The sequence below is a fragment of the Cryptomeria japonica genome, chromosome 3 (assembly GCF_030272615.1).
Source record: "Cryptomeria japonica chromosome 3, Sugi_1.0, whole genome shotgun sequence".
NCBI lineage: Eukaryota > Viridiplantae > Streptophyta > Pinopsida > Cupressales > Cupressaceae > Cryptomeria > Cryptomeria japonica.
In genome coordinates this window covers 481,530,175-481,818,532 of record NC_081407.1, presented here as the reverse complement: position 1 = coordinate 481,818,532, position 288,358 = coordinate 481,530,175, and the positions used below count along the sequence as shown (strand labels likewise).

Here is a 288,358-nt window from a genome sequence, read left to right as displayed (position 1 = left end):
TGATGCTTTTGTAGAGTACGTTTGATACAAGCTCCTGCACGATCATGTTCACCCTTTCCATGAACACTCTCAAAAAAACTCCAAACATGTGGTATTTTGTCATTTTGATGATATCTACATAGTGCATAAAATGGCCTCGAAGATTTAAATTGTGTCGCACATCCATCAGACCAAACAAAATGTTTAACTATTGTTTTATGCCTGTCTCTTTCAAATATTCAAAAAACTTCTTCAAGCAATGTTGTACAAAAAGTGTGTCATGCTCCTTATCATCACTGATATAGAAGTGGTACTCTTTCTTAATGAAATAATTTTTAAACGTACTATCAACACCATCCAAATCCATTTGTGCATGTCGATAACACACATGCACCATAATAGTGATTTGTTTTGAAAAGTAATACTCTGATTGAATCTCTTTTTGATATGCAAAAGAGTAATTTTCTGCGAAGTCCACTACAGATAGAATAGTTCCAAGTGGGAAAGTGTCTCTTAATGTATTAAATTGTTCTGCTTGCTACTTGACAAAAAAACCATGGCATATGTATGGTTTTATCAACTTACGAAATTTTTTCATAAATGTTCCAATAGGTATCTCCTCTTCTACATAATCTAACCATGTAGATTCCTTTCCAAATTTCGTTTCAAATTTTTTGTACTTGTAACTCTTGCAATTTACCATCTTCCTCATGTCAGAATATTCATCTCTCAAATGCAATTTAGCCAACTCCCCGCATGTTCCACAAATTCCTTTTATGCAATTTATTTGTCCGGTTGCATTATCATCCGATTTATCACATAAGATGGATGCTATGAATTGACTTGTTCATTTAGGAGGAGCTTTTTCATAACCATCACTATCTTCTCTAATCTTTCGAAACACCTGATAGTACATATCAAATTTGATGTGATAACGACAACAAGTTAAAAAGACTTTGTTTTCCTTCACATAATATGGCCTTAACCATTCAAACATGGTTTGTCCAATCTTTATATGAGGGTTTGTTTTAGTAAACAACACATACAATTCATGCTTTGTTGTGTCTAACCAATGTTTTACATGGAGATTATAACGATTAGGGCCAATCCTTTGCTTGATAATATCTCTATTGTTTGATGAAGGATGAGTATTATCATTCCAAAAACTTGTCAACAAGTTCCTAACAACATCTTCAATTCTATCAGAACGAGGAGCTCTACACATAATTCCCCAATTCCCTTTTGAGGTAGTATCATCCAAACTCTTTCTCCTTTTCACATATTTTGATATTGTCCTTCTACTAAAACAAAACTCAAATGAAAGTGAAGAGATTTGTCTTTTTTGAAGCAATCTTTCATTTACTAAAGATGTCAACATCACTCTTCTTGAAATGGTCTTATCTACTGTTCGAGATTTTTTACCAATGTTCACCAAACCTTTCTTAACATTATCAACAATATATTTTTGTAGCTGAGAAGTTTTCCTCTTTTGACTTGTTGTATCTATACCCAACAATTTTAGTGGATCTATCAAGTCTTTACGAGTAAGTACAATTGATAACAACTGAGCTTTCTCTAGTGTAGTATCAAGATTGTTGAAATGAGACATTATTTCTATAATACCCTAAAAATGGTCATCTAAACCATGGCCCCCTAATCTCGACAATATCACCAAGGTCCTAACCAAAGGCAATTAAATCAACCTTGAGCACCTAATTAATTAATTCTCAATCATTAATGTCACATGGCAAATAAATCACTCAATATTAATTAAATATTTATTTAATTAATTAAATCATTTCAAGTAAATCATTTTGATCAATTATTCTATTTATTTAATTAAATATCCTAACATATTTAATTAATAAATAAATTTGCCATTTAATAAACAAAAATAAATTAATAAACAAAAAAGGAATTAATTTACAGAAAAAGATTAATCACAAAAAGAGGAATTAATTTGCAAAAGAAAGAGTTAAATTGAAAACAAAAGAAAAGAATTAAATTGAGAGAAGAAATCAAACTTAAGATATTTCTTTTTCTAAAATTGAGATAACTTGGAAAATCAGAAAAAACAATTAAATTGAATTAATCATTTTCTCTAAAAATAAAACTCAAAGCTTTTGAAGAAAGAAGTTCAGTTGCATTGAAAAGCCTTTTTCTAAATAAAAATCTTGAACAAATTAAAGAAAAGTACATGGAATCGACTATTTTTATCTCAAGTGCATGGAATCAACCAAATTTATCTCCAATGCAAACTTAAACTTGTAATCTGAATGCATTCAATCAAGCTATAATTGGAACCTATCTCAAGATTAACTAAATTTGATCTCTCAATTATTTCAATTAATCATAAATTGTGCTTTTTATTGAGGAATCTCAACAACTCATTGTTAATCGATTTTGACTGTTGGTCTCTCTTTTGAGTCTCTATAAATTCAACCTTCATCTCTCATTCAAAACACCCTGGAGATTTATTGTTATTAAGCAGTTTTTGCTCTGGAGTCATTGAAGATATTGGGCTTTGAGATTATTGCATCTTAGTTTAGCTTTTTGCATATTTAGTTTAATTATGATTGCTTGAATTCATATAGCTTATTGTGCATCTATCTAGTTTAATAATCATTCATCTAGCTTAATCTTGCATATCTTGCTTTTCTTGCATCCATTTAGCTTAATCTTGTGCTCATATAGATTAAATCCTTCATCTTGGTGTAGTCTAGTAATTGATATTGCTTAGACAAATTTGAGAGCAAGTCTATACTCGCATCTTTTAGAAGGCAATAGGTCGATTTGTTATATTTTTTATATTCATGATTATATCTGTCTAACCATGCATGCAATGACTTAATTGAAGTATTGTGTCTTATAGTACTTATTCCACTTTTCACACACACATTTTTGGTGCCCATCATGGGGCAAAAGACTACATCTTTCAGCCTCGTAGATTAGCTTACTTTTATTTTTTAGATTTTTTCCATACACTTTTTGCAAAAACTTGTACGAGTTTTCACAGAGGCCCGAACGACAAACTGCAAGTATCGTACGGTCTGTCACGAATTATTGTATGACTCGGTGAGAATACTCATACGATATTATGGATTTTTGGTATTAAAAACAAACTGCAATTTTGGGGTTTTTCTTATTGAATTTTGATGATACTAATGCTAACCCTAGCTTGTTTTTTTTTTGTCTGATAGATTTTGACAGCCTAATTAGTTTTTGTAGAACGCTTGTTGAAGAACATGCCTATCACACAAAAACAATATGACTATCGATTCATTGTTTTTGCAGGTTGCCTGAGGAGATTCAAGTGAACATAATGTATTCTTTAAATTCATTTTTAGGCACTTAAATTTCTATCTGGTTAATGAACAAATCTGTCTTTTGTGTTTTCAGAAAAATCTAAGAGGTAGGAGAGTATGCTCTTGTCTGCACAGATAATCAGAAATCTAGACCCTTGAAGCTTTTTCTAAATTTGAGATTTGTGTACCTTTAATGGGCCTCTCACAGTGGGAAAAAGTAATCACCCTGTGAGAACGACCCAAGTGAGTACAACTGGACCTGAGCATTCCAACTCACTATAATAAATAGGCCTTTGGTGATTAAAGTCTCAGAGGATGGGATTATTTGAGTTTTCTCTTTGAGATCTCTCATATCGAACATTTTGTAGGGCCTCGCGGTCTCAATCACGTTTACGTGACTATAGCTTGTTTCAGTACCTTGTCGGGCTATAGGCCTCAATCATGCTTGTGTGACTTCAAGGGGTAATTTTGAATGGAATTCCTGACTAAAACTATAAGATAGAGGCTACCTGATTCACCTCCGAAAGGGGGATAATCTTTGTGCAAGAGAGATAGTAACTCTCCCAAGATACTTGCCATTTCGTGCCCCCATAGCATTTGGAGTCGGCTAATACGGTGTTGAGAATCCATTACGTGAGACTCAGCAACTGTATTCTGATTAGCTATTGGGTGTGTACCTGAGTCTGCAAGCAAAGGTTTTCTTCTCGAAGCTAACTTCCGTAGGGTTAGTGTGTTGTGCTTGAAGTCATTATACATCTTGCATGTTTACTGTGTTTTCATCCCTAAAACTGAAACTAAAATACTGAAATTGGAGAAAACAATCAACATCTCAGTGATCAAAAAATCTGTCCTAGTCAAAAACTAGTTTCTGTCAGTCATCAAAAACTCGGTCCTAGTCAAAATTTGGTCTTTGTCAGTCATCAAAACTCTGTCCGTGTCTGAATATCATCTCTATCTAGTCCATTGTCGTACGAGTTTACTAGATTATCATCTGGCTATATACTTATTGTCATACGAGTCTTAATTGGTCCTGTCAGTTTATCATCTGGCCCTATCAGAATTGTCGTTCGAGTATACAAAATTGTCGTGATGTTATTAGAAAATTATCGTTTGGCCTTTAGCATACTGTCATACAAATAATCATCATATTCATTAGATTGTTGTCTGAAGATCATTAAACTGTCGTGCGAGTTTAGGTAGCAACTCGTACGAGAAACTGTCTCTATCGTCTGGGAATTGTTAAATTATCATCTGGGTCATAAAACTTTGTCGCACGAATTCCTGATTTTGTCAGTCTAGAAAATTGTTTGTCTACACACTTTTCCAGAATAATCATACTTGCCTAATTAGTCTACAACGAGCATAAAACTGGGCATCATAATTTTGTGCATAAACAATCTTGATAGTGTACCCCCACCTTTGTGTTGCACGATTTTGTCGATCATCTTTCAACTAGTTCAATCAACTACTTATCAAACTAAATCAAACTAAGTTACTTAGATCACATCTTATACAGGATAGATCGTTCCTAAAACCAAACTAAGTCTAAGTCACTTCTCCCAAATCATTATGTTAAATGAACAACTAGCTTCAATTTGATCTTGAGTTCTGCATCACATCTAACTTTCGGTCATATCAGTCATAAATGCCTGCTCAAACCAGAAGTTCTCGTAAGAAAGATGCCAAAGGTAAAGGATCATCCTTTTCATTACAAGATAATCCATTCTTCGTAGAGGACCCCGTCTCTAATAAACCTTCATCGTCAAATATACCAATTTTTGATCAATCCTTATCTCCCACCATGTCTGAGAAAGGCAAGAAAGACAAGCTGCTAAACATGATAGTTATGACAATATTAGCACCCATGCTAATGACAGTGATTCCTCATCTAGCGAGTTTGAAGCCTCTGAACCTACAAAGGCTGTTATAAATAGTTGTCAAAAGGATAAAGATTTTTGAAAAATGATGAAGATTATCATGGCTAGAGAAAAAGAAGATTATTTTCTAGAGCTAGCAAAACAAGCCACTAAACTTTGTACTAATTCTAACGTTGAAACCCTTATCACGAAAGAGGAAGAGACACCCTTAGCGCTAGTAAACAAACAATTGCAAGCATTATAGACTGAAATCACATAAATGAAAAACAATGATAAATCATCAAAGCAATATTCTTTGGACATGATATGCCCGTTCCCATTTGACAAAAACCTTTACATGCCTCCATTTCCTTCAAGAGTGGAGATTCCTAAGTTTGACAAATATGACGGTAATGCAGATCCTCAAGACCATGTAGGAGAATTTTGTGCTTTATGTATGGAATGGTTTTTAAGCTTACCTATGGGAATTAAAACTTTTGAGGAATTAGTCGAATTGTTTCTCCAACAATACTCCTATAACATTCGTCATCCAGTCACTATGATCGAGCTTTGCAATACCAAACATAAAACAGGAGAACCTTTTCTCACTTTTCTTCAATGTTGGAGAAAGATGTTCTCTAGATATTCACGACCTATTCCAAATTCTGAGAAGATGGATATCTTTGTCAATAACCTGATACCTAAATTGAAATACAATATCCAAATGTAAGTGTACCCTTCATTCAACAAAATGGTAGATAGTGCCCTCAGAATGGAATATGTGCTTATAAAGAAAGGAGATATATCACTTTGGAAAGAAACACAAGGCTCTAGTTCCAAAAAAAAGAACAAATACTGGAAATACGACAAAGATAACAACATAAACATTGTTAATGATGGAGTGGTGGACATTGTTAAAACAAAATCAAAATCCACAATATTTAATCTGGCTAGTGGGACACAAGCACTCAAAGCAGCTGAAACTGCGACAGAAAATCCTTCGAAGAAATCAAAAGAGTGGTTTAAAGAGAAACCTTGGCTTTCAAAGCCTAAACACGATTTCAATCCTTTGGAAGAATCATATGAATCAGCTATTAAGACTTTATTGGAAAATGATCTGATAACATTGCTAGACAACTCTAGACCATATGACCCAGAAGTTAAACCCAAATGGTGGAGGGAAAATGAGTACTATGAATATCATCGAAACAATGTTCATACAACAAACAATTGCATGAAACTCAAAAATGAGATTCAAGACCTCATTGATGCTGGCAAAATTGTTGTTGGAAATCACACGACTAATGCTGATCACAAAGCTTTTAAAGATCCCTTACCTGCTTATGAACAAGGTGATTCCTCAAAATCCAAGGGAGGTGCCAAAGTCAATTACACCTACGCCAACAATGATAATGTGATCAAAATGATTGAATCTTCCCAATCTAAGTAATTCAACGTGATCATAGTCAAAGATAAACAACATAAAATGCAAACTACAAATGTTGTAACCCACATTCAAAAGAAGGTTACTCTAAAGGGAGCTAGTTCCTCAACTCTTGATCAAACAACATCAAACCTAGTGACTTCTTCAAATAGACAACCAGATACGATCACGGCTAAATCTAAGTAGCTGGCTTCATCATCCTCTCCTGGTTCATAGAGAGATCCTGAACAAAGCTTTGCTCGCTACTAATGTCCCCAAATATTTAGATGTAGATCGGTTTCAATCTATGGTGGGTCACCTGACTTTGCCTCATTACCTCACCTTCTCTAAAGAAGATGAAAACTCACTGAATTAATCACATAACCAACCATTACACATCGAAGCTATGATCCATAAACACCGAGTCAAATGTGTTTTGATAGATGGAGGAGCTGGGTTGAATATCTGTACCTACAGTTTACTAACACAGTTGGCATTTTTTGAACATGTCCCAACAAAGAAAATAACAATAAAAGCTTATGATGAAGAAGAAAGAACTTCTAAGGGTCTGGTACTATTACCGATTAGGGTAGTACCTATGGAGAGAGATGTTATTTTCCAGGTGCTTGACCTTCCTCTTTCATACAACATCTTGCTAGGCAGGCCATGGATTCATGAAATGCAAGCAGTACCATCTACCTATCATCAATGCTTGAAATTTCCTTATAATGGAGTTGAAGTCAGTATTCTTGCTAATATAAGTTACACCTGTAGTACATTAAAACAATGTACTGATACCTTTGTTCCTCATAATAGATAAGCCTCTGCAACTAAAAGTTCAAAAACTTTGATGAAAGATACAAAATAAATTGAAAATCATAGGTACTGGCATGGATGGATACAAGATAGAACCTGTACTTTCATCAATGTCTCTTCCTCCATCGCCGAGATAGTCTGGAAAACCATCAGAGTCTATGAAGCCACAAAATTCAACTCCAAATGTCATTTATGATGGTATTTTCATACAGTCCTCTACTTCCCTTGCAAATGAAACAAAAGAGGAGGCTGTTTTGAAATGGCTTTTTAAAGAAGATATTGAAAACAAAGAAGTGAAATATTGTGAGATTTCTCCTGAACAATATGGTCCAGGCTATACGATGATTCAACCTATGGGATATTCAAGTACCGGTCCTTTGGGCAAGCATCAAGAAGGTATTGTTGAACCTATTCAGCTACAAACTAAGTCTACAAATGATAAAGTTGGACTTGGATACAATCTACGGGAGTCATCAAATCAAAAACATACTTCTCATCATCAATCTAAGTGGAGGAAAAATATACTACCTTCAACATCACAGGAAGTAAATAATTAGCAAACTCAGGAAGAGTATGAAAAAGAACAAGAAGAATTGGCAATCAAGAGAGAAGAAGCAGCTGGTAATCAAGTTCCAATTGTATCAGTAGTGACACTGCAAGGAGTAGAAATCCTAGAAGATATGAGAGAATAAATTGAAGGAATTAAAGAGTTGTTTGAACCACTGAACATTCTGGTCACGTACATAGGTAGAATGCAATTAGATAATTCAGAAACTGACTCGAATGATTATGAATGGGGTCCAGATCCTCTCTTAGATACATCTACTGAAGAAACGCTTGAAGAACCTAGTGATATCATAGATGAAACACAAGAGATAATACACTTGAAGCTGCAAAAGGAAACAAAAGAAATCAGACTAAAAAGACAAGAAGACTATGAATGACAGCTAAAAGAAGAAAGAACCTCGAAAGGTCTGGTACTATTACCGATCAGGGTAGGACCTGTGGAGAGAGATGTTATTTTCTAGGTGCTTGACCTTCCTCTTTCATACAAATCAGAGGAAAATTCTTCACCTACTATATCTCCCTCTAATGACATAGAGAAAATCAGATATGGGACTACAAATGAAGAATTGGAGGCTACAGAAGCAGGACCGATAATTAGTCTAGAGGAAGCTGAATGGAAAAGACGACGACAACTAACAGATTCATCAAGGATATGTCAGCTACAAGTGATCATTGAACCAAATCATGAAGGAACTTGCAACATCAAAGATGTAGATATTGATACTATACATACTTTCACTAAGCGACTTGAAGAAGAGTCAGAGACTTCATCTTATGACTCTGATCACTTTGAAATAAGATCTATTTATGACATTACCTATTCAACACCAAACTATGACTACTTCATCATGAATGTTGAAACTCTGTCTGCTGAACCTGTTATCATCAAACAACAATATGTAGTCTAGTCTGAAGTAGAGGACGGTGCTAGTGGTAGGTCTGTTCGGTTAGATCCCCTACATACTAATGTAAACTTCGATAATCATGTTCTAACTCTTCCTGGTCTCGAGACACTTACACAAGGTAGTCTTCTAGAACTCGACTTCTCAGTCCGAAGTTGTGATGATAATACTGTGAATTCCCTTGAACCTGCTAAAACTTTATCCTTCGCACATCCTGAACTTATTGACTGTACTCTCCAAGATCGACCTTTGAATATACCTACCTTTGCCAATGACTATACATTAGCCTGTGATCTTAATGTAGTTGAACCAATGGACTCTTCCACCAGTGAACAAAGTGAGAACATGACAACAACAAATGTCAAGTATCTCAGTCGAAAAAATCAAAAAAAGAAAAATAAGAGTTCTGATGGCGAAAACCACATTGTGGTGGTGTCAGAATAAAAAATAGTAAAACTAAAGGATGTACCTAACGGTGGAAACCTCTCTGAGGTGCCTGAAGGTTAGATACTTGACATTTTGCTTGATCACTTTCAAGAGAAATCATCAGTGCCAATTGAACCTACATAGCTAGTAAAAATTGGAATAGAAGAAGCTCAACACACCATACATGTAGCTCAATCCTTGTCAGCTGAAGAACTAAAAGAATTTGTCGATTTCTTCATGGAAAAGAAGATCAATTTTGCATGGACATATGCTGATATGCTAGGACTGGATCCTGACCTCATAATGCATCATCTTTCTATCACTCCCAGAGTTAAACCTATTAAGCAAAAACTCCGAAAAATGCATCCTCATGTTGCATTACTTGTTAAGACTGAGCTAGAATAATTACTAAAAGCTGGATTCATCAAAGCAATTAATTATGCTGAATGGATATCTAATATTGTACCTATTTCCAAACCCGACAAATAAATATGTGTTTGCACAGATTTCAGAGATTTAAACAAAGCTTGTCCAAAAGATGATTTTCCACTGCCCAACATAGACATGATCGTGGACATGACTGCTGGCTATGAAATGTACTCTTCGATGGATGGTTTTTCTGGATACAATTAGATTAAAATTGCACCTGAGGATCAAGAGAAAACAACATTCACCTATGCATGGGGAACCTTCTGCTGGAAGGTAATGCCCATCTGTTTAAAGAATGCACGCGCTACTTATCAAAGAGCTGTAACGATAATTTCTCATGATATGATGCACAAAAACATGGAAGATTATGTTGATTTCACTCTAGTTAAATCTATGAAAAGATCAACATATCTATTAGAACTAGGTCCAATATTAGACAGGATGGAAAAATTCAAACTTAGATTAAATCCTAAGAAATGTGCATTTGGGGTTACATTTGGTAAGCTCCTAGGATACATTGTTTCAGTGAAAGGAATTGAAGTGGATCCAGAAAAAAGTTAAGGCTATCATGGAAATGTCACCTCCAAAGAATGTTAGTGAAATGAGAATTTTACAAGGGCGCCTCCAATCAATAAGATGCTTTATTTCTCAGCTAGCGGATAAGACTCAATCATTCACAAAGGCATTACATAAAGGAGTTACATACAACTAGGATAAAGATTGTGAAAACATCTAAAGCAAATTAAGGAATATCTTTCTAATCCACCTATATTGATGCCACCAATTCAAGGCAAGCCGTTGATTCTCTACATATCAGCTACTGATACATCACTGGGGGCACTTTTGGCACAACATGATGAGAATAAAAAGGAAAGAGATATATATTATATTAGTAGGACCTTGGTGTCCTATGAGATGAACTATACTATCATAGAAAAAGCTTGTTTGGCATTGGTCCTTGCATCATAGAAATTAAGACACTACATGCTAGCACATTCTATCAAATTGGTGGCTAAGATTGATTTGCTCAAATACCTTCTCAGCAAAGCAACGCGTACAGGAAGATTGGCTAAATGGGTCATGGTTCTTACAAAATTTGATATAAAAGACAGGTCATTGCAGATCAACTTGTTGATGCTCCGCTTGAAGACAATCAACCTTTGCACATAGAATTTCTGGATGAATTAATCATGCACCTTACTTAGCGATCATGGAAAATGTTCTTTGATGGGTCCTTCACTCAACAAGGTTCTCATGTTGGAATACTTTTTATCACTCCTCAAAGATATTTAATCCCAAAGGCTTACAAAATTCTCTTTCCATGCACAAACAATATTGTAGAATATGAAGCTTTGGTAAATAGAATCAAGCTAGCTATTGAATGGAAGGTTGTTGAGTTATACATCTATGTAGACTCTCCGCTGATTATCAGCCAAATCAATGATATATATCAGACTTGAGATGAGAAACTGATGCCCTATAAAATAATGGTTGATGACCTCAAAAAATACTTTACCTTTGTATCATTTCAGCAGATTCCCAGATCGACAAACAGAGCAACAAATGCTATGGCTACCTTGGTGTCTATACCATAGCTAGAAGACTCTGAGTTCCGCTTTGAATTCCTGGTGGAAGAGTTACATTATCCTTCTTATGATTCCCCTGAGTCCCAGATGGTCTGTTCTATCATTGGACATGATTCATCTCGTTATAGCCACATTTACTCTTACTTGTGTGACCAAATTAGCCCTACTAATCTTACCCGTAATGAGAAAAGAAACCTTATTCGAAATGGTTCATGGTATGTCATCATCGCTAATGATTTGTACAGGCAAGGTTTTGATAGTACTTTGCTTAGGTGTCTAGAAACTGAAGAGTCCCAACGTGTATTATCTGAAGTGCATGAAGGTATTTGTGGATCTCATTCAAATGGTCTAACTTTAGCTCGAAAACTACTAAGGGTTGGCTACTATTGGCTAGATATGGAGAAGGATGCTATAAAATTTGCTAAAACTTGTGAGAAGTGTCAGCTAGATGGGAATCTCATACATGCTCCAGCAAGGGATCTAATACCTTTCATCGCACATTGGCCTTTTCAACAATGGGATTTTGACCTCATTGGCCAAATATATCCTGCATCATCTAACAGACACAAGTTTATCATAACTACCATTGAGTACTTCACTAAGTGGGTAGAAGCAGTTCTGCTAATCAAAGCAACTGGTAAACAAGTAGCTCCGTTCATTCTTAACTATATCATTTGCAGGTATGGGATACCTTCTTCCACTGTGACTGACAATGGAGGGCAGTTCAAAAACAAAGATCTAGATGAGCTCTGTGAAAAGTTCAAAATCAAACAACACTGGTTATCCATCTACTACCCTCAAGGTAATGGACAAGCTGAAGCATCTAACAAAACTCTGCTGACTATCTTACACAAAACAATAAATAAATCTAGAAAGGATTGGCATCTACAACTCAATCCTGCACTATGAGCTTATAGAACAAGTATCATAACACCTACTGGGGCTACACCTTTTTCTTTGGTGTATGGGTCTGAAGAAGTCTTGCTTGTTGAGGTGGAAATACCTTCTTTGAGATTTTCTTTGCAAGGTCTTGTTACTGATGAAGACTATAGAATATCTAGATTGCAAGAACTCAAGTTGCTGGATGAATGTCGGCAAGTGGCATTTGATCATCTGAGAGCATACCAAAAGAGAATGTCTAGAGGTTATAACAAGAAAGTTCGACAAAGATAATTTCAGGTTGGTGACCTTGTTTTGATAGAAAATCCTAAAAATCAACAGTTTCGAGACAACAAAGGGAAGTTTGAACCCAACTGGTCGGGTCCCTACATCGTTACTGCAATCTTTGTCTCTGGTGCCTATCAAATCTCAACATCGGAAGGAGAACATCTCCATGAACCGATCAACACCATTCACTTGAAGAAATTCTTCACTTAGTATTCCCTACTCCAACAACCTGTACAGCTAAAAAGTCCTTGAAAAAAAAAGAAGAAAAGATCTGTGCCAAGCAGGTGAAAACCTGGTAAACAGGCGCCTCTTGTACTCAAGCGCTCCATCTATCAACACAAAGTTGACATTTCCTATTTTTATTCCCACTTTCATGCATCTTTGCTTTTGCTTGTACATATCTTTTAGTCGCTTTTGTGACATTTGGTTCTTTTGAAACTCTCATGGCTTGTAACAGATCAATGTCCTAGTCTTAGGGTAATCGACTGATCAATTTACATGTCCTAAGCAGTATCAACCAAGTCATCTTTCTGTCGGTAGTACTAGGTCATCCACTCTAAGTCAATCACCTATCTCCTAACTACTGAAGAGTTTTATCACCAAGTAAACAAGCAAAACAAGACTACTGAAAACAATCATTAGACTGTTTGAGATATGATTGAAAATTTTCTTTGTGTGCTGTCTTTTAAATTGGTTTTCGATTATTATTGCCTCTAAGTAACTCGAGGAAGTCTATCTTGACTAAGAGGAGAAAGGATTGTGGGTATAATACTTTTCTTTGTTTTCTTCTTGTAAGAATGACCGATGATCTGGAAACATCTAATCAGCTGGGTGTCTGTGATAAGTGCCTTCACATCAAGGTGAAATCGCCACACATACCTCGACTCTGCTTATTTGTATGCTACAGGGAGGTTGGAGTCATTTCTTTGTCTGTTTGAGGGAATTTATTTAATGTTCAATCTGAATGCATGCAAAATCTGTCCAAGGATATGAACGAAAAAGGGTCATTGCGGACAAGATAATTGATATTGCATATGAAAAGAAAGGAACTCTATTTTGTCTGCTCTGTTTGTAAAACACCCAGTGATGAAAATTAAGCATACCAAATCTAGTGACTAAGTTTAAGTTACATTCATTCTAAATTTTATGCATTTCGAGTGATTTCGACATTATAACAATGATCTCTTTATTTTTTGAATGAGAGTTTGAAGTAATCGTCATTTCTCAGCTAAGTGGTATCTTTTTCATCATCATTTCTCCAATCTAGTACTTGTGTATTGAGATGTTAGTTGCATACATGAGCATCTTATATAGATCCATACATTTCATTATATACTTATTTGCATTCACATTATTGCATAAAAAATAAACATTTGCTTTACTAGTTCCTCATTTTCATCATTTATTTGCATATTAAAAAGAAAATAAAGCAAAAAAATCCATATTCATCTCCATTGCATACATCCATACTGAAAATATATGCATACATATAGTATAAAGCATATAGAATGACATGTCATAATCAATCAACACAAGTATGCTGAAATCAAATCAAGAGCTCGTATATCTCATCATAATCTCAGTGTTTAAGAGTACAAATGATATCAACTGTCAAATACAATGTGTCATCGGAGCAAGAATCGTGTAGGCTACAAAAATGGGGTATATAAAAAAATCTAGGAGATATAACAAATCTAACTCTTTGCCTCTCCCTCATCGGCAGGTGGAGGAGGTGGTGCCTGCTGATCGACGTCCTGTCTACGTGCCCTAGCTCCCTCAAATCGAGCCATATACTGAGAATACACAATAAGTTGCGATGTAATAAGCTACACTATAAGCTGCGACGTAATAAGTTGCATGACTCGTCTGTTGCAAAACCTCTCGCTGAAGAGCATCTCGCTCTGCTCTCACCTCTGCAAGTTGTCGACTGCACTCAGCTTTGATCTCAATAAGCTATTGCTCTCGCTCTGCAAGCTGCGTCTGCACCACTGTCAACTGTGACTGCAAACCTGTCAACCTAGTCCTCAAAGACCATACTACATCTAGTACTCCCCGCTCTCTCCCAACATCTCCCTCTCCACCTCCCTGCTCATCTCTCTGCTGCCTAACCTGCCTAGGAACTGCTATCTCCTCCTCACCTCCAACCTCTGCTACCCTAGCACTACCAGTCTCAACCCCAACAACTCCTAAGGATCCACCCTCCCCTCTCTGTCGCTGTCTACCTCCTGCTGGTACCCTGCTTCTACTAGCACCAAGAACACCTCCTGTCTGCCTAGGTATATCCGCTCTCTATCCCTGTACCTGACCTGGTACCTGTGCCTGTATTGGTGCATCATCCTCAACCTCCTCTATAAGAGGTGCATGCTCTCCGGGATCTGTAAACCGAGGGAATGAATGTCTCTAAAACCAATATCTATACTGGGGCAATGCTCCCGCGTCTGTAACATCCTCTAAGTAGTCCCATCTCTGCGGCTGTAAACCCGCTAACTCCTGCATGCTCAACACATATGACAGTCTCGATGCCCATCCTCGTCTCTCCTCCTCCCCATATCGAGCATAGGTTGTGAACTCGTGGGATATACTCTGCGGTCTCCCCGACTGCCTCATCACCCTAGATACTACAAATCACTCAATGATAGACACTAATCTGCCAATGAGAGGTCGAGTCGTGAACATATTCTTCCTCTGCGCTCTCCAAACATCCCACAACTCTAGACCCCTATGCGGTCTCCATACTACTGTAATCAGATCATCCAACTGCCTCCTCCAATAGTCAGTCTTGCCTAGGTGGGGCTATGTAACATAACCTGAATAACGACATACAATAGGCTGGTGCATCTCACGTGAATCATCTACAATAGGTCTACATACCAGGATGTGTTCCCATGACCATATTTGTAAAACTAAAACACCTGATGCCATGCTCTTCCCCTCCCGATACACAATCTCATGCATCTCATGATACATATGAGCAAGTAAGAATGATCCCCACCTTAATCTCACAAGATGAGTCAACAACCTCTAAAGCATTCTTCCCCAACCACATAAAAATCCCTGCTGTCCTCTATCAGGCATCACAAAACAACCAATCATACCTGCCAAAACGCAAGCCAAAGGGTATTGTGCACCATATCTGCTCATCAAATCATCCCACATAATAGCAAGTTCAAGAATAATTTCATCATGGAATATCCGTCTCAATGCCAAAACACTTGGTCGTTGAGTAGAATCATAATCAACCTTGTCTCTAGCAAACAGAATCCTCAATATCCTGTATATATCCTCTGACGTGATGGTCATCTCTCCAACCGGTAAATGCAAGGTGTTATGGTTCGAATGAAAACACTCGACTAAAGAAGTCAACATACCGCAATTCACACGGATATTAGGCATCTATAATAGGTATCTCAGTCCACACAAACCGATATGCCCTCTCTCTGCGTCTGATAACTCATGAACTAGCCTCGTCATCAGTGGAAATGTACACCGAAACTGAATATTCGACAACCAAATATGCAAAATCAAACATACAAATCGTCAACACGTGATCAAATTTCTGCTACAAATATGTTAAACATGCTCACGAATCCAAATATACAACATTCAAAATAAAAAAAATGCTCTTTTAACCTTAAAAACTACTTGGTGTTTTTGATACGAGTTTCCACAGACAAGCAGAAACTCGTACGAACAAACATTACACCTGCACGAGTAAAAATTCTCACACGACAAACAATATCCTCTTGCACGACTAAATGGTCTTATAAGAACACTATCGTATGAAGCAAGGGTATACACCAGACGACAAACCCTACTTGCTTAAACGACAAAACAAAAAAGGACAGATATTCGTACGAGAAATGGTCATGAACCGCACAATAAAATGATGACAACGACTTTACACAAAATTAAAAAAAGAAAAAATTCAACAAAAAATCAAAAATTAAGGATTGCAAAGGCTAAAGATCAATCACTTACTATTGGGTCGTAGTTTCATGGTCGATTATGACGTCTCCGGCGCTTGAATAGATGCTCCTGAATCGGAATTTCCATTTTTCTTCGCAGGAGGTTTTTCAAATTTTAAACTTTGAGAGGTGAAAATGAATTGACAATGACACATTGAACCCCTTATATAGCCCAAACCCTAATTTTTAAACTTGCTCTGATGGACATAAAACTTGTACCCTAAGCTAAATTGACTGTCTTGAGTCCATTTTCGGGATCAAAATCAAAATCTAACGTCAATTCTCTAGTCAAAATTTCACGACGTTGACCACTTAGCACTTTCATCCTCAAGTCAATTTTTGAATCATTTGGCTCTCAATTCAACTCTAAATCTCAATTTTAATTCTCAAATCAACTTTGATTTTAATTTTCAACATCAAACTTCGTGCTCAAATAATTATCATCATTGCCTAAAATCGTTGTACCCTCGCTATCTTTCGATTTCGCTCCCGAGGGCATACTCATTAAACCTTTTCAGTGATTATCATCATCAAAAGTCGAGAAATTTTTCAAATCTTCATAAACTCGAGCAAAAATCTTTTCAAACAAAGAAAATCAACCAAAATTTGTTACTAGGGGCATCTTAACTAAATCACGTCGTATCAAGTTGAGATTCTTCGATGTCAAATAAAGCAATGTCTAGGGGCATAACAATCTTTGTCCTTATCAATCTTCAAATCGATGTTCAGTTTCATCACATCAAATCAAGTTGGACATTCTCTCTTGCTCAATCGGTTTTATCTCTCGCTCAGTTGTTTCTTGTTTAATCAAGTTCGGAATCGGTTTTGTTTCTCTCGCTCAATCTAGTTCAATCAAGTTCTAGATCGATGCTTGTTTCTTGATCAATCAAGTTCTAGATCGATGCTTGTTTCTTGATCAATCAAGTTCAAGAATGATATCTCACTCTTTGTCGATTCTTGTTCAATCAGGTTCAAGATCGGTATCTCTTTAATCAAATTTGTTCAGTTTCATCGCTTCAAATCAAGTTGAACGTCTCGCTCTTCATCGGTTGTGATCCATCAAGTTCAAAACTGATATCTATTTGACATAAACTATTCTTTGAAACAACACGCTGCTCGCACATTAATTTAAAGAGGGGCAAATGTAATACCCTAAAAATGGTCATCTAAACCATGGGCCCCTAATCTCGACAACATCACCAAGGTCCTAACCAAAGACAATTAAATCAACCTTGAGCACCCAATTAATTAATTCTCAATCATTAATGTTACATGGCAAGTTAATCACTCAATATTAATTAAATATTTATCATTTCAAGTAAATCATTTTGATCAATTATTCTATTTATTTAATTAAATATTCTAGCATATTTAATTAATAAATAAATTTGCCATTCAATAAACAAAAAAGAAATTAATAAACAAAAAAAGAATTAATTTACAAAAAGAGATTAATCACAAAAAGAGGAATTAATTTGCAAAAGAAAGAGTTAAATTGAAAACAAAAGAAAAGAATTAAATTGAGAGAAGAAATCAAACTTAAGATATTTCTTTTTCTTAAATTGAGATAACTTGGAAAATCAGAAAAAACAATTAAATTGAATTAATCATTTTCTCTAAAAATAAAACTCAAAGCTTTTGAAGAAAGAAGTTCAGTTGCATTGGAAAGCCTTTTTCTAAATAAAAATCTTGAACAAATTAAAGAAAAGTGCATGGAATCGACTATTTTTAACTCAAGTGCATGGAATCAACTAAATTTATCTCCAATCCAAACTTAAACTTATAATTTGAATGCATTCAATCAAGCTATAATTGGAATCTATTTCAAGATTAACTGAATCTGATCTCTCAATTATTTCAATTAATCCTAAATTGTGCTTTTTATTGAGGAATCTTGACCGCTCATTGCTAATCGATCTTGACCGTTGGTCTCTCTTTTGAGTCTCTATAAATTCAGCCTTCATCTTTCATTCAAAACACCTGGAGATTTATTGTTATTATGCAGTTTTTGCTCTGGAGTCATCAACTATATTGTTTTCTTCAACATGTTTGTTTGCCTCAACTCCCGCTTGAGAACTACCTTCTTCTCGAGCCCGTTCTGCACATAATTTAAGATGAGAGAGAATATTTTTAATGCAATGAAATTCCAAGTTTAATTTGAAACCAAATTTTCAAGTCATTTAATAAGACCTAAATATTATGTTTGAATAATAGGTGGACTATTATGTCATATTTAAGACCTATTATTGTATAATAGGTCCTAATATCACATGTAATGGGTCCTAATATTTGCATGATATAGGTCTTAAGGGGACTCTTGAGTATAATGTGAAATGTTTTTGCATACGTGGTCATATTAAGTCATATAAATAGAACCTATTATGACATAATAGGTTGTAAATTTATGTCATATTTAAGACCTATAATCACATAATAAGTCCTAATATCACATAATAGGTCTTATTACTACTTAATATGACCACGTATGCAAAAACATTTCACATTAATATACTTGACTCCCCTTAAGACAAATATATTATGTGATATTAGGACAGGTATTATGTGACATAAAAGGACCTATCACATGCGATTAAATAGGTCTTAAATATGAGATAAGTTAGAACCTATTATGACATAATAGGTCTTATTAATTATGACTTAATACATGACCACATATGCAAAAACATTTCACATTATACTTGACTCCCCTTAAGACCTATATTATATGCAAATATTAGGACCTATTATGTATGTGATATTAGGACCTAAATTATGTGATAATAGGTCATTAATTTATCACATACATAATAGGCCCTAATATCTCATAAATATAGGTCTTAAGGCCCAGACTCAATTATATTCAATGTGAAATGTTTTTGCATACGTGGTCATGTTATTAAGTCATAATAAGACCTATTATGTCATAATAGCTTTTATTATGTCATATTTAAGATATAGGTATTATCACATATAATAGGTCTTAATATCACATAATAGGTCTTAGTATCACATAATATAAGTTTTAAGGGGACTTGAAAGTATAATGTGAAATATTTTTGCATACACTTGAAAACAAAGAAGACACAATGTTTGTTTGTTTGAAAGTGTTTGATTGTTTTGATCATGCACAAATCCTAGGGTTGGATGGGACAATAGTTGTTGAATCTCACTTGGGGGGTTACCCCGAGCTACACAATTTAGAGCAGATACTTAGATGCTTGACCCCACTGGCTCCCCTCCACGACAATCACTTCTCCAGAGCAACCAAGCACCAGTCCCCACGAAAACTCCTCGTGGCGAACTTTGTATGTCTACTAAAAATCGTAAGAATGTGAGCCGCTTCAGAGGTCCGACCTCTTGCGCCAACAATTAGAAGGTTTTTGGCTTCTAACACAAAAGGTGTCTGGTAAGGGCATGCATTCAGGTGGACATAGATCTGGCGAGTTAACAACCCTATGCCATTCCAACACACGTTGATTGCAACTTTCGTTACATTCACTTTTATTTATAATGGTTCGGAAGAGCTTGGCTTTAGATTGTTACCACTTTGGGTTGTTCCCTCTCACTAAGCCTTAAGGGCTACTTGGGAGGCAAGCCCCTTTCTAAGGATAAAATGAAAAGGGCCTATTGCTTAAGACACAAAAGACAAGTTTGTTAATTTTAGAGCACCAATTGAAGTGTTTGCTAAACTATAAAGATAGATGGTTTCAAAATCTAAATTAAATTATAAATGGGAAAGAGAGGGGTCCTAGAGATCTAAATTTTAAATTAAAACCATGATCTATTATAAATGGACTTAAGGGGGTAGACAAAATGTCAGTTACACAACAAGCAAGTTAATGAAATTTGAAATGCAAATACATATATTATTTCAAATTAAAACATAATCATTTTTAATTAAAACGAGATTATTTTTAATCCTACTATTTCCAATTGATTTAATAAAAATAACATCATTTAGAATTAATTAAGATAGAATTATTATATAAATTAAATTAATTTAATTTAATTAATATCATTTAAAATCTTTTTCATAAAAAATACTAGATAAAAAATATTTAACTAGTACTAACAAATAAACTCAATTTTCGGTACGTAATACATATAAAATTAAAAGAAAAATACATACTTGCATCATGATATCTTTGCCTTCTTTATTCTCAATATCTTTGTTCTGTTTCGGGTGAATAATTCCTTGAAGCCTTATTTTGCCTTCTCTTCTTGTTCCCCATACTTTTAAAATAACCTTCAAATATCTTCAAATTATTTCCCTCAAAATAACTTTCAAATGTCTTCTTTCATCCAAAAATGCAAATTGTTTTGATCATTTGTGTGTAAACAAATGAAAAAAATATGTATATTTATATGACATACTAAAATGTTGAAAAAAAAAGAAATTTGGGTCGGCCAAGGTTTGAATGAACGTTGACGGTTACAAAAGGTAGGGTTCGTTTGAACTCGACCATTACATGAAAATATGCGCCATTATTTTGCCTATGGGGTTTGAGCGAAGGGGGGTTCGATCCCCCCTTCACTCGAACCCCTGTTCGCTCGAACTGCCTTTTTTGAGATCTCTCTTCAAATTCTTCAGAATTCTCAGAAATTTTTGCCTTCAAACCTCTAGTTCAAGGCTCAAATGAAAGAATTTTGATAACCCCAAAATATAAGATGGTAGTGCTCGGAGCAAGCTTTCCAACGAGTATAATTTTATTAAATTGTGAATTTATTATGTTCTTGTTTTTTTAATTTTATGGAATATTGGTTTTTTACCGAACATGAACTTCTTTGTTCAACGCATTGGGAAAAATAGGAAACTAATTCAAATTTTTTTTGAAAAATATCTATGCCCCAGGTATTGATGTCTTCTTTCTAACAAAAAAATAAAAATTGAATTTTGATATATATAGAACATGTTATGTGTTCAAACCTAAACCTATGTCTGAATTATAACTAGTTGGACTTCAAAACTTAATAAAATGAAAAATATTCAACATATCACTATCAAACCAACAACAAGCTCTGGATATTGATGTTAAAAACCAAAATTAGAAAGAATTGAGTTTTTATCATTTATAGAAAAAAAGTTATGCGTTTCGGGAGGCACATCACTCTTAATAAATGTAGTTTGCTGTAAAAAAAACTACTTTTCAAAAAAAATCTTCAAAAAAAAATTGAAAAATATAAATTTAGAATCTACAAACAAAATGCTACAAATCACTAATTTACATCATCTTCAAATTCTTAATAGTTTAAAAGTTATAGTTGTTGGAAGTTGAAGATTATTTAAAAAATGTTCATCTTAGTGTCAAAAGTGGCAAATAAGTGGGAACCATTATTGTGAGTTCACCCCAAGTTAACTTGTTGAGTTCCCCAAATTTGTAAGGATCTTACAAATTAGCCTATAAAGTCTTCTAAACCATTTAATGCCTCTTACAAGACATCACCCTATTCCATGATGGTTGTCCCTTTGACCATCTTCCAACCTTGAACAAGAGTTTAACTCTTGGACAATAGCCTTCATCCTTGGATAATAGCTTTATCCAATGGCTCATCCTCTTAAGGTTAACCCTCAAAGCTTAATAAGCATCTAATGCTTACTTAACATCCTCTCAGGCCTCCTCATGGTGACACTTGTCAACATGAGATTGGGTTAAAAATCTCACATGGATTGATAACTTTCAATCTTGACCCTTCTTAAGCCAACTCAATCTTGACCATCCATTTGATCATTTCTTCTATAAATAGAGCCCATTCCCTCCACTTTAAGAGATCCAAGTTTTTATGCATCTACATTATAGTCACATAGCATTTAGCATTTTAGCCTCTATTTGAGATCATTGTAGTAAGCATCATAGCATAGATTTCATATCATGTTTTGCATATCATATCTTATTATTCCATGCTAGCTTAATATCATCTTCATATCATGTTCATGCTAATTTAATCTTACACTAAATCTTATCATTTTGCACCATATCATAGTTTCCATCCATATCATATCACTAAGATCTTAGTTGCATTCACTTAGATCTTAGATCATACACTATCTCTCATTCTTTGAGTAGTCATCCCAAGATCAAGTGCTCTTCCAAGCTGAGAGCCACCTTGAATCTAAGGGATCCTTGAAGATAGAGGACAATGGAACGTGCTTAGTGTTTGGTTTCATTTGCTTGTTTTTTGATTTCTAACCTCTAACATAATGTTTCATTGGTGTGCTTGAATTGCCTCTCACTTGCAAGATTCCACACTTCAAGGCATACATTTTTGGTGTCCACAGTGGGGCTTAACCCCATTTTTAGACATGTCTAACATTTTTTCCGCGGGATGATCTACAAGAATTTTTGAACACACATTTCCTCGGTTTGGCTTATACATCATATTCTGTAGCGCATTCATACCCTGTTCTAGCACATATGTACCCTATTCTGGCACATCTTCTAGAGCATTTGTGTTGTCTTGTAGCGCATAAGTACTATTCTGTAGCGCATTTGCTCTATGTTCTGGCGCATATGCAACATAACAGGAAATTTGTAATAGGGTTTTAGAGTTTTAGGCTTGTCTAGCCCATCGAGATTTTACAAGTTGCTAACTAATTTTTCCTTGTAGGTTTTAACAGTGGTTTTGCAGGATTTGAAGGAGATTAGTTAATTCTTTTTACTTACTTTCTTTAAAAGTTGGTTAAAAAGAATTCACCTTTCATTTTTGCAAGTTAAAAATAACCTCATTGCTATTCAGTGCACATAAAAAGAACCTCATCTTTCTTTTGGGAATTAAAAGCAACCAAAATCTTTTCTTTCTTTCAAGGATAAAACGAACAACAAAATCAAATTTCATTTTGCAAGCTAGGACCTCACACTTCATTTGGGCTCTAAAAAGAACAACACAACTTTCCAATTTTCGCAAAGGGGTTAAAATTGAACATCACTTTCCTTTGGTGCTCATTAAAATGAACCTCATATTTCAATTGAAAGCTTAAAAAGAATCCTCATTTTACTTTTTTTGAAGCTTTCAAGTTAAAATTGTTGTTGTTCATTTGGCGACTTTACTTTCGTTGACCAAGACTTCATATTCCTAGCTTAGAAAATCATTGCTTTGTGGGATTAAAAAGAACACCATGTTTGATTGGAGCAACATCTTCAATTAGGAGTTAAAAAATGATTGCCATGAAGGTTTAAAATCAATCATTGTTTGCTTTGTCTTGAGTGATAGGTATATGCTCTCCCCTTAATTAGGTGACCAAAAAGCCAGACTCACTCCATGCTTTATTTCATTTCAAGCAATTAAAACCTTTAGAGGGCCTTCCTTCCTGAGTTGCCTTGAGGGGGGCGGTGAGAAGGGAATGACCTAAGTGGGGAACAACTTTTAGCCAAGTATTCCAACCCACTATAATAAAATGTGGAGGCTGATGAATATCCCCTCCAACGGTTTTTCTCAACGATTAGTCTTCCCCCAGTATTCTTGAGATATGTAAAGTCTTTGTTCTAAAGGTTGGGAAGCCTCCCAAGGGAGTTTATCACTGAAGATCGAATGAAAGCCTGATTATGAACTTTAGAACTAGAAGCCTCGCCTAGTTAGTATCCAGACATTAATAATATCATAGTGCAAGGGCGGGGAAGAATCCGCCCCTAAGACACTCACCGTATATCTCCCAAGATAACGATTAAATTGAGGAGCAATCCTCTTTGAGTTAATTTCTAGACAAAGGCAAAAAAATGGGCGCCCTTTAGGGGGTGACATGGTTGTTTGAGCTGAAGGAGTATCCAGATGTGGGCTATGCTATTATTGATGATCCTTGATTAAAGAGTCTACTTGGTGTGTTTTTCTTGTGTCTAAACCAGTGAAAACATCGGGGATTTGAACACACACTCAAACAAACATACACTCAATGTTTAGAATTAGAATGACCATTGTCTTCACGCTTGTTGTGTATTTGTGTCAGAATTCCTAAAAACATCTTGCAAAATAATCAAACATCCAAAAATCAGTTCCAAATTTGAGTCAAGTCAGGCAAAACACATTTACAACATCCCGTGGCACGTTTACAACATCTTGTAGCACATTCAACCTAAAAAGTGGCACCTAGGAAACATTTTGTAGCACATTTAAACAATCATGTGGCACATTTAAAACATCATGTAGCACATTCAACTGAAATAGTGGCACATAGGAAACATCATGTAGCGCATTTAAACAATCCTGTAGCGCATTTGAAAAATCCTGTAGAGCATTTGATTAGCGCATTTAAAACAAAGGCTTATCCAATAGAGATTCTCAGAATCCAAAAACAGATCTAAATACCCTTTTGAGAGATCTATTCTTTTCAATTTTCACAGACATTATTTTCGTCTTCAAAATCAAAGAGGTATCAACTAGTGAGCACAAGTTTCAAATCAACCTATATCAAACATCAAAATACCAAGTTAGTCAAATCCATCTAGTTTCCAATATCATGAAGCTTTATCATATCATTTGATGTGCTTAGTCATATCAATATGGGCATATCAAACCTTCTATTCGACTAATTAGACTTAGAGATCAAAACAAAGTATTCATCCAATTAATCTCACAACTGAAACTTTGATCACTTGCATGACCACTCTTCAACACATCAAGAAGAAGCATCCTTGTCTGAAAAGTGATCTAAAAAGGAGACAACCTATTCAAAAGAAGGTCTTGAAGAGAAACAAGTTCCTCTATAACAATCACAAACTCCTAAAACATAGGACATTTTTACATCAATTTCACGATTATCTCCACGGTAAAAATACTGATTTTGACGAGGAATCCTTGAAAGAACGTGTCTTCATGCAAAGGTCACCACTATCATAAGATATCAACTTCAGTGGAAGGATCAATTTGGCTTACTTACCTAAAGATCCAATCACATATTAAATCAACTTAAGTCATGCCCGCACGCACACGATCTTATAAAAATGTCGAGTGGGAAGAAGAGTCGTAATCAAGCATGGGACAAAAAGGAGTTAACACTTGGAAAAACTACATGAATCTAGACGAAGAAGAAATAACAGATGAAGTTATTGAGGAGGCACAACAAGACCCTGGCCTACACAAAATTCTTGAAAAACTCATCGAAACTGACAAACAAAAACACTTCCTCCTGCTATCTAGATTTTGACACAAAACCACCAGAACAAACTGAGAGCATAAAAAAGAAAAAATCAAGATCACACACCTCTAGCACTGATCATGACAATACCAATGATCATATCGACACTAATAATCAAGGTGACACCAATCATTGAGATACCAATACTGGAAACATCCTCTCACTACACTCACACAGTAACTACAAGCACTTTAACAACAAATGGAAGACATGCAACAAGGAACTACCATGCGATATTCCTTAGAGGATATTTGTCCTTATCCATTTGATCGAAGTCTGAACATGACACCATTCCCACCTAGCTTTGAAATACCAAAGTATGACAAATACAATGGTAAAAATGATCCCCGTGATCACGTAAGGGAATTTTGCACGATGAGCTTGGAGTTTTCCCACAATGACACTTACATGATGAGGTTATTTCCAAGAAGCCTAGGAGGACAAACAATGGAATGGATTTAAAAAATCACACCTCCCATCAAATCATTTGAGGAGTTGGTAAACAAATTTGTTTCCAAATATTTCTATAACATTCAACACGAGGTTACCATGCCTGATCTTTGCAACACGAAACAAAATAACAATGAAACACTCATGATGTTCTTGAAAAGATGGAGAAGATTGATATCTAGATATCCCCAAACTGTACCTGAAAAAGAGAAAATGTAAATCTTCATAGACAATCTTAATGATGAGATGAGCTATCAACTTAAACTACAATGTCTACCTAGTTTTAAAAAGTTAATCTAAAATGGTATCTAGATAGAAGAAGCCTCAATCAAAAGAGGAACTTTGAAGTTCTCTAAAGAAGGTGCTAGTTCATCAAGCAACAACTATAACAGCAACTACAACAACTCAAACAAGTCCAAATTTTGGACAAGAAACAAGAATGTTGTTAATGATGGTGTAGTAGACAATGTTAGAGGAAAACAACTGGTGTTAAACTTATCTGGTGTTACTCCTCCAACCAACAATCAAGGAAACACTAATCAAAGAACCAACAATCCAGGAAAGAACAATCAAGGAAACATCAATCAAGGGAACACAATTCAGGGAAACAACACTAACACAAAACCAACACCATATCGACGAAAGTTTGCACCTTTAGGACAAACCCTTGAATCAGCATTTCGAGAACTATTGGCAAATAAACTCATTATATTGCCAAACACAAGGGATTTTGAACCTCAGGGTCAAACCATCATGGTGGAATGACGCACACTACTGTGAATATCATAGAAACAAAGGGCATCACACAAATGATTGCCTAAGGTTGAAGAATTTGGTTCAAGATTTGCTAGATAACTGTGACATAACGGTAGACGGTCACAAAACCAAGGATGATCATGAGGCCTTTAAGAATCCACTCCCAAATTACGACAAAGGCACATCATCATCCTCAAACAACAAAGGGGCCCGCATCAATCATGTATACAACAATGTTATCAATCACATATGAACATACGACAATAAGGTAAATGTCATCAAAATCAAAGACAAACAAGAACATAATCCGGTCAATGTGACTACACGAGATCAATCTAGATATGTATTGAAAGGGAGTGCCTCCAAAACAACATCTCCAAACACTCAATACAATCTAGTAGATCAATTGAAGAAAACAGAAGCCCACATATCCATATTAGAGATTCTTAAGATCTCACTCGCTCACAAGGATATCTTAGAAAGAGCTCTTCTTGACACTACAGTTCCAAATAACCTGGATATTGATCGATTCCAAGCCATGGTGGGACATTTAACCGTGCCTCACAATATATCATTTTAAGAGCATGATGATGTGTCTCTAAATCATCTACATAATACTCCACTCCATATCAAAGTCTTGGTCTATAAACATCGAGTGAAACGAGTACTAATAGATGGAGGAGTCGGTCTAAATATTTGCACTCTAAAACTTATCTGTCCATTGGGTTTCTCAGAAACAACCATTGATCCTAAGAAAAAGTTAACAATCAAAGCATATGATGATGAAGAAAGATCATCAAAAGGGCTTGTAGTATTACCTATTCAAGTAGGACCAGTCCAAAGAGATACTTTATGTCAAGTCTTGGACATAGACTTGTCTTATAATATACTTTTGGGTCGCCCTTGGATCCATGAAATGAAAGCAGTACCCTCCACCTATCATCAGTGCTTGAAATTCTCGTATGATGGACAAGAAATATCCATCATAATAGACACTAATCCTTTCCAATATTGCAATAATCTCAAAATAGTTCAAAATGTTCTTGTACCACATAACAGGGAAACTCTCGCTTCCACATCATCAAACAGTCAGGATCAACTCAAAAATCTATCCATAGATTTTGAGAAAAGTATGAAGTTGAAGGACAAATGCATAGGAGAATAATCTTTTGAATCCCTATGTCTATCAAAATTGCCAATTTTGCCAAAGTCTCATAGACAACCATCAACTTCAAGACAAAAATCTTCACAACCTATCCAAAAGTTTGATGGTATGTTCATTCAAGAAGGAACACTAGCAGATGAGACAAATGACAAAGATGTTTTGAACTGGTTATACAAGGATGATGAAGACACACAAGCAACAATGTTAAGTGTCACTCTCCCTACAAAGCAATATGGCAACGGGTTCAGAATCATGCAAAGGATGGGATATTCAGTGGTCCTATCGACAAACAAAAAGAAGGTATTGTAGAACCAATTCAACCACACTCACAACTTGCCAAGGACAAATCACGCCTAGGCTATGGACTACACAATCAACCCTAGGATCAACAACAACATTATCAACCAAACAAAAATTCAACACGACAACAACAACTATTACAATAATTGATACAAAAACAAGCAGCAGAAGAAATACTCCGCAAACAAAAGGAAGAGGAGTATGAACGCCAAAAGGAAGACTTTGCTATCAAGAAGGAAGAAGCTCCTCAAAATATCTATGAGAAAATCCATAAGTTACAAGCCAGTTCTGAAACTAACTCACAAGAGTGGGAATGGGATTCCTCTAATGAAATATCTTGTGATGAAAAGGAGATCATTATCATCCAAAGTTACATGCCAATACCCTATGATGGACAAGATTCAGGGGCTAGACTAGTTGAAGTTGGATCACAACGTATTGATGACTCTAGTGAGGATGATCAAGTTTTGAGCGAAATAGATTCTGAAGAGGGTATCATCATAAACTTTGACCTCACTAGCGCCAAATTTGACAACACATCCATCATGACCCTCACTTCTATAGACCTTAACCCGCTAGACAATCCCTTACCACTAATACATCCTGAACTCATAGACTAGGAACAATCTAAACCACTCAACATACCTATCTTCCTAGATGATGACACTATTGTCCAATACCTTTGTTCCGTAAACCCGAAAACATGTTCCACCAACGAATCTCGTAACAAAGTTCTCAATAAGGAGAGTGCCAAGTCTCTTAGTCACAAAATGAATAAAATAAAAAATCGATCTAATGGTGAAAACCATTTAATGACAGTATTAGATCATAAAAAAAGTAAAAACAAAGGACATATTTGATGGTGAAAACCTCTTTGAGGTGCCATAGGATGAGAGACTTGACACTCTTCTTGAACATTATCAGGAGAGATCACCAATTTTGATTGAACCAACTCAATCAATCAACATCGACATTGAAGCAGTAGCAAGAACCATAGACTTGGAAGAATCACTAATAGAACAAGAGAGACCTGACTTCATCAAGTTATTCAAAGAAAAGAAAATCAATTTTGCATGGTCCCATGTAGATATGCCAAGGGTAGATCCAGATTTAATCATGTGCCACTTATCTATAGCTCTTGGAGCTAAGCCTGTCAAGCAGAAACTGAGGAAAATGAGCCCACATGTCGCCATATTGGTTTAAGCAGAAATGAAGAAGTTACTTGATGTAGGATTCATCTGACCTTTAGATTATGCAGAATGTATCTCTAACATTGTACCTATATCTAAACCAGATAAAAGCATCTGAATTTGTACAAACTTCAGGGATCTCAACAAGGCTTGTTTGAAGGATGACTTTCCTTTACCCAACACCAACACAATTGTAGATCTAACAGCATGACATGCTATGTTATCACTCATGGATGGTTTCTCGAGCTACAATCAAATCAAGATAGCACCAGAAGATCAAGATAAAACAAGATTTACATGTCCCTGGGGTACTTATTGCTGGAATGTCATGCCTTTTGGATTGAAGAATGCAAGAGCGACCTATCAACGAGCAATGATCACAATATTTCTTGACATGATGCATAGATTCATGGAGCATTATGTAGATGACCTATTGGCCAAATCATTTACAAGAGAAGGACACCTGGAGATTTTGGATAAAATCTTTTAGAGGCTAGAACAATTCAATGTACGACTAAATCCTAAAAAGTGTACCTTCGGTGTAACATCCGACAAACTCTTGGGATACATAGTCTCAGAAAAAGGAATCGAGGTGTACCCTGCAAAGGTACAAGCAATTATGGAGATGCCACCTCCTAAAAATATCAGTCTATTAAGATCTCTACAAGGACAACTACAATCCATAAGAAGATTCATTTCTCAACTAACCGACAAGTGTCTTCCTTTCGCTCATCTACTCCACAAGAATGTCCCTTTCAGACGGGAAGATTGATGTGCAGAATCATTTCATCAACTCAAGAAATATCTAATGAATCCACCTATCTTGGTACAACCAATAGAAGACAAACCTCTCATTCTTTACATATCAGCTACAGAGGTATCACTAGGAGCATTGTTAGCACAAGAGGACTCAACGGGCAAGGAAAGAGCAATATACTACATCAGCAGGACATTGAATGGCTACAAGCTCAACTACACATTCATTGAAAAGGCTTGTTTGAAAGTGGTGTTCGCTTCTCAAAAGTTTCGCCACTACATGCTAGCTCACACAATCAAGTTGGTGGCAAAGATCGATCCATTAAAGTATCTACTCAACAAGGCCTCTCTCACGGGAAGGTAAGCTAAATGGGTGATGATTCTAAGTGAGTTTGACATTCACTACACAGTCATGAAGGCTATCAAAGGTCAAGCTAACACAGATTAGCTAGTGAAAGCACCATTACAAGACAATTGTCCAATCCATGTGGAATTTCTAGATATAGATATTCTCACAATATCGACAAAACCATGGGTCTTGTACTTTGACAGATCATACACACAACATGGATCAGGAGCCAATAATCTATTCATCACACCAAAAGGACACACTATTCCTAAATCTTATAGATTAATGTTTCCTCACACAAATAACATTGCCGAGTATGAAGCGCTAGTCACATGAATCAAAATGGTTGTTGAGTGGAAGATCACAAAGTTGAAAGTCTTTGGAGACTCACAATTGGTCATTAATTAGGTTAATGATGACTATAAGACAAAGGATGACAAGCTGATGCCATACAAGAGCATGGTGGACGACTTCAAGAAATACTTTGTGGACATCAAATTTGAAAAAATTCCAAGGTTGGACAACAAATTTGTCGATGCTATGGCAACCATTGCATCACTCCTGCAAATACCAGACAAACAAAATTGTTATGAGTTCCTGGTGGAACAACTGTTTTCCCCTGCCTATGAATCCCAAGTCATATGCCACTTAGTCGATTCCGACTCACCCCTCTACGGAAAGATCTACACTTACCTAAAAAACAATATCCTTCCACTAGATCTATCCCGAAACCAAAAACGCAGTTTTATTCGCTAAGAAACCCGTTATACCCTAATCACTAACAGACTTTACCGTCGAGGTTTTGATGGTACTCTTCTTTGGTGTCTGGATCGTAATGAATCTGAAACCGCCTTGCATGAACTTCACGAAGATATTTGTGGCACACATTCGAGTGGTCCTACTCTCGCTAAAAAACTTCTAAGGATGGGCTATTATTGGCTGACCATGGAAATGGAATCATATTAGTTTGCCCGAAAATGTCCAAAATGCCAAATTCATTGCAATCTTATACATGCACCAGCAAAGGAGCTGCAATCGCTCACCACATCTGCCATTTTGTCAATGGGGACTCGACCTAGTGGGAAAGATTCATCCTTCCTCGTCAAATGGATATAAGTTTATCATCACAACCACTGAGTATTTTACAAAATGGATAGAGGTCATCCCATTAACTATTGTTAGCGACAAGCAAATATCCTCTTTTATCCTAAATTATCTCATTTGTCGGTATGGCATTCCTAGTTCCATTATCACATATAATGGAAGACCTTTCAAAAACCAAGATGTGCAAGAACTTTGCGAACGATTTCATATCAACATGTTTCTCCACACCATATTATACACAAGGGAATGGCCAAGCAGAGGCCTCAAACAAAACCATTTAGAAAATCCTCAAGAAAACAGTGAACGAGGCTGGTCGTGATTGGAATGTTCAACTCAACCCCGCATTATGGGCCTATAGAACTATCATCCGCACATCTACAGGAGCTACACCATACTCACTGGTGTATGGATCAAAGACAATTATACCTATTGAGGCTGATATTCCTGCACTCAGAGTATCACTGAAAGGACTCATTCCAAATGAGGAGTATTGGGTGAACAGACTGCAAAAGTTAGAGCTGCTAGATGAACGTCGATAATGTGCTTTTGATCACCTCAAAGCATATCAACAACGCATGTTCCAGAGCTGCAATCACAAGGTAAATCCAAGAGCATTTCAAATCGGTGACTTGGTACTGAAAGAAAATCCCCGCAATCAGCAAGATCGGGAAAATAAGGGCAAGTTTGAACCAAATTGGCTAGGTCCTTTTGTCATCATATCTGCTAACAGATCGAGGGCATATTAACTATCTACATCAAAAGGGGACTTGTTTGACGAACCTATCAACAGTGTGCATCTCAAAAAGTTATATACGTAAGTTATCCAATGCATGGATAAGAAAAAAATTAAAAAAAAAACCCAAAAATCAAAAAGTGCAATAAAAACTAGTGAAAACCTGGTAACATATGCTATTTGTGATAGATCGGCTCTTCCATCTATATGTACCCCTATCATATATTTTTGCATCCATTTGAACTAAGCCTATGGCCATCACAAAGCTTTGAAAAATGCAACACAATCTTTGACACACTTAGTGTAGTCAGTGTCCTTGATTATCCGAACAATTATCCGCATCATATCTCACCATGGATTGGTGATCAATGTATATATCCACATCAAAACAAGTGTACATAGCTAGGGGAAAAATCCCGAGTACAATTAGGGGCATCTCGACTTTTAGAGTTTTTAACAAAACATATAACCATTAAAACAAAGACATTTTAAACAAAAACAACTTTCAGAACTATAAATACCGAGAACAGAGCATACTAAACAAAGATCTACTTGCAAGATGTTTTATCTGACAATACAAAAGGTAGCATGCATGTTTATCTATGGTTGTTTTTTATTTTTGATATCATATCTCCTGAGCAACTCAAGGATGTCTTGAAACTAGAGACGCAAGGAAGGGGGCGTGATATTTTCTTTGTCTGTTGTTTGTGAGCGAAACCTTTTACTATGTAAGTTTGTTTCACAACGTGATCAAGTAACATATCATTGAGGACATTTCAGATTTGTATAGGACAAAGGTTAACTCTTGTCTATTTTACGCAAGCAACACTCAGGTCGTCTTGGTTCAATTATACCTCGACGCTTGTGTCACCTTGCAATATCAAACTCCATGTAAGTTATACTCAGGTCATTATGGTTCAATTATAAAGTGTTGAAGAGATGAAGTCTTTAGAACTTTCTTCCAAATTTGGAGAAGTGACTTCCCCAAATTTCGGGATGTGACATGATAGAAAGATCAAGCTAGTTAAGTGGGATTTGAGGACTTCTAGAAGAATGCTTAGGAGGCTAATGGAAAATGTAGGAGAATGCAAGTGGGAGAAAAGGGGAATTTTTAATTAAAATAAAAAAATATATTTCAACCAAAATGAATGCAACTTGCATTTGTAGGAAAATGCAAGTGGGGAGTTTTATAAATAAATATTGATTTATTTATTTGTAGAAAGGATTTTAATTAAATGTAAATTCAATTAAAATGGTGAAAAGGGGATTTATTTAAATAAATAAAATTTATTCAATTAATGGATAGAGAGGGGAATTAATCAAATGTTGTATTTGATTAATGGTTGGTCTAGAAGAAAAGGGATATATTAAATAAACCTTAGTTTAATTAATAGGTGGATAAATGATAATTAAACAAATAAAATTTATTTAATTAAGTGTGCAAGTTTTAGGCATCTACAATATGCACAAGTTCGTATGTATCAGTTCCAAAGATCTTGTAGAAGAGTACTCCTTGTTCTTGAAACTTGTCCTTGATTGTTTTCTCATCTGAAACTTCTTATAGAAGATGTTAGCAGGCTTAATAATCTTTGGCATGTATCTTACCGTTCGTGTAGAATCGATATTCAAAATATTGTCAAAATTGATGTGCCACATCCAACAATGACCAGTTTGAGTCATTGGACAACTTCTCCAATTGGCCCCCTTTAGATGACAAACATTTTCTTCAGTCCTAGATCTGTCTACAACTAATCTTTCAAAGTTTTCTTTCTTGATTTCACATCCCTTGTCATGAAATGTAAGATTATATCCTTTGATGCATATTTGATTGACACTGAGTAGATTGTACTTTATCCCTTTGACATAAAGAACATCCTCTGTGTTATTCTTTACATAAATAGTTATTGCACCCTTTCAACGAATTTGTGCAGAGCCTTCATCTCCAAGCTTGATTGGTCATCCATTCCACATCTTGAGGCTAATGAACATTCTCTTATCACCAATAATGTTCTTTGAACAACCACTATCAATTAATTCACTTCTTCTTTTGCATGAAAACCAATCCACACAACTATTGATTTTTCACTACCCTTATAAGTCTACAAGGTCCTATATTTCTTACATTTTTCAATAACAAGATTATTGTTACCAACTTTCAAGGCCATCAAGAGAGTTTCATCATTTGAATCATCATGGTCCTCATATTCTAAAGGGTAGCTTCTCTCCTTGGAATAAAGACTTCTTTTGAACTTATCTCTTTTTATCCTATCTTCTCATTCTCTGAAAAGACATTTAGAATCAAAATGACTAATTCTCCCATAATTAAAACATTTGAAGGGTAACTTACCTTTGTACTTGTTGGTGCCCTTCTTCAGTCTTCTCTCAATTTTTTTTTCCTCCCCATCAATCTAATCATATGCTTCATCCTCCACCTTCTTACTAACCTTGAAAGTTGCTTCTTTCTTTGGAGCATCTTTGTCAAACTCTCATTTCAAAAGTAGTGAGAGAACCATATAATTGATCTGTTAGAGTTATCTTGTATTAGCTAATAATTATTTGTTTAATTATTATTCTATTATACTCTACACTTAAGATAAACTGAGGAATTTAATAGTATTGTAATTTTTCTTATTCATTCCCTCTTTGAATGATAATTTTTTTCTTTAGAGCCTTTTTTGTGTTCTGTCTCCAATCTTCTCTTGTGACAGGTATTTTGCTTGCAGATTCTCTTGGGATCTTAGAAGTTGTACTTTCCCAACTTATTCATGGTATCAAAGCCTACATCTGCTGCTGCTTGTTCCTGATTTCTTTTCAGAAGATTTTCTCTGGAGGCAAGGGTTTCAGTTTTTTTTCAGAGTTTTTTAAGTTTGGATCTGGTGTATCTTTTTTGTTTCTAGGCATTTTGAGCTCAAACGGGTCTCACCATTGACTTCAGAACACCCAAAAACCCCCATTTTCATATAAAATTTGTCCAGTTTGGACAACTTTAGCTCTGGATTTTTTTTTTGATTTTGGTCGTTACAGGCACGTTTTTCGAGACAAAAAAACCTCAAAAAATCATTTTTTCGGTCCTTCTAATGGCGTTCCCAAGCCACTACAACTATCACCAGCCGCTGGCGGTTTATTAAACCGCCGTGGCTAGCTCTGCGGTTAGCAGTTACCGCAGGCGGTTCTTCAACCGCCCCGCTGCCTAGGCCGCCTTCGCTCGGCGACCACTCCGTTGTCCAACCTGCCTCCGCCCGATGGCCACTCCGCCGCCTAACACTCTTTGCGCCTCCTGCTTAGCGCTCCGCCGCTCTGCCTAGGCACCAAATCCCTGCCACCAGCAGAGAGCGATTTTGTTCCTTGGAGGCCTTTTTTGAGAGGTCGTTGGTTTTTTGGTCATAACTTGAAAAAACGGAGTCGGATTTTTGAAAACGAATTGGCGCTGGAAATATTTTTTCGAGCTCTACTTAGATCTGGAGGTGAGATTTGCGGATTTTTTCATCTAGTACTTGTTTTTTGCCGTCCAATTCAACACTCTTTTCTGCACTCCGAGAGCCTTAACTTGGGCAAACAGACTCTGTTTTCGGAAAACGAATAGGCATCAGAAAGGTCTTGGAGAGCCCTTCTCAGATTTGGAGTTATTTTTTCCAGAAAAATCATCAGGTACACAAGATAGTGTCTGATGCATTTTCTTTGCTCCTGTCTTCTTTTCTGGCTCTCAGATTGTACTGGTTTTTTGTTTTACATATTGTGGGGGGTGTTATTTTTTTTACTATTTTCTGTAATTTACTTCAGAAAATCAGAAAACCTAAACTCAAAAAATAAAAAAACCCCTTCTGCATCTTTTGTCTAGTCAGAAAGATCACTTAATTAAAAAAATCAAGAGCAGGTTCACGTTCAAGTACAGGTACACATGGCAGATTCTTCAGTTGAGGTTCTTACATCCCATAACTATCACCTCTGGAAAGCTCGTATGACGAGGTTTCTCAGATCAAGAGGGTTGTGGTCCTATTTGGATGCGGATTAGCTACTGTTGCAACGTCCTTTTGAGATTCTTCAGCACCAAAATAAGATGGATCAGGCTATGGGTGTTATCTCCTTACATATTTCAGACAACTTGTTTTTTCACCTTGATGGTTTGCTCACTCCTCGGGCTATGTGGTCCAAATGTGAAACTCTCTTTGGTACTATCAATGAGTTCAGAGCATTACAGATTGAGGCAGAGCTCTCTTCCTTGTTACCTGAGTCTTTTCCTCACATTGAGGACTTTCTGAACAAGTTTAAAACCACCAGATCTATCCTACACAGTTGTGGTAAAAATAAGACAGACCCAGAGTGTATCTACCTGATTCTCTCTAAGCTTCGAGGTCCCTATCAGATATTTGCTTTCACATTTTATTCTAATATGTATGCATTGGGTACATGCTTCACCATGCCTACTTTTGATGTATTCTGTGATCTCTTTACTCGTGAGCAGGCTCACCTATCTCAGTTGGACACTCTCACAGGATCAAAGCCGAAACCATTGGTTGCTCAGACATCTAAAGAGAACAAGAAGCATAAACCAAAGCCTAAGAAGGATTCAGATGGTAGTGAGCGTCCCTCCAAGCCACCACCTAAGTCTGATTACAAACCGAAGTCCTATCCCAAACCAGAGCACTCTTCTAAGTCTGACGAGTCTTCCTCCAAGACTAAGAATAAATTAGAAGAACTTTATAGTTTATGTGGAAAAGAAGGTCATCCAGTTTCTCGTTGTTGGAAACGATTAGAGGCTTTGGAGGCAACCATGCAGCAACATCATATCTCTACTCCTCAGCCTCCATCTTCCTCTTCTACAGGGAAAGGACATGCTCTTTCTGCATGAGCTATTCCTTCTGCATCCACTTGGATTATTGATTCTGGGGCTTCTCACCACATGACACACTCACCGCAACTTGTTACCTCACTTGCTCACAGTACTACTTTACAAATTGCAGTTGGTGACTTAGCACAACTTTCAGTTTCAGTTTCAGGTTATGTTCCATTGATAGGTGGTTGTTTTTAGGATGTTCTTTTGGTTCCTAACATTTCGACGAACCTCCTCTCTATTTATCAGATTTGCCATTTTGGCTCTAGTAAAACAATTGAGTTCTCACCACATGATGTGGTTATTGGAGAGCTCCATGATCTTTATTTGGTTGTGGCTACTGGCAGTGTTGATCCTAATTCTCGGTTATACCAGTTTGATGTCTTTGAGAGTCCTAATGGCTCAGGTGTTTGTCTTGTAGCACATGCAGACTCAGTGAGCAGACTTTCGCATGAGCGTTTTCGCCATGTCAACTACAGATACTTACAATAGATGAGCACACAACCACTTGTTATTGGGATCCCTCAGATATCCTATACTGATGGTGTATGTCGAGGTTGTGCACTTGGAAAGCATCACCGTGATTCTTTTTCTACAGGCAAAGCCACCCGTGCTAAGGCACCCTTGGATTTGATCCACAATGATCTTATGTCATTTTCGACTCCATCTTTTTCAGGGTCCAAGTATGTGCTCACTTTCATTGATGACTTCTCCAGACGTACGTGGGTGTACTTTCTTAAGTACAAGTCTGATGTCTTTGATTCATTTCGAGTCTTTAAGACATTTGTAGAGAAGTAGTCTGGTCTTTCTATAGAGAGGATACACATAGATAATGGGAGAGAATATGTGAATCAAGCTTTTATAGATTTATGCACAGAGCATGGTTTGCAACATCAGTTATCAGTTCCTCACAACCTCAGCAGAATGGTGTTGCTGAGAGAAAGAACAAAACACTAAGGGAGATGGCCAATTATATGCTTCAGTCACGTTCTATGCAGCCTGCCTTTCAGGCTAAGGCAGTTAATTGTGCCACTTATATTTAGAATCGGATGCCTCATAAGGCATTGCGCCAGTTGACTCCTGAGGAGGCACGGTCCCATGTCAAGCCTGATGTTTCTTCATTTCGAGTTTCTGGTAGTGAGGATTGGACATTTATTTTAGATGCTCAGAGGAAAGCCATGGAGAGGAAGAGTCACCACTCATTTTTGTTGGCTACTATGAGGATGTTAAGGCGTACAGGTTGTTTGATCCTGATTCCCGAGAGGTCCTATTTAGGTGGGATGTCTAGTTTGATGAGCGCCTTCCTCAGATGGATTCTCCATCACCAACTTCTCCCTCACTGCCTCCTCCTCCCTCTTCATCTTTTGAGGATTCCTTCTTCTTTGAGGATGATGCAGATGATGGTCCACTATCACCACCACCACCACCTCCCACTGCTCAGCCTTTGCCCAAGTGGGCCCGGTTTACAGTTGATGCTACTGGTTCTATGGCAGGTGATCCTTCTGACACTTGTCATACTCGTGCACAGACATCGGGTTCTAGTCTTCTGAGTCATGCCATTTCGGATGATCCTTAAAAAATTTCAGAGGCAACAGGACACCCAGAGTAGGATAGGGCCATGGATGAGGAGTATTCTTCCTTGATGAAGAATCATACTTGGGATCTTTGTATTCTTCCAAAAGGAAGAAAGTTGGTTTGGTGCAAGTGGGTGTACCATACCAAGTATGTTGCAGATGGTTCTATTAATAAGTATATGGCTCATCTTGTTGCGAAGGGGTTTTCTCAGGTGGAGGGTATTAACTACTTTGAGACCTTTGCTCCTGTTGCCAAGATTAATTCTATTTCGCTTTGTACTTTCTCTGGCAGCTTCACGGGGATGGAGAGTTTTTCAGATGGATGTGAAGAGTGCTTTCTTGCATGGAGACATTCATGAGGAGATCTATATGGAGCAGCCTCATGGATTTGTGCAGTATTCCTCTTTGGTTTGCAGACTTCGATGCTCATTATATGGTCTCAAACAGGCTCCTCAGGCTTGGTATGAGAAGATGGACTCTTTCTTGCTCTCCACAGTCTTTACACGTTGTCATTCTGATCCTATAGTATACATTCAACATCAAGGGGATGATATAGTTATTCTTGTGCTCTATGTTGATGATCTTATCATTACCGGTAGCTCGTCCTCCTTGATTCAAGATATTCAGCGAGCCTTGATGGAGCAGTTTGAGATGGCAGATCTTGGCCTTATGCACTATTTTTTGGGCCTACATGTTATTCAGTCTTCCGATGGGATTTCCATACTTCAGTAGAAGTATGCTCTTGATATGCTTCGTAGATTTGACATGCTTACTTGCAAACCTCCACCCACACCATTTCAGTCAGGTGTTGTTTTGTCTACCACTTGTTCTACACCTTATGTGGATTCTACCTTATATAGACAGTTGGTTGGCAGCTTGTTGTACCTGACACATACGTGCCCGGATCTTTCTCTTGCAGTTGGTCCTGTCTCTCGGTTCTCCCATGATCCTCATGAGAGCCATTGGCAAGCAACCAAACGTATTTTGAGGTACATTCGGGGCACTACACAGTTTGGCATTCACTATACTTCTGGATCCCCTCACATTGTTGGCTTCACTGACTCAGATTGGGTTGGTGATGCTCAAGATCGGAAGTCTACTTCTGTCTTTGTTTTTTGCCTTGGTTCTGGTCCTATCACATGGTCTTGCAAGAAGAAGTTTGCTATTGCATTATCATCTACAGAGGCTGAGTACCGAGTAGTGGTGTTAGCTAGTAAGGAGGTTTTATGGCTTTGACAGTTGATGAATGAGTTTGGGTTCCCTCTTGATAGTCCCACTATTCTTTGGTGTGACAATCAGAGTGCCATTCACCTTTCCCGCAACCCAGTGGAGCACCAGAGGTCTAAACACATTGAGCTTCACATGCACTTCATTAGACAGTTGATTCAGGATGGCTTTCTCATCTTGGAGTACATTCCTACAGAGGAGCAGGTTGCTGACATCTTCACTAAACCTTTTGCGTCTCTGCGCTATCTTCAATTGCACTCTATTCTTGGGGTGAAGGAAGTTGTCCTTGGGGGGTCTCATTGAGGCCTTCCTTCCTTCATGTTTTTTTTGCATGCTTTTTCCCATCTCTTTTTGGAGTAGAGTTTTTCCCATGTGGTTTTCTCTATTTCTCCGTTTCATAGAGATTTGGTTGTGATTGGGTACCTCATTAGGCTTTGTTGTCGGGACCCAAATTTTTTTGCCTTCTTCATGAAGTTGCATTTTCTTTCCTGCATTTAGTTTTTAAGCTACTCCCTAAGTTCATCTTAAGGGGGGGTGTTAGAGTTATCTTGTATTAGCTAATAATTATTTTTTTAATTATTAGTCTATTATACTCTACACTTAAGCTAAACTTAGGCTTTTAATAGTATTGTAATTTTTCTTATTCATTCCCTCTCTGAATGATAATCTTTTTCTTCAGAGCCTTTTTTGTGTTCTGTCTCCAATCTTATCTTGTGACAGGTATTTTTCTTGCAGATGCTCTTGGGATCTCAGAAGTTGTACTTTCCCAACTTCTTCATGCTTTGTTGAATACTTATCCAAATCTTTAGATTCCTCAATAGTAGATACCTTCTGATTACAAGATTTGAGGAGAGATATGAGTACCTTTTTCACAATATCATCTTCTTTCAAATCTCCACCAAGAACTTTGATGCCATTAACCACTTCATCCACCAAGAGCATATAACTAGCAATATCTTTATCCTCTGACATCCTAAGTATCTCAAATTCGCTCTTGAAGTTTTTCATATTGATTTGCTTTTCTTTATTATCTAATTCATAAGTGTTGCTAAGATTTTCCCAAACATCCTTAGCGGTATTGTAGTGCATCACTTTCAAAAGTTCAAAATCAACTAGCCCACTCAAAATAACATTTTTTACCTTGGCATTGTTTTCATACAACCTTATCTCATCCAAATCAATTGGAAGAGTACCAAGAAAAGTATAACCATCCTTGATTGAGTGTCAAACACCAAACCCTAGAGAGGTCAAATAAGATTCCATTCTTACTCTCCAAAAAGCATAATTTGTTCCATCAAACCTAGGTGCCTTGTGAGATCCATCTTGAGCCATCTTGGATCTTCCTCAAATAGTTAATCTTCTTCAAAGGAACTTGGCTCTGATATGAATTATTGAAGACACCAGATACTAAGAGGAGGGGGTGAATCGATATCCCTTAAAACTTAAAGTTTTCTATATCAAATTACAATTCAAATCTTTGAACTAATCAACACCAATGAAAGGTAAAGCAATCAACAAAAGTGCACAAGAGAATTTCGGCTATACGTGAAAAACCCCACATGGGAAAAACCATGGTGAGAAAAGTTGCTAATATCTATTGTCCAAATCTAGCCTCACAAATAGAAACAAGATTACAGTAGGTTTTATGGGATGATCCCAAAGAAAGAACACACTCCCTAAAGTCCACCAGACACAAAAAAGGACTTGTTGAAGAGGTTCACTATCTCAGAGCAAGATTCAATGAATAAAATAAATAAATTACATCTGTCTTTGGCTTACTGCCTTCAGCTACCTTTGGCTCATTGCCTCAAGAATACTAAAATCACTTCTACAAATATTGCAGCCTTTGGCTCACTACCTCCAGCATGCCATTGATAATCCACCTTGAATGCTCACCCTCACACAACTCTCCAACAAATGATCTTCAATATATATGCTCTGCAACCTTCAATAATCATTCTTTAAGTCATCCAGTGATGAAAACCATGAAACATGCATTAGTTCAGCCCAAGACACTTCTATGGAGCAAATAAACCCATTGCAATCTTATCCAAAAGATAAACAAGATAAAAAAATATAGACACGAAACATGTAGCTCTTTACAAGTTGACCCAAAAATGCATATGTCAAGAGAAATTACTCATTATGGTTCAGATCAAGGCTTAGCTCGACTCAAAATAATCTTACCACATCCTCCAAAGCTAGCACAAACACTCAAACACATGGGACACATGAGAGGTCAATCCTTGTCGACCAAAATAATCACAAATCTCCCAAAATATCAACATTAGACAATATGCAGCCCCATAGAGATCAGGTTCTCATATGTGGACCTAATAGAGACATTCCATGAATGTTCAACAACACTCCCATACACTCTTGTATTGTCATGCCAAATTAAGCTAGTGCAAGCAAGTAGATATTGAACACTTCATTCTCGGTAAGCCAAAAAACGTAGTTTTGAAATAAAAAATTAACTATCATATTTGCAATACATTTCAACACTTAAAACTTGAAATAAGACATTACACATAAAATATAAGCATGTCCACCAAATCGAAGGAACAAACACATAAATGCAGAGAAATATGGATCATTTCCCAAACTGGTCCTGACTTACAACCAAATTGTTAACATACTGTGATTACCAAAACCATCTATAGCACCTTTAGTGTCTTGAAAGAAGAAAGACACATTGTTCAAAGCACATACAAGCTAATTTCAAAATTGCAAGTCCATATCTTCAAATGCAGAGAAATGTAGATCATTCTCCTAGACAATCACCAGTACAACTTCTTGTATTCTTATTTTTTCATAAATATGTAGAGACCAATACTTCTTTGTAACACAAATTCCTTAATCAAGAGCAACAAGAGAGATATAACAATAGTTTACACCATGCTCATGACCATCGGTGTCATATCCAAATCATTATTATACTTATAATCCTCATCTTAATATGTCACCATGATACCCAATCTGCTAACCTTTGTTGACATCAATCCTATCACAATACTACCTTTTTTTACATCGATGACCATCATACAATCATGTGTTAACATCAATGACAACCATATGCAACAAAGGGAAGCCATTATTTTTGTTAATTAGTTGCCCATGTTTAATTAATTTTCACTTGATTAATAGAATTCCACCTGTGATCACCTCACACGACCACTTTAGGTTGGAGTCACATTGGAAGATACTCCCATAACCCTCTCTAGTACCTAAATCCTAATCTCATCACATTCCCCAATGAATGTGGATTTAAAGCACAAGCAAGGCATATTTTACTTTTCACAAATTTATGCATAACAATGTTTTTTTTTCTCATTTCTTGACAGCTTCATGTAACATGATCCAAACAAATCCAATTTCACTTTTCACAAGGTATAACAATATCTCCATATAATAATTCATCTTAATTGATCACATTACCAAATTTTTCACTTTTTCACAATTTTCACACAAACCAATAATTTTTGCAACTCCATGAAAGTAGCTCAAAATTCATCAAAATTAAAAAATCATGAAATCAAAATTTGAAAGATACCCTTTTGGTTTAAATTTTACCACCACCCGTCTTTTAACATAAAACATGCATTATAATCACATTGCAGGAGATTGGATAGCCTATAGGAAATTGGACAGCCTAAGGGTGATTTTGAAAAATTTCATGAGAATTTCTTCAAACAATTAAATAAACTACCCATTGAATAACGGAAATGCCTTTCCTAGCCTATTAAACATTCTTCAAACATTTAGAAATAAGAATGGAACAAAGTGAAAGAGAATGAAAATTTTACCTCAAATTTTTCTCCAATTTCAAATTGCAAACTCTTTACACACACAAAATAAAAGCTTGATTCCTTGTAGTATTATGAACCCCTTCCAAATCGTATCCTGATGCTATTGATCTCACTTCATTTCATCCACTCCATCTCCCACTATCATTAAAAAAAATCAGTTGTAGGGTTTCTCCTTACAATTTTCTTCCCACCAAAGCCATAATGTAATAATCAACAACCTTTTTCCTATTTACAAGCAAAAACCCACTTTCACTAAGTTTTGAAAATAATATTAATTTCCTAAATGCGCATGTTTCACCCTTAACTTCCAAAATTCACTATTGGCAACACTCATAAATTATATTTTAATTCAAATCGCACTATAAGGTCATAATTTTTAAAAAAAAAAATTTTATGTCAAATTATAAATTAACATAAACATTCAAAAACTTATTACTAATTCTGCACATGGGGATTAGATTTTCTGATGCAAAACTGATTAGGGTACCCAGGGAACAATACAGGATAAAATATTAGGAAACCCTAGCATCTTGATTTTATCTTAACAATGGAACTCTCTTCTAAGGCTCGATATTGGATTTGTTTATTTTCTTTTCCACTAATCTTTTGAAATTTTAAATTTTTTTTGGGTGATTGGTCGGGATCCTATTTTTGTATCTCATAAATTACTAGGGGGATAAATTCTAGTTAAATGATTGAATTCATGTTGAAATAGTCTTAAAAAATCCCTTGCTAAAATTTCTTTATATTCAAAGGATAGATTATATTTTTGCAGTTAAATTCAAAATTATGAAGCCATTCATTTCATATGTAGGGAATGCCATTGTTATGGACATTTATTTCGACACTATCCTTAGCTTAAATCGTATGATTCTTTTGAAAAATTACCACAAGATGAAAAAACGGGTAAACAAAAAAGTTAGGAAGATAATCAAGAGTTTGTTTCTAGTCCTAATGGTAATGGATTTATCATGGCTTGTATCTCTAAGTCCTAGAGAAGTCAAAACTAATAGTCAAAAAATAATAATTTTTCTATCATATGATAAACACCCACAATATTTTAGGATGGTCAAGATGAAAACTAAGAAATGATAGTAACACATTAAGGGAATGATGAAATAGTGCAAGATCAAGAAAACAATGGTAAACTACAAGCTACTAACTTTATTTAATGAGAAGACCAACCGTATAGCACAAGATCTTTCACTTTTTTGGGAGTTTTCATGTGTTTGTTTCCATTACTAATGTCTAGCACGCTCCTTTGATACTAAGTATATTGTTTCTACCCAAAACCCTTATTTTGTAGCTAAATCTACTAACATGTGTGTGTACGTGTGCAATTTAATCTTCCTTGTGGGCCGCGGCTATTCTGGCTCCAAAACAGACCTTTCGTACAGCGTGTTAGTGACAGGTTAGTCAATCGTGACCGTTAAATGCAAAATCGATAGTGTAAACGCACGAGTAACACGCGTGTTAGTCCCTCTGTACTGCCTTTTTGGAATCAGAATAGACGCGTCCTTCCTTGTGGCTCACCTATTGTCATTGTCCTTCTCCTTTGTTATCGCATAGTATGTTGATGTAAACTACCTGTTACGAGCAATGATTTAATCGTTCTGCCTGAGTTGAAACATAACACGTGTTGATGTTGGAAACGATGCTTAATGTGGTAGTGTGACGACTTGGATCATTTCCCTCATGCTCTATGTATCGCCTGGTTTTTTCTATTAATTCTCATGTGTATGCAACCTGCACAGTCTGCCAAACCGCACGGTAGTGAGACATATGGGTCTTTCTAGTCACCTTTGGCTCGTGTTTGATCTGAAATCTTACCATATGTTGGATTTCCCTCCCCTGCCATATCATTCGCATGTGTTTGATTTGGTATTTATCAATGCTCGGCCTGAATTGGTGATGTTCATTGTATACCATTGTTTTCAGAGTATTGCTCCAGGGTAAATATATGGATGTTCATCCAGGCGGTAACATTCCTTTGTTCTCATTGTCCTCAGCTTTCTCTCTTCCTTGTGGGCAATTATCAATGTTCTTGGCGCAGAATGGTTGTAGGGAAATCAATTCTTGTTGCCTTCAGAGGCAGCTTCAAGATTTTCAACAGTGGTTATGGACCTCTCCTGGTATGTAGATTTATCAAAGCTCTTCATTGGTGCATTTGTCCACCCGTCATTGTTCACATGGGATGGTGTATCGGCTGCTTTGGAGGATTATAAAGTCTTCACAGACTCTCCTTTGATTGGAGGTTTTCTTCACAGAAATAAATAAATAGAAGAATCAGTCTCAAGGTCAGTTCTCATTTCAATTATCAATAGTTTGAAGGCAAAATCAGCGGGTCCTTTTCATTCTTGGATAAACACATGCAGGGATATCATTGGTGAGCCTTTGTTATCCACATCGCTGGTGAAGTTTGATGGTATCCAAGAACTTCTTGATGTTAATATCTCATCATGGGTTTAGTTTTATTTAAATTAATTTTTCATTAATTTATTTATTAGGTCCGAGAACTTCTTGATGTTAATATCTCATCATGGGTTTAGTTTTATTTAAATTAATTTTTCATTAGTTTATTTATTAGGTTTTTCTGTTCCGACAGTTTTGTATAACAGTTTACAACTGTTTTTGCCTCCTCTTTATATCTGCTTGTTTATTTTATTTTGAATGTATAGTTTTTTTTATGTGAATACAAATTATATTTAGATTGTTATTCTTTCCATTTTTTTTTCTATCTGTCACTAACAGAGATACCAGATTGTTATTTTCTGCCTGGGCTAACAGTGGTATCTAAGCTTTGCAGTATATTTTTATGTGAAGCATTTGAAGATTGCAGCTTTATACAGAATCAAAATACGGAAACAAAAATTGATTCAGGTGAAATCAATTTATTTATTTGTACAAGAATTTTATATCTTGTTTTATTTGGTAAAGTTTGGCAAGAGATTTTGAGCAATCTTATAAATTTGCAAACTGTGCAAATTCTATGTACATTTATTTTCAATTTACAATGCAGTCTATTGTTTCATTGATTGGGGAAATATTAACTGGAAAAGATACTTGGTTGGAATGGCATAGAAAAGTGGAAAATACATTAATTTTTAATGATTTATGGTATAAAATATGTGATGGAGATACCCAACCTACAGATGTTAAAGAAAAAGAAATTTGGAATTATAAAAATTCAAAAGCCTTGGCTTTGATAAGAGCTTCAGTTAATGGAGATGTATATCGTCATATACAAGGATGCGAATTTGCTTGGGAAGCCTTTGACAATTTAAAAAATTTATTTGATTCTCATTCAGAATTAGAATTTATTCAGTACAATTAAAATTGTTCAATCTTGAATTAAAAAATGGTGATGTTATGAGTTTGGCTTCTGAAATTAGAGCCATAAAACAAGATGTTAATACTGTTGGTGGGAAAGTTGATATTTATCTCACTGCTTTTATTAAGGCACTCCTTCCAACACATTCTACTTATCTAGAGTCCCTTCAAGCAAGTAACCAATTGAAAACCATTACTTTTGATTTATTGGTTGAAAAGTTGGCTGAACGTGAAAAAGATTTTGGAAGAAAAATAGATAATACTAATGAAAATGTTTGTTTTGCTCACCAAGAAAAACCTCTAAATAAGAGCTCTTCAAGAGGAGGTTATAATGATAGAGGCAAAGGTAGAGGTCAATGGAGGAAAAATGATAATCAAAATGATAGGCAACATTTATATTGTAAAAGATGTGGTAGAAAAGGAAGTCATGAAGCACATGAATGCAAGTTGTCATGGGATAAGATAGAAAGTTTTAAAGAAAATACTTTTAAGCAAAAAAATAAAACAAAAGTTTATAATGATGATAAACGTTCAGATGATAAAATTCCAGGAGTAGCCCAATTTGCTTGTGATAGTGATGGTGATCAATATGTGCTTTCTATTTCTGACTTTGCATCTAATTCTTCATGGTATGATTCTTGGATCTTAGATACTGAAGCCACACAACATATGACATTCCGACGTGATTACTTTGAGAAATTTCATGAAAGTGCATGTGGTCCAATTTATTTAGCTGATAAATCAAGTCTCAAACCTATTGGAAAAAGAACTGTTCGATTTAAGTTGCCTAATCTTCTAGACTTTGTGCTTCATGATGTATTGTTTATTCCTCAATTGCAACGTAATTTGTTATCACTAGTATTGATTCGACAACAAGGCAACTCTATTTTGTTAAAAGATGGGCAAGTTATTGTTAGAAAACAGTCAAATAATCAATTTGTATTCACTGGATGTGAGGATGGGAGATTATTAAAACTAAATGGCACTTCTTTTTCTAAAAATTTTGCATATCTTACTGAAGAAGGTAGTCTATCTCCTGTTCTTTTATGGCATGCAAGACTTGGGCATATTGGTTATGATAACATTCATATCTTGCAAAAGAATGGTGTTGATGGCTTACCCATTTTGCCTAAAACAATTGAAAAATGTGAAGCATGCATTCTTGCCAAGCAACATAGAAATTCTTTTCCTCGCTCCACTTGGAGAGCACAAAAAAAATTGCAGCTTATTCATTCTGATTTATGTGGGCCTTTACCAGTAAATTATGTGGGAGGATCTAAGTATTTCATGTTGTTTATTGATGATTATAGTCGCATGACTTGGATTTATTTCTTGCAGCAAAAATCAGAAGCTTTTGAAATTTTAAAAAAGTTTCATGTTATGATTGAAAAACAAGCTCAATCTCAAATTGGTACTCTTCGAACAGATAATGGTGGAGAATTTACTTCTCTAGTTTTTGAGGACTATCTACGTCAAAATGGGATCCAACATTATCTTACTGTTCCAGGTACTCCTCAACAAAATGGTGTTGTTGAACGAATGAATAGAACTATCATTAATATGGTTCGTGCAATGTTATATTTTAAAGGAATCAAATTACATTTTTGGGCTGAAGCAGCAAGAGCTGCAGTTTATCTTCATAATAGATCTCCATCATCTGCATTACACCAATCTATTCCATATGAAGTGTGGTTTGGATATCCTCCTTCTGTTCGACATCTTCGCATTTTTGGTTCCACTTGCTATGCTTTAATTCCCAAGGACAAAAGAAGTAAGTTACAACATCACAGTATTAAGTGTATTTTTCTTGGTTATTCAGAATCTTCCAAAGCATATCAGTTGTATGATGAAGTCAACAAAACTTTCTTTATTACATGTGATGTTGTATTTGTTGAAACCTCCAACATTGTTGAAAATGATGAATGTAAATTCAAACAACTTGATACAATTACAAATTTTTCTCCTTTGATAGAAAACTCTTGTGAGATTCCACATATAGAATCTATATCTCCAAGTGATCTAATTCATGTTGCTCCATCAATAAATGACCAAGAAGAAACCCATCATGATGAGCTTGAACTCTCTGAACTATTAACCACTAATACAACATCTAGTAATGAAATGGTCACATCTTTTGTGCAACCAAAGTCTTCTCATAAGTGGGCAAAACAAGTCCAACAAACATTGAAAGATTTAAGACCTAATGAAATAGGTAAAACAGGTACAAGAATCTCTTACAAAGCAAGGCTCCAAGCTTCAAACCAATAGTGCAGATAACTTGGAGACCATTGGTGAACTCAATCTCATAATTGACTCTAAACCATCATCCTATAATGAAGCCAAAAATATTACAGTATGGAGGAAAGCTATGCAAGATGAGTATGATGCTCTTTTGAAAAATGGCACATGGTAGTTGGTTGATCCTCCACTTGGTTGTAAACCTATTGGCTACAAGTGGATTTTCAGGAATAAATATAAAGCATATGGTACACTTGACAAACACAAAGCCCGACTTGTTGCCAAAGGTTATGCTCAAAAGGAGGGCATAGATTATGATGAAACCTTTGCTCCTACAACAAAATGGACCACCATTCGTGCTTTGTTGCCCCTTGCGGCTCAATATGGGTGGAAAATTCACCAAATGGATGTTAAAACAACATTTTTAAATGGTGATCTCAAAGAATCAATTTATATGACTCAACCAGATGGGTATGCAGTCAATGGAAAAGAACATCAGGTATGCAAGCTTGTCAAATCATTATATGGTTTGAAACAAGCTCCTCAAGCCTGGTATGAAAAACTTACCGAGTATCTCTTAAAGTTGAATTTCCAACATTTTGAATTTGATGATGCCACACTTCTTGTTTTAAAAATTGATAAGATTATTGTCTATCTTTTTCTTTATGTGGATGATTTATTTATCACTGGTCCTGATGAGAATAATATTCAAAATGTGAAAGAACATCTGAAGCAAGGTTTTGATATGACTGATTTGGGCCATCTTCATTACTATTTAGGTATTGAGGTAACTCAAACACCTCATTTTATTTTTATCACCCAACAAAAATATATTGGTGAACTTTTGCATAAGTTTGGCATGGCTGATTGTAAACCCCTTAGTACTCCTATGGAGCAAAATCTTAAGCTCTCTTCAGATGACCCTTCAGTGTTGGTTGATGCAACTATCTATAGGAAACTTGTTGGCAGTTTGATTTATGCTACAACTACCCATCCAGATATTTCTTTTGTTGTTGGAGTTCTTTCAAGGTTTATGCAACAACCTAGAGAAACTCATTGGTTAGCTGTCAAACGCATTCTTCGCTATTTGCAAGGTACTCAACACTATGGGCTCAAATACTCCAAGACAAACCAATTTTCTTTGGTTGGCTATTCTGATTCCGATTATGCAGGTGATTCCACAGATGGAAAATCTACATCTGGGTATTTAATGTATCTTGGATCTGCTGTCATCTCTTGGAGATCTAAAAAGCAATCTATTCCAGCCACCTCTTCTTCCGAAGCTGAATATATGGCCGCCTTTGAAGCAACTCGGGAAATCTTATGGTTTCGAAGAATTCTTGAAGACTTGCAGACACCACAGATTTCATCAACTCCACTCTTCATTGACAATCAATCTGCTATCAAAATGGCTCAAAATCCAGTATTTCATGATCGCACCAAGCACATCAATACAAAGTTTCATTTGATTCAACATTATGTGAAAGATGACACCATATACCTTAAATATTGCCCCACAGTAGATCAACCAGCAGATATTCTTACCAAGGCTTTGGGTAGAGAAAAGTTTGAGAAGTTCAGAGAAATGCTTGGCTTAACCCCTTCAGATTAAGGGGGGGGATGTTAATATCTCATCATGGGTTTCGTTTTATTTAGATTAATTTTTCATTAGTTTATTTATTAGGTTTTTCTGTTCCGGCAGTTTTGTATAACAGTTTACAACTGTTTTTGCCTCCTCTTTATATCTGCTTGTTTATTTTATTTTGAATGTACAGTTTTTTTATGTGAATACAAATTATATTCAGATTGCCATTCTTTCCATTCTTTTTTCTATCTGCTGCTAACAAAGATCCTAGATTGTTATTTTCTGCCTGGGCTAACACTTGACCATGTTGAAATTAATCCACATGGGTATCCATCTTCTTTCCCTCTTACTTTAGATTTAGCATCTTCTGAAGAATCTTCAAATGACAAATAATGTTAACAATATTACAGAGCTTTTGTGAAAATCTTATTGTCATAGTATATAGTTGTCCTTTACCTATATCTATATGTTGAGGGTTGATAGATTTCCCTTCTTTTTGGCCTCCTTATATCAGTGCATAAAAGGGTAGGGTAGTGTTGCAATGGTTGATGTAGATTTCTTCTCATTGTATATCGAAGGTTGATAGTTTTTCCTTCATTTTGGCTTTTTATATCTTCTATGTAATCAATGTTTTATTTTAATATATGTAGTATTCAAGTTGCAACCCTTTGTAAAAAAAACACTCTCAAAACTCTTGAATTCAAGAGTCTTTTTTTTGCCTTTTATAAATTTGAACATCTTCCTAAAATCCCTATCATGGACTTTGATAAATAAGAAAATCTTTCTATTTTTCATCCACAAGATAACTTGAAATCAAAATCTTTCAAAAAAAATAATAAATAAAATCTTTTTAAATTCCAATGATACCATGCTCCTTTGATACGAATTCTTCATTTCTACATGATGGCACAAAATAATTTCAATATGCTTAAGCAAACTCGATGGGAGGATGCATCTAGGATCGAATCCATTCAAGATATCCAATTAGAGGTTGTTTCTCACTTTCATGACTTGTTCAAAGCCTTCACTAATTTTTTTGATGGTAACAACAAACATATCACTTTGAAATGTATTCCTAGGCTTGAGACACCTTATGATAAATCCTTCATCAGTGGCCCTGTTCCGTGGATGGACTAGAGCAAGATGTTTTTATGGTGAAAAAAGAAAAAAATCTGAGTCCAAATGGTTTTCCCATTGAGTAATTTCAAGTCATCTAGATATTGTCAAAGATCACATTTTGGAGGCTTCTAAGAAACACCTCAAAATAAATGTTTAAAGCACTTTATAATTTTTTTGGCTCTAATTCCTAAGAAAGATAGTGTTTTGAATTGTTTTGATGTCTAATTTGTAGCTCTATGTAATAGCATCTATAATATTCTTCCAAAATTGTTGTTGAGAAGCTAAAATAGTCTCTCGTTTCTATCATTTTTCAAAAACATAAGACTTTGTTCAAGGTCCACAAATTGTTGATGGTATTGTTTAGGAACCTCTTCACTATATGCAAGTTAGCAGGAAAAGTTATATATGTTGGTATTATGGATATGTTGCATTGGTTTTGTCATTGATGTCAACACTTATCAACACTTATCCTTCTGAAGATCTTTGGTTATGTTCACCAACAAGTTCAGTGACTTAAGCATAGTCACCGGTATTTGGTTCACCGACAGGATATATTGTTCACCGGCATTGAGGATGACTTGTTATCATCTAGAGATCACTTGGTCATGTCGAAGACATGGTTTGGACACTTGGTTTTGATGATTTGGGTATTGGTCTAATCAGGTTGACATATTTGTTGTTACCGACAAATTGGTCTAGGTTATGGACCGACATGCATTATCTATTCCAGATCAGCACGACACGTTGTGGAGATGATTTAATCAATTAGTATTATTGTTGAGCCAACATGATGCATCACATTTGACTTGTTGTAATTGATGCTATTGTAATATTCTTAGTGAGCCGACCTACACATTTGGTCTTAGGTTTTGGTATATATGTAAGATCTCATTTGTGAGATTATGTAATGGTATGTATATGTATGGTATGGCAAGGTTGTGATATTCGGTACATGCGAATATAAGCAGAGCTACTAACGCATGCATCATTTAAAGATTCAAGGAAGGTTTGAAGGAGACAATCAGAGCTTAACCGATACTCAATCCAGCATTGGAGATGCTACTTTGAGCAGTACATTATCATTGGATTTAATCATCCAATTGTAGTCAGCGAGACTCCCATTTTTGTGGTTGAGCAGTGAGCTCTAAGCAATTGGCCTTTTTGCACGTGTAGACCCCATTTGTATACACATACTATCTACAGTATTATCATTTGATTGTGGGTAAGGTTTCCCACCGTGGTTTTTCCCCTTACAAGGTTTCCACATACAAATCTTTATGTTATGTGTTGTGGATGTTGTTTCTCTTTCTATTTCATGCATTAAGTTTCATCGGTATTGATATTAACTATTAATCTGTTTACCGACATTAAGTTTGGTTTACCAGTATTAAGTATCAAATTTGGTTAAGTTATGTTTGGGTTGAAATTAATAGACCACCGATTCACCCCCGCCCCCCCCCCCCCAGTTGCCTCCGAGTCCTAACAATATATTCATGAAGTTTGATCTTTCTAAGGCTTATGACACGTTATACCTCTCATTTTTATGTAATTATGTATAATTCTTCTACTAATTTTCACTCTAAAAGAGGTCAATGTCAAGGTGATCCTATCTTTGTATCTCTTTCTTATTCTAGTGGAAGAGCTTGGTAACTTTTAAAACACCTCTAGTGTTCTAGCTTTCACATTGTGCAAAGTATTTATTAAATTCCAACCATAATAACTAATTTTCTAATGCTTAGATAAACTTTAAGTTAATCACACAAATCATTAAATTTAAACTACAAAAATGAACACAAGTACACAATAATTTACACCTTCAAATTTAGTTTGTTTTTCTTCAAAATCTTGCAAGGAAACCTCCACAACTATACAAGATTATTACATTGTATTGAGTTATTAAACTTGTATCTTGCATCTATCTTTATACCTATTTAATTAAAAAATCTAATCTTCTAAAATAAATATTATCTCACATAAAAGATGATTGTAAGATAAGTCTAAATCATTAGTAGTTACATACACTTAAATATAATTAATTAACTAAATAAAAGTCTTTCACGATAATCACTAAAAAGAACTATAAAATAGAAACAACTTGAACTACTTGCACATTCACACTAAACATATGTCGGAGTTTTAAATTGAGCTAAAACTTCGATAATATGAATCCATTTTGGTGTATTCAATTTGTGATTGGCACTTGTTTGATGGGAAATACTACCCTAGATAAAGCTATTGCTCTTTAGCAAGCCCTTCATATTTATACCTCTATGTCTATTAAACTCTCGAATAAACAAAAGTCTCAAGTTTTCTTTTTCCATACAGACCCTCATCTTTAAGAAAAAATTGCTAATATTCTTCATTTCTAGGTTGCTTCTCCTTTTTTCAATTGTTTGGGTATCCCTCTACCTCCTACTTTGCCTCAGGAAAGAAAGGACTTGAATATTATGTTGGATTCTCTCCAATTTCATATATGATGAAAAAGTTTCATTGGGAAGAAAAAAAAGAGTATATGATAAAGAGGTGTTTTGGAAGAGATATGGTCATTGGGAAAAGGTGTATTTGAGAGTATTTAAATGAGTCTTTTGGCACTCTATTAATCACCAATTCGTTGCAATATCATTATGATTTTTATAGAAAACTAGAAAGAATGGTTTATTGCAGTTATTCATCATATACTTGAGCATATTCTTGAACACATGTTAGTGAAAATATTCAAGGCGATACTATGTAAATTGTGTGAAAATTGTTTTGCACATCTGAGTGAGGGTTTGATAGCAAAATTTCAACGCAACTTTGTGTCAAGGAGTGGATAGATTTTTATTTAAGTCCTTCAAGGGATCAAATGCAAATCCAAGTACACTATAATCACTTTGTTTTCGAAGGTTGGTACCTTCTACTTTGCAGGTTTAGGAGGTTGGAATCTCTTACTCAAAGAGATTGGAGTCTCTTGCTAAGTTGGTGCTTAGTAGAGAGGATTGATGTCTCTTGTGGGTTGGTCCTCACAAAGTTGTAAGAAGTTTTCTATAAAAGCAATATTTTCTCATGGTTCTGTCCCGCAAGGGATTCCACGTAAAATTGTGTGTGCATCTTCTGCTCTAATTTGCTATATCTTACTTGTGTGGATGTTTTGATTATTGTTTATGATCACTAAAGTTATAAATTGAAAAAGTTGTTCTTATATTGATTTCCCCACCTCTCAGTATAAGTTTACTTGTGTTTCTTCAATTCTATAAAACCTTGGATCTCAACCCTTGGCAAGGTTTCTTAGACCTTCTTTAAGCTAAAATTTATTCATCGTGATTTATTGAAATTTTCATAAAATAATTATCAATATACCCAATGTTAATTTTAACACTTTCAGATTGACATAACTTAGAATTTAAACTTAGTTTCTAATTAGTTTGTTTAACTGAAAGAAAATGACAATATAGAAATGAACAAATTGAGAGCAAGACACAGTTACCCTGGGAAAACCTCCTAGGAGGAAAAACCCAGCCAGAAAAGATCCTTAGATCTGATTATGGATTATAGTTATGTAATCATTACAACACTTATCTCATGTATTTGAAGGTTCAGATGTTATTGTCCAAGAGGTATGAGGTGACTGCCTTCAACATTCACTTGTTGTCATATGAAGAATAGATACTGCTGCTCCCTTCTCCAGATTGTAGGCTTTTAAGGAATTTGTTGTGTATGACCTTAAGATGACAGTCCTTCAATCAGTTCGGTTTGTATACATAAATGATTGTCCTTCAAGTACTTCGTTGGATATGTATGAATGGTAGACCTCCAATCAGTTTGATGTGCATACACTGAATGTTGCCAATACCCTAAGATGGATTTCGCACCTCCTAATGGCGGATGAGGTTGTTGTGCTTGAAGGTGACTGAAGTTCGCACTTTAAGCAGGCATAAAGATATTTGCATAGGATAAAAGGGAGCTTGCTTGACTTGATTGAAATAACAATGAATCTTAATCTTTATTTATATGGAGTGAAACCCCTTAGCTAGGTCGGCTTCCCAAATAATTAACTTTTAATTATTTCCTCTTAATTGCCTTTATTTAATAGGGTCGGCCCTATTGGACAACACGTTGAGTGTTTGGGTTGATGTGTGGGTTGTAGCATGAGGGATAGGGCCACATTTGAGGAAAAAGGGGTTAGCCCCCTTTTGGGCGGATTCCAATGTTGCCCAAGGCAATATGAATCTGCCCTTCCCTAATTAATATCAACACTCCCTCTTAATTAGGGAGGAGAACATAACTATAATCTTCCATCTTGCACACAAGCAAGGAATGGAATTACATAATATAATCTTCCAGCTTGCACACAAGCATAGACTAGATCCACCTTACATTACCCGAAGAGGGTGGAGAGGATCTTTTCGACCATCTTACATTGCTCGCAGAGGATGGTCAACAATTACACTAATACCATCTTACATTGCCCGCAGAGGATGGTTTAACAATTACACTTCTCCCTGAGAAGTTTTACAATACCATCTTACATTACCCACAGAGGATGGATTAACATTTACAATACCATCTTACATTGCCCATAGAGGATGGTTACTAATTACACTTCTCCCTGAGAAGTTTACAATACCACCTTACATTGCCCATAAAGGGTGGTTAACATTTACAATACCATCTTACATTGCCCACAGAGGATGGTTAATAATTACACTTCTTCCTGAGAAGTTTACAATACCACCTTACATTGCCTGCAGAGGGTGGTTTGATACAACACAACGTATCACTGAGATTGAGACTCCCTCTCAATTAGGGTTTCATTTTCCATAATAGCAAGTCTGTCCCTGAAGTACACAAACTTCACTTTAGATAGAGGCTTGGTAAGAATATCTGCAACCTGCTCATCAGTGCTGACATACTTCAGCTGAATAGCTCCTCCTTGCACCATATCCCGAATGAAATGATAGTGGGTTTCCACATGTTTTGACTTGTCATGAAACACTGGATTGATGGACATTTTAATACAACTCTGGTTATCACAATGAATAACTGTAGGATCCCAAGCCTGACCAAACAACCCTGCAAGAAGCTTGCAAAGCCACACTGCTTCTCTAGAAGCTACACTTGCTGCAATATACTCAGCTTCAGCAATACTCAATGCCACTGAGGATTGTTTTCTGCAAGCCCAAGAGATCACTGCGGATCCCAAGCTACAAATACCGGAGGTGCTTTTCCTATCTTTGACGCTTCCAGCCCAGTCTGCATCTAAATACTCCAAGGTTATTGAAGTGTTAAGTGGATACTTCAGCCCAAAACCAATTGTGCCTTGCAAGTATCTTAGGATGTGCTTGGCCGCAACAAGATGAACATGTTTGGGTATGCTCATAAACTGGCTGAGAGCATTCATAGAAAAAAATATGTCTGGTCTAGTGTTAACAAGATACATCATCAATCCAATCAACTGTCGGTACTCTGATGGATCTGCAAAATCAGAGTTAGCTGCAGAAACACTTAACTTCTTTAAGTTAGATTCCATAGGAGTAGACATGGGTTTACAATCCATCATTCTAAATCTTTTCAAAATGTCAATAGTATACTTTCCTTGACTTAGAAAAATTTCGTTAGATCTTTGCCATACTTCTAGACCTAGAAAATAATGTATTAGACCTAAGTCTTTCATTTCAAATTCTGAAGCTAGTTCTTTCTTGCATCTAATAATAAGTTTATCTTTACCAATAAGAAATAGGTCATCCACATATAGAACTAGAATTAGCATTTCATCATTGGCTACCTTAAAGTATATGTTAGAGTCATCATCATTTTTACAAAAACCTAGACTTAGCAAGTATTTATCAATTCTTTCATACCAAGCACGAGGAGCTTGTTTAAGGCCATACAGAGCTTTCTTCAATCTACACACATGAGTTAATTTATCCTGAATCTCATAACCCTCAGGTTGCTCAATATAGACTTCTTCCTCAATGACACCATTAAGGAAGGCAGTCTTAACATCCATCTGATGTAGTTTCCAACCCCTAGCAGCAGCAATAGCTATTATCATTCTAATAGAAGTATATCTAGCAACAGGAGCAAATGTTTCTTCATAGTCTATGCCTTCCTTTTGAGAAAAACCACGAACTACAAATCTAGCCTTATATTTTTCAATACTACCATCAGCATTATGTTTAATTTTAAATAACCATTTAGAGGAAACAACAGATTTACCTTTGGGTCTGGGCACAATATCCCACACATCATTCTTGATGATTGACTGATACTCTTCATCCATAGCAAGCTTCCAAGCATGATGAATCAAGGCTTCTTCAACATTGCAAGGTTTAGTTTCGATGAGATTGCACATCAATGCAACGTAGTTGGAGAATACTTGAGGTCTCTTAGTTTCACGTAAGGTGCCACTGGGGGCTGCAAATCTTTCGGCTTCTTGAATGGTGTTTCTTACCCAAAGAGGCCACTTTTTGGTAACGACAATGTCACTAAGAATATCAGTGGGATTCATGGGCTCTGGTGGATCATGATGATCATCTTGAGGAGGAGGATCAACAGGCTCCCTCTGAATCTCAGGGTTAGTATCAACATTCATATATTGATTGTCATTAGCTTCATCGATAACACAAGAACCTTTTGATTTCTTAAAAGCAATATCTTCTTCAAATGTAACATCCCTACTTACCTCAACATACCTTTGACCTGGGATGTATATCTTGAATGCCTTGGAGGATTCACTGTAACCGACTAGCATGCCTTTCTTTCCGGAGGGTTCCAACTTGGTTCTCTTTTCATTGGGCACATGAACATAAACAGAACTTCCAAAAATTCTGAGGTGACTGATGTCTGGTTTGGATCCCGTGAAGGCTTCTTCAAGGGTCATGTTCTTTAGAACATGGTGAGGGCATCTATTCTGGATATATGTTGTTGTTCTGGAGGCCTCTGCCCATAGGGAGGCCTGCAAGTCTTGATTGTGAATCATAGCCTTTGCAACCTCAATAATAGTCCTATTCTTTCTTTCAGCAACTCCATTTTGTTGAGGGTTGTATGGAACACAAAACTCCCTTTTAATTCCTGACTCAACACAAAAATCATAAAAGCTACCGGAGATGTACTCACCTCCATTGTCAAATCTTAGACATTTAATTATTTTACCCGAGGACTTTTCAATTAGTGCCTTAAACTCTTTAAATTTACTTAAGACTTCATCAGATTCTTTAGATTTCAAGAAGTAGATCTAGGTTTTCCTAGAGAAATCATCTATGAAGATCACGTGGTAAAGAAATCCACTAGGAGATGCTATAGACATAGGACCACATAAATCAGAGTGAACAAGTTCTAGTTTGTCTTTAGCTCTATTTTCACTTTTATGAAAAAGACTTTTAATATTTTTACCTATAGCACAACCCTTGCAAAAGTTATCATGAATTTGACTGATTTTAGGCATACCTTTGACTAATTTTCCAAGAGTGGGAAGAGCTTGATAGTGCAGGTGTCCAAGTCTTCTATGCCATAGCTCACAGGATTCAGGAGCCTCATTAATGAGGGCTTGAATAGGATTAGTAGAAAGCTTATAAAGACTATCATATCTATTACTGATTATACGAGCAGATTTAAAACTGGATTTCAAAGGCCAAGCAAGAACTTTACCCTCAGAAAATGCAATTTGATAACCTTTATCTTCTAGGGCAGAAATGGAAATAAGGTTTCTTTTAATTCCAGGAACAAGCAAGATGTCACTAAGGTGCAGAGAGATGCCAGAGTCTAAATTTAAAGAAGTAGAACCAGAACCTTTTACCGAATAACGAGCGTCATCACCAATTACCACGTGAAGGCTGGTATCCTTTTCTACTAAGTCTGAAAGATGATCACAGTAGCCTGTAATGTCTCTGGAGGCACCACTATCAATCAACCATATATTACTATCTGTAGGAATACTACTAGACAGAGCAAAGATGAATAAGAAGTCATCATTTTGTTCTGAGACTTCATTTAGGTTAGCTTCTCTTTGGTTAGGGTTAAACTGACATTCTTTAGCATAGTGACCAAGCTTGTCACATCTAAAACATCGAACACGAGAGGTATCTCTTGGTTTCTTCCAAGAGTGCTGGGAGCTAGAAGGTCTGAATTCCCTATTTCTTTTTGGATAGGGCTTCCTCCAATTTCCACCTTTCTTGCATTGGGCTGCAAGTATGTGTTGATCATCAATATGAGGACTTTTGGTTTGCCCTCTTGTGATGAGGCGAGACTCTTTTTGGATGCAATCATTTTTAAGGCGATCAAGGGTGGGTAACTCAGTTCTACCACTTATGGTTTGGATAAATGACTCCCATGAGTGTGGTAAGCCATTTAGGGCAATCATGACAAGGTCTTTATCTTCCATGTTATGACCAATTAAGCCTAGCTGATTCTTTAGTTCAGAAATTCTTATAAAGTAGGAAATAACAGAATCTTCTTTTCCTATTTTGATATTAAGTAGTTGTTGTCTTAAAGTAATTGCCCTACTGAGATTGTTAATTTCATATGTACCTTTTAGGTGGCTGAACATTTCCCTTGCAATAGTAAATGATGCAATGGATGTGACTAGGTGATATTTGACTGAATCGATGATGATCTTCCTTGCTTTGACAACATCCCTTTTGAATTATTTTAGCTCAGCTGCATCTGTAGGTTCAGTTAGCTCTTTTGCTTCAATGAATTGAATAAGATCTTCTTCCTCTAGAGCCAACTTGATTCGAACCTTCCATGCAGTGAAATTAAGATTTCCATCAAGCCTATCTTCAACTTTCAACCCCATTGTAAGTGAGACACCAATCTGGAAATAAAGGAGTACTGAATTCTAAAATCTGAAAGTTGATCTAGCCTATAACTCTGATACCATGTTAATTTTAACACTTTCAGATTGACATAACTTAGAATTTAAACTTAGTTTCTAATTAGTTTGTTTAACTGAAAGAAAATGACAATATAGAAATGAACAAATTGAGAGCAAGACACAGTTACCCTGGGAAAACCTCCTAGGAGGAAAAACCCAGCCAGAAAAGATCCTTAGATCTGATTATGGATTATAGTTATGTAATCATTACAACACTTATCTCATGTATTTGTAGGTTCAGATGTTATTGTCCAAGAGGTATGAGGTGACTGCCTTCAACATTCACTTGCTGTCATATGAAGAATAGATATTGCTGCTCCCTTCTCCAGATTGTAGGCTTTTAAGGAATTTGCTATGTATGACCTTAAGATGACAGTCCTTCAATCAGTTCGGTTTGTATACATAAATGACTGTCCTTCAAGTACTTCGTTGGATATGTATGAATGGTAGACCTCCAATCAGTTTGATGTGCATACACTGAATGTTGCCAATACCCTAAGATGGATTTCGCACCTCCTAATGGCAGATGAGGTTGTTGTGCTTGAAGGTGACTGAAGTTCGCACTTTAAGCAGGCATAAAGATTTTCGCATAGGATAGAAGGGAGCTTGCTTGACTTGATTGAAATAACAATGAATCTTAATCTTTATTTATATGGAGCGAAACCCCTTAGCTAGGTCGGCTTCCCAAATAATTAACTATTAATTATTTCCTCTTAATTGCCTTTATTTAATAGGGTCGTCCCTATTGGACAACACGTTGAGTGTTTGGGTTGATGTGTGGGTTGTAGCGTGAGGGATAGGGCCACGTTTGAGGGAAAAGGGGCCAACCCCCTTTTGGGCGGATTCCAATGTTGCCCAAGGCAATATGAATCCGCCCTTCCCTAATTAATATCAACACCCAAGACTCATGAATTACCCACGATCTCTGAAGCTAAAATCCCTTTATTTTTTATGTTATGATTGATTCAAAATTTCATGAAATAATTATCAATCTATTCAAGATTCTTGTGAATTAGCAACAATCTTGTTTGAAGCTAAAATCCTTTGATTTGTTGTATAATATCAGTCTTGGTTTAACTTGCTAGAATACTTGGTCAAAACAACATTAAAGGATTTTCAATGACACAAGGTATATAACTCCCATCACTTTGGATCCTTAGAAGATGATATTTTGTGGACGATTATCCATAGAGGGAAACAAGATCATCCTAAACATGTTTTGCCTCCCACAAAACTTGGGTGCTCAAAACATTAAGAAGGGTCCGAGGTTGGCATAGTTGGATATCCTTATTTGTTTTATAGTGGTTTGGATTCAAATGTATGTGTTATTGGTTGCATTTGGTGTGTGATAACTTGATTGTTGTTTCATATTAACCTATCTTTTTTGGCTCCTTTTTTGTTGTTCTTTGACAATGTTTAGATGTCTCTTTTATAAAGGGTTTCAAGGTCCTTCAAAACTTATTTTCCCACTAATAAAAAGCAAGACATGTTATTTAAGTTTGGGACATAATAATGGCCAACCTAGAATAAACTTGTCAAGTTTGGATTCAAGATTATCAAGTGATTCTTAGTGAAAATTTAATGTTTTGACAAGAGTTGGAATTCATGTAGCTTCTCCCTATTTTGACTTCCAATAAGAACCCTCAAGAATATCAACTTATTAAATGGGACAATCCTCCTCTAAGCTTAGTTGAAATCAATGTTCATGAAGCTTTAAAAGACAATTCTAAAAGTACTAGCATGTGAAGTGTTTGTTGTTATTATAATTGTAGGGTCAAGTTCCAATTTGTTGATAGTCTTGGTATTGGTTCTAATAATTTTGTTGAGAATGTATATTCACCAAGCTCTTTAAGAAGCTAAGGTATTTTACCAATATTATGCTTAAACTTAATTTCAAAATTTTAGTTGACCATTTCAAAAAAAAAGTCATCTCACTTCTAACAGTGATAGCTAAATTAATGTAAGAAAGACTCAACATTCACATTTACGATTTCAATGTCATTTTCATGCCCTTGTGTTTCCTGTTGGTGTGTTAATTCTTCTAATGTTTTCCATATTTATTCCCTTTATGACTACCATTATTATTACTATTTTTTAATAATTTTCCTATAAATCCATTTGATTAGTTACAAGATCCAACATTATCTTATGTATGATACTCAAAATATGTACAATCTTAATAAAAAGAAGTGCATGTGCTCTCCCTCAAGACTATTTTTTTTAGACTAACAAAACTAATTTATAATCATATATGATTTTAATATATTTCGTACCTTATATTCATCAAATCCCATTCCCATTCTTCACTTATACGGTAGTATGTGCCTAACCCCTTCTAAGAACTCAAAATTAGAAGAGAGCATTTCATCAATAAAGAGCATGTAACTCAACATAAATTGGTTTAAATTCATCATCTTTCCTTTGAAGAAAAAGGAGCGTTTGCTGAGACAGCCTTCGACTCGTCAGTATTTGCCAGAACCTAGAACATCTCCAAAGTCCAGTTAGATGATATGTTCAGCAACAGCCGCTACATTTAATAGCTTCCGCTCTCCATAACATCCAAGGCATCAAAAAGCGTGGGAAATAAAAAATTGTCCCAAGGAATATAATTCTTATTCTTTTATATTCTGTTTCGAAAATTTTCTAGCTTCAGCTTCCACCCGCCCAATTCTTTCGATGCAGGATTACAAAGTGCAATTTAACAATTAATTTTATTCTAGCATATTAAAAGAATTGAGGTCACAGAAAAACCAATAAAGTTTACTATAGAAGTTTGTGCTTTAAACTTGAAGTTCAATACAAAATGGTCAAGGAATTGGCACAAATGTATACGGTAAATTCATTACGTAACACCTATTTTTGCAGTCACAGATGATGTAACACGTATTTCTACAGGTATGGTGTAGATGTTTGTGGGTTTTATCTTCTCTGGAGATTTACATTTTAGAAGATGTTTTTAAGATTCTGCTACTGTAGTCGCTTTTCGACTTGGGACATAAATCCAATATGAAATACACATTTAACCAGAGTAAAGTTTTAAAAGAACTTGGATCCAATATTATAATTTAAAAAAATACGTGTTGTCATCCACATCTTGTGCGCTAGAAAGAAATTCCATATTTAAAAAATACGTGTTGTCATCCACATCTTGTGAGCTAGGTATTAAGGTCTGTTAGGTCATAGCTTTTACAAGCACACCCACAATCCAATTGCCTCTGACCAAAGGATATATTGTTGATGTTATAGCAGCAGGAGATATCTTTCTCCTGTCTGCTATCTTAATTATTAATTAATACTGTATTATCGCTGTCTTAAATCAGGGATCTCCTTACTTATTTCTCTAACTATTCACTAAATTGCTTCTACGTAATAACTCTTTAGTTATATCCTTGACCAATGTGTTTAGTAGTAATTATCATTTCGGGGCTGTTGGATTAACGCACCCCTTGGATTGGTCATATCCTAATTATCAAGTCGTGTCACTTCATTTCCTTTGATCGGGTATTTAGGTTCCTCTATCGGGAGCACTAAGAGAGTTGTCGAATGAATTGGAGATTACCAGCAATTAAAAAAACAACATATAGCACTATAGTTTAAAAAAGCACCCCATGGATATTAGATTTTATTCAAATAAATTGAGATGAAATGTACATACAGGTATAACCCAAAAGAATTGATTAAGGATGCACATTGTTGATTAATGCAATCGGCAAAGCTCTTTCCCGACCACCTCTATTTGATCAAATCGATTAGGAATCGGTATATGCATTGTAGAATGATCAACAATCAGAAACTCAACTTGCGGACGAACATTGATTGCAATAATCAAGACAAATGCCATTCTTAAAGGTCTGCCAAATATATACAAAACAAACCAGTACTTCCTCGGCTGACAACATTTTTCATAACTTTTCAGTGCAGTGAACAAATGTCAGCGTAGAAAATCAACATGCCTATGTGAATTCAATCTGATGGCCTTCTAAAAGAAGAAGCTGCACCCATTATGACTGCCATAACAATCCCCAAACCTGCACCTAAAGAGGCACCCACTAAAGCTGATACAGAGGAGTTTAGTTTACCCTGTGGACGTCTGAGTGCATCTGCTGCCTGCATTTGCTCCTTGGCTGTTGCTATTAACAGTCTATCTCTTGCAAGTTCCTTTGCATCCATAAACAACAAAACATGAAAAACATCTAAGAAAAAACAAAGCCACATTTATAAAAGGAAAGGAGAAATACTTGCAAATCCTGGGTGCTTATCTATATAATACAGATTATCAATCGATACTTATGGACTAGTTTTCCTTGAACATGTTATTCATGATTACTGCTCAATTATATATACCTGAAAGGAAGACTCTTCGTCACTCAATAGCACTTTGTTCACAAGTTTGCGTAGCTTATCTACTCCTTCAATTGGTAAAAAAACCTCTTTCTTTCGGAAAGGCAACTGAACAAGATTCATGGGAGCTGAAATTAACTTTTGTGCTGCTCCTTTTATTCTTTTAGTTCCAGTAGTCTTTGCCAAAGTTGTTTCAGATGAGTTCCAGGCACAAGACTTACTTCCTGTACCATGCAGTCCATGAGGGCATGAGTTGATCAAGACCCCCATGTTCGGAGACACATGATAAGCTTCCATGACTGCATTAGCTACTGATATTTGCTTATCTGCACTGACAGCAAACTTATTGGTCATAGCAAGGATTGAAGGAATTCCAGCAGCTTGGGTTTCATCCATAAATACTGAAAGTGCGGGGCGAATATGGGAATTGATATGGGCATGATGCATTCCAGGTATCTCTTGAGCAAGATTGTGAACAACAATAACAAGATCAAGCTTTCTGTTGAGCTCACCCAAACCCACAGAAAACTCTTGCTTAAGTTGAGCAACTTCACCAGTTAAATCCTGCATTCAGTCACAAAAGCCACGATTGACACTTTCTTTTTATAAATATCAATGAACAATCCAAGAAAATTACAAGTATTAAATTCCAATGATAAATTTGAGCATATTATTGAGCATGAAGCCAAACATTATACATCTACGTGTGAGAGGGGCATTAAAATGGATAATGTATTTGATAAGGATATGGTATCAAATACGGCCAACTTTCAAGATCCTATGAATATGGTTGAGTAAGATGGCTCTAAATATATATATGTACATTAATATGTATGTATCAAAGGGCATAGAACACAAGTTTAAATTTGATAGATATGTATATTTAAGGCCATCTTATCCCACTATATCTTTACTACAGGATCTTGAAAGTTGGTCGTATTTAATACCATATCCATATCAAACACTTCATTCATTTCCATGACACACACACATTTGTGGCTTTTATATTTGTTTATATTTATTAGGGCATATTTGTATTTTATATTTTTGACAAACAAAAATGAGGTTGGCAATGGGGCCTTCACCCATTGAATACAAATGGAATCTTGGGTTCAATGGGTCATCCTATTAGACTAAAGTATCTTACTTAAAGAGGCTGCACATACCCATCTAGTTTTCTATTGCAAAATTAATAGCCATTGGTTACCCTTACAAAAGATATCCCACACTTCAAAATTGGGATGGGTTCCAGCTCCTCTTGGTGGAGCAGTGCAAATTTAAAAAGAAATAAAACATAACTTACGATTTTTGAGCAAAATGTCACAAGTCATATAAAATGCTTCAGCACAATAACCAACATTAAAAGTTGCTAGGGCTTCCAAATTATGTTTTTGGATATAAAGGCACATTATATAATAAAATGACTTAAAATATTGTCATAAATGTATTAAAGTACATCTTAAATTTGATGCTCGCCTGGCCTTCAGCACATCCTTTGAAAAAGAGGGCTTATATGACTCAACATCTTCAATCTGAATTGATTATTTTCCCAGACCTCTGACCCTCTGATGATACTTCTTTAATTTGTTGATCGCCTTGCTGACAGATTCTTGATCTGGCCCATTTGAATATTTCCAGTATCAACTACGATTTAAAGTATTATGCGATATTTTACCAGCTCTTTCTCGAAATTGCGGAACGGACTTTGCAATTTGAGAAACTTGGCAGTTGAAGACACATCAAAGTCTGATGCTTTAGATAACTCTCCTTTGATCAGCTCAGCCAATTGTCACTTTAAATTGCTGGCTGAATTGATTGTTCTCTAATCAGTGTAATAGTCACAAATGATCTCTTTGATAAACTCTTAAATATCTTTCATTGTATCAAAACTCAATTCTTTGGCCTTCATAAGTCTCTACTTGCCTCCATTTTAGTATTTTCAGTCTCCATTTGGCAGCACCGTGCCATTCAACCTAACACCTGATTCATTCTTATTGAAAATGCCTTTTCTGACCAAAACTGAGAAATCGGCTCTTGCCATGAACTCAAAATGTGCCATGTTCCACTCCAAAGATAACAACTCTTCATCATACTTGGCCTCCAATTGGCTGGTAAAGTCAAGTTCTTAAATATTGTGGTGCAACACAATTGCCTCATCTATCAAATTTGAACCATGTGTTAGCAGATTTCTGACCAAAGTTTTGTGGCCTTCATGATGCTGCCCACATCTCCCACAAGTAGCGACGAGTCCTTGTTTGCATTTGTGATGGAAGGAGGAAATGGCACTAGGGAAGATTGAGCAGGTCCCACCAAATCTCGCACATACAGTAACAATTAATCAATCTTGTCCTTCAGTTGTGCTTCTGTTTCCTTGTCTGTGTCCATCCTGTTGAAAATAGATGTCATGTCTGTCTTCATGCTCTCTTTATCTCCTTCCTTGTAGATTTCCTAGATCCACCCTAGTGATTTGGTAATCAGAGGCCTCAAGATCTTTCTTGTCTTTGTCTCCAATTGGGTAGCTGTTTCAACATGCATGATTCCTTGAGCATATATGGAGATGGGGGAGCTCACTCTTTCTTTCTTGGTTTGTTGAACTAGAACGAGGGATGCCATGTCTTGCACGTCAGCCATGATTGACTTGATCACATGCTTTCTTTTCTTCATATTTCATTGGCTTGGTCACATGTCTTCATGCCCTCTTTATCTCTTTCCTCGTAGATTTCCCAGATCCACCCTAGTGATTTGGTAATCAGAGGTCTCAAGATCTTTCTTTACTTTATCTCCAATTGGGTTAGCTATTTCAACATACTAGATTCCTTGAGCACATATGAAGATGGGGGAGATCACTTTTGCTTTCTAAAGATTGAACGGTAGCACTGTCTTCAGAAAAAACCTCCAGAGAGGAAATCTTACGTGAAGGTACATGAGATGGTGAAACACCTGTGCCCTCACCTTTGGGAGATCTTTCCATTGATGTGTGGTTCGCAAGAGATTGTTTTTTGGTGTCATTGTACTCTTTCTTCTCTTCTCAAGTTCTTCTCTTCTCAAGCCATGACCAACTTCAATCAATAACCATTTTATTACCTCTTTCTTCTAAGGAAGTAACTTAGGGTACTGAACAATTTATCTTTGAAATGAGCTGCGAGCAAATTCTTTAATCATTATATTTTGGGTCAATTACATCAGTACAGTCATCACTTACTTCCTTTAGCACCTTCTTCAGGCAAAAATCATGGATTTGGAAAGAAGTCATCCCAAAGTGTTCTTTGCGATGAACATGTTCATCATCACAATCAACCCAGTAATTATCCATAGTTGGGATATGCTTGTAGGCAATCCCCATAGTTTTCTCCGTAAACTCCCTAGGATCAAAGGCAATACTCCTCTCAAAAGAAGGTATGATCATCCTTGTCATTTTTACTTCTGCATGCTTAGCATGGGCCAAGGATGAGCAAGTAAATTCACTAATTGAGATAGGGAAATGAATTCTCAACTTGTGCTTACTTGATAGAAACTTGTAATCTTACAGTCAAATGATTGCAAAGTTTTATAAGAATCCATTTGTTACTGACATACTTTGAAGCTTGTAAGAAGCTCTTGTGAACCCACACATTCAAATGTAAGTGAAAGTTGAAAATTGGATAAACAAATTGACCCATTGTATGATTGTTGTTGTAACTTCACTAAAAGGTGCTTATTAATATCAATTTCTACATCCCGATGATGTAGAAAAGGAAGGCATCATTGATTCCCCTAAAATGTTTCATGCTTGCCTTCAGTTCAGGCTGAAGGTAGACCTCATAAACCTTCTGTTGAGTGGGGCCAATGACACCAATTCTCTCCAAACCGGAAAAGACAGCTCTTTTGGTAAGGGAGTATACAAGGTAGGTGGTCATGTAGAAGCACTTAGATTGTCTCACCTCCAACAGCTAGTTGTCGAGGTGATTGTTCATAGGCATTCTCCAATCAATGTGTTTCTTTTTCTCAATGACGACCACAATAAACCTATACATCCATGGAATTCCCAAGCAATTGAATTACCCAATATTTTGTTCAACAAGGTGATTGTGTCACCAACTTCTTCTACAAAATCACTTCTCAATATGGTTTTGGCTATTCCCTTTACAGCAATCCCCAGACCATTAAGCCATTGTTTATTAAGTACCCTCAAGCATTTGTTTGGATCATCCTCTCAATACTACCTAAGCTTCACTGTCAACTCTGCATATTTCTTATGATCGGGAATCTCTAGCATGTCCTCAAGATCATTAAATTCTAATTAAGGCCGACTTGAAAGTTATCTGCCATATAAATAAAGATCATTTGCCAAGATCAAATAAATCATTCATTTCATGCAATCAGCGAAATTCTTCTGCTACTTGGTGTGCGAAATTAAGAAGTGAACTGGGCGAACTTATTCAAGGAAGACAAAGCTATTTTGGTGCTTCTAATTTTTGTTAGAGAGTGCATTAAAGAGCAGACTTGGTGAAATTAGAAGTGCAGATCTGATATGACAAAGGAGCAGATCTGATAAGAGGTTGAAGGTTCCAGCTAAGTATTGTATTGTTACAATTCAAGAGTGAATACATAATCTGACCTGTGGGTCTTTAGTGCTGGGTTTTTCCTCCTTGGAGGTTTTCCCAGGGTAATTGTGTTGGTCTCTTGTGCACTTGCTTTCTCTCTTTCATTTACTTGTTTATAGTTTACTTAATACCTCAATCTTCTTAGAAGGCTATTCAGATTCAAATTGGGCAGGAAGTGTCAAGGACAAGAAAAGTACTTCGGGTATCTGCTTCAACTTGGGTTCTGCAGTAATCTCTTGGGCATGTAGAAAGCAATCTTCAGTAGCATTGAGTACTGCAGAAGCTAAGTACATTGCAGCATTTGTTGCATCTACAGAAGCAGTGTGGCTTCGCAAACTTCTTGTTGGATTATTTGGTCAACCTAGTGGTCCTACCACTATTCATTGTGATAATCAAAGCTGTATAAAGATGTCGGTAAATCCCGTGTTCCATGACAGGTCCAAACATGTGGAAACTCATTATCACTTCATTCAGGATATGGTGCAAAGAGGCACCATTCAGCTTAAGTATATTAGCACAAATGAACAGGTTGCAGATATTCTTACCAAACCCTTATCCAGAGTGAAGTTTGAATACTTCAGAGACAGACTTTGTATTGTGGAAAATGAAACCCTAGTTGAGAGGGAGTTTCAATCTCAGTGATTCTCTACTGCAGAGTTTTGTTCATTCTTCGCTTGTATGCAAGAATGGAAGGATCCATTCTATGCTTGTGTGCTAGATGGAAAATTGTAATTATGTAAAGACCCACTTGTGTATTACACTTTCTATGCTTGTGTGCTAGAACCATCCTATGTTCGTGTGCTAGGGGGAAGATGTAATTCTATGCTTGTGTGCTAGATGGAACTCTAAAGGTTCAGATTATGTATTCTCTTCTTCCCTAGTTAACAGGGAGTATTGTTTGTAACTAGGAAAGGGGGTTCGGATTGCCTAAAGGCAACATCCGAACCCCTAAAGGGCTAGGCCTCCCCTTTCAAGGTTAACGTGTAGGGCTGGACCTAAAGAGGGTAGCGTGCCCCTAAATAGGGCCTGCCCTATAATGACACACCACTCCAAAACCTTCCTAGATTTAGCTAAGAGAACATGATTATCTTTGTGAGAGTTCTTGAGTTTTCCTCTTACCTCAATTCGAGATTCCTCTTCAATGCAATCAGATTGGAGACGCTCAAAGTTGGGACGATCGGCTCTTCCACCAATGCTACGAATGAATGGTTCCCATTCATCAGGTAAACCATTTAATGCAATCATAACAAGATCTTTATCCGAAATTTGGCAATCAAGAGTACTTAGCTTGTCCTTTAGTTCATTGATCTTCATGAAGTAGGCTATGATTGAGTCTTCTTCTTTCATTTTCATGTGAAGAAGCTGCTACCTTAGAGCAAGAGCCCTGCTGAGGTTGTTGACTTCATATATCCCTTCCAAGTGTTTGATCATTTCCCTGGCAAACGCAAATTTTGATATGACAGTGACAAGATGATTCTTGACAGATTCAATTATAATCTTCCTAGCCTTGAGGGAGTCTTTCTTGAACTGTTTCAGCTCTTCAGCATCTTTGGGAGGGGACAGCCTTTCTTCTTCTACAAACTTTAGCAGATCATTCTCTTCAAGGATCAATAGAATACGGACTTTCCAAGCAGCAAAATCAAGGGCTCCATCAAGTCTATCTTCAACCGTCAAACTTGACATTTTAATCTGAAAACAAACAACAACAATATGCAATAAATGATTTACTAAAGTCAGAAATTAGTGACACCTTAGCTCTGATACCATGTTAAATTTGTGCCCTAGATCAGTAATCAGATTTGTTACATTTAATTATGCCCTATTTTATTAATCAGATTTGTAACATTTGATTATGCCCTAGTTTATTAATCAGATTTGTAATTTAGTAAACTATAATCAAGTAAACTCAAGAATGAAACAAGGAACCAAGAGACAAACACAAATACCCTGGGAAAACCTCAAAGGAGGAAAAACCGAGCATTAAAGACCCACAAGTCAAATTATGTATTCACTCTTATTGCACAAATACAATACTTAGCTTGCTTTTTTGAATCTGATCTTTATATATCAGATCTGCCCTTTTGCATGTTTCAAGACTGCACCAAAATGCCCTATATCCTCTTGAATAAGTTCGCCCAATCCTTGGACAAGTTCGCACAATCCTTGGATAAGTTCGCACAACCTTCTTTAGTGATTTCACACCTCTTGTTTGCAGAGCTAATTCGTTGATTTCATGGATGACTGAATTGTGTTTGTATTTGCAATTTAACCTTTATTTATATGGGTCTTTAACCCATATATCCTAGGTCGGCTTTAGTCCCTTTTTGGCGCCAATTTGTGGCGTGTTGCATTTAGTGTGGCATGGAGGATGGGGTCGGACTTGTCTTGGGGGCATGCTACCCCTTTAAGATAGGACCCAGTCGTAAATGGGTTCGGATGTTGCCTTAAGGCAATCCGAACCCATCTTCCCTAGTTATAAACAACACTCCCTCTTAACTAGGGAAGAAGAGAATACATAATCTGAACCTTTAGAGTTCCATCTAGCACACAAGCATAGAATTACATCTCCCACCTAGCACACAAGCATATAATGGTTCTAGCACACAAGCATAGAAAGTGTAATACAAGTGGGTCTTTACATAATTACAATTTTCCATCTAGCACACAAGCATAGATTGAATACTTTTCATTCTTGCACACAAGCAAAGAATGATCACAGCGCAGCAAATAGAGTCACAGAGATTGGAGCTCCCTCTCAACCAGGGTATCATTTTCCACAATACCAAGCTTGTCTTTGAAGTATTCGAACTTCACTCTAGATAAGGGTTTGGTAAGGATATCCGCAACCTGTTCATCTGTGCTAATATACTTTAGCTGAATGGCGCCTCTTTGCACCATATCTCGAATGAAGTGATAGTGCGTTTCCACATGTTTGGACCAGTCATGGAACACAGGATTTACTGACATCTTTATACAGCTTTGATTATCACAATGAATGGTGGTAGGACCACTAGCTTGACCAAATAATCCAACAAGGAGTTTGTGAAGCCACACTGCTTCTCTGGATGCAACGGATGTTGCAATGTACTTAGCTTCTGCAGTGCTTAATGCTACGGAAGATTGCTTTCTACATGCCCAAGAGATCACTGCAGAGCCCAAATTGGAGCAGATACCCGAAGTACTTTTCCTGTCCTTGACACTTCCTGCCCAATCTGAATCTGAATAGCCTTCCAAGAAGATTGAGGTATTAAGTGAATACTTCAGCCCATAACCAATAGTGCCACGCAGATATCTTAGAATGTGCTTGGCAGCCACCAGGTGAACAAGTTTAGGCAAGCTCATAAACTGACTGAGGGCATTCACAGCATAACAAATATCTGGCCTTGTATTGACTAGATACATCAAGGATCCAAGCAACTGCCTGTACTCAGATGGATTTGCAAAATCAGAGTTAGCTGCAGAAACACTTAATTTCTTTAAGTTAGATTCCATAGGAGTATGCATGGGTTTACAATCCATCATTCTAAATCTTTTCAGAATATCAATAGTATATTTTTCTTGACTTAGAAAAATTTCATTGGATTTTTGCCATACTTCTAACCCTAGGAAGTAATGCATTAGTCCTAAATCCTTCATTTCAAATTCTGAGGCTAATTCTTTCTTACATCTTATGATTAGTTTATTTTCACCAATGAGAAATAAATCATCCACATACAAAACCAAAATAAGCATATCATCATTATAAACCTTTAAGTAAATGTTAGCATCAGCATCATTCTTACGAAATCCTAAGCTTAGTAAGTACTTACCAATTTTTTCATACCAAGCGCGAGGAGCCTGTTTGAGCCCATATAAGGCTTTCTTCAACCTGCAAACATGAGAATCTCTTTTATGGATTGCATAACCTTTTGGTTGCTCAATATAGACTTCCTCCTCAATGACACCATTGAGGAAGGTTGTCTTAACGTCCATTTGATGCAGTTCCCAACCTTTGGCTGCAGCAATAGCTATTATAGATCTAATAGAAGTATATCTAGCAACAGGAGCAAAAGTTTCTTCATAATCTATTCCTTCCTTTTGAGAGAAACAACGAGCTACAAATCTAGCTTTGTATTTTTCAATACTACCATCAACATTATGCTTAATTTTAAACAACCATTTAGAAGAAACAACAGACTTACCTTTGGGTCTGGGTACAATGTCCCAGACATCATTCTTGATGATAGACCCATACTCTTCATCCATGGCTGATTTCCAAGCATGATGGGACATAGCTTCTTCGACATTGTGAGGTTCAGACTCAATGATATTACACATCACAGAAATGTAGTTGGCGTGGTTTTGGAATCTCCTGCTATCTCTAAAGGTTCCTCTGGGAGCAGCAAATCCTTCAGCATCTTGAATTGTGTTTCTAACCCAAAGTGGTCTCTTCTTGCAGACCACAATATCTTGAGGTATATCGGTAGAGACCATGGGTTCTGTTGGGTCATTCTGAACTTCTTGATTCGGAAGGTCAGTGGACTCCTCATGTATCTCAGGGTTAGCATCAACTATTGAATCTTGATTTTCAATCACCATATCGTTATTGTCAAATAATGAACCTTTAGATCTTTTGAAAGCAATATCTTCTTCAAAAGTTACATCTCTACTTACCTCAACATACCTTTGACTTGAAATGTAGATCTTGCAGGCTTTGGAAGATTCACTGTATCCCACTAGGATGTCTTTCTTTCCAGAGGGATCCAACTTGGTTCGTTTTTCTTTAGGCACATGAACATACACTGGGCTCCCGAATATCCTTAGGTGGCTGATGTCAGGTTTGATTCCTGTAAAGGCTTCTTCAGTAGTTACATTCTTTAGAGCACGATGAGGACATCTATTCTGAATGTAAACTATTGTTTTGGATGCTTCCACCCATAGAAAAGGTTGCAGGTCTTGATCATGAATCATGGCTCTTGCAGCTTCAACAATGGTCTTGTTCTTTCTTTCAGCAACTCCATTTTGCTAAGGATTGTAGAGAACACATAACTCCCTCTTAATTCCTGCCTTAACACAAAAGTCATAGAAACTACCTGAGGTGTACTCACCTCCATTGTCAGACCTTAAACATTTAATTCGATTTCCTGTAGTGTTTTCAACTAAGGTTTTAAATTCTTTAAATCTATTTAGGACTTCTTCAGACTCTTTAGATTTAAGAAAGTAAATCCATGTTTTCCTAGAGAAATCATCTATGAAGATAACATAATACAGGAAACCGCTAGGAGATGCTACAGACATAGAACCACATAAATCTGAATGAATAAGTTCTAACTTTTCTTTAGCCCTATTATCACTTTTATGAAAAGGATTCTTTACATTCTTACCCATTGCACAACCTTTGCAAGCATCATCATGAGATAAACTAAGTTTAGGCATACCTTTAACCATTTTACCAAGAGAGGGAAGAGCTTGAAAGTGTAGATGTCCAAGTCTTCTATGCTATAGCTCACATGATTCAGGGGCCTCATGGATGAGAGCTTGAATTGGATTAGCTGCAAGCTTATATAAACTATCACATCTATTTCCAATAACACGAGCAGTTTTGAAATTAGATTTCTTAGATCAAGCAAGTACTTTCCCTTCAGAAAATGCTATTTGCAAACCCTTATCTTCTAAGGCAGAAATGGAAATAAGATTTCTTTTAATACTAGGTACAAAAAGAATATCACAGAGTTGTAAGGAAATACCAGAATCTAGTTTTAAAGAGGTAGTACCAGAACCTTTAACCGAGTATCGAGAATCATCACCGATTACCACATGAAGGTTGGTGTCTTTTTCAATCAGATCTGAAAGATGCTCACGAAAACCTGAAATGTGTCCGGAGGCACCACTGTCAAGTATCCAAGTATTACTGTCCGTAGGAACATTGCTGGATAGAGCAGAGATAAGAAGATAATCCTCACTTTGTTCGACAACTTCATTTAAATTGACTTCCCTTTCCTTGGGATCATTCTAACAATCTTTGGCATAGTGACCATACTTATCGCATCTGAAGCAACGAATGTGAGAGGAATCTCTTGACTTCTTCCTTGGATCATAGGAGGAGGATCTAAAATCTTTGCTTCTCTTTTCTTTCTTCCAATGTCCACCATTCCTAGATTTAGCTAAGAGAACATGATTATCTTTGTGAGAGTTCTTGAGTTTTCCTCTTACCTCAATTCGAAATTCCTCTTCAATGCAATCAGATTGGAAACGCTCAAAGTTGGGATGATCGGCTCTTCCACCAATGCTACGAATGAATGGTTCCCATTCATCAGGTAAACCATTTAATGCAATCATAACAAGATCTTTATCCGAAATTTGGCAATCAAGAGTACTTAGCTTGTCCTTTAGTTCATTGATCTTCATGAAGTAGGCTATGATTGAGTCTTCTTCTTTCATTTTCATGTGAAGAAGCTGCTACCTTAGAGCAAGAGCCCTGCTGAGGTTGTTGACTTCATATATCCCTTCCAAGTGTTTGATCATTTCCCTGGCAAACGCAAATTTTGATATGACAGTGACAAGATGATTCTTGACAGATTCAATTATAATCTTCCTAGCCTTGAGGGAGTCTTTCTTGAACTGTTTCAGCTCTTCAGCATCTTTGGGAGGGGACAGCCTTTCTTCTTCTACAAACTTTAGCAGATCATTCTCTTCAAGGATCAATAGAATACGGACTTTCCAAGCAGCAAAATCAAGGGCTCCATCAAGTCTATCTTCAACCGTCAAACTTGACATTTTAATCTGAAAACAAACAACAACAATATGCAATAAATGATTTACTAAAGTCAGAAATTAGTGACACCTTAGCTCTGATACCATGTTAAATTTGTGCCCTAGATCAGTAATCAGATTTGTAAAATTTAATTATGCCCTAGTTTATTAATCAGATTTGTAACATTTGATTATGCCCTAGTTTATTAATCAGATTTGTAATTTAGTAAACTCAAGAATGAAACAAGGAACCAAGAGACAAACACAAATACCCTGGGAAAACCTCCAAGGAGGAAAAACCCAGCATTAAAGACCCACAGGTCAGATTATGTATTCACTCTTATTGCACAAATACAATACTTAGCTTGCTTTTCTGAATCTGATCTTTATATATCAAATCTACCCTTTTGCATGTTTCAAGACTGCACCAAAATGCCCTATATCCTCTTGAATAAGTTCGCCCAATCCTTGGACAAGTTCGCACAATCCTTGGATAAGTTCGCATAGCCTTTTTTAGTGATTTTGCACCTCTTGTTTGCAGAGCTAATTCGCTGATTTCATGGATGACTGAATTGTGTTTGTATTTGCAATTTAACTTTTATTTATATGGGTCTTTAACCCATATATCCTAGGTCGGCTTTAGTCCCTTTTTGGCGCCAATTTGTGGTGTGTTGCATTTAGTGTGGCATGGAGGATGGGGTCGGACTTGTCTTGGGGGTACGCTATACCTTTAAGATAGGACCCAGTCCTAAATGGGTTTGGATGTTGCATTAAGGCAATCCGAACCCATCTTCCCTAGTTATAAAAAACAATAGCTACCATGCATTACTGCAACAACTAACATCTATGCGGAAAAGATAAGCAAGAATTGAAACTATTGAAAGGCTACAGGAAAACTTCTGCATTAACATAAATTCATTCAAGCAATACTGGCTAAGTTCAATGCTGCTAAACAAAAATTACTCTATTTTGGTTTGGTTGCAGGAACAGTCAATGGATTTGTTTCCAATGGCTACACGAACAGTCAATGCAAGAACTTCTACTGCAGCTATAGAAGAAAACTAATCTTAACAAAGGCACAGGAACACTCACCAAGTGAGCCCCCCTTGGATGAGTGATTCCAAGCTTCCCAAAAACAACTCTAAGTGCTCAGAATAACATATTTTTTATTCATTGTTCTTCGGAAGTCATTACATGATTCAACATTAAAAGAAAAACAAAACACTTGTAACTTTATTTCTAAAATCCTCTACTCTCTTTTCTCTCTTTTCTATCTAACCTACGAAAAGAGATAAATACCTTTATTTAAAAGAAAACAATTATTTCCTATTACACAGATCACACCAATTAAAAGAGGCAGATAACTAATCAAGAAAGGAAACAGCCGGAGTTAAGTCACCGATAATGTGGATCTAAACAAAACCACAGTCATAACACATCGTGGCGGTATTTTGAACACTAATGTCTACTTGAGTAAGACATTAGTAAACATTGCGCAATTACTTTTCCTCTGCAGTTCCTTATGCTCATCAGCATTTCTGCTGATTCGATCTTTCAATCTCCTCCTTAAATATCTCCTACAACAATTAGCGTGACAGGAGATCCTTCCCAACAACATCAATTTATTCCTGCAATTTCAAAAAGAAAGAACATACACATCTATTTTAATTAATCAAAACATCTATTAATTTCACACATGATATTGCCTAAACAATCCGCATGGCAACAGGAATGAATAACATGGCTGCAGGAATAAACTGGCAAAGACAAAATATGTTTTAATAGGTTCAGGCTAACATCTGAAATACATATAGTAAACTTCCGATACCTCATTACTACTATGTAAAACAAAATATGAGAAAAACTTAAGAGTTCTGAGGATAAAAATATGCTAATGTCTCAACTCATCATGCCCCCCAACTTTAAGGTCTTGCTGATCCTCCAGCAAGAGGAAAATTCCTGATTCTGGCACTAACTCTTAAGTCACCAACGGTTCCTTGACCTGTTCCTCTTGAAGGCAAATTCAAATAAAACCCCTTCATCTTTTCTAATCTAGACCATCTGGCCTCTCCTGTAGCTGCTTCATAGGGGTGATCTGTAACCTTACATCCCAACAATGGCCACATAAGTATAGGGGGCTGAATGATCAAAGCTAACCAGTTATTAGTTTTCATCTTGCCTAACTGGATATATTTAGGGGCTCTTTGCATAGCTGCATGAAAATTTGGCAGTGAATGAGGTTCTCCTTGTTTCAATTCTTCTGGCAAATTATTCCAACGCTGAGTTAGGCCTTCAATTGCATCTGCTCTTTCATTTTGAACTAAATGCTCATATGCTTGGAATATTTCTTCATTCCTCACATCTTGCCTTACCAATAGCTTTTGCCATTCATAATAGAGAACTCTTGGCTCTTTTGCTTCCTTCCTTAGTGGTAATGGACAATCAAATTCAACATCCCTATGTGTTTTGGCATGTGCTCCCATGCTAATCTCATTCTGAACCCATGAAATTAAGGCTTATATGTGGATATCACCAATGTATAACAAGGGATTCCACTCACTATCAGAAGTTACAACATAATTATGCAAGTAAAGCTCACACAATAAATTTTTCACAGCTATTGGGGAAGTCTGATAGGCATCATAAAATTCCTCAAGGGTTTCTAAAGAAGGGCTAAGGTCCCTGATAATGCGGTTTAAATTTAAAATTTAAATACGGCTCTTTCAAATGCAGAGCATAAACTCTTGGCGGTGCCCTACATTGCATTAACTTCGGGACCATACTAGTGATTGTATCAACTTTGGCTTCTAATTCTTCAATTTTATTATCCCTTTTTTCAATTTCCTTCTATTGTTTGTCAATAATCCCCCGTAATCTAGCCCTTTCTATCTCCCACTGCCTATAAAATGTTAATGCAATAGATAAACTGCTGAGAGATGATGGAGGTCTAATAGCTGTTACCTTTGGACGTGGAATTTCTTCAACAGGTTCCTCAAGCTGTCTTGCCACAATGCCAAACTTGAAAGTCTGTCAACATCATCCTCCTTTTGAATTTCAACCTCTAATGGGCTCTCTTCTTCTTATGCTTCTATTGAAATAACCTCTGTTGCATCACTTACTGGACGGACTTTTTGGGTAGTACTCCTAGTTCTTCTTACATAAACCTTTGCAGTGGCTGCAAGAACGGTTTCTACCTGCGGCTTTGCTACAGGAGTATTTCTCTTCGGTCTACGCCTCTTGGCTGCAGGGGAAATTTGAGTTTCCTGCGGCTGAACCATAGGTTCATATTCTGCATTAATTCCTTCTAATTCCTTCCTTTTTCATTTAGAAGATGTCGATTCTCTTTGAAAAGAAGTGGAGGGCTGATCCATGTTGTCTCAACCATCTCTTCCTTCGTAATAGTCACAGCTCCTTCAGCGATGAGCAATTCATTCTCTGCAAAAATTATGGGAGAAGAGAGTTCTCCCATTTCCTCCTTTTCAACTGCTATCTCATCTGCAACAGAAGCATCTTCAACCCTAAACTGCAATATGTCTTCAAATACCCCCCATTCCATCTGTGAAACATCCCTAAGAGAACGTTCTACCAGCAATTTTATCAAACCATGATGGTTGATAAAACGATTTCCATTCTTCCGTGTTTCTTTGGCACTTGTTGAAATGAGGTGATATAAAAAATTTGGAACATTCACTCTCCGACTATGCCGTAAATGACTAAGCAATTTGAAATGGGGTGAATGTAAATTTGAATACCTCCTACGCAAGTAATGTACTTCATCACTCTGCTGGAAGGGAAACCCTCTTGGTTCCTTGCTTGTCCACTATTAGAGGTCCATCTGTGGGGCGTGTAAATTCTGCTCTGGCGCTTCTAGCGTCTTTTGATTTTGGAAACAATTCTCCTTCCTGCAGCAACCCTGTAACCTCAGCTATCCGCTGCTCTGTAGCAATGACCCTTAATCCTTTAACAGTAGCCTCCCCTTCGTTGAATGAATGCATAAACTCAGAGGCAATTTCTTCATTATAATCCATTATTTTCAAAAAGTAGACAATCCAACCATGCTGCCGGAAATAATGCTCACAAAGAGCATCCTGTAGCAATGCATCATGGATTATTGGTTCATGGCAGATTGGATCTCCACCCATTTCTTAATCTGTTAATGTAGCAATCCCTGCAGCTGAGAAACGAAGAACCAAAATACTCTACAGACTGAGAATTGAAACTTCCTTACCTATTTCCAAATTTGGCGGCAGAATTCATTACTTTCTTATGCCAAAAAACATCTCATTAAAGGAATGATGGCAAGCAATCAAATCAAGGTACCGAAAAGGACGAGTAATTACTAATTTTGGAAACCGGACCATAAAACACCCCCCCAACTTACTTTGGCACATGTCCACACAGGCTGAAAGGATTTAGGGAAGTGTACGCGGATTTAGTAAAGGCAATACTTATAATGAAATCATAAATGTCTAATTAAATTAAAAAAAAATATGTACATACCTGCAAGCGTGCGAAAAGAATGGCGAAATGAAATGAAATGACAGATAAGGAAATGAGATGGGATGACGTGGATGAAATTTTTTTTTTTATGGAGAATAATATTTCCATAAGACATGGAAATATTGTTGTGAAATGACGTGTGGAGAATTATGAAGTGGCAAGTATGTTCACTGCAGAGGCTGCAGGAACCTTACCTCCAATACTTTGTTCAATTGCAGAAGGAACTTGACCAGTTGCTGCAGGAACTTGTGTTTGAACCTTTTTAGCAAATTGTTGCAGGAACTCCTCTTTGTTGGCAGGCTTATGATAAAGACTCAATCTGTGACCATTTACCAAAAGCTTGAACTGAACCGGGTCAATTGTGGTCAAACGAACAGCTCCATTGTTGAAAACTTCCTCTATCTCATATGGACCTAACCATCTGGTTTGCAGCTTTCCCATAGTATCTTTATATCTTGAGTCATACAATAGTGCCCAGTCACCTCCTTTGAGCTTTTTCTCTTTTATGTATTTATCATGCCACTTGGCTCTCTGATTTTGTATCAGTTCTGTCTGTTGGACGACCATTTTTCTCCATTCATCCAAAGCATTCAATTGCTAAATACGATCTTTTTGTGCTTCAGAAAGTGTTATATTTAATTGCAAAGTTGTCCTCAGAGTTTTATGCTCAAACTCAATAGGCATCATTGCTGCTTTTCCATACACCATCTCAAAAGGTGTAAAACCAATCGGTGTCTTCCAAGTTGTTATGTATGCCTAAATTGCTTCTGAAAGTCTATGAGACCAGTCTTTTTTATGAACAACTACTGTCTTGGTAAGAATAGCCTCAAGCTCCCTATTTGTAACCTCTACTTGTCTATTAGCTTGTGGATGATATGGGGTAGATTTTTTGTGCCTTATATTGTATTCATTGACCAAGGCTGCAATCAATGTTGAAGTAAATTGTGGTCCTTGGTCTGATACAATTTCCCTTGGTACTCCATATCTTGTAAATATCTCCTCATAAAGGAACTCAGCCACCTTATTATCCCCTGCATGTGTCATGGCGAGAGCTTCCACCCATTTGGTTACATAATCAGTACATACTAAAATGTAAGATTTTCCATTAGAAGGGGGATCTATTGGGCCAACAAAATCTAATCCCCATTTATCAAACGATGCAACCAATATTTGTGGATACAATGGCATCTCATTAGATTTAGTAGGTCTCCCCATGCGCTAGCATCTGTCACATTTTCTTGTATACTGTGCTCCATCCTTATATAATGTTGGCCAATAATATCTTGTATTCAGTATTTTGAGTGTTGTTCTTTTAGCAGCAAAATGTCTTCCACACGGCTCATCATGACATGCATGTAGGATATCATATGATTCATCTTCTCTTACACATCTTCTCATGACTTGGTCAGGTCCAGTATAAAACAAACAATCAGCAATCCATGAGAAGTTAAAGCTTTTCTCAACTAGCAACCTTCTTTCTTTAGGGAAGAAATGAAGTGGCATTTTAGCAACAGCTAAATAATTGGCAATATCAACATACCAGGGAGTGTGGGCTTGTATAAGGAATAGATGTTCATCCGGAAAAGCATCATCTATGGCTGTAGGATCTTCCTGTAACTGAAGCCTTGAAAGATAATCTGCAACCACATTGGACTTCCCTGGTTTATCAATAACTGTGATATCAAATTCCTACATCAATAATAACTAGCGAGCTAATCTACAGGTAATTGAAGGTTTATTAATGAGATATCTAATTGCAGTATGATTAGTATGCACAAATATGGGATACCCTGTTATATAGTGCCTGAATTTGTTGAGTGCATATATAACTGCTAACATTTATTTTTTAGTGATTGTGTAATTTAACTCAGGCCCCTGCAAGTTCTTGCTAATATAATATATTGCACTCTCCAAGTTATCAACCTTCTGTCCTAAGACTGCTCCTATTGCATAATCAGATGCATCTGTATGAATTTGAAAGGGTAAAGACCAATTCGGACCTTTAAGAACTGGTGCTTGGGTCAAAGCATGCTTGAGCTTTAAAAAAGCTTCATTGCATGAAGAAGTCCATTTAAATTTCATATCCTTGGTAAGTAGAGAATATAAGGGACTTGCAATTTTGCTGAAATCTTTGATAAACCTTCTATAATATCCAGCATGACCAAGAAAACTTCTGACATCTTTTTGCTTTACCGGTGCATTGATATTTTGAATAACTTCAATTTTTGTTGGGTCAACTTGTATTCCTTTTATAGAGATATGATGACCAAGGACTATACCTTCCTGCATCATAATGAAGCACTTCTCACTGTTTAATGACAAACTATAGTCTTCACACCGTTGCAAAACTTTCTTCAGGTTCTCTAATGCTTCTTCAAATTCAGAACCATAAGTTGTAAAGTCATCCATATAAATTTCCATGATGTCTTGGGAAATATCTGAAAATATGCTTATCAATGCTCTTTGAAAGGTGGTTGGAGCATTACATAATCCAAAAGGAAGAACAAAATATGCATATGTTCTCCAAGGACAAGTAAATGTAGTCTTCTCTTGGTCCTCTGGGGCTATCTGAATATGGTTGTAGCCACTGAATCCATCAAGAAATGAAAAGTATCTCTTCCCAGCCAAAGAGTCTAATACCTGATCCACAAATGGCAATGGAAAATGATCTTTTCTTGTTGCTAAGTTCAAAGCTCTATAATCAACACATACTCTCCATTTTCCTCCTTTCTTACGAACTATTACCAAAGGTGATACCCATTGACTATCAGAGATAGGATAGATAAACCCAGCCTTTAACAACTTCTGCAATTCCTCTTTAACTATTTCTTTTAAAGCAGGACTAATTCTTCTTTGTGGCTATCTAAGTCGGCTACAATCTTCTTTTATGTAGATACGGTGGGTACAAACTGTGGGATCGATTCCATGCATGTTCTTGTAATCCCATGTAAAGGAATGTTTATGACATTTAAGCAAGTCCATGAGTACTACTTTTTGAGTATCTGCAAGATCACTGTTGATATTCAAATATTTATTCAAATCAACTTCTATTTTGATAGTAAGATCAATTTGGGATATATCAGAAAAATGAGAAGTACAGACTTCTTGCGGCAACAGAGTATGCAATATATCAGTGGCTGCAGGAAAGTCTAAATCTGCAAAATTTGGTACCAACTCCTATAATTGATGTTCTTGTTTTAACTCATTTGTCAGAATTTTATAAAGAATTGAGTCTTCATCATGGAATTGCATGAATGGTCCTCTATCAATCATCATAAGGTGATTAATAGAGTCAACTCCCTCAGATTCTTCTCCCAAAATAGGCCAAACGGCTTGTTGTTGATCAAACTGGGGCGGAGCAAGAGAATACAAAGCTAATGTTTTTGTAGAGTTCCCATCTGAAATAGTCATATCGCCTGATCTACATCCAATATATGCATCAACCGTAGCAAGCCAAGGTCTTCCCAAAATCACCGGATATCCTCCTAATGTCGCCTTTGGAGACAGAATCATAAAGTCTACAGGGTATTCCCAGAAATCCAAAGTAACAACCACATCTTCAATCATACCATCAGGTTGAACTGTAGAGCTGTCAGCAAACTGTAGAATTGTAGGTGTAGGTTTGAGGCTATTGATTTCAAGCCGCTGCATTACTTCTCTTGTCATCACATTAATGGCTGCCCCTAAATCAACCAAAACATTCCTTATCTAAGTGCCATTAATGACTACATTCACAACAGGACTACCAGGATCAGAATATTTAGGAATTGAAACCTTTCGTAGCATAATATCTGCCAATTGACCCATCACATGCACTGTTTGCAAATCCTTCTTCTTCCTGCTAGGTTTTTTAGACATGCCTCCCTAAGTGCCTTACTATATATAGGAACATCTTTTATTGCTTGTAACAATGGGATTTTAATACATACATGTTTCAGTTGATCTATGATATCAAAACCTTGCTCCTATTCTGTAAGAACTTTTTCTTGCAATCTCTCGGCAAATGGGGGTAGTCTCTGTTTCTGAGGTATTGTGGTTGTTGGATTAGAGATTTCTTGTTCTTCTTGCATTTCAGTTATAACTGGAGGAGATGGATTATGCAAAGTTGTCCCAGATCTGAGGTAAATATCACTTATAGATAGAGAATAGGTTGGGTATTGATTAGGATCAGCTGAATAAACTTGTTGTTGCTGAGATTTAATATTAGGATTTGGCATTGGTTGAGTGGGCAACTGCGTTGGTGGTTTAGGTGGAACAACAGTGGCTGCAGGGGGAGGCATTATTGCAGGCGGTTGTGGCTATTGAATAGGCTATTGATATCTAGAAGATTGGGTAGTCCATGGTTGACTCCCCCTCCATTGAGGAGTAGGTTGCCAATTCCCTTGAAACTGGTTCCCTTGTGCCTGAGGTGGATACCAATTTCCCTGTGGCTGCTGCCACTGTGGCATTTGACTAGCAAAATGCTGCCCTTGACCTTGAGGACCATACAAGTTTGGATAATTACCAAAATTTTGAGCATATGGTGATTGCCATTGATTATTTGGTACATAAGAATTTTCACTATAACCAGAAAAAGAAAGTGGATCCGGAGGCATACCTTGTCTTTGGAAATTTGGCCTTCTTTGAGCAACAAAGAAAACTTGTTCATCCTCACCTTGTATTGGCTTTAAGTCAGGAACCTTAAGATTTGCAACCATTTTACATCTGCAATCCTTTTTTCTTTGTCTACAATGAGGGCAAAATTCTGCAAGAAATGCATCAGCTTCTTCATGCTTCTTCTTAGCTGAGAGTGTATCCAATTGAGTAGCCATATTGTTTATGATGTCCTCCTTAAAGTCCTTCAACAAATGGCTAAGTTCCATTCTAGAAACTCCAGTACTCGATGTTCATGAAGGAACTCCTGGCTTGAAACGCCTGTTTTTTTTAGAAGCTGATCTAGAATACTTCTTACAAATTTGTCCTATTTCATTCCATGTAGATTGTGTAATGTCACCTCCTCCCATAAGATCCAAACCATCAGTGTATTCATCACTGATTCCTCTTACAAATATTAGCTTGAGGGAATCTTCATTTAGAGTGCTATGCTTGGACTTTTTGACACTAAACAGAAACCTTTCCAGGTAATCCTCAAGACTCTCATCTTCTTTCCGTGTCATTCTAGAAATATCATCCCCATGGCGATCAGTGCCTCTACAATAGTCTTATACTTTGCAAGAAACAATCGTTTCATCTCGTCCCATGTATTGATTGTGCTACTACTCAAACTCATAAACCATCTTAAAGATGATTCTTTCAAAGTGGCAGGAAATATTTTGAGTCTATGGGCATCTGTAGTATAATCAAAACTCCTACAAAGAACATCAAACTCAAACAGAAATGTGTCTGGATCCTCTGTCACTAATCCATAGAATTTAGGGAGGGAGGAAGCTGGAATGTTCTTGAGATAAGTATTATCATGTTGATCAGATATGGGGAACTCAAATGTTGGGTCCAAAGGTGGGGGTGGATTATTCCCACCAAGAGGTGGATTTTCTTGCATTGGACTTGTGGGGGGGATTACCAAATGAAATTCTTCTTCTGGTGGTCCAAAAAGGAAATGAAGGTTGCCTTCAGGAAATTCAGATTTAGGGTGGTTCAAGTTCTCTGGGGTTTGATAAAGTTCAGCAAAAGGATTTATATCTGGGGAATTAATTTCTACATGGTTAGGATGACTGGGTAGAAATCTACCTAGAACATCTCTTCTTCGCCTATGCATGCAGGTTCATAAATTTTTTTGAACAATCAGGTATGCCAGAAAAACAATTAACTGAAAACTAAAAAGACAATAACCATAACAGGTTCTTAGTTTGACACCATCCCCGGCAACGACGCCAAAAATGTTCAACCCAACAATAAGAATAATAACTCTAGTTGAAGTCTCAACCCGAAGTTTGGACATTCACTTGGTAAAGTCACTATTTCCATAGCTAATGTTCATTTGATTGTCAACCCAGGGACGTAATACTTGAAATGGGTCTACACTATATATGCACTAAGTTCCTGCAATAGTACCTTGCATTACTACATCAACTAACATCTATGTAGAAAAGAAAAAGATAAGCAAGAATTGAAACTATTGAAAGGCTACAGGAAAACTTCTGCATTAACATAAATTCATTCAAGCAATACTGGTTAAGTTCAATGCTGCTAAACAGAAATTACTCTGTTTTGGTTTGGCTGCAGAAACAGTCAATGGATATGTTTCCAATGGCTGCAAGAACAGTCAATGCAAGAACGTCTATTGTAGCTAAAGAAGAAAACTAATCTTAACAAAGGCACAGGAACACTCACCAAGTGGGCCCCCTTGGATGAGTGATTCCACGCTTCCCAAAAACAACTCTAAGTGCTCAGAATAACATATTTTTATTCATTGTTCTTCGGAAGTCATTACATGATTCAACATCAAAAGAAAAACAAAATACTTGTAACTTTATTTCTAAAATCCTCTGCTCTCTTTTCTCTCTTTTCTATCTAACCTACGAAAAGAGATAAAGACCTTTATTTAAAAGAAAACAATTACTTCCTATTACACAGATCACGCCAATTAGAAGAGGCGGATAACTAAATAAGAAAGGAAACAACCAGAGTTAAGTCATCGATAATGTGAATCTAAACCGAACCACAGTCATAACACATCGTGGCGGTATTTTCAACACAAATGTCTACTTGAGTAAGACATCAGTAAACATTGCGCAATTACTTTTTCTCTGCCGTTCCTTACGCTCATCAGCATTTCTGCTGATTCAATCTTTCAGTCTCCTCCTTAAATATCTCCTACAGCAACTGGCGCGACAGGAGATCCTTCCCAACAACATCAATTTATTCCTGCAATCTCAAAAAGAAAGAACATACAAGAACATACACATCTATTTTAATTAATCAAAACATCTATTAATTTCACACATGATATTGCCTAAACAATCCGCATGGCAACAGGAATGAATAACATGGTTGTAGGAATAAACTGGCAAAGACAAAACATGTTTTAATAGGTTCAGGCTAACATCTAAAATACATATAGTAAACTTCCGATACCTCATTACTACTATGTAAATCAAATTATGAGAAAAACTTAAGAGTTCTGAGGATAAAAATATGCTAATGTCTCAACTCATCACAAGCTATCAATGCCCGCTATAAACGCCAAACTTACCCAGATCCATGGGAGGCGGTTAAGCCATGTCGCAAACCCTAAAAGAGGTGCTGACCACCAAGTCAACATGGACAACTTTTAAGTGTCTACAATTTCTATTATGGGAATTTAATTGTAGCCTTTGGGGATCTTATAAGTAGCGATTTAGCTAGGTATTGGAAGGAAAGTATGTTAGAAAACAACAAACTTTACTCTTTAGGAGAAATAACACCTAGAGGAAATTGTCTTAAACCAAAATGTGACCTAAAGGAAAACCAAAAACAATCCCACCAATGAGGGGGTGAGATTCCATTCGAGAGGAAATTTTGCCTTAAACTAGAATGTGACCTAAAGGAAAAGCAAAAACAAACCCACCAATGAGGGGGTGAGATTTCATTCAAATTCACCAATCATGCAAGGAATATTGTATCCCTTAGGCAATTGGGAAATTTGCGAAACTATACAATCAAAGGGAGGATAAGATTCATATGAGTCCCACCAATTATGTAAGGATATCTTATCCCTTACATAATTGAGGCATTCCTAAAAGTAAAAACAATTATCAAGGGGCTAAAATTAATTTTAGGTTCACCAATTATGTGTACAATCTCTAAAACACCAACCTCTATATGGGGAAAAGGAGAAAATTCTTTGTTAGTGGACAAACTATGGACATTATATAGAAGCTAATGAATTGGGCCATATGCAAGACCACAACTAACACGGTTAAGCCAAGGGCTATTGGTAGTGTTTGATTGATTCCCAAATTTGCAACTATAATTGCAAGTACATTCCTTGATACAAACTAGCATGAACGGGTAAAAAGCTGCTAAGAAAATAAGTTTAACAAACAGAACATTATACTGAGATCAAGAAACCACAACATGATTGCATTTATGCTAATTTCAAGACAGTCTTATCTATGAGGGCCTTATCATGACTGCAGAAAGATGACTTATTCTTAAGAGATTGCATACCTGAAGGTTTACTCCTGCTGAATCTATGAAACAAACACCTCCACTTATACCTTCATGCACTTCAATATCAGGGAGGATCCCCTCATGCCTAACTGCTGTTGTTCCTTTTCCCTGTCCGAGCAATGCATAGAATAAAGAAGTTTTGCCAGCACCCTGGAGAGAAAAGAGAGTTCAGTTAGCCACATCAACCTAAAATCTAGTTTGAGAAGTATATTCACAGCCACGTTATATACACACAAGTTGTGAGAAGAGAATTTTTCATTTTTTCACGGTATAATTTGTTCTTTAAATTGGAGAATTGCACACTTTGACAATCAGTGGCTATGTAGAAGGCAACATTTAGCTTCTTAACTGTACCTAAACTCTCAGCTTTAGTGTTCATTTGATCAGTAAGATACAGGGTAGCATTTAAGGGTACCCTAAAATGCGTAAGGTAAGATACAGCTTTAGCAATCCTGGAATGTTATTATATCTATTGATATGGCATTCAAATCCTAGATTCTCTCCTTGCTGAGTAAGGTATGGAAACAATATTCTTTATAGTTATACCACTTAATATTGAATACAAACCTTGATTAGTAATATAAGTCTAGCTATTTTAAAAGGAAATTATAGGACATCAAATTTGAAGTACCTGAACTCCTAATAGTTGAACACGCCGAAGTCTCATATAAACCTTTTTAGACACCGTCTCAAAATCACTGGTACAGTGAACAATCACCTCAATTAATCCTTCAACTTGGCAATTCTCACTTCCATTGGAACAGTCATTTTGAAGATTCAAAATTGGATTTGAATCAGGCACCATAAAACGTTTTCCCCAGACAGAATCAGATGTTGTAGAATCTGAAATATTCTGTTGTTTGGGAGGCTGTTTGAGTGGTCCCCCAATTTGGATTCGCATTTTCTGCAGCTTTGGTTCAGCTTGATAACTAGATGTGGGCAGTGGTGGTGGAGCTACTGATTCCACTATGGTTGAGCACCTGAAAGATAAAAGTAAATATAATCACCAAAAAGACAGAAACAAAGTGGCAAGTTCATTTAAAAATTCCTAAACAACTTCAACCAGAAACGTATCATCAAAACCACCAAAACTGCTAGAGTACAAAAAAGAATACAGAAGTTACAATTCAACTACACCAAGCTACAATTTCTCAATGCAGCCTGCTAAAACATCTCGGAACACTTCCATCTATGGAAACATATCATAAATGAATGTTACCTTCAAGAAATTGCTATGAAAACATTTAGAAAACTGAAAGATTAGTCTGATATTTCAAAGGTTAGATGTTGACCTACTTCTTAAATTTGTGAAATTGAATTTTAGAGTTTGTTGAATGAAATAAATACTTAAGCCTATTGTAAATTCTATCTATTGAAAATTGAATTGCATCTACTGATGTTGGGCTTATTCTGAGATGCCTGATCTCCACCAAAAGGAAAACAGTAAAAATAACATCCAATGCCTGGTGTTTAGTACTGTTTGTTTCCTTTGAAATACAATGCAGTTTTCTGCAGAGAAGGAACATGATACAATCTTGTAAGAAAAAAACATACATACAGTTTAGCTGACTTGTGTTTACTTCTAATAAATTTGTTGCATGTGAATACAATACCTAATTTTACCCCAACAGAATCAACAAAAATAATCACAGTTAGCTACACTATCCATAATCAATCATGTGGTAGGTGAAAATCAAATCACATTCAACAGAGCACAAAAGTGTTCTCATGGTTGATATTTCATAAAAACATAATGCAAGAAAATATGGTGATTTACTCTTGCAACAGAAAACTTAAAACACACACAGGCACATGCATACAAATAGGACATTGATAATCCTTCTTATGTACATGGCCCCTATTATGTTAAAATCTACCTCACATATGATACTTCACAGACTTGAGAATGGATAACTCCCAATATATGAATTATGAACTCAATTGTATATGCAAGAATGGAGATGGTAGGTGCAATCGTTGATCCCAACAGTTTCCAACCCAACATGAATCCTTAAAGTTACAGGTTCAGGTATGGGTGCAGGGTTTAGGTACGTTGGTTCACCAACTTATTTTGACCCCATGTATGATGTGGTTTGTATAAAACCATACAAAATAACATAAAACTTGTAAACACCCAAAACAAAAACAAAATACATTATTGGTGATTTGATAATTCAAAATATTAAATGAATTATGATACAAGTTATCGTCACATTGGTTTTTCTTTCAAAAAAGGAAAAATATTCAATGGTCAAAGAAAAATTAAATAACCACGTGAACAGATCATTCTATTGTTCTTCATTGAGATTAAGTTATTAACCCACTCAGAAATTGGTTCATTAGAACAGGACTAGCAGGGCTAGCAGCAAAATAATTGTATGTTTATGTTTATATTGTCTTTTCAAATTTTAGCTTCTTTCTCTTTTTTTCTTTTTTAAATTTAATTATAATTGTCATACCCAGACCAGTAATGTTTTTAAATTATATTTTTACTATGACAGTTGGCTACCCTTAATATTAAAACCTAGGAGGTAACCAGACCCATACCACTACCAAAATACTATGGGTACGCAAGTCTCTGTAGCAGTTCTCAATAACATAGCTTATCCAAATTATAAATTTAGAACAATTATTTTGTTTCATTTCAAAATACATCTTATAATACAACACTGAACCAAAAAGCTCACATCAAACAAACAAAAAAGATGCATGGATGCAAGGATACAAAACCCCTGTCAACATACCCCAATCAGAAAAATGTCCACATCTTTAAGGGAAGAAATGCAAATTGATTTTGAAAATTACAACTCTTCTGAAGAGCCACAAAGAATCCTCGCAAAAGATACCTTTGCATTGCATTTTCCACAAGAAGCTCAAAGGAACAGGATACCAAATACTTTTGGTCTTCAATCTAATAATACAAAAAAACTTCTAAAATACACCTCACCAAAGCAAAGAAGCCATTAAACTGAAAGAGATTCGGCCTGAAGCCAAGCCCATGGAGCACCTCCAAAACTTGTGATCAATCATCTCTCCCACATAAGATGCAAGATGACAATGCTTGATTCATAATTTTCTACAATATTATGCTTGTGAATATCAACAGTCAAAAAATAATTTTCACCCATGCTGTGCTACTAGAATTTTTATCCAAATGTGAGTAGAATCATCTTGAGTTAAGAGTTAAAAGTGTGTGTTCAAAGCATAGAAGGATGAATTAAACTTCATAAATAATAAGAATGAACAGAGACAAATCGCACCACAAAGAGACACATATTTATCTTGGAAACCTCAAGGCCAAGGAAACCAATTTGAAGTGGCAAATGCACAGCCTTCAAGCTTTCCTTGGAATTTCAGAAACAATCATTAGTGTGAAGAACTCACTCCATGTGTTTCCCATCTTCCTAGTGCTCCCTCGCATCAAGTACTTCAACTAATCCCTCCTTCGTGTTACTCTCTCACCCTCTCATGAATTGTGCTTTACATCTGAAAGATCAGATTCCTATCCCTCTAATTCATCCTCTCCATGTCCTTATATAGGTGTTGAAAGTCCTAAACCAAAACTTAAAGGTCTTCTTGCCTAGAAATGAAGAAACAAATTTGAATTGGTCATTTCATTATGAATTTTTCCATCCTAGTTGTACATTTTGAGATCATGGATATTGAAGAAGGGAAAGGGAAAGAACAAGATGACTATGAAGATTCTACCTTGAGCATATCCTCTAAAATTTACAAAATATAAAGAGAGTAGCATCACGTTAAACAAGAAACTTGTTCATCGATTTGGTTCATCCTAGGATTTTTCACCATCCTCACCCAAATGGTTCATCCTAGGATTTGCAGAACTACAACCTAGTTCAACCCCAATTCTTGCCTTTTTGGCCTTACTCTCAGCATTCCCTTCAAGAGATTGATTTGCCTGATAGAAGACATTTGTAGGACATTTTTTGCATATCTCAGTGTTATTTCCTCGTTCTTTTGACAAATGTCATTTGAAACGATAAATTCCACCACTGATATCTTCTAGACACCAATTGCACTTCACCTTTGTGCTACCTTGAATTGTTGTGCAATGTGTCCACGCAAAATCTTTTTGACGTGGCATTGTGATCAAGAATCAGATCTGCAAAGACATTACACTCGGTCTTTAACTTTTGAGTGAGAAAATCAAATTGTCGAGTAGAGGATTTTGATGCAACAAGTTATGATGGTTTTGGCTTGTTTGAACATGTTAGAAAAAATGCCACTAAAGCATAAACCATCACATGTCTTTCTGAGTTTCTTACTAATTTTGATCTAGGATTCAAATTCTTAAACAATATGGGAAATAATTCAATAAGTTTTCTATAAAACAACTCTTCAAGTTCAAACCATCCTTGAATTTTCTATTATTTCAAAACAGGGGATTAGATTTAAGGCCAAGGTTTTGGATTTAGAAGGTGATCTATTTGTTGATTGGCTACAAGAACTCAAAAAATATTTTGACATGGTAAACATGGGTGTAGAGGACCCTAAGAGAATAGAGTTTGTAGTTAGAACTTAGAATACTTAGAACAGATTATCAACAAAAAGTTTTTGGATAGTTTCAAAATATGAGAAAAAAAGAGATGTTTGCGTTAGAATACTTAAAAGTTAAAGGTTTTAAAAACAATTTATGAACCTGTAAATATGGGCAGATTTGCAAGAAGATGGTGAGCAGGCTGTTGCCAGATACCTCAATGAGCTGTGATTACAATTTACACTTAGCCTAATGTGAAGCATATCAATATGTTATAAGAGTTGAGCAGAACTACAATTGAAGCAGAATTGGGCTAATATGAAGCATATCAATATGTTGTAAGAGTTAGGCAGAACTCAATTGGGCTAAGTGTAAATTGTTGATCAAGAAGGGAGATCACACTTGCTTTAGAGTAAACAGTAAAATAGCCCCTACTATAAAATATAATGTATATCAAATACTTTACACTGTTACATATTAACAGTAATGACTGTAATTACAGTATATAAAATATTTGATATCCTGTAATTACTGTTAAAATATACTGTAAATAAATTATACAGTAATTTATATACATTACAGTATAAAATATAGAAATTACAGTATATTTTATACTGTAATTATAGTATATTTTAACAGTAATTACTGTATAAAATTACAGTATATCAATATTTTATACATTAGTTATTGTTAACATATACTGTTAAAATCTGGTATACTATTAAATTTGATATACTGTATATTTTTTTATACTGAATATTACAGTATAAAATATTACTGTTAAAATATACAGTTAAAGTATATACTATATATATTTTAACAGTAATATTTTTGTTAGCCCTGAAATTTTGACCCCATTGACGAACTTTAGGACCCTATAAAATTTTGAAATTGGATTGGAGGGAAGGTTCTTTTTGAATTATTGACTTAACATCTTGATCAACATTAATTTTATTATAACCACCATTCGAAGAGGGAAGAAATGTCATTTTAAGGGCGGCCCTTGATCCTTGTCCACGTTGCTCTGAGAAGAAACTTATACAGAGAAAAAATAGCCTATTCCTAAAGAGGTGGGTCTAGTGCATTGTGGGGCCATTCAACATACGTGTTTATTCCAAAAGGTGTTCCTCGGAAAAGAGCTCGACACTCAGCAGAAGACGTTTTTTAGTTTGGCCGAGTCATGTTACAAAGAGTTGGACACGTGGCCGTTTGAAAGGCCCTACTCTCCGGTTAGGTAGGTTCTAAGTTTTGAGGTTGCAAAAAATTAAAGACCACTCAAGACTCAATGGGAATGTCTTTTCCACTTCAGCAAGTCCCGAGCAGGCGAGAGGAGGGTAATGTGTGTTGAATGAAGTTTGAGCTGGCAGCTCGACACTCGGTGAGATACCCAGATTGGTCTCACCAAGCCCCGAGTAAAAGAGAAGTGGACCGTGTGGTGATTGTATGGGATGTGAGCTATCAACTCGGCACTCGGTCAGGTGCCTAAGTTGATTTCAGCGAGTCCGGAGTTCAAGAAGATGGTATGCTGAGATACGAAGAGAATATTAAACAAATGACACACGTCGTTCTCAAGCGCCAAGTCAGGAAGTACAAAAGGTTGCAAGCAGTAATCAAGTCAATAGCAAAAACTAGAGTTGGCACGAGAGAAATAAAAGTACACTGCATTTCAAGGTGTGAAATGTGTGATCAGAAAGCATGAAGATCACGGCAAAATCGTTCGTCCATGATAAGTTTCAGTTGTCTGCAAATGATGAGACAAAGAGATCAAAGCGACGACAATGTGAAACTGCATGGATATAGTTGGCGGTGTTTTTGAAAAGAAAAGACAACTAAACTAGCGGTGGAGAAGAATTAGGGATGGTTTTAAAAGCATAAAACAAGAAAAGTAGCGTGCATGTGTAATTACATGAGCGTAAGTTATTTTGGGTAATCCCAAAATCTTTATATAAGAGTAGTAAACTACAAGTAGTTGTCACAATGATTTTGCATGTTAGCATGAAGATGGTTGCAGAAGAGGGATTTTCATTTGCAGAACAGTACTGCGCATTCATGAGTTTCAAGTTCTATGATACTGGATGGAGATCATTAGGATTGACTGTTTTACAACCCAAGAGGCCTTGAAATTGTGTTGGACAATCCAAGGGGACTTGAAAGGCCCTTTCAGTCGCAAGGAGCCTTTCAAGGGTTGTCCACAATTTCACCTACACCACCAAGTGGCTCAAAGGCAATGAAAGGGGTGTGGAATAGGAGTATTGAGGGAGGGGGATAGTTCAAATGCAACTTTGGAACAAAGCTGCAAGATTATGGAAGTTGCGATCCCTCCCCTGTTTACAATATTCATCTACAAGCTCCTAATTCCACTGTTATTGCCGCCACGCTAGGATTGAGAGCTCTTCCTCTAGTTTTAGGGATGCTCCAATATTTTTGTTGTGTAGCTCCTCTGCTAATTAAGCGGTCTCTTTTCCTAGTCAGGTGGGTGCCTAACTTGCCTCTGTGTAAGCAGTCACCATGCGATGCTGGCAGGGCTCAAAACAGTTAAGCGACAATAGAAGATTATTCTCCATCAAGCGATTAGGACGCGCATGCTATTTCTTGTCTCTTCTGGAACCAGTGAAAGGTCTATTTTTCACAAAGGGATAACGTGTCAATTTTAGAATATCCTAGATGTAAACAGCTTGTAGCTTGTGCATTCTTTATGTTATAAAAGGAATACCAAGGCTGTATTAGGGGTTCTGAGTTTTTTTTTCATTTTCTGGGCGAGTAGAATAGGACTTTGTATAGCTCTTCGCTGGAGGAAAATTCTTGAGGGAATGAATGTACAAATCTTGCAATAATTTCAATTAGTAAATGAGCAGACTGTTATATTGTTGCAAAATTGTCTCCATTTGTATTTTCTATTTTGATATGAATCAAAATGTTAAGGATGTTTTGATTTGTCTTGATATTTTCCATGTTAAGGTGTGATTGTGTTTATGGGTTTCCTTCAAGGAAGGAACTAAAGCCTATATGCAAATCACTGTGAACTTAGGAAATAGTTTATGGATTAACAAGAATGGTTTATGTAACAGCATAAGGAGTTGCATTAATGTAAGGCATTAATGTCTGAAAAGCTCATTAGTTCGAAGTCAGTTACTGTTTAAGTTGCATTTGTGACTAAAGAATTGACTCTATGCCTTGGGATAGACACTGGCCTATTGCAATCCAGGATTTGTTTCAGAAACATTTCCATAACCAATTTCCTTCCTACTCGTTTTCCCCCTTTTAGTTTTTCAGTCTGTGTTCTCAGATATTCTCGAAGGCAAAGCAAATGGGATTTAGCTCGAATATAAAGCAATGTATGTAATGTCCTTATGTCTTTGAGAACATTCCATCTTTCGTAGGCCGATAGATTGAGATGTTGCAAGGTTATTATCTGCGCAAACCCAAAATAGGAACACCCTCCTGAGTACGATGGAGCTTGAAGTGAAGAAGGTTGTGAGAGCCTTGTGCAGTTGGAATTCCCTGTCCTTAGTCTGTTGATAGTTTAGAGACCACATTGAAGGTTTTATCCCCACCTTGGAATGTGATGAAATCCTTAGGACTGAGAGTTGCAAGAAAAACACCAACGACTTTAACAGTATATTATTTGATATTGTATATTACTGTTAAAATATATACAGTATATACTTTAACTGTATATTTTAACAGTAATATTTTATACTGTAATATTCAGTATAAAAAAATATACAGTATATTACTGTATATCAAATTTTAACAGTATATTTTGATAAAAACATTGTAATAGCATATATACGGTATATCTAGTTATCTACAACTTATCTGTGAAAAAGAAATTAATATACGTTGTTAATATCTAGTTATCTACAACTTATTTTGAGGAAAAAAATTGTAAAAATTTTTGGAAAGAAATAGGGTAAATACTTGTGGGCAAAATGCGTAAGAAGCCTGGCTTTTGTCGGGAAAATATGTAAGCAACAACTTTGGGAAGATATGCCTCTCGCACCTCGCAAGTAGCGGCCTCTCGCACCCAGCAGCGCGCGCGATCAACCAACAGTGTGTCAAACTTAGTCTGCAAAACCTGGATATGGAAAACCCTACCGCATTGCAAACTATAAAGGAAAAAACACACATTTTCGCGCCGATATTAGGGTTTTTTTCGCTCCACGACGGAAATCGCGACTAATCGTGCGATTTATTCCCAATTTAAACGGGAAAACATTGTTGAAAATTGTTTAGGACAGTCAACGAAAACCGGTGATTTTGTGGTATTGATCGGCAAAATATCTAATTCCCGATTAATTGGGAATAAGCGCGATTTAATCCCGATTGTTGCTTCTTTGCATTACACAGCTACATGCTTTCTTGAGAAGTCCTTCCCTCACAAGACTATTTCACGTTGCTCTTGTGATTTAACTATTTCACCCCATAATTAGATTTCATATTTATTTAAGTTGAATCCTTAGTTACTGTTTTGTAATCTAGCGCCCTTTAGCATTGTACTTTTCTATTAAACTAAGTCTACTTTTTTAACCCCATAAACATGATATTGTCTGTTCGATTATGAGCACAAAAAAGGCAGAAATGTACATGCAAAAAAGCAAGTTTTCAAATTAAAATTAAGAATTATTATAGCCCTGGCAAAGATATATTCCATTTAAAAAGTAGTAATGAAAACCATTATTTACTCTGTACATTGTTTACTGACAGAAATTATCTTATCCACTTTGGTTATATATAGTGTCATCAAATGCTTCCATTATATCTTTATGTAGGCGGTTTGCGAGTAGGGTGATTGTGCGGTAAGTTGCTGAAAGAGTAGCTATTATTAAATAAAAAGAGAGGAAAATAAAGGAAATGCTTACCTTCAAGAAAGAAAGGCAATGGTTCATCTTGATCCAAACATTTCCCTTTTGAATCAAAAGTAAATATGAAACTGAGTCTAAGAAGATAGGCCCTACAAAGTGTAACAAAAACGGTTTTTGTTACCCTCTCTTACTCTTTCTTTCTAATGATGTGTCTTGTTGGTCTATTTCTAGTGAGGCTCCAAGCTGAAACCTGCCAATATAATGAGAGTAAAAACCTAACATATGATTTCTTGAAACTTGAAATCTCCAATTTTTCAATCAAAATTGAGCTATGTGCTCTTGCAATCAAAAAAGACCAGCTAAATAGACATTTAAATCTGGAATTGATATGTAGATGCAAATTAGGAGAGCAGAAAATGTTGTAGTCAAGCTCTAACTTTGTTGTAACCTAGCAAATTTGTAACTAGCAATTAATAAAATTTGATTTTGTTTCTCTGTAAAGTAGACCTTTCTAAAAGATCAAAGACTTAAAAACATCAAATGGCACAACTCTAGGAAGTCAAACAAATCAATACAAAACTTTAATTGACATCACTATAGCATTTGCAGACAGGCTCCAAGCTGAAACCTGCCAATATAATGAGAGTAAAAACCTAACATATGATCTCTTGAAACTTGAAATCTCCAATTTTTCAAAATTGAGCTATGTGCTCTTGCAATCAGAAAAGACCAGCTAAATAGACATTTAAATCTGGAATTGATATGTACATGCAAATTAGGAGAGCAGAAAATGTTGTAGTCAAGCTCTAACTTTGTTGTAACCTGGCAAATTTGTAACTAGCAATTAATAAAATTTGAGTTTGTTTCTCTGTAAAGTAGACCTTTCTAAAAGATCAAAGACTTAAAAACATCAAATGGCACAACTCTAGGAAGTCAAACAAATCAATACAAAACTTTAATTGACATCACTATAGCATTTGCAGACAGTGTATTGAGTCACAATTAAATCTTAGTTGTTATCTTTTTTTAACATACTTGGTTGCTAGGCCTTCGATAACTTCTACTGTTGTATCTGCAATCCATCACAATTTTGCTGAAGAAGCCATCCAACCAAATCCATCACAATTTCGCTGCTGGAAGACATTGCATGACCACCTTTTATCATTTTTTGGGCACATTTCAAGGTTTCGTGGGTTGTGGGAAAGGGACACAATTTTTTGCCAGATTAATCATGATTTTTGATGAGATTTTTTGCAGAATCATTTTATATTATTATAAATCATTGACCAAAAACCAACGATTTTTACTATAAATTGGGGAAAAAATTGTGGAGATGTCTGATTTTTTGGAAATTGCAATAAATCGGGATTTTTTCCAGATTTTTGCTTCTATGATTTAGGGCATGTCATGTTCATGAAATGCGATAATTTTATTAAAAGAATTGAGATGTACATATAGCATTCATGAAGACAATGTTTCTATTACGAAACAATCATAAATTGAAGAAAAATAGAAACTACCTAATATGTACAATAAATTACATAATTGACCATTAATAATAAATATAAAAGATATTATTCTAATACCCTCCCTTAATGGTCAATCTATCAACTACACCAAGTTGCCCCCTAAATTTTATAAACCTGTCCAGGCTCAGAGACTTAGCGAGGATATCTGTTGTTTGATCCGTCGTTGGAACATACAGCAACTGAACCGATCTATCTTCAACCAGCTTCCAAATGAAGTGACAATGAAGCATGCTTGGTTCTCCCGTGGAAGACCAGATTCTTGGCCAGTTTGAGCACCCCTTGATTGTCACAATAAAGGGGAGTAGGATCTACTTGAGACATCTGCATGTCTGAAAGCATCCTCTGAAGCCAAACTGCCTCACAAGCTTCCTTAACTGTTCCTCGATACTCAACTTTTGTCGAGGAAAAAGCCACTGCCTAATGCTTCTTGCTAGTCCATGTGACTGCACCAGATCCCAAACTGAAAACATACCCAAATGTTGATTTTCTGTCATCAATGAAACCTACCCAATCTGAGTCTGTAAAAACGAGTCTAGGATCATGACTTTTGTTGTACAGAAGACCAAAATCAAAAGTGCCCTTCACATAACGCAACACACGTTTCACTACTCCCCAATGATCAACCTTGGGGACTGCCATGAAGCATGAAATGTTGCTCACTGCAAAACTAAGATCAAGCCTAGTAGCAGTAAGGTAGATGAGACTGCCCACTAGTTGCCTAAATGTTGATTCATTCACTACAAGTGAATCTGATTTGGCTGTCAACTTCAGCCCTTTCTCCATAGGTGTGGATGTAGGTTTGCAGTCTTGCATCCAAAACTTGTCCAACAGACTGTGGGCATACTTTGACTGAGACATGAAGATACTACCTTCAGTCTGCCAAACTTCAACACCTAAGCAATAGTGCAAAAGTCTAAAGTCTGTCATGTCAAAGGATTGGCACAAACTCTGCTTGATCTGTTCGATTAAAAGTGCCAAACTACCAGTGATAATGAGGTCATCAGCATAGACAACAAGAATAAGAATATCATCACCAATATTTTTGACATATAGATTAGAATCAAATGGACTCCTCTGAAAGCCATGATTTGTGAGGTGCTCGTCAATTTTAATGTACCAAGCTCGAGGAGCTTGTTTCAAGCCATAGAGTGCTTTTACCAGTTTACACACTTTATGTTCTTTTCCAGCAAACTTAAACCTTGGAGGTTGCGTCATGTACACTTCTTCATGCAACTCACCGTTGAGGAATGCACTCTTAACATCCATTTGATGGACTTTCCAACCAAACTGAGCTGCTAAGGCAAGGACAAGAGGAATGGTACTCATCTTGGTTGTAGGAGGGAAAGTCTCCTCATAATCAATGCCTTCCTTTTGTGAGAACCCTCGAGCAACGAGACGAGCTTTGTACTTGTCTAGGGTTTCGTCAACTTTGTACTTAACTTTATACACCCATTTGTAGCTGATGGGCTTCTTCCCTGGAGGGAGATCAGAAAGGACCCAAGTGTTATTCTTCAAAAGACTCTGGTGTTCAGCTTCCATAACTTTTTCCCACTCAGGAATTTCTTTACCCTCAGAATATGTTTGAGGCTCAAAAACATAATGGATGTTGGCCATGAGAGCCAAGTTGACTGTATTTTGCTGCTTGCTCTTATTTTTGGAAGATCTACCCTCAATGAGCTCATCGGGACGAAGATCACTTATGGACTTAGCCCACCATTTAGGTCGGAGAGTAGAAGAACCAACATCGGATGCAAGAGGAATGACTGGAACTGGAGTTGGAATAGGATCTGGAACAAGTGGAAGATTAGCATCATTGGAGGAAATTTAGGTAGTGCATCATCAAATTTAGATTTTGCATCATCCCTCCCATCAAGTGAACCAAATGGAAGACAGACACCCAAATCAGTAGCCTTCAAAGGCCGATCCTCAGAATTCTGCTCAGACGAGGAAAGCTGAAAAGGTCCTCATTCTTCATCAAAGGCAACATTACGACTGAACATGAGATGATCAATGTCTACGTCAATCAGCCAGTAAGCCTTATGGTTGTCACTGTACCCTATAAACATAAGTTTCTGACTCTTGGAATCCAACTTGGAGTGCTTGGCATCTAGAATCCAAACATATGCTAAAGAGCCAAAGACTTTCAGATGACTAATCCTAGGATTGCGACCAGTCCAGGCTTCCTCGAGAGTCTTCCCCTTAACAGCCTGTGTGGGAGATTGATTAAGGACATAGACTGCGGTGTCTACTGCTTCTACCCAATATTTCTTGGGAACATTCCCGTGTTCCAACATTGACCTAGCCGTTTCAGCGATAGTGCGGTTGCAAGTTCTACAACGCCATTCAACTGAGGAGTGTAAGGTGTGGTTCACTAGCGTTTGATGTCGTGAGTATCACAGAAGTTGGAGAAAGTGGTAGAACAAAACTCCCCCCCATTATCTGACCTAAGAGTGACTATAGAACAGCCAGACTCTTTCTCTACTAAGGCCTTAAACTTTTGAAATACAGTAAACACATTTGATTTTTGTCTAAGAAAGTACACCCACATTTTACGATTGAAATCATCAACAAAAAGCAAGAAATACTTGGAGCAAATACCAGAAGCTGTATTCATTGGACCACATACATCAACGTGTTGTCCCTAATTTTTGCATTCACAAAATTGGACAACCCCTTTGAAATTTTTGTTCAAAAATGAAAATTTTACTCTAAGGTATGCTTCCCGAGGCCAAATTTTTGCTTCTTGTTGAACTGGACTGATCTTCAGTTCGTCCTTGATGCATGCTTCAAATTTCATCGCGTTCCGAGTTCGTTTGCTATCTATTTCCTTCAAATTCGGGTCTTTTCCTCCCGACTTCAAGTGGGAAATTTTCCTTCTTTTGCAAGTTAGGAGTTTTCTTTTGTTTTTGTGTTGTTGGGTTTTTTCTAGCAATTACAAGTGAACTTTATAAAAGACTTGTAACTTGTAACTTGTAACTCGCTTCTTATTTCCCATTTCCCCTTTTTGTCTTTTAAGTTGTTTGTAGGAACTTTTTGGACAAATTACAAGTGAATTTAAAAATACAAGTTTAATGAGAAATTGTAAGTTCTCTCATAAAAGTTCCTACTTTGTGCTTTTAAGTTGTAATAGGGATTTTATTTCCCTATAACAAGTTTTTATGTTTTATTGTTTTAGTTGTAATAGGGATTTTATTTCCCTATTACAAGTCGTTTTGTTCTTTCTCTTTGTGCTTATTTCTCCTAGAAACCCGAATTTGCACAAATGAAGGAAAAGTAATGTTATTTTTAACTTGCAAAAGGGATTTAGAAACCCGATTGCATCTTTTGAAGGGCATTTTTACTTGGATTTGAAGGTGAAGAACCCGAACTGTATTCTTGCTTCCAAGAATCTGTTATTTGTGGCTTTTTCCTTTGAATCCATTTTGCTAGGAGTTGGGCGTTGAATGTAGGAGACGTGGGAGGTTTTTTCTCCCCATTTCCTGATTTTCTTGGCACGAATTTGCTCTTCTTTGGCTGCGTTTTGATCCTCCTTGCTAGGCGTATATCCTCCATTATCTCTAACTTGGAGGTTACATATGTTTAGTGCGTTTTTTCTCCTTCCTCTCCATGTCATTTTTGGTGCTTGGAGGTTGTATGCGAATTTGTTTTGGATGCAAAGGGGGTTTTCAGCGTGTTGCCTTCCTCTTTTATTTATAGAGCTTTTGGTTTGGTTCTTCTCAAAGATTATTCTTTGCTAAGGGTGTTTTGATCAAACAAGGTGTTGGGACTAATTAAAATTGAAGTCAAGTTTATAGGCCCATTTCAAAATTTTGCTCTGCATGTCAGAAAGGCACCTAAATGAGTCAGTTTGAAAGGCCTAGTTAAAGAGAGGGCAAAATGGAGCCGGTTGATTTTCAAAGGGTAAGGCTCGGGATTCATGTCCCACACCTTTCATTTGGCCTACTCAATGATGTGCAACTTTCAGAATTCAATTTGGATAAGTTTATGAGGTACCCAGTTTGAGGGGTGAGCTGAAAGTACATTCTAGGCACAAATGCAGATTTTATTGAGTAGCCTACTTTGAACGATTACATCTTTTGCCCTGTTGATCGTCATGGAGAAATTCAAAATTGATTCAATTGTATGCATTAATGTGAGTCAGTCTGCAAAATTTCAAGTCCTAACAAATCCATTTGCTCAGTTTTCAAAGCCAAATCCGTTTGCAGTTTGTGTGGTTTGGCAAGTCCCTGTTTCGACCGCTAGTCGGAGCCCTATTTCACACGTGTAAAAAAAGCCTCAGTAAGCGTCATGTCAGAATGTTTGTTCCGGGCTAATGTTGGTATAAATGATGAGCTACGTTTCAAATTTCAAACCTCTATTAATCCGTTTGATCGGTTTTCAAAAGAGCTCATTTTGCCATCAAATGCAGTTATCCGTACTTTCAGTGCTATATTAGTTAATGTAGCCATTTTTGTGAGCGCGCCGTTTGCATCCTGTCAGTCTGGTGATCGAACTGAGAATTCAAAGATTTAATATGTACTTTAAGGTACCTGTGTTTCAAATTTGAGGGCTTACGGAGGTCGTTTGGTATTTTTGAGAAGGGCATCATGTGTTGCCAGAACATTGACTTCATTAGGTCCGCAGTGTCGACAAAGCCAGTTGGCATATTCGAAAATTAATATCTCTTCACTCGGGACTCGTCTTGAGAAACCGTTTGGTAGAAATCATCCTTGTATATCAGAGTACACGCCTGTCAGATGGCGAGCTCCAGAAAGGTGTTTTGACAGGTTTGAAAATTACATCTTCGCGATTAAATGCGAAAATGTGGCGTAATTCCCTGAAAGTTGCAAAATGCAATTTTATGATCCGCAAACGATGCCGATCGTTTCCAGAAGTATGTTTGAGGTCCGTGAAGCATTTCAAAAGTCAGTTGTTTGAAAACGAAAATTTTTTTAGTCGGACCCACTTTGGGGCCCGACCTGGCTCATGCCCACGCATTAATTGTGTGATAGAATGTTTTCATTTCATGGAATTTCAACCCCTAGACATAATCGAGGAAGTGATTAATGATATTGGCTTATTCAATGTTGAATGTTCTACAGTAGCATATCAAAGGTTCCAAGTTTTTTTTGTTTTTTTTAAAAACTTATGCAATGACTGGCAAGAGCCAAATTCCACAACTTTGCCAATTTCCCCCTTTGTCGTGCATGGATTTTCAAGTGGTGTAGAGCATGTTGAAAAGGAAATAAAATCATACAAATGCAATAGCTAGCATCCCCCCATGCTCATGTGGTGATGGAGAGGGGGCAGCAGAAGGTGTTGGGCATGAAGTTAAAGAAAAGGGCAGCAAACAAAATCCCCATTCTCCTTGTTGTACGTGGTCTCCCCATTCCCTCTTTGCTGTTGCTTGGCCCATTAGAGTTTGCAGACTGCAGTAAGAGCATGTAAAAACCCCAGCTAAAGTTCTGGAGTGGCAACGTGGCATTTAAAGCTATGTAAAACTTTCAAACAATCATTACACTCCCTCCTCCCCACGTGAGATCTCTGGTAGCAAATAACAGCAGTAGAAGCACCCAAACAAATGCATTTGAGACTGCCAGCATGTTGAAATGCAGCCCCCCTCTGCGTGACATGGGAAATGGTGGAAGAGGCATTTCAAAAGGTTTCAACCAAATGCTTTTGGCAGCAGTCCTCCGTCTCCTACGTGGCTTTGACAGGTGGAGAAATGCCCCCTACGTGGTGTTTGGGAGGAGAGACATCGAAGGCTTTGCAATCTCCTCTGCTGTGTGGTTTTTGAGCAGCATTCAAAAATTTTATTCAAATGTAAAGTGCAGCAAACAAGTTTTCAAAACTCCAGATTGACATGGAATTGGCAGCAGCATGAGATTTCCAAACGAATTCTAGTAACTCCTCCTTCTGTGGCATTGAAAAGGACCATCAAAATCTTCAGCAACATCCAAAATCGCCATTGAAAGTTGCAGAGAGAGTTTTAACATGCAGCTCCAGGCATAAGCCTTAATCCCACATTCGCTGTGAAGGGTAATGTTTTGATATTTATAACCAAAAACAAACCCATCTATAATGTCTAAGCCTTAAAGGCTTTTGACGAACGGTGCCTATGGGCACCCAAGGTGGGCCCACGTGCGAGCATGGATCTCAAGGCGACGGAGGAGGTGACAGGGCGATGACCAGGTGGACCCCACGTAGGCACGCTTCCCGAGGCAGACGGACAAATTTTGCAGAGAAAGGCCGACTTAACTAGTGAGCAGGTTCAAGATGGATCAACAGTGCGCGCGGCTTCGCGAAGGCAAGATGCTTGAACGTTAAACCCTGCGAAGTTGCGAAAAGGGTAAAGGTCGAGCATGTTAGATGGAGATTGACGGCCCGCGCAGTTTCTCAGGTTGAAGATGCACGAACATTAGACCCTGCGAAGTTGCGAAAGCCAGGTGGCGCACAGGTGGCGGGTACAGTCAGATGTACAGCAAGCAGGTCCCGGCGAGGTGGCGCCCAGTGGCGATGACGTGGCGTACAAGCAAGCAGCCCAGTGGCGGTGACGTGGCCAACAAGTGGCAAAAGATGAGGTGTCATCCCGGGTGGCGTCCGGTCAACCCCATCGACCAATCGGAGGCCGCCACGTGGCAACGCGTCAGAGCATAATCAGAACCAAAAATCAAAATTAAAATCATGTTTATTATATAGTTTAAACTATATTAATAAATGAAAAATTTAAATGATGGTGCACATTGGGGAATTAATTCGCCCAGGGCTCAATTTTTGGCCAAAGTATGAAGTGTTATATATTTTCGGAAAGCTCTCGGAAGGAGGAATCTGATTATGAAGTTAATTTTGGCGAAGATCAGATATTTTGGAAGCAGTTTGGTCGAGATTGAAATTCAGTTAGAGAGGAGACACTTGGCAATTCAGTTGCAGATTTGATTTGGTTCCCTCTCCCTTTTATTCCCAATTCTTCTCAGTTGTAAGGGTTCCAGAATTCTGTGAGAATGGCTCTAGTTTTCATGGCTTCCAATTTTGAGTATTCTTGAAGATTGTATAGGGCAGGGTTTTTCCTTCAGTAATGGAGTTCAATTCTTGCTATAGGTGTTCTTAGTTGCAGGTTCTTGTGTATGCAAGGCATACATAAATTCACACAGGATTGTCTCTAGATTTGTATTTCCATTTTATCAAATCAAATCCTCGAGGATGAAATTTGTTATCTCAAGGAGATAGTTATGATTGTTTGCAGGGATTCTTCAAGGAAGGATTTAAATTCTGTAATAAATCATAAAAAAATGGAATATAGTTTCAAGATTTGATGATTTTGTGAATGATCTTAGTAATGCATTTATGCAAGGCATTAATGCATGAATATTTAATAATGAAGATGGATTTGCAATCGAAGCTTTCATTTATAGTTTGATGTATGACTCTGTTGGCCTTGGATAAGGCACTGATCTTGCAATTAAAGGGGTTCTCAAACCAATTTAAAATCCAATCAGAATACCTTTAGTTTATGTTATGTTTTGAAATGTTTCATCTATCTCATGCTCAAGCATAGTTGAGTTTTATGTGTAGATCTAGCCCATCTGCAATAAACTACTTGTTTTGGAGCCCTAGTGAGATCTATCTGTTTATGTTGATGCTGTCATAGGTGTGTAATAGGTTTAATTCTAAGCATCAAAGGTATACCCGCCTAGGTTTTGCAGAGCCTGAAGAGTAGAAGGATTCATATCCTTGTCATGTTGTCCAAGCCCTGAAGTTCTTCATAGATTGAATTGACTACTTCATAGATCAATTGCAGGTGTTCTTGGGTTATCACTTTTGGTGAACAACACAAGGTACTATTTTCAGTTTTGTGTTTGTTTTCTTTTGGTTGTTTTAAATTCCCTAATTCATCATGCTTTGTAAATATTTGTTCTTGTTTGAATTCGGATTTGTATGAGATCTTCCCAAATTCCCAATTTCTTGAATGCAATTTGTAGATTGCATTGTTTTTCCCACCTTTCAATTTTTCCTCTTTACTTGTATTCGGGTTTTTAAAATCTGATTACAAGTATAAGTAATATGTCGGTCTTCCCCTTTGGTTGAAAAGAGTTAACATTCTTTTCCCAAAATTGCAATATTAAAAGTTGTTTTGAAGCTTACATACTCAAAATCGAGTTTTATAAACCTGATTACAAGTAAAAACTTTTCCCATTTTACATGTGGTCAAGATGAAAATATTCTTCAAAATTCCATTCATGGTCATCCACGGTTACTATCCTTGGTCATAAGCTTCATTTCCGTCATTTCCCCTCATGTCAATTTGTTACACAACACATTCACTCATTTTTTCCCATCACAAGTCTACTTGCAATTGGGATTTAAAAAACCGATTGCAATTATGTCTTTCCAAAGGTTTTTCCCTTTTCCATACCTGCAATATACCTTCCAAGATCTGAAATTGGTCATGAGTCAAGTTTCAAAAGTTTCCTATTTATTCATCATTCCTTTCCCAAGAGCTTTGGTGCTAGGGTTAGAGTTTTTCCCATTTGAAGAAGATATGACTCTTTCAGCTAATCGTGATGTTGCTTTGACACTTCTGGATTTTCATCGCAGCGTAACAAATTCTTGTTCAATGACCGACTTGCCATCACCATCTTCCCAAAAGAAGATGAAGTACAAGTATGACAAATACCAGAATGAGATCTCTCCTTCTCAGATTTCTTCTTCGTTGGATGAGATCAAAGATACAGAAATCGGACATGTGGATATGTCAGATTTCCTTAAGAGGGTTGAAAATCCTAAGGATCACAATATGCAGCATTTGTTGGACAGCCATATTCATCATGTTTCTTCCTTCCCAATGGCTTCCCTAGAGCCAGAGTTTGTTCTTGCTTGTGCCGCTCATTTTGACAGGAAAACTAGAACCATTAGAGATGATGATGGACAGGTTGTTATTCGTCTTGATGCTGAAACCATTGAGAAAATATTTAAGATACCTACAGCATCTGTGTATGTGAAGATCTCCAAAAAGAGTGCAGCAGAATACTATGCCCAAAGGGAGAAGGAATGCAAGTGCCATATCAATAAATGGATCCATGAACCACGGACTTGTCTTACTCGGTGGGCCAAGTTGTTTCGCTGTGATTTCAAAGGAGAGATTGGTGACACAATTACTCTTCTTAGCAGGATCATGGGTTTAGAACACTCTAATGTCTTTGAACCTTGGATGTATCAATTCATTGTACTCATTAGACAATCTCGACACATCTTTTGGGGTGAGATTATTAGTGATGCTTTGGGTGATCAGCTTGCAAAGGTTCCTACCACTTTGACCTTCTACATGAATTCATACTTCGTGTATATAGTAGCATCGCTCAGACATTTTCCTGGTCTTTCTACCAAGGGTGATCACTCGCTTGTGCCTGTGTGGGATTACTATGATCAGCTACCTTTGAGGCCTAGTAGACTGCATTACAGGAGAGTTCAGGATGCTTTCTATGGTCATTACATGTGCTTATTTGATAAGACATTGAAGAATAGAAGGGTATCAGATGCTACATGGGAAAGAGTGAATGAATATGGTTGCTTATTTCTTCAATTCCCAACTTTCACTTATATGAGAGTTGGATGTTACAGCGGGCAGCCTTATATGTTTCCAAGATATCGAACCGATAAGATCATTCTTATGGAGTTGGGAAGACAAATCATGGCAGTTCATGCACACCAATCCGTTCGACATAAAGCTGGAATGGGGATATCAACAAGTAACCCATTGAAGATTGGTTGATATTCCCTCATGACATCCACAAAGGCTAAGGCTATAGACATTGAGTGCAAGAAATCAAACTCAAAAGGTTCAAGGCAAGGGCAAATATTGACAATCAAGGCATGAAAGAAAGAATCAAAAGGTCATTTCACACATGTGCATCGCATAGAAGACATTTGGGTTAATCTTCGCACAAAAGAGGAGATTCGTAGGATGGACTATTGCAGGCTCACACTTGAGCAAAATGTTGATTTGAATCTAGTGAACAGTCCTGAAGGAGTGATAGATGATGGGAACGTACTTGATTCTGAGTATGTGGAAAAGAGAGTTGATGAAGCACCATTTCCATCAATTCATTGGTCACATAAGGAATGTACTTCTATTCTTGATAGATTTCAACCTATCTTGGCTAACACTAATACTTGGCTCAAAAGTAATGGTGTTAGACTCATCAAAATTAAGATTGGTATAGAAGATGATTCTATAGGGCCTATCGAACGCAAGTCTGAAGTCAAAATTGATAACAAAGAGGGTGCATCTTCTTCTAGTACACGAATCAAGTTGAGAGTCAGCAGAGCAATGGTACTTCCTCCTGAAGAAGTAACCGTTCGAGGGAAAGAGAAACCTCAGCTTCGTATTCATGTTATTGATTCTGAAGACCCAAAAGAAGAACGGCAAGAAGATGATGCTCCTAGGTCCACAACTTTGGAGTCACCTCATGAAATTCCTCCTCAAATCCCTTTGGATTTACCTATGTCTCCTTTTGACACAGATGTGGATTCTTTTTCCACCATCCACATTGATCCTATTCCATTAAGTGTGTCTGCACAGAGTGTCATTCCAATTTCAGCATCAAAGCCATCTCTTGATCACCCACAGGAGGATTTGTTGAATATCTTTGCGGATAATCCTACACATGTCTCCTTGTCTGGCTTGTCATTGTCAGAGATTGATACTTCTACTTCCAGTTTTGACAAATTCATGGTGCGGGCATCACATCCTTTGGTTACTGAACGGGCAATGGTTGTTGTTTAAACAGAAACTTCTCCAAGGTGACCACAGTAGTTCAAACAGAACCTGCTTCTTCCTCACCTCCAACTGTTTCCTAGGCAAATTCAATGGCTTTACCTCCATAGCTAATCTCTTTCACTCCTAAAAGAAAGAAGCGGGAAATTTCTCATGATATCTTTGATTTTCAACAGCTTAAACAATCTAAACCCAAGGCTGTTAAAAGAGCTAAGACAATTTCGAGAGTGACAGTTGACAGCAACAGGATGAAAGTTGCAGAAATTGTTGAGTCAATTGTAGATAAGCCGCATGAAGAGATGCAAGCTTCTAACTACAGAATCACAAGGGTGGAGCTGGGTAAACAAACACATGCAGTTGTCATGCATGATGCTCAGCATTCAGTGACTTCATTGGTGCAACGGTATGATGAACTCCTAACGAAGAAAGACAAGCTGGAAGAGGAAAATTTGCAGCTTATCTTAGTCATTCAGAGAATCACCAAGTCTTTTGAAGAAGGGACCAATCCTTCAACTTCTTTCAATGCCAAAGAATCAGTCCGAGAAATTGAAAAAGCTGCTCAAAAAGTGCAAGCACTAGATTCTTGGGTAGATCAGATTTATGATCTGTGTTCAGGTCTTGAAGGAAGTTTTCCAGGTAATGGTCAAGCTGGAAATGATCAAAGAGAAATTGAACCAGACTTTTGAAGCTTTCAAACAGAATCTGGAAAAGGTTGAAAGTAACTTGAGAGTTTGGCACAGGATGCCATAGGAAAAGCTGAATGTTCTATAAGAAAGTGGCATTATTCCTACTAAAACCATGTATCTAGAATTTGGGTAACTTCTAGAGAATAAATCCCTTGTTCTGAAGGCACTTATTGAAGAAATTGACGATGCTTTGGGATTACACATGGAAGTGTTGCAAGACATTGTTTCTCGTTGTGAGAAAGTTCCTTGTAAGATTGTAAATCAGAATGGGGAGTTGTTGTCAGAAGAAGATGTTCTCTCAGATTTGAGAAGGAAGATTTAGCAGGAATGGGAGGATGAACAATTTTCAGTTACATCAATTCAAGCCTTGGTGAAGAACCAAATCTTTCTGCAGGAAATCCAGGCTACTCTCGAGAAGCATAATCCTACGATTCTTAGTTGCAAATTGCAATGATACCATTGTCAAAACAGTGATTGTTGCTGAGAATACTCATGAGCCAAATCCTAATGAGCTGAAAGGAATTATCCAAAAGTTTGAAGGATACATGGCCAAGCATGCTACCGTATAAGTGTTTTAGTTTACATTTCTGAATTGTAGTTTTCCTTTCGACAAGTTTACTTGTAAAAACAATTTTGTAATTGCAACTTTATCACTTAAACTTTTGTAACTACAAGAGTGTTGATTACAAGTCAATTTAGAATAGGACTTGTAATTTTGAATAAGTCTTAGGACTGTAGTTGGAATACGTCATGGTGCTTGAGAGAATTTCTCAAGTTAGTTAGGATCCTCCCACCTTTTTCTCAAGGCCCCTCCCTATAAATACTTGAGGGGGTCTATTGTAATTGATATCTTTTGGAAATGCAACAAAACTCTGCCAGCTTGTATATGCACTCTAAGACTTTGAGCTTAGTTGTAAATCAGATTGCAATCAATTAGAAGAGACAAATTGCACTTTGTGTTGATTCAAGGTGTTATGTGACGACATTTTCTATAGATTGATTGTGATTTTTGAGGTGTTATACAAGAAGAATTCAAGCTCAATCTTGTAAACTTTGAGTTGTTTATTGCATTTGCAGTTTTAGATTGGTATTCAGATTTGATACTACAAACTTTGAGCTGCTTGTCACATTTGAAACTATTGTAGGACGATCAAGCAAAAGGGGGTAGCTTGCAGACTTTGTGCTGCTTTTATTTTCTATGTTTGTGCATAAGAGGTGCATCATACTTACAGACTTTGTGTTGTTATAGGTTGGAGATTGTCCTTATTACATCATTCTAAAAAGGGTAGATAGTAATTTAGGAACTCAAGACTTCGCACTTGATTGTTGTTTTCCCGTCCCTGAGGAAGTGACGGAAGTCTTTGTGCTTTCAAGAAACTTCATTTCCTCTCTTGGTTTCATTTTTAATTTGTTGTTATTATTTCTTTAAAACTGTCATTACTTTTCTATGAAAAGAAAAGAATATAGTCTTCCCTGAAAGAAGAGGAAAGATTGTTGTCCTACCCATATTATATTAAATTAGTTAGTAGATAGGGCGAGCCTTCCCTAAATTAGGAGAGTATTAAACTCACACACTGTGGCTGAAACCATAATTTTGCACATCCCTCAGGTGTACAAAATTTTCAACCAACTGTTTTTGGTGACTATTGGGGACACGAACACATTCGAGAGCCTTACGCTTTCATTTGAAGTCTAGTGTCTTGCTATTTTTTTCAGAATAACCTTGCTTTGGTTTTTCTTATTTCTCTAAGCTGGAAGGATTTTGTTTCTACATTCGTCACAAGAAGGGTGAAAGTTCTCAAGAAATATCTCCCGGTGAACAAGCTAGATTTCATTTGCTCACTAGCACATCCTCCCTTTCACGAACCACAAGCTATCCACCATCCAAGAAAAAGAAGCCTATCCCAAGTGAAAATTCTCCTTTCTTTTTCAAACCATTAATATCCTTCTCTTCTAGTATGGCTAGTAATGTTCCTCCTCCTCCTGCTGGTCCTTGGGAGGCAGCTTTTGGTCCTTTGGCTTTGACACCTCCTCCTCATCCACTCCCACAAGGATCCTAGGAAAATCTTCCTAAGTTTTATGGAGATGGTAAACAGCATCCTGATGAGCATGTCAAGTCTTTTTACATGGCATGTGGTGTCCGTGGAGTAGAACATCAAGATGTTGTTGTCCATTTGTTTGTGGAAACTCTTCAAGGTATTGCAGCTGATTGGTTTTAAAACCTTTCAATTGGTTCGATTGTATCTTGGGCCACGTTGAAAGACAAGTTTGAGGAACGTTTTAAGCCCGCAGAAGATGAGCATGCCTTACTGGCTCAGCTGACACAAATGACAAAGGATACACATGAAGTCATGTGGGAATTCAATGCTAAGTTTAACAAACTAGCAAATAGAATTCCTGTTGACTCTTAGCTTACTGCTAAGAACCTCAAATGCTTTTTTATTGATACTCAGCTTACAGAAGTCAGTTTCCTTTTAAGACAGGCCTCTCCAACAGATTTAGCCGTTGCTCAAACAATGGCTACTGAAATTGAGGATGACTTGATCTTGGCTGGGAAAATCAGAAAAGATTCCAATCGGTCAAGAGGAAACTCTCATATGGAAATGTCTTCTTTCGATACTACCAATCCTATGGTGCAGAAATTGGCGAATGAACTCCTTGCTTTGAAAAAGCAAATATCTCATAATTCTTTTGCTGCGCCATACAAGGATAATCCAAGGCGGGCATATCCTAATTCCACTGCCAGTTATGCTGCTAAAAATCAGTCCAAGCTTCCTCCTCCTGAGAGGCTCGCGCTTGAGCCACCACCGCAAAAGGCAGTTGGTTACTATGAGACTGATCAAAGCGAGTCTTCTTTCTTTGATTATCAATCTGATGATGTTTCTACTCCTCAACAAGAGGAAGAAGACGCAGCTGGCGACTCTACCATAAGGTATATGCACTATGATGATTCAACTGTTGCTGAAAGAACTCATAGTCAAGCATTTGTTGTGATGACAAGATCTTAGGCATGGTTGGCTTAGCAAGAGGAAGCAGCAAAAGTTGCAGGTGATTTTTAGTTACCTGTCATGATTGCTAAAAGAGGGACACCGCTGCCTTCTCTTTCCAAGGAAGCAGCAAAAAGTCAAGTAAGTGGCAATAACCCTCCTTTGGATTCTTCCAATAATCCTAAGACCAATATGCCTAACCTTAAACCCCAATCTGATAATGCTCATCCCACCCTAGCTGGTTCATTCCAATCTTTTGATATCATTGACCATGCTAGGAAGACGAAGATTCAAATGTCTGAGGTTGAGTATTTACAAGCTAATCCGGATCAATTCGATAGGTTAGCTAGCTTTGTTAAAAATAAGGACACTCGTCCTATACTTGAAAATACTGCTCCTCAAGAACCCAAGAATTTGCCCAATCATCTGGTAACCATTCCATCCACTGTCTTAGGGAAGATAGATCCCTTTTATATTTCCTTGTTGATCAATGGTTTTCAGTTGAGCAATTGTGTCATGGATTTTGGTGCTTCTGATAATGTCATGCCTGCTAAGGTAGCTCAAGCCTTAGGGCTGACCTTGACCAAAACTTTTGGTCATTGTTACTCCATGGAGAATAAGCAAGTGCCTCTTATTGGGCAAATCAAAGATGCTCAGTTTGCATTTGCAGCTTTTCCAGAAAAGAGGATAAAGATGACTGTTTTGGTAGCTGATGTTCCTGCCTCTTATGGAATGTTACTTGGCCGTAATTTCTAAAAGGACGTAGGCGGACAACTCAATATGGACATGACCGAAGCATGGATACCTGTCAAAGGTGTTGTGCAAAAGTTAGTCCCTGAAAGAGAGACCAAATACACCGTTAAAACAAATGATCCCCATGCCCAAATTCTTTTTGAATTTGTTGGTTTTGGGAATTATTATCTCCATATAGATGAAGTCTCTGAATTTGCTAAAGATTGGCCTTCCAGTGGTTTTGATTCTTCATTACTTTCAGCCAGTGAAAGGTTTGTTGATGCTGAAGAAGATCAAGCATCAGAAGTTGGTTCTTCCAATTCATACATTATGGTGGAAGATGCTTCATCATTTGTTGCTGATGGAAATACTTTTCAACGAGCTATGGATTTGGCTTTCTGTGGTATTGTTGGAAGGTATGTTGTGGTATACCTTGATGATCTTACTGTCTTTTCCAAAGATCGTGAGAATCATCTCTTCCACTTACAAGATGTGCTGGAAAGATGTCGCAAGCATGGTATCTCTCTTAATCAGAAGAAGTCGGTTTTGGGGTGACCGAGGGAAAACTTCTTGGATGTGTTGTCTTCAAAGAAGGGATAAAAATTGATCCAAATAGAGTAAAGTCTATTCAGACTCTTCCTTTGCCAGCCAGTAAGACCGTTCTTCACTCTTTCTTTGGTAAAGTTAATTTTCTGCGAAGATTCATACCTGATTTTGCAAAAAAGACTCGTCATATCGATGATATGATGAAAGGAAAAGCAACAACTCTGGAAATTTCAAGTCAACATTCGTTGAAGTAATGTTCAATGTTTCTATGGCGTGCGCATAGGATTTAGGTAGACTTTTCAGGGTTGTAACGACCATATCCTCTTCCTCCATTTTTCGACCAATTGCTTCAAGTTGATCCTGAATGTCCTTAATCTTTGCCAGATGCTCCTATAAGGACATACGCTCATCCATCATGATAGAAAATAGCTGGTCCTTCAAGAAGAACGCACGGCTCTTATCTGATGTCTCATGGAGATCCTTCAAGATGGTCAAAATCTCTACAGCTATCTTGTCGGATGGCACTTGTGGCAGTTGATCATCAATAACTGAAAGTTTGATAGCATGACTCCTCCTCGGTTGCGCTCGTCAAACTCATCTTGATCTTGTTCGGCTATGGTAGGACGAGTCTCTTTACCCAAAACGAGATCATTAAGGCGACGATATTCGAAGATGGTCATCATCCGCTGCTTCCATGTATTATAATTTTTTCCATTGAATTGCTGACTGCCTTCCAACATTATGTTGGTCAATGACGCCATCATGCATACTTTCGCAAGCATAAAAAATGAGAAATTCTAAAGAGGCAAAAAACTGATTACGGAATCCAAGGCATGGATCCCAATGCAGAAACAAAGGCAGATTTAGGTACAGACTTCGAGAAGTACATGTGGCACAAATCCCAAAGTAAATTTTTTGATAGACTCAAAAAATTTTGACGAAGACCCTGAAAGCTTCATAAAAAACCCACTAAGAATCTGTAGGTTAAAATTTATTTCGACAAAAAAAATATGAGGATTTTATAAAAACCCTAGGTCGGATTTGTCAGGAATTTTTAGCACAAAAAATAGGGATTAAAACACTAGCCACAAGCAGAGAAATATCGGCAAAGGTAGATAAAAATCACGACAGGCATACAAAAGACTTTGGCCGAAAATAATCCCGCGAAAAATAAAACCCACCACAAGACACTAGCAGACTAAGGGTTGTCACACGAAGCCGCAAAAAGAAGAATTCCTTCACAGAAAAATGCAAAGGAAACTTCACGCATACAAAGACCTTGGATATCGCGTCATGCGCAGAGGAGAAAAAACTTTAAGGGCACAAAAGAAAATTGCGAGAAAGAATTTGTGTCGTGCAAAATGAATCGTGAGCAAAAACACAAAATTGCGTTGCCAAAAAACGCGTCACAGGTTGTGACGAAAGGATTTCCATCAATTCTGAGGTTGTCTTTCACTACATCAAGCATCTAGACAAAGATCTGACGCGGGAGAAAATAAGCCGCCTTGAAATCGCAAGCATAAACAAGAGAAGAATGAGTGTGATTTTCAAATAGAAGAAACCCTCAAAAATTTTTAGACACAATCCCTCGATTTTTATTTGAAAAAAATCACAAATAAAAAACCAGAAGAATCAATCAAAAGAAATTCGTCTTACAGAAAAACTTTTCAAAAAAGTTCTGAAGAATTTTTTTTTTTAAATTTGATGAATTTATGTCTTCTGCTCTGATACCATGTTCATGAAATGTGATAATTTTATTAAAAGAATTGAGATGTACATATAGCATTCATGAAGACTATGTTTCCATTACGAAACAATCATAAACTAAAGAAAAATAGAAACTACCTAATATGTACAATAAATTACATAATTGACCATTAAAAATAAATATTAAAGATATTATTCTAATATGTCATGCAACATGAAATAGGCAAATAATCAGCTTCCTATATTTTAGTTGTTAAAATTAAACCCACAACACACTTCTTCCATTTAACTACACTCATTTTACTATAGCTTGTTGCAAAATTGTTCCACTCATATTCTATAGAATCTGTTAACATTCAGTTCAGCATATTGAAGCTCTCAAGAATCCAACGAGTGATACTTTATTACCTTCCTTTCATAAAATACTACAGAGAACATGTCAAGAATATAGATACGTGAACATTCAGTGTCCATAACATAACCAGATTAATCAAAACCAGAACAAAAGACAAAAGATTTTACCAGTGTCCATTGACTTGAGCTTGAATCATAGTACAAAAATGCAAGCCATATCCATATACATCAACTTTCAAGGGCTCTGAACCATTTTTATCACTGGGTACTCCATTCCAACCAAGTGGAACAAGAGAAGTAGCCGTTCGAACAACAACTGGTTCTGCTATTTGTCCTAGTTCCACAGCACCAGCCACAGCCAGGCCTAGCCACTGCTGCAAATGTGGCAAATTTTGAAGATGCTCCATTCCCAAAAGCGAAGCAGAATCATTGCCCATGCAAAGATCATAGATTCTTGTAACAAATACAAATTTATATCATTATCAGATTGTTCAAGGCTTATCATAGGAATACTACTAAAAGTTATCAGGCATCAGAAGCATAGCATGAGCATAACGATAGCAGTGACCTACAATGAGAAGAGCAGAATGAAACTACATTTTTCACAAAGATGTTCATGAATAACATCTTTCAGTAACAAAAATGTCTGAGAATGAAACTACAGATGGTAATAAAGACTGTAAAAATGAACTTGTTATCCAATAATTTTACCAATAAATAATCTATGACCAGCAAGTCCAATTTCAAAAAATTGAGTTACCATTTAAAAAAAATTGTTGGTCATCGTGTTAGAGATGGTTGTAGATGGTTCAGTTCAGATCAAGTATGCATTTCAGGTACAAATTTGATGCTAAACTTTCTCTTTCCAATTTTGTTTAGTTGTTTTACAACAGAGATGGATGAACTAGTGGATAATCATGAAGCTGGAGTTCATATCCTCATAGCAATAGCAATTGGATAACATGGCACAAGAAAAAAGTTAAAGTCCAAAGAAATGTTTCCTGAATAAAGAATTTAAACACCAGACATCTTAACCGGTGACTCAATGTAACATCCCTAAAAACAATGATATTATTACTGAATTATACACCCATGGTAATTGACTTCATGATCAGATAATTAAATAAATTAGAATTTCAATTAATTCATTAATAAGTGGTTATGAATGTAATGTTGAGAAAATATTTCTTGTCTTAAGTAATTATTTAATGTTGTATTTTTGTATATTTTGCTAAGATTTAATCGATGGATCGATCTAACAATGTTTTTCCCTGTGTTAGGAACACACAGAGGATGGCAATAAAAGTCATGGGGAGAGCTAATTTACAACATTTCAACAGAAAGAGCAAATAAAAAGAACTAATTTGAAAATGACCCACCGATAATTTAGATTAGAAGCATTAACATGTCTGACGTGCTCCTTTTGTTATGTGATATGTCCTTGATTGCTTCATTTAGTCAGCTTAGATCATTACTTAGATTGGAATTGCCTTGTTGATCCTTGGTTTCATATGGATTTTGCCTATTGCATGGTTATACGGCTATGAGTAGGTTAGGCTGGGGAGTATATGGAGATCATATGTCGACTAGCATCCTTTTAGTAACTACGATTAATGGCCCATGTGTAAGAAAGACCTTTGTTGATGTCATGGGATGTCTTATCTTTATGACAACATTTTAAATATGATAATTTGTTTACCCCTTTCTGTATTATAAGGAATAGCATTTAAATCTTAGCCACCTTCATAAACTAATACAGGCTCCATTTTAGATAGACATCTATTGTCAATGTAAATGATATTGACATTCAATTGCATTATTACCCTTTTGGAAGGAAAAGGAGAGTTAGTCAACCTTGAGATTATTATTCAGACTTCTGATACTTGACAATCTATTTACTGTTGCACCCACAGTCACATTGTGAAAACGGGAAGCTCTAGGAATTTCAAGCTCAAAGCAACCTCTAGCTCAGGTTGGCTCCTCTATTCTTACAATATCTATAAATGCTTGGGATGAGAAGGGAGACGAAAATAAAATAAATGGAAAAGTATATGGGTGATGTGCAAGAAAAGAATATGTGGTCTTTTATCTCCACATAGGGTAACCCTTCAATTGCAACAATCAAAGGCAAATTATAATCATGGGGTCTACTTTTTCAAAAACTAGAAGCCTAGTGACATTCAAAAACTGGATTTGTGGCAAAATGGTTCTGACATGGTTTTACAGTGGTTTAACTTCATGAAATATAGCATTCAATTTCACTGCCCAACAGATAAAGCAATGTATTGGAATTTGTCTACATCAAAGGGTCATAACACATCATCAAGTCATTTAGGGGTCAAATGATCACTTCGAGTTAGTCAAAATTGCTTAGAAAACTCTAATCATACACTTCAAGACATAAAAGGGTTTCCTCTCGCTATTATTAGCATTTGCACATAATTGAATTTATATAATCATTTTTAGAATTAATAAATTCTAAAATTTGCAAAAATATTTTATTTGTGGATCATACAACATTGTAATTAGTTTAAGGCACAAAATTGCATGCAAAAGCCTCCCAAAACTAGGAAAAGCAGAAGTAAACAAATTAAAATTAAGAAAGCAGATATAAATTTAGGACTTGTGTCCAACTCTCCAAGTTGTGTTTTGAAAACCTCATTAATAAGCTATATTTCATAGCATGGTGGGGATGTGTGTATATATATATATATATATATAGAGAGAGAGAGAGAGAGAGACTCAAACTTCTATAAGCGTAACAGCAACCTTACGTTTATAACTTTATACCAGTAGTATAATGGCAATTAAACAATATAACCATAGAGATAGAGAGGAGATACTTAAATTTAATCATGACAATAGTATAACAGCAACATAATATGTAACAACAATATTGATTGTTTAAATTTTAAAGTTTAGAAATTGAAATCAAAACTTAAAGTTTAAATTCAAGTCTTAAATAGTTAAACTTCAAAATACAACTTTGCTTCATCTGGGCTATCAATATCAAGATGAAAAGACTCAAAGTCTATGTAACTGTTTGGCTAAAAGCTGTGGTTCATCCAATGGAATCCCAACAAATCCTGGTTGCACCTCCTCCTCATCAATCTACCAAACATCTTCAGGATCAACATCCAACGTGCTATTGGAGTCTACTGATAGTTAGTCGCCTGACAATCCTGAAGTCTCAAGGCACTACGAACTGCAGCTAACTTTTGCCCATATACAAGTAAGACCATTTCTCTTGATTGAGGGAATTGTAAAGATCCTCACCAGTTTTCACCAATCTTTTTGCACTTCTCCCAAATGGATATTTTGTAAAACAGGTGCATGCTCGTGTAAATACGATACATCTGTTGGTGGGTTTCGGATTTGCAAGGTTGTTTGTAGCTCATATAACATTAATAATGATTCTTGATATTTATTCAGGAAACAAGCATTGATTTGATCATCTGAAACAATAATATTTTTTTCAAACAATGAACTGTTGTCATAGGACAGAATACACAGGAAAAGTATATAAAGGCTGACCTCAAGGAACAGCAATATTGGGCCTTGGAAAAGGCTGGAAACAATCTATCATCATCAATTTAACAAGGTACTAACAGCAACTTGTACATAGGATGTGTGCCTCAGATATGTCAACTTCAAAGCCCCTATGCCTAAGTATTAATGGCTGCCCCACTCTAAATAGAACACCCTGCTGCTCACGCAACTCACTAACATAATCACCCAATCAATGGTATTACCTTTAACTTCCTAACCCCACATCCATCAGCTATAGAAGAATCAACCTGCATACACACACAAACGCCTTCCTTTGAATGGTAATGGGTGACTGAAATCACACACCAACCCTATACCAATCACAAGCTTATCACCCAGCAATTATGGCTATCAAATGCCTAGCTGAAAGTAAAAGCACTAGATTTTATCTCAATTGCCTAAGGATGAGGCTCACACCAATCCTCAATTGTTCATGGCCAGCTTACAATGAATGGCAGCTGAAAAGAAGCAGTTAAGTTGCCCAAACTATCATAAATTCAATGCCAAACTCCAAAATGCAAACCTCATACCATGGCGACCACCAAAAGACCCTTAATCATCCCCTTTTCCATCAAATTTGTGAACTCTAATATTTTTTCTTGCTTGCAAAGCTTTGCAAATTGTCCAATCGTTTAAAGTTTTTGAACCAAGTGTGAAACCTATATGATTCCACCTGCAAAATCCTTTTCTATGCAAACTGAAACCCTGAATGGATTTCCCCATATTGCCTAGGGAGGATCTTTCACCACCAAACCCGACTTTTTGTCCTAGGCTTAGCTTGAACAAACTTGTTCAATCTCCACAACTATGTTTCAAAAAAAGTCAAATATCCAAAATGAATAAAATGAGACCCTTCAGCCCTTTTTATAATCCTTGCAGGAATTTTCCAGAAATTATAATTTAAAACCACTTTATAATTAAATAAACCTTTTTGCTCCAAATTGTGATTTTATTTTATTATTTTCTCTTTTTCAGCACTATAGTCACTTTTTATAAATTTATTTTATAAACAATTCATTTAGTTGTCCTTTATTTTAAGCTTTTTTGACAACTTACAATTGAATACATATTTATTAGTTATTTCCCACACAACCAACTGAAAGTATATAAAATGCAAAATAGTCTAGAAGTGAAATCTGAGATGCCAATAAACTGAGGAATTCACCAAAGATCAAACACACTAAAAATAGACTCTTTCTAAAAATAGCATTTTCCACCAAGATAATTGGAATGCACTCGACATGTTGAAACTACTCCTGGAAAGCATCAACGAAGTCAACAAAATCCCCAAAGCTCAACAACAATAACTAAATTCGATTCTGACAAGGTTGGCACTCACAAAGAAAGTCGGAGCGAACTATGATGCTAGAGTGACCCCAAAAAGGGGACATTACATGGATGAAACCATAGGTGAACCAATTCCTCTATGCAACAAAGGAACTAAAAATCTATGAGATTAGATGAATAGCAAGTTGTTTCAACTCCAATATGTCCCTCTCATGAAATTTCCACTTTCCAATGAGGTTATTTTAGCAATAGTCGCTCTATCCATCCTAGCCTCTGGTTTGTTGAATATAGGACCGTAAACATTGAAAAATTCAAGCCACTAATCTCAAAGAAAGTATGGTTACCTCCTCATTGTGTTCCAACCCTTTGTGACATTAGGCCTAATATGCTCCTCATAGAATTGTAATCCAAGAACCTTATCACAGATTGTTTGCTTCATTTGACCAAACATGCTATCAAAAATCTCATAAATCTCTCCAAAGCTAAGGGAGTTTGTATCTGCATATCTGATTACCCTCATAACAAGTGATATGATAGAGCAAATATATCTACAAGCAATATTTAAAAATTATGACATTAACAATATTAATAATGTAAATTAAAATTCTAAAATACAATGTAAAACGAAGTAGAAACTCAAACATACTAATTATTAAATAAAAGTTTCTTACCTAATATTGGACCAGCGCATGTCATTAAGCACTCTTTCTCTCACCATCTTTCCTTCTTTTGTCTTTGATATAGCCCACTTTTTCCACTCTCCACAACCAACCATGGATTGCAGAGCATCCTACACCTCCAACATCTTCTCCAACAAAATAAAATGGCTTGCATATCTAGTCTTAAGCAGTTTGAGAAATTCTTTGTTTGAATAGAATCGGAATAGTGCAAGTGAAGTGTGATGGTTACATATAAACATTTGTATGTCTTTAGCTTTGGCCACTGCTATCTTCACCCAATCTATTTTGCCAATGTCTTACAAACATGAGTTGAATCTACAACTACTTGCACAACATTAGAAGACCCAACCTCCTCTATGGCCTCCTCCTGAATGGAAAACTAGTAATTAGCATAATTATGTTTCCCAAAGAAATCAATAGCTCTAAGAAAGTATGAACCAACAAAATACGTAACGATAATATTAATGGGTGGTCGATGTCAAAAATCATCCCAACCATCCATGACAGCCATATCCCCAGATGTAGGATGTGTTCAAAGACATTTTCTGGTTTTTTCAGTTTGGGGGGTGGCCAAGGGACATCGCATCATCCCCGAAATGCCATAGAGGATGGGGATAGTTGTCTAAGGGGTTAGGATGTGTCCCTATGTAACACAGTTAATGAGTGTTTTGCACGTTGTGGAGGAGTGGGGAGGGAATCTTTCTAGAGACCCATTGTGACGTTTTCACACATCACCCCATTGCAAATGGGGCCCCCCTACTTTTTAGGCCCTCTCGGTCTTTTGGCTTTGTTTGTTGGGTCTCTTCACAACAGTAACGTTAGTCTCCTCAGTTGGCAGGTGTTTGGGAGTCAATTTGATCAAGTCTACAAGTCGTGTGAGTGAATTTGGCCAAGTCTGGACCCTGTTTTGTTCGTTTTAGGGTTTTGCCCTTTAGACTTGGATTTGAGGCATTTCCTTTAGGGTTTTGGAAAAACTGAATGTTGCATGGGAATCAGGGTCCTTTAAGGAACCTGCCTGTGAAATTTGAGTGAATTCTGAGTAACTTCATATTTTTAGAAAGTTCCTATTTTTTAGGTATTTCACTACCTCCCGGATTGGTCTAATTTTCCAAAAATCAAACTTACTATTTTTTGTAATTTCTATTTTTAGTAAGTTTCTATTTTTAGTAAGTGTCTTTGCGTCTTGTTTTGCCCTAACTCTGACATTTTGAAACACTTTCTATTTTTGGAAAGTCTATTTGTGGCAGGTTCCTCGCAAGGAGATACTAAAGACTAAGCATTCCCGAACACTCATAAAACGCGAAGGTCAAAAAGCAAGCTAAATGGATCAAAAAATGGCCAAGTATGGACATCCATTCCAGAAGGGGAAAGCATGGAAAATCTTCTTAGTCTGGCCCATGGAATCACTTCAATTCCCAAAATGACTAAGTCATCGAAAGTTCCAAAAATGCCAAATTCCTTGACCAAGTGAAAATAGAACCCAAGTCAGGAATAGAGAGCCAAAATGACTAAGTCATGGAAAGTTTCAAAAATGCCAAATGCCTTGACCAAGTGAAAATAGCGCCCAAGTCAAGAATAGAGCGCCAAAATCAAGAAGGCATGGAAAATAAGAAAAATGGAGAATTCCTTGACCATGTGAAAATAGCACCCAAGTGTGGAATAGAGCACCAAAATCAAGATGTCAAGGAAAAGATTGAAAAGTTGAAATTTCCTCAATGACGAAGATTCCACGCCCAAGACAAAAGATGAAAATTTTCCAAGGCAAAGAAGAAATTGGAGGTCAAGGATAGATTGAAAAATAAAATTCCCCTCGAGGAAAAATCCTCTTTTAGGCATCAAAATTCGTCTGAATTTCAAAAATTCTTCAGACCGGCTAATCTCTCCTGGACCCTGGAACTCAAATTTGGAACTAATTCCTAAAAAATAAGAGATGTGAAAAATTGGTCAAAAAGCTCCCTGCAGACATGATGAATTCAAAGAGCCAAGAATTCCTTCCTCAAGGAACAAATTTCCAAAATTTCTTCTCCAGTTCCAAAATGTGCCCAAGGTTGGAAGCAAGACGAAAAAATCCAGGTTCAAGAAGAAAGGCTCAAAATTAAAAAAAAATCCTTCCTTCACGACAGTGAAAAAGGCCCAAGAAGAAGAAATTCCAAGAAAGTGAAAAAATTGACTAAGTGTTGGAAAGTCCTTCCTTCACGACAGAATTCTTGGAAAAGCTGAAAATTTGGCCAAGTGTTGGAAATTCCTTCCTCAGGACAGAATTCCATTAAAGGTGAAAAATTGACTAAGTGTTGGAAATTCCTTCCTTCAAGGCAGAATTCTAGGAAAGGTGAAAAATTGACTAAGTGTTGGAAATTTCTTCCTTCAAGACAGAATTCCAAGAAAGGTGAAAAATTGACGAGTGTTGGAAATTCCTTCCTTCAAGATGGAATTCCAAGCAAGGAAGAAATCACACCCAAGGATGAATTAAAGATAAAATTTCTAAGGCAAGGAAGAAATCAAGGATGAACTGAACAAGAAAATTCCCCCTATGAAAAATTTTGAAAAATCCGTTTTCGAGCATAAAAAATCATCTTTATTTCAAAATGATGATAGATTTAGATTCCTGAGAGAATTTTCTCCCTCTTGGACCCTGGAATCCTAATTTTGAAAAATCCCTAAAAAATAGGAGATATGCAAAATTGATGGAAAAGCTTTCCCAAAACAAGGAAAATTCAAAACTTCAAGAAAATTCTTCTCAAGTAAAGTTTTCTCTCTCCAAGGGTTTCTCGCCAAGTGGTAGCCGGGTCAACACATGATGAATTAATGGAGCATCTTTTGCATGCAGTTGTCGCAAGTGGAGGTGATGGCGTCCCCCTGTTTCGGGGACGTCCCCTCAAAATACAGGGCAATTTGGGGATGGGGGGAAACGTCCCCTGGCCATCCCCAAGTCCCCAAAACGTCCCCGGGACGGGGACGGGGGTTTTCAGGTCGGGGACGCATCCCCGGGTAACTCTGCTTATTATCAATTATTGCAAGCTTTGTATTGTGACTGTTACTCATTTGGATGTTTGTATCTTTGAATATTTGGATGTTTGGCCATTTTACGGTGCGTGTGTCTACTGAGACGAGACTGTTTTGGTCTCGCGTGTCTGCCATTTCACCATCAAGGCAGACAATAAAAAAAAAAAGAAATAATTATTTCCCTATTTTGAATACTATATTAAACTAGATAAACACTTTGATTTGTGGATTCTTGTCTTGTGGGTGTAATCATTTGTTTCGTTTGCGAGCATAGGTACCTGTTACCTGCAATTCACCTAGTAACCTGTGCATGTTTGCTTGTGTTTCCAGAAAATCTTTTGTTAAGGTGTTAACAATTTGTTTCAGTATAAATCATATGCAAAGGCCCAAAAATATTGCATTGGATATGTGTTGTCCTGAATTAGTCCCAACCTCCAGATCAAATCTTGTGAATATTGTAAGCAACGTGCATAATTTTATTTCTTTCTACATAAGGGAGTTTGCTATTTCAACAAGAAGGGAAATTACCTTATTTCTAATAATAGCCCCACATACTACTAGTGGAAATATACTGTTTATTGGGTGAATCGCATATAATTTCATAGATAAAAACACGTGACATTTTCAAACACTCGCTGAAATGCTCACTCCCAATAAAACAAGATATGTACAAAATAACTGTAAATCTGATTATTCAAGAACAAAATAGACACAATAAATTAATTATGCTATAGGCGATAAATTCAGCAGTACAGCAATGAGGTTAAACCATCCACCTAAAACGCAATATTTAAGGCAAAATCAAAACAGCCACGTAATCTTTTAAATATTAAATAATTCTGAATATATACAGTAGCGAAACTTTTCAAACATCTGAAGACCTAGAGAATTCAAGACAAACAACTACCTAGGCAAGAACATCCACAATGAAAGCAACCCATGAGTCAGAGATGCTTTGCTCATTTATCTACATTACACACAAATCTGGGCCATTTAAAATAAAACCCTAGAAAGGCCCTTCAAAATCATCTAAATTATCCTCTCAATTAGGACTCCAAGTTCCTCCTTACCCAAAGCCCATTAAATATATTTGCTGTCATAAAAGGCAAACGAGACCTAAAATGGTAAAAGAAAAAGTTTTATAATGAAATCTTTTAATTAAAATCCTAATTTTTCATCCATTCACATGGACTATTATTACTTTGTTCCTTAACAAGCAGTATTTCATTTTACCTTTCACTATTCTTTCACATGAAATATATCATCTTTTAACTTCAATAGTACTACCCTTTTGACTTTACTAGGCCCATGCCTTCCATTCGTATTTCTGGCCTAGCTAGCTTACAATTTATACTTCCCACTCTAGTTAGAAATATTGCCTCTCGATTCTTACACCCCCAAACTTTCAGCATAAAGGAAGGATATGTAACTTTTAATTTGTCTTTATACAAAAACAATATTTTCCTGCACAAATAAAGCCAGTTTAAAAAAATATAGAACTTAAAAAATAAACAATCAACTTCAAGGTAGTGAAAACCCACTGCAATCATACTTCATGTTTCCACCCTGATGATTGCAACACACCCAAATTCTCTGAAATTGGAGTCACTGTAAGATCTTATTTTGCTTTTGTATCATTGTTATATTTAGGGGTTGTAGATTTTCATCTCTATTTTACTTTATCTATCAGGACATCAGTTGCCTTGTTTGTGACACCTGACTTTTCCTTTCTTTTTTTCCCTTGTGGTCTTTTAAGTTTGCGAGTGCCAAAACATGTTTGAATCTGTTTTTTCAAACACACAAGGTACGATGATGACCTTGGTCTATTTTTTCAGATGTGTATTTTGCCTCTATTTCCTCAATTTTAAATAGTTAGTGGGTAAAATACTTTGTTGCATGCTTTACTTCTTCCATTGACAGACTTCTGATTATTGGCCCCTTTTCTTGGTTTGATCTATGTGAACTAAAGCCTTGATATTATTAAGCTCCCCAAAACATGACAAATGTTTATCATTCCATTTTCTTGAACTATCAGACCTTTTGTTTTCTCAAGGTGTTCTTCTAGCTTTTGAGTCATGTGTCTGCATTTCCTCAACACTATAGTATTCATATCTAGGTGGTTCTTTTAATACCATGGTTTCTTGTGATTTTTCATTAGTTCCATGTTGTGTTTCCTTAAATTCCTCAAGACTTCAATATCTTGAGCTCCCAAGATGGCATTCCATATGTCATACCTAAATGTTTGCCCTACCTCTATCTTGTAGCCCAGGGAGGGGGTGAATGTTCTTATTGCTTTCAAGCTGTGTTTCTGCATCACCTCAAAGCTAAATATTGATATCCAGGTGATTTCTTTTAATACCATGGTTTCTCATGATTTTCCATTAGTTCCATGATGTGTTTCTTTAAATTCTTCAAGACACCAATATCTTGAGTGCCCTAGCAACCAGTGCAACAATCTTTCTTTCTCACAATATCAATGATTGCAGAGCATATTCCAAAATTATGATGGCTTGATTAAAAGGCTTAACAGCAGTAATTATCAAAGGGAGTTAAAAAGGAAACATGAATGCCTAAATTTCATGTGTGTATGAATATCTAAATTGGCTTCTCTGGATGTGAAAGAAAAACAATTGAGAAATAATGTTGATACTTGAGATCTGATTTGCCAGAATCACACCACGTGGCACAAGCTTGTGAAATGGAAAGAATTTTTTAAATGGAAGGATTTTGTAAATACAAGGATTTTAGACATGACTTGTTACAAACCAAAGGAAGAAGATTATGAGAAGAGAATTTTAAACTATGTCAAATGATTGACACAGCCTACAATTAATTTTAAAACTGAGTTACAATTAAGAGCAAGCTTTAATGATACAGTGTCAATCATCAAAATCTTGTAAGTTCCAAAGTTTGCAAAAGGAAAAACTCACTTGCAGTATGAAAGATTTTTTGAGTTACAGAAAATTGAATGTAAGGACCTTATCTCAAGAAACAAGATGGAGCCTAAAGTAAAGCAATTGCCCACCTAGTAAACAATATGATGCAAGAATTCAGAGATGTCACTTTTTCTCCTCAGTTGTCATCAGCAGAAACATATAGTTATTTCACAGATTTAAGAATTCAGAACCAATGCTGATAAATGCTCCACGACACATTTGGACACAGCAAATTATGCAATGAATGTCCAAGTCTCTTTCTTACATCAAGCAGTAGCATAGTATTTCTTTTCTGCTATTGGGGAGGGCATAGTTGAGGTATCTGATCTAGAATGCTCAAACTCTCAAATCCACATTTCAAATATGACTAGAATAAAATAGATCAATGGACCACTGAGTTGCTGCCCTAGGGGGATATCTGTAAAGTCCTTCAAGATTGGTTTAGATGCTATGATTTTACTGAATAGCTTACATGGTGCTTCAAACACAAAGCATGTGAATGTAGCCTGGGTATCCTTGTTGGACATGATTACAACAGATCGGACTATCCCAAATTAACAAAAAACTGTTTTATATGATATGGAAAAGTAATATGATGAGGTAGATTATGGAGGTACTTTTCACATGTTCCTACTTGATGTATTATTTAGTGATTTACCCTTTGATATAAGATATTTGCCTGGATGGTCTCCAAAATGGATCCTATGTAAGTGCTATGTGGCCAATGTTTGTATGGCACAAATATCAAGAACATTACCCTTTGGTTTCTAACAGTTTTCTTCCCATATTATACAGGGACATTCATTCTGTCAAGGTGCCTAGTATTCCTGAGTCCCTTAAGGTAGATATCAAAAAGCTTGGCAGCTACTTTCTATGGGATCCAATTTCTGTGAGTAGAGACAATGCCAATGGAGTCTTGTAAAGGCCTTGTAGGCTTTCTTATTATGTCAGAGTTATGATAAGATTTCAGGCTAATTGTTTGAACTGGCCAAGTGTGTGCAGGAGCTCATTGTCCTCCAAGAAGGGAGGGGAAATGTCATCAGGTCGGGAGATAAGGAAAGAGAACTCATGCCATTTGGAACCTGTAATGTCCCCACTTTGAAATAGAATTTAATAATAAATAATAATAATAAAATTAAAATATTAAAAAAAAAAAAATTGAAATATAAAAGAATATAATTAAATATAGTTAAAATTTAATTAAGTTAATGAATGGTCAAAAGACATAAAATGAAAAGTTGTCTCCCTCAAACATGAGATATAAAAGGGAGATGAGAACTCATTTGAAGGGGGGAATAATTTGGAAATCAGAAATGCAGATCTGGTTGTGAAAGGTTGTGTCCCTTTCAAAGGGCAGAAATAATGAAGGGTTGCACTCTTTCAAAGGGTGCTAATGGTGAAAGGGTGTGTCTCTTGCCAAAGGGCATACATGATGAAGAAGTGTGACCCTTTCCTCACATTGAGAGATATAAAGGAAAGGCATGAATACGATTCCAGTCCGATAATAGATAAAATAACAGCAGAAACTCTCATATTCACAGCAGTTATTGTTTACTATAAGCAGATTGAACTGACCGTAAGTAAGGGACTCTCTGTCATATCCATGTTTAAGACATTAAGACATTCTGGTACGTATTTCTGTTTAAAACTTGCATATACTGCAACCACCATATTAATCTTTGTATATTATCGGTTCAATACTTCTGCAAATAATAAGTTCGTTCTTCCAGTAATGATAATAATAATAACCTTTATATGCTCATATATATTAGAATGATCACTGATATACAGTAACCAATGACACTTGAAAATAAAACTGGGAATTATCTGAAAATTACTATTTCTCTGTAACTGTAAAGTGCTGATGGATAAACTGGAGTTTAATAACCATTCTAATACTGATAATAGATTAGATAACTGATAATAATTTTGAGCACTGGTAATAATCGGAGTATTGATAATAACTTCTGATAATAATTCAAACAACTGGTAATACATCTGAATGTTGATTACGATTCAAATATTTATAATCTGAATAAACCAGACTAATCATATGAGTAGGGGAACTGTTATGAAAGACACCCTACATGATCATATGAGTAGGGGAATTTTTATGAAAGACACCCTACATGATCATATGAGTAGGGGAACTGGTATGAAAGACACCCTACATAATCATATTGAATAGGGGAACTATTATACGACACCCTACATGATCATAATGAGTAGGGGAATTATTATAAGACACCCTACATGATCTTATCGAGTAGAGGAACTGTTATAAGACACCCTACATGATCATATCGAGTAGGGGAACTGTTATAAGACAACCTACATGATCATAATCAGTGGGGGAACTGTTATAAGACAACCTACATGATCATAATCAGTGGGGGAACTGTTATATAAGACACCCTACATGATCATAATAAGTAGGGGAAATGTTGTATAAGACACCCTACATGATTATGCTTGAACAATTGATCAAGACACCCTATCAACCCCACATAATAGCACACGATGTTGAAGTTGTCTCAAACATGAGATTATGACTTTGTCACATGAATCTCTTTTATGCTTTACTTAGGTCACTTCTTTATGTAATTTCTAGTATCTTTCTGACCTTGTTTTGCAGGTTGATCACAACGGAGGCTAAGGCACTTTCCTAAACCCTTATCCTAAGAACTGAAAAACCCTAATTATAGTATCTTTAGGCACTTTATAAATAGGGGGCATTATAGAACCCTAACCATAAGTTGAGTCAGGTTGTCTCATGTTGACCGTGTTTTTCGTCAATCGGTTATGTCAAGTAACCCTAATTTGGTCTGTATAGGAGTTTTTAGGGTTTCACGACTAAGTCGTAGATTGATTTTCCTAGTTAGATTATTATTATTATCAATATTATTGTTCCTTTTATTTAAACAACTAAAATATATATATATAACTTGTGCTCTTGAAAGAGAGGTCACAAGTTCAAATCCCACAAGGGGGTAAGGTATGTATGCCTCGTTTGTAGTGTCGTTAGGTACCTCCCGCAAGGAGTACGAGGTAGTCCCATATTGCTCAAAACCCATCTGTAGACCCATATACAAATTGCTAGCATCGTGGACTATAAGAGCTCCTTTCCTTTCCTATACATATATATGCATACATTGGTATATATTTATATATTTATATATCGTATATAAGTACATGTAAACATAAGTATGTGTACGCATGTATCCAGGATCTAGATACGACGTGCGCATACATACTTGTATTGACATGTGCACTTATAGGGTATAAATATATATATATATAATTTGCTTATGTTGTTTTCACACAAGGTCCACTTTTGCAATGCATTAGCCGATTCTATTATGGCTATTTAGTATAAAGTTAAGTTTATGAAGGGGGGGCTTTTATATTGATCTAGAGTGATCTAAATAATTCTTGAGCTCCGCTAAAATTTAAATTGGCATTTAGCCATGTATCTAGCGCTAAGTTTAAATATAAGCCCAATGCTTATACAGATGCCATTTTAATATCTCTATCGGGCATAAAATAAGGAAAGTTTTGTGTTTTGGAAATGCATTGAAATTAATATATGTAATATAGCTGAAATATAAAAGAAAAACCAATTCTTCTAGAATAAAACAAAGGCATTTGGCGTGATTATTTTTTTTATCTTCCCTGCCAAGCAAAGGGGCATGGAATTGGCGTGGGGAGGAGGAAGGAAATTCACGTGACTGCAAGGATTAGGTCAAAATGAAATGAAATGCAGATATCGTGAAATTTTATAGGGAATGGAGGGAGAAGCGAGGACTTACTTTTGACAGACTTGCTTTTGTTTTAAAAAAAGAGGCTTTGCAAGATATACGATATACATTCTGAGTTCTTCTGGAGTACGTAACAGCAACAAGGGTTTGAAAGGGCGTGGAAATTAGTTGGTGTCTGCCGTGGAAGCTTGAAGAGGTTTCAGTAGTGTAAACGGCTCAAAAAGTCTCTTTGAATTTCTTTCCTCATCACCAGGTCATGTTCTTTCTTCCTGGTTTAGTAAGGCTTAATGCAGCCATTTCTTCCTTTATGAGTTTACTAGGAAAGAGTATGTTAAATAGAAATAATGCAGCCATTTCTTTATTACTGAGTTTAGTAATAAAGAATATGTTAAATGGAAATAATGCAGCCATTTCTTTCTTACTGAGTTTAGTAATAAAGAATATGTAAAATGGAAATAATGCAGCCATTTCCTTCTTTCTGAGTTAGTGAGAAAGAATATGTTAAATAGAAATAATGGGGTATACATTCCTTCTTTCTGAGTTATATTAAGGAAGAATTTGTTAATTAAAGGAAAATTTCATTATGCAGATCATGCTACATATATATTGTGACATTTTTTTTTATATATCCCGTCTTCCAAATGAGAAAGGAAGAGATTCCATGTTAAGGGTATGCAGTATTGGTTTGCCTTATCGCTGCTGGATAGAATGTTCTTCTTTTCAAACTGTTAAATGCTCTGTATGAACTACAGAAGGGTTCAGTTATATTTTGTTAGTAACAAAGAGTGGAAACAAATATGGCATGTGTAGCCTAGCTGAAGGGTAAAAACCAGTCTAGAACTATTTGCTTCTATATAAACGTATAAGCATAATATATATATAGTAAAAACCAGTCTAGAACTATTTGCTTCTATATAAACGTATAAGCATAATATATATATACATGAGTGGTAAAGGATATGCAGAGTTATACCACTCAGAACTAAGGGTATGCATACCAGATAAACTTGTATTATGAAGAATTCACCTTCTTATTTTAAGCTGTCTCAGAATTAACCAAAACTGAAAAATATTACAGCAGTGAGGCTGATTATTCAACTGAGATTAACCTTCACTCTCATGTGTTGAAACTAAACCCTAGCTTAGGAAGGAAAAAATGGGTAAGAGCCGAACAGCAGTATCCGTAATGCAGTTAGCATTTCAATTATGAAAAAAATACACTCAGATATTGCAATGACAGCAGAGACATGTCATGCATGATGTTCATTCAAAACTTAAAGATTACATGGGAAGCCGGCGGCTCTTAAGCCATTTTACCTTTCCTAATCTAAGGGATTAGTTGTATTCTCTAATACCTTACGTAATGATTTATGAGAAAGATAAAACGAAAAACTCAAATGAGAATTAGTGTTGTTAACAAAAAATCATGTAACACGATTGTGTGGCAATGAGTCTCTATGTGGGTATAGATACGGTCAACTATAAGTTAAAACTTACTTGTTTCAAGACCTATGCCCTAGAACCTTAAGTTGCAGCTGAGAAGGGTGGAACTTGACTTCACACTTAAGTGTGATTGCAACTACTTGAAATCTTTGGCCAAGGTGGTACTCATATCAAGAGCGTCAATCAATTATATAGTCCAGATATACACCCCAGTCAAAGGTCATACTAGTTAGGGGTATCCTATAGTGTATGACCGACTAGGGAGCTGTGTAGGATTATACATCAAGTCTCAGATGGCATGAGTTCAACTTCTCGTTACCTCCCTATGAAGGGTCGGGTCAATCCAGTTGGATATGGCATGGGGGACTAGTGAGTCCGTGGTTGGGCGAAAAAGCACCCCGATGATACTTTCCCTCCTCATTGGTCTATTGGTAAAGTTATGAAAGTTCAGAATGTTGGCATCTGGAAAAATGTATCTTCTTAACCTCTCTATTTCATTTAAATTGAAATGTTAAAGTTACATTCATATCTACTATTTTTGCTCATAGCATAGATCTTTGTTTAATTCAAGATTTCAGTTAAGATCAAGTTTCCTTTCAGTCATTTGATGTGCAGAAAAAAAATAGTGTTTCTTTCCTTTCTGTTAAAAGTTGCAATGTTGTAGTTTATTTTGTTTTAGTTCTATTCTGTATGTAACACACAGGCAGATGATGAGGTGGAATACCTTGGTGAAGGTAAAGGTCAGGATGTCTCTAAAGCTCTGGTGGATAAAAGAGAAGTAGAACATATGGTTGTTACTACTAGTGCACAAATTGATGCAGCTCCTAAGACAACATATGTGGAGTTATCTAAACCTAGTGTAATCTAGCACTATCTTCCAAGGAGTAGGAGTTTGTAAAGCAGTTCTGTACTAGTGTTACAGCTCCAAAGCAAAGGACCCCATAGATTATTGCTATTTCCCATTTAACTCCATCTAGAGTTGAACGACCTACGCCTTCTACACAACAAACATGGATTCAGGCTTTGAGTGCCAAAAGGCAGAGCCTGAAAAATTGAAAATGTTATTGGTTGGCAATCCAAAAGTAGAAATGAAGTATGTAGGGAAAAACCTGAACGGATTACAACATAGAAAGGTTATAAAGGAAGTCAACCTATCACTGCTACCACTGAGGAGGATTTGTTCAGTGAATCTCAAAAAAGCCAAAGGCAGAAAATGGATCCTGGGTTTAGCCTAAAGTCCATGAGCAAATATACTCAAGAATCCTCCATTGATCAGCCTAAAAAAATCACAGACTTAAGAAAGAAATTAAAAGAAGAACAAATTTAGTTGTAAGAGGCACAGAGACAGGTTTTAATGTTCTTGGAGTCTCACATTCTAAATGTGGAAAAGGCCTTATAACAAATGTATTCTACACTAGTGATTTAGCATGGTGTCATTGTAATAGCTTTCCACAGTGAAACCCCAACTCCAATTATCTTTTCAAAGTTGCTTTACAGTTGCAGAAAAAGTTAAAATTTCATTGCTCAAGTTAAAGCTTTACCAAAATACAAGCCCTGGTACCTCAAATGTGGAAACCTAAGTAGTCAATTTGACTAGTAAAGAAATAAAAGACAGAAGAAGATCAAATACAAACAGTGTGATGGATAAGAATCTCAAGACTCTAGAAAAGTATAAAATGATAAAGTAAATGCCTCAATCATAAACATAGGTTTCACCCAGATTACAAACATACAAAAAAAGCTATAGTCACAAGCCAAGTTTGACAACCTCTTAACTGATTTTCATAAATTTGTGTATTTCAGAAATTTTGAGTTTATGTTTAGCTTTTAAGTAATGTATTAATTAAATACATTATAACTTCCTATAATTTGAATTATCCCTATTTGTTAAGTTGTTGTCCTGAAATATAACATTTTCTGTCCCGTCATGACCAAAGCCTGACCCTGCATGTCCTGTCATTCCTGTACCAAAAGTGTCACGTAACATAGGTAGACAGTGAAAAATATAGAACTAAGATGCAAGCATTTTGACTTCACTATTTGTAGCCTTGAAATCTAATGTTTTGGTGTGTATTTACCATTCATTTTAGCACTCTAGCTTCTAGAAGTGTGATGCATCTTAACAATAATCTATAAAATTTTGGGATTGGCATAAAACATCGAAGTTTGATTGCATTGAAAATTCAAATGCTTTAAGTCTATTGGGTTGTATACCAATATTTTCAATACAATTGTTGTCATTCATATTTAATTCATGTTAAACGTTATCTTTGAATTCCGTGTACTATTCTGACATGAAGCAGCAAAATCAACATCGTTTTTTTAACTACTCATACAAATATCATATTGCTTTTAACTATCATATAATGTTGGGATTATTGGCATTAGAAACAGCTCAAAGGGATGCCCGAGCAAGATCAACCCCAAAACTAATCTTGGAGATGGTAATGGTCAGTCAGTACCAGTGGGATACAAAATGACAGCTCCAAGTCAACCACAGAGAACAACACTGGACACTAGCATAGGATTTAACATACACCAGAACATGCTCTTTGATCAACAATAGCAGCTTTAGCATGCTATCCAACTTACATCAAAGATATGGAAGCAAGTCCTCAATCAACAAAAACAGCATCGGTTTGGGCCCCAACACACATCAAGGATATGAAAGAATGCCATTGGGCAACAATAGCAATGGAAACAGCAACAAACCTATCTATGTGTCAAATCCACTCATGAGATTCACATTAACTTTATCACTGAGTGGAGATATACCAACCACAACAATGGACTTGCAAAATGAATGCCCAGCACATACAAGCCAAAAACAATTAAATGTGATTAACTAACTTTAATCGATGCCCAACAATCAGAACATACAGCGTCAAACCGGCACAGCTTTGACCTGGTCAAACCTGGGAATTTTTTGAGAAAAATACAGGTTCATTCAGTACCCAAAAATTTTCATGTTATTTAAATATTTTTCAAAAAACATTGGTTTTTGGTGTTTATGGTTTAGGTTAAAGTTTGCCCTTTTTTCTCATTCTTTTCCCCTTTTAAACCCATGTAATTGAATTCTACTTACACTTTCGGTGTACTGTGTCAATGTCAGGTACATGTAATGCAACAATGGCCCTATGTTTATGAAAAAAAACCACCAAATCAAATATATTGAGGTCAACACTATGCGTGAAGACCTTATTTTCTAAGATGGACACTTATAAGTTTGATCAACATGTTATTACGACTTGGCTCAGCCTAATCGAGTGATACTTTGGACATAACAACACACTTCCAGACTTGAGAGCAGACATTGCTTCTTTGTACATGGAAGCTAGGCTCTCTATATGGCATGAATGGGTTTGCAACTTTGTAGTGAACGATCAAGAAAGCTCCTTACAAGAGAAGGATATATGAAGGATAATACCTTCACTATGAGAACACATGGAATGAGGAATACTTAATGCAGCTTTCTAACTTGAGACATACAGGGGGATATCTGAATACAGTTCCCAACATCTTGAACTCTCTGCCAAAACCCACATTTTGGTTCCATATAAACATTTGGAAGTTTATATCAGGGGATTAAATAAGGTAATTCACAATGATATTCAAGTTTATAAATTAACAGCAATCAATGCGCCCATTTGCATGGCACTAAATCTTTGATAAAAGGAACTGATACACAAAGGTTTAAAGGGAAATTTTCTGGAAGAATAGCCAAACCCACCTTGCAAGACTTTCAATTCCAACTAATAATCTGACTCACAACTCGTCTACAGGCAGCAAAGAGAGCAATAGCCTGTGCTACAATTTTCCATTAGGCATAAATTCCCTCAAAAGTGTTTAATGATTACAAAAAATGAAATTGTGTGGCTCAAGGCGGAATAGGAGGCAACGGTTGTTATCAGAAGAAACCAAAAGACACATGAGCAACCCTCATTTTTATACACATGCTACACTAGGATCAGCAAAGCGTTGTAGTATTGATATATTGGCATACATACTGTACTTTTGGCACACAGATTGTGATTTAAGGAACAATGGAGAAGGATAACAAAGTTATTTGGATAAGATTTTGAGAAGACATATAGTAAAGGCAACACAAATGTGGCAGCAAATGCACATTCAAGGAATGAAATGACAAGGTTCTCTAATGTGCAATTTATATCTTCATCTGCACTGGGACAAAGAAACAAGTTAAGAGTGCCAACAAAATCCTTTGATTCTTAAAATCATTCAAAACTTGCATTATAATTTGACCTTGTTGCAAATATTTGCATGGAGGGGTTATTGTTTATTGTATAAGTGATAATTCTTTATATTAAAGAGCTCTCAACTGAAGATTCAGAGAATGGCAAAAATGACCAAATCACCTATAAAAGGGTATTTGGGTATCAAAACAGATCATTGTGCTAAGAAGAATTTTCACTTGGAAGGGCTGAAGGGTGATGTTACGACGCACAGAAATTTATCATCCAACATGTTCAATATGTCATGGAAACAAAAGGGAAATGTTAAGGTCTCATGTCTTTTACATCCACTACCCTTGGTGGAAGTGTTCATAGGCAAAGACGTAAGGCGTTATGGTACTCCCAAAGTCATGCGAGCAACAAGGATCTTATCATAACAACCAACATTTCACCAATCTGTTTGTTATTTTGGGTACCAACATGGCCTATAGCTCTTAATATTACCCTTAATCAAATGGTCAAACATCAACTATATAAATTTGTTTGGAAGAATACTCAATTGTTTCACTTTAACAAACACTCTCAAAGGTACAAAGTGGCTTCCATTGGCAGAACAGTCATATAAAACTTTTTTAAACTTCAACTAAGATGTCCCCATTTCAAGCTTTCTGTGGGCACCGTCTACCATTCACTACTTATTTGCAGGGTTTTTCTAATGTGCAATTTCACAAGCAATCTCAAAGGTACCAGTGGTTTCCATTGGCAGAATGGTCATATAACACTTTTCACACTTCAACTAAGATGTCTCCATTCAAGCTTTCTGTGGGCACCCTCCACCATTCACTAACTTATTTGCAGGGTTCTTCTAAGGTGTAGGAGTTAGATGATTATGTTCTTCAGATCCTCAACAAAAACCTGATTGTCACACAACAATAGGATGAAACATTATAGGAAAATTCACAATTTCTTGTTGCTCACCCATGTGGGCAAATTTTGACTCAAAATTGCCAGTCACAATCTAATCCAATTTTTCCCCAGGTTCTTGTAATTTTCTAACCAAATTTATTGCTGTAAATCATATCTGCCACTTAAGCATCAATTTTATTCCACTTTTCTCTGGTTTTTTCTTCAATTTTTTGTGGCAAAAATTTTCTTTTTTAAAAAACCCTAACCTAATTTCTTCCTGATTAAATTACATTTGTTGAAAAAAAACCTTTATCATTTGGTTTGCCAATTTATTCCCAAGAACAATTTTTCCTGCTATGGCTGATGAGAAAGCAAGCAGAGAGGCATCAGAGAGACATTTTGAGAATGGTGATTGGGTAATTTTTTCAACATTGCAAACACTTGTCCATCTGAAAATGAAAATGCAACAAGTTGGCCCCCAAATCCTCCAGTTCTTATAGAATGCCCTACATGATTAGCAGTGTTGCTAGCAAATCAGAGCTATCCCTGTCTGAAAGGATTCACCATGCATATTTAGAGGTCAATGAGGATAGATTTTTCATTTCAAAAGAGATTCCTGAACTCAATGAAGGATCGTCATGGAATTAAAAGTATTTATCAATCTATGAGTGAAGAAATTGTGCAATTGAGCCAGCTCCAAAAGCCTCATAAAGTGGAAGAACCTACCACCAGAAGACAAAACTTCAGAAGATGATACCTTTCTTGAAAAGCATCAGCAAATCTTAAACATCGAGGTCAACACTTTTCTGCAAGGAGTGCATGTCATACTCTAATCATTCACTTGTCATTATATGTCATGCTGGGTTGTGAGTGACTGATCTCTGGCATGCAAAAACTTAGTTTCTTGTTTTATTCCTATGCAGTCAACGTAATTAGAGATTTGAGGATACAACATAATATTGTCTATATATAGAAACTAGGTAGTCAATTGAAAGGCATCAATTCTGTTGTAACTGTTGTTCTGTATTTATCTGTCTTCTTCTTGAAGGTTGTGCCTCCCAAAATGGCTCCACTTTCCTTCTTTTTTTTAGCATTATCAGTCCTGAGCTGCATACTGGATCATTATCCATGTATATGTTCACATTGGAGTGGATAATGCTGCCATTTTTTTTCAAAACACATTTGAATTGTATTATTCCTGATATTTGTGCTATCTGTTGATTCACCTTTATGGTAAAATCATAAAACTGATCTTGATATCCAGTATATTTCCATTAACAAAATAAAGATCACATGGCATGATACTGTCTGGATAGCAATGTTTGTGCCATAAGCAGTGACAACATAATATGATGAGCAATCATTATATTAATTATGTTTGAAGGAGTTCACATGACTAAAAGCAAAAACACGAGTATACCTCAAAAGTAAATTAAATATAGTTATCTTATAGTCTTCACTCTTACTAATAACAATCTTCCATCAGAAGAATGCATTTTTTAGATACTGACAAGGCCAAGAGTTACTTTCAAGTTTCAATAAATTTGCAATTTGTGTATCTCTACTCTACACTTTCCCATGACAGATAATAATTCCATCAGACATGCTAAAATTTCTTTTCTGGGTTATTATGGTCAAATAGATGTTTTGTTATTAACAAAAAAAGGTTTATCAATATTCATGCAAGCAACAAAATGGCTAGCATAAAGCCATCAAAAATCTGTCGTTGACCATTTCCTTCAGTCTCCCAGAATAAATTTACTAAGATCAGGGGTATTTACTATTAAGAAAAATATTCAATATAGATATTTTTCCAAATAAAGGCACAGCTAAGATTGTGATAACAATTAACAAATAATCAGTATGATGGAAAGACATTCATCTCTCAGAACCCTGTCACAATGATATCATAATAACTACAAAGGTTAACAAAAGTCGGTACTAGCCAAAAAACAGCACATGAATTAAGGAGATAAAGAAAATTACTTTTGAAAGCGAGACCTGTATGATTTCATTGAATGTGACTGAAACCGCTCCCTCAACTCTGCAAGGACAGACTGTACCTGCAAATACCTTTGCCAAAAACACAAGCGACCAAGATAAGAGCATTCATATCCCAGCCACAATGCACACAAACAGGCCAAAAGCATCACATACAAACAGAAATGCATATCCCAAATTAAATGCCTAACAATATTAGAAATAAGCAAACAGAAAGACATTAAGTTCCAAAATAGAACAGATTGGGCAGCATTTTCAGTGGAATAACTGTAAAATAAAGAGGAAAATTCAACTACCGAAGTTAGTTTAGTGTACTCTGATGCAGATAGTGGTTCAACCGATGACTTCCCCAATAGATAAAGCTGAAAATATTCAGTATGGATAACAAAATGAAAGTCAGTATGGGGATTGAAGTCAGAAACAAATAGTAATAAATGTAAATTTTGTACAATTCAAAGCAAATGACACCTTTATTTTTCCAAATGAGAAAAAATTTGAACCGGAGATAATTGTTTGTCTTACAAACTACGGTGATTCATTTTTTTGTCTTCATCTCATTACTGCAAATCAACACAAAACCAAAGGACTGATTTGGCACAAGCAGACCATATCTATTCATGTTATTGATGAGTTTGCTAGAAAATATCACCTGTAGGAAAACATGCACAGCTGGTGATATTCATTTACCTGATTTTTCTGAGATTTTATATGGTGAGCAGACGTGCAGCTAGAATAAGAGTCTCTTGCACCTAGGGTAATCCCAGGTCATATTTAAGGTTGAAGAGGTGTGGACCAACATGCATTCAGTCTGGTGGCTTCTCTTTTAGGTGTTGATTTTGTGTTTATTATATTTTCCATCCCATACATATCCTAATCCATAGGTATTGGACCGTAAAATCTGTTTTCCACACATTTATTGTAAATTATCTACTTGTGAAATTGTTTTTTGTTTTTTTTTTAATTAAGCTATGTATGAGTTTTACTAACCAGTTTAATCCAGATAAGTGATTCCCACTCTGCTTAATCTAGAAAACAAATTCCACAAACAATATGTACTCCAAAATCTTAAATGCTTATATATCAGCGAATTTTTTTCTTCATACACAATCAAAATTTTGATATGTAGTACATATATAGCATGAATTTGTTTATATTTAAACATCTTATAAGTCAAGTCCTTGTGAAATGAAAATAACATCTTTTTGTAAATTTCGAACACTAATTTTCCAATTTTCTGTCTGATCTGAGCTGAGTTAACCTTGATTTATCTGTCTTTACCAGTCCATAAATAACTCTTTTGGTAATAATGCTGGAGCCCATCATGGCCAAGCATGGCATAGATATATAATTCTAAGCAACATATTAAACACGAACCTGGAAAAGTTCTATGTTGAGACATTTCAAAGCTGCTCTACTAACTCGTAGAATGCTGGAAACTGTTTTTCTGGAGGCAACATGGTAGTATGTTTTGTGATGACCACAAATCTATAGGTACAACATATGGAAAAGAAAGAAGAGGAACCCCAAGATTATTAGAATATTTAATTGTATTTTAATTAGCTTTATTTAGTTATTTATTAATGGTCATTTAGCTTTTTAGCTTTTTTAGTTCTTTAAGTGAAACTATTGCTTCTTTATTAAAGACGCATAGTTAGCTTTTTATTATTTAGTTTTTTAAGCTTTTTAGCTTTCTAGTTTTCACTTAAAGTTTAAACGACTAGTTCTTAATTTAGAACGTCGTCTTGTAAACTCTTTATATACGGTTGTATATCATTGAATAGATCATCCGATTATTTTGAGCAATCAACTTTTCAAAGATCAGGTAATCTAACAATATTTCTCAAGTTTAAGATTACTATGCCAAGTGTGGACCTATCTTAAGCATGGCCAATGAAATCTTAAAATATGAAGATTTAAACAAGAATCGCATGAACCTTGAATGCACCAACTATGAGAAACCTTGATTATCCCATAAGGTTGAGTTGATTTCTTCATGCAGACAGCACCAAATATCGCAGACAGGACTCGCAAGTATGCTGAAACTTAACAAGTCTTAGTAAGCTCACAAGTTCCAACTGTCAGAGTTGGCCAAATCTGCAAGTCTTGGCTATGGACTCACAGAGACTGACTTGGACTTGTATCTGTGAGCTCTTACCCATACTCAGAGAGTCTCAATAGACTAAGTATGACCACCAAAAGTGGAGACCTAAGATAGATTAGAATTTATAAAAGTTTCAGAACTAAGATTACAAGACTTGCAAATTCAACCCATCCACCTAGTATATTCCTCTCTAAGCAGATTCAAGCTAAACATTCATAGGAAATATAAAAGTTGTATAAACCTCTTTACACCTTTCCATTCAATTCGACAGTGATGATGGCTCATATATGAATGCTATACAAACTTCTTATGCCTCACCATTTAATTAGATAGTTATGGTGGCTCATCATACAGAAAATTGCCTATTACTTTGAAACAAGGAATATATAAAATGCTTAGATAGAAACAATGTTTGTCCAAATTATACAATAAGAAATGAACATGCTCATTTTTTAATAAGAAATGACCATTTTTTTCTTCTTGACAGCATTTACATAAACATTGCTGACAAAAAATAACAAAACAATAAAAAGTTCTCTAGTCTGATATATTACCCACATTTTAAGGCATGTTTGGCTTTCTTTTCATGACAGAAATTTATAGACCACTTCTATACATAAGATATCATTTTATTCATCCATGTCTTTTAAGATTCCCATAACTACTAAGAACAAGTACAGTACTCAAATTTTTCATTTAATTGTTCAGGATGCAAAGATAATTTCTATATACGCTCATATCTAGTGATTTCAAAAGCTTGTGGACCTAAGCTAACTAAAACATCTATAATTCACCAAACTGGATTAAATTCAAGAAACGTACATAATAAAAAACTATTAGCTCAGTACATGCGCTTTCTCAAAATTAAAAAATGCAAAGTGCTTCTTGATCTCTTCTTCAGTTGCTCTATAAATAAAACAATAATAGACAAAACTAAAAAGTAAATGAACACATTAAATGCATATGCAAAATACCCTCACATCCATATCATTCTCAGTGCCAAAGAAAATTAGAAATTATATATAGCCATATAAAATGATAAAATTGACAGCAACCAACTAGTACAAACATAAGTTCCCCTAAGCAAATAGTACCACACCAAATTGTGAGAAGTTGGCCTTTTACCTCACCAAATGGGACATACGAAGGAAAGGAAGGCACCCGATGCCAGTGTACACGTTCACCACTTTTTGCTTCTCTGCCTTGAGATGTCTGAGTGTCTGTGCTAATGTCCATAAAGCTTTTTCCCACATCAGAAACGGGGGTAAGGGATATTCCATTCATACCCTCCTGAATCTCAAGAGACTGCAGTGATGTTTCTCGTTCATCCATAGCAGAGGTCACAACAGGATCTGCCTCTGTCAAAGTTGCATCCATTTTTTCTTTTCTTCCAAACCAATTGAATTGCTTGTGGGTACTCATCGAAGGCACAAATTTAGACAGCCTTCGAAAAGACTTCTGAATGGGACCTAACCCTAACACTAAATGGTCCGCTTCATTTGGCTTTGATTTGATTTGTGATGACATCTCACCAATTAATCCATAATCATCATACCTTGATGAAGATTTGTATGCACCCGAATCAGAAGATCCTTCTGATGCTTGTGCACGGTAATGCTGAAAATAAGCTGGTGATAAAATGCGTGGGACCACATCTTCTGGGATACAGTATGTCCTGAAATGATGTTGCCATCCTTTCTTATGAACATAACTGAAACAGAAAATAAAACTCCATTCAATTAACTTCACTTCATCACTACTCGATTTCTAAGCATTAGACTACAGAAATTTTATAAGAAAGAAAAATCATATAGCTTAAATGAGCAGTCAAAAGGTGGCTAATATCCATGTAAATGATACCAATAGTAACCATCAAAGTAGTATATTTTCCTAAGCAGGCAAAAAGTTAAAAATCACAGAGAATGAAGCAAAGAATATTATCCACTTCTCCTGACAATAAATTGAAATAAAAGGGAGCAAGATGGCTTGGAGTCCACGTGCAGTTTTCTACAAGACTCCAACAAGAAAAATTTATTAAATAAAAGGTTGATGATAAAATTTATCAGGATAACTTATCATATACTGTGGCAAAGGCATCATGTATTTGAATTGAGGGCCACCAATGCCATATAATTGGTGATTCGTTTTCTCTTCGTAAATAGTAGACATGAAGACAAGGACGCTTTATATAGTGTAGTTCTTGACGAAAGGACAACTAATTAAAGCTAAGAAACATTTTGGGCACTTCAAGTTGCAAACATGATTTTGAGATTCCTTCTAGCAAAAATCTTCCTGAATTTTGCAATTATAATTCATCTACTTCATAGCAACAGCCTTGAAATGAAGGAAGCCACACATAAGTAAAGAAACAGAAAATTTAAACTATCACAAAATTAACCAAGGGCATTGAAAACAATTACATGCACATTAAAAAAATAGTGGAGTTATTGCATGTTAGTCCATCAGACATATGTCATTCTGACTTTCATTCAATCTAAGTCATACATCAGTTCTAAGGATACAGTATACCCACATGATTTCTTAGAGGTTATTTCCTAGGAGGCTTTGTGGATGATCGGAATACTTCCAAGGCTTTATGGAATGCATTATGGTTACAAGTTAATTAATCACTTCTTTCTTAGCTTAGATAAGTTAAAATCATTTTATGAAAGATTTCACTTTGCTTGTTCAGGATAAGTCTACATGGTTCCACAGAGACGTTGACTCTTTGCTAGTTAAGTCTCAGACTCAAATATTCTTGTTCCTTACTTTCATAGGGAGACATCTTCCTTGCGATTCTTGTGTTTAGCTGCTGTAATATTCTTTTTTCCGTTGATGTAAACATAGGATGCATCTTTCCAAGAAAAATACAAAACAATTGTACCCTAGCATTTTTCTAGGACGAGGGGAGCCAAAAGCATTTCAAAGATGGCAAGGGAACAATATGTGTATACATATGTATATGTGTGCGTCTATGCATGAATGTAGCACTTATAGTCACATACAAAATCCTAAATATAAATACCTGATTGCTGTACTATCAACAATCTTGGCAAGAACTGCTTCAAAATACCCCACCCAGCTCCCCCACCCCTTTTATTTTATATATATACACTGAAAGATGAAACAAAACAATGGGTGTGATTGATTGTGTGTAATGACCTAAGCTAAAGAAGGCAATTTTGAACAAGATTAACATAATTCTTAAAAATTAGAACAAATATATATATATATATATATATATATATAAAGACACGTCTCCCAAACATCCCAAATGGACCCAGGAAGCAGGGGAAATGTCTCCATAGAACACTGGTCTTGATGGAATGTAATAGAGCCAGTGGAGACTACTTGTAAGGATGCTCAATGAATTGTTTAGTTGACTTGTGTCTGCTTTCAATAGGAACTGCATTAAATATGAAATAATTTATTTCCTGATAAGTATGAGGAATTTTGACATCAAGAATACAAGTCTGAAATTTTTGTACATACTAATATCCCCTGTGCCTATAACTTCTTAATATAATTTTCCATGTCAATTGGAATGCCAGAGTTGATAAAAGTGTGGAAAATAAGACAAAAAGGAACACATGGTTTTATAATTTTGTTTACATATTACCTTGGTATCTCAAACTGATTACTTATTCACACACCGATAATACTGTCATATTATGAACTGAACTTTTATATACAACTTATTAGCTAGTTTTGTTGAACTGTTACTAATTTGTCAATTATATATGATTCTTCAATAAATCATTTGCATATAGTTTGTAAATGGCTTGTTTTATTAATTTGGAAGATTGCAAACTGTGCTGATGTTTCTATTAAATAGTTCGACCTTGAGGCTTTCCAGTCATGCTCTCAAAGACATGCCTCTTGTCTACTATATTGTCACTGTGTTTAAAATTGACACAGGTCTCTCTAACATTCTATTATGTTTGAACAAAAAAATGCCAACCATTTATATATAGACTGTGTTTTTGTGATTTATCTTCAGCAGGTATCTATCTGCAAGCATGTGTTTGTTTATGTATATTCCAAGAAAATTACTGAAATTATAAATTTTCCAAGAAATCTGTCCATGCTTAAATATTACAACCTTTAGACTCTGAATAAAATGTTGACATCTGAATATGCCACAAATCCAAGTGCACTGATTATAAACAGAAACATTTACACTGTAAATGTATAGTGGAATATAATAATTGATCACGTACTCTCTAAGAGCGGCATTTCCAACTGGAGGCTGTGAGAAGGTGATACATTTGACCTTGATCTCATCCCCATCTTTTGATAGCTGTGATGAAGCAAAGACTCTCAAAATTGCAAGAGTTGCCAACACTGCTACCTGGAAACACACAACAAAATACAATGAACACACCGTGTAGAATTAGAAATCTGTCTAGTACATGAGTAGCCACAAAAAGATTATGTCCTTACTGCACCGCCTAGCGAGTGCCCACATAACACAAGCCGCTGGCCCTTTTTCTGTGCAATTCTATATATTTCTAATGCAGGAATACCTTTCGCACGAGCCAAGAAACCCTGTGAAAAGAAAAATCATTACATGTTTACAAACAAAGGACATTTCACTTTGACTGTGTTCTAATGAAGAAATATTAATGTTAATCATCTTTAAGAATATTTTTTCATGCAGAATCAGATATGTGTGCATGTGCACAGGCTGAACATAATCACGCATTTTCGTATCTCCTACTCATGATAAATTCTAGAGAGATCACCTTGTGTGCAGCAGGTTTGGGTCTGCCTTTCAGTTCCTCAGATTTTACAGGGAGTGGCTTCTCAATTTTGATTGTTGCCTCACTGCCATCATGTGAAACACCTCCACAGATATAATTACCATCTTCATCAAATAATCTGCCCTGATTAGGATCTTCATGAAATACAGCTCCCTGCAGTATATTTGCATCTGCTATGACATCCCTGCATAAATAAAATCCTCAGCTAATAAATACGAATCTTACCCTGACTAAATTCTCTGGATGACCAATCATGATAGTAATCAATTTCTTCAGTAAACAATCTAATTTGAAAATGCTATCCTGAGCAAAGTTGCACTCACTTATACTGCTTGGTTCCAATGAAAGAGGCAAAAAGTGTATCCCCTGCATCAGCTAATAAATAACTGCAAAACATGATGTTTATAATGGTTATAAATAGTTCGATTGAAGATCTGAAAGTAACATTCTACCATCTGGAAAAGCAAAGAGTTTCAACACGGCTCTAACTTATTTCATGTATGCTTTTTGACTCTATCAAATTTAAATATCAATGCTGATAAAGTGGTATATTGTTGTCTCAGTGCATAAAAGATGTAAAATCCCATGTCATTGCTGTTAGGCAGAAGCTTGCATTTGTCAAAATCAACACAATACAAAATAGGTTGATTAATCCAACACTTTAATCCATGATTGTATATAATTACATGCACCAACTTAAGTTGATTTCACTGTATTTGCCCAAAGCTCTTATGCTGTCGCTTTTAGTTGCTCCTTGGTGTAGCCTTTACATGAAACGCCACAGTTTATCTGTGTCGAAATGTTCTGTCAATGTCAGGCCAGTGAAACCAGAAGTGTTGATATTGAATGGTATATAGTATATAGTATAACTATATACTATACAGTTTTTTAGGTGTCAGTCAAATTTTGGTCTCCTACTCCTGGTAAGAGTTGTATTTTAAAATGGTTGTCCTGTTGTGTCTTTGGTCTAGTGTCATGGTCTAATCTAGGTCAAAGGTCATAAATCAAATAAACAAGAACAAAAATTCAATCATGATCTAAAATCTCCCCACCCACCCCCCACCAAAAAAATAAACAAGAACAAAAATTCAATCATGATCTAAAATCTCCCCCCCACCCCCCACCAAAAAAATAAACAATTTTATGGAGACAGGTCCAAGCTTGCAGCTCCCCGCCGCCCATTATTGTTCCGCCCATAGAATTTTAGGGGCAGATACAGGCTTCGGCAACAGCTAATACCTCACAGTCATTCAGTCACAGTTAATACCTCTAACTTCGTTTGCGAGGAATAAAATGGTGACCTTTGAAGATCATGGTTCCTATAGTGATAAAGTTCAGCTTGGCAAACCATGAAAAAAGTGGCGGGTGTTGACGGGAATAATCATTATGTTATGTTGTTATATTATGTTTATGTTGTCGTCGGTAATAATGGGTTACGGCGGTCAGTTAGTTAGCCGACGGGTAGGTAGTTGGAGTCGCGACGGTTGTGTCATACCCCTTCGGGTATTATATATTTTGTACCTTTTCTTCGAAGTATGATCATGATAGTCGTGTCAGATGTAATGTTATAAGCACTTATTGTACATGGACTGTGGAATTAATATAGAGACTGGTTATTTAATGTATTTCCATTATGTTATGTGCATTTACTTTCTGCATTTAACCGTTTACCCGAGAGGGCAAACATTTGGCGCCGCTGCCTAGACGAACTCGGGAACGGACGACACGGATGGCGCACAGACACAATGGGCCTACCCGTTGGTGAAGTAAACCCGGAGGCCGACGACGCGCGGACAGAACTTTATACAAGAGAAGACACGGCAACGCGAGAATTTTCAATTTTGCTCCAGGTAGCCATTCAGACATACGTTCGACGAGAAGCGGCGGAGGTAGAAATCCCACCAAGTGCCGTGTGGACAGCGCTGGAGGTTAGCCCGGCAGTAAACCGGTTGATGAACCACCTCCCCCGGTTGCTTGCACAGGCATCGCTGGCACAACAGGCCCGCCTGGAGGAGATTGCCCAGGAAGAGCGACGACAACAAATCATGCAACGCTACGAAGAGAACAGCCGACGGGAAACAAAACGAGATGGCGCCAGGCCAGGAGGAAATTGAACCTTGTAATAATCCCAACACACTGCTGATATAAATTGTGGCTGAAAGGCAAAATAAAAATAAAAAATAATAAAAGTTTTTTGTGTACATGGCGTGTGTTTGCTGTGTATGGAAGTGACTTATGCCCAATAGACTAAATAAGGACAAAAATAAAAAGATACAGAGTGATGAATGGGAAGTGGCACAAACCGCGTTGAATCTCAGACAGCAGATAGAACGAAGGCGTAGGCTAAGGCAGCTTGCCGAGGGACGATCGGCCGAGGGGTTGCCCGAAGGGAACCCAGGAGGAGTCACGGAGGTTGCGGAGGCAGAGATAGACGGAGAGAACTACACTGTCTACACTGTTGTAGGGCTGCCAGAAGGAGTCACGGAAGGTGCCGAAGGAGAACTCTACAGTTCGCCAGAATACCACCGTAGGGTAAGAAGCCGCGAAGAGTTGGTGGAACAAACAAGGTGAAGTCTAAACCTGATCGATGCTACCAGAGACTTGCTAAAGAATTTGTCCATTTCAGAGGACAACCGGAGGGAGACAACGGAAGGTGACGGTACGACCGAAGGTGCTGAGGGAGCACAAGGGTACCGTACGGGAGGCAATTTGTTTGGTTCGGTGTCAGCAACTTTTTTTGGAGGACCCACGAGTGGAGGTTCAGTTGCAGGAGGCGGAGGATCGCCAGGTACAAGTACACAAGGAATTAGAGGAGCGAGACCCAGCAGTGGGATGGCGAGTAAACAAAAATTGCCAAAGTTCACAGGGGAGGGCAAGGAAGACCCCTTACGGCACTGCCGTACATGTGAAACCATTTGGTCTGCCAATGGAGTAACAGACCAGGATGACTGGGTACAGCAGTTCCCAGCCACGTTACGTGGAGTCGCCATAGATTGGTACTCCGATGTAGATAAGCAAAAAGTGGCCACATGGGCTACCCTACAGAAGGAATTCACGGAGGAGTTTCGGTTGCTCCGTGATGACAACGAAATTGTAACAGAGATATACAGTACCAAGCAAGGTACTAAGGAGACAGTACGGGCATACAGTCGGAGGCTGAAAGAACTCTTGGGTAAAATGGAGAGCCAACCGGCTGACGGCTTAAAAAAACGATGGTTTGTGGAAGGATTGAAATCCTCCCTACGAAAAAAAATGAAGATTGTACCCCCGACGTCATATGATGACGCCTATAACAGGGCGATGGATCTAGAAAGCGAATACAAAACACCAAGGAAGAAGAAAAGTAATAGCTATTCATCTGACGATGATGAAGATTCTGACGGGGAGAGCAGTAGCGGTGGCGAATCGGGTAAAAAGGTACACGCGCTCCAGAAGGACATGGAACGAATGTTGAAAGAATTCAAAGCCATGAAAGGGAGTACAAGTAAGACGGAAGAAAATGAAGTGTGGTGTACAGACTGTAGGAGTGACGGACACACAAGGGGTACTTGCCCGAAGAAGGCATTCTGTGAGATTTGCCAAGTGATGGGACACTCCACCAAGGAGTGCCCATACAATATGAAAACCCGAAGCACGAACCAGGTGTTGTTCACGGAGCAGGCCACAACATCCGCACCAGCGGGTACCGGCCAACATACTAACACAACGGCATCATCTGGCAGCTACCGGGACAACAGACGCGACGGCGGAAGGAATAGCAACAATAACAATAACGGAAGCCGTATCCAGTATGACGCCAAGGGCCGGCCAATTATCCAATGTAGGGCCTGTAATCAGTGGGGGCACTTCGCCCGTGATTGCATGAAGGAAGCCACCCCTCAGCACCTCTGCCGTTGGTGTGGGCCAGGCGACCATGAGGATGCAAATTGCCCGCAGGCAGGGGTTAATCTCCTCAACATTGAGAAGGCTGAGAAAATTGGTGAGAAAGAAGTATTGGCGATCACCCGCGCCCAGACGAAAAAAGTCACTTATCCCGACCCCCGTACGGAGAAGGAGAGATTACGAGAGGCAAAGGCCAATATTGAACGTGAGATGATGACCGAACGACGGGACAACGAGGTGGCGAGTACACATTCCGTACGCAAGCGGAAAATAACATCATTGGGCAAATATTGCAGATGGAGGTGCCGATAAAGGTGAAAGACCTTCTAGACTCTATGCCACAATTGAGGACTGCCATCCCCACCAATGTGCAAAGCACCGCAGCGTCGAGTGCACCACAGGTACGAGTTCCCGCCACCGCATCGTCGAGTGCACCACAGGTAGGGGTTCCCGCCACCGCATCGTCGAGTACACCACAGGTGGAGGTTTCCGTTAGCCCTTCGACTGACCCGATGTTACTAGCCTTGAGCAGTGGTAGACACCCAGCTGTGGTAGAAATGGGTATCCGTGGGACCATTCTGAAGGACACCATTGTGGACGGTGGATCTGGGGTGAATGTACTACCAGAAGAAACATGGAAGCGGCTGGGGAAGCCCACCCTGTGGCCACCCACATTCAACCTGGTGGGAGCAGACCAACACGGCATTAAGCCACTCGGCCTGTTGATGGCCCAGCAAGTGACAATTGGTACGCAACCATTCTTGTTAGATTTCGTGGTTATTCCCTCGAAGAAGAAAGGCTATGACGCCATCCTGGGGAGAGCGTGGTTGATCAACGCGAGGGTAAACCACAACTGGAAGAAAAATACAATTTCCATGGAGAAGGGAGGGCGGAAATATACCATTGACCTACACACCCAAGATGTCGGCGAAGAGCTCGCCTCTTCAGACTCGGACTCAGAGGACTCTAATAAAAGGGAAGGGGGTCCCGATGAAAGCAAGGGCAAGAACGCGATGGAGTCGAACAGTGAAGGGGTGCTCGAATTGGAGGGATGTTCTGAAGATGAGGTATGCTCACTTAACGGGCTCTTCCACTGGCAAGTGGAGGATTACGAAATGTTCCAAAGCTACAGGCTCGAAGTAGAGGAACCAGAGCAACCAACAGAGGTGTACCTGCCGAAATACAAAGAATATTGGAAGGGAGACGCCCCAAACCCTGGCGACGCAGATAATCCGAAGAGTGTCGGCAACGATTGGAACCCTGTGTGGAAGGCCGTAGCCTTCAAAATCTTTATTATTCTTCTTCTTCTTATGTACGGGAAGGAGATCGTGGTCCCTGTAGAATTTGTGGTTCCAGGTCTTCCGATGGCCATTGAAAATAGATTGGCCACCAACGGGTACAAATTGAAACCCTACCACGCGAAGCGCACAGGGGACCCGAGAGGCCGGACAGACACTCGAGAGCCCAGAGGGGGGACCCGAGAGGATGGAGGGGGACTCGAGAGGCCAGGCAGGCGACTCAAGAGGCACAGGACCACAACAGGCGACTCTCGGGCGAGGACAATCGAGAAGGATGAAGAGCGATCCCAGAGACAGGGGACCCGAGCCGAAGACTCTCTAGACAACTTAGAAAAAAAAAAGGAGAGAAAATCGCACGGTCGTACGACAACGACCGTACGGTCAAAAAAAGAAAAAGAAAAAAAGAGAGAGAAAAAAATCGCACGGTCGTACGACAGCGACCGTACGGTCAAAAAAAAGGGGGGGAAAAGCGGCCACCGTACGGTGGGACCACCGAAGACGGCATCACCGTACGATGGAACCACCGTGTGGTGGAACCATCGTGCGGTGGGACCACCGTGCGGTGGAACCACCGACGGTGGAACCATCGTGCGGTGGGACCACCGATGGTGGAGCCACCGTGCGGTGGAACCATCGTGCGGTGGAACCACCGACGGTGGCACCACCGTGCGGTGGAATCACCGACGGTGACACCATCGTGCGGTGGTCACACCGTGCAGTGGGAGCCACCGAAGGCCGCGCAAAAAGGATAAAACGCCGCACGAAGACACCGCCGCGCAAGGATAAAACGTCGTGCAAGGGAAAAAAAGGAACACCGCACACCGAGGATAGGAGGAAGCCACCACGCCGCACGAGGAAGTCACCACGCCGCACGAAGAAGCCACCACGCCGCACACCGCACAGCACCGGACACCGCGGGGCGCGAAGGAAAAGGCACCGGACACCGCGAGGCGCGAAGGGTAAAGGAAAAGACCCCGCACACCGTCGAAGGCACATCACCAGCCAGGGAAAGGGACGCACCGCACAATCAACACGCACAGCAAGGGTTACGCACACCAACGCGCAGCAGCCGCAAAAGGAAAAAGAAAAAAAGAGACCAAGCCCGCACAATCCACACAGCCACGTAAGGGCAAAACGACTGCCACAGGTAGACCAAGCAGCCGCACGATTGGAGGTGCCAGTGCTGTTGTTGACCGGAGGTGTGTCCGTACGATAAGAAGGGTGTCAACCGCACGATTGGAGGTGCTAGTGCTGTTGTTGACCGTACAGGGAGGTTGTATGGCCGGGGTGCCATCGGGGACATTACAGTGCCTAACAAAAAAAAAAAAAAAACGACGACGGATTGAAAAATGATTCAATGACATCTGGAGCCTGGACACTGAAAATATTGGAGTGTAGAAGAAGGGTTTTGACATCATAAAATATCACAGAAATGATGCGCGCCATGGACTTTCGTGGGGTTCTGAAGGTTGTAAATATCACAGAAGGGAGCGCACCTGGGGTGCTGCCCCAGGACCCCGCGAGGGGCGCTGCCCCAAACCCCGCAAGGGGCACTGCCCCTCGACCCCGCTGGGGGCGTTGCCCCCAGACCCCCAATTTAATTTGAGCCACAGAAGACCACGGGAAGTGTTGTGGTTGTCCATATTGTGAGAAAGAAGCCTGCAGCTAAGCATTGGCGGGGAAGCCATAAGTCGTAGAGGGAGACGGATTTGGAGGTTGGGAACAAACAGAGTTCGAGGGAAGGCATTGCAAGTCTGCGCAGTTGTATGACACCAGGGAGTTATTCAATTCAGTTTTTAGCCTTTGGGGAGTGTGATGGAGGATTTGAGGTGTCTCCTAACATTTGTGCCAGCGGATTGTGGCCACCTCCAGGCATGACTGGTGCGCTTTGAGGAACTCGGAGTATGTCTCGACTGGACGTTTAGGTTGCCTTGGTGGATGCATAGAGGGCTCAGGAGGAGCTAACCACCAGGTTGGAGGCAATAGTCGCGTGAGACTTAGTTCAGCGTACCCAGGAGTTGGATGCCGGGAGAGCAGCACGGATGGCTATTGAGGACAAATTGGCTAGGGAGACAGTATCATTTGAGTAGCAGTTGGTGGAAGCTGAGACTGGAAAACGTGTTTTGCAGACAAGTTTGGGTTAGGCACAGGAGGACTGTGATGGCAAAGGAAGCAATATTGGTGAAATCCGCACTTGAGCATCGGATGGTAGCAGAAAAGGGTTTTCAAGCGAGGACGCAACAAGTGTATAAGATCCGGGCCCGACTGGCGTCAGTAGTTCCTGCCGTTCATCTCTATTTTGTATTAAGTCGTCGGAGTCGACTTCTTTTCTTGGGGGGGATGATGTTGACGGGAATAATCATTATGTTATGTTGTTATATTATGTTTATGTTGTCGTCGGTAATAATGGGTTACGGCGGTCAGTTAGTTAGCCGACGGGTAGGTAGTTGGAGTCGCGACGGTTGTGTCATACCCCTTCGGGTATTATATATTTTGTACCTTTTCTTCGAAGTATGATCATGATAGTCATGTCAGATGTAATGTTATAAGCACTTATCGTACATGGACCGTGGAATTAATATAGAGACTGGTTATTTAATGTATTTCCATTATGTTATGTGCATTTACTTTCTGCATTTAACCGTTTACCCGAGAGGGCAAACAGCGGGATATGGATCTGAGGAGTTTTCATTTTCCACATCCATGGATCCCATAGAACCAATCCTATTTAAGTTTGGCAAGTGCACTGCTGGTACCATCTGGCATTTGCAGTGACTGCATGGAGAGGAGGACACTAAAATTCTATTTTCAATTTGATTTTATTAACATCTTCAAAATAATTGAAATGAAACATTGAATCATTAATTAGTATTTGTAATGTCCCCTACCTAATTAACATAATTAATCCATTTCAACATACTTATGAAAACTAAATTGATTAGGAGACAAATCTACTATTAGTTTATTATTAATAAGTGAATTGTTCATCTACAATAACTCTTAATGCAAGTACCAACCTTTGCTACTACTTCAGCTTTAAGGAAGGAGGATATGCATGTTACCAAAGCGCTTAGAGACCAGCTACAATAGGTTCCCTCAAAGTTTACAGATCCAAGCCCTTACCTCTCTTGGGTCTATACACTCAAGGCTTACGGGTTGCTGATCCCCACCCTATCTTGGGACTTAACCTATTTCTTGGATTTAGACTGCCCCTCTTTGGAACAACTCAATCCCATCTTCTTAAATACTGACAGTAACAACATGATTCAGACTATAAGTATACTAACTTCTCATACATATTGCAATCTATATTAATAGTACTACTAAATTCTGCATAACAACATTATCAGGCTTCATATATTAAGCACACATATTCAGCACATCCCCATGCATACCACCAAGAACAAGAATGTTACTACTTGTAACTTAACAACAGTTCTGATCTGATCTGATCGATGGTGATGTCACTGGATGCTTTTGATTCCTTTCCTTTATATCTCTCAATGTGCAGGAGAGGTCACGCCTCTTCATCATGTATGCCCTTTCACAAGAGACACACCCTTTCCACCATTAGCACCTTTTGAAAGAGTGCAACTCTTCATTATTTCTGCCCTTTAAAAGGGACATAACCTTTCATAATCAGATCTCCACTTCTTATTTAAATCAGATCTCACTTCTTATTTTCCAAATTCCCCCCCCTCTCAAATGGGATTCTCTTCTCCCTTTTATATCTCATTGTTGAGGGAGTCACAACTTTTCCTTCCATATCTTTTGACCATTCATTAACTTGATTAAATTTTAATTAATTATACTTAAGTATATTCTTCTTATTATATTTTAATTTTTGATATTTTAAATTTATTATTATTATTATTTATTATTAAATTCTATTTCAAAGTGGGGGTATTACAGTATTTGAAGGCCCGTAGATCAAAATTAGCTCTGCAACCCCTTAAAATAATATAACACAGAGCTCAAATGCGTGTGTACAAATGCAAGTGTTTAAATGCAGATGAGGGCATACCATGTAATTAGAAAGTCAACTATAGTCCACATGCATGTGAGCTGATAAGGAAAAGCCATTGTATAGGTTCCTTGATATAAAGTAGTTGACAACTGAGACAGCTGTAAGGAAAGATAAATAAATAAAAAGTTTGGTGGACAAGCGGGACAGCTGTAAAAGGTAAATAAAAAATTTATTAAAAAGTCAACGGAGAGCTAGAAGAGCTCATACAGGTAGATGAACAAATGTAACATTTGTAAACGGTAGATAGAAGTAAACAAAGAGTAGGTGGACAGATAGGAACAATATACGACATTGTAAAACTTTTTGCCTCTATATACAAGCTACTCTTATGTAATGAAAACATGGAGAAATGCATCAGCAATATGATCATATCAACTGGCATCAGAGGCTAACAATCAGGCCTTCACCTGTCTGAAATTTTCTATATACTTAAAAATATCGATATCGATCATGAAAACAACACAACCGAAAACAACAGGAAAATAGCTTTCAACTTCAACGTATGCAGTAGATGATGAGCATGTTCCAGCAATTCAATTGAGAACAACGTATCACCAGTTCAATTGCCCAAAATGCTTTAAAGTAGGACACCAAGATCTCCATCCCTCTTTTAATGGCACAATCAAGGGGAGCAAGTTAGATGCTTGGATTCCCAATGTGGAAGCATATTTCAAGAAGCAATCACATCTTGCAGAGCTGCAACAGATCATGATTGCAGAGGTTCATACGAATGATATCACACTCACTTTGTAGTAATCTCACATCCAACTTCTAGATGCAATAGAGAAACCAGAAAATGATACTTGATTAGATTTTAAAGCAAGTATTTGCACACAATTTTATCCACTTGGTTACAAAGAAGAGCTATTGGCATGAGGCTCCACTTGCACCAGAAATTGGCCAACCAGTCCAACAATACATAGAGCAGTTCAATCACCTCACTATCAAGTTGAAGGTAAAGGACATTGATGAGGAACATTGCATCAAGTTTGTAGCAGTGTCACATACAACTTCTAGAGTCAATAGCACAACTAGAAATTGATTCTTGAGAATATTTCAAAGCAAGTTCGGACACAAAATTTCCATTTAGTTGCAAAATTGAGCTACTCACACAATGACTCCATTGCGTCAGTTCAATTGCCTCTCTATCAAGTTGGAGATACAAAGCCTTAAGTCCTTCACATCAAGATTGTGCCAGTCACACATCCAACTCCCAGAGGCAATAGATAAAGAATAAATTGATACTTCAATAGATATCAAAGCAAGCATCCGGATGCAATGTTACCCACTTGGTTACAAAGAAAAGGTATTAGCACAATGGCTCCATACATTGGCCAGTGATCCATAAAGGATTCAATTTGTACTCCATGGCAAAAAGATGACTTGTGTTGCAGGTCCAAAAATGTAATGACTCCAGCTAGACCCAGGTCGGCCAGATCAGCTATTTGTTTGTTTTGATTAAATAAATAAATAAAATTTAATAAATGAAATTATTGAATATTTTAATAAATCATTTTGGGCCGACCCAGAAGGCAGTTTGCTTAATTAATAATTATATAAATTTTTTAATAAGTTGGCTCAGGCCGACCTATGGCGGTTATCTTTTAACCGAGCTGGGCTTTGTAGATATATGTGTGGTTGTGGAGCTATGAGGAATCATCAAAGAGTTTATTTCTATATGCATGAAACGAATGCGTGGAGCTCATGGATGCTAATCCAGGAGTTCAGATTGGCCAGGACATCAATCTTCTCTGAACTTTCATCTGAGTCTTCCATTCCTGAGTGTTAAAACAAGTGCTCTTCTTGGAAGAAAATCCAAGAGCTCTCAGGCAGCAGCTTTATCATAAAGGAACAAGCTCATCTTCCAAACCACAGATGTCAGACATTCATTCCGATAGCTGGGCAGATATAGGAATGTGGATAGTTCTAAGTGGCAGAGAGGTTCCTCAGGGGCTGCAAGTTCTGGACTGTAGTGCTTGCACTTTGGAATGCAAGCTTCCTCTATAATATCGATCTGCATCTGATAGATTCTTGTAGTAGTGCATAGACAAGCAGTATGTTAATTTACCACATTCTCATTGTATTTATGAGTCTAGATTTCTAAATATTATGTTGAATGGAAAGTAAATCTGTTTCTGGCCCTATCGTATCGGATGGATGATTGGAATCAAAATATTGTCTTTTTCCTTCTGTGGATTAATGGTAATTACTAATTACTACAACAAGTGTTATTTGAGGAGTCATGACAGTCTACAATATAGAATTAAGTCTTTCAGTTTCTTCATGGATTAATATTGCAATATTCTCTTTGTGGGAACATTTCAAAAAACAGGTTTTTCAATGGCATCAAACACTGAATATTCTTGCATATTCAGATTCCTCCAATGTTCCACAGGTGTTGGGGACGGGGACGCGAGGACAGGCTTCGGGGATGGGGGGATGTGCACCTGGGGGGAGGGGGGGGATGCGCCCCCGTGGAACACTGGATCATTCCTCTCAAAACATTATGCAATTTCAAGAAATGGCATCTCTTTTCAAGTCCATATGCAAAAGTCATGGCTTCCAAAAGATGGAGGACTGTCAATAGAAGTTTTTGAAAATACTATTCTGTTGATAGAGGCAGTTTGCTATGTGTGTGTTGTGTGTATTGCACACCCCACCCCGTCGTTGACAAGGGACCCCCATTTTGTGTCTGGTCTGCCCGCGCGAGAGAGACGAGGTCCAGACTGTGCAGAATAATTGTTGCTAAGCATACTTTGTAAGCCGTCAAAATACCCAAAGAAACCTTGAGCCAGGTCAAAGGTAAAAGGACGTAAAATTCAGACCTTTCTTAAAAACGTTTTTCTTCCTATCAGATGCCTTTGAAAAGCTGAGGATGGCCCTAGATTTCGCGAGAAGATGTTGGGACGGAAATGTAAAATGGAGTTCGCATATCCTCAGTCAACCCCATGTTTTTGCTCACCAAGCCAAGTTTTCCAAGCGATGGAGGAGATGAAATCGCGCGAAATGCTCATATGGCCCGAAATTCCAAAAGGGGAGTTTAATCATTCAACAAAAAATCGCACAAATGGATTGGAATACCCGAAATCTAATGAAGGGCATTTTAAATAACATGTCTAAATTTGTCCTTTCACTCTAAGCACCCGATATTTCAAAGGAAGACACTTCGACTGAAAACGAAATCGCACAATGAAAGCGATCTAGCCAAAATTGGTATGGGAGGCAACGTCTTTAAGCCTCGCGACTAAATCATAAAGCTCGAAGTCCGAGGGGGAAGTCTTTACTTAACCTCGCAGTTCAATAAAATCGCCCGAAGTTTTTTTTAGAAGCCTTAAACTCAGCGAATCAAAATCGCACAAGAATCCCTAAAAAAAAACAAAGAAAAAAATCGTGCAGGACCTTTGATATGGGCCGAAAATGTGAGAATCAACAAGGCAAAGTTCGCACATTTTCATCATAATGGCCGAATTTTGGCAAAGCCCGAAGTTAGCAAATAAAGTAAAGGTCACGCGATTTGCAGAGAAAATCATTCATTCCATCCAAGGAGGCTGAGTTTAAACCCTCGAAAATGCCTTCAATTTGCCGAAATATGCCAAGGGTAGTATTAAAATAAAATTAAAAGCAAAGTTCGGAATTTTACCCGCTAGCTTGCTTTTAAATAAGGTATCGCAAGCCAAGAAGAGGGAGGCGGCTTTACAAGAGAATTCAAAGATTTAGTAAATGATTTCTCTGTGTGAGAAATCCATGTTTCACCTTTTGGCCTTTCGCCAGTAATCAATCCTGGCCTATTGGTCCAAGACCGGTATAATAGCAATCTTAAATACAAAGTTCCTGCCTATTACCTGTGCCAATGGTGTTTTGGTTCGAACTATTGATTGCAGAAGAGTTCGTGTAGAGTTGAATGTTATCGTGTTGTGTTTAAAACAACACCATTTCCCGTCGCAGTCAAATTCAAGTTGGCGTACGCATTATGATTCACGGCAACACAGAACGCAGGCATAGTTGCGTTCATATTTCATGGCAAACACAGTCCGTTTTCATAACTTCCAGCGCACAGTGGAGTGAGAGTATTTTGCGAACATAGAACAATCGGGAATCATCTGTACCTGTTGTGTATGATAAGAATCGAATGAATTTATGTGTTGTTTGCATCCTGTAGAACCGTCACTGGAAAACACCATCGGTTGTGTGTTGCAGGGCTCCATGTTGGTGTTGATGTGTATTAGTGTAGTGTGCTTGGCAACTATATATTACTAGCGTGTGAACATTATCCAGCATGTGAATATTATTCAACGTGTGAACATTATTGTGACGTAGCCCTGTTAATACTATGTGTTGTGCAACTTTTGTGCCTTCCTTCGAAGCGTTCGCTGAAGAATATTGATTGATTCAAGTTGTCGTGCTCTGCAATTATTCTATATCAGTATTCGTGACAACTCTGGCCTCAACTTCAACGGTGAATTTATCAGGTGTACATAATAAAATTTTCAATATCAGTACGATATTATTATGGTCATAAGTTTCCGAAGATATCTGGATTAAACTAGGTTTGTTGGATAACTGCATAAGTTACATAAATATGATTAAAATTACAGTTCCACTGTGGAAACAGAACAGTGAATATTAAAGTTTAAAACAGAAAACTGTGTAAAAGATATTTCCTGCTAGTCATTTTGATTGTGTCCATTAAGAAAAAATTTGTAATATTTTTTTGGGGCATTCAAACAAGATTAGCCAGGGAATTTTACAGTGGTATCAGAGCTTTTGAATTTTGCCAGCCTGTAGGGTGTTTTTGAGTTGAAAATTCATGAAAATTCTATGCACAGTTGAGTATGTACCAAGGAAATTATAATTTTCGGAATACTAGGGCCCGACAAAACAAATATCAAAACTCTCCTTTAGCACAAAGTAGTTCTTCTATTCAGTTTGAAATTGAGGACAGCCATACTGAAATTGACAAAGAGATTATTTTTGAAACAAACAATATGGGGGAACCTGAAAACAATAGGGATCTCATAGCAGCTTTAGTCAAAAGTCAACAAGATATGCAGGACAATGTCAACAGAATGACTAATTTAATGACCCAATTTATGGCACAAAATATTAATCAGCATCAAAATAATGGTGTAAATAATCAACATCAAAATGTTGGGGTAAATAATGGGGGTAGAGATGAGCATTTTGTTAATATTAATCAGCCGGAAAGAACAAGAATAGCCAAACCCTTTATGCCAACCTTCACTACTAGGAATGTGCAACCAGAAAATGAACCGACAATTAGAGAATTACAGGATGAGATACACCATGATTGGTTATTATCAGGGGATGATTTTAGATCAACAATGACATTTAGAGAATACTTGGATGTCAGAATGAAACATAGGCCAAGAGGACAGTGAGGGAACAACAGTGAATTGCAAAGAAAAATTGGTAAAATGTCTATTCCTTACTTTGATGGGTCAAGGAAAACCACAGCCAGGGCTTGGGTGCAAAAACTTGACACCTATTTTCAATTAAACCCTATGTTGGAAGATGAAGCAATCAAATATGCAGCATTACATATTGATGGTGTAGCACATGAATGGTGGCACCATGGGCAAGTAACTTTGAGTCATAATCAAATTGTTACATATGTTGAATTCACTGAGAAACTTATTGACAGATGTGATTCTAAAAATCCTGAACTTCATCTAAAAGATTTAACTCAACTTAAGCAAACTGGAACTATTGACCAATACATTTCTGAATTTGAAAATTTGGCAGTTTTAGTAACGGAAATTTCAGAGAAAGACAAATTGTTATATTCATAGATGGATTGTCTGATTCACTCAAAGGATGGGTTAAATCCTTAAATCCTCCTACATTACAGACAGCTATTAAAAGAGCAAGGGAATTGGAACCTTCTTCAAAAGGGAAAAATTTTAATAAAGGACCACCACCTAAGCTAGATAAAGACAAACAACCCTTTAACAAGGAAAATTTCCCTAATAACAGGTTAAATAAAGAAGAAAGGGAAGAACTCAGAAGGAAAAAACTATGTTTCAGTTGTAGAGAATCATGGCAATCACGACATAGATGTCTAGGAAAGGGGAAAATTCATTACATTGAGGTTATGTCAAATAGTGATGATGAAGAGAATGTTGAACCTAACATAGAGCCTGCAACAAAGAACACAGAATCAGAGACAGTAAAGCATGGTGAAGGGGTAATAGCATTTATGACAGGAACTCCACACTACAATATTTTCAGGGTTAGGGGAGTTTTGCACGGACAGCGTGTAATTGTCATGCTTGATAGTGGTTCTACTCATAATTTTATAGATGCAGCCCTTGTGGAAAAACGTGGGTTGCAAACTGAAAAACATGAAGGTTTTGATGTTAAAGTAGCAGGTGGAACTAATCTGTCCAGTACTCATAAGGTTCCTAAATTGAGTATTACTCTTGGCAATTATACTGTTACTGATGATTTTTATGTGATTGATTTGGCTGATACTAATGTTGTTTTGGGTATTCAATGGATGGAAACATTAGATGAGTACACTCAGAGTTTTAAAAGATTGGAATTTTCTTTTAAGATTGATGATAAGAAAGTAGTGCTTCGTGGTATGTCTAATGGTGGTTCCAGGATCGTTAGTGCTAAAAGAATGGAGGCTATTTTCAGACATGGAGATGTGGCATGGTCAGCACAATGTTTAATCTCTAACAAGGTATCGGGATTTGAGTCTAAACATTATCAGGATGATTTGTTAAAAGTATTAGATTCACATAGTCTGGTTTTCAGTGATATACCTCCGGGAGTTCCACCTGATAAAAGATTTGAACATACCATTGAATTAGAAGAAGGTGCCAAACCAGTTATCACAACTCCTTACAGACATCCTAAAACATTCAGGGATGAAATAGAAAAGGCAATTAAGGAATTGTTAGATATGGGGCATATCAGGCCAAGTTCTAGTCCTTTTGCATCATCAGTAGTACTGGTCAAAAAGAAGGATGGAACTCTTCGTATGTGTATTGATTATCGTGCTCTTAACAAGAAGACAATCAAAAACAGGTATCCAATTCCTCGAATTGATGAGTTGTTAGATGAATTACATGGTGTTGTTTATTTTTCTAAAATTGATTTGAGGTCAGGATATCATCAGATTAAGTTAAGGAATCAAGATATTCATAAAACTGTTTTTCGTTGTCATTATGGTCATTATGAATTCTTGGTTATGCCATTTGGTTTAACAAATGCTCCGGCAACATTTCAGTCTTGTATGAATCATATTTTTAACAAACAATTGAGGAAAATTTTGCTAGTTTTCTTTGATGATATATTAATTTACAGCAAAACTTGGGAGGATCACTTGAAACATATTGATATAGTTCTTGGTATTATGGAATCTCAATCACTTTATGCAAAGGCTTCTAAATGTGAATTTGGAACGACAGAAATTTTGTATTTAGGGCATATGATCAGTACTACAGGTGTACAGGTTCATCAGGAAAAGATAAGAGCCATTTTGGATTGGCCACCGCCACGTAACCTTACAGAGTTACGAGGTTTTTTTGGTTTATGCAGTTATTATAGGAGATTTGTCAGAGGTTTTTCACAGCTTGGGGCACCATTGACAGATCTTACCAAAAAAGGGGCATTCCGATGGACTGAGAAAGCACGACAAGTTTTTGAGAAACTTAAAGCGGTAATGAGTTCTTGCCCAGTACTTGCACTTCCAGATTTTAATCAGCCTTTTGTCTTAGAATGTGATGCATCTGGTGAGGGAATAGGAGCAATCTTAATGCAAAATAAACATCCTATAGCTTATGAAAGCAGGAAACTTAGTAACCTTGAGAGATTGTATTCTATTTATGACAAAGAAATGTTGGCAATCATGCACGCATTGGCAAAATTTAGACAATACTTGGTTGGTGGCAAATTTGTAGTAAGAACTGACCATAACAGTTTGATATATTTCTTGGGACAAAAAGACTTAAATGACAGGCAGCAGAAATGGATCAGTAAGATCCAAGCTTATGATTTCGAAATTGAATATGTGAAAGGAAAAAACAATGTTGTTGCAGATGCATTATCTAGGAGACCTGAAATAAATGCATTATCTGTAGTAACAGCTGATTGGAAATCTCTTTTGCTGGTTGAATATTCTAAGGATTCTTTTGCATGTGATTTGCTAGATGGTAATGTACAGGATGATAAATATAAGGTTGTAAATGATGTTATCTATTACAAGGACAAGATTTAATTGGTTCCAGGTTCCAAATTGAAAGAGAAAATTATAGAATCTGCGCATGATCTTCCTTTAGCAGGACACCTCGGATACTTTAAAACTTATCGACAGATAACAGAAAGGTTCACATGGAAAGGATTAAAAAATGATGTTCTTCGTTATGTCAAAGAATGCACTACTTGCCAGCGAAATAAAGCAGAGCATACTTATCCCGCAGGTCTATTACAGCCGCTGCCTATACCAGATCATAAATGGGAAAGTATATCAGTGGATTTCATCACAGGTTTACCGAGATCCCAAGGTAAAGATTGTATTTTTGTTGTGGTTGATAGATTAACTAAATTTGCACACTTCTTTTCTATCACTACAGAATTCACAGCGGTTCAGGTCGCAGACTTCTTTAGAGAGATATTTCGTTTACATGGTTTACCAAAAAACATAATCAGTGATCGAGATAGCAGATTTTTGAGTATTTTTTGTGGGGAGTTGTTCAGACTGACAGGTACAGAATTGAATCACAGTACCAGTTATCATCCACAAACTGACGGGCAGACTGAGATAGTGAACAAGTGGATAGAAGGTTACCTTCGTAGCTATGTAGCAGGACATCAGAAAGCCTGGGTTCGTTGGTTATATTTGGGTGAATATTGTTATAATACTACATTTCATATGTCTATTGGTATGACTCCTTTTAGAGCTCTATATGGGTATGATGCATTATCTTTTCTTGATCTTGCCTTTGATCAGAGTAACGTTCCCAAATCAAAGCACTTAAGGAAAATTTGCATTGTGCTCAGAATCAACAAAAGCATTATGCTGATAAGAAGCGTGTAGAACGACATTTTGAGGTTGGAGAACTGGTATATCTCCGTTTACAACCTTATCGGCAATCCTCTCTTAAGCGTAGTGGAGCTGAAAAGTTAAAGCCACGGTTTTATGGGCCATATCAGATTATTCGGAAAGTCGGTGCAGTGGCATATGAATTAGAATTACCAGCCGACAGCAAAATACACAGTGCTTTCCATGTTTCTTGTCTCAAGAAAGCTTTGGGTCAGCAGGTGACAGTGTCAGTAGATTTACCCCCTTTGAATGATGAAGGGAAGTTAGAAATGATTCCTGAAGTAATCTTGGAAACTTGGGACAGGAAATTGCGAAACAGGACTATCAGGGAATACCTCATAAAATGCAAAAATCTGCCTCATGCTGATGCTACGTGCGAGCCTGAGCGTGTTCTGGAGTTGCTTGAGGGCAAGCAACAAGAGGCAGGGGAGACTGTGATATCCCACCAAATTAATCAATTTGGTGGTATTTGACTGTGATATCCCCACCAAATTAATCAATTTGGTGGTATTTGACTGTGATATCCCCACCAAATTAATCCATTTGGTGGTATTTGAGAATAAAATGAACTTTCATTATTTTATATTAGTTCTCTAAATTACTAATATATTAAAATAAGAGTTAGATATTTTCTTTTCAATACAGATTAAAATTTAAATATTAGTTTTGCTAAACTATTATTTAATTCATTAATCCTATATGTTTTGCGGGAGTTGGTTTTCCTACGGGAATTTTACCCGCTAGTTTGCTTTTAAATAAGGTATCGCAAGCCGAGAAGAGGGAGGCGGCTTTACAAGAGAATTCGAAGATTTAGTAAATGATTTCTCTGTGTGAGAAATCCATGTTTCACCTTTTGGCCTTTCGCCAATAATCAATCCTAGCCTATTGGTCCAAGACCGGTATAATAGCAATCTTAAATACAGAGTTCCTGCCTATTACCTGTGCCAATGGTGTTTTGGTTCGAACTATTGATTGTAGAAGAGTTCATGGAGAGTTGAATGTTATCGTGTTGTGTTTAAAACAACACCATTTCCCGTCGCAGTCAAATTCAAGTTGGTGTACGCATCATGATTCACGGCAACACAAAACGCAGGCATAGTTGCGTTCATATTTCACGGCAAACACAATCCATTTTCATAACTTCCAGTGCACAATGGAGTGAGAGTATTTTGCGAACATAGAACAATCGGGAATCATCTGTACCTATTGTGTATGATAAGAATCGAATGAATTTCTGTGTTGTTTGCATCCTATACAACCGTCACTGGAAAACACTGTCGGTTGTGTGTTGCGGGGCTCCATGTTGGTGTTGATGTGTATTAGCGTAGTGTGCTTGGCGACGATATATTACTAGCGTGTGAACATTATCCAGCATGTGAATATTATTCAACGTGTGAACATTATTGTGACGTAGCCCTGTTAATACTATATGTTGTGCAACTTTTGTGCCTTCCTTCGAAGCGTTCGCTGAAGAATATTGATTGATTCAAGTTGTCGTGCTCTGCAATTATTCTATATCAGTATTCCTGACAACTCTGGCCTCAACTTCAACGGTGAATTTATCAAGTGCACATAATAAAATCTTCAATATCAGTAGGATATTATTATGGTTATAAGTTTCCGAAGATATCTGGATTAAACTAGGTTTGTTGGATAACTGCATAAGTTCCATAAATATGATTAAAATTACCGTTCCGCTATGGAAACAGAATAGTGAATATTAAAGTTTAAAACAAACAACTGTGTAAAGATATTTCCTGTTAGACATTGATTGTATCCATTAAGAAAATTTATGTTATATTTTTTTGGGGCATTCAAACAAGATTAGCCTGGGAATTTTACCGTTCCTTGACCGTCCCGAAAACGGATGGCCATTTCCAGCAGTAAGCACAATTAAAAAACATTTTTTTTAAGTAAAAATTATTTTTCATTATTTTTTTAATAAAAATTATCAAGGAAAGCAATTAACTTTTTTTTTAATGAAAATCACTGATAGAAAGCGATTATTTATTTATTTTTAATAATTATTAATTAAAAAATAATACCGATAGAAACTAAGCGATTAAATTTGTATCAATATCGATAAAAGTCATACTCAGATTTGAAAGAAAATAAAAAAAAACATTGGTGGAGCTTTCACGGCAGCGCTCAGCAAGGGAAGAAATACAAAACTTGTGAAGAGTGAAGACATTAAGTGTGAAAGTCGAAAGGGTTTTTTCATTTTGATTTTGGTCTGAGCAAGGAAAAAGAAGACTATGAAGTGTGAACTGTGAATTTTATTGCTCAGGCACCTAGGGTTTTATTTATAAATTGTTATTATGTTGCTATGATGAATGTTTACTATGTTACAATGTTATACATGTTGGCAAGAGACATTGCATAAATGATCCGATGTTGTCATTGATGGCAACTGATGTCAGATATCCCATCCGCAATTCATGATTTGCTCATACCGGAAGAGAGATTGAGTTTTGGTGAGATCTGGTGGAATAGAACAGGACATTCGGCAAAGTGTACAGTAATTTGGTTGGCATTTCATTTTGGTTGGATATTTGGTGTGGCGGATCTCTAAGAAGCATTGTGGATGTGTAATCTACCTTATTCTTGGTTTGTGGCCCCCGCTGATGAATCTTGAGAAAATTGGAAGGTCCGATATACGATTTTTTTATTAGAACAATGTTTATCAATAGTAACGTGTGGATATTCGTTGAACAAATCGTGCAGAGTAATTTTGGTAATAGTAATTGTGTTTGAGTTTAAGGATGTTTAGCCGACATGTGGGAAGCATGTGAACAATTTCTTCTGGTCTGCATATGCATTTGAGTTCGGATTGAGCCGACTTGGTATACACGTTTCATTTGTGTGTTATGTGTTTTTGGGCCGACATGAAGGAGACATAATTTGATATTGCGGATATATAAGAGTGATTGATATGATCATTTGAGTGATCTGTGGTGTGTGGAAAGCATTTGTGAGCGTTTGTGCGCAGTTTCACGTGCACAAGTGAAGGATTTGTGCTCTAGTATTTAGCAGAACGGACCAGAGTAGCAGAGCAGAGCAGAATACTTTGTGCTTAACCGGAACTATACTCAGGCATTTGTTGATGCTATCTGATAGTTCAAACCTTCTTGTAATCCTCTGTAATCATTTTGTAAGGTAGTGAGCCTTCTGAGTTGTAGCCCTTATTGTGATTTGAGCAGTGAGCTCTAGGCAGTGTGCCTGAATGCATGTGCATTCCTCTCGTGTAATATTTCTATACTTCTGACAAAGTATATTGATATTGTGGATCTGAATCCCACCATGGTTTTCCCCTTAACTGGGTTTCCATGTAAAAATCCTAGTGTTATGGTGTTGTGGATATTTGCTTTATGTGTTTGCATCTTTCTCTTTTTCATTTGCATTAAGTGGTTGAAGTATCAGATTGGTAATGTTAAAAATTGTAAAACACTGATTCACCCCCCCCCCCCCCCCACCCTCTTAGTGTTCCTTGATTCCAACAATTGGTATCAGAGGCGAGTTCCTCGGAAGAAGCCTAACAACTTGAGGAGGATCGGGGAAGGTGAATCAATGGATTCTGGAAGTATTCAACAAGGGCTTATTGTGGCACTTGAGGATCTTGATCAAGCCCAAGCTGAAGTATGGTAGGTGAAAGCAAATCTTAGAGATGCTGAAAACTTCATCCAATCATTGAAAGATCAATTGAACAAGTCAAGAGAGAAAAGAAAGGAACTTGTCGATAAGCTAAAAGAGAAAGAGAGCCAAAGCATTGATGATCAAGCCTTGAAGGAGAAGAAAGAGAAATGTGAGAAGCTTGTTAAGAAGAATGAGATGGAAGCTATTGTGATGAAACTAACCAAAGAGATTGAAGCAAGAAAGAAGAATGAAGAGAGTCTTAATCAGTCCCTAAAAGACAAATCTGAAGAATGTTGCAGACTTGATTGTGAGAATGATCAACTGAAGCAGGAATCGCATGAAACCAAGGAAGATCTTGGAAAGCAGATCCTTTTTCTTAGATATGATCTTGAAGCTGCAAATGAGTATAAGGAAAAGCTCAGAATCGGTTCAGCCAGACTTGATGAGATGCTTGAAAGCCAGAAGAATGCTAATGACACAAGAGGTCTTGGATTTGAGAAAGATGAAAGCTCCAAATGAGCACATCAAAAGAACAATCCTAGAAGGCCTTCGGTAAGGCAACCTAACGCTCACAAGTTCAATGGTAACTCTTTTGTTTGCAATAAATTTGGTCATATGGCTAGTCAATGCAAAAGTAGGATGAATAATAATGGTCCATCTTTCTCCGGTCCATGTTTCAAAAGCAATAAGTATGGTCATAAGTCAAATGAATGCAGAAGTGTGATGAATAACTTTCAAAATAGAAGAAATGTCAAATGTTATGCTTGTGGTAGGTTTGGACATGTTGCAAATCAATGCAGAACAAGAGGAAATCAGATGAATTTCAGGCCTAGACAAGGAAATGTTGTTTGTTATGCTTGCAACAAATCCGGTCAAATTGCCAAATATTGTAGAAGTAGAAATGTGAATAGGAGAGGTCTGGAAAACAAGAACAAGAGTGTGAAGGCAGATGAGAAGGGAAAAGCGAAAGTTGAAGAGATCAGAGATCAAATGAAGAAGACATGGGTTAAAAAGAGCGATAATGATACAGGGAATGGGTCCGCACCTAATTCTGGTGCTAGAACCACATTCAATAACTGAGCTAAGGCATCCGGCCTTGGGGGAGTTATCATGAAAATCTTACAAAGCCCCTGTTTGAGATTTGTGCCTGATTCCAACAGGTTGTAGAAGCTGAAGTTGATGATGACTAACCTTTCTGAAGGATTTCCGGTAAAGTATGAGCAAATTTGAAGATCCAGAAAGGAATTCTTGAAGATACAAAGTCTCCAGAAGTATTAGGGCAAAGTGCATTTATTATAATAAAAAGTTAGGTATGCGGAAGATAAAAAGTGACTTAATCATTTCATTTGTCACTTTGCATTCGAGGAGATAGTGTTTGAAGAGCTCTGAGAGAAGATTGACAAGCGAGATCAAGCATCAAACCGATTTCTGAAGCGAAGACCGAATCCGATGATAAAGGTATCTATCAATGAAAGCCTTCTATTATTTGAAATTTCCGAAATGGCTGCATCTAGTACTGCTACCCCATTGGTTGTTGACATTACGAAGAGGGCCCGACCTGATTTCAAAGCGTGTTTTCATCGGTCCCCTACGATGTGTTGCATATTGAAGATGTTAGGATTTACACTCATTGCCTTATCGAGCAATTCGAAAGCTCCAACCTGTTAAATCTCTACACCAAGCAGATGGCAGATGGGGTCAACAACTTGAAACCAGAATTTCAAGTATTGGAGAATAAGGGTTTTGCACAATTTGTTAAATTCCCGATGTTTGATGAACCCGAATGGGTCTAGTACGTTTTGAGCCAAATGCACGATGAGTTTATGTGGTTGGATAAGTCGTACAAGATCACAAAGAGTGTTATTAGGGTTGTGACAGGATTATGTTCATTCGAAGAGTTGCCCTCACTAAAGGCTGTGAAAAATGAGATTGTTACTAATGCAACCGGATCTATGTTTGATCACAGAGCAATGACTATCAATGATATCTTGGAGCATGATATCAAATTTGCGTCAATGGAGAATTTTGTTTCCAGAACAGCCATTTATGTTGCATATCAAATGATGAGGGAAGATAAGAAGTATGGCTTGTGTGAACTGCTCCGAAGTGAGCTCATGAAAAAATTGAAGAAGATCAAGGAGAATAAGAAACATCCATTCAAGTATGGAACCTTGATCCTGTGCATATTTTTCTATCTCATGAATGAAGTCCTGGGTATTGGACAGATACAGTGGGCATCTGACAGACCTGTAGGTGTGAAGATTCAAGAGCATCTATACAACTCCGGTGACTCTAAGGTCCGAAATGCAAATCTGTGGGGTTATTTCAAGGATTTTCAGAAAGAGATGCATGAGAGGGAAAGAATCCCTAAGTTAATTGTGGAGAAATTATGAAATATCAAGACACAATCTATTTCATGGTAGACATTGACCAGTGTTTGATGGAGGCGGTTGAACCAAGGACTTCATGGATTATGCCTATAGGATATGAAGTTGATGAATAGATTTTGGAACTTTACGCACAGCACTTGTTGAGCAAACCAGTGGATTCCTCAAAGGAAAGGTTTGGAACCTATGCAAAGAAAAGCCTAAAGCTGCACCAACAATTCAAAAGACCAGAAATCCAGAAGAAGGTGAGGAAAGAGGTTGAAGCCTATGCAAAGAATAAAGGGATTTCCAAGGAAGCGGTCTAGGAAGCAAGAAAAAGAAATATCTTATCAGAAGAGCAGACTGTGAATAAGAAGGCCAAACCGGAAATTACTCCACCTAAGCCAAAGCAATCAAGGAGTATTGCTCCCTCCTCCGGTCCTGCAAAACCAACCAAATCTTCAATCAAGCCATCCGGTGGTGGTGAGAAGAGAAAGAAGACAGTAAGATTTGTTACTATGGATGATGAAGAGACTGAATCAGATGAAGCGGTAAAGGAGGTTAAGGCCAAAACTACTAAGGCCGCCAAAGTTACAAAGTAGAAACCATCCGATGGAACTAAATCCGGTAAGAAATCAAAACCATCCGAAATAGATGAGGTATTAAAGAAAGGAAAACTTGAAGTTAAACCTCCTATGTCTTTGAATGAGATTGTGAATGAGGCAGTAAAGAATGGGAATTTGAAGCCATTGTCTGAGTGGTATGACAATTTTGATGAAAATGGTAAGAGAACTTTGAAAGAAGCTACTGTAGAATATCAGAATGTATATAGAAAAGCTCTAATTGAATTAATGTCCTAAATACCCAAGAGCCTATATGATGTTTTGGATATGAGGAGAGTAACTCCAAAGCAGAAGAAGAGAGATTAAGAGAATATGTATTAGTTAACTTATGCTCCATAATTTCTAATAAGGAGATAGCCAAAATCCTTAAGTTAGCTAAAAATGAGTTCCGGAGTAAAAACAGAGTAAATAAGATAATGATTGAGAAGACTGATGAGGTTATTAAGGACACACAGAAAATTTTGAGAAAAATTTTGCTTGAAACCAATATGAAGTCAATCCGGAAAAAGGTCAAGGTGATGATCCGGCAGCTGAGGAGCCAAATGATGATACTCCTTCTGCTCTGAATATGCAAGCAGATGACCAGGTAGAAATGAATGTTCCAGAAGATATCGAAAATGAGGATGTAGTGATAAGGATGGAGAAGAGCAGAAGGGAGATTATGCAATTGAGGATACTCAGAATCCTCCGACAGTCACTGTTGAGAAGGGTGATGAACCGCCTAAGGCTGATAATGAGAAGGTAGCTGAGAAGGAGGAAGTTGAGGTAAAGGTTGAAGCTATTCCAATGGCAAGAGACACTGAAAAGTCAATGAAGGGTAAGCAAATTGTGGATGATTCGGAATTTGTGCAAGGGCCTATCAACCTAGCCTCTCTATCCCCCATCCAGAAACTCCAATTAGCTACATTTAATCAGTCCAAGGCTAGTGAGGACTTGCTGAAATCTCACACAGAGGACAGTGAGCTACTCACTCAGGCATCCGGTATCCTTGAGAAAATAATGCTCTCATTTCAAAAGGACGCATCAGATACTCCCTTCGGTCAGCTAAGGAGTTTGATCAAATCAGTGGATACTCATTTTAAGTCCCTTGAGAAGTTAACAGAGGAGAAGGTCCACAGTAAGTTTAATGCCAAGAGGATGAGGACATTTAAAAGGATGATTATTGGTGATACAACTATATTGGACACCTGCATTAAGTGCATTCAAGATGCACTAATTGAAGGAGGTAATATTTACAAGTCATGCCTATCTTTGTCCAAGTTCACTAATAAGATTGACAAGAAGGTCCAGGAGCATGAAGAGCAGCTGACAGGTATCTCTCAGTCACTGATCCTTTGACAGCTTTTGTGAGCAGCAAGGAAGATCAAGTAATATCTCTACTTGACAAGATGAGAAGCTTGAGCCATGAAAAGGAGAAGATCATTCGCAGGGTTGGAGAGCTTTGGAGACTCATTACTCCTAAGTTAGATTCTTTGCTAAGTGGACTGCAGGATGCTCAGAATGCCATGACTTCCTCTGAGCCTTCAGATCTAAGGTTGGCTGAGTCTAATGTCCCCTTTTAGGAGGACACTAAATCTTGCCCAGTATACTTGTAGAATTATTGCAGGTTATGTATTTTCAGTCTGCTATGGTAATTTGGACAAATTAAATTCGATGTTGCTTCCCTCTTTAAATGCACAGGTCTGCTGTTTATATCAATCTGATCTACTACCAATACTCAGATATAGATCTATATATATGTGTGTGTGTGTGTGTGTGTGTGTGTGTGAGAATCCTTTCTATTCCATCAGGTCTGATTCTCTGGTTATTGATTCAATGTTCCCTCTTCTATTTCTTCAATGCTTGCTTTATTATTGTTTGCAGATTTGTATTTGTGTTCTGATCTCTTTGGTAAATGCTCATATCATTCTTCCAGATTTTCTTATTATTCTGATTTAGGTCTGCTCCTAGATCTGCTTCTAATGTTTCTAATGTTTTGTTCTACTCCATGGACCCTTCCTTCTAAAATGAAAACTTCTCTACTTTATATCCTCCAATGTAAGCACACCCTTTCACCATTAGCACCCTTTGAAACAGTGCAACTCTTCATCACTTCTGCCCTTTGAGAGGGATGCAACCTTTCACAAACAGATCTGCACTTTTTATTTAAATCAGATCCTCAATTCCGATTCCTAGATTATCGCCCCTTCAAATGAGTTTTGTCCTCACTAGCCTTGTATTTTAAGATAGCCCTGCTTTTTAAAGTTAGAAACAAGATTTTCAAATTCTGACAACATGGGTAGTGATCAAATGACCTTGAGGGACAAAACCCAGGTTCTACTTTCAAAAAAGCAAAAAGCAAAAAAGCAAGCCAAAAAAGATGCTTCCCGGAATGTGCCCAAAGTGCCAAAGATCAAACTTTCTACTTGTAGAAAAAAGCAAAAAAGCAAAAAAAGCAAAAATTCCTAAAAATAGGAAGTTGTCAAAAATGACTCAAAGCAATTGCGATCCTCATCCTTCAGACCTTCTGAGCATTTTGACAACGTTCAAACACTGATCTGACCATGAATTCTCCATTTGGCTTGTGATGGTTTCAAAAATTCTAACTCATTTGCAAAAAGATTGGTGATTAGTAGTTGCGACGCCAAAGCAAAACCCAAAAAAGCAAAAATAGGGGGTCCCCATTTGCAATGGAGCGATGTGTGAAAAAGGTCACAACAGGACATTACACTGCGATGCAAGCCTACCTATTTTGCGGCCTCTTATCCATCTTAGAGAGTCTAAAGAATGGCTACGATAGCCATTTGGAGTCACCGAAAAACATTCTTGCAGTTATTTTCAAGCTTTTGTAAGGACTGTATATATGCTTTGTATATAGATTTTATGCAAAATTTTCGTTACTGGATCCCTACCTTTGCCATTGATGTCAAAGGGGGAGTGTAGAAGAGTGAAAAATGTTGATCTAAGGGGGAGTCTTTGATTTTTGGAGTATTGTATTGCAGTGTATAGTATTTTGATTTTGGTCTGACACTTGACCAGTTTTCACTAATTGTTGCCATCAATGCCAAAGGGGGAGATTGTTGGCAAGAGACACTGCATAGATGATCAGATGTTGTCATTGATGGCAACTAATGTCATATATCTCATCTGCAATTCATGATTTGCTCATACCGGAAGAGAGATTGAGTTTTGGTGAGGTCCGGTAGAGTAGAATAGGACATCCGGCAAAGCGTACAGTAATTTGGTTGGCATTTCATTTTGGTTGGATATTTGGTGTTGCAGATCTCTAAGAAGCATTCTGGACATGTAATCTACCTTATTCCTAGTTTCTGGCCTCTCCTGATGAATCTTGAGTAAGTTGGAAAGTCCGATATACAGGTTTTTTATTAGAATAGTGTTCATTAGCAGTAAAGTGTGGATATTCGTTGAGCGGATCGTGCGGAATAATTTTGGTAGTTGTAATTGTGTTTGAGGATATTTAGCTGACATGTGGGAAGCGTGTGGACAATTTGTTTTGCTCCGCATATGCATTTGAGTTCGGATTGAGCCGGCTTGGTATACACGTTTCATTTGTGTGTTATGCGTTTTTGGGCCGACATGAAGGAGACATAATTTGATGTTGTGGATATATAAGAGCAATTGATATGATCATTTGAGTGATTTGTGGTGTATGGAAAGCATTTGTTAGCGTTTGTGCGCAGTTTCACGTGCGCAAGTGAAGGATTTGTGCTCCGGTATTTAGCAAAACAGAACAAAGTAGAAGAGCAGAATACTTTGTGCTTAACCAGAACTATACTCAGGCATTTGTTGGTGCTATTTGATAGTTCAAACCTTCTTGTAATCCTCTGTAATCATTTTGTAAGGTAGTGAACCTTCTGGGTTGTAGCCCTTATTGTGATTTGAGCAGTGAGCTCTAGGCAGTGTGCCTGAATGCATGTGCATTCCTCTCATGTAATATTTATGTACTTCTGACAGTGTATATTAATATTATGGGTCTCAATCCCACCGTGGTTTTTCCCTTTATCGGGTTTCCACGTAAAAATCCTGGCGTTATTGTTGGTGTTGGAAATAAGCCACACCCGGACCGACGATGGACTGGTCCAAGAGGGGCCAGTACCTCAGTGGTAGAGCACTCCAGCAGCGTATGGAAGGTCCTAGGTTCGAGTCTTTGCCGGTCCATGTCTCAACATGGTATCAAACCCAGGTCCAGGCTAGGAGCCCCAAGCACACGAGAGGTGTGGCTTAAGGGGGGGTGTTGGTGTTGGAAATAAGCCACACCCGGACCGACGATGGACTGGTCCAAGAGGGGCCAGTAGCTCAGTGGTAGAGCACTCCAGCAGCGTATGGAAGGTCCTAGGTTCGAGTCCTAGCTGGTCCATGTCTCAACAGTTTAGGTGTTGTGGATATTTGCATTATATGTTTGCATCTTTCTTTTATTCATTTGCATTAAGTGGTTGAAGTATCAGATTGGTAACGTTAAAAATTGCAGAACATTGAATCACCCCCCCCCCACCCCACCTCTCAGTGTTCCTTGATTCCAACAATATAAATTTCAGATCTCCATATATATATGTATATATATAGTCATCCCCTATCGTCCCCTGTTCTGGGAAAAAAAATGTCCCGGAAACTCGGGGTAACATAGTTGAAGTGCAATTCAATGTTGAATAAAATATTTGGAAATGTTATGCAATTTAAGTATAGTTGGTGATAAAAGGAAATCAAAAGATTATATAGTTTATTTTAATAAGGCATTAGCTATAAAAAAAGAAATTAGTATTTGAAATGAAAATAACCTTTTTGGCAAAAAAGCTAGTTCTAAGGGGAATGGGACGAAAGCCGTTTAGGGAAAAGGATTTGTAACAAATGGAAAAGGGAGTGCATTTTCATAAACACTTGTTCATCTGCTTGTTTCCACTCTCTCCTCTCCTCCATTGTTTGAGCTCTTCATTTTCGAAGGATTTGCTTGGAAGCTTGCTTCTGGCTTGAAGATTGGATTGAAATATTGAATAACATTTGCAAGGCTTTGTGTGCATTGCTTCTTAAGAAGACAACTTCCATTGTTGAGAGCTACTATTGAAGATATTTTCCTTTCCAAAATATATGTAATTATCTAGATAGATTCATTGTTTGCCATGATCTACACTAGGTAGATTGCATATGGTTCCTTTGAGTAAAGTTGGTTTTGAAATTGAATTGGTAAATTGTGCAATTTTGTTGCAGGTTTCATATTTTTTGAAAATATAATTTTATGCCAATTTTTTCCCAAAATTATATGTGATGTGAACATTGTATTCCCATGTGATTATGCTCAAAAGAGTATCTTCAAAGTTCTGAAATTTGAATAAATTTGGGGGTTTATCAACTTGGGGAAAGGGAAGTTTTGCATGGTTACTAAAAAGTTCTGAAATTGTTTTTCATAAATTTAGATCATGTCAAAGCATTGTTTTTTGTGGGATAAGTGTTTTCTCGACAAAAACAAGATTGGTTATATTACAACAATTTGCCAGTCAAGATTGGACCTTGCTTTCCATGCCAAAGCCAATTGAGTTTTTTTATCTTTGTGGTTTTAGGATTGAGGATTCTAGACAAGGATGGAGTGGGCTCTCATTGACTATCCACTCAAGATGAAAGTAAAGGATGCTGTAATCAAGAGGGTAAAATGTAACAACTAAAATTGAAAGGGTTTGAACATGAAATACAAATTAACAAGATTAATTTACAAGTTCAATTGCATATTCCATTATGGATACATTGCGTGATTGTGTAGGATATTAATTTGATCATTAGAGAATGATGCAAATGTCATTGAGAATCTCCATAGTGGATAGGAGCACACTTCTCAACAGTGCAAAGTTTGAAAATCATTGTGCTAACACTCCATCTAAAGTCTATGATACTCTTTCCTTCCTATTGTGTGTCAAATCCTTTGTGTCCAAACACTATTTATCAATCTATGTGTGTATACATATGATTGGTGTTGTGTTTCCCAATTGTATATAGTGATTGGTATTTGATTGCATTGTGTATCATTTGGAATTGTGTTATACTTGCCGTGTTTTGTGTGTCTATTGCCTCCTAAGATAGAGGCGTGGGCCTCAACCTCCCACCTGTTTGAGCAGTTTCAATCAATGTTGGGATCAATTGGGTCCTTAGATGCTTGGATCACATGCATGGTTCTTTTGATACATGTGTTGTAGAACTTCCTCGTTGTATTTTGTGCAAGTTGTATGACTACCTAGTCAATTGTCTCCTCAGGGTTCCACATGGTTGGGTGGTTTTGATCACCGTTGGATTAACTAGATCCTAGATTCCTATGAGATGCTTGGAGTGCATGCATGGTTCTCTTAAATCTTTGATGCATGTGTTGTTCTAGAAACTTCCTTGTCCATGGTCCTATGGATTAGATGTTGTGGATGTTTCATGTATTTTGTTTGTTGCACTAAAAGAACATTAGTCATGAATAAAAACTTATGGTTAAATTCAATTAATGACTTTTGTGGATTTAGAATATGGATTATTGTGATCTTGACATGTTAGAATTTAGTAGATCACATCATATTGTGGTCTTGTCATGTTAGAATTTAGTGGATTCATTCTAAAACAGCACTTAAATCAAGGTATTTACACCTTGTCTAATGTTGGGATGTTCAAGACGATCATTGTCCTAGCCATGCTCTTGCTTTCTTGGGTTTTAAACTTGGTTTATATCTTTGAGGGTTGAGCCTTTGTTTTTGAGGTAAATTATGTTAGTAGTCTTCCAGAGAAGTCATTTGAAACCTTCGAAATCAAATCGGTGCCTTCTAGAATTCCACTATTCATTTTGACTTTGTCCACTATCCACAATCACTTGTTTTGATTAGGGCAAATTTAACTAGTAGGAGGGACAATCCTAGCCAATAGGGGGAATCTTGAAATAGGGGCGGTAGTTTCTGACTATTTATGGAAAAAAGTTCCTAAATGAAATTTGTTCCCTAGGTTTGCTTTAAGACCTATCATTGTGGTTTGGTCAAGTTGATATCCTCTTGGTAGTTTTTATTCCCTTTGTGTTGTAATTCATGTGGTGAGAGGAAATGAGTTGTTTGTTGCAAGACAAGGATGAGATTGTGACTTTCGTTACCATTTGGCCTCCTTGTTAGAATTTCCTTGTGGTTTTGATGTTGTTTCCACATCATCTGGGCTGAGTGTGTGTTGATTTGTATATTCAGATGGGGCAAAGCTTAAGTTTCCTTGGGCTGGAAAACAATGGTCATCTCATATATTCCTTGTCCATTCATGAGAGATAGTGTTAGTAGTCTAGCACCCTTTCAACATGGATGAGAAATAATGACCATCTTATATGATCACCACATTGAGGTTGTCATGCAACAATGTGTAAGTCTTTTGTATGTGCGATCATGCTTTCTGAACTGATTTTGTGCTCTAACTGTCATCATGTTGTCATGACACCTCTAATACATAGGTGTGCAATGCGACATGTCGTGTCATAGTTGCATCACAAATAATTTGTCCATCTACTTGTCATTTGTAGTATCTTGGGTGAAAGCTTGGGACATTACAATTGTGAAGAACAAAAGATAAGGAGTTCGTTTGGGAGAGTTTTGGTTGGTTCTTGGGGAGTTTAGACAACTATTGAATCTCATAATGGAAGCTTAGGAGGCTATGAATCAATCTTGTAGCCATTTTTGAATACTTGAGTGATTGTATACTTACAATTTCCTAGAGTTTTTGTCCAAGGTATCTTGGTCTCTTCAGAGTGTTTTAACTCTTATTGTTTCTTAATCCTATATAGTTGCTCATAACTTCTAGTTAGTGTTTTAAGACTAATAATTTCATTATTAATGAGCTAATTGAGATTTATCCTTGCTAGTTTATGAATCAGTCGTATCAAAGCCAAGTTCTTTCCTTGTGGTGTTTGTTGTGGTTGAATTTGCAAGTACACAGCATTAAGCAAATGGAGAAACAAACTGCCTTAACAAAGTGAGTGTTACCAAAAAAAGAACCATAAACATGAAAATAGGTGCATCAAAGCTAGAGACATTTATTACCAATTTATCTCAATCAGTGGAGACTAAAACATATCATGTGGAGACTCCCACGGAGATGCTCATCGGAGAGCAAGGGAACAACCCACTCAAAAGAAGAGGAAACTTTCCATAGCCAATTAGTCCTCCAAACATGCCCCAAGTAGAAGGAAAGGCAAGAATTAAGATACCACCATTTGAAGGAGATGAGGACAGGCTAGAGCAATTGTTTGGTCAGTTGCAAACATATTTTAATTTGCACTTGTCATGTCCCCATCCTTAACCCAGTAATCAGATTAACAATTGTACATAGTTAGTGGCAGACCAGATCTGACGCATGTCAGATTTGTCTGCCTTTGCAACAATTAATTACTAATACATGCATTAAAAGAGGGCAATGATCTTATTACCACAGGCAACAAATAAGATAGTATTAATAATGAAGTTTTTATGAACAGAGATTATGATGGGAGACCAATTGCTACGATGGGTATATTTAACAAAGACAATTATATGAAGGGGCAGCGATTGTTATACTAATCACAAATTAGCAATAATTATGAAAAGGTATCCTATGGCAGCGATTCACAAATAAAATTGTATTTATCAAGGGACGTCACCTTTTAGGGGGTTGTGTGGGTAGAAGAGACGCGACTTTTCTATCAATGTGAAGACTATAAACTAGGTTAGGATGGGAAAAGTAAAGGAATCGATCAAGGAGAAGACAGCCGTTTGATAATGATATCAACTGCAGTATAGATCGATCATAATAAAAACAGCTATTACAATAGACTGATTTATTGGCAGTCATTAGTGTATATCAACATTATTGGTAGCAGCAAATTGATATGCTGTAATCTACCCCTGGAATTAATGTTTATTTATGATATTGTCCAATGGAATACTGTTAGGAATAATAGGCCAATACATGGCATGCACTAATAAGCTATTCCAATTATTCCTACAGATCTATATCTATACATATAGACTGATAATATCAATAAGATTTATAATAATATCTGAAATATAAGTGAAAGAATATATATATTCTGTCTTGATCAGAAAAAAAAAGTAAATCAGAAAGAACTCTTAAGGTAATAAACATTAAGAAGAATATGTATATACAATTTCATTCTTGTTACTACTGTCAGTATTTAAGAAGATGCCGATGTGATGTTCCAAAGACGGGCAGTCTAAATCCAGGCAATAGGTTAAGTCCCAAGATAGGATAGGGATCAGCGACCTATAAGCCTTGAGGGTATAGACCCAAGATAGGTAAGGGCTTGGATTGGTAAAGTTTGAGGGAACCTACTGTATTTGATCTCTAAGTGCTTTGGTAACATACATAGACCCTTCTCCCTTAAAACTGAAATAGTTGCAGGGTCTGATATCTATATTAAGAACTATGAATAATGAATTAAATCATCTAATGAGGAAAATAAAAAAGCACTTGTTAATAACTAATAAATTGAAGAATATCAATGACTGGTTTCATGATTAGTCTCTCAATAAATTTTAGTATACTGAAATAGATTAATTATGTTAATCAGGTAGGGGACATTACAGCACTCTCTTAAATTGAAAGAAAAGATTTCCTATGCTTGATTGAGACTAGCAAATGATGATTTAAATTGGTTTGAATGTCTCTTGATTTCTATGTTTGTTGGAAAATATTAAATAATTTAACCCTGAAAGTTGCAAAGGGAAAAAATGTATACAGATAGAAAGAGAAAATGCACATGCTCATTGTTCTTCATCATTGTCATGTCCCCTCCTTGATCACTATATGTATCCTAAAAGAAACAATTATTATTAATAATTAAACAACAAATGATTATTTGAGATTTATTTATTTATTAAATATTATTATTTAAATTAATATTTTACTAATAATATTCTTAAAATTTAGTTATCCATCCGTTAAATATTATTATTTGATTAATATTTAACAGACTATGGTTTTGGAGAATTTCCTCTATCATCTTTTGGTATTACCGACTTTGGGAATTCTACAATAAATGATTCCTCACTGCTGGCAAATGGTCGAGCTATGCTAAATACCAAAACTCCTTCCGTATACGATCCCAGCTAAGAGATCTTGATGAATATATGTCTCCGTAATCAACACTATCACATGGAAGATTATCGAATCCAGGGATTATCAAACAAACATTCCATAAACTCGGTTAATGTTAAATACGGAAAGGTAGAAAAGAGCGATTATAATCATTGCACATGAAAGTATCGAGCCAAGCCAAAACGACCATCGTTGTCAATACCATATCAAAGGTTGCAACAGGACAAGTGGACTATTTTATCGATCATACTTAATATTGCAAGAGCAACGATCTGTATTTGTAGTACATAAGATATCATATTATCGCTACCCCAATTAATGATTATTTAGCGCTTAAGAAATAACAGTCAAAGAATATCCGCTAAGGCAAATGATAACATGTGTGATTAATGAATAAGTTGTAGTAATGAAGACAAGAGGTTTAATCTGCTATCCACCCAATTGCATGTACAAGTGACCAATAAGATAGTGTGCGTTGCATATATCGATCAAGGAAGATAGAAGGATCGATGAGGTTGATGACTAGCTATTAGTTTATCATCGATGATTGCTGTCATCAGAATCACACTTATAATCAAGGCCGTGCTGTGATTCATTACAGAAATGTTTTGACGGATTCATAAATAAGAAACAATAATTAAACAAGTGTGATCTGTTTGGAAGTTAACAAAGGGGACATATTATCAAGTGGTACGAATTGGTAATAAACCATGATTATGACACATGAAAAGATGCAATTGTTAAGGGTGTGATGTATGTTAATTGCAAGTAGGCAAACTTGTTTAATTTATGATCTGTATTAAATAATGATATATCAATTAAGGAAGAGGCACGTTGTTAAGTAAGAATGCAATGTTTAAAAGACACAACCCCTCACGTCAAGTCTCTGGTATGATATTTAGGGAGGATACATTCTCATTTCAGGGGTGTTATCGGCAACCATCTTATAGATGGGGGATTATCGTATAGTCTGTACTCATAAAAGGAGGTCAGACGATGGATCAGATCAGATCAGAACTGTTATTATGTTACAGGCAGTAACATCTTTGTTCTTGGTGGTATGCATGGGGATGTGTTGAATATGTATGCTTGATATACGAAGCCTGATAATGTTGTTATGCAGAATTTAATAGTAATACTACTATAGACTGCAATATGTACGACAGTCATACTTAATTTCATATATATTTATTATACATGAGAAGTTAGTATACTTATAGTTTCATTCATGTTATTACTGTCAGTATTTAAGAAGATGGGGATGAGATGTTCCAAAGAGGGGCAGTCTAAATCCAAGCAATAGGTTAAGTCCCAAGATAGGGTGGGGATCAGCAACCCATAAGCCTTGAGGGTATAGACCCAAGATAGGTAAGGGCTTGGATCTGTAAACTTTGAGGGAACCTATTGTATTTGGTCTCTAAGCGCTTTGGTAGCATTCATAGACCCTTCTCCCTTAAAACTTAAGTAGTAGCAGGGTCCAATATCTGTATTAAGAACCATGAATAATGAAATTAATCATTTAATGAGGAAAATAAATAAGAACTTGTTAATAACTAATTGAAGAATATCAATCAATTTTAGTATATTGAAATAAATCTAGTAGGGGACATTACAATCATCCTTGAAGAGAAGTAGAATTAAAGCCAAGAGAAACAAGGAGGGGGGAACTTGATATCTTTGGTGATAACTGTGGGGAAAATGGTCATAAAGAATCCTTTTGTTGGAAATTGCATCCTGAAAGTGCCCTCTAAACAAAATAAGAAGAGTAAGAAAACAACTAATCTATCCATCGAAAAGGATAAAGAGGATAAGGAAATTAAATAGACATCAGATGTGGATTCTAGGAATACTTACACTATTAAGAAGGTTGGTTTGTTAACTCACGAAGCATTGTTTAAACTTGAGATTCAAGTTAAGGGTGAAAAAATTGATGAGCTATTGATTCTTGTTCACAAACTAAATTGATTGCCCAAGATTTAGTTGAAGATTTTGGCCTTGAACACCCTAAGCCATATGGTTTGGGTTACAAAGGAAGTGCTTATATAATAGTAATGAAGCAATGTAAAATGATGTTTTCAGTTTGTTCCAAGTATGTTGGAATAGTGATAGATATTGCTCCAAGTTTGTTGGTGGAGCACTGATACATATTGCTCCTTTGCATTGGTGTTGTTTTTGGTAGCCCATATATGGATGATTGTAAAGCAGTCTTCTACCTCGAGGCAAACAAGTACCACCTCATCACGGGTGGAAAGAGAAACATGTCGTTTGCTAATAGTAACAAAGAGCCATCTTCTAAGATCCTAAGATGAGTAGCAACACATGAATAGTACCTATAGAGAAAACTAATGTTGAAATAGTTATTCCATGTTCAAGCAAATTTTCATTGTATTATCCATACACTTGGAGGTAGAGACATACAAAATTTTGGTTCACTTTTGTACAGTGATGTAAGCTAGATGGCACACATGAAGTGAATTTGGGGAAATCATCCACACATGAATTCTTGAGCTTTTGGGAACCAAAAGCCTCCATATTGGGGAGGTGTGACGTGTAAAAGATCATGTTTTACTTCATGGTAAAGAGAGGACTTGTGTTGCAAACTTAAGAACTGATTTAATGGTATCAAACAATGAATATTTAAATAGTTGGATTTGTCTCAAAAATTTTATGCAATTTTGATCAAGGGCACCTCATTTCAAGTCCATATCCAAAAGTTAAGGCCTCCAAAAGAAACGGGATTATCAAATGAGGAGTTTTCAAAAATACCACTTTTTGTGAGATAGGTGTTTACATCATGCATGCTTTGGGACTCTGATGACATTCTAGATCCCAAAGCTTTCTGCTTCCTCTTCATGGGTGATCATTTGGGCTTTCCGTAGGGGCAGGAGAATCTATTTATAACATTTTTGTATTCAAAGTTGTATGTAAAAGTCTTGTAACTCTTCTTGGTAGCTGCTAAATGAGCTTTTCTTGTTGTAAAAGTCTCATGTTCGTGACTGTTGTAAAGCATAGAGGAAAGGGAGATTATTTGAGAGAGTTTTGATTGGTACTTGACTAATTTAGACAGTTGTTGAGCTCATGTAGGAAGCATAAGAGTGAATCAGTCTTATAGCCATTTTCAATATATTTGTGTGAATGTATACACACCTCGTCATCATGTATGCCCCTTTGGCAAGAGACACACCCTTTCCACCATTAGCACCCTTTGAAAGTGTGCAACTCTTCATTATTTCTGCCTTTTGAAAGGAACACAACCTTTTGTAATATCCCAGTTATTTTTTTTGTTTTTTAGGCCAATAATAATCATCCACAAAAAGATAACCCGTTAAGGTTAGAAAGCATAAACTGAAAACTTGCTGGAAAATGCAACCCTTCCACTTTCTGATCACCAAGTGCCCAATGTGGGAAGGTGAGAGCATACGGTGTTGAGGGGATCGTTAGCTTCAAATAACTGGAAACAATACAATGCTTGGGCGGCAAGCCAGCCCCTTCCGCTTATCTAGCGGGAATGCAAGAAATTTGGCGGTAAACCAGCCAAGAGAAACATACAAAGGCACAAATCACTCAACCGCGATATTTCAGTGGGAGGACTGAAATTACAAAACAATCTCGACTCAACCACTTATGCAGCAGGAGGACCATTACACTCAGACATCACTCGACCACTTATGTAGTGGGAGGACTGAATTACAATTTACTTGAAAATTGGCGGCAAGCCAGCCTCTTCCACTTTTCAGCGGGGTGAGAGTTACAAACCAGAATTGGTTATTAGTACTACTACTTAACCTTACAATAATCAAGATAATGTGAGAAGAGAGTAATGCTGAATATCCAAATAAGAACATGAAATTTTTGCTAACATCAAAATCTGCAGGCTGGAATTGCAAAACCAGCAGCCTATGGATTCACCAAAAAGCTCATAGCTCTCTCATTACTCACCCAATTCACCCAAAATCTATTCTAAACAATTGCTATACCTGCTACAATGAAAACAAACCCAAGGAAAGCCATCGAAACACCCATATTTTTTTGCACGCTTCCCAATGCATTCACAAAACCCAACGTCTAACCTGGGAAGTTCGATTTGCAATATAAAAATCCACACTCAAAATAAGATGCTAAAAACTTACAATATGCATCTCCAGTGGTAGGAAGGAAGGATAAGCCTGTACCCAGAATAATGGAATCGCCTGGTCAAGAGGTGTGAGCGAAATACACTTTCAGCAGTCCCGCGACCAGCAACCAGAAAACACTCCAATCCCAAATAGAACACTCCACAATCTGCAACTCACTCACCAACAGCACTGGGAATACATGGACACAGCTAGGTACTATCTTGCAAGTACGAAACTGAGACTTAGCTAGGAAGCCACACTTCGAAGCTCAGATTTTTCAATTGTCAATTCGGCAGCATAACAATGCAAATTCATTTGATACCAAATGAGAGGCCAAGCATTTGTATTTATAGATTTTTCCCTCTGAAATTCAAATGCAAATGGTGCCCAAAACCATTGAAATTCAATTTCATTTCATGTCATAGCCTCCCCTAGACATGGCATTAATTTTCCCAAATTCCCTAGGCAAAGTTCAAACTTTTTCCTAGGTGACAACTTTGTGATATAAAATAATAAAATCATGAAATATTTCATCTTTCTCAACGCCACCTTTTTTAATGCCATTGACTTAGGAAAATAACAATATTGCTGGCAGATAGATATTTTTCCTAAGTTGCCCCATAACACAATTAATCGGTAATAAAAATAATTAAATATCAAACCTTAGGATAAGGAATTAATATTTAATTAAATAACTTATAACTCCAATACTAATTAATACCAAAATCAAGGATGAAGTTGTGCGATGAAGACCACTGAATTGTGCTGAGTCAGGACTCTGTCCGAGACTGCTAAAAATAGAAATGCTCAACACAGCCACTTACTAAAAATAGTAAGTCAAGAAATACTGCTCCAAAAAACATAATCTTCGCACCCAAAGAAAGAGCTTGGAAAGCTCAATAGAACTGCATCAACCAAACAGCCAAACCCTAACTTACTAAAAATAGTAAGTTCTGACTTCACCAAATAATCAAATGCATGTTATGCCACCCTGGAGTTCATGGAAAACCCAAAAGGAAACCATAAGCGGAACTGAAGAATTCCCTCCTGACAAACCCTAAAAAGCTCGTGCAGAACTCCACAAAGGTTGGAAACCCTAATTCTCTCTTTCAAATAGCCTACGGGTCTCCAGAATAGGCCAATGGACCACTGAACTAATCATTGCGGAGAAGGGGACATTACACCTTTCACATTCAGATCTGCACTTCTTATTTATATCAGATCTGCACTTTTGATTCCCCAAATTATCCCCTCAAATGAGGTTTTCTTCTCCCTTTTGTATCTCATGTTTGAGGGAGTCACAACTTTTCATTTCATGTCTTCAACCATTCATTAACTTAATTAAAATTTAATTATATTTAATTGCATTCTTTTATATTTTTATTTTAATTTTATTAATATCATTTATCATTAAATTGTATTTCAAAGTGGGGACATTACAATATTAGCATTGTGAAAAGGGTGTGAAAGACCTGAAAACCATTTTATTTATTGGTCCAGCCCTTGGGAAGGTTTCAAGACAAGTTGGGAGGTGTGGCGTTAAAGTTGGTAAACCTGATTTCTGAACAGACAATTGGATACCAGCAGCACATATATGTGACATTACTTAATGAAAGAGGTCAAAAAAATAAAAAAATTATTATTGTAATCTGTCCTTTAACAGCAAACTATAGTCTGCAAAATTCTTCTCTTATTTGCATAGTGAATGTATAGCAACTTTTTGATGTAATGTTCATATTATCAATGAATGTTGAGTGTGTTTGGGTTATCAAATCGAAACTCTACATATTCTAGTGCATAAAAAGTGTTTAATGAAATGTTTGTGCAAGAAAATTTGTGAAAGTTGCAAGTTTGGTGAAATATCCTGGTAGTGAATATTACAATGGTATCAGAGCTATGCATCCTACCAACTTGAAGGGACAACAGTGAAAGGATCATTTTCAAATTGCTTCCAATAAGCAACCAGCACTTATTCATATCACTTTTAGTAGATTGTTGGTTTGTTTCCAAAGATGAAGACAAATCAAGAACTTGTGCTAGAAATCTTGCAAGTCTTTCAAGAATATCAAAGGAATCTAACAACATTAGATGCTGAAACCATATTTATCAGTTTGAAAGAACGAAGAAGGGACAAAAGAAAGGAATTTCCCCATTGCAGAAAAGGATAAGGACAACAAGGATGAACCCAAAAGAAGAAAACTTTGCTTCTCATGCAAAGGAACTTGGAAGCCTAGCCACATACGCAAGGATGAAGAAGTGGAATTGTTAAGAGGAAGAATCGAATGTCACAAGAGAAGAGGCTGATAAAGAGACAATGGAACAAGAGAGAAATGAGCACGTGAGTTGCCATGATGAGTCAACAAGTGATGTGCTTGCATACCATCTCTTGCAGAAGTATGCAAGGAAACATAGAAAGAAAATTAGCATATAATGAGTGGAAATCTTTCTACTCAACGGATGCTCAATTTGGCCTAATTGTTCAAACATTATAACACAGTGTTGAGACTCAGACTCAATGAAAACTCACAAAACTGTTTCGTGACTTGAACTCAAACTCGATGGAAAAATTTAACATAGCTCAGCAGTTATAAAAATATAATATACAAATAATACATTTTATGATTTTTTTAATTTAAAGTTGATTGTAATATCCCCAACAATTTTTCAATTTATTTCCAATTACAATCACAACAAGAACCCGTTAAGGTTAGGAAATCAAGATACAATAATGCTGAAATTGTAACCCTTCCACTTTCTGATCACCAAGTGCCCAATATGGGAAGGTGAGAGCATACGGTGTCGAGGGGATCGTTAGCTTCAAATAACTGGAAATAATACAATGCTTGGGCGGTAAGCCAGCCCCTTCCACTTTTCAGTAGGATATGGAGAATATTGAAGATCACTTGGTGGTAAACCAACCAAGGATAATACAAGAAACTGAAGAACAATCACTCTGCCGCTTATGCAACGGGAGGACTAGAAATGAAATTTACTATCAACTCCACCGCTTATTCAACGGGAGGACAACATTACAATCAACTCAACCGCTTATGCAGCGGCAGGACAACATTACAGAATATTCAAAATAGGCGGCTAAGCCAGCCTCTTCCACTTACGCAGTGGGACTACAAGCAATAATCCAAAAGATAGATGTTAGTACTACTAACTAGCTTTACAATGCACATTATGGATTATCAATACATGAAATATCACTATCCCAAAGATAGGCGGCATAGCCAGCCTCTTCCACTTATGTAGTGGGACTAAGAAATAACATAACTTTGTTGTTAGTAGTTAGTACTACTAACCAGCATTACAAATCATATAGAATGAAGAATCAAGTGCTGATAACAAGTCCAACAGCTGCAGCAATAATAGATAATCACTCCCAAACCAACTTAGACTACTCACACCAAAAAGCTCTTCTAACACACAACTACGAATTTCTGAAAATCAATAACACGCACAGAAAACACGCAGACCAGCAAGTTACGGACACCCCAAAATGCTCATAACTTCTCCAAATCAACTCCGAATGACACAAAAACGAAAGCAAATGAAAGCTATGACTAAGGCGATGCAACCAGAGACTCAAACCTGCACCGCAAAGACCACAAACAACCAACACGCAACCCAAGGCAGCCAAGAGATGGAACGATCCAGCTGGAAAGTTTGATTTGCTGCCAAAAATCAGAAAGCACACCAAAAGAAACGCCAAGGTAGAAGAATGATCGCCATCCGGATACGCTTCCAACGAGCTATTACCCAAAAAAATCGATTGCACAGGCAGGGAGATACGATCGAATCTTCACTTCAGCCACACCAAAAACCAGCAACACTGAAATCCACACCACACTGAAAATCTGAAAATGCACACTAAAATCAAACCACACATTCAAAAGATCCAATCACAGCTAGGAGTGATGTCTCACACTCGAAGTCTGCCAAGAGCCCTAGGAGGTATTCACCCTCGAAGATTGGCTGGAGTCAATCTGACAGCATAACGATGTAAATTGTCTGAGATACCAAAATGAGAGCCCAAGTCACTTATTTATAACTTTTTGCCAGCCAAATTCAAATTCAAATGCACTCCAAATACGCCCAAACCAAATGCCATTCCATTTCATCCACATTTGGCATTGCATTTCATTTCATTTCCTTGCACAAGTTCGCCCAATTCACATTCACTCAAAATCGCCCTTTTTAATAAATATAAGTGTCATAAAAATAAAGTGTAAAGTAGGCGCCCAACTATGACTTCCAAATAAAAAATATTACTAAGGCAATATATATAGAAAATCGCCCCATTTGCCTTGAGATATAATTTAATTATTAACACCATGACGACCCTCTTGAAGTCATGCAAATTTCGCCCAAATAGACTTAGGATAAAATTAATATTTTCTCCCTTCTTAAATCATTCATTCATAAAATAATCAAATATTAATACCTCATGCCTAAGGTATTAATATATTAAAAATACCTTCTCCTCAAATACTGATTATTGCCAAATTGAGCCGGAGACTGAAGTACTGGAAATCACCAAAACTGAACTGAGTTGGGGCTCTGAACTGAACTGCTAAAAATAGTCATCTGAGTGAATACAGGATCTTGTCAAAATAATACTACCAGAAATAGCCACTGAGCTGAGCTGCAGAATCTGAAAGATCCCTGATAGATCTTTGTTGTTAACCTGCTGTAATTTTTTTATTTTTAATTCTGTTTTCCTGTTTATTTAAGTTTTTCTTACAGAACTAGACAGAAGTGCAGAAAGGGTTGTTTACTTTTGTGTTTTTGATTGTTTTATAGCATAGGAAGGAATAGATAACAGCAAATATGAAGCCATACTGAAATAAATGAGTTATACAGCAAAAGTCAGAATTATTGCAAATCGTACCAGGCAGATTTGTCTGAATTACAAAGCCAAACAATGAATCCAATGTATTTCCCAAGCTCTCATACAAATTCGAAGTCAAACTGGAAGATGAAGAATGTTCTCCAAACCCACATACACTGGAAGTGAATACAAGCAATACCCTATACACCACGTGGTGTATTTGCTGCAAATGGCATTCCTCCAGCTGCAATGAACCACGTCTCCACTGGAAAGATGGTAGGCTACGCTGAAACCCTACTGAGAATTGATGCCTCTGTCCTTAATCACCACGCACAATGCCTTATAAGTCCGGTGCCAAAGATTGCTGAGGGCTACGTCCCAGCCAATCCTAATCCTGGGGTTTGTGTCCCAGTCTAGAAATCGCTCTCCAGAGCAAATTCATACAAGTTGTCAAATATGCAAAAGATGATCATAGAATGAAGCTCCTATCCCCTTATAACCCCTCTCAATTGCAAATCGAACCCTAATTATCTCCAAGTGGCATGGTCTAGTGGAAATGTTATAATTTCTTATTTTAAAGTGGTCATGTTACTAGAAAATGACCTTTTTCCTCATAGACAGAAATCCGCTCACTGAATTGCCCTGAGACCAAAGAGAAAGATTTAAAGAATTTCAAGATCTTTCCAACGAGCTATCACACAATAGGGTGCGCATCCAGATGAGGCCAAAAATCCCCTTATTACTCCAAAATGGCTAACAACTTAGCCTTATTTAATTATTAAACGCTAACTTAGGAAATATTAAAAATATAACCCAAATAGCCATAAAATGCCCAACTGACATTACAAACCCTAAAATCATCCTGTCACCTGTCTGTGACTGAAGTCGGAAATCAAGGATTCACTGGTAGTCTCATCCCTAAAATCTAGGGATGCTCCTAAAATTTAGGAAACAAGCCCAATCTCTCTGAAACTGAACCCAAAGAGGCATCTCATGGAGACCCAACCTTGGGCATGATCAAACCTCCTAAAAAGTAGGAACTGCCTCCTAAAAACAAGGAATGTCTCCCAATTGATCAATAACTGCTAGAACACCAAGTCTCCAACACTGAATAACCATACCGGGTCTCTGTCCAACCCTGTCAGCCTACACGACCCCATAATAAGCTGACTCACATGTCTCTGCTAGACAGAGCTAAAGAGGGGACATGACAGTCCTCCCCTCTTGGAGATGCTTGCCCACAAGCAACTGAAACACCAATCCTCCACCATCCCAAATAAGACGTAAACAAATCATTGCATGTAACTGTTGCTCATCTCTGATATAAACAACATGCAATACCTCGGTCTGGAATGGCTCCTCAAAATGCTGAAGCACCTGTGCTGTCAAATCAACACTGCTTGGGTCCCAGAGCGAAGCATAGCTCCCGCTGAATACCTCAAGTGAGCAATGGAAAACTATATCATCTCCATAGATCAAATATCCATAAATTCCAAGATCACTAGTGTGTCGGTGATCACCAACATGCATAACATCTGTCATAATATCTAATGAATGCCAATCCATGGAAGACCCTCTATGATCTGACCCCATTTGACACAAGTGACACACAACTGCCACACACTGCTGCTGATGTGCCGGAAGATCTAATGCCAACTCACTAGACAATATATAATACTGACTAAAATCATCACTGTCCAGGCTGGCATCTAAAAATATGCAATCACCAACTAGCAATGAAACAATCACCCTGTCTAGAGAATCAGGTGAAATTGCCACATCAACTGGCTCAAAGTACTCACTAGGAGTAACATCACATAACTCATCCACGCCAGCTATCTGATGACAATCAACCTGTGGATCAACTGTCGTCCCACTCTGCTCGATAAACTGAGATGGATAGTGGGTAAACTCCAGCTCCATCCTCGTGATATTCCGAACATACCGTCCAAGTGTCAACAACCATTGTACACCCACGACTACATCTATACATCTGAAGTGAAGCAACCCATGTAGGATCCACGAAAGGAAGGTACTACACATGTCTATACCATGATCCCACACAAACCACCTGTAGGACATAAACTGCTCCTGCTGCTCTCCTCTGATATAAGTGCCATATAATCTTAATATCTGGAGCAACATACTATAATCCCTATAAGACGCTGTATCAAATGAATCAACACCTGGATCCCAAATAAAACTAAATCCACATCCATCTGTCATGAAGAGACAATGATAGTAAGAGGCATCCTCGATACCGTGTCTCTCTATAGCCACTGTGAAACTCTCACACCTGTGATAACCATCCACAACAACACACCTGCTAATCCATGCATCATCCTTCCCCCATGATCCTGGATGAAGTCTCTGTGTCAAGGAGATGAAAAACTCTGACGGTCGCTGCTCATCATAACGGTTGATTGTTTGCTGATCCTGCAAACAATCCATCCCAAACTGCTGGATCAGGTGCCTGCAATCAATAACTCTATCCTCTGAAGATGGGAGAGCACTATCGCAACACGGATAGTATAAGTCCCGAACCAACTCACATCTGCGAGCCATCCAATCATCTACAATCGGACTAAAAGAGAAATGAAGTGCACTCCTCACGAGGTAATCTAAATGGACTCTCGTAGGCTCACTCAATGGCTCTGTGTCATAATCTTGTCCATCAAACTCATCATCACTCCCACTGCTCTCAAACCATGAATCCGAAGACAACTCATATGTCTGAGATCCAAAATTGATAATACACCTCAACTGAGCACTGTGGCTCTGCGGTGTAACATACTGGTTTCCCTCGTCAGCTGTAAGAGGTGTAAAAGAAGATTTGCTTTCCAAAGAAGGAAACAAGTCAACAGGAGTATCATACTCCCAACCAGCTGACAAACTGCTAGTCGCCTGTGAAAACAATGATGGAGTCATATCGTGAGTCAAATCACAACTCTTTGGTGAATCTCGTAGTGTCACAATAGAACACTGTACTGTATCTATCGCTGATGATGTCTGTGCCACTCTCAATCTATCAGAAAGCTCCTCCAATCTGGAGTTCGCTTCTTGAAGGGACAACTGGGTATCCTCCCATGCAACAACAGTCGCCTCAAGCTCCTGAGAGAGGATATCAACTTCCTCCTCTTCCCTCAACAAAGCACCATAACTAATAAAATCCCTCTGAAGGAGATAATCTCGGTCAGCCACTAACTGTAAATACTCATGCTTCAATATCCCAATGGCTCCATAAAGAGCATGAAACTCTGGTAAGGAAAAATCACTGCTGCCCTGCTCATCAATCATGAGGGTGCTCCAACTATGTGTAGCCAACAACTGGCGAGTGACATCGAAATGCTCAATAACTGTGTCTATATGCCTGTCATCAACCTTGAGTTGTCCAATCAGGTGATGAGGAGTCCGAAAATGTTGGCTCTCCTGTAACTGTACAAACTCAAAATCTACATTGTGGAAAGAATTTGTATCTGTATCCTGTACCTCTCTGTAGTCAACATCATGTATGCACTCGGCCATGGATACAACCTCATCCAAAGTACTGCTGCTCTGTGCCTCTGAGAACACCACATCTATCAATGATGATACTGCTGAAAATGCACTGTCATCACTCTCTTCTGCATCCCATGTGTCCGCACAACCCACTGGCTCACGATCCTGGGGTCCAGTGCTACTAAGAGAACATACTGGGCTGGATTCTAAGGTCTGATCTATAAAATCAGAATCATGATGATATGAGTTCTCAACATTCCAAGCATCATTGGTACCCGAATTTTGAATACCTTCATGTGACAGCCCATTGGCACCATCTTGCACAAGTGTAGACATTGATACCTCAAGCTGATGCAAAGGTACCTCACTGCTGTCATAAAAATCAGAATTGCTAACCTCTAAATCAGTTGCCTCTTGGGAAATCCCCTGCATGGAAAGTGAGGACAATTCATTATCCAAAGCTGTCCTAATGTCTCCTTGAGTTGAATCCACATGTCTAACAAAATCATCACATAAATTCTTGTCCCACTCATCGGAACTTGAGGGCACCAAAACATTCTTATGTAGAGGTATATTACCCCTAAATGAAAGTTCTCTCTCCATTCCTAATTCCTGCACCCTTGATTCTTCTTTCCTTCTTTGCCACTGATCTGAACTTGTAGCTACCAAGTTATTTTCGTCTACTCCGGGTACACCCATAAATTGTGTGAAGGAAAGGAGCTCACGTATCATCTTAGGAAGAGAACAATACTGATGATAGCTGCTCATAACTGTATCATTAAATATCTTGGCAGGAGGCATCCTACTTTTACGTGCTGGAGAAGATGAAACTTTTGAGTGCCCAATTTTAGTTCTAGCCATGGTATTTACCTGTAACTAAACTAATATCCCAACGGATCTTGAAGGTCGAAATAAAAGTTTGTTCTCAACAATTTTGGGACTTTGGCCAACGTATTGTCTTACTAGCTGTCGACTGTAAGCATAAATGTGTAGGCTGACAACTACCCGGTTGCTGATATGAATTATCAAAACCTTTTATCCAGTATCCAGATGCTGAAATGAATTATCAAAACTTTTTATCCAGTACCCAAATGTGATAATTTCTCATAAACCCTACAGGCTGGCAGGATGCAGGCTCTGATACCACTGAAAGATCCCTGATAGATCTTTGCTGTTAACCTGCTGTAATTTTTTTATTTTTAATTCTGTTTTCCTGTTTATTTAAGTTTTTCTTACAGAACTAGACAGAAGTGCAGAAAGGGTTGTTTACTTTTGTGTTTTTGATTGTTTTATAGCATAGGAAGGAATAGATAACAGCAAATATGAAGCCATACTGAAATAAATGAGTTATACAGCAAAAGTCAGAATTATTGCAAATCGTACCAGGCAGATTTGTCTGAATTACAAAGCCAAACAATGAATCCAATGTATTTCCCAAGCTCTCATACAAATTCGAAGTCAAACTGGAAGATGAAGAATGTTCTCCAAACCCACATACACTGGAAGTGAATACAAGCAATACCCTATACACCACGTGGTGTATTTGCTGCAAATGGCATTCCTCCAGCTGCAATGAACCACGTCTCCACTGGAAAGATGGTAGGCTACGCTGAAACCCTACTGAGAATTGATGCCTCTGTCCTTAATCACCACGCACAATGCCTTATAAGTCCGGTGCCAAAGATTGCTGAGGGCTACGTCCCAGCCAATCCTAATCCTGGGGTTTGCGTCCCAGTCTAGAAATCGCTCTCCAGAGCAAATTCATACAAGTTGTCAAATATGCAAAAGATGATCATAGAATGAAGCTCCTATCCCCTTATAACCCCTCTCAATTGCAAATCGAACCCTAATTATCTCCAAGTGGCATGGTCTAGTGGAAATGTTATAATTTCTTATTTTAAAGTGGTCATGTTACTAGAAAATGACCTTTTTCCTCATAGACAGAAATCCGCTCACTGAATTGCCCTGAGACCAAAGAGAAAGATTTAAAGAATTTCAAGATCTTTCCAACGAGCTATCACACAATAGGGTGCGCATCCAGATGAGGCCAAAAATCCCCTTATTACTCCAAAATGGCTAACAACTTAGCCTTATTTAATTATTAAACGCTAACTTAGGAAATATTAAAAATATAACCCAAATAGCCATAAAATGCCCAACTGACATTACAAACCCTAAAATCATCCTGTCACCTGTCTGTGACTGAAGTCGGAAATCAAGGATTCACTGGTAGTCTCATCCCTAAAATCTAGGGATGCTCCTAAAATTTAGGAAACAAGCCCAATCTCTCTGAAACTGAACCCAAAGAGGCATCTCATGGAGACCCAACCTTGGGCATGATCAAACCTCCTAAAAAGTAGGAACTGCCTCCTAAAAACAAGGAATGTCTCCCAATTGATCAATAACTGCTAGAACACCAAGTCTCCAACACTGAATAACCATACCGGGTCTCTGTCCAACCCTGTCAGCCTACACGACCCCATAATAAGCTGACTCACATGTCTCTGCTAGACAGAGCTAAAGAGGGGACATGACAGAATCCTTGCCAAGAATAGCACCAAAATATGCTAAAAGACCAACTGCTCAAACTGACCTATCGGAAATAGCCTATTGACATCCTGCTAAAAATAAAACTGCTAAAAATAGTAAGTGTTTCCAAAATGATTTTAACCACATTTTGAGCAGCCGCCGCACTTACTCAAAATAGTAAGTCTGGAAAAATTCACCCGATGCAGATGCATGTCGAACCATCCTGAAGCTCTCTGAAAACCCAAAAGGAATCCAAAATCCAAACTGTCAAACTCCCAAATATACCCCCTGAAAACACCAAAGAATCCTCCTAGAAAATCGGAAACCCTCATTTCTGCTCCCGACTAGCCTACGGGCCTCCGAACTAGGCTAACGGCCAACTGAACTTATCAATGCGGAGAAGGGGACATTACATTGATATCCTTTCTTTTTCACAAACTTGTCTAAGTCCCACTTAGAGTTGTGAGTTTCAGCAAACTAACAAGTCTTAGTTGTCAAACTTGGTCAAGTCTATGAGTTGAGGTTGTACTCACCATGCCTAACTCTGACTCAAATCCACAAGTCCTCACTGATTCTCAACACTATGTCCAGAAGTGATGAACCAAACACCTTTCCTTGACTACAATTTTTGGGATGGGTTGTATAGTTCACTCAACTTATTGTTCCCACAAGTCCTTGCCAACTTCTACTAAAGGAAGCTCACTTACGCTCGTATGGTATAGGTAATGGTATCCAAAAGACCTTGCAACACCTTCATCAATAAATCTATTGGCCTTCTATAAGGAAGCAAGTTGAGGATTACATTTGTCAGTGCTCACTATGCATTCAAGTTGGGCCTTCCAATCATAAGCTTGGATTATGTCAACAATTATCGATACCTTCTCAACCATGGGTATTCAATTGCATCAATTTTGTTAGTGATTTTCCAACATTCATGACAACATGACTGTATATTTGTGGTTTCTTGTCATTTTTCAAAAATAACTATTTTTGTGCCACGGTCCAAGATCATTAATGCTCTATAATCTTTAATCTTGTTACCTGAGCATGTTTGAAACAATTTTGTGTTGTCACTCACTATCATTTAGAATCGTGATTCACATTTATTGAGTCAGTTTTGATCAAGAAGATTTTTGGTTGTCAATTGTACTTCTCTACTTCCTTTCATCCATAGACTAGTGGTTAGACCAAGGTTGTTAATCACAATCCATTCTCTCCGCATTTTTAATCAATTGAATAGGCAATGGGATACCCTATTTACATATCATTCAACATAGCTACAACTAAGCTACTCATGTCTCTATAGGGCATTGCCCTTTCAAAATTTGTTACAGCTTACAACCTTTGGCACCTGATGAAATTTCAATTGATCTTACAAGTTTAGATGCATCCCACAAACAAAAGTAGCAAAACAGCTTCTACCTTTGTGTGAAAATTAGCCAAGCTACACACAAAAATTCAAGATCCTCAGCAAACTCAAGCCAAGTTCAAGGCACTAAAAAGTCAACGATCCCACAAAAGGTAAATAATAATTAACTAAAAAGTCAACGAACAGCTATAACAGTTGTAGAGGGCAGATAGAAGTAAATAAAAGGTAGACATCTAGGAACACTAAATGACACCATAAGACTTGTATATATCTGTAAGATTCTCTTATGTAATGAAAACACTGAAAAATGCATTCAGCAATGCAATCATATCCCACACACAAGAGTGTGCACATGAGAGTGAGAGTGAGTGGTTTTGTGCATGCAAGTGTCTCTGCCTCTGTGTTTGTCAATGTGTGTCTCTGTGTGTGTGGGGAGAAACTCAAAATGCGTAAAACAAATTTATCAGTAATGCAACTACTGTATCTCATAATTTTCATGACAGTGTTACACAACTTTACAACCACATTTTATAGTTACCATTCAAAGACCTTCAACAGATAATTGAACTATATAAAGGAGTATATAGCTATAACTTTTAAACCACCAAGCTATAATATATCCAATTTTTATTTCAGGCATGGCCTGTAGTTTAAGACACAAGAATAGAACAACAAAACTTATGAAAATTAAGGCAATCTGATAACAAATAAAATTGATGATAGGCATTCAGGTTATCAAACAATTTGTGGCATTTCCAACAGTAAAGATTCAGTTCAATTGTAGATCTCTCTAATAGACAAGTGCCCTACTCATCTCTCAATAGCAAGTGAACCTGATAAAGGACTAATCAATACATGGGAGATCAAACTATGTTCGATGGGAATCAACTCCAAAAACGAACACTACATCTACAGATAGCATCGTTGTGCAAGAATAAACATTAAAAGAACTATTCCATGTCACATGTAACACAATGAAAAACATGAAATCAATAGATTTCTTTCTTAAGCACTATGTTCAGGGAAACAATTCTAAAGATCTATCTTATAAAAATGATGGAAAAATTCATCTCGGTTTGTCTACTTGGAAACTGAATGAATTGCATTCACAGCAGCTTCTTTTAGATATATGAGGGTCCATCAACATGCTCACAATGACTCACCACTGGTTTCTGTTTTTTTTAAATGGCAGTCAAAGTGTTCACAAAAATCAACTTATACACAATTCTATCCACTACAAAAATCAAAGCAATGAATTTTTTATTTAATCTTTCAGCATATGATATGAAATGAACATATTCTTCATTGCAAAAGCATACTTCTGCAAGAAGAAAAGAAGAGCAGTAGCTTTTGATTATGGTTCCATGTTTGGCTAAGGATGTACTTTACTAGGTCAAAAACAGCATATTTATTATGTTTCTGTCTTCAACTTAGACAATTACGCACTGTTAAAATAAATGAAGGGAAGTCTCGTACTTGTAATTGATGCAATATTTTGTCTTCAAAGTTAAAACCCTAAAGATGCTACACATGCACAACAAACCATTTTATGACAAAACCATCAAGTGTGTAAAGGAGAAATACTGCAACCCATTTAAAAAATTCAATAATCCTGATGTCGACACCAACAAAAATGAAGTTTGAATGATAGAAGTAAGAACCTGTGAGGCACATGATCTAAAGAAGGTTGAACATATTCCAAAGATATGACTTGGCCACCAAAATCTGCCTTGAACTTATTAACTGCTCGGATGACTTCCGATGCAGGTTTCTGTTATATGAAACATTTAAAAAGAGTTAGGGATGGAAAAAGAACAAAGGATGACCTTAGAAAGATTTTCTATTCTTCAGTTCATTCATATGCTTCACCTAAATGTGTTAAACAGCAATTTTGCATTATCCGAAAAGAAATTTGCATCAGTAATTTATATCTGAAACAAATGTTCAGAGTCTAGAAACGGACAGTAGATGCAACTGAAACAAATTATTATAAAAAAATTCAAAACTTCTGGGACCTCCTAGAACACAAACAAGAAAAATGTGACATGGCTTTCCTAGTCTGGTTTCCACTGATCAGAATTTAGCACTGGAAAGACCAAACATTGTTGAAAAATCTGCAAATTTATAATTTCCATCTCAATGTAAAAAAGAATGTCACTCTTAAGGTTGAGATTTGCAATCTTGCTTTGAATCCCTGCATTTGCAGGAAAGTTTCAGTGGAGTGTCAATGCCTAATGATTAAAGATCAAGTCTAACGAACTACAGGAACGCTGAATCAAAGAGCACAGAAATAAGTGTCAACATGACCTCAAAACAAAATCAAATACTAGAGGGACACTAGCCAGACAATTAATTATGCATAAAAAGTTTGAATGATGACATTAAAAACTACCAAAGAAGAGAAACCTAGAATAACAACAATAGTTGTTAACTAACACTGTAGTGTGTATTCAAAGTCTAAGGAAGTGCAGAGTAAACATAAAATATGGAATGAAAACCACCAAAACATGGGTACATAGAAACATGGGAACTATAATATATAAATACATACAATGAAATAACACTCAAAAATTATAAACGAGAGTGTAAATTATGATCAAAAGGGTGTGCTCAAATGGCAAAGCCATAAGTTTTTCACAATGGAGATCCAGGTTCACATCCACAGAAGTGACATCTCAGTGCCGGAGCACATGATCCAGCAGTATCCCTGCAGTTAATAGGCCCATATTGAAAGTGTAAATCCCATGGTGGCATGTTGGTGATCATATGGGATGTGAGCCCCATTATTAAACCCTCACTGAATAATCAAACATAAAGTCTAACTTATGACATTGATCATAGACGTGTTAAAAAAATAATAATATTAATGCAATTTCAGATTTATCAATATTTTATATATCATCCTCACTAGTTGAAGCATGAAAAATAACAGTCCTCCCTGCAGATCAAATTCTAAATTTAAACAGACATTGAAGTATCATTTTATCCAGCCAATTCACACTTTTAGGTGCCAAGTGTGCCAGCATCTCTGTCCAGAGCCCCCAGGTACAGCAGAATGGTTTTGAAAACAATAGATAAGTACCTGTTGTCTCCAATGATATAAAACTCCTCATGCACAAGTTTTCATCCGTAATATTTTGGTTTGTTTATCTTTGCTTAGGACTTATTGTTAAGTGAGGTCACTTTTCTCAAATTTCTAAATTTCAGAAGCACCTTTAAACAAGACCAGATATAGGTTTGAGTTGGGAGATGCATAAATGATGCAGGGATGATAACATGCATTTGCCTAACAAAGTTAAGAGAATTACAGCATAGAACAGAATTCACAGAAATATATAACAAGCAAAGGATAGTAGTATTAAAGAAAACTATAGCTATATCCAAACAGATGACAGTTGTTGATTTCAATTGTTATGGTTATCACCTAAGTCACCAGGTTCGAATTCGAATTCGAAGTTCGACAGCTTTGAAATTCGAATGAAGTTCGATGCGGAAAAAATTCGAAATGTATAAAATTCGAATTAAATTCGCCATATGCAATTTTTTAAAACTTTTAATAAATATATGTAATATATCTATAATATAATAATAATATTAATATATTATTAAACCTAAAAAAAATTAAAAAAATATAAAAATATATAATATAAAATTAAAAACTATTAATATAAAATTATAAATTATATAATAATAATATTCAACAACATTATAAACATTATAAATAAATAATAAACCTAAAAAAATATTAAATAAACAACATTATTAAATAAATAATAATAAAATTTATAATAAACATTATTAAATTGTTTATAAAAATATTAAACCTAAAAAAAATTAAAAAATATAAAAATATATAATATAAAATTATAAACTATTAATATAAAATTATAAATTATATAATAATAACATTCAACAACATTATAAACATTATAAATAAATAAATAATAAACCTAAAAAATTTAATTATAATGTTGTTTAATTATTAAACCTAAAATTTAAAAAAAAAAAAAGAGATAAGTCGAAGCCTACCTGTGCAGGTCGAGACTCGGCAGAGGTTGTGCAGGTCAACCGTGGGCGACGTCGGGTCGGGGTAGCAATGGCTGTGGCCCATGGCCTGTGGCTGCAACTCCGTCCGTGGCAGGTAGCAGTGGCTGTGGCCCGTGGCTGCAACTCCGTCCGTGACTACAACTCCGTCCGTGGCAACAAAAACGCCCAAAAAAAACGCACAAAAAAAACGCTTTCCGCCAGCCCTAATTTTTTATTCGAATTTAATCGAATTTTTAGGGAATGTTTCAAGTTCGGCGAATTTCGAACTTCAAGGTTCAAATTCGGCCGAACTTGGTGACTTAGGTTATCACACAATTGTACAAAGAGTTATCAGAACACACTGTGCATTTAGGTGATACCCTTATCAAATAATCACATAATAACTAGCAACATAAATGTCCAGCAGCATAATTAGATTATGCAAAAAGCATACAAATACCCATTATGCTGCCTGTACTACCCCTCAAAAGAAATATCCAGTCTCCTGACTTGCTGGACTTGATCTTGCAGAAGAGTTGGAGGTGCCAGTTGCTCATGTCAGTAACCACTGTAGCTAGTTCTACAACAGACCTCATTTGAACTTCATAAATTTGGTCATGTGGGGGATCTGGGGTTGGCGGAAGAGCAATCTGAGGTGTCTCAGTTGCCTTCTCCAGTCTTCCTTCTGAGAGTTGTCTCCCTTATGCCATTCCCTTGACTCTATTGGAGTAATTTTTTCCAATGATGGCACCCCGGGGATGCATCCCTGAGGTTTCTGAGCCCCTCCCTGAAATAGGGAATTCCAGGGACATTCCTCTTTGCAGGGATGTCAAGGGACATCCAAACTTTTAAAAAAATAAAAATTAAAAAAGTTTGGTGCTCGCTAAGTGAAAAAAATTGAAAAAGGTCATCTGCCATGAAGGTCTGTGTGGCATTGGAGGCCTTAATTTGGGCTTGTGACAGGGGTTCTGCCCCTCAACCCTGTCCTGCATCACAGTAGGGAATGCATTAGATGTGCTCTCCCCCAACTCCACAAGGAGCACCAGCCCTCAATCCTAATAGGGTAAGCTGCCCCCTGATTCCACTTTAGTTTTCAAAGTAAAAATTAAAAGTTTCTCCAGGCTGTGCCAAACAGAAAAGCAGCATTGTTTTTCCTTTATTTGGATTGAAATAAAAAAAAAAGCAAACCCCAACTCTTGTTTCAAAAAGATAAAATTAAAAATTAAAAAATTGGGTTGTGCCAGATAGAAAAGTGGTGTTTATTCCCCTTTATTTGGGCTTGTGACAGGGGTTCTGCCCCTCAACCCTGTCCTGCATCACAGTAGGGAATGCATTAAATGTGCTCTCCCCCAACTCCACAAGGAGCACCAGCCCTCAATCCTAATAGGGTAAGCTGCCCCCTGATTCCACTTTAGTTTTCAAAGTAAAAATTAAAAGTTCCTCCAGGCTGTGCCAAACAGAAAAGCAGCATTGTTTTTCCTTTATTTGGATTGAAATAAAAAAAAAGCAAACCCCAAATCTTGTTTCAAAAAGATAAAATTAAAAATTAAAAAATTGGGTTGTGCCAGATAGAAAAGTGGTGTTTATTCCCCTTTATTTGGCTTGAACTAACAAAATCAATGTTTTATGAATATTTCAGTATTGTCGTGGGCGAAGAGGGTCCCCCTTTCATTATCTTATCATTACCAAAAGAGAAGTTATACATTTTCTTTGAAGCAACAAGCTTAACAGGCAGAGAGATAAAATGCCTAAAGCTAAGCACCTAATTGAACAAAGGATAGCCAACTTCATATAAAGCCAAATCAATACAGCAAAAAAATTCAAATAGAAAAAAAAAAACCCTTATCATCAAGCCAACACCTCTGTAAATGAAGGGAAAAAAACTAAGTTGCAGGGTTCGCCCCTGGGAAGCCCTGGTACGGGTCCGGGTTCGACCGGGTCCGTGGTACGGGTCCGGTTCGACCCGGGTTCGACCAGGGTTCGTAAAACCCAGGGTGGGTTCGACCCGGGTCGAACCCAGTCGAACCCGGGGTCGAACCCAGTCGAACCCGAGCGGACCCAGTCGAACCCGCGTGGCTGGGCGGCCCAATAAGTTAAAAAACAAACCAAATTTTTTTTTTTTTTCAATTCCGCCTTTAAAAAAGCGAAAATTATAACCTAAAAAACACTTCTAAAACATCTTATTGACACATTTCACCTCATTTGTGTTGCAAACAAATTTTTTATGAGAGCAGGTTGAAGAGAGGTTGAACAAAATTTGGCTTCCAAGATCAAAGAGGAGGAGTTGAAGACTGATTTTAGAAGCTTCAACAAGTGTTGCAGCATCATTTCCATACATTTTCAAGCTTCCATTGGCAGCAAGAGGTAGGTTTTTAAACATTTTTTTCCAACTATTTTTGTTTCACAAATTGTCAAACATGAAACTTGAATTTTTTTTCATTATTTAGTTTTTGTTTTTGAATATGTTTATTTTATTTCTTGCCATAGGAACTAGAATGGCATCTACATCTTCCTCCATTGGCAATGAACAAGTAATTGCAAAACAAAGAAATGATCCAAATTCTCCCTTATGGAAATATGTGGACATTATAAAACAACTTCCGGGAGGTGGGGGATTCCGTTGGAAATGCCATGGATGTGATATTGAACGTAATAGTTCATATTATCGAGTGGTAGGCCATTTGTGTGGAATAAAAGGAAGAGGCATCAAAAAATGCCCTGGCAAAAATGGTAAACCTATACCAGATGAGATAGTGATGAAATATATTAGGGAGCATGAGGCAGCAGAAGAGAGGGAAGCCCGTAGATTGAACCAAACCGCATCAAAGAAAACAAGGGGAATGCAAGGCCCTTCTAATCCCAGTATTGTAGTAGAAGACCACCCCTTCTTTGCCACAAATGAACCTCAAAGTGAACCACCCTTGACACGTAAAAGAACAAAAGGGCCTTTAGAAACCGCATTCCAAAATGAGAGTAGAGACAATGCTGATCAAGATATAGTAAGGTGCATTTATGCAAATGGTTTGTCATTCAATGTTGTTCGCTCCCCATATTAGAAGCAAATGATAAAAAGTGTTAATGAGGCACCAAGAGGGTATAAGGGCCCCGGTTATGAGAAGGTACATGGAACATTATTGGAGAAAGAGGTGAAGAGGGTTGAAGATGCATTGAAACCCATAAGGGATTCGTGGGTTGAGACAGGTGTAACAATTGTTTCAAATGGGTGGAAAGATGCTAAAAACCGTCCCTTGATCAATGTCATAGCGGTGTCCCCTAAAGGGGCAATGTTTTTGAGAGCTGTGGATTGTGAGGGCCAAATAAAAGATGGCGAATTTATTGCAGAAATTCTCATCTCTGCCATTGAGTCTGTGGGACCCCGCAATGTTGTCCAAGTCATAACGGACAATGCAAAAAATTGTAGAGCTGCTGGTTTGTTGGTTGAGCAACGCTATGATCACATCTTTTGGACACCTTGTGCGGTACATTCGCTCAATCTTATGCTACAAAGGATTGGGCAAAAAATAAAATGGATCAGAGATGTGTATGCAGAGGCTGAGGACATCCAGATGTTCATCACAAACCACCACATGTCTCAAGGGATTTTTAGAACCTATTCAAATTTGGAGCTATTGAAGGTAAGTGAAATAGTAATTTAATTTTACATTTTCTGATTTTTTTGAATTTTCAATGTTAATAATATCATTGTGTAAGCTATATTGTGTATTCTTCTTTAAAGTTTGGCTTTATTTTTTAATAATTTGGCATTAATTTGTGTTATAGGTTGCTGAGACCCGTTTTGTATCAAACACAATCGTCTTAAGACGACTTGTGAAAATTAGAGTGGCACTATGCAATATGGTGATCAGCACCAATTGGACTGTATGGAAGCAAAGTAGCACTGAGAGGGCAGGAAAAATTAGGGATAGAATATTGGATGAGAAATGGTGGGATCTTGTTACATATCTCCTAAGTATCACTGAGCCCATCATGAGCATGATTCGCTATACAGACATGGATAGGCCTTGCATAGGTGAGATTTATGATGGCATTGATTCAATGCTTGAAAAAATAAAGTTCACTATAAATGAAAAAGAGAATGATCCTCAGGAGAAATTCTTCAAAGAACTGGAATTAATTATTGTAGAGAGGTGGAATAAGATGACCACTCCTTTGCACCTTCTTGCCTATGCCTTGACACCTAAGTACTATAGCAATCAGTTTCTTGATAAACCAGGAAGGATTCCACCATGGAGAGATCTAGAAGTATCTGATGGGTATAAGGCAGCATTTCTTAGACTATATCCCGATGATGATTTGCGAGATGTTGTTACAAATGAGTTCATAGAATTCGCAAATGGGAATGGTCTAAGTGTTGATGCACTTCGTCATAGATCCAAGAAAGATGCTCATAGCTGGTGGTACTTCCATGGCACATGCTTCCAACACCTACAACCCCTCGCTATAAAAGTTTTATCACAAGTAAGTTTAATTAATTAAAATTTTTAATTTACAAGTTTTAGTTTATTTATAGTTTACTTTGTCTTCATAGGTTGCTAGTAATTTTATTTTTATTAATGTATAACTTTAATTGTTTACTTTGTCTTCATAGGTTGCTAGTTCATCTGCTTCAGAAAGAAATTGGAGCACATACTCTTTCATCCACTAAGTAAAGCGCAATAGGCTGCTATCAAAAAGAGCGGAGAATTTAGTATATGTGCATTCCAACCTACGTCTTCTTTCACACAAACAACATGACTACACACAAGGGGAAACAAAGATGTGGGATATAGAGCCAGAGCATACTGATTTGGATGCTCCTGGTTCTCAGCTTCTTGCATTGACACTTGATGACTCGGAAATTGAGCCAACTTATAGTGCAAGTGCAAGTGGCATTGGCTCATGTAATGTCAATGTCAATGAGGATGAGGAGGAGGAGGAGGAGGAGGATGAAGAATTAGATGATCCATTTGATGATTAAACTTTTAAGTTTATATTTTTGAAAGTTGAAACAATGATACTTGAATATTTTGTCATTTTGATATTAAACTTGATGTATATGATGCTATTATCAATTATGGTATGATCATGATGCTATGATTACAAGTTTATGTTTGTTTTGTTGTTCATATGATGCTATGTGACATGCATATTTTAATTCATGCTTATAGGCTTTGATATATATATATATATATAAATTTACATGTTTTTGTACTAACGAACCCAAACGAACCCAAACCCCTTTTCAAAATTTTGCCGTACCGGCGTACCGGGTTCTTCGAACCCGAACCGGAACCCGAACCCGAACCGGCAACTTAGGAAAAAAACAATCGCCACTTGCAACACCCACAGCTCCCCTGTCTAATCCTGCAGCCTGCAAATGATATGTGGGCAGCTTCTCCGTTTGATTAACCATGGCAATGAAATATTTCTCCATTTATTTGAAGGCATCTATGCCTACAATTCCCCAGAATTCTGCCCCAAAAACTGCAGAGCAACCATAGTACCCCAGACCCAGTTCTCAAAAATCTCATCTAATCCAAGTCCATAATTTGCTCTGACAAAACAAACAGCCACCCTCAACACCAATATCTTGTTATAAGTTAGAGTAAGCAGGTTTCACAAAAACATAGACACAACCTCTAAACTTACCCAATGGCATATGTCACAATCCAAATAATCCACCCCCGAAACCTCCTTAATCACCGTTCCCCATGCCATTGTGCAAGATGGAGATATAATCCATTCTAATATCACATATGCCCCTAAAAGCAATTTTTCTCTTCTAGATCAACACAGAAAGCATGGATCCTTGCTTGAAACAGCTGCCAAAAACTAGGAGCAAGATGAATTGCACTCAAGTGAGAATGGCAGCTAGTTTAAAAAACTCTACACACAATGCAAATTAAAGGTGGCCCACATTAGAGAGAACCTTCCCCGCTGTGTAATACCCCCTTTTTGCTACAGGTCGATTGTGCTTCCCATTAGCCTATTCCTAGGTTCCCGTAGGCTCTTCAAAGTTGGTTGTGGGATTAAGGTGTCTCAACCTTTGCAAATCTTGACATTGAATATTGCATTTATTTGTTATACTTATTTTTAATTTTTTTATTTCCTACAAATGTCTAGTCATCTCATGGGACCCACAGGCTGGGTGGCATCCTACTTGGTGATGACTGAAGGCACATATGTTGCACATGTGGGAGTAGGCATCTCACTTTAAGGATCTTGACAAGTGTCATGTAATGATAGCCCATGACAGATTCTACGACAAAATTGGACAAGTAGCATAATATACCTTTTGCATGGAGAAGGTAGGCACCCAAGTTGGGTTATGACAAGATGTAAGAGAATGTGCTACTTATGGTCAGTTATGACAGATTCTCTTACAGATGTAATTATTTTAAGTTATGACAATTCTTATGACAGATGTAAGATGTGTGAGAGCATATGTCATACCTAAAAATAGAAAATTTTGGGTGTCCAACTTGGGAGATTTCAATGGGGAGACATTTGGAAATGTACATTTGTCATTTGCATGCTTTTAGGTGACTGAAAAAATAGTGTACATCCTAAGTGGGAGAATTGTTGTGAGGATAAAGTAACTATTATTTAATTCATTAAATTTGATTGAAGTGTTAGGGTTTCAGCCCTAACTAGGGCAACTTGAGGAAAGGTTTATAAAGGTCATTGGAGACTCGTTTCTTATTCATATTTTTGGATATCATTTCTCTTTCATGTCTCCTTTGAGGAGCTTGGCAACCTTAGGGCTTTGAGAACTTTGGAGACGGAAACCTCCATTGTTTGCACATCTACAGCTGTGAGAGACCAGCCAAGGGTGTGAGGAGAAGCTTCATTTTTAGAGGTTTCCTTTGGGCCTCAAAAATGGATAAGTTGTAGCAAATCTGAAGCCACCTATTTGCTTGTGTGGCATTACCATTTCAGGGTAGAGGGAGCTCAAGAAATACAATTTTCAGCACCATAGTTGTTGTGTTTGTCACCAGCAACACTTTGTCTAAATGTTGAATACCATACAACAATCTTTAGTGGTATTTGGAACAGCAGTTTGAAGTTATTTGTGGATTGGCTGAATGAGGTGCTTGTGTGACTAGCCAACCCACTCTTCTCCTTGTGCAAGGTCAATACTAATACAAACTTCTTTCTCATCAGTTCCTTATTGTCACACAATCACCCCAATACAGCAGACAAGTTTTGGAAGGTTGCAGCAGTCTAAAGGTTATTTAAAGACATAAAAATCAGTCTATCAGCAAGCCGTCCCATCCAAGGATTTGGAGCTCACAACAAACCCCATCTCGAGGGGAAAGTACAGTTTATATATTCCATCATTATTGCTTTCAGCAGACCATCATATATTAGTGATTTGAAGAGGAAAGGATTATATTTCTGATCTCTGTGAGTCTTTTTCTAAGTAAGCACCTCATTTTCTGAGTATGCACCTTGGTTGTGTGCTACCTTTCAAGTTTACTTTATCTACATCAAGCTACCGATTATGTAATTAGTGTTTTCAAGACTTCATTGGCTTTCTAATAGCACTCATATCAAAGTGCTTAATGTACTCACCTTCAATAGAAATCTGATACAAAGACAAGCTTGAATATAATTTTCAATTTAGTTTTCAGTTTGCTTCATTGTTGTAAAAGAAAGTATTTATCACTCTCTTTCAAAAACTTCAAAACAAATCATAGAAAACACATCTTCTGCAACTTTTGTCTAGCTCTAAAAGACCACCAAATAACAGAACAACATAGTTTAATAAATTAAAACTCACAAGCAGGTCACTCAGTTTCAAATTTCAGTGTTCCACTAGGGGTGGGACATTACAGTGGTATCAGAGCGGTTTCTTGCCATCCTGTGTTAAGATATATTCCAGATTTGAGTTGGATTATTTGAAAGCTTGATTGAAGTATGGCACGAAGGATAGACAGTGGTTGATGAAAGTACTATATGAAACAGGAAGCAAGCTCAGTACACAACAACAACCAAGAGATGTTGTCCTCAACATCCTAAATGAATTAGAGGGATGTTTGTGCTTAGTGGAGCAATCACCTTTAAATTCATTGCAGTTGGCTCTTGTTCCAACAGTGACTTTTTTAGGTCAACGTAAGTGGTTAAAGCACTCAGATGATGATATAAGAGTAATAGTTACTTCTTGTTTGAGTGAGATCACAAGGATTTTGGCACCTCAAGTCCCTTATGACGACAATACAATGAAGGAGGTATTGCATTTAATGGTGGATAGCTTTCAGGATCTTGATAACATCAGATGTCCTTCTTTTGGTAAGAGGGCTAAGGTTTGAAAATTGATGGCAAGGTAAGATTATGCATTATCATGATTGATTATGATTGTGAGGATTTTATTCTTCAAATGTTTCATAATTTCCTCATTCCTATTAGTGAGGAACATGACAAATCTAATTATGATTACATGAGAATCATTATGGCTTCAATTATCAATGAAAGTGATGTTATTTTCCAGCCTATCATATCTTTGTTATTGGCTGTTCTGAAACGAAGACAGTTTACTTCTACAGCTGCTTATAACCTGGTATACAGTAATGTGAAGGGAAGCTGAAACCTTACTTGCTTGATGAAGAGCCAGAGGAAGAAAGGGGGTTCAAATCAGAAATAGTTGATGACGAGAATCCCTCCCATCATGAGTATGCATGCAAGGAGATTGACAAAACATCAGCCTTTAATACTCACTTAGAGCCATCCTATGAGGCTGATAACTCTAGTATAAATGATGAACATGTTGATAGCATTCATGATGACGCTTTCCAATCAGCTAAGGATGCTGATCTAACTTCTCAGGAATTATTGGAAGGGCAATTGAAGGTAAGTGAGTCATGGGACAGCCATGAAGAAGATCCTGCTACAAGTAAAGATTACTCAAGTTTTTATGTAGGAAATGTGGAGATCAACATTGATAAGTATGACAAAGAAATGGATTGCATTCATAATGCTATCTTACCTTACAAGGATTATAAGATGTCTTCTTGCAAGTCACTTAACATTGATAAAGATAATATTCCATCAAATAAACAAGGATCACAATTCTTCTTAAGTGACAACTCAAACCACTTGAATGAATATGGTCACGGATCTATGGCTTTGCAACGTATTGAAACTCAATGTGTAGTTACAAATGCCATAGTTATACAAGCACTTACAAGGATGGATAACACTCACAAAGCCATTGAAGACCTCATTGGTAAGATCCAAATGAATGAAAGACAAAAAGGCTTCCTAGGTAGGATCTCTCATGAACAATTGCAACCTCTCAAAGAGGCAATGGAAATCATAAAGGCTGATTATCTATGCCTACTCAAGGATAGGGATCAAGCTATCAAGTTGATTGAGGAAAAAGATAAAGAGATTGATGATCTTTGTTTACAAGTAAGTTTGGCATATGCTTCATCATCCAAGACAAACATCCAATCATCTACAATGGCCACTCCAATGGAAGAAGAAAATAATGCTAGATGGATAGAAATCACACACATAGTCCAAGGAATGGAAGAAGGCCATAGAAATGAAAACGGAAATGTCATTTGCAGGTATGAGGTGGAAGATATAACAGAAAACACTTCTAATGTGACAACATCTAATGATAAAGGTTTGAGACTTGAAAGAGAAGGCAATAAGGAAGATAGATTGGATGAGCATAGTATGGAAGAACCATTTGAAACTAATGAAGACTTCACTTACAACCAAGTGGAAAATGGTAAAACAGTTAGAAAAGAATCAGCAGAAACAATGAATTCAAATCAGCACATAGAGGCGACTATGAGGGATGAACTTCTCATGATGTTAGAGAATGAAGACCAATCAGATTTGCATAAACTGATTGGAGATAATAGATATGGGATCCAGGAAACGATTCAGAAAATGAATTGAATGATGATTCCCAGCATAAGGATAGGTCTGAATTTATCTATCGTAGGATGGAAGATGAAGAAAGGACCCAAAGTTTATGTAATGATTGGCTGGGAAAAACTAAAGAAACTAAGTTGTTAGCTAGCTATACAAGACAACAACTTCAAAAGATGGTTGAACCAGTCAATTACATACATCATGCAAGTCATCAAAAGGAAGGACAACATAGTTCCTTCATTCTTCAAGGGGTAGGTACTAAAGAAGAAGAACATTTGATGAGAAAGCTTTTTATGACAGCCAATTATATAGAGCAATCAGAAGTATACAGTCAAGAAACAAGGTATGAATCTGAAATTACATGTTGTGCTGATGAACTTGGACATGATGGTGCTAAGAAACATCATTTGGGAAAGTCTATTAAGCCCCAAGACATGAAGGGGCCAGACAAGATTGTGCCTACAAGTTATGGATCAGCCAGCGATAATTTGCCATCACCCATAGAAAAAGATAAGCACAAATCAGTTTTGATTGAGAATCCAAATATTTTTGAGATTTTCAATGAATCTACTTATATCTTGACACAACCATATCATAATGATTATTATTCAAAGGAACATGTAGCTGTCCTAATATTAGGACTAGAATCTAATGAATTGGAGGCATTTGGTAACAATTGGTATACATATGTGAGCACTGAACTTCAGTTGGAAAGTAGACCAAAGTATGAGGAGTGTTGGTTTTATATGCATCCATTACTTATGTGTGGCTGTCCTACATTGTTGGAAATAGAATCTTTAGGATTTACATGGAGAACATCAGCTGTTTGGGCAGTTTTGAAGGTTTGGAACCACTACTTCAGTGTTGGTGATTGGTATGAGATTAAGTGTCTATCATCATACACTCTTGGAGACACTGTTGGCATTCACATTGTTATGGTTTCCAGTAGGTTGGTAACAGATCTGATTTATACCAGCAGCATTGGATGGAGTGGTATATTTTTCATGATAAATACTTGTAATATCTTTATGATGGTGTACCAGTACAGGCAGGGAGTTAATGATGATCTTATGGTGAGATACATTTATCTCCTTGCTTTTGGCATGGGTGACAGGATGATTTGAGATACCGACATCATCACAATCAGTGCTCTACTTCTTTGGGATCGGGATGAGTTGTTCCACCATTCAAGGCATGACAATATTTATACCAGAGTGGCACAGCGACAGCATGGTGGATTCTTCTTGAGAATAATTTGGAACCCTGGGATCATTCATCTTTTCAGTTGGTTTCAGGCAGTTGATTCGAGGATTGCATTAGCATTGCTTGTGGACAAGCAATCTTGGGAAGGGCAAACTGTAATGTCTCCTTCTTAGCCAGAATCAACATATCAAGATCAGTCTATTAACGAAGTCCTCGTAGACCGATAAGGACGGGCAGAGGACACTGGACTAGTGATTTTCTCCCATTTCAGAGGGCATTTTAGAGTAAACATGGGTGGAATCAGTTGACAGTATTGTTATCTCCAAGTTGCCAGTCTAAAACTGCATTAAACCCTAGAATATCTCCTTCAAAGGCATACATGAGTCTAGAGAGAGAGTGAGGTGCTTCCTTGCCATATCCATGAGAGAGAGAAAAAAAAAAATTAAAAGAGATTAAAGTTGATGCATAGAATTTCATAATCTCTCCTTGGGTCACTTAAAACATATTTATAATATTACGTTTCACCTTTTGTATGTACCTATTCCTAGTGAGAGAGTGAATGGGGAAGAGAGATAAAAGGTTGTTATAAGTGGAGAAAACATATAACATAAAGTGTACGTCTTAAGTGGGAGAATTGTTATGAGGATAAAGTAACTATTATTTAATTCATTAAATTTGATTGAGGTGTTAGTGTTGATTTTAAGTGATCAGATTAGCAGTATAGAATAGAAAATCAAAATGCAAAGTAAATCATACACATAACACACATGTACCCTGGGAAAACCTCCCTCTTGGAGGAAAAACCCAGCAACCAAAGATCTCAGATCTGATTAGATTAGATATAGCAGCAGATTACAATTTAACCCTTCTAGGGTACGCAACAACTATAGCAAAACTTATTTGGATCTGGAAGACAGAGTGTATATGCGGGTCACTGTCAATCTGAGACAGAATTCGGCAGCCTTGACCTACTTCACAAGCCCTTGAACAAGTTCGACAGTCCAGGATGGTATTCACTCAACCTTGAGGATGATCGCCCAGCTTGAGAACTCCAATTCGTTGCCTTAGACAGATTTGCCAGTGCACATAAAATTCGCTTATATATGCAAGAGTTCGCTAACCTTGTTTGTACTTCGCTAATCACAGAAGTAGTTCGTTGATAGGATAGATTCGCTGAGTGAGATGATATGTTTGAACAATGAATGCTGACTTGTATATATAGGCGACTTAGCCTTTTGATTCTCCAAGTCGGCTAGCATAAGTAACAAATTTTATTACAAACAGAAGCATTAAGGTGGCGCCGAATTAGGTCCACACGTTACACAAGAACCAAACACGTTACAGCAAGATATTGATTATGGGAAATGACTAAGGCCACAGGCCCATTAGTCATCCAAACTTGCTAGGTCGGCCCTAGAATGGCTCCGACCTAGCTACATATATTAACAGTTAGGGTTTCACCCCTAATTAGGGCAACTTGAGGAAAGGTTTATAAAGGTCATTCGAGACTCATTTCTTATTCATGTTTTTGGATATCATTTCTCTTTCATGTCTCCTTTGAGGAGCTTGGCAACCTATTGACGTGTTTTTTGTACACAGCCAAACACAGAATAAAATACCTAAGTATCTTATCCTCTCTTGAACAAAGTTCCCGACTGCTGAAGATCTCGCGAAAAGGATCAGTCGGAGTAACTCCAAGGTTCTTGTATGTAGGATCTCTACGTGTGGATAAGCTCTCTGTGGTATGATGTGATTTGCTGGAATCACAAGGGGACTTACACTTGATGACTGAACTTCTGATTTGCTTTGAATATTGCTAGAACACAGGATTTTACTGCCTTAGATTTGAAAAAAAGGAAAGAAGATGAGGGTGAGGAAAGAATCTAATCCTAATACTAAGGAATGTAGGAGCAATGATTGAGCTTTGATGAAATTCTAACTAAGTCTTGTTTTGACATCCCAGGACCATCTCCACAAGGTTAGTGCGATCTTCGAAGGAAAGCTTTATGATGTTCAAATCATCACTACAGGCATAGACACCATCAGGCTGATGCATATCAATGAAGAAGCGACAATTGAAGTTAAGCTTAAGCTGAATGATTCCAGTTGACTACACAAGGCAAGTCTGCAATCAACAAACTGCTAGTAGTATGGATATGCGAATTTCACCATCAATCAAGCACATTTCTTCCACTCATCTAATAACATGAAATCAAGTATGAGAAGTATAGAGACCATGCAAATTGTCGAATCGACCCATAAATTTCACCATTTCTTCAATGAAGTTTTACAAGTCTCTTACAACAACATCTTGGCAACAATCTTTGCCTTCTCTCTCTACTCTACTCTAATTGCTATTCTATCAACTGCTAATCACCTTCTAACTACTCTCTATTTACTAACTCCTTTCTATATGCCTTTACAAATGAAATGCCAGGGCTTATATAGTGCCCTCAATACAATTCGATGGCTTAGATCAATTCGAGATCAATGGCCAAGATTTTACAAGGAAAACCCTAATTAGGGTTTGTTACAACCATTACATAACATTTAATGCTTGACCAATGATAAAATTATATCTTTAGGGCACATGTCTTCTCTGGAAAATTTGACCAATAGATAGCTGGGGTAGGTACATCGAAGTTTGTGCCACCTCCCATGAGTTAGGTACATTGAATCTGGACATGCTGAGGTGGACCAATCTAATTGGAGAAGTGATGACTAGGACGCCACCTCGTCTGACACTTGGTTGATGCCAATTTGATGTTGCTGAGAAGCTAGCTTTAATTAACTCTTCTGGAACTATCTGCTCCTTCAACGAACCCTTGCTCTAACTTCTCTTGTCTTTGATTTGCAGGATGAGGATGTACCTCGCCTTGGAATGCTGGATTGGAAGAAGTTATTCCTGATGATGCTTGACCGAAGAAGGTCGTCCTTGCCGATGCTAGACTGGAGGAGGTCGCCCTTATCCTTGTTTGATCTTCTTTGATGAGACCGTCCTTGATCTGGCTTGATTTTCCAACTTCCGGGATCTCCATTTGATACCTACACAAAATATTAAAGTCAGTCTTTTGAGCATCAAACCTCAAAGCATGAAATTTAAGACCTTTCAAAGGTAAAACTTAAGATATTAATTTGAAAAAAGCCATGATAAATCAAGAATTATACATTTTCAAATTAATTATGAATGGAATTTGGATCTTCAAGACTTAGATTTTACAAAATTGCAATGGGATCACAATAAGTCTTGAATAAGAACTTCAAAAATGATTCTTCATACCTCCTCTTTGATTGCTTAACTACAAAACCTTGGCAAAAGATGAAAGAAAACCGGATTTTGATGGACAAGCTTAGATTATAGTCCTCCCTTGGATGAATTACGCCTCCTTTAGTCTTCAAAATGAATTTCGCCCTCCTTAGTCTCCACACCTAGTAGAAATTCGCTCCACTCCAGCTAGATTTCGCACCTTCAATTAGCTCTCCAAATTCGCACTTGAAAGGATGATTGAATGATTTGAATTGTGAAAAAACACCTCCAATATATAGAGCGCTCACCCCTTTGCTCCCTCTAGGCCGACTTGGCAAAAAGAGGTTAAAAATAAATAAATTTCCAAAAAAAAAGGGGGGCCGACTTGGCAAAATAAGTGAAAATAAGGCCTTGTGCTCTCCACATTTAATTTTAATTTAATAAAAATTAATTTTAAATGCCTCCAAAGGAATTTTTATTAAGTTCAAGGCTTAAAAATTAATTTATTAAATTCAAAATGCCTTAATTTAATGTGAATTTGATTCAAAATCTCCAAAGGGCTCAAAATTAGCAAATTTGGTGAATTCGTTAAGAATTTCAACGCTCAAGCAATGTAGAAAATGAAGGATATCACAAATTTCGCCCTGGGCCCTTGGTGAAGGCCAAAAGCGATTTTTTTATTTTGTGACTAAAATCCTCAATTTTCAAAGGCAATATAATATTCATCAAGTTTCTTGGGGTCCTTTTGCCTTATCTCATCCTTGCCTTAGCACAATTTTGAAGAAAAGTTGTAGTTTTTTGCAAAAATCGCTCTGGGCCTTCAGTGAGGGTCAGGAGCGCTTTTGCAAATTTAAGCTCGTCCATGCCTTGTTGTTTCCCCAAATTATCTTCAACGGATAGAACACACCCTCTTCCATTTATTTTAATCACAAAATTTGTTTTGTCCTTGCAAGAAAATTGCACTTTTAGAATCTAGCTCCGGACCTTCAGTGAGGGTCAGGAGCGCTTTTGCAAATTTAAGCTATTTTCTCTCACCTTTCCCTTTGAAATCACCTTGATAAGGAAGAACTTTCCTTTTTCATGCTATGAATAAATCTTTAAGCCCAACAAGTGATAAAATAATGTGTCTTTCAAGAAAATCGCTCTGGACCTTCAGTGAGGGTCAGGAGCGCTTTTTTTGCTTCTTGGTATATTTCCTTATTCTTTAGACTCCCAATCACTTCTAAGGTATAAAACATCATCTCTTCCTCCTATCCAAGTCAGGTTTTGCCTCAAAATTTCAAACAAAGAGGAGAATCTTGGAAAATCGCCATGGGCCTTCAGTAAGGGTCAGGAGCGCCTTTTGTTTTTTGGGTTGATTTCCTCCTTTGTTGACCACTCAAATTATATTCAACGAATAGAACATGCTTTCCTTGATCTCTTCCAATCATAAAATCACTTTGATCTTGCAAGAACAGTGCAAATTTGAAAATCAAGCTCCGGACCTTCAGTGAGGATCAGGAGCGCTTTTGCCATCATGATCAAATTGTTTCACTTTTCATCTCGAAATTCCTTGGCTAAGGAAGATGTTATCTTGTTTTGTGTTATGAATAGGTTTTCATGTCCAACAAAGGATAAAATAGTGTGTCCACAAGAAATTCGCCCTGGGCCCTCAGAGAGGGTCAGGAGCGATTTTGATTTGTTGCCCAAAATTCATCATCTTTAATGCTTTCCAACCTTCAATTTGCATCAAGTGATGTCTAATCTTCTCTCTGGGAGACCCTGCACAAAACAAGTTAGCCAAAATTAGTGCTAAAATAAACTTAAATAAGATTTTCGCCCTGGACCCTCAGCAAGGGTCAGGAGCGAAATTTACAATCTAGGCTAAATTGTTCAATCCTTTAGTTTCAAACCACTTCACAGGGCGAGGTAAGATCATTTTCAAAGCCAGGAACAAGATTTCAAATTCAAGCGAGTTGGCATATGATGTCTACAATGAATTTCGCTCTAGACCCTTGGAGAGGGTCAGGAGCGAAATTCCTAATCTTGGCCAAAATTCATCATTTTCTTCAAGGTTTTCAATCAATCCCAAAGTCCAAACAAAATGCTTTGCAAATCAAAATTTGGTCAAATAAGGCCAGGAATGAGTCCTAGGTTGATTTTCGCCCTGGATCCTCAGGGAGGGTCAGGAGCGAAATTCGCTTTGGACCTCCTGAGAGGGTCAGGAGCGAAATTTGACTTTTTTGAACTCTCCGACAGGATAATTTTATGGAATATAACATATAAGTGACATTTCCCTCTATCTTTCTTCTTTCTTATACTTTAAGTTATATTCCATATATACTTTCAGGATGTTTGAGAGTGGTTTCAGACCTCCAGGAGTTATATTGCAAAATCTAGTTTTTGGAGGTTTTTCAGTTTCCAGACTTAGTCAAATTTCAGGATCAGGACTTTCAGACTTAGCCAAATTTCAGGATCAGGACTTTCAGATTTAGCCAAATTTCAGGATCAGGACTTTCAGACTTAGCCAAATTTCAGGATCACGACTTTCAGATTTAGCCAAATTTCAGGATCAGGACATTCAGACTTCATCACTTATCAACTTGACCTAACTCAAGCAGAACCTGCTATCCAGGTGATCCCCTTGGCGACACTCAAAATGCAAAGGCTAACAGACAAAACCCTAAAAGACCTAGAAAACAAACCCTAAAAAGCAAAAAGCAGGGGTCCCCATTTGCAATGGGGCGATGTGTGAAATGGTCACAACACAACCTTAGGGCTTTGAGAACTTTGGAGACGGAAACCTCAATTGTTTGCACATCTACAGCTGTGAGAGACCAGCCAAGGGTGTGAGGAGAAGCTTCATTTTTACAAGTTTTCTTTGGGCATCAAAGTTGGATAAGTTGTAGCAAATCTGAAGCCACCTATTTGCTTGTGTGGCATTACCATTTCAGGGTAGAGGGAGCTCAAGAGATACAATTTTTTTGTCACCAACAACACTTTGTCTAAATGTTGAATAACATACAACAATCTTTAGTGGTATTTGGAACAGCAGTTTGAAGTTATCTGTGGATTGGCTGAGTGAGGTGCTTGTGTGCCTAGCCAACCCACTCTTCTCCTTATGCAAGGTCAATACTAATACAAACTTCTTTCTCATCTCATCAGTTCCTTATTGTCACACAATCACCCCAACATAGCAGACAAGTTTTGGAAGGTTGCAGCAATCTAAAGGTTATTCAAGGACATAAAAATCAGTCTATCAGCAAGCCGTCCAATCCAAGGATTTGGAGCTCACAACAAACCCCATCTCAAGGGGAAAGTACAGTTTATATATTCCATCATTATTGCCTTCAGCAGACCATCATATGTTAGCGATTTGAAGAGGAAAGGATTATATTTCTGATCTTTGTGAGTCTTTTTCTGAGTAAGCACCTCATTTTCTGAGTATGCACCTTGGTTGTGTGCTACCTTTCAAGTTAGCTACATCAAGCTGCCGGGTATGTAGTTAGTGTTTTCAAGACTCCATTGGCTTTGTAATAGCACTCATATCAAAGTGCTTAATGTACTCACCTTCAATAGAAATCTGATACAAAGACAAGCTTGAATGTAATTTTCAATTTAGTTTTCAATTTGCTTCATTGTTGTAAAAGAAAGTATTTATCACTCTCTTTCAAAAACTTCAAAACAAATCATAGAAAACACATCTTCTACAACTTTTGTCTAGCTCTAAAAGACCACCAAATAACAGGAGAACATAGTTTAATAAATTAAAACTCACAAGCAGGCCACTCAGTTTCAGATTTCAGTGTTCCACTAGAGGTGGGACATTACAGTTCTAGAGTGTAAAACTGGGTTTTTAGATATGCTAATAGCACTCATGTTATTACATAAAATGGGAATTGGCTGATTAAAATCTACCTTGAAGTAATGTAATGTTTGCTTCATCCAAAGAACTTGTGTACAGCAAGACACTGCTGCAATATATTTCGCTACAGCGGTTGAGAGAGAAACCGAAGCTTGTTTTTTACTGTGCCAGGAAACCAAACACTTACCAAGGAAGAAGGCACCTCAGCTTGTGCTCTTCCGGTCATCAACTAAGCCACCCCAGTCTGCATTTGTATAAGCTGTAAGCAAGAAGTTATTTCCACTTGGATACCAAAGGCCATACTCCATAGTACCTATAAGGTACTTGAATATTCTTTTAACTACATGAACATGTGTCTCCTTAGGGGCTACCTGAAACATTGCAACATAACCTACGGCCTGCATTATGTCATGTCTAGTTGCTATAACATATAACAAGCTACCTATCATGGACCTATAGAGAGTTTGATTAGCATCTGGTGATTCATCATCCCTACTGAGTTTACAACCAGACACCATAGGAGTACTAACAGGAGTACAATCTTCCATTTTGAATCTCTTCAACATCTCTCTAATGTATTTAGTCTAAGAGATAAATATAACTTCCTTAGATTGATGAATTTGCAGCCCAAGGAAAAATGACAACTCTCTTAACATTGATATCTTAAACTCCTCCTCATGTTATTGGCAAATACTTCACACATCTGCACACAATCACTTCCAAAGATCAAATCATCAACATAAATAACTACAATCAGCATGTTTTTACCGTCCTCTTTGGTGTATAAGTTGTTGTCCACAACACCTCTTCTGAACCCTTGCTGAAGCAAATAGCTATTCAATCTGTCATACCAAGCACGAGGTGCTTGTTTGAGGCCATAAAGTGCCTTTTTCAACTTGCACACATAATCTTGACGCTCTGAAATAAAACCATCAGGCTGTTCTACATATACCTCTTTGTTCAAATCACCATTCAAAAAGGCAGATTTAACATCCATTTGAAAAACTTTAAAACCTTTCAAAGAGGCAAAAGCTAAAAGCATTCTAATAGCCTCTAATCTAGCAACTGGTGCAAAGGTTTCATCGAAATCTATACCTTCAACATGAGCATATCCCTTACACACTAACCTTGCCTTATTCCTTACCACTTGGCCATCCTCATTTAATTTGTTTCTGAAAACCCACTTCATACCAATCACAATTTTGTCTTTAGGCCTTGGGACAAGTTTCCAAGTTTCACTCTTATTGATTTGGTCTATCTCTTCTTTCATAGCTGAAACCCATGATTTATCTTCAGCTGCCTCCTCAAAAGTCTTGGGTTCAATCATGGACAGCAAAGAGATATCATCATCCTTATAGTAGTTTACTTTTCTTCTTGATGCTCTAGGTCTGTCCTCTTGCATAATCTGATTTATAGGATGATTTTTCTCAACAAATCTTGATGTAGACTTGAGAGAAGTTCTGATAGTAGTAGTATCTCTGTCATATGAAGTTGTAGGATCAGCTAATGCATCTGTTGTACTTGACTGATTTTTTGTCATTCCACCCTCAAAATGTAAATCAGCGCCTTCATTTTGATTGTTTTTAGGTGTATTTCCAACAAGGTTGCTTGCTGTCCCACCTTGTGGATTGGTAAGAATTTGCTGGCCAACATTCAACTTCAACACCCTGCAAGCTATTATCACAACTTTGCAATCTTTTAGTAGAATCAAGTTCAACAATCTCATGAATTTTCACATTTGTAGTTTCAACTATCTTATGCAATCTTTTATTGAAACATTTATAGGCCTTACTTTTTTAAAAGTATCCTAGGAATATACCCTCATTTGCTCTAAGATCAAATTTGCCTAAATTGTCTTCATCTCTCCTAATGTAACATGGTCTGCCAAAAATTTTAAAATACTTAACAGTTGCTGCCCTACCATTCCATAATTCATAGGGTGACTTATTATGCTTTGCTCTTACAAAACTCCTATTCTAAATATAGACAACTGTGTGAACAGCTTCTTTCCAAAAACAATCACTTACCTTAGACTCATTCATCATGCTTCTAGCCATTTCTTGGACTGATATGTTCTTTCTATCAACCACCTGTTGACATGTCTAAAGTCGTGTCGCTACAACTCTCCATCAGCCAACACAGAATAGAATTTACTAGCTGAGTATCCTATCCTCTCTTGAAATAAGGAGATCCCTAATGCTGTTTGGATTGATCATTTGGGCGTGACCTCAATGTTTTGGTTGTCAGATCTTGACTGCAAGATAACTCAACGGTATGATGTGCTTTGCTGGATACACAAAGGGGACTTACGGTTAGGTAGAGTCGGTTCTGTTCGTACAGGTTCCCTAGGATTCTACGGTTTTGATTTCATCAGATTTTACTTTAACACGATGTTGTTTCAACTTCAACTTGATAAAAAAAAAGAAAAAGGGAAAGGGAACGAGAGAGAAAATCTAATTAATCTACCTGAGACAGCATGTTCAGAAAAATAGACAGAAACCTTAACAAAACCAGATTAAATATTATCAGCTAATGAAGCACAATCCTGTAAAATCTAGTGCAATCTTCAATGGGAGTTGGATTTTCATGCTATTAAACATAAACACAGAATCAAATATTCATTCATTTAATGTTTAATAACCAAACAAGAGCATAAAACTGGTTCAGATTAACCATGCAAGAGGAAATGACAATCAATCAACCCTTAATGGGGTGAACACTAAGGTTTCTAATCCTAAAAATACCATCTGAAATTAAACTGCATGACAGGAAAAATAAAAGATGAAGAAGGAGACCATGCACTCACAAGGAAACCAGACAGCTTTAATATCCATTAATTCTGCATAAATTTCGCTAGAGTTTCAACAACAATCTTAAACTTCTTACAAAATAAGGGAGAAACCATCCCTTATATGGATTTTCAAAAATGGATGAATGGCCAAGATCTAATCTTACAAGTGGCCCAGATTCATCCTACAAAATAAGGCTGCCCATACCTATTAATGGAGAACAAAATATCAACAACTACTATCAACTAACTAAAAACCACCAACTACCAAACATAAAGCTGCTCCTCAAAAAGTGCACCCGCACGGAGCTCAAAATCTGTAATAACTTTGGGTAGTTGGAAAGAAACTTTATCCTGAAAAAGTGCATTTAGAGTTTAAAAGAAACAAATATTTCAAGAAAGCACTTTTTCTTTCCCCGAGGCTGACTCTAAAAATTCGACTTCCTCCTACAAGTATTCCTTCCAAATATCCCGATCTGTTCACTTTCTACCCGAACATAGTTCTGGAATCTTAAGCACAACTCAAATAGTTTCGTTCCTGGAGGCATAGGAGGATTAAGCATTTTGTACTGAATACCCTCTTGGTGGTTATCTACATTCTTCAACTCTTCTCTCCAATATGATTGACGAGCTTCAAAACGCAATATGTCTGCTTGTAGCCTACTAGCAAATTCCAGGTCCTCCGTGGAGTAGGTGATTTTATCGGTTTTCAGCCTATCCTCCCACCGAGGTCATACCTCATTATATTTCATGCTACTCTTCCAGCCAGGGACCATCAATCTGAGGATCTTTTCACCAACATCCTCCATGCTTGACAAAGCTTCCTCGCACTCATCTTGCACTTTGTTGATACTGCCCATCATGCCATTCTTCATGTTGAGAATCCAATACCACTCCTTGAAAGTACTGACGTCATAGGGATCTAAGATAGTATGCAGTGTGGGGATCTAAGTGTGGGTCCAAAATAGAGCCCTTATGAGTGGCAATGCCTTGGCAATCGCCTCCTAGGCATTGAAACACTCTTTCTTCAGTTCAAATACTTTTGCACGAGTGGATTCCCTGTGGAAAGCCATTTCTCGCACATCGTTGATGATCTGCTCTCCCTTTTTCTTAATGCCCCAAATCCATTTCCTGACTACCTTGGCATTGTCATGCACTCCTTCAAATTCAGCTGTAGTTTTTTGTGCTAACGCCAATGGGGGAATATGGGACTCAGCGGCATGTTGCAGCGGTCTTAACAAGTGATCTATGTACCCCTCGGCTTGCTCGGTACATATCCCTTTCAGCAGTTATTTCATCTAGCTGTCTGAGCATATTCTATACGGAATCTCTGAATTCTTCCCTCTCATGGTCTTTGGTTGCATGCCCTATTGGGATGGACGTGACGCTATAATCAGCCAATGCGACCTGATCTGTTGGTTTGTCTGCAGGCGGGGCAGCAATATGAATCATACAATTTCTTTGCTCATCCTTAGTTATCCTGGAGTAAGTCTTTGGTTTTTTCTTTCCTTTAGCTTTTATTTCTCTTATCTGAGAGAAGATATCCTCCAGGTTAATTGGTGACTTGACAGTCGCCTTCCGCTGTGCCCGAGCTATTAACCAGTCCTGAGGGATGGCTTGTCTAGATGTGACTACTAAATCCCCACTCTGCTCTTTGGATGCCCCAGCCAATTCACTGCCTATCTGTAACTGATCGGACACAGAAGGAGGAATAGGTGCACTATCCAATCCTTTACTCACGGTTGAGTTTTATGCCACCTCACTGAGCAACTGTTGGGTATCCTCTAATAGTGGCTGCTCTCCAGTCTTGTTGGATTATTGGGTTCTATCTTCTTCCCTTTCTCCCTCAACCGTGGTGTCATCCTTGTTGCCGCCTTCCTCCTGCTGCAACTCATGTTTGCTCCCCTTTGTGGGCTCTTGTTTGCCAGCTCCTTGATCTGGTGCAATCTCCCCTTTCTCGACCTGATTTTCAAATCCATCCAAACCAATGATCCTTGCCTCCATTTCTTGTTGACTTTGTATTTGCGGATCATTTGCTTCTGATGCAATAGGATCATCTTATGAAGGTGGAGTTGGTAGGTGATCAAGTTCAACTACATCATCCTCTAAACTGGGGTCTTTGGATGAGGAAGTAACCTCTAGTCTCCTGACCGGCATCTTTTCTCTTCTTGTCATTTTTGATGCCCGAGTCCCCCTATTGGCTCTTGCATTCTTTCTCTTTTTTTCAGGTTTCTCAACCTCCTCTTTTGATGCGCTTGATGTCCCTTCGTCTTCCGAAGATTGGGAATCGAGACTACCCATCATATTATATGTAAATTGGGTTCCCTCATGGGTTAGCCTCTCTATCTGTTGGGATAGTGTTGGTGTCTGTTTTATCATCTACCAAACATTAGGATAGGATACCCAAAGGTATTCTATCCTCTCCTGAAAAATCACTACTGATTCCAAGGTCTATATGTGCGAACAAGCAACTTTAGTGGAATAGCTTCTTGGGTAGTGTATGCTGAAATTTTCAAGGGGAACTTACGTTTGACAAGTATTTTTGAACTGCTGGACTTAGATGGATTTAGCAATTTAGGCTCTTCTTTTTTGGGGGGGATTTTCTGGGATTTAGACTTTCAAAAGAAAGGGAAAAAGAGATAGGGTTTAGGAAGGCTAATCTAATCCTACGAATTCTGGAGATGATATCAACTGGGTGCTCTCGAGAAACCAAACCTTGCTTCGCCACACTAGGGACAACTACACAAGGCCGGTGCAATCTTCAATGGGTTGTGCTTATGATCGAGATGTTGGGATGCACAAGGGATGGGCTCAGACTAACTTTGCACAATAGAATGGAAATCATCCATTTACCAAAAGTATGAGCGGAAATACACCATCAATTGACACTTATCAAATCCTTCATTCAAATTAACAACAATGAAAGCAAATCTAAATTAATTCTAACTAAGTGTTGAGGCAATTGAAACCATGCAAATCATTCAAATAATAGAGATTACAAAGCAGCGCACATGCAATATATTATCTGGAAATGACCTTAAGCAACAATACATCAAAAACCTCACCCTTTTCAAATGAGAGGAGGCAACCTTATACAGTTTCTCAAAAATAAATGAATGGCCGAGATCAAACAGCGATCAAGGGCTAAGATTGAAAGTCCTAAACCCTAATTAGGGTTTCCCGAAATACTATCAGTTCAAGCAAATGAAAGAGTGACAAGTGGTGCAGCTGCTAATTTTACTGAGGTGAGTGGCCACTTTCTTCTTTCAAAGATTCAACATATCTGGACACCACGAGCTTGACCTCCTCCATGGTGACACTTGGCAAACCGCCAATCTGGAAGTCAATGAGATCTACATCGTCGGCGCATGTGGCAAGGATGCCTTCCCACTCCACTGCTTGGGTGAGGAAGTTGTCATCGATGGAGAGGAAGTTTGCAATCTTCGAAAGATCGCCTTTGTCAATCATCCCTGAATCCCAGAAGAAGCTTGCCTGGATCCTGGCTCTCAAGTTCTCTGCTTGTAAATGCTTCTCCCTTAGGCTTTCCTTCTTCCAGATCTCTGACGCCACACGAAATACCTTACCCAGGATCTCTCTGACCCTTGCTTCTATCTCAAAACACTTGGTCTCGGATTTCTTTAGAACCTCAATCCAAGTGACCAGAGCATAGTACCACGTGCCGAAGTCGTACCTGTCTCCTGTCTGTATGATGCCTGCATCCACTAAGCTCTTCTTTGACATGCCTCGGATAACCTTCAGGTGAGGGAGTATTTCGTTCTAAATTTCATCCACTTCTTCCCAATTGGATGATAGATCCTGGATACGATCAATCAACAAAGAAGTTGCCTCATGTGCTAACACTAAGTTTTCTACCAGGGTGTCAGCACATATCATAGCGTCTGAAATCCACTCCTTTTCTTGACTGTATGATCCCTTCATATCATCATAGTCCTTCATTGATCCTTGCTAAAGAGGCTACGGTGGAGTAGCCGGGACTTCATGGTTGAGCGGGCTGGTAAGATGGAGAACATACTTCTTCCACTGCTGGTTCTCCTCCTCCACTTTCTTCCTCTTTTCCTTTTCATGAGCCAGCCTCGTCTTTAGAACGTTGCAGGAGTCATCAAAATATTGGATCTCCTGGTCCTAGGTAGGCTTACCCATCTCTATGGTGGTAATCTTGTAATCATCTGCGGTGACATTGTCCCTAGTCTTCCCTTCTTTGGGCACTGCTATCTGGATTGTCCTAAATCCGGCACTGTCCCTTTGAATGAGAGAAAACTTCCTGGCTAGTTTGGGCAGTTTAGCTATAGCGGGTTCATTCACCTTCTCCAGGAATGTTGTGGTGACCTCGTCGGTTGAGTGGGCCTCTTTGGGAACCTTGGCTTTTATCCTTGCTCTCAGCCAATCAGGAATGGTTGATTGTTCCATAGTGTTCCGATCAAACTCATCATCTGCCTCTCCTGGGTTCGCTGGTATGCCATCCAAGAAGATTGTAGGCGCTTCAATCTGCCTCCTATCTGGGGTTCAGAAGACCTTCTCCACCACTTCCTCAACTGGTTGGGAAAGCACTCTTACTTCATCATCAATCACATAGATGTTCATCTCTTGCTCCCCAATTGTACTCTGATCAGGCGCAATGGAAGCAGCACTTAGGATGGAGTAACTTTCGCTGGATTCTCTTCTCTCACCTATAGCCCTTTTCCCTGTGACCTTTGTGGAGCTTCCACCCACCTCCTTTCTCTTTCGAGATCCAACACTTTCAGGATTCCAAGCATCACCGGCGGAGGTACAAGGATGGATGGACGGAGTACCATCTACTCCCATTAATTCATAAGTCAGAACCACACCTTTGGCCTTCAACTGTTTTGTCTTTTCAGACGCCCACCACCTTGAGTACTCAACCACTGACCTCATGAGGTCTGCTAGATCTGATTTTTCTCCCTCTGTCCAATCTATCAAGACCAAGGGTTCATTCTTCATCTTCTCAAAACCCGGTTGCTGAAGTTCTAGGCTTTCTTCTACCTGATCGGCAACTTTGAATACTTCCGTTGCTCTCACCATACTCAAAGGAATTCTTGACCAGAACCTCTTCTGGATCTCGAAACTATTGGCTGCATTAGCCCAGTAGTCTTCTAGTTCCAGCCTGTGCTCAAACGTTGTCCCTTCGATCTTCTTTATCCTATGGAATGGATCGAAATCTTTTCTTGCCTTGTATTGATAGAAGGGATACCAGGCCAGTTCCTTTTCAGCGGTAGCTGCAGCCTGTGATGACGGAGATGTTTCTAGCCCATTACCAATTGTAAGTGAGGATGTCCCTACCTTCTTCTGCTTATCCCTTTGAATCACTATATACTCCTCCAATTGTCTCACAACCTCGAGCAACACCACTCGGTTGGTAGGGTAAGCTAGAAGCTTGTATGGGGGCCCAGAGAATCCCTGAATTCGGAGGTAAGTGAACTTTGGATATTGGATGTACCAATACCCGAACCGACCATGAAGTCCATAGACTCTTGAGAGAGCCTCTGGTGCAGGCCACCCTGAAGGGTCCGGGTAATGTGCATCAGGAAGGTATCATTTACCCTTTTGAAATGGAACTTCTCCTCCATATGGAGCTGGGGATAGCAATCATATACCGGAAATTGGTTCTCCTTGTTCCCAACTTCTCCTCTACAAGTGAGACCTCTGTACCTGTATGTCCTGGCTAAAGAATAGAACAAGTAAGAACTCATGAAGAAAGTCCTATTCGCCTCCAGATTCCTTAGCTGGTTGTCTAGGTTGTTGCTGATCATACGGGCCCAGTCTATCATTTTTACCCCATTGATTATTTCATTAATGAAATAATACATCCAGGGTTCGAATGGAGCTCCCTGAGGATTTCCTATTATTCTATTGAGCAGGACAATCATGTCCCCAATGTCCTCCTTGAAGTATGCTCGCACTAGGCTCTTCCTCTGGAGTTTGGAAGCGCCCTTCCTCGACTTGTCTAGCCAGGAATGGTTAACTATGGCATCACATTCCTCCAGGTGGTCGTGGTATAGACTGTCAGCTTCGTCCTTTGTCATATATACTGCGTTGTGGTACTCAGGGATCCTGAAGGCCTCTCTGATGGCCTCGTCGCTGACATTTGCCAACACTCTTCCATCAGGTGCAACAATATCCTTACTGATGGGGTTGTAGTGCTTGGCACATTCAACTACTAGTTCATTGCACTGCATGGTGGGGAGGAAGCCGGCAGCGTGCACGATACCACTCTTCATCATTTTTCGCACAATGGTGGTAGGCACAAGGTTGTCCAGACCAAACATTCGCTTCTTAAACTCCCTCAGATTGATGTGTCCGAGGTTGGTGTCGCTGATGTTCTTCCACTTTGAAGTCATCCTAGATTCTGGAGGAGCATCTTTGTCTACCTGGAATTTCATAATGTATAAGGCCTGCAGACAAACAATGGAAATTTTAAAGTTAGAAAAGGATTTGCAAAGTTTTGAAAATAACGGGGCTGCGAAATGGCTAAGTTTTGGAAAATTTTCCATTTTTTATTCTCATACTTAGCCATAAAAATCGAATTTTCACCTTAAAACCTTCAGTCTTAAAGTTGGTTGTGGTTACCACCAAGTGTCAAAACTTCCAAAAAAATTTCATACTTAGCCAAAAAAAATGATTTTCTTTCTCCAAAATTTTCGAAAAAATCATTTATTAAATTCTGGAAAATATTCAAAAAATTCACAATTTTAATTTCACCTCTGACTTGGATAGAAGTAAGGCTAGAATATTCTCCCAAAATGTTTAGAAAATTCAGAAAAGTTTGGATGATTCTTCCTCGTACTAGTTGCCTTTCTCCAGAAATCTGTAAACCTTCTGCCAAAAAAAATATTATCCCACTTCCAGCAATATCTAGAATTTTCTCTAGATGATCTTCAAACTGACATACTTCACTAAGCTCTCCTTAGTAATTTTGAACTTCTTGGCGTAATAATGAAGTTGATAATGAAGTATTTGTAGACAAGGTTAAGCAAAACCCCTAAAATCATCCAACTCATACTTCTAATTCTAAAAAAAAACTTTCCATTTTGATTTAAGTTTGAAGATATTCATCAATCCTCCAATATTCCTTTTCAAAAAAAACTTTCCATTTTGAATTAATATCTCAATAATTTTCCAAATATTCCCTCAATATTCTCAAAAAAAACTTTCCATTTTGGTTTTATTTTGAGGATTTTTTTTTTTTATTTAGATATTTCTTCATTCTGGATTTAATTTTAAAATCCCAGTGGATTTAGTGACATCACAGGCATCTTTGTTTGATTTTTCAATGTGTAGGTTGATTTTTCGAATTTTATCTCCGTCTTCTTCAAATTTTGGCGGACTTTGGATACCTCTCCAAGGTATGGCAGAGTTTAGAGGGTCTTCCCGTGTGTATGGCGGACTTTGGAGCATCTCCTTCATAGGGCGGACTTCAGGCATCTCTCTCACCTCTTGAAGACCTTGGGCGAACTATGGAGAGTGCTCCATCTTGGGCGGACTTTGGTGTTAGCTCCTTCATGGCCCCTCTAACCTTGGCGGACTTTGAGGCGTGCTCCTCCATCACTTGGGTGGACTTTGGAAGGCTCCCCTCATAGCTCTCTTCAAGGCAAAATTTTGGCTAAGGCATGGGGCGGACTTTGAAGGTCCCTCCTCATGACTCTCCCAAGGCATGGCAGACTTTGGTCTTAGCTCCTCTTGCTTGGGCGGACTTTGGTGGTGTCCCCTACATGGCTCCCTAACCTATGGCGGACTTTGGTGGTGGCTCCTTCACCTTAACCCTCCTAACCTTGGCGGACTTGGGTCTTCTATCTCTCCACATGCTTGGGCGGACTTTGAAGGTGTCTCCCACATGACTTCTCTAGCCTTGGCGGACTTTGGTGGAGGCTCCCACATGACTTCTCTAGCCTTGGCAGACTTTGGTGGAGGCTCCCACATGCTTGGGCGGACTTTGAAGGTGTCTCCTACATAACTTCTCTAGCCTTGGCGGGCTTTGCTGGAGGCTCCCACATGCTTGGGCGGACTTTGATGGAGGCTCCCACATGACTTCTCTAGCCTTGGCGGACTTTGGTCTTAGCACCCATGTGACCTCTCAAGGGCATGGCCGACTTCAGACTGAGCACCCTCATGGCCTCTCTTGCATCGTGGTGGGGTTTGAACCTGCAAAAAAAAACTTCAAAAACCTTTGTTAGCCAGACTTAGCATAATTTTCAGAGAAACTTCAAAAATTTCACAGTTTAATCTAATTTAACCGGATTAACTTGAAATTTGAAATCCATGCTTAGGTGGATCATCTGAAGCAGCAAAAAAGCCTAAAATCTAGGGATTTAGCTTTTTAGATCGAAACTTGGAATTTTCAAGTTTCGGTCGAAGCTGGTCAGTGGTACAAGTGTAAACCCTAGGTTTGCATCCCGAAAAAGCAAAAAGCCTAAAATCTAGGGATTTAGCTTTTTTAGGTCAAAACTTGGAATTTTCGAGTTCCGGTCAAAGCTGGTCAGTGGTACAAGTGTAAACCCTAGGTTTGCATCCCGAAAAAGCAAAAAAGCCTAAAATCTAGGGATTTAGCTTTTTTAGGTCAAAACTTGGAATTTTCGAGTTCCGGTCAAAGCTGGTCAGTGGTACAAGTGTAAACCCTAGGTTTGCATCCCGAAAAAGTAAAAAGCCTAAAATCTAGGGATTTAGCTTTTTTAGGTCAAAACTTGGAATTTTCGAGTTCCAGTCGAAGCTGGTCAGTGGTACAAGTGTAAACCCTAGGTTTGCATCCCGAAAAAGCAAAAAGCAGACATCCCTAAAAAAAAGGGAAAACTTTCTAAAAATAGCCATACCGGGGATTAGGCTAAAAAGGCCAAAAACAAAACTTCCTAAAAAATAGGAAAAAGCAAAAAAAGCAAACTTTCTAAAAATAGAAAGTTGTCCAAATTCGTCCAAATCAATTGCAATCTTCGTCCTTTGGCCTCTCTAAGTACTCTGGTGGTGTTCATAACTTGAAAAAACTAACTTTCAATAGTCAGGCCTGAAATGGTCTGAACTGGATAAGACTTGGTGAAACTGCAGCAAAAGGTCACAGGATGCTAAAAAAACCCTAGAAAGCAGGAAATTTCAGAGGGTCCCCAGTAGCAATGGGGCGATGTGTGAAAAGGTCACAACAGATAGCCAGTTACCTGTATATCTTCTTGGGCCCTCCATGACATCTTCAAAATCCGTGAAAGGGTCCTAAGCCCAATCAATGGCTAGCGGGAGGTCTTTGACTGCCCCAAACTCCTGGACTTGCAAGCAATTCCCATAGTCCCTCACCTGATCCAAGACCTGGCGGTACTCATAAAGTCGCATTTGTTGAACACTCAACCTTGAATATTCCCGTCGACGGACTTCAAAGTCATCTGAACACTTGCTCCAGTAGTACTCTATTGATGCCTTGGCCCTGTAATGCTTGTCATAGGCCTTCTTTCCCAATCCAACAGGATCAAAGCATTTCCAAGGGAAGTGCTCTTGTAAGCAATATGACGCCAGCTCGTCGAATGATTCCTCGGCCTACACCAAATTCTTGAAGTGCACATCAAGGTTACCTAAGTCATAGGGAAGGTGAATCTTGACTGCTTTTTGTCCCTGAGTATGTTGCCTGTTGGGTGTGCCTGCCTTGCAACCTCCATGAGGATTAATCTATCTGATGAGTAACGGGGAAGCCGATACGGTGTTCCCTCAAAGCCTGATACTTTGATGTAGGTGAATCTAGGGAACTGGAAGAACCATGCACCGTACTTCCAAATCAGGGTGGTAGCCTGCTTTGATAATCTTATGTGTAACCCTCATTGCATTAATCTGACGATGCGCATTGTAAAAGCGTCATTCACACGCTCATACTGACCAATCGCATATGCAATGTTATTCTTTTCTCTTTGAGCTATGTCGTAGTAGTGCAGCTAAGAGTAGCAGTCATATACTTTCACCTGATTTGACCCCTTCCCAATCTCACCTCTTTTGATTAATCCTGGTAGTGGCTGATGTCGAGCAAACATATAGACCAGTTAGGAGGTCATGGCGAAGTACTTTTTCTCTTCGAGTTCAACCAATTGTGTATGAATGTTATCGCTGATGATTTGAGCCCAATTAATCTTAGCTTTCCCACCGAAGACTTGCTCGGTAAAGTAGAACATTCATTCCTCAAAGAGATTAGATTGCGGAAGTCCCATGACCCGACTAATCAAGGTAACCATATCACCATACTCATTATGGAAGTCACTTTTGTGGGTCTTTTTGTCAATCCTAGTGCTCGAGGCTCTTCTTTCCTTGAACCACTCTTCATTTATCAGTGTTTTGCATTGAATAGGACTCATGTCATAAGCAATTTGGGCTTCATCAATGGTTACCGCAAAGGCGTGCTCAGGAAGTGGGATAACGAAGGCCTCTCCAATAGCTTCAGGTGTGAAGTCGGCCATTACCATCCCTTTCAGTACCACTAATCTGGTTTTCGGCTGATAATGCTTGGCGGCCTCACTAGCTCATAATTTTGCACGCCCAGTGGGAAACCAGCAGCCTGAGCAATACCACTCTCCAACATCCGTCTGGGCTTGCCATAGGCGTTGGGAGAGTATACCATGTTCCTGAAATCCTAAATGTCGATATGTCCTAGGTCTGTATCTCCCATATTGTCCCACACACTTTGGACCTTTGACTCTTTGACGCCTCCCCCTTGGTACTGATATTTCATTTTCTCAAACTTGCGGGGAATGTCAACTCTGGAAGTCCGTGATGCTCCAATTGCGTCAGGTGCCTTTGAAGACTTTGTCGCTGATTTAGGCATTTATCCTGCACACCCAGACACGAATTACGAGACGGGCCTTAATGCAAAAAAATGGGTTAGCAGTGCCAGAAGACGGCGTTAGTATGGAAATTGTTTAAACAGCCAAACAACTTGAAACTTGAAAGCATTTTGAAACAAGCTTTTAAACAACTGTAATTTTGCGTTTAAATACGATCATGGCACTAAAAAATTGGTCGGTCCTTTGGTAGTTGGTTTGAGCAAATTTTCAAAAAGCGGCTTCCTATGTTGCTAACGATTGAAAAGTTGCAAATACTACTATTTGCGCGATTCAGTGTTAAAAAAATTTAAGTTTGTTTGTGCTGATCATTTCGAAAAGATGATTCGGTGTTTGTAGTTTTAGAAAGGTGAGTTTATGCATTTTGCTGTTGCTTGGACCAATATCCCTAAATTTTCTAAGATCGGATTTTCGGCTGGAAGGCCGAATTTAACAAATGAGGATTATTTCTTGAGTGTTAAGTTTCCCAAATTAATTTGAATTTACTTTGTATTTTAACCCTAGGTTAAACAACATGATCATTTTGCACAATTTTAATCATTTGAAGGAGAAATTTCGAACTTACCTGGCAGGTCCTTGAAAGTTTGTTGACTGTGCAAGACTACTAAACTCAAGTGGCTTGGAGAGATTTCGCAATTTCGGCCTAATACGATGATCAGAGAGCACGCCCTTTTGAAGAATCCGCAACTTTGGCTTTATTCGCTCTTTTCTTCAATATAAAATTCGGGATTCTTGTACCAATTGTGCGATTTTGAAAACCTAATGCGGACCTCCTTCTTAACAATGCAAGCTTGTCTTGGAAGATTTGGGATGTTTAGATGAGAGAATTCCTAGACAGAAAACAACGAACTTTTGACCTAGCCGTCTACCTCTTCACGTGCCCTTTCTAAAGAACTCGTGACTTTGTTTTATAAGGGCCTGGGAGATTTTCGGCCTATGAAGGCTATTTGCGCGATTTTACTTTTACTTCACCCTCGGCGCCTCTCTCAATTTCGGGCCATAAAATATCTTGCGCGGTTTTTGTGAGTATTAAAGCCCCCTTTGCTATCAACTTCGGGCCAAAATGCTGATTTGTGCGACTTAGATATTTTTTTTTGCTTCCCAACCAATTTCGGCCTATAAGGTGAATTTGCATGATTTTCTCTCTTTTGTATCATTTTCGACCTTGAAGCCGATTCTGCAAGCCATTTTGAAGCCTTTTTTGGCGAACTTAGAACCCTTTTCAGCCTTTTAAACACTTTTTGCGAGTTTTAGGTCGTTCTCCATTTTCGGTTAAAAAAAGAAGTTTTCACGATTTTTGGTTTGGATGAAGACTTTGCGAGCTTTGACCTTTGTTCTCTTTTCGGCCTTTAGCCGGTTTTGTCTTTATTAAATATTTCGGCCTATAGAGCCGATTTGTCAAACTTTCCTTTATTTCGGCTTATAAAACCGATTTTGAGCCTTTTAACGATTTGAATTTCAGCCTTAGAGGCTGACTTGACAACTTTTCTTACATTTCGGCATTGGAGGTTATTTTGCATGATTTTACACTCTTTATCATATTTTGACCAAGTCCCGAAAATGCACGATTTTACTGTTATTATTTTCGGCTTAGATGGGCAATTTGTGAGTTTTGAGTTGTTACCCTTTAAGCGGTGTTCTCCCTATTTTCAGCTAAAAAAAGAACTTTTCACGATTTTCAGTTTGGATGAAGACTTTTTTTTTAACTCGCATTTTTACCTTTTAGGCCGACTTCAATAAATGGGGCTCTCCCTTTAGCCATTTATGCCGATTTTAGCTCTTGAGGCCGAACTTTGAGTTTTTACTTTTTTTGGTTTTGAATACTTGCGTACAAGTCCTATTGCCTTGCCAATATTCACGATTTACCTTGAGGCCCATTATTCATATTCCCTTTGCGAACAGAAGCGTGATTAACTCTCAGGTTATGAATTTTCAAGACTTAGGACTTAGACCTAGCTCGACTCTTGGGTAGGATCATCTCCCTAACACTCCAATCTTGTAACCTATTCAATGTTGCATCCTCTCTCTGCGAATAAACCAAAAATTTGAGGGGGGGCCTGTTGGCAACAGGGAGTGTGTGCAAAGCGCAACACCACCCCATTTTGTTGAAGTGTCCTAGGAGCAGAAAATTGTCTCTTAATGGCATGATTTTCACAAAAACTTACAAACTCATTGAAAGTGAATTCACCTCCATTGTCCGATCGAAGACATTTGATTTTCTAACCCTTCTCATTTTCAACTTCTCCAAGGCTTCTGATTTTTCTTTCAAAAATGCCACCCAAGTCATACGTCAGTAATTATCAATTAATAACATAAAGTATCTCTCACCTTGCTTGCTTGCAGTTCTTGTTGGTCCGCACAGGTCAGTATGAACCAGCTCTAAAGGCATCGTGCTTGAATATTCTTTAGCTTTAAAACTCCTACAAGTTTGTTTGCCCAACTGACAATCTTTACACACTGTATTTGATGGTTTAATGAGCCTTGGCAAGTCTCTCACTATTTCCTTCTTGCTGATTTGAACAGGACTATCAACGCTTATATGACCAAGTCTCTTGTGCCACAACCAAGATTCATCAAGTATACTTAAACAACAAGATTCACTGTTAGCATCATCAAGAATATATAAGTTATTCAAAGCCCTATTTGCATCAGCAATATGAACGCCATCTTTACTAATTTTACAGCAGTCAAAACTGAAAGTTAGACTATGACCTTGATCACACAACTGGCTGACACTGAATAAATTGTGTTTCAAGCCTTCAACAAATAGCACATTCACAACCTTGTCTTACCATCACTCAACATGAGTGTACCTTTTCCAACAACTCTAGCAGAAAAGTTTCCACCAAATCTAGCCTTACCACCAATATATTTCTTGAGAGTCAAAAACTCTCTCATCTCCGGTCATGTGCCTGGAGCATCCACTATCCACATACCATATATCCTTCTCATTATGTGCAAGAAGAGTTGTCTGCACAATCAGAGACTTAGTTTCAACCTCCTTCTCCTCCTTCCTCTAAACTTTGGTTTCTTTCACATTGCTCTTATCATCTTTCTTTTGAAAATCTGCCCTGTTATTCTTACAAAACCTTGCACTATGCCCAATGTTATTACATTTATAGCAAACAGAAGCATAATCTCTCAAAGGAGAAAAAGGATTCTTGTTTACAAAACTGAAATTATTTCTAAAAGACATTCTACAACTTGCTGCCTTATGTCCATAATAGTTACAAGCAAAACAATAACAATGAAAGTATGGATGATTAAACCTGGTTAAGTGTGCTTGCCTAGCACTGAAAGGCTGTCTGAAAGCATTATATCTTGTTTTTGTTGATGAAAACCTTGAGTTTTCTCCATCAGTAATCTGTTGTCCTCCCTTCGAACTTTCTCCCTCTTCGAGACCAACACCACTCTTGTCAAAGAATTTGTCAAAGGACTGTTTCTGAGAAGCTAACAGGTTGTCCAGTAAGAGTGAGCCTTTCTGATTTATCTCCTCTTGGTTCAGCAGTGTAGATGATTTTTCTATCTTTCTGAGAGAGACTATTTCAGCTTCAAGTTTTTCACAACTTTCAGCCTTAACCTTAATCTGATTTTTCAATTCTTCTTCAAGTTTCTTAGCCTCTTCAATCTGAAATTTCAGATCTTTAATTTGTTTTTCTGCATCTTCAAGAGCTTGTGATTTAGCAGATTTTTCTTCACTTTCTTCTTTGAGCTGCACTTTTAAAGCCAGATTTTTCTTCTTAAGAATTTTGATCTCATGAAGAGCACTTATCAATTCTTGTTCTAAATCAACTTCTCCATCTTCTTCTCCAAGATCACTTTCATCATCCTGCTTTTCTGTATGATTCTCTTCAATGGCCATGAACAAGATCTAGTCACTAAGAGATTCTTCATCACTGTCATCTGACGATTCACTTTCCTTCTTTGAATATAAGCTCTTCTTAGATTTCCAAGTCTTCTTATATTTTCCTCTATATTTCTTCTTATTGAACTTTGGCTTCCTTTCATTGTTGTTGTCTTCATTGTCTTCGTAAGGGCACTTTGATGCAAAATGTCCAGATTTACCACAGTTAAAACACTTGAGAGAGGCCGCCTTGTTTTTGCTAAAGTCCTTTCTAGATCTTCTACTGAACATTGCTTCTTCTAAATCAACATCATCCTCAAAACTATCACTTGACATTTGCTCCTTTCGTTTACCCTTCTTTGATGCTTTGAAGGCAGTCTCCCTTTTTGATGATTCGGTGCTTGTCCTCATCTCATATGTTGTTAAGATACCATGAAGTTTGTCAATAGTCATTTGTTCAAGGTCAACCATCTCCCCAACTGCAGAAATTTTTGCATCAAATCTTAATGATAGAGACCTTAAGGTTTTCTGTATGACAATTTTATCATCAACAGTTTCTCCTAAACCTTTGAGAGAATTGACCACTTCATCAACCCTTAGGAAATAAGCTGCAACATTCTCATCCTGTTTCATTTTCAGACTTTCGAACTGCATTCTATGAGTCTGAAGCTTGGCCTTTTTCACCTTTTCATCTCCTTCGTAGGCATTTTTAAGCTTATCCCACATACATAGCTTGAGCACTATCACAGTGCATAACTTTCACAAACTCAAACTCAGATAATCCACACAAAATAGCATTCATTGCCTTCGCATTGCTTTCAAAAGCTCTCTTTTCATCAGTAGTAGATGGAGGATTTTGAGGAGGTGTATAACCAATTGAAACAGAATTCCAGACATCAAAACCAAGTGACATCAAGTAAGCTTGCATTCTAACACACCAAAATGCATAGTTTGAACCATCGAATAGAGGAGCTCTATTCAATGCCAAACCTTCTAAAGCACTCATTTTCGAAATCCAACAGAATCAACCTTCAGGCTTTTAAACTTAATTAGAAGGTACCTGCTCTTCAGGCTTTTAAGCTTAACTAGAAGGCACTTGCTCAGACACCAATTGAGAATCACACCGAAAACACTAAGAGATTGGGGGGGGGGTGCGAATTAGTATTTTAGTGTTTGAAACTTCAACACACTTAAACAACATATGAGACAAGAACCCATTTTTATCACGTAGAAAACCCTTTCAGGTAAAAACCCACGGCACGCAAATTTCTTCAATAATTCAAACTGGGCACCAGCCCAGATTACAAACATATATTAGGAGAGCACCAACTGAGAATGATCTCCTTACAAATTCATTTGAGAGCACCAACTCTCTTACAAAATAGTTATTACAGAAAAATAGAAATAGCTTCAGCCCTTTGTCTGTCCCTTCTACTCTATATTGCATGTCTTTCCATGAAGATACCAACACACAGTAGTATTACACCATCAAAACTTGATGCACATCAAACTGAAACACCACTAAGATCACTCACTTGTCATAAAAAAAAAATTAGGAACGGTTGTATCATGCATATAACACTGTGGTCATCAAAACAGTATATTAAGTGCTACGTCCCAGTCCAAAAGGAAAAGCTCAACACACATTTTTACCCTCCATCTTTACTCGATAACATATGCCCCTTTTTTACGACTTTATTAAATCGAGCTTACAAAAATTACCACACAAAAGAATTGTGATAACATCCACATTCAAAAAAAACTACTGAGAGTTCCAATCGCTTATCCGTTAAAAACTTTTGACTGGAAAATGATTTTCTTCTGACTGGAAATTGATTTTTATTCCCACGAACTCAGAGCACTTCGTTTCTTCAAGAAATAGAATCGAACTTTGATTGAGGACGGAAAAAGAAATTAAGACACCACCACGCACCCCGTCATGAAATCTGGTAGCTGGAAATTAGGATAAACACGATGCCAATAAAGAAAGAATGTCAATTCTAGCTGGAAAGAATTCGGTTTTTTTTTTTTTTTTTTTATATCATTCAACAGGTGGTATTTAAGCCATTAAAAATATATTTGAATCAAATACACAGATTCGAAGGCAGCTTAACACCCTATGACTTCAAAAAGATAACGCCCATGCTCTGAACGACTGCCATGAAATAGCAATAGTGCGATTCTAGGAAAAATAACACAAGGCACAACTTGTCCAATAAAAAGAAAACACGACTTCTTTGAAGTCGTAACTGCCACAAACATGCACTGCAAAAATTCATTAAATCCTTCGACATGCTTCCCGAATTATCAAAAAGGTTACAGATATTTAAAATTCTTCCACCCACGATGTTTGAAGCATTGAAAGTCCACAGCCAAATAGAGTCGAACCACTCAACTGGCACATACGACTCAAATAGAAACATATGTAGAGAAAAAAAATTACGCCTGGCCAAAGTAAAGTGTGTGCCCCTCGGAATATTCAAGAGCATGACCTGGCAGATGACAAAACATTGAAGATGATTTGGAAGGAAATATTCAAACTCCATGTGGCAAAAAAAACTCTTCCATCGAATAATCAAATTTTGGTTTGAATGAGTAAAGCAAGCATGAAACAAAGATTTAAAAGTAGGTCCCACAGAGTATAAAAACTGATGTGGTTGATGTGGCATTAAAGTCTGATTTGGCACAGCTGCATACACACAACCTGCTGATGCTGACACTCAGGCAGCTTAAGCTGCTCAAGCTGGTTAAGTTGCTCAAGCAGCTCAAACATATTGACATCAATGACTGAAAATTCAACAGATAGTTTTAGACTCTTGTTCAAGAAGCAGTGTATTGCTATTGTATTGTGACTATTGTTTTGGTAATACAAAGTACTGTGTTTTTGGAATGTGGGGTTTTTCTACCGAAAGGGTTTTCCCCATGATATATCTGGCATTCATTATTGTATATCTTTATGCATGTTCATTATCTCCTCATGAATGTGTTTCTATTTATGTAATAGTTAAGATTTGAAAGGAAATTTGCACTATCTCCCCCACTAGATTAGTATTAGGAAACGTTTTCCACACATTTGCTTCCTTTCAGTTGCTATCAAAGCCTAACCAATTTTGGTCTCGTTCTTGGGTAGCAGGTTTTATATACTAATCTTAGTTTGAGTGGGAACTTTTGCAAAGTATTTTCAAAATCTTGTTGGAAGAAGAATATGGCAAGCACATCCAGAAAAGTTGATATAAAGAAGTTAAATGGTGATAACTTTGAACTATGGAAGTTAAAACAAGATATGCTTGTGGATAGAGATCTATGGGCTGCAATGTATGGAATAAAACCTTAGACTACGAGTCAAGAAGCTTGGGATACAATGGATCGAAAAGCTAAGGGCCTCATAAAGCTCTGTTTAGCAAACTCCATTCTATTAAATGTCCAAGAAGAGTAGAATGAGAAAGATCTTTGGAAGAAGCTTATCAAGCCAAATCCCTAGTAAACAAGCTTTTCCTGAGAAAGATGTATTCTCGGAAGATGGAAGATGAAAGATCTATTGCTGATCATCTTAATGATTTCAACATGATTATTGCTCAATTAAATTTTGATGGTGATAAGATCGAGGAGGAGGTTTTGTTGTATGCTTTTGTTATGTTCTTTTCCCAACTCTTGGGACCACCTTATTATGGCTATCGGAAGTACAACCACCAAGTTCAAGATGGATGAGGTGGTAGCATCCTTACTTTCTGAAGAGATGCAAAGGAAGAATTTTGAGACAGCTAAGGAGGCTCTTGCAGTTTGTGGTTGATCAAAAGAGAAAGGCAAGAAGAAAGACAAGAAAGATGAAAGAGGCAGATCCAAATCCCATAGGAAATCTAAGTCTCCTAGAAAGTCCAAGGCAAAATGTTGGAACTACAGCAAAACCGGTCACTTGCGAAAAGAATGTAAGGAGAAAAAGAAGAAAAAGAAGAGACCCTCTAATTCAAATTCAGACAAATCCTCTCAGGATGATGGTGAAGCATTTGCTGCAGCCTTGGCAACAAGTGCATCAGAAGATGTGTGGTTGATAGATTTAGGTGCATCTTTTCACATGACCTCACATAGGGCCTAATTTTCGAAGTATGAAGAATATAATGGTGGGAAGATGTATCTCGGTGATGACTCTCATTTGAAGGTTGTTGATTGTGGAAGAGTCAAGATTAGATTCCCTGATGGTAGAGTGAAGGGGATCGATAGTGTTATGCACATCCCAAGTTTGGCCCAAAATCTACTCTTTGTAAGTAAGTTGAGTGATGTTGATGTGCAGGTTGTTTTCTCGCAAGGTGGATGCAAAATGACGAGAGGTTATATGGTGCTTGCTAAGGGTGTTGGAATAGGCACCTTGTATAGCAATGCATGCATAGTTCAATGCAATAGTGCTTCTGAGGAGTCAAAGAAGAGGGCTATATATTCCTTGTCCTCATTATCAATTCAAGTTGTGAAGAGGACTATTGCTTCTACATCTAATGGTCATGTTTTTTGGGTATCTAAGGGTGTCAATGCCTTGGAAATGAAACTCCTAGCAGAGAAGACAATGTTGTGGCACCAAAGACTTGGTCGCATTGGTGAGAAGGGTCTCAAAACCCTGAAAAAAACAAATGCCTTGTAGAGGGGCTTAATGATTGTAATCTTGAATTCAATTTTTGTGAACACTGCATTCATGGGAATGCAAAATTGTGTTCAATTTTACTCTAGTTCTCACAAATCTTCTGGATCGTTGGAATTGATACATTCTGATGTTTTTGGTCCTATTAATGTTCCTTGAATTTTAAAATTTGTGTATTTGGTATCATTGATTGATGACTACAGTAGAACATTTGTTTATTTTCCCAGAAGTAAATCTGAAGTCTTTAGTCAGTTTAAGGAGTTTAAGGTTGTTGTTGAGAATCAAACTTGTTGAAAAATTAAGTGTTTGAGGACCAACAATGGTGGTGAGATTTGCTCAACAGGTTCAGGAAAGACCTGTTGATGTGTATTTTGTACACGACCAAACACAGAATAAAATACCTAAAGGTACCTTATACTCTCTTGAGCAAAGTTTCTCGACTGCTGAAGATCTCACTGAAGGATCAGTCGAGGCAACTCCAAGGTTCTTGTATGTAGGTTCTCTACTCGTGGATAAGCTCTCTATGGTATGATGTGATTTTGCTAGAATCACAAGGGGACTTACACTTGATGACTGAACGTCTGATTCGCTTCGAATATTACTGGAACACAGGATTTCACTAGTCTAGACTTTGAAAAAAAAGGAAAAGGATGAGGGCGAGGAAAAGATCTAATTCTGACACTAAGAATGTAGGAGCAATGAATGACCTTTGATGAAATTCTAACTAAATCTTGTTTTGACATCCCAGGACCATCTCCACAAGGTTAGTGCGATCTTCGGAGGAAAACTTTATGATGTTCAGATGCTGATGCATATCAGTGAAGAAGCGATAATTGAAGTTAAGCTTAAACTGAATGATTCCAGTTGACTACACAAGGCAAGTCTGCAATCAACAAACTACTAGTAGTATGGATATATGAATTTCACCATCAATTAAACACATTTCTTCCACTCATCTAATAACATGAAATCAAATATGAGAAGTAGAGAGACCATGCAAATTGTTGAATCGACCCATAAATTTCACCATTTCTTCAATGAAGTTTTACAAGTCTTTTACAACAACATCTTGGCAACAAACTTTGCCTTCTCTTTCTATTCTACTTTAATTGCTATTCTATCAACTGACTATTCACTTTCTAACTACTGACTAAGTATTATTAGCCTTTACAAATGAGGAGCCAGGGCTTATACAGCGCCCTTAATACAATTCAATGGCTCAGATCAACTTGAGATCAATGGCCGAGATTTTACAATGAAAACCCTAATTAGGGTTTGTTACAACAAACTCAATTCTGGCCAATGAAATAATTGCATTATTTGGACACGTATTCTCTGGAATATTCGACCAATGGATAACCGGGGTAGGTACATCGAAGTTTGTGCCATTTTTGAAGAGTCAGGTACATTGAATCTAGACACGCTGAGGTGGACCAATCCGACTGGAGGAGTGATGACTGGGATGCCACCTTGTCTGACACTTGCAACTTGGTAGATATTCAGTTTGATGATGCTGAGAAGCTAACTTTAGTTAACTCTTCTGAAATTGTCTGCTTCTCCAATGGACCCTTGCTCTGACCTCTTTTGTCTTTGATGTGCAGGATGGATGGTGTACTTTTCCTTGGAATGTTGGACTGGAGGATGTCGTCCTTGATGATGCTAGACTAGAGAAGGTCGTCCCTGATGATGCTGGACTGGAGAAGGTCGTCCTTGTTGATGCTGGACTGGAGAAGGTCGTCCTTGTCTTGGCCTGGTCTTCTTTCAACTGCAAGACAAACCAAAAGATGATTAAGGACACATAATACAATTATTCTAACATAGCATTTTCTTCCTTAAATCATCAACAAGAAGACATCAAAATGAAGTTTGTTCAAGATTCTTTCCAGGGACAGGCTCCATAAGAATTTCGCCCTAGACCCTCTGGAAGGGTCAGGAGCGAATTTTGCATTCCTGGCCAATTTAGACCTCTTTTCAACTTTACCTCACAATTAGCTCCTCGCCTGGCCCAAACAAGGTGAAAAATAGTAATTTCAAAGGATTTCGCCCTGGACCCTCTGGAAGGGTCAGGAGCGAATTTCTTGATTTAGGCTTATTCCTCCATCATTTCAACTTGAATTCACCTCAAAAGGCTAGAAAGCACTTCTCCTCTCTCATCCAACCCGAGTTGACTTGATTTTGCAAGGGAAAATAGATGATTGAAGAATTTTCGCCCTGGACCCTTTGGAAGGGTCAGGAGCGATTTTCATCATTTGGCTCAATTCCTCCAAACTTGATAATCATTGGCAATTTGGAGTCATTCCTAAGGCCTTCTTTGATCTTGATCCACACTAGATTTGGCATAAAATTGAGGGAAAAGATAGGTTTTGCACAATTTCGCCTTGGACCCTTTTCATCATTTGGCTCAATTCCTCCAAACTTGATAATCATTGGCAATTTGGAGTCATTCCTAAGGCCTTCTTTGATCTTGATCCACACTAGATTTGGCATAAAATTGAGGGAAAAGATAGGTTTTGCACAATTTCGCCCTGGACCCTTTGGAAGGGTCAGGAGCGAATTTCTTCCTCTAGCCCAAAATCATCATTTTTGGAGACAACAATCAATTCAAGGGCAATCTCAAGGGCATCCCTCACCTTAGTCTAGGCATGGCTTGGCACAAATTTTGGAGAAAATGATGGGTTTTAGGATTTTCGCTCTGGACCCTTTGGAAGAGTCAGGAGCAAAAATCTTGTTTTAGGCTTATTTCCTCATTCTTTCAACTCCAATCCACCTCCAAGACCAAGGACACATCGCCTCAATCCTATCTAGGCCATAAAAACCAAAAACTTGACTTGATTTGCAAGGAAAAAAGGGTGATCCTAGGAATTTCGCTCTGGACCCTTTGGAAGGGTCAGGAGCGAAATTCTCATTTTGGCTTCAAAATTTGCATTCTTGGTGACTAAAATCCACTCTAAAGCAATCCAAATGACTTCTCTCACCCTTGTCCAGGTTTGACTTTGCTCAAGTTTTGGAAGAAAAGATGGTTTTTAAGATTTTCGCTCTGGACCCTTTGGAAGGGTCAGGAGCGAAAATCACTTTTTAGGCTCAATTCCTTCACATTTGATAATCATTGAGAAGTCAAAGTTATTTCTAAGGACCTCTCCCATCAAAACTCACCTTAGTCAGCACTAGGCTTGGCACAAAATTGGGAAAAAAGGTGGTTTTGAGAAAATTCGCTCTGGACCCTTTGGAAGGGTCAAGAGCGAACTTCTTGTTTTGAGCTCATTTCTTCGCTCTTTCAACCTCAATCAACTTCAAAAGGCAAGGACACACCTTCTCACTCCCACATCCAAGTTATAGAAACCCAAGTTTGAGTTGATTTTGCTAAGAAAATAAGGGTTTTTAGGAATTTCGCTCTAGACCCTTTCGAAGGGTCAAGAGCGAAATTCACTTTTTAGACCAAAATCATCATTCTTTCGAACCCAATCTTCATTGCAAGGTAAAATCTCATATCTCTTCGCCCTAGGAACAAGGTTTTAAGCTTGAGCAAGGTAAAAAATAGAGGCTTGTAAGGAATTTCGCTCTGGACCCTTTGGAAGGGTCAAGAGCGAAATTTCTTTCCTTGGCTAAAACACTCATTCCCTTAAGGGTTTCAATATGCCCATTCTCTCTTTCAACATACCTTGGACATCAAAATTTGGCCAAATAAGGAAAGAAATGAGGTTTATGAGGATTTTCGCTCTAGACCCTTTGGAAGGGTCAGGGGCGAAAATCTCATTCTTGACTTGATCCTTCATCTTTTCAACTCCAATCTTCTCTGGAAGGTAACAAAACATCATTCTTCACCCAAGAAACAAGGTTTGTGGTCTAAGCAAGGTCAAAAAAGAGGCTTGCAAGGAATTTCGCTCTGGACCCTTTGGAAGGGTCAGGAGCGAAATTCACTTTCTTGGCTAGAATCCTTCATTTTTTCAATCCCACTCTTCCTTACAAGATACATTTCATCATTTTTCATCCAAGGAACAAGGATTGAAGCCTAAGCAAGGTCAAAAAATTAGGTTTAACTCATCCTTCATCTTTTCAACTCCAATCTTCTCTGGAAGGTAACAAAACATCATTCTTCACCCAAGAAACAAGGTTTGTGGTCTAAGCAAGGTCAAAAAACTAGGTTTACAAGGAATTTCGATCTGGACCCTTTGGAAGGGTCAGGAGCGAAATTCCCTCTCTAGGCTTGAAATTTCATCTTTTGTTGCTTTCCATCATTCCTCAAGGCAAGAATATGTTTATCCTTCCTCCAACATGCCTTGGACACTAAGAACTTGGCCTAACAAGGAAGACAATGAGGTCCATGAAGATTTTCGCTTTGGACCCTTTGGAAGGGTCAGGAGCGAAAATCATGATTTGAGCTTGATTCTCCATTTCTCCAACTCCAAACCACCTCAAGAGGCAAAGACATGCTATCCCACTTCCATCTACGCCATAAAAAACTAAGGACTTGACCTCCTCCAATGGAAAAATAGGTGTTTCTAGGAATTTCGCTCTGGACCCTTTGGAAGGGTCAGGAGCGAAATTCACTATTTGGCTCAAAATCCTTCACTTCTCAATGCTTTCAAACATTTCCAATGGCAAAAGATGTCCATCCTTCTTTTCAAGGTGCCTTGCAAATCAAAATTTGGTCAAACTATGGAAGAAATGAGTCTTAGGTAGATTTTCGCTCTGGACCCTTTGGAAGGGTCAGGAGCGAAAATCTTAGTTTAGGCTTGATCACTCACTTTTCCAACTTCAAACCACCTCAAGAAGCAAACTTAGATCATTCTCCACCTAAGGAACAAGGATTGGATCCCAAACAAAGTAGCAAAAGAGGTTTATAGTGAATTTCGCTCTGGACCCTTTGGAAGGGTCAGGAGCGAAAAATCATCCTTGGGCTCAAATCCTGACTTCATTTTCACATTTCCTCATTCGAACAAGTGTTTTTACCTTCATTCAAGCCTAGGAATGCGTTAGTTCTAGGTTTTGGTCAAAGTAGAATGTCTTATGAAGAATTTCGCTCTGGACCCTTTGGAAGGGTCAGGAGTGAAATTCGCTTTGGACCCTCTGGAAGGATCATTTTATGGAATATAACATTTAAGTATAAGAAATTCCATATATACTGTCAAGATGTTTGAGAGTGGTTTCGGACCTCCAGGAGTTATATTGCAAAATCTAGTTTTTGGAGGATTCTTCAGTTTTCCAGACTTAGTCAAATTTCAGGATCAGGACATTCCAGACTTAGCCAAATTTCAGGATCAAGGCATTCCAGACTTAGCCAAATTTCAGGGCATTTGAAGATCAGGATGACATTCCAGACTTCATCACTCACCAACTTGACCTAGCTCGGACCTTCAAGAATGACACTCACTCACCAAGCAAGACACAATTAGCAACAAGAGCAAAACCAAGCCCTAAGGAAGACTCTCAAAGAAACCCTAATTCTGGGGCCTCGCGGACTCACCTTGGCTCAAGCAGAGCCTGCCATCCAGTGATCCCCCTGACAACACTCATCATGCAAAGGCTAACAGACAAAACCCTAAAAGACCCAGAAAACAAACCCTAGAAAGAAAAAAGCAGGGGTCCCCATTTGCAATGGGGCGATGTGTGAATACGTCACAACAAGACCATTGGATTGAGAAGCATAAGACAACTCCATACACCCCTCAACAAAATGGAGCTGCAGAGAGGATGAACAGAACGTTGATGGAGAGAGCTAGGAGTATGCTTAGTGGTGCTAGCCTTGAACAAAAGTTTTGGGCTAAAGTTGTAGCCACTGTCTGCTATCTAGTAAACAAATTTCCTACATCAACACTTGTTGACAAGACACCTATGGAGGTGTGGTCAAGAAAGAAGCCCTCAATGAGACATCTCAATGTATTTGGTTGTGAAGCACTGAAGCTTATGCTCATGTTCGGAGTGAAAAAAGATTTGAGTTGGTGAACAAAATAGAGAAGTGTATTTTTATCGGCTATGATGTCGATGTAAAAGGGTACAAGCTTTGGGATCCAATAACAGTAAAGGTTTCTACAGCATAAGTGTTATTTTCAGAGAGATGAAACCTTCCACTATTGAGCTACAACCAAAGAAAGAGGAGAAATAGAATAAGGAGGTAGTTCAGATTCCTTCTACTCCTGAGAGAGAACTGTGAGCTCCTATTTGACCTAATGATGAGGAGAGCTAAAGCAGCTCTGAAAATTCTAAAGAAGAGCAAGAAACTCAACCTCAACAATTGAGGTTTACTTGTGATAGGCAGCCACTTGAAAGATATTGTTATTCACCAGAAAGGTTTGGATATTCGTTGTTAGTTTCCAATTGTATTTTTGCTTTGATTGCTAACACTAATGAGCTTAGGACTGTTAGAGAGGCTATGGGTATGAGTGATGTAGATTCTTGGATGGAAGCCTCAAATGAGGAGAGGGTGTCTTTGAAGAAGAACAACAGTTGGGATCTGGTACCTTTGTCTGAAGGACACAAGCCCGTGGAATGCAAATGGGTGTTCAAGAAAAAGTTGCGTCCTGATGGCAGCGTTGAGAAGCATAAAGCACGGTTGGTCGCAAAGGAGTATTCCTAGGTTGAGGGAATAGATTATGGTGAGATTTTTTCTCACATTGCAAAGTTGGCATCCATTCGGTTCTTGTTATCACTTACTATAACTCTAATTGGGAGATTGAGAAAATGAATGTGAAGACAACATTCCTTCGTGGTGATTTGGAAGAAGAGATTTATATGTCACAGCTAGAGCATTTCATGGTGAAAGGTAAAGATAATATGGTTTGCAAGTTGAAAAAGTCTTTGTATGCTCTGAACCTAGGATGTGGTACCAAAAGTTTGATACCTGTGCACTGAGTTTGGGATTTCAGAGGTCTAAATTTGATCATTGTGTTTACTTTGAAACTGATAATGGTCGCATTCTCATTATTGCATTTAATGTGGATGATATAGAACTGTTTGGTAATGGATATTTCATTTCTGACTTGAAGTCTCAGTTGTCAGCACAATTTGAGATGAAAGATTTAGCTGCAGCTAGGTACATTTTGGGAATGGAGATCAAAAGAGACAAATCTAGCAAAAAGCTTTGGTTGAGCTAGAGTAAGTATGTGAATTCAATGTTGGAGAGATTTAGCGTGACAGCTTGTAGACCCATGATTGTTCCTGTTGAACTAGGAACAAAATTATTTGTGGAGGATTGTCCAAAATCTCCTCCTGAGGTGGAGAACATGGCCAATGTACCATACGTGTCATGCCTCCGCCCTAATACCTTCTTAAATCTGATATACATTGCTGATTAGAAAATTGCCTTATTTATAAGACATCACAGTTTTCTAATATCTAGCCAACTCCTTTATGTAAGCACTTGAGTTGATTAAAAAATAGGTAAAATGCTGGCCGACCTTCATGGGAAAAAAAAAAAATGATTATAGTGACTAAGGGCCGATTTAACCTTGAGATAAAATATTTAAGGAGGCGAAGTAGTTTGAAAGCAAGAAAAAAATCGATTAAATAAGGGCTATCTAAAAGTAAACAGATAAATATATTGTAGGGCTGACTAGGATCAATTCTGGTTGAGGCTTCAATTAGTTAAAGCAACATTCGCATGATGATCATTTCTTTAAGAGCTGACCCTCCCTTGGTTCGAGCACCACCTTGAGAGTTAAAAATAACCACCCTTGAAAGAGGTATATATAGGAGATGAGGAGTCGTCGAAGGGGAAAAAAGCAAGCAGTGAGAATTAATTTAATTAAAAGCAGATCTACAGCAGACCTAGAGCAGGGCAGAAATAGCATAAGGTATTCAAAATCAGACAATCATATCCAGCAATCAATACAATCAGGAGAAAAAATCAAAAAGCATTAGTGACCTTATATCAGCGATCAGGATCGGATCAGAATTTGTTATACTTATTTGCAGGCGTAACATTCTTCTTCATTGTGGTATGCATAAATATATGTTTAAATATGTATGCATGATATATGCAACAATATAATGCTTTAATGCATATTAATATAGGTAATAATTCAAATAATATATTTGGCACATAAAATCATATTATATTAGATATAAATAATAATGTGGATTTCCAGTCTCTTCACCAAATAGCAGCAATCAAAATCATGGCAAGGGAGGAAATAAAAGGAGGGAGAACTGATATAGGCTTCCTCACTAGGTACACCACCTCATGAAGGATATAGAATAAGGAGATACCTCAGATTCCTTCTACCTTTGAGAGAGAAGAACTGTGAGCTCCTATTTGACCTGATGATGAGGAGAGATAAAGCAGCTCTGAAAATTCTGAAGAAGAGCAAGAACCTCAACCTCAACAATTGAGGTCTACTTGTGATAGACAGCAACCTGAAAGATATGGTTATTCACCAAAAAGGTTTGGATATTCGTTGTTAGTTTCCAATTGTATTTTTACTTTGATTGCTAACACTAATGAGCCTAGGACTGTTAGAGAGGCTATGGGTATGAGTGATGTAGATTCCTAGATGGAAGCCATGAATGAGGAGATGGTGTCTTTGAAGAAGAACAACAGTTGGGATCTAGTACCTTTGCTTGAAGGACATAAGCCTGTGTGATGCAAATGGGTGTTCAAGAAAAGGTTGGGTCCTGATGGTAGTGTTGAGAAGCATAAAGGACGGTTGATCGCAAAGGAGTATTCCTAGGTTGAGAAATAGATTGTGGTGAGATTTTTTCTCACATTGCAAAGCTGACATCCATCCGGTTCTTGTTATCACTTGCTACAACTCATAATTGGGAAATTGAGAAAATGAATGTGAATACAACATTCCTTCATGGTGATTTGGAAGAAGAGATTTATATGTCACAGCTAGAGCTTTTCGTGGTGAAAGGTAAAGAAAATATGGTTTGCAAGTTGAAAAAGTCTTTGTATGGTTTGAAACAGTCTCCTAGGATGTGGTACCAAAAGTTTGATAACTAAGTACTCGTTTGGGATTTCAGAGGTCTAAATCCGGTCAATGTGTTTACTTTAAAACTGATAATGGTAGCATTCTCATTATTGCATTTAATGTGGATGATATAGAGCTGTTTGGAAATGGATATTTCATTTCTGACTTGAAGTCTCAGTTGTCAGCACAGTTTGAGATGAAAGATTTAGGTACGGCTAGGTACATTTTGGGAATTAAGATCAAAAGAGACAAATCTAGCAAAAAGATTTGGTTGAGCTAGAGCAAGTATGTGAGTTCAATGTTGGTGAGATTTAGCATGACAGCTTGTAGATCCATGATTGTTCCTGTTGCACTGCGAACAAAATTATTTGTGGAGGATTGTCCAAAATCTCCTACCAAGGTGGAGAACATGGCCTGTGTACCATACGTGTCACGCCACTACCCTGATACCTTCTTAAATCTGATATACATCGCTGATTAGAAAATTGCCTTATTTATAAGACATCACAATTTTCTAATATCTCGCCAACTCCTTTAATGTAAGCACTTGAGTTGATAAAAAAAATAGGTAAAATGCTGGCCGACCTTTATGGGAACAAAAAAACAAATGATTAAAGTGACTAAGGGCCGATCTAACCTTGAGATAAAATATTTAAAGAGGCGAAGTAATTTGAAAGCAAGAAAAAAATCGATTAAATAAGGGCTATCTCAAAGTAAACAAATAAATATATTGTAGGGCCAACTAGGATCAATTCTGGTTGAGGCTTCAATTAGTTAAAGCAACATTCGCATGATGATTATTTCTTTAAGAGCTGACCCTCCCTTGGTTCAAGCACCACCTTGAGAGTTAAAAATAAAATTATATAAGAAGGCCAACCTTTGGTGAAGGGTCGCTTCCCTTGATAGAGGTATATATAGGAGATAAGGAGGAGTTGAAAGGGAAAAAAGCAAGCAGTAAGAATTAATTTAATTAAAAGCAGATCTACAGCAGACCTAGAGAAGGGCAGAAAAAGCAGAAGGAATTCAAAATCAGACAATCATATCCAGCAATCAATATAATCAGGAGAAAAAATCAAAAAAGCATTAGTGACCTTATATCAGCAATCAGGATCGGATCAGAATTTGTTATCGATTTGCAGGCGATAACATTTTTCTTCATTGTGGTATGCATGAATATACGTTTAAATATGTATGCCTGATATATGCAGCAATATAATGTTTTAATGCATATTAATATAGGTAATTATTCAAATAATATATTTGGCACATAAAACCATATTATATTAGATATAAGTAATAATGTGGATTTCCAGTCTATTCACCAAATAGCAGCAATCAAAATCATGGCAAGGTAAGGGAGTAAATACAAGGAGGGAGAACTGATATAGGCTTCCTCACTAGGTACACCACCTCATGAAGGATGGATGGTGGAAGGCCACATGAGGCCAAGAGGGATGATATATCCGCTCTTGGGCCTAAGGTAGAGGATCACTTTGGGCACCCTCTTGTAGCTTCCCCTCCAACCTCTACATGGGTTGATTGTTGGGATGGATTCAAAGAAGGGTGGATAAGGCAGCATGGATAGGAAGGGCAGCTACAAGTTTATCCACTAAGCACACCGCCTCATATGGATGGCAGATTGCCGCATGGGGCCAAGAGGGATGGTATATCCGCTCTTGGGCTTAGCGTGGGGACAGCTTTGGGCACCATATCATGTTTCTCATCCAAGCCCTATAATGGTTGAACTCCAATTATTCATCATAGATATTGTGTGGTTTAACTAGATTTGAAATTATGCTAAATTAATTGCTCTATGAATTATACTTTCAGTACTTGTCTAACATGACTACATTTTATCTTGTTGAAGACAATTTATTGGCAAAAATATGATTCTAACCACATGTTAAATTTTATTAAGGAAAAATTTAGGGTAATTCCCAAAAAGGGACACTACATTACACAAGTGTAGTTGATAATCTTATGTATGCAATGGTCTGTACTAAACCAAACATTGCCCAAGCAATGGGAGTCCTGAGTCAATATATGGCTAATCCTGGACAAGTGCATTGGGATGCAGTTAAGCAAGTGTTCATATACTTGAGGGGTACTTCCAAGTATTCCTTGTGTTATCATGGTTATCCTCCTAGACCTCAAAATTCTATGAGTATTCGTGGATATGTGGATTCAGATTGGGCAGGTGACATTGACAGCAAAAGATACACCAATAGTTATATCTTTACTATGCATGGTGGTGCTATTAGTTGGATGAGTAAGTGATAAGCTATAGTCACTTTGTCTAGGACAAAAGTGAAGTATATGGGAGCTACTCATGCTTGTAAGGAAACCATTTGGCTTAGACAATTGTGTTTAAATATTGGATTTGATGCGGGATTGAATACTATCTGTTGTGATATTCAAAGTGCCATTTGCTTAGCAAACAATCCGACTTTCCATGCCCGAACAAAGCAAAATGATGTACAATTTCATTTTGTTCGATTTATGGTAGAGGATGAGAAGGTAAAATTAGGGAAGGTTGACACTTTGACGAATGCTGCAAATGCATTGACAAAACTGATGAGCACAGTGAATTTCAAATCGTGTTCCAATTCTATGGCCCTCTTGGCCCCTTGCAATTGGTCTATGGACTATTTGAAAGGTCTTCAACAAGTGAGAGAATGTTGGGATTTAGGTGTCTCAACCTTTACAAATCCTAATGTTGATTATTGCATTTATTTGTTATATTTATTTCTTATCTTTTAATTTCCTACAAATGTCTAGTCTTCTAGTGGGAACCACAAGCTGGGTGTCATCCTACTTGGCGATGACTATATGACACATATGTTGCACATGTAGAAGTAGGCATCTCACTTTGAGGATCTTGACAAGTGTCATGTAATCACATCCTATGACAGATTCTATGACAAAATTAAACAAGTGGCATAAGATACCTTTTGCATGGGGGAGGTAGGCACCCAAGTTGGGTTATGACAAATTGTAAGAGAATGTACTACTTATGGTCAATTATGACAGATTCTCTTATAGCTGTAAGTGTTGTAAGTTATGAAAATATTTATTACAGATTCTTATGACAATTGTAAGATGTGTAAGAGCATCTGTCATACCTCAAGATAGTAAATTTTAGGTGCCCAACTTAGGAAGTTTGAATGGGGACTCATTTGGAGATGTACATGTGTCATTTGCATGCTTTTAGGTGGATGAAATATAGTGCCAAGTGTTTTGCAACACGCCATCTTGTATCTTCATCTAAAACCTACCTCTTGAGTTGTATTTCTCTATATAAGGTAGCCTTGGAGAGTATTAGTCACGTTGTGTTTTGCAAGTAAAGTGTTATGCTACTGGAATTAATCTAGATTGTGGGTTGACAGTTGTAGACTCCCATTGAAGAAACAACGTACTGCTATTATATTGTAACTATTGTTTTGGTCATACAAACAACTATGTTTTTGGAGTGTGGGGTTTTTCTCCCGAAAGGGTTTTCCCCATGATAGATCTTGTGTTCATTATTGTATATCTTTATGCATGTCCACTACGTCCTTATGAATGTGTTTCTAATTCTATAATAGTTAAGATTTATAAGAAAATTTGCACAGTCTCCCCCCACTAGATTAGTGTTAGGAAGCGTTTTTTGCACCTTAGCTTCCTTTCATTGGTTAGAGGACTCAAAGTTCTATAGAAAGCTTGAGCTTGCAGTTTCAGTGTATTCGATGTCATGTCCCCTCCATAACACCCATATTTGCACCCTCTCAAAATGCATTAAGGAAATCTTACATAGAGAAAGTTGTCTTATTCTTAAGACTTCACAATTTATTTATGAGAATTATCTTAATTATATTTAATTATCAGTAGTTGGTTATAGTATACACTAATTTAAAAAATATAGTGTGTAAGTATTTGTATGAGATTCCTGTGATAATTAATAAATAAATATTAACCAAGAAAGTGAATATTAATCAAGTATCAATTATAAAACATGTTAATCAAAGTCCTAAGCATATAACCGATCTACAAAGAGTCGCGATATTGTGGAGGTAACCGATGATAAGAGGGAGATGTGACTTTTAATAAAATTAAATTAAAAGTCACGCCTCTACCCAAACACTATGGACCCTCTTACTAAGCTATATGGTTCTTGGGAATTTGGAGTTAGATGGGGGAAAAAGGAAAAAAAGAAGCCACAGCAGATAAGAAAGAGGGATACATCAGACAAAGGGAGAAGGGAATATCATGGGTGGCAGTCCAGTCTGCTACAAGACAATCCAACAACAATCTACAGGAGGATCGTTTAGAATTATAACTGTTATTAAGTTACAAACAGTGACATCCTTGTTCTGGGTGGTATGCATAGGGATGTGCTTAATACATATGCTTAATATATGAAGCCTGATAATGTTTTATGCAGAATTTAGTAGTAATATTAATATAGTATGCAATACGTATGAGACATATTAATTTCATATATAGTGGCAGGCCAGATCTGATGCATGTGAGATCTATCTGCCTTTACAGCCACAATTATACTAACAACTAATGTTTTTAGGCAGCCAGCAGGGATAGAAAAAGCTCAGTGACAGGTACGTATGAAAGGATTTCTGATTTAATAATTGAATATAGCAGCCAAACTACACATAATATTACTGTCTATATATATATATATATATATATATATATATATATATATATATATATATATATATATGTCAGCTAATGAATCCAAGAATGCATAAGGTAATCAAATTCAATTCAAACAAATTGCTATAGTACTATAAATCCATATAGTGCTAATAATATAAGAAACAAAGTAATGGTTGTAATGAATAATGGCAAATAATTAATACTGATACAAAATAATACTAACAGAAAGCATTGGTGACAATCTAATATAATGTACTAAGGAAATATAATGTAACGAAATTATGATAACTATGTCAAGTACAATTGATTATCATAATGAGTTGAATTGAATAACGAATATCAATTCATTGGAATATCGCAAATGATTCATTGTATATGAACGACCCTCCCTTAAGTACGCCACTCCATAGTGGATGCTTAACCCCTGCCACATGGAGCCAAGAGGGATGAAGCTTCTGCTCTTGGGCTTAAGAGAGGAGGTGGTAGTGATGAGGGGGAACAGCAATAGGACACCTCAGGGGGTACGCCACTCCATGATGGATGCTTAACACCTGCCACATGGAGCCAAGAGGGATGTAGCATCTGCTCTTGGGCCTAGGGTGTAGGGTCTCTTGGACACCCTATCTGTTGAAATAATAGCTAGTTCGGATCAAATATAAGTATTACTTGTATTGGGTTGGACCCAAACGCATAATGTAACTTGTAACCATTAAGGATGTTGATATGTGCATGTAACTTGCAAATATGAAAATTGGGCATGACCCATAATGTAACTTGTGGGTGACTAATTGGCCTATCGGCCTTGGTCACATTAAAAGTGCAAAATTAAATATAACTTGTAATTTGGTCCGGCCCTATAATGGGCGATGTAACTTGTGGATAGGGCTAACCCTATATTGAACATTGTAACTTGTAAATGCAATGGGGCTGACCCTATATTGGGCGCCAAGTTTAGGTCATCATATTATTATTAATTGATTACCCTTGTGAGCCGACCTAGGATGAATTAGGTGGCTAAGATCACATATATATACAAGGTTCATTAATTCATCATCATACACAATGGAAGACATCGAATTACATCCTTGATCAGCAGCGAAATTATCCAGTCAGTGAATATAACTACAAGGACAGCAAATTGCATCATAAAGATCAGTGAGCATATCCCTATGGCAGTGAATTCATCTCCAAGAACAACGAACTAATTCTAGAGCAGCGATTATCATTCATGGTCAGCGAATTGACTCCTTGATCAGCGAATGGTCCTATGATCAGCAGCAGCAAATCATCTTCAGTCAAGTATATTGCAGATAAGTTCATCATACTGCTGTGAATATGTTGGTGTTCATATTGCTTCAAGTGTTGAAGTAAACTTGTAAAGTCACATACTAATTATTGCCTAAAATAAACAATCTTGCTATCAATCTGATCTAAAATTAACATGGCATTAGAGCCAAGTTCCTTCTATAAGGCCTAACAGCTTGAAGGAAGAACTTGTTCTTCTTCTTGTGCAGATTAGGGCTGAAGAAGTCTACAGTGAATCAGAAAGTTCAACAGCAATGTCTGCTTGACAAATTGAAGGCATCGATGGGACGATAGCAAGAATAAGATTTTAGGTGTTTTCATTCCTCTATTCTCAATTGTATGGTCCACTTGGTTTGGAGATTTGCATCTGATTGCCTTATTATTATTGGTGTCTTATCTAGTGCACAAGGCTCTCTTGCTTGTTAACTACTTCATCTGAGGGTGCTTTCATATGTCAATTTGTGCACTTGTTTTTCAGATCTCAGTATTCCTTTTATTCCTTTAAGGGTTGCATAACTATCTTCCTAGGGTTTGTAACAATCACCCTAGTTCGAGCTTTGTTCTTGTGTTAAGAATTTGTTCTAATCCAGTTTGAATTATTATTTAATTATGCCCTACTCTCTATTTTGAGTATGTTTATCTCTCAACCTATTTGATGTGGTTTGCTATGAATATGTAATGATCTGAATTGATGCATTGATCTAAATACATCCTTGGCACTTAAGATTTCAGCATGTGTATTCAGATATAAAACTAGGAGTATTATGATGGATATAACAGCAAGCACAAATAGGAAGATTGAAAGCTGAATAAAATTATAGGAGATTCAAAAACATGGAACCTTAGTTGAAAACATATAGTGTCCTCTAATCATTGGTGTGGTAGGCATGTAAAGGTAAGATGTCTTAGTCATCCTATTTAGTATCCATGCCCAATGATGATCCTTCTATCTTCTTCTGATGATACTTGTTGCATAGTTCAGATGCATCATATTCTATCTAGATCTTGAAATGCTTAATAGTCTTGCTGGTGTGTCTCCTAACATCATACGGATTGTAGTCTCTGTTCTATAATAAGGTTGGCATGTAAGACTAGGACTGTGTAACACTTGGTTCTCTTCAGCTCTTCATAAAAGGCTCTCATGTTCTTTGTTATACATTTATTGTAACCTTGTTCTGCTCTTCTTGTTTAGAGGATTGCCTTTAGCTCAAATGCATTTTCTGTCATGGATTTCACTATCCTCACATAATATTCATTGTGATATTATCTCTTCAATTTGAGCATACTACGTATTACATTTTTGAAGTAAGTATTCTCTTGATGATGAAACCTAAGATGAATGAGGTATCTAACTTATTGAAGTTGTCTTTTGATCATACGCGTGTGCTCAACTACAATATGTATCCTTTTAAGTGGTTGATACTCATATATGATTTTATGCATTGGCTGGAAAGAAAATTTGGCTTATATACCTTGCTTATGGATTTTGTAAAATGTTAGATTGTCAAAATTTTCTGAAGTCATACACTTGCCTTAGTTTTCTAATGTGATCAGGCACAGCTAACTCTTTGTTATTCAACTATGGAAAACAATTTTATATTTAAAGAATGTTGTGTAGCTTTACACTATGATTGAAGTTGATCATAGACTGGCAATATCCTTAAGAGCAATCTTGGCATATGTTGTCAATGGTGGAAGTCTAGTCAATAAAGAGATATTTAATCATGTTGATGCTTCTCTTCAAGATATTCTTGAATTATCATGCCTTCAAGCTTAAGAGGGAGCTTGGTTTCTTCACTTGAAGGTATGCCATGATCATAATGATTGTGCTATGGGTCCATTTCGTAAAAGTGAAGTAAGGAAAAGATTGGCATTTCTCATCTTTGATTTATGGTAACTTATGTTGGCTGCCTTCCTTGATTGATTCTTATATTATGCAATCTTCATGAGACTTGGTTACCACAATTTTACATTAAGAATCAAGAGGGAGTTCCATATGGAAGTTTTTGAGAAAATATGAAGCTAGATGTGTAGCTCATAGTTAGAAGGAAACATTTGCTCTTCCTGCTAGATATACTAATATTACAACTATTATAGCTAATGCCGAAGGCTGGAAGTTGGATATAAAGACTGTTTAATGTTGTCTATATTGAATAACTAGAAGGTTATGAGAATCAAAATAGAGAATCTCATTAAAGAAAAGCTCTTTACGGCCCCAAGCAAGCTTCTTGAGCTTGGTATGAGAAGATTGACAAGTATTTGATTAGTTTAGGATCTTGCAAGAATGACGTTGATTATAACCCTTTAATTTAAAAGTATTCAATGGTGAACTGCTAATTCTGTTTCTTATATATATGTGGATGATTTATTTCTAACTGTTGGAAATAGTCTCATCATTAGATGTAAGAAAGAGTTAGCCACTGAATTTGGAATGAAGTATATAGGCCTAATGCATTACTGTCTAGGACTAGAAGTATGGCAAAGATCTTATCCTTAGACAAGAAAAATATGCCATTGATATGATGGATTGTAAACCTATGTCTACTCCTATAGGAATTGAGTTTATCTGCAACTAACTCTGATTTTGCAGATCCATCGGAGTACAAGTAGTTGATTGGATCCACAATGCATCTAGTTAACACTAGACATAATATTTGTTATGCAGTGAGTGCCCTTCAGGCAGTTCATGAACAAACCTAAGCATGTTCATCTTGTTGCAACCAAGGATATCCTGAGATATTTACGAGAAACAGTTGGCTATGGGCTGAAGTATCCAATCAACACTGTCATCACCCTAGAAGGCTACTCAAATTCTGATTGGGCGGGAAGTGTTAGAACACTTCAGGAATTTGCTTCAACTTGAGTTCTACTCTAATCTCTTGGGTCAGCAGGAATCAGTCCTGAGTTGCATTGAGCATTGGTGAAGCTGAGTACATTGTGAAGCAGTGTGGCTTCACAAAGCTTCTTGCTAGGTTGTTTAGGCAACCTTGGGAACCCTCAGTCATTAATTGTAACAATCAGAATTGCATTGAGATGTTTGTTAATCTTGTGTTTCATGACAGGCCAAAACATGTGAAAACTCATTATCACTATGTTCATGATATGGTACAGAAAGGTGTCATTCAGCTGAATATGTCAACACCGATGAGCGAATTGCAGCTGTTCTCGCCAAGCCTTGTGTTCGAGTGAAGTTTGTGTACTTCAGAAAGAGACTTGGAAATTGTGGAGAACACAGCCTTGGCTGAGAGGGAGTCTCAGTCCTAGTGATGCATTAAGTTGCATCTTCCACCCTCTACGGGCAATGCAAGATGGATATCATGAAAGAAGTTCATGATGTGTATTTATATATTTGTGTGTATTCATTTCTTGTAGGTGTGCATAATAAAGTTTTTGGATCCATCTCTTGTGGGCAATGCAAGATGGATATCATGGAAAGGTCCATGATGATTTGTTATTTGGCTAGAATCTTCCATAGCTAAGAGGGAGGTGTTGAAATAATAGCTAGTTCGGATCAAATATAAGTATTACTTGTATTGGGTTGGACCCAAACGCATTATGTAACTTGTAACCATTAAAGATGTTGATATGTGTATGTAACTTGCAAATATGAAAATTGGGCGTCACCCATAATGTAACTTGTGGGTGACTAATTGGCCTATCGGCCTTAGTCACATTAAATGTGCAAAATTAAATATAACTTGTAATTTGGTCTGGCCCTATAATGGGCAATGTAACTTGTAAATAGGGCTAACCCTATATTGAACATTGTAACTTGTAAATGCAATGGGGCTGACCCTATATTGGGCGCCAAGTTTAGGTCATCATATTATTATTAATTGATTACCCTTGTGAGCCGACCTAGGATGAATTAGGTGGCTAAGATCACATATATATACAAGGTTCATTCATTCATCATCATACACAATGGAAGACATCGAATTACATCCTTGATCAGCAGCGAAATTATCCAATCAGCGAATATAACTACAAGGACAGCAAATTGCATCATAAAGATCAGCGAGCATATCCCTATGGCAGTGAATTCATCTCCAAGAACAGCGAACTAATTCTGGAGCAGCGATTATCATTCATGGTCAGCGAATTAACTCCTTGATCAGCGAATCGTCCTACGATCAGCAGCAGCAAATCATCTTCAGTCAAGTATATTGCAGATAAGTTCATCATACTGCTGTGTATATGCTGATGTTCATATTGCTTCAAGTGCTGAAGTAAACTTGTAAAGTCACATACTGATTATTGCCTAAAATAAACTGAGATTAATTGTTGGGTTTTTCACCTCCAAGAGGGGGGTTTTCCCAAGGTACTCTTGTGTTCTGTGTGTTCATTGTGTTATTTCTGATTATTGCTATCAATCTGATCTAAAATTAACACTATCCAGCTAGCCTACCCTAGTGCACTAAGAAATTGGATAATAAAGAATGGCAGCTAACCTACAGTTTGGTTTAATCTAACAAATATAATACTAACGGTAATTATTACATTAAAAATGTATATCACTCAATCTAATTCATTACAATATGTTTCAGTTTATAAGTATTACTTCATATACGTTCTCTAATTTTGTGTTGCAGGAAACAATATACAAAGGTACTCCCATAAACTTAATTACCTATTTTAGATTTGGGCAAATTTAGGTTAAATTAAAGTATAAATGAGTAGGGGACATTACATTCGACAACATTTCTATTTTTGGTATATGTTATTTTTAGTAAATACTATTTTGGGCACTTGGCCTCAATTTCAGTTCCCTCTCCATTTTTGTGTGAAGTGTTCTAATCTTTAGTTCCATGGTGAAGTTTCTAAGGTGATGGAAAATAATATTTTATATTGCCCACTCAAGTGTTTGATAAAGTAAGTTTATTTTTATAACTTAAGTGATAAATATTTTATAATGTATGTCTTCAAAAGGGGGACACCTAGGCAAGGGGGGAGACAAGGTGGTTTTAAAAAGATATTATGAGGGTCTTTTGGAGGAAATAAAATATTTTAAAATTGAATTGCCCTAATTTTCCCTCCAAACTCTATAAATTGGAGTTTGGGCTCTCATTCTTTCATTTTGCTTGTGCACATATAACAAGATGTTATTGAAACGAACCTAGAGAATTCTTCTTTGGATTGTTGAGGACAAAAACCCTCTTCACAAAGCCTGGGTTAAGTGGTGCAAGATCCACCCTAGCTAGTTGTTGATTTTCAGATAGAGTTTTCAATGTTTCTCGAATTTTGGTAATTAAGGTTTGTTGAAGATGAAGATGAAGATTTATGAAGTTTTTTTATTTGGGTTTCCTGTTTTTGGTGTGATTTATGGTTTTTCTTGGTGCTGTTCAAATATCATGAGTTTAGGAGACATTTCCAGTGCTGGTGGTATCATTCCAGCTAGCTTGAGATTCACATTTCTGCTTATATCTCCGAAACTAAGACATATTATTCTGGGTATTGTCTCAAAGGTTTTCTTATGGCTGGGCAATGAGGATGCATATATAATATGTGGGTTTCGATTTGGCATTTCTTTTCTAGCTTAAGCTGCCCCTTGCAGGTAGCGCCTAAACCTGGTTTAGGCACGTGTGGAGTTTTGGGGTGATTAATCGGCATTTTTAATGTTTGAATATTTTCTTTCTGAGGCGTCTGGAATAGGAGTGGTTGCAAAGAATCCAGAGGTCTTTTTGAGGTGTTTGGAGTCAATTTGAAGGAGATTTAAGCTAGCCATCCAAGTGCCTCAGTGCAGTGATCAGCTACAGCAGTGTGTCTTACAAGAGTTCTGATTATTAGTCAATCAAAAAAAGAGAATTCCTTACTGTTGAATATTGATGAGTGGTTTTTGGAGACCTGTTCTCAAGTTTAGAGGTGAAGTTGGCACCATAGCAGCCTCTTGGAGCACATATTTCAGTAACTTGAAGACCTTGCTAAGTCACTGTCAATGACTGTCCCAAATCTGCCTTTGTATCAGACCTGTAATGATTGTTTGGGCTACAATTAAAAGGTATTTAACTGACGTAAAGACTGAAATATAATTAGTTAGATGTTGCTATTGCATTTTCAGTTTTGGCCCTTTGGGTGATGAATATTTTTGTTTCCAAGACATGTACCCATCTATGAGTGTATGAAATAAATCAGATCAGTTACATGCAAGCATTTCCATTTATATTTACAAAAGCACTTCTGTGTCAAACTATTTCAACAAAAAAACAGCAATGTGGTAATACACTTTTCATCCTTTTAATGACAAATACCATATTGAGATTCTGCCCAATAATCACAATCTCCTTATCCAATAAAGCACCCATAGGAGTAATTCTCTCCTGGTTTACTAATTTCAGCCTAAAAAATTCATGAAATCAATATTGATTTTCCAAATTTCTTATATAATCTTCCTACTGGCATGTTTATGCCCAAGCTTATACCTATTCATGTCTTAGAAAGAGCCAATTTGAAGTTTACTTTTGGTATCTTATATTTTCCTGATATCAATACATCTCTATCTTCTAATTTCTTTGCTTCCACTTAGGGTTGTATCGTCTATTCTTGGGCTAACCGCAATAAACAGTTCAATAATAGATTTACTAGAAATGATACATTATAGCAATATGTAAAGATACCAACTGCTGCAATGGATTTACCTCATTATTATTTTTGGTGTTTTTCTCTTGCTTTTGTTCTTGGTCTATCCATCCGTCTTCCCATATCACTTAAAGTGCTCTGACCTCCTCGACCCACTCAATATCATTCAGCTAGTCATTAATATCTCTGATGGCCTAGATCACTCTTATCCCCATTTTTGTTCTACCAACATATGCATTCTTTTTTCATGACTGCTTGTGAATGCCATTAAATATTTATCTTCCTCTTCACTTTCTATTTTTTCATTATTAAACAGTCATTAGAGTCAAGGTCACTAGTATCTCATTAGGTACATAGTTTACACATTTGTTTTGTACATTGGTACATTATTTTTCAATGTTCCCCTTCTAAAGCATTTTCTATATTATGTTACATGTCACTCTTCCTATCCCACGAGTAGTGCCATTGGACTTCTACTATTATGACTACTGCAATCACTTGCTTGTTTTATCAACATATCAAATATTTATTCTTGGCTGCAACCATGACTACCAGTTCCATTTATCTTTTTCTTCACTTTCTATTTTAATATTATTAGCAGACTTCACCTTTGGGCAATCATCGCCATTCCAGTCACTAGAACCACATGTCATTCATAATTTGGAAACTTGAGTTGGTGCATTGGAAAATTCTTTTGCAAAGTACCCCCATTCATAAAATTCTCTGTTTTGTACTATAGACTTACACTTCATATATTGCAAGAGTGATGTCCTTGGACTTCTGTTCAAAATACAGCGATTATTCAAACATTCTGATTCAGGTATACTGGGACTCAGGTACACCAAAAAAATTGAGAGTTAGCTACATTTGGGGTACATCCATAAATAAAAGGTACACAAATCAAATATATATAGTTTAGCCTTCAGAGAGGAATAAGGTTCAGATATTTTTAGTCCATCTACATATTTTAGCCTAAAAACAGGAATTGATATAAATGTTTAGCCTAACAGCAGGAATCAAGTTCATAAATATATATTTGGCATAAATATATACATATTTTAGCCTATTAAAAACTCGCCTGCAAACGTAGAACCCTATCTAAACCCACAACAAACCAAACCCAAACCTGAATCAAAAACAAATCATACCCAAATCCAGGGCTGCAGAGAAGAGCACTGGAACTGAGTTATCTCTAGACTTCCGTTTCCTTGATTTAGATATCCTCCACATAAAGGTATGTGTTACAACGTACATACATTGCTTGTCCATTTGGTTTTTCATGTTGAATGCACATTCACTAATATCATGCGATTTCACATTTCAGATCATATGATTTTTCACATTGCTTCTATTCACTTCAACCTTCTTGAGCTCCCTTTTAGTTCGTAGTTTTAAACTTTTAAGTATCTGCTCCAAATTATACTCATCTATGTGCTCTTCATTGCTTTGTCTTTTTTCAATATTGCTGATGTTCTAAACATACCATTCTTTGGCACATATCATGATGCTCGAAGCTTATATTAATATCAAACTTCCCTTAAATAGTTTCCAATCCCATTTGCAAAAATTGCAGTTTGAAATCCTCTCTTATTGGATTCTCCAACATTCGGACTAAAATCAACATCCTTCAATTATAATCTTTAATTTGATTTTCCCTTGCCTCATTTAAGACCGGAGCATCCATTCCGTACTTGAGAATCCACGTGTAACTTTTAATTTCCTTATTGAATGCAGCCTGCACCTTGGCCCATGTGCCATTTACTTCACATTTTCATTGGACGTACTCTAGTTGGTGCTTTCATCAAAATAATTTTATGCCACTAAAATCGAACAGTATTCCTAGGTCAAAAAATATATGGTCGGATCTTGGTTGTATTCATCATTGAACCTTGCTGCTTTGGAGATCGTGTATGTCTGTCGTTCTTTTTACTTCTTAGAGGTCAAGTTCTGATTTCTCCTGTTTTCCGCTTTTATGGACAGTGACCTGTTGTAAGTAATGTCTCATTATTCCTAATCTCAATGTAGACTCTGAACCTTGGAGACCTTCAAATGGTTCTTCCTTGTGTAAATTCAAGCTGTTCAAGCTGCATAAATACTATATCTACTATTTCCAAAACAGGAATTGTGTTAATATTAATATCAACTAGGTGACTCTTCCTCCACAAACTTGCAGATGTTTTTATTTCTCTGACTTGCTACTTGCCTCTTACTTTATGAGGCTGAGTTGCTTGCTCGACACTCAAAACTGCTATCAATGTAAAATGAAATAAAACCTTTTTAACTCTGCTATGTCGGGTTCACCAATGATAGCATGCAAACAATCTCATCTATGTTCTCGACTCTTTAAACAGTTTTATGAGTTACAGCATAAGACAAGTATGGGATTTCTACAAGGAATTTCTAGTAAACAGTATCGTTTTTTACTGTTTCAACAGTTGATTAAACAAAGTTAAGCATTGGTGATCCTCATGCAATGCTAATAAAGCGACGTATAGGCCTGATGAAGCACTGGTACCTTAACAGAATTCTCTTGATAAAAAGAAAAAGAAAAAGGGTTACCTTGTAAACGCACTCGGAAAGCACCATTGCGCAAAGAATGTCCTGCAAATCGGCAATTGTGTCGACCTTTACGGCATGACAGAGAAGCTGAAGCTGATAACGCCTCCTGAGTTTGTATTTCTCTTCTTCCTGATTGCCCCAACTTGTTAGCGGCCAGTTCCATTTCCACTCCCACCTCCATCCCTGTTTTTGTCTTTGCTCAATCCATGCCTCTACCCTCTTCTGTACCCATTCCATCTCTCTATCTCCTCCGCTATTATTCGCTTCCGTTTGTTAATCATCGATCAGTGCCCCAAGCACATCACACATACTGCCTTCTCCTTCTCAATAATGGGTAGAGATCCGGATCCGAAAAAAATATGCCATACGCAAGGAGACATCTTTAAACATCTGTAACAACTCAGATCCCTCACTCGAAACACAATATTGGAGTTCAAACTAATCTATTATTCTATTTGATTTTTAATGAATTTTTAAACACTTCTCAATTTAATAAATATCACGTAATTAGAAATTAATTAAAAATTATTGTTTGGGAGAAAAGCGTATTTTGTAATATTAATTCACTCTATATTATTGTTTAGGAGAAAAGTGTCTATAAAAATTAATCATTTTCTGTTTTTTTATATTAAATTATTTTATTTGATTTTTAATGAATTTTTAAATATTTTTAAATTACTATATATCAATTTATTAGAAATTAAATAATATAATTGTTTGGGAGAAAAGTGCATATCTTTACAAATAAATTATTTATTTTATTTTATTTAAAGCCATTTTTTTTTATGTATGATTTTAGTGTTTAATTTGACTAGTTTGGTACTCTCTAATTCAAGACTCAATCTAGCAATTGTTTAAGTAACATTCTTTTGTTCAAAATTTGTCCTGTGAATTTTAATTCATGTTGCATCCGCAGGGTTTGCCTTTCTCTTTTCGGGTCTAAGTATGTTTTTCTCCTTGCTCGGAGCATTTTGAAATGTAGCTCTCACGCACGCTCGCCACATGTTGGCATGGAGCATCTTTTCAACGCTTTTGTTTTCCTTCAGCCATGAAGTACCGCCTGAGTGTCAGGTGGCATTGTCTCTTTTCTCCTATGAAGACTCGCTCACTTTTAAGCGGGGCGCATACTAAAAGACACACGGCAGCCTCATGGGACCTTTTGGGTCACAGTTTCACTGAAAGGTGAGACTCCCAATCCTACTGCCACGTGTCCATCCAGAGCAGTTTCCGAAGAGCTCCTCATGTTTGATTTTGCAGAGCATTTTTCATGAGGCAAATAGAAAAATGGTTAGTTGCGAACCAATTTTAGGGCTTCGTTCCAGATAATTCCAAGGAGTTTGTTGTAGTGGAACAATGAAGATGCTTTTCTTGATCCAATTAACAGAAAGGGTGTTCCTTCCTGCGCAAAGGATCGAAACGGTCATTGCCTTCACAATATTTGGTGAACGCGGGATGAGGAAAAAGTGCCAACTATTAGAATGTTTTCTTGTTTCTAGTAGCAAGCAATTAAGCTCCCCTCTATAAAAAGGAGATATATTCTGCTCAAGGTTCTGAATTTTTATTTTCATTAAGGGAGATATAGGGATAAGATTTCTAGGCAAGAATTTTAACCTCAAAGTTGTTGTTGTATTTTCGGAATTAGGATAATCAAATTGTCTTAGGTCTTTGTAATTATTTTGTTTGGCATACATTGATGGTTTTCTATGCAAGCTCGAATTCAGGCCTGACTCTAGTAATGTATGTTTAAGCTCTACTAATTAAATCATGTTTCGTACTCTTTTACTTGGTAGATGTTCTTATGAGTGTGTTGCTTCGTGTTTAAGAGATCTTTAAATGTATCTCAATTAGTGTTCAGCACATGTAGACTGTTGAATGGGCCTTAAAATTACATGTATATGAAGTTCTTTGTGCCATTAGTTTGACAGAAATATTCGTTCAAGCGCATCGCTTTAGATTAGATTTTATTTTATGTTCTTTCTTCCCCTTTTCCCCCCTTAATGGACAAAGAGTCGGCTTCTAAAATCCCGAAGGTTGCTCAGTGAAAATGCACAAGTCCCCCATCACTGAGCTTCCCATAAGGCTATTTTTTTAGAAGCAATTTTAGAGATCAACAGTTCTTTTTTTGGCACACCCGATGGAACCGAAAATTCCATAACGCAAGTGGGTGTATGAGCCATAGACCTATTACTAGATCCCAAGCCGCTCTAAATCTGAACCTATTAGTTCCACCTCTAGTAGCAATCTAAGCTAGAAGTTCAAGAGGAGGTATACAAGCCTATATACAAGCCCCGATGCAAATGGTTGTAGTCCCTCCTCAAAATTTTATTGCATGGAATAGTGGAAGTCCCCTTATTCCACAGTCCCCTTATTCCACCTACCCCTCCTAACCAGTGGGATGTCATCCAACCTCTACATTAAAAGCCCTAACAAAGTTTACTACTAAAGACTCTAAATATCAAAGAACATTTATAGGATGTAGTGGATGTATGTATTGTGCACAATGTCATGCAACAAAATGTAGCATTGAGACTGCTTGCAACCTCCTTCAAAGGAAAAGCTCAAGATTGGTATCGGTCTCTCCAACCAAAATTCAATAGCTGACTAGGATCGGCTGGGAGATTTTTTTTTGCACGCTTCATAGAAAAAGGAGACAGATCTTCCTTGTTACAGTAGTTGATAACTACCAAACGAGCTCCTCAAGAGGTCATGACAGATTTTGATTCTAGGTTCCTGAAGAACTGGCAGAGAATATCAATGGCAGCTCGTCCTCCTATAGATATGGCCCTTGTCTTCTACCTTAAAGCGTTCAACTCTAACATATCTATCATGATTTAATCCTTAGGTGGAAATACTCTCCCTGATGCTTATGAGTTAGCAGTCCAGGCAGAGAATAACCTCATTGATGCTAAAAAACTTCCTCCAAGACCGCCTATGGCAGTCTTTCCTGAGTTGTCAAGCAAAATGCCTGAACAAAATTCCCCAAGTACATCCGCGTCGCAGTACATGTATATTTACCCGAATGCCCAGCAAACTAGCATTTATGCTTCTTCATCCCTAGTTACTGAAGTGAATGACATGAAAAGCCTACTAAGGACCTTTTTCAAATGAAATAATCAACATTAAGAGGCAACAAGCAACACCAACTAGCCCCCCCCCCCCGGAAGAGTGAAGGTGACCTAGACGCAGCCTAATAATCAAATTGTACATGTACCGACCCCCTTGCAAGCTATACTGCCTAACCAGAATAGGGGGTTAGTAGCAAGTTAGAACAACTTAGCAGATGATACTAACTCCTAGTGTTTCCCTTGTAACGAAGCCCGCATGCCATGAAATTTCCCATGGGGAAACTTGCAATAGAAGGTCGTAGAATAGAGGAGTCAAGGAGTGAATTATGACGCTAGAGTATACACTTCTCCGGGGATGCAAGATGTTGTGCTTATAGCCCAAATGTAAGGAATGTTCCTGGAACAAGAGACGAAGATAGCCTCTGATCATGCCCTTTTCTCGTGGATGGAGGGCGAAGACATTGTGTTCGCTAATGACGCCTCTGCATCATCTTTGAAGATGCCCCAAGTGCAATCTGACTACAATCTCTGCTCTAAATGTTGGTTTACAGGTGAACCTATTGTGCAACAGCCAAAAGTAACTACAAATAAGCCTCAAGAGCAACCTGTTGGAGCTTATGCTCTTACATAACCCAAAGAGTTTACACCTTACAAGTCTAAGGACACAAAGGTTTCCTTTCCTATGGTTCTTGACGTGGTGGAGCAATTAAAGAAAGCACCGACAATTGTGTCTTTATGGGATATCCTCGCTATTCCTGAGCAGAAGAACCTCTTAAGGGAGGCATTGGGTGATGTAGATAAATCTTTCGCTAAATCCACAACAAGTTCACCAAGCTTGAAGGGTAAGGAGCTAGAATCCGAGAAGCAGTTACAACAATCTACGACACTTACTAATGAGGGAGAGGCCCCCGAAAGTGGCAAGGTAGGTAAACCAAAACCAACTCCATTCTATTTGACTCTTATAGTAGGAGATAAACTACTTCATAACTCTATGATAAATTTCGGATCCAGCACCACAGTAATGCCTAAGTAGATACTCAAGGTCTTTAAATTAGAATGCGAACCCCTAAATAGAGGATTCATGCAACTTGATGGAAATAAAGTCCAGGCTATAGGCTTGATTAAGAACCTCCTGCTGACCTTATTCGCTTGCCCAAGCATTATAGTCCTTAAGGAAGTAGTGGTAATTGATATTCCCCCTATTTTTGGTCTATGTTTATCTAGAGATTTTACTACCAAAATCTGAGGATACCTTTCCTTACACTGGTCTCACCTGATTCTTAGAACCAAACATGGAGCTAAGCTGAAAAATACTATTTGAACCCCTACATAAGGAGCATGTAGCTGATGAAGCCATGGTTAATTTTGAAGCCACACATACTTCTATTTCTAGAGACGAGATGCAGTATGTTGAATTGTTTGAAGATGAAGAGGTAACCGATAATCTCACCTCGGATCAAGAGGTTTTTCTCAATGAGTTTATAGATGTTGACCCTTACAGGAACTATCATGACATTGGCCTTGGAACTTATTTGATATTTGATGAAGATCAGGCAATTCCCAAAGTGTCAAAGGACACACTGGATAAAGAAAAAGAAGAAGAAGATCGACTCTCAAAACTCTAGACTTTGAAATTTTTATGGAGCACAATGTAAAACCGGAGCCAAAGCGAGTATTTGCTTGACATCCCCTTCTAGAGAGAAAACTCTTAGATCTTTTCATTTCCATTTTTCTTTCTCAAATAATAAAGCAAAATACGAGGGGTCAATCCATGGGCTAAGTCTGGCAGAACGCCTAGGCATCAAGCAACTAAGAGTCTTGGGGGATTTTAAGCTAGTTGTCCAGCAAGTTTGAGGTATGTTTGCTGCAAAACACATTTGCATGCATTCCTATCATCACTGAGTCTGGGATCTGATTGATATTTTCAAAGCCTTCAACATCCAAAGAATTTCCAATAAGCAAAATGAGGTGGTAGACCGTATGGCTACAATGGGAGCTCAGTTTGACCCTGTCTCAGACTTGTTGGAAAATAAGTACTCGGTTAGGATAGTTGTCAGGCCAGTTATACCAGATAATGACTTACACTGACAAGTCTTTGAGAATGATGAATATATAGAAATTTTCATACAACAGTCATGTGAGTTTGTTGAGCAGTTACATCCTAGAGTCGCTGAAGCATATGGCGTCCAGGTGATTCAACTAAAATCGAACAAGCTCCCAAGATGCCTAATTACACTAGAAAATATCTTTGAGTGTGATGGTGCACTAAACGACAAAAGAAAGTTTGTTGTTGATAAAGGAGATTACATTGATCTCCAGGTTGCAAAGGGTAAAAAGCTAAAAGTTGGCAAGAACATCCCTCAACGGGACAAAGACATATTAATACATTTTTTGAAAAGTATAAGGGAGTAATTGTGTCGTCTTATGATGACCTTAAAGGCTATAATCTTGATGTAATTCAACATACCATTGAGCTTGTTGAAGGAGTGAAACCAGTCCGACAAAAGTAGTGATCGGTGAATCCCAAAATTGAGTTGTTGATGTCCCAGGAACTCTGAAAGCTGATTGATTCTCGGATCATTTATCTGATCAATCATATCTCCAACTTGGTACCTGTACGCAAGAAGAATGGAGATATCAGCCTCTGTGTAGATTTATGAGACTTAAATACGACATCCTTAAAAGATCATTACCCTCTTCCCTTTATGGAGCAAATTCTGCATACAATAGCTGGTTCCGAAATGTTTTCCATTCTTGATGGCTTTTTGGGGTATTATTAGGTATCAGTTAAGCAAGAAGACCAACACAAGACAACGCTCACCACAAAGTGGGGAACATTTGCATATGCTAAAATTCCTTTCGGCCTTTCAAATGTTGGAGTCACATTCCAAAGAGCAATGGGCATTGCTTTTAAAGAGCTCATAAACAAAATCATCCTTATCTACATAGATGATTTGATTGTGTTTTCTAGAAGTGCTTGGAGTTCGGAGTGTCCCTCAACCCAAAGAAGTGCATCTTTGGTGTTACGCAAGGGAAGTTGCTAGGACATGTAGTATCCATTGATCCAAATTGAGTGAAAGCAATTAAGGAGCTTCCCCTGCCCATAAACAAGAAGGGTGTTCACTCTTTCCTTGGTAAAATCAGCTTTGTTAGCAAATTCATTTATGACTTTATTGGAATGGTCAAACTAGTCACTCTAATGTTGAAGAAGGATTTTCACTTTAAGTGGACACAGGAAGATAAAGAGGCATTCAAAAATATTAAAGAGGCCATTTCATCTGCCCCTATTTTGATTAACCCTGACTTGTCCAAAGACTTCCAAATGTATGTTTATGCTAGTGATTTTAGCATTATTGTAGTGCTGACTCAGAAAGATGATGAAAGAAAAGGAGAGCACCCAATTGCTTTTCATTCAAAAACTCTAAAAGACTACAAAGTCAAATATAACTTCGTAGAGAAGCAAGCATTTGCAATTGTTAAAGGACTGAAGAAGTTCAGACATTTTATTGCTTGCAATAAAACTACGGTGTATGTTGCTCACCCGAGTGTCTGATAATACATAATGGAAGGGGAAATCACTGTAAGCCGGTTAATTAGTAAATAAGGCTTTTGTAATGCTTTAAAAGAAAACAATAGTATTAAGTTATATCTACGGGTAGTTAGTTGCCTAACAGTTGATGGCCTAACCAACCGCAAACTCTTTATATTGTAAACTCATAGCACATTTGGGATACATTTGGATTGGAGAGAAATATGATAGAAATTTGTGTTACATGAATATATCATGATATACTATATTGTGTGTTATTGATTCCATGCTAATGTGTTACTATTCTTTGGTGTTATAAGTTGGATATTGATGTTTTGTATACTACAACCTAACCCACTTAGGCGACTAACATTTTGGTGTCGCTACCTAAGTCAAATTCGGAGGTCCCTGGAGGGAAGGCTAGCGGGATGGAAGCATAATGGGTCGTCCATTCGACCAAAGCATACGAGTTATGGACAGTGACATAGAGGATAACACCAAAGTAACTAGGGAGGATCAGTTGACACAAGACCTGATTCACGCGTGGGACGTTTCCATGGACCGGTATGTACAGCGAGAAGCGGAACTGAGCGCGGTCTCGGCTGATATGGTACGGGCAGAACTCAACGTGAACCAGGTCGTACATGATCTCCTGGGTAGTCTTTCCCGGTTATTGGCACATGTACTCATGGAACATGAAGAGGAATGAGAGAACATACAGAGGGAGCAGCGTAGGCAGCAAGTGCTTCAACAGTACAGAGAAAGGAACAAAAGGGAAGAAGAACAGTGGGACTCCACACATCAAAGAAACCATTGTAGCCCCAATAGTTAATGCCAAATACACTCAACAAAGATCAAAGACGACAACCCCTAGAGGAAGAAGAGGGGAGCCATGAAGACATAGTGAGGAGATCCTTGCGCATCCAGGAGCAACTCAAGAGGCGCCTGAAACTCTACCGGATAGTTGAAGAGAGAGGAAGCCTAGCAGAAGGTTATCGGCAACATACACAAGAGTGGGATAGCAGTTACCATAGGCCACATGCAATAGAAAGTAGCCAGAATTGGGAGCAAACAATTGCCCCAACCGAGTCACTCAACAATTCCCAGAGTAAATCGAAGAGCATGAGAAAGATGGCACATAACCCCGAAAACAGAAACTTCCCAGATTCAATGGACTAGGATCAGAGGATCCCGTGCGCCACTGTAAAACTTGTGTCACCATATGGCAGGCCAATGGTGAGGATGATGAGGATAACTGGTTGAAAGCATTTCCGGCCACCCTCCGTGGGATTGCCATTGACTAGTACACAGACCTACCCACCACTTCAAAGGATATCTGGAAAAACCTGGCTAAAGCATTCGAGGAGGAGTTTTGGCTACTCCGGGACAATGCTGAGATCGTTGCAGAAATATACAACACCAAATAGGGCAAGACAGAGACGGTAAGGTCCTACTACCGCAGACTAAAAGAGTTGATTGGAAAAATGGACAATAAGCTAGCTGATGGGTTGAAGAAGCGATGGTTCATTGAGGGATTGCAACCATCCTTGTGGAAGAAGATGAAGGTACTACCTCCATCTATGGTCACGGATGCATACAATAGAGCCATGGACATTGAAAGCGAGAGCAAGACATCGAAGGGCAAGAGGCGTACAAGTGATGAAGATAGTAGTGATTAGGAAAGCGAGGAGGAGTCACGCACGATACAAGCGCTTCGGAAGGATATGAGACGGATGATGCGGGAAATGCAGACGTAGAAGGAAGAAAGTAGGGAGGGTAGGGACCTCTGGTGCACAGAGTGCAAACTAGAGGGTCACACAAAAACCAATTGTCCAAAGAAAAATTTATGTGACATTTTCCAAGTGTTGGGGCATTCCATTAAGGAATGCCCCTACAACTTGAAGGCAAGGAGTGCCCAGGTACTATATACTCAAGAACAACCAACACCACCAACTACACCCTCCAAGAACACAAACTCATACGCATCACCAGGTGGCTATAGGAATAGTCAGAGGGGGAGTAACAACAACAACAATGATAATACCCCACAAGGACGCATCCAATATGATGCAAAAGGCAGACCGATGATACAATGTCGACGATGTAATGAATGGGGCCATTTTGCATGTAACTGCCAGAGTGGTGTTGGACAAGGAGGAGGGCTCCTCTGCAAATGGTGTGGGCCGGGCAACCACAAAGATGTGGAATGTCCAAGACAAAAAGGCATGAACATGCTGGAGGTAGTACGGTCAGAACCAGAAGTATTGGCCATTACCCGATCTCATACAAGGAAACTAACTTACCCTGAACCAGGTATAGAAAAGGAAAGACTAAAGGAGGCACAAAAGGAAGTAGAAAGGGAAATGAGTGAGGGATGGCAGAAGACAGTACCCTACAAAACCACCAACACCATACAAGCCGACTCTGAAGCTACCATAATGAACCAGCTGCTACAAACCACCGTGCTAGTCCATGTAGCAGATCTGTTGCAGACACTACCACAACTACGGATAGCTATAAACCAAGTGGAGGAGACCACAAAGGAGGAAAATATGTCGGGCCACATAGAGGAAATGGAAGGAAGGAACCACTCAAAGGAGACCGCTGACCCTATGCTAATGGCAATAGGGGTAGGTAGGATACCAGCCATAGTAGAAATGGAGATTCTTGGTTACAGACTTACTAACACGATTGTAGATGGTGGGTCTGCGGTAAACGTGCTACCCGAGGAGACATGGAAAACCTTGGGGAAGCTGACACTCTGGCCACCTGCCTTCCACCTTGTAGGAGCATATCAACATGGCATAAAACCACTGGGCACACTTATGGGCCAAAAGGTAACCATTGGAACCCAACAATTCTTTCTGGATTTTATGGTTATATCCTTAGCAAGGAAAGGATACGATGCACTCTTGGGAAGAGGATGGCTCATCGTGGCCAAAGTAGATCACAATTGGAAGAAAAACACTCTCTCAATCGAAAGTGAAGGGAATAAATATATCATTGATCTAGGAAACCAAGTAGTGAGTCAAGAAGTGGCTTCAGATTCCGGGTCTGAGAAAGGCGCACCAGGGGAGGATGCTGAGATGGAACCTGATGAAGAAGGAGTCCTCCACCTGGGGAATTTCTCAGAGGATGAAACAAGTTCTATCAATGGGTTATTCCACTGGCAGATGGAAGATTATGAAATTTTCCACCTGTGCAACGTGTTGGAGATCCCGGAGATCGAGGAAGGCAATACTTACCCACCACAATTTGTCGAATACCAAGAAGGGGAGGTCCGGGTAGATAGGACCCCGACCCAGCAATTCAGAGAAAATGAGATCGTACAATATGTGGAACCCAAGGTACAACAAACCAACCTCGGCGAAGAAAAGGACCCAAAAGTAATACTAGTAGGGGACGATTAGGACCCCGTACTAAAAGTAGCAGCATTTAAAAAATTTATCGAGTACAAAGATGTGTTCGCATGGACATATAAGGATTTGAAAGGAGTGCCTCCAAAACTATGCGTACATCACATACCATTAATACTAGGGGCTAGGCCAGTAAGGAAATGCCCTTACCGCATGAACAAAAATTACGCGACAAAGGTACAAGAGGAAAGAAAAAATGTTAGAAGCCGGAATCATATTCTGGGTGCAAACCAGTGAATGGGTCTTACCTATTGTCATTTCGCTCAAAAAAGAGGGGAATCATATCCGCATCTGCATAGACTTCAGATGTTTAAATACTGTGACAGTGAAAGATCCCTTTCCCATACTGTTTATTGATAGTATATTGGAAGAAGTGGCGGGGCATGAAATCTATTCCTTCATGGATGGCTTTTCGAGCTACAACCAAATCAACATAGGCGAAGAGGATAGGCTGAAAACCACCTTTATTATGGAGGATGGAGTTTATGCATATAACTGGATGCCATTCAGATTATGCAATGCCCTAGCCACATTCCAGAGGATCATACTATATATTTTTGACAAAATGGCAACTGGAAATTTTAAAGCATTTCTAGGCGATTGGTCAGTGTACAACGAGAAGAAAAATCACTTGCAAATACTGGGGGAGTGCATGGAAAGGTGTCGTCGAGCATGAATCACCCTCAATCCAAAGAAATGTTGGTTCCTCATCCCCCAAGGAAGATTACTTGGCCATATAGTCTGCAAAGCAGGGTTGAAGACTTACCCTGATAAGATAACAGTCATCATGGAAATGGAAAACCCAACGGATGTTACAGGAGTAAAATCCTTCCTGGGCCACGTAGGATACTGTCAATGATTTATCAAAGGATTTGCTGAGGTCTCCCTCCCACTGGAAAAACTCACAAGGAAGGGGGAGCCATTCGTATGGCACCAAGAGCAAGAAGAGGCCTTTAGGGAACTCAAATCCAGACTTGTAAGTGCACCTATCTTGATATACCCAAATTGGGATAATAAATTTCATGTGCATGTGGATGCCTCCAACTTTGCCATTGGTGCCACCCTAGCATAGGCAGGAGCCACAGGCTTGGATCGCCCTATATACTTTGCCAGCCGCCTACTGTCGAGAGTAGAAAGAAACTATAGTACCACATAACGAGAAGCCTTGGGGATGGTGTACGCAGTACAAAAATTCTGTCATTACCTCCTGGCTACGCCCTTTACCTTCTTCATAGATCACCAAGCACTCTTATATCTGGTCAACAAACCGGTCATCTAAGGGAGAGTAAGTCGATGGCTGATCTTACTGTAGGAATTTACTTTCAACATTGTGGTGTGACCAGGAAAGAGCCATGTAATGGCTGATCATCTATCAAGAATAAAATCAGGGGAATGCACAGAAGGGGGAGTAAATGAGGATTTTCCAGGTGGCCACTTGTTCCAAACAGCAGTCTTACCATCTTGGTATGAAAAGCTCGGACAATACCTCGCCAGCGCAACATTCCCAAAGGAGATGCCCCCAAGTGAAAGAAGGAATCTGACACTAAAAAGCACAATGTTCCAACTGATCCATGACCTTTTGTATAAAATGGGCCCTGATGGGGTACTACGAAGGTGTGTCTTAGAGGAAGAAATTCTGGGGGTTCTTAGGCAATCACATGAAGGGCTAGCCAGAGGGCATATGGGCCCAAATGCGACCGCAAGAAAAATATTACTAGCAGGGTTATGGTGGCCTACACTTTATGTAGATGTGAGGGAAATAAGTGTCAAGTTGTGATACTTGCCAAAGGGCGGGTAAGCCACTCAAACGAGATTTTATGCCTCTTTTTCCATCCCAACCACAGGAGTTGTTTGAGAGATGGAGGTTAGATTTCGTAGGGCCACTCAGGATAAGCAAAGCACACAGGTGCTGGTACATAGTCGTGGCTATAGAATACCTTACAAAATGGGCTGAGGATAGAGCTCTTCCAGACAATAAGGCACTCAATACGGCCAAGTTCTTATATGAACAGATCATAACTCGGTTTGGAATACCCATACAAGTCACCAGTGATAGAGGCGTACATTTTGTGAACCAGGTGATACGCACTATGACAATAGAATTCATAATTTTTCACACACTGTCAAGTCCGTACTACCCAAAGGCGAATGGACAAGCAGAGTCAACAAACAAAGTATTGGTGTCCATTCTATACAAGACTTGTGGAGTAGAACGAGAGGACTAGGAGGAGAGGTTGGGTGCGGTGTTGTGGCCCTATCGTACTTCTTACAAGGCCATTGCCAGACATACCCCATTCTAGGGACAAGAAGCCATGATGCCAATAGAGTACACTATACCGAGTTTGAGAATAGCGGTCCAGAATCGGTTGGGGGACGAGGAGAGCTTAAGGGAGCAATTGAATACATTACTTCAGATGGAGGAACGTAGGACAGTAGCACAATGGGCAACAAAAGTAGCCCAAAGAAGAAGGAAGTTATGGCATGACAAACACTTGAAACAAATGAAATTTACACCGAGACAATTGGTACTCAAATACAATGGCCGGAATGAACTCCGACCTAGGAAGTTCAGGGTACGTTGGATAGGGCCCTACAAAATAGAGAGAGTAGAGGCAAATGGAGCCATAAAATTATCTACCATAGATGGCAGCCCAATCAGAGACCTAGTAAATGGGTCAAAACTTAAAATCTACCAAGAGAGAGAAACTATCTAGGAGAGAGAAATGGTTGCCACGAATATACTGGGGTATGACTGGACTGGGACCAAGACAGATGGCCCTAAGGCACTAAAGTTGGAAGCAAGGGTTCAGAGAAATTGGAAAAACAAGAATAGCCTAGAGAAAAAAAGAACGCAAATCAAAACTTTATACATGAAAAGAGAAGGTCAAAAAAAGACAATATAGGCCAGAAAGAATAAAATTTAATTTTTTATTACTATGGGAACAACAGAATAAAGAAGAGACATGGGCAAAAAGGCACATAACTTTTTACAACCACAACGCAAGGAAAGCTCCGAGGAGAAACCCCATAGAAGACAAAGGGAAGGCACAGGGCGTACACACCACCGTACGCACAACCGAGGGAAGGAACGGGAGAAGGATGTAGGCAGGACGCGGAGCTACGAAGGGCACACGTGGCGTGCGCGGGGTAAGGGAGAGCCATGGTGTGTAGGGACGCATCGTATGCGGAGTGAGCGTACGAGGAGTAAGGGAAAGCCGGTGCGTGGAGCAAGGGCACAGCGTACGCGAAGTGTGGGAGAGTCATGGCATGGAGCAAGGACGCAGCATACGTGGTGGCACACGGAGCAGCGGTGCGAAGGGGGAGAAGGCGACATAGAGTCACGTAGGGGTACACGGGCGGACAAACACGCAGCCACCCACGTACACGGCAACCAGCCGGTGGAGGCGTATGCAACCACCAGCAGCCACGTAGGCAACACCCAACTGGAGGGGTGGCATAAATAGGCTACAACGTACGCAACTCCCCACGTGCGTAGCCCACAGTCATAGTGTATACCTTAGGCGCCGTGTGGAGTTTCAACTAGGTGACTTTCGAGACCACGACAAATCATAGCATACGCGGCACCTAAAGTATGCAACACCATAGCCACGGAGTACACGTTCATAGCCCTCGGGTACAACAACATACAAGCATGAGATGGTGAAAGGGAGTCACGAAAACCCTAGAACGGGTAGTTATGACATAAATTACAAGGCCATTACCTCTAACAAGCAACCAATGGCCATGCCAGGAACCAACAAGAAAAGCCAGGACAGGGCAGCAGAACAGGTAAACGTGGAGAATATTACGTTTGAAGGAGTTCTTGGAAGTGAGTGCAGGAGGTGGTGGGAAAGCAATGAGGAGGACCACCCTCTAAATAATTCATTGAAGAAAGCAGAGGTTGATAAAATCATTTTTATGCCCATCTTCAATCTGAAAGAATTTGAGCCTATATTGCGCGCCATGGTCCATGGATATGAGTAGGACAAACGTAGATCAGTAATTGATTATTTGGGACAGACGGTGGTCATCTCTTATGCACCCAAGGAATTCAGCAAGGTTTTCGGAATTCCAAGTAGCGGTGATTCAGCTATGAAACCCTCAGTAAGAATGTTTACAGAAGAAAAGAAGCAGCTACTCGAACACATCTGCAGTAATACCCTCACAGAAGAGCAATGGGACAATTTATGGCAGAATAGCAATAGAAGGGGCCTAAAAAAATCTTACCTCACCTCACTAGAGTGGAGATGCATCATGAATATCCTGAAGAGTAAGCTAACAACAGCAAGCCGACCATCTAATGTTGCAATATGGATGCTACGCCTCATGTACGGGCTAAGCAATGGCAAAATATACAACTGGGGCCAAGTCCTTTCTAGCAGGGTAAAGGAAGCCATGCTCCTTAAACATAAAACCCTCTACGTACCCCATCACCTCATCACCCTCTTCTTGGAAGCATTGAGAACCCAAGTGGCACTAGAAAATAGAGGAGGTTTTGTGGCCTCAAGTCGGGTGGAGCCCTACAAGCCAGCCATGTATTATTGGCTACACCTAGACACTTTTACAGTAGTAGCCACAAAGACGACACTGAGAAAGAAAGCAAGGCAAGAACTGGCAGGGAGCATGGAAGATGGAGGAGAGGAAGATAACAACTCTGATGAAGAGGTAGAGACGGGGGAAGAGGAAACATATATATCATCTTCATCGGAGGAAGACGAAGGGGAATTCCATATGGAGCAAAGCCACACTATGCATGGACCACAAGGTGATAAGGAGGATAGGACAGGGCCATTGGAACCAATGGGCATGGAACAAGAAGAAGGGCACATAGGAGGTCTGTGGCAGGTAGAGACAAAATGTCGTATGGGGGGCATACCAGTCGTACCAGGGTGGGGAGCAAGGAAAAAGGTATTGTTCAAACCAGCACAGATTCCCACCACGGCACATTTGGTACCTGGGGTCACAGGGACCCCATCCCAATTAATAGAATTGAGGAGACATAGTGCAGGGACCCACACTCTCCATATAAACACACCCAGGGGCGTGGAAGCCGCTAGGGCTATCGCATTGGTAGTAGCACCGATAACCGACCCTCTGGCAAGCGTGGAGGTAGGGAATACAAAAGAAATGAACCTAGAAGAGCCAGCAGGAGACAAAGGGAAGGGGACCGAGGAAATAGACATGGAGACCGAAACAGACAACCTACCCACTAGATTCCAGATGGACATAGAGGTTCCACCTCCTTCGCCATCGCTAGGCCTTGACCAGCAGGAGGAGAGCCTGAGGATTGAAGAAACTGGGAAAGGGCACAGTACGTCCTCACCAGCAGAGGGGGTCCGAGAGTGGGAACCAGCTGCGCAACATTTTCTTTCGGAGTTGGAAGTAATGAGGACAACCATGAAGAGGATGATAGATCATTCTCGAGGATCTGATGTGCCTGCTATAGTAAGAGCAACGGAAGCACTACTGGCGTTTATGACAGAAGGCTACGAGAGGGAGTTCTCAGAGAAAATTAGGAACCAAGGTTGGCTCGACACAGAAACTCCGGAGATAGTAGTGGAATGGAGAGTACCACAAATCCTTACTGGGAATACAGGAGGTAATCAGAAAGTAATGGGAGCCCTCACTTCCATGGAACAAACTTTCCGTACTACATTCTTACAGCTCCAGGGGATGACCTAGAAAGCGAGCAAAATGGAAGGAGACCACACCTTAGCCCTACAACAAGAGAGTGAGCTGAAAGAAAGGATCAATGCTCTAGAGCAAGAAATGGTTCAAGAGAGAACCTCGCGACTGGAAAAGGAACGAGAGTTGGCTGCCTCTGAGAAAGACCGAATGGATGCACTCAGGCTTCTGAAAGAAACTCGGGAGAAACAACTCATTGCTGAAAGGGATCTAAAGATCCTCCGAGAGTGGACCCCTACGAGAACAGGGACGTCCTCTTGTCCCTCTAAGTAGATAGTTTTTGTTATTTTGTTGTGGTGTTCGTCTGGAAGACGAACAAGTTTTTTTTGGGGGGGGATGATGTAAGTCAGTTAATTAGTAAATAAGGCTTTTGTAATGCTTTAAAAGAAAACAATAGTATTAAGTTATATCTACAGGTAGTTAGTTGCCTAACGGTTGATGGCCTAACCAACCGCGAACTCTTTATATTGTAAACTCGTAGCACATTTGGGACACATTTGGATTGGAGAGGAATATGATAGAAATTTGTGTTACATGAATATATCATGGTATACTGTATTGTGTGTTATTGATTCCATGCTAATGTGTTACTATGCTCTGGTGTTATAAGTTGGATATTGATGTTTTGTATACTACAACCTAACCCACTTAAGCAACTAACAATCATTGAAAAGAGTGCTAATTAGATTACAAAGAGCCTGGAGTACAACATTGATGTAAGGCAAACAAAAGTAGTCCGAGGAAAAGGCCTTTGTGAGTATTTAGCCCAAGAAGTAGGACTCCTGGGGAAGGAGCAAAATGAAGCAGTCCTTTTAAACGAGTCTGCATATGAAACTAGCTGGATAACAGATAGGGTGGAGTTCATGCAAACTGGAAGTACCCCTCTGATCTTCCTAACCATAAGCGAAGGTGCTCTAGATTACAGAACAATGGATATCGCCTGATTGGAGGGGTGTTGTTCAAAAGGAATTTTGATGGAGTGTTTCTCCATTGTGTGAACAAGCAACATGCAAAGAATATTTTGCATGAATTTCACGATGGCTCTGCTGGAGGTCATTTTTATGCCTAGACAATGGCTATCAAGATCACCTGTGTAGGGTGTTATTGACCCTTCCTTTTCAATGACGCACATGCCTTAGTTCGGGAATGCAAGGAATGTCAATTCTATGTTGGTAAGCGCAAAAATGTGGCCATGCCCCCGAGACCTATAATGGTACATGAACCCTCTGCTCAGTGGGGTTTGGACTTCATATGAATGATCAACCTGGTGCTTTAGCTGGTCATAAGTGGATTCTTACCACAACGAACTATTTCACCAGGTGGACGGAGTCAATTCCTCTGAAGAATGCCACAAAGAGAAATTCTAGGATTCCTAGAAGAGCTGGTGACTAGATTCGGCCCCCCAAAGACTATTATTTCAAATAATGCTAGGGCATTTTTGGGCTCTTGAGTCACACAGTTCTCCCTTAATCATGGTATATACCTGAAAATGTCTTCTAACTATTGCTTGCAAGGGAATGGTTTAGCAGAGTCAACAAACAAGAACCTAATCTGAGTCATTAAAAGGACAAAGGCAGAGCACAAAAGGGAATGGAATAAATACTTGCAAAATGCGCTTTAGGAAGATCGCATAACCCCTAATCAAATATCGAAAACTTCCCCATATGAGCTAGTTTACACAAAAAAGGCCCAATTTCTGATTTCCATGGAAATCCCAGCTCTGCAATTACTTAAATCATTGGAATTGGAGGAGAATGAGCCTATGGAAGTCCGTTTGGCAGAGCTCCAAGAATTACAAGAAGAAAGGGAGAAAGCCTTTAAATCTTTCAATAACAGACAACAGATTGTTAAGAAATGGTTTGACAGAAAAAGTTTAAATCCTGGTTTCAAGTGTGGGGATCTTGTTTTAAAATATAATGAACGATGTGCCAAGCCAGGCCAACACACCAAATTTGATAGCATGTGGGAAGGCCCTTTCCGAATCCATCTCAAGCATTTTAATTAATTCCCTTTCGAATTTAGTCATGTAAATATTGTAAATAGTGTGCGTTTGTTCACTTTCTTTGAGGCCGTGTATTTTTTCTTAGCCTACAGTCTAAGATTTTGAGATTCTTAAGCCTTTTGAACTTTAATGATATAGAAAAACAAAAGGCGGAAATGAAAGTCATACATTCCAAGACAAAAGAACCATGAGATGCAAGTTGTAGCAGAACTATTGTATTGTATTATGTGTTGAAAGTTTCTTTACATATTACATAACAAATTGGCCCTTAGGTCTTGTAGCTTATAAGCAAAAGAGGGAGTAAAAATAATAGCCGAAGGTAAGTCTAGTCTTCTACATCTTCATCATCTTCTTCCTCTGTTTAGTCTGATCAAAATAAGAGAGGAGCATGATCACCTAGAAAATTAGAGGGTCATCTTGGGTTAGAATCCTTGAGAAGATATAATCCCTAAAATTAGAATATCGGGTAACTCCATCCAAGTCGACCAAGCAGTGCAACCGCAACAAAAAATTTGAAGTGCACCACACCTGATCCTGATGTAGAGCCAAAGACATGGTTTTAAAGTTGGAAATGAAAGGAAGCCATGAGACTACCTCCCCGTGGTCAATGAAGCGCCTCAGTTCTAATTTTGTGGGGATTCCCACATAAGGAAGTGCGTTTTCCACAACCTCTTCCAATCCACCTAGATATTTTTTAGGAAAAAGTATTTCGGTGAGGTGGATGATAAGATGCGTCGGCAAATTAATATAGAGCAGTAAGGCAACAAAGCGAGAAGAAGTATTTGTGTTAACACGGTATCTATCATTTGAATTCACAAAGTCCTCACCTAGTACCCATTTAATTATCGCAATGAGCATTGGGTTTCTCCAACCCGTCATCCTTTGCAAGCGATGGTTAGAGATGTTACCTAAGAAAGCTATTCAAGTCCCCACGCTCGCTAACCTAATAGGGGTATCCATAGCTTCTGTACTTAGCACCTAAAACTAAAAGCCCAGTGTGAAGGTAATCATACTTTTGAGGGTTATTTAAGAAACACGTTAGTAGATGCCACTCACAAGGCTCAAGGAAGCAGTCCAGTGAGACACCTCAGCCACAAAGTCCTTCAAGTGTTGGCATGGCTCCTTAGAAGAAGAAGTAGAACATAACTGATGTTCCCGAGAGCACTGAGGCACAAGTACCTACAGCAACCCAAGTTTCAGTCGCGTCGATAACATCTTCGTCTCAGGTACATTTTCCTTCCCCTCTTCTCTCTTCTTAGTCTTTGGTCTCACCCATGGCCTCATCTTTGCATGTTTATGTTGTTGTACCTAGTTCTTCGGCCATGGTAATATCCATTGCAACTGCGGTGCAATCCTAATTAGTTCCAGTATCCACTAGCCTTGTCGAATCTTCCCCACTTGGTGTCGCTTCATTTGGCATAGTATTAAGTGCTTCCCACTCTACTCAAACCCCAAGTTAGTCAACAAATGCATCCTCGGTAGCATGAGCTTTAGGGTTTGTGAGTTATACGCCTTCGATGTCATCAAGTGTTGGCCCATTGTTTTCCTCCCCTGCTGGTGTTTTACAAGGAATCCCTCCTTTATCCCTTGTCGCTCTCACTTTATTAGCTCAGACTCAGTCGCAATCCCCTGTTGTATCAGTTCTATTTGATTTTCCACTTGGAGCCCCGTTTGCGGGACAAATGATTCCTTCCCCATTAGAGTTCATGCAGCATTTAGATTTCTCCAAGCTCGCTTGAGCTCAGAGGGCATAGTAAAGGAAAGTAAAAGATTCTAAACAACCTGCTCAACCTAGTATACATACACTTTACAGTGAAGATCATGAATGTTTGTTGTTCGCAGCTATGACGTCAAACATCGTCAAGCTGGCAGGTCAAATGCAGCTCGAAGATTATGCAGTGCACACTATCAACATTGATCTGAAGCAGGTGTGGCCACAAGATAGAGTGGAACTCATGGAAGAGACATAAAGAGTGGTGTCATACGATTACTTGAAGTGTACCCGATTGCTTGATAAGATTATAGTTGAATTAGATAGAGTAAATGCTATGAATTAACATTTGCAGAAGGAGGGAAGAGCCATAGAAGCATAAATCACCCCTCTTCAGTCAACAATGTTGCAAGAGAAGATTGAAAAAGATATGCTTCAGAGTGCATTGAATATTACAACAACTCAGTTGAAAGAAGAGAAGTTTGCAAAGAATAATCTAACCAAAGAGTTGTATGACAAAGAACAAGAGCTTCTGCAGGTTCAGACATGTGCCCCTGATATAGCTCAAATCCAAGTCCAGTTGCAAACCGCTATTAAAGAAAAGGATAAATATTACCAAGAGCTGATTGATGCACAATCCCTCCTTGTGGGAGAGAGGGAGGTAAAAAATCAAGCCTTGCAAGAATTACAAGTCAAGCAAGCCTAGTTCGAGATAGAACTTCAAGATGCAAGGGTGGCTTTGGAGAATGAGTGAGCAAGCCATATAAAGTTGTGGGAGGAAGTGCAAGATAAAAGCACTAGGGTGATCGTGCTATAACATCAAGTATCTGACTCATCCCAAACAATGAAAGAAATGTATGAGAAGATAAAGTCTAAA

The 288,358-nt window shown here is 37.7% G+C and overlaps 2 protein-coding genes across 4 annotated transcripts; one reads left to right on the top strand and one right to left on the bottom strand.

Annotated features, from left to right (window-relative positions):
• Positions 1–64,509: 64,509 nt before the first annotated feature.
• Positions 64,510–268,507, bottom strand: LOC131045291 (uncharacterized). 3 transcript variants are annotated; one of them, XM_057978864.1, is made up of 15 exons: positions 268,074–268,205; positions 217,757–217,931; positions 201,431–201,540; positions 148,766–148,828; positions 148,425–148,626; positions 148,123–148,227; positions 147,900–148,030; positions 144,805–145,390; positions 141,875–141,940; positions 141,564–141,640; positions 117,991–118,275; positions 89,857–90,205; positions 89,223–89,375; positions 65,263–65,823; positions 64,510–65,076 (listed from the first exon to the last, which is right to left on the bottom strand). In XM_057978864.1, the coding sequence occupies exons 2-15, from the start codon at positions 217,922–217,924 to the stop codon at positions 64,882–64,884; spliced, it is 3,051 nt and encodes a 1,016-aa protein (XP_057834847.1). In that variant the 5' UTR covers positions 217,925–217,931; positions 268,074–268,205; the 3' UTR covers positions 64,510–64,881. The 3 variants fall into 3 exon arrangements, with proteins under 3 accessions (XP_057834847.1, XP_057834838.1, XP_057834854.1); XM_057978855.2 differs by lacking the exon at positions 217,757–217,931 and having other exon boundaries at positions 268,074–268,507; XM_057978871.2 differs by lacking the exons at positions 148,123–148,227; positions 217,757–217,931 and having other exon boundaries at positions 268,074–268,507.
• Positions 207,569–208,875, top strand: LOC131874647 (uncharacterized). The gene is made up of 2 exons (XM_059218416.1): positions 207,569–208,274; positions 208,405–208,875. The coding sequence occupies exons 1-2, from the start codon at positions 207,651–207,653 to the stop codon at positions 208,459–208,461; spliced, it is 681 nt and encodes a 226-aa protein (XP_059074399.1). The 5' UTR covers positions 207,569–207,650; the 3' UTR covers positions 208,462–208,875.
• Positions 268,508–288,358: the final 19,851 nt, after the last annotated feature.

Bases quoted from the DNA above. Each gene is read 5' to 3' on its own strand.
- LOC131874647 (XM_059218416.1), top strand. From the start codon at position 207,651: ATGGTGATCAGCACCAATTGGACTGTATGGAAGCAAAGTAGCACTGAG. The intron at 208,275-208,404 runs GTAAGTTTAATT...TTGTCTTCATAG, and splicing joins CTATAAAAGTTTTATCACAA to GTTGCTAGTTCATCTGCTTC.
- LOC131045291 (XM_057978855.2), bottom strand. From the start codon at position 268,310: ATGGAATGGGTACAGAAGAGGGTAGAGGCATGGATTGAGCAAAGACAA. The intron at 141,641-141,874 runs GTAGTTGAATTT...AGGTATTTGCAG, and splicing joins AGTACACTAAACTAACTTCG to GTACAGTCTGTCCTTGCAGA. The intron at 65,824-89,222 runs GTATGCAATCTC...GACTGAATGCAG, and splicing joins CAGCAGGAGTAAACCTTCAG to GATTTAACTGGTGAAGTTGC.